General features: G+C 40.5%; 15 protein-coding genes, 5 long non-coding RNA genes and 5 other non-coding genes across 55 annotated transcripts; 15 read left to right on the forward strand and 10 right to left on the reverse strand.

Moving 5' to 3' along the window:
- The first annotated feature begins 9,306 nt into the window (after positions 1–9,306).
- mrps9 (mitochondrial ribosomal protein S9) lies at positions 9,307–23,388 on the forward strand. Its single transcript, XM_031291759.2, has 11 exons — positions 9,307–9,436; positions 9,776–9,958; positions 13,804–13,866; positions 14,529–14,559; positions 14,658–14,737; positions 18,790–18,875; positions 19,206–19,281; positions 19,404–19,572; positions 20,997–21,105; positions 21,835–22,004; positions 22,985–23,388. Exons 1-11 carry the CDS (start codon positions 9,317–9,319, stop codon positions 23,074–23,076), a joined length of 1,179 nt encoding a protein of 392 aa, XP_031147619.1. The 5' UTR covers positions 9,307–9,316; the 3' UTR covers positions 23,077–23,388.
- A 661-nt stretch (positions 23,389–24,049) lies between these two features.
- LOC116044489 (SLAIN motif-containing protein 1-like) lies at positions 24,050–38,499 on the forward strand. Of its 4 annotated transcripts, XM_031291731.2 has the most exons (10): positions 24,050–24,625; positions 26,567–26,697; positions 31,486–31,629; positions 31,727–31,840; positions 33,064–33,213; positions 33,894–34,268; positions 35,236–35,247; positions 36,373–36,522; positions 36,873–37,203; positions 37,804–38,499. In XM_031291731.2, the coding sequence occupies exons 1-10, from the start codon at positions 24,186–24,188 to the stop codon at positions 37,877–37,879; spliced, it is 1,923 nt and encodes a 640-aa protein (XP_031147591.1). In that variant the 5' UTR covers positions 24,050–24,185; the 3' UTR covers positions 37,880–38,499. The 4 variants fall into 4 exon arrangements, with proteins under 4 accessions (XP_031147591.1, XP_031147592.1, XP_031147594.1 ...); XM_031291732.2 differs by lacking the exon at positions 35,236–35,247; XM_031291734.2 differs by lacking the exons at positions 31,486–31,629; positions 31,727–31,840 and adding an exon at positions 33,648–33,690.
- An 11,446-nt stretch (positions 38,500–49,945) lies between these two features.
- Positions 49,946–52,959, reverse strand: LOC118494478. The gene is made up of 2 exons (XR_004896630.1): positions 52,858–52,959; positions 49,946–50,926 (listed from the first exon to the last, which is right to left on the reverse strand). It is a non-coding gene; the product is annotated as an uncharacterized LOC118494478 (long non-coding RNA).
- LOC116044483 (protein FAM171B) lies at positions 50,674–59,978 on the forward strand. Its single transcript, XM_031291724.2, has 8 exons — positions 50,674–50,938; positions 52,879–53,112; positions 54,494–54,586; positions 55,586–55,744; positions 56,036–56,206; positions 56,801–56,917; positions 57,001–57,124; positions 57,633–59,978. The coding sequence occupies exons 1-8, from the start codon at positions 50,725–50,727 to the stop codon at positions 58,954–58,956; spliced, it is 2,436 nt and encodes an 811-aa protein (XP_031147584.1). The 5' UTR covers positions 50,674–50,724; the 3' UTR covers positions 58,957–59,978.
- An 839-nt stretch (positions 59,979–60,817) lies between these two features.
- Positions 60,818–66,469, reverse strand: zswim2 (zinc finger, SWIM-type containing 2). 4 transcript variants are annotated; one of them, XM_035998703.1, is made up of 10 exons: positions 66,355–66,469; positions 65,558–65,714; positions 65,391–65,467; positions 64,724–64,764; positions 64,260–64,494; positions 63,667–63,918; positions 63,383–63,467; positions 63,011–63,093; positions 62,510–62,678; positions 60,818–62,140 (listed from the first exon to the last, which is right to left on the reverse strand). In XM_035998703.1, exons 2-10 carry the CDS (start codon positions 65,705–65,707, stop codon positions 61,445–61,447), a joined length of 1,788 nt encoding a protein of 595 aa, XP_035854596.1. In that variant the 5' UTR covers positions 65,708–65,714; positions 66,355–66,469; the 3' UTR covers positions 60,818–61,444. The 4 variants fall into 4 exon arrangements, with proteins under 4 accessions (XP_035854596.1, XP_035854597.1, XP_031147596.1 ...); XM_035998704.1 differs by having other exon boundaries at positions 65,558–65,711; positions 66,339–66,465; XM_031291736.2 differs by lacking the exon at positions 66,355–66,469 and adding an exon at positions 66,122–66,332.
- An 879-nt stretch (positions 66,470–67,348) lies between these two features.
- On the forward strand, positions 67,349–74,847 carry calcrlb (calcitonin receptor-like b). Of its 4 annotated transcripts, none has more exons than XM_031291746.2 (13): positions 67,349–67,556; positions 69,424–69,516; positions 70,224–70,374; positions 70,834–70,944; positions 71,045–71,157; positions 71,235–71,329; positions 71,533–71,659; positions 72,150–72,303; positions 72,389–72,449; positions 72,916–72,982; positions 73,534–73,752; positions 74,035–74,076; positions 74,336–74,847. In XM_031291746.2, the coding sequence occupies exons 2-13, from the start codon at positions 69,466–69,468 to the stop codon at positions 74,540–74,542; spliced, it is 1,398 nt and encodes a 465-aa protein (XP_031147606.1). In that variant the 5' UTR covers positions 67,349–67,556; positions 69,424–69,465; the 3' UTR covers positions 74,543–74,847. The 4 variants fall into 4 exon arrangements, with proteins under 4 accessions (XP_031147606.1, XP_031147608.1, XP_031147607.1 ...); XM_031291748.2 differs by having other exon boundaries at positions 71,238–71,329; XM_031291747.2 differs by having other exon boundaries at positions 67,350–67,556; positions 70,837–70,944.
- Positions 74,848–84,691: 9,844 nt separating this feature from the next.
- On the reverse strand, positions 84,692–112,538 carry LOC116044475 (collagen alpha-2(V) chain-like). 4 transcript variants are annotated; one of them, XM_035998690.1, is made up of 56 exons: positions 112,266–112,527; positions 103,131–103,343; positions 101,736–101,951; positions 101,437–101,661; positions 100,959–100,975; positions 100,831–100,863; positions 100,672–100,704; positions 100,142–100,195; positions 99,795–99,887; positions 99,610–99,684; positions 99,475–99,519; positions 99,287–99,340; positions 99,058–99,111; positions 98,889–98,942; positions 98,392–98,445; positions 98,197–98,250; positions 97,920–97,964; positions 97,779–97,832; positions 97,649–97,693; positions 97,134–97,187; positions 96,577–96,675; positions 96,406–96,450; positions 95,817–95,915; positions 95,665–95,718; positions 95,476–95,583; positions 95,315–95,368; positions 95,122–95,220; positions 94,545–94,598; positions 94,362–94,460; positions 94,219–94,272; positions 93,650–93,703; positions 93,522–93,575; positions 93,359–93,412; positions 93,177–93,221; positions 92,595–92,693; positions 92,365–92,472; positions 92,095–92,148; positions 91,659–91,712; positions 91,321–91,374; positions 91,136–91,189; positions 90,932–91,039; positions 90,789–90,842; positions 89,853–89,906; positions 89,541–89,702; positions 89,221–89,328; positions 88,996–89,103; positions 88,408–88,461; positions 88,200–88,307; positions 88,026–88,079; positions 87,787–87,894; positions 87,604–87,657; positions 87,397–87,504; positions 86,767–87,124; positions 86,460–86,650; positions 86,056–86,298; positions 84,692–85,602 (listed from the first exon to the last, which is right to left on the reverse strand). In XM_035998690.1, exons 1-56 carry the CDS (start codon positions 112,357–112,359, stop codon positions 85,456–85,458), a joined length of 4,980 nt encoding a protein of 1,659 aa, XP_035854583.1. In that variant the 5' UTR covers positions 112,360–112,527; the 3' UTR covers positions 84,692–85,455. The 4 variants fall into 4 exon arrangements, with proteins under 4 accessions (XP_035854583.1, XP_031147559.1, XP_031147560.1 ...); XM_031291699.2 differs by lacking the exons at positions 103,131–103,343; positions 112,266–112,527 and adding exons at positions 104,784–105,002; positions 106,405–106,506; XM_031291700.2 differs by lacking the exon at positions 103,131–103,343 and having other exon boundaries at positions 112,266–112,538.
- On the forward strand, positions 90,352–94,163 carry LOC116044529. Its single transcript, XR_004103701.2, has 3 exons — positions 90,352–90,383; positions 91,403–91,408; positions 94,032–94,163. It is a non-coding gene; the product is annotated as an uncharacterized LOC116044529 (long non-coding RNA).
- A 3,206-nt stretch (positions 112,539–115,744) lies between the features above and the next one.
- On the forward strand, positions 115,745–121,660 carry pjvk (pejvakin). 2 transcript variants are annotated; one of them, XM_031291769.1, is made up of 6 exons: positions 115,745–115,955; positions 117,052–117,247; positions 118,162–118,303; positions 119,653–119,770; positions 121,017–121,064; positions 121,192–121,660. In XM_031291769.1, exons 1-6 carry the CDS (start codon positions 115,745–115,747, stop codon positions 121,545–121,547), a joined length of 1,071 nt encoding a protein of 356 aa, XP_031147629.1. In that variant the 3' UTR covers positions 121,548–121,660. The 2 variants fall into 2 exon arrangements, with proteins under 2 accessions (XP_031147629.1, XP_031147630.1); XM_031291770.1 differs by lacking the exon at positions 121,017–121,064 and having other exon boundaries at positions 121,246–121,660.
- A 915-nt stretch (positions 121,661–122,575) lies between these two features.
- On the forward strand, positions 122,576–131,667 carry pwp2h (PWP2 small subunit processome component). The gene is made up of 21 exons (XM_031291723.2): positions 122,576–122,765; positions 123,260–123,372; positions 123,583–123,677; positions 123,797–123,896; positions 124,481–124,624; positions 124,711–124,846; positions 125,360–125,580; positions 126,009–126,152; positions 126,303–126,373; positions 126,465–126,601; positions 127,864–128,012; positions 128,129–128,276; positions 128,710–128,860; positions 129,059–129,239; positions 129,364–129,511; positions 129,750–129,858; positions 130,117–130,182; positions 130,559–130,777; positions 130,863–131,013; positions 131,137–131,211; positions 131,350–131,667. Exons 1-21 carry the CDS (start codon positions 122,748–122,750, stop codon positions 131,516–131,518), a joined length of 2,745 nt encoding a protein of 914 aa, XP_031147583.1. The 5' UTR covers positions 122,576–122,747; the 3' UTR covers positions 131,519–131,667.
- A 797-nt stretch (positions 131,668–132,464) lies between these two features.
- On the forward strand, positions 132,465–138,183 carry eed (embryonic ectoderm development). The gene is made up of 12 exons (XM_031291751.2): positions 132,465–132,622; positions 133,345–133,497; positions 133,837–133,929; positions 134,237–134,302; positions 134,708–134,833; positions 135,377–135,458; positions 136,402–136,493; positions 136,586–136,719; positions 136,816–136,921; positions 137,185–137,343; positions 137,488–137,561; positions 137,895–138,183. The coding sequence occupies exons 1-12, from the start codon at positions 132,503–132,505 to the stop codon at positions 138,019–138,021; spliced, it is 1,332 nt and encodes a 443-aa protein (XP_031147611.1). The 5' UTR covers positions 132,465–132,502; the 3' UTR covers positions 138,022–138,183.
- Positions 138,184–139,357: 1,174 nt separating this feature from the next.
- atp7b (ATPase copper transporting beta) lies at positions 139,358–160,180 on the forward strand. The gene is made up of 21 exons (XM_031291704.2): positions 139,358–139,627; positions 144,650–145,412; positions 146,818–147,051; positions 147,416–147,579; positions 147,704–147,865; positions 147,951–148,024; positions 149,566–149,749; positions 150,407–150,640; positions 151,221–151,312; positions 151,797–151,924; positions 152,453–152,607; positions 153,216–153,350; positions 153,461–153,655; positions 154,834–155,016; positions 155,158–155,341; positions 156,069–156,209; positions 156,331–156,473; positions 156,552–156,755; positions 157,571–157,688; positions 158,353–158,455; positions 159,609–160,180. The coding sequence occupies exons 1-21, from the start codon at positions 139,463–139,465 to the stop codon at positions 159,868–159,870; spliced, it is 4,023 nt and encodes a 1,340-aa protein (XP_031147564.1). The 5' UTR covers positions 139,358–139,462; the 3' UTR covers positions 159,871–160,180.
- trnar-ccu lies at positions 141,706–141,778 on the forward strand. Its single transcript has one exon. It is a non-coding gene; the product is annotated as a tRNA-Arg (tRNA).
- Positions 142,166–142,238, forward strand: trnar-ccu. Its single transcript has one exon. It is a non-coding gene; the product is annotated as a tRNA-Arg (tRNA).
- trnar-ccu lies at positions 148,295–148,367 on the reverse strand. Its single transcript has one exon. It is a non-coding gene; the product is annotated as a tRNA-Arg (tRNA).
- On the reverse strand, positions 148,784–148,856 carry trnar-ccu. The gene has a single exon. It is a non-coding gene; the product is annotated as a tRNA-Arg (tRNA).
- On the reverse strand, positions 149,250–149,322 carry trnar-ccu. Its single transcript has one exon. It is a non-coding gene; the product is annotated as a tRNA-Arg (tRNA).
- A 3,975-nt stretch (positions 160,181–164,155) lies between the features above and the next one.
- Positions 164,156–187,510, forward strand: LOC116044522. 2 transcript variants are annotated; one of them, XR_004103694.2, is made up of 4 exons: positions 164,156–164,374; positions 166,551–166,612; positions 179,699–179,891; positions 187,403–187,510. It is a non-coding gene; the product is annotated as an uncharacterized LOC116044522 (long non-coding RNA). The 2 variants fall into 2 exon arrangements; XR_004103693.2 differs by having other exon boundaries at positions 166,554–166,612.
- Positions 168,025–171,373, reverse strand: LOC116044508 (leucine-rich repeat-containing protein 3-like). Its single transcript, XM_031291775.2, has 2 exons — positions 171,117–171,373; positions 168,025–169,855 (listed from the first exon to the last, which is right to left on the reverse strand). The coding sequence occupies exon 2, from the start codon at positions 169,798–169,800 to the stop codon at positions 169,012–169,014; it is 789 nt and encodes a 262-aa protein (XP_031147635.1). The 5' UTR covers positions 169,801–169,855; positions 171,117–171,373; the 3' UTR covers positions 168,025–169,011.
- LOC116044503 (poly(rC)-binding protein 3-like) lies at positions 178,388–202,492 on the reverse strand. 11 transcript variants are annotated; one of them, XR_004896622.1, is made up of 13 exons: positions 200,354–200,624; positions 190,229–190,398; positions 190,055–190,078; positions 189,935–189,967; positions 189,728–189,844; positions 188,290–188,421; positions 187,415–187,543; positions 186,138–186,281; positions 184,097–184,138; positions 182,161–182,236; positions 181,586–181,644; positions 180,523–180,685; positions 178,388–179,871 (listed from the first exon to the last, which is right to left on the reverse strand). XR_004896622.1 is itself a non-coding variant. In XM_031291762.2 (13 exons), exons 2-13 carry the CDS (start codon positions 190,301–190,303, stop codon positions 179,817–179,819), a joined length of 1,059 nt encoding a protein of 352 aa, XP_031147622.1. In that variant the 5' UTR covers positions 190,304–190,398; positions 202,240–202,492; the 3' UTR covers positions 178,388–179,816. The 11 variants fall into 11 exon arrangements, 8 of the variants coding, with proteins under 8 accessions (XP_031147622.1, XP_031147625.1, XP_031147624.1 ...); XR_004896621.1 differs by having other exon boundaries at positions 181,586–181,641; positions 182,161–182,239; XR_004896620.1 differs by having other exon boundaries at positions 182,161–182,239.
- An 11,875-nt stretch (positions 202,493–214,367) lies between these two features.
- Positions 214,368–237,019, forward strand: LOC116044511 (fibronectin type III domain-containing protein 4-like). 2 transcript variants are annotated; one of them, XM_031291778.2, is made up of 8 exons: positions 215,042–215,163; positions 225,278–225,347; positions 225,946–226,061; positions 230,124–230,225; positions 231,931–232,033; positions 232,597–232,686; positions 233,322–233,488; positions 235,171–237,019. In XM_031291778.2, the coding sequence occupies exons 2-8, from the start codon at positions 225,332–225,334 to the stop codon at positions 235,210–235,212; spliced, it is 636 nt and encodes a 211-aa protein (XP_031147638.1). In that variant the 5' UTR covers positions 215,042–215,163; positions 225,278–225,331; the 3' UTR covers positions 235,213–237,019. The 2 variants fall into 2 exon arrangements, with proteins under 2 accessions (XP_031147637.1, XP_031147638.1); XM_031291777.1 differs by lacking the exon at positions 225,278–225,347 and having other exon boundaries at positions 214,368–215,163.
- LOC118494477 lies at positions 218,840–230,447 on the reverse strand. The gene is made up of 4 exons (XR_004896629.1): positions 230,337–230,447; positions 227,318–227,322; positions 223,175–223,178; positions 218,840–218,849 (listed from the first exon to the last, which is right to left on the reverse strand). It is a non-coding gene; the product is annotated as an uncharacterized LOC118494477 (long non-coding RNA).
- A 729-nt stretch (positions 237,020–237,748) lies between the features above and the next one.
- Positions 237,749–242,004, forward strand: LOC116044521. Of its 2 annotated transcripts, none has more exons than XR_004103691.2 (4): positions 237,749–238,032; positions 238,763–238,940; positions 240,494–240,583; positions 241,880–242,004. It is a non-coding gene; the product is annotated as an uncharacterized LOC116044521 (long non-coding RNA). The 2 variants fall into 2 exon arrangements; XR_004103692.2 differs by having other exon boundaries at positions 238,763–238,922.
- A 9,012-nt stretch (positions 242,005–251,016) lies between these two features.
- Positions 251,017–279,132, reverse strand: gpd2 (glycerol-3-phosphate dehydrogenase 2 (mitochondrial)). Of its 4 annotated transcripts, none has more exons than XM_035998619.1 (18): positions 278,998–279,132; positions 275,154–275,263; positions 273,813–273,821; positions 271,989–272,160; positions 270,289–270,413; positions 270,105–270,202; positions 269,697–269,860; positions 266,258–266,422; positions 265,097–265,241; positions 264,241–264,434; positions 263,287–263,421; positions 261,803–261,978; positions 259,253–259,384; positions 259,016–259,174; positions 257,961–258,073; positions 256,539–256,617; positions 256,329–256,427; positions 251,017–252,500 (listed from the first exon to the last, which is right to left on the reverse strand). In XM_035998619.1, exons 2-18 carry the CDS (start codon positions 275,253–275,255, stop codon positions 252,375–252,377), a joined length of 2,193 nt encoding a protein of 730 aa, XP_035854512.1. In that variant the 5' UTR covers positions 275,256–275,263; positions 278,998–279,132; the 3' UTR covers positions 251,017–252,374. The 4 variants fall into 4 exon arrangements, with proteins under 4 accessions (XP_035854512.1, XP_031147684.1, XP_031147685.1 ...); XM_031291824.2 differs by having other exon boundaries at positions 275,154–275,260; positions 278,998–279,120; XM_031291825.2 differs by lacking the exon at positions 273,813–273,821 and having other exon boundaries at positions 275,154–275,260; positions 278,998–279,120.
- Positions 279,133–279,631: 499 nt separating this feature from the next.
- LOC116044831 (nuclear receptor subfamily 4 group A member 2-like) lies at positions 279,632–285,187 on the forward strand. Of its 2 annotated transcripts, none has more exons than XM_031292345.2 (8): positions 279,632–279,885; positions 279,988–280,043; positions 280,297–281,153; positions 282,234–282,363; positions 282,465–282,622; positions 283,175–283,374; positions 283,668–283,846; positions 284,343–285,187. In XM_031292345.2, exons 3-8 carry the CDS (start codon positions 280,302–280,304, stop codon positions 284,591–284,593), a joined length of 1,770 nt encoding a protein of 589 aa, XP_031148205.1. In that variant the 5' UTR covers positions 279,632–279,885; positions 279,988–280,043; positions 280,297–280,301; the 3' UTR covers positions 284,594–285,187. The 2 variants fall into 2 exon arrangements, with proteins under 2 accessions (XP_031148205.1, XP_031148207.1); XM_031292347.2 differs by having other exon boundaries at positions 279,633–279,885; positions 284,346–285,187.
- The last annotated feature ends 2 nt before the right edge of the window (positions 285,188–285,189 follow it).

Consider the following 285,189-nt stretch of genomic DNA (forward strand, 5'->3'; position numbering starts at 1 on the left):
CAATGTTTAATGCCTAAGGATGGAGAGGTAAAAACACTATGATTGGAGCCTCGGCAGAGCATGTTTGCAGCTACTTTCTCATGGTTGTTTTAAAAACTACAACTGCATCTGCAGCACCTTCCCCTTCTTACCACAGTAAACATCAGCGTCTTAGCAAATGCCCTGATTTAAACAATTTAACGTGCGGCGCCTGAATGCTCATCTCTGCGAGCGTCAGAACACGACTTACACATTAGCAAACACGGAGGTTGCTTGCACTCAAACACGGGCGCCATTCGAATGGCTTCCGCTGCCGTTTAAAAGCTTTGCTCGCTGAAATAAAAGTAATTAATTGGTGTTATACACCAAGGACATAATTATCTTTTCCAGTAACTGGCACATATTTAATTACCAGTAATTGTTCCCCGAGCCTTGTTCAAAAGTGTTGCGCGCCAGACAGTTCTGATATATTATACACTAATCCTGCACTTGATACTCAGTCAATTAGGATATGTGTGTCAAAGAGCAATCATGTAAACAGCACTGTGGAACACACACACGCATACATCCTTCTGAGACATGGCGCCTATGTGGGCCTTTCGTCAGTGTCCGCACACACACACATCTGCTCTGCTCCTTGTTTTCCTCCTCAGGGTACAAATCCCTACCTATCCCATTCCTTCCCAAGGTGTTAATGCCTGCCAGATTGGAGGAAAGTAATTTGAGATCATTTCGCAACAAAGGCCGCAGATACTGATTAACACGGGGGCTACTTTCTAGCCAATTGGCACGGCCCCATTTAAAAAGCGTCAGGAGCTAAATTTACTCCCCTGTGCCTTGGGGGTGTATGGGGCCAGAGGCTGCAGTGGGGCCCTTGAACATGAGAACAGGGTTTAATAAGTAAACAGAAGAGGCAGAGAACAGTGCTTCTGATCAGGGCTTATTTGCCCAGCCGAGCCCCTGGTACACGCTACTAGCTGATTAGCCCTGCCGATTGTACCTTGTAATTGCAGTGCCTTGACCCCCTCTAGGCAAATATTAGATTTTAGTGGTTTAACCTTTCCAGTCGTCAGAGTAAATTGCCCAACCAGATGTTAAGGAGCCCAGCGGTAGTCTGCAGCCCTTCTGATCAGCAGGGGTGGAAAAAACTTGCAGATTGAACCTTTTTCTTTTTAATATTGTCTCAATTTCCTCTGGCCTTTCAAGCTGATTTCTCTCAGTGGTTTCCTTCTCCGACAAATGCTCATACTCCCACCCTCATCTCCTCCTCTGATGTCAGGTTACAAGCGAGACATATTATTTAAAATCAGTCTAGTCGCAGTCATTAGTGGGGGACAAATGATCAATGAAAAGATCAATGGGAGATATTAACCCAGCAACTAGTCTCTCGGTTCAATCACTCCAGCAATTTGTCACCTGGCGAGGTGCAGCACGTCCACTTGAACAGGTCTTTCATAAAATGCTAATTATTTAGTTTACATGTAATGCATCTTATTCACTGCCCTTAAAATGCACAAAATGTGTATGCAGTTTGTCATTGTGCATAATTAGAAGAAAACATCTAAAGTAATTACATTTTTACCAATCTATGTTGCAACAGACTGCCAAGATTTTTGTGGTTTAGTTTTGAATGCAACCACTTTCTCCAAAAGCCAGTGAACACCCTTTTTTCCTTTAGTAGCACGGAGAGAAGATTCCCTTCTAAGTATGCTACAATGCAGCGTATAGACAACAACAAATTGCAGACAAAACAGCTGGGTGTAGATGTCGTCAAACTGCCTAACATGCCTGCACAAGGTCAAATGAGCAGCAATCATACAATCCCATTCCTCGGATAAAAAGCATTATTTTCCACAAACTCCCTCTCTGTATTAAGCCAGTGATTGATGTGCGACTGCATGCGAGAGCTCGCTCCAAGCGTCTGTCCAGATGAAATGGGAACAATATGAAAACGTTCTCTGAACGATGGAATTTCCCTGACTTTTTAGATCCAGCCCGGCATTTAAAAAATCCACCCAGATATGCAAATCTCCCTCCACCGCAAGCCCAACAGCTGTGCCTGGTTTCCATCATTCTTTTGCAAACCTGTAGGTGTCTGTGAAGCCAAAACAGGAATTTGAGGAAGTCACAGACACCACTGGACAGATTACCATAGACCTCCATCCCTGCTTTACAATATAAGCTTCTAATTTATTAACTTATATGCGGTATAACCTTGGAATTTAATTACTGCAGGGAAAGTGAATATGTGCCTGTTCCCATGGGTGGTTTCTGTGTATTCATGCTTTCACACATGCTTGTTTGAGTCTGTGGGCCTTTAGGGATCCCCTGCCGCCTCTACAGACTGAGACCATTATGGGAAACACTTTCGGACAGGACGGGACGAGACGAGGATGGTGGAGGGGCGGCGGCGGAAGTTTTTCTTGGGTTATTCCCAGCCATTTCCAGAGATCTCAGGTTTCTCCCCCGTCCAGTGTCGGATCCAGATCCTCTTCCTCCCCGACAGGCCGGGCAGGGCTGGCAGCTGCGTCTCCAGGCCCCGGCTCACCCCGCGTGTAATAGTTTCCTTCCTCCCCGAGCCTCTCACCTGAAAAAAGAGTCGGATGGAAGAAGGGGAGGGAAAGAGTCATCTTTTCATCCCTGAGATGGACTGAAGTAACCCTTCTGCTGGAGAGGAAACCCAATACTGCCTCCAGCTCGCTGTCTGAGAGGACAGAAAGGAGAGGGCAAGGGGAAAGGGGGGTGGGGGGTAACCAAAGTGGTTCCATGTGAGAGATGGAAGTGAAGTCTGGGAAAGACACCGTGAACACCCCTTCCCTTTTACTCCCCCTCCTTCCCTACTCAAAAACCACCTTACAGAGTCCCATCACTCTGATCACCAGCATCGCTCTGGTGCTGTTCTGCCCTATTTAATAGACTTTTCCTTCCACTTCATTATGTTCTGTTCATATATGATTGAGGAGTATAAACCCATTAGGTCCCTTAGACCTTTAGGAAGCAGTCCGCTAGTATTGCCTTGAATCAGAATCAAGCCCAGTGATGCTGCATTTATGCTGCACACAGATGCAACTTCCCGGTTATATTAATTTTGCCTTAAGTTCGGCAACTTCTCTATCTAAATTAAACCTTAACTTTTAAGCCATAAGTGCTCAAATTGGAAATTTTAACATCAACAATTTCTATGACAACTCTACATGCTGAGGAAGATCTTATGATACAATCAAAAGCTCCAGAAAAGCTACTAAATGGGCCTTGTGTTATTCTCGGCTGCTTTTAAAGATGGGTCAACTTATTACGATACTTTGACTGAACCAAATCTGTATATTGTTGTATTATGGTATTTTAATTCATTTTATTTTAACTAAATGCATTTTTTTTCTATTAACTTTGTATTTAAATTGTGTTAAATTCATGTATTTGGCTAATTTGAAGCACTTTAACTGGCTTTTTCTGTTTTCTATTCTGTGCTTTGTCTTCTTTTGTGTCCTTGTTTTTATTCTACTCTGTTCTATATTCACTTATGTTCTTTGGTACTGTTTTCTTTTCTACCCTGTCAGCTCTGTTCTGACTGTTTTCTGCGTTTAATATGAAACCCTTTCCGACTGCCTGGTGAACCTGCTGGTGCAGCAGCAGCTCCAGTCTGTTCAGGTAGTTTTCTCCCCTGTGGAGCCGCTCTGAGGGGGAGGCGGCCTAATATCTGCAGACATCTATGGCCGCAGCCCAATCTGTTGCACGCTCCATTCATTTCACGCACTGCCAGAAGTGCTTTGTAATTATCCTGATATTGATGAAGGCTGATTCCAGCAGGTAATTGCTGGCAGTTCAGCTGTTTTTACGCATCTCAGCAAAATGTCTCTATCCATTACCACTTGCAAATTAATTTCCACTCAATGGCCATACTTGTTGATAATCTACAAGTGTGTGTGTGTGTGTGTGTGTGTGTGTGTGTGTGTGTGTGTGTGTGTGTGTGTGTGTGTGTGTGTGTGTGTGTGTGTGTGTGTGTGTGTGTGTGTGTGTGAAGGGGGATGAGTAATCCCTGACAGAGCTCTGAACCATAGCATATAACTTGGTTTACCTCACACAAAGATAACTGTGGGTGTTAGCTCGACACTGCACAGTGGACTGTAGCACACTGCTGCATGTGCTGCAGTGTTACTCCATATGCATTTACTGTTTATTGAATTAATAGTAGTAGTGGCAGCACTCTATACCATAGTAACAACATAGTAGCATTAGAAATTATAACATTATTATATTATCACACTAAAGTAGCACAATATTCGTAAAATAACAGCAAAGTTCCAAGAGGAACCAAGAGGAAATAGGAAAAGGTATGATTTATATGTAGATCTATGAAATGTAAGGAAAGGAAATGGGAGTAGGAATAAGAAGAGAATGGGAACAGGAATTGGAATCGGGGCGAGAGTAGAATGGAAATAGAAATGGGAATAGAAATTGGAATAAGAATGGGAATGATGTTATGAATAGACATGGAGAAAGAAATGGGAATGCAATTTAAAAGAAAAGGAAGTAGAGAGAGGAATAAGAGTAGAAATGGGAAGAGAAACGCGTATGAAAATGGAAAAAGGAGCAGTAGTAAAAATGGGAATAGGAATAACAAATGGGGAAATGAATATCAATAAGAAAGGAATGGGAATGATAAAAGGAAGAGGAATGTAAAGGGGAGTAGCAAAAGGAATAAAAAATAGAAATGTGAATAGAAATAGAAATGTAAATAATAATAAATAGGAATAGAAATAGATATGGGAATGACATGACATTAAATAGATTTTAAATCACATTTGCACGTCTCACCAACTCATGAAGGCACCAAGGCTATACATATATCAGTGGATGTGTTTTACACTAGAGCAGCTGTGACATTTGCAGAAGGGGTGACTCCTGAGGAAATTGATCCCCTTGTCATCGTTTGTGTCTTTCTCTTCATTGACCTGCAGAGGGGATGGATCCCCTAAAACTGATAGAGGCAGGACAACACTCAAACACTGACAGGAACAGTACTGTTCCTTTTTAAGATGGACATTCTGCAGGGAAATGGTGCACAACAGACAACACACACACAACACTAACTACAACTTTTACAAACAAATGAAAAGCCCAATTCCTCTTTTGATAATGTATCCTGATGAAAAGATGATTCATAAAGGAGTACGTATATGTTGTTTACTGCAAGAGCAACACATGGTTCATAAAGATATGCAGCTAAGTATACTAAAGATGTGAGTCATGGTATAAATGACCACTTATACTTAAGTACACCATTTCTACATCCTACTGTGATGTATTGTGGCGTATTGGAGATCCCTCACAGCGCCATGGGTAAATAAATACGCTTTAAAAGAGTAAATGAGCTTGAGCAAAGTGGCCCTTTGAGTCCCCATGTTTGTGGAACAACCATAATGGATTCTTTAGAGCCGTGAACGGTTTATAGGCATGACAGCCATGTTTCGGCACGATGGGCTTATCCCTACGCAAGGCGCTAAGGATATTAGGGAATCAGCGTAAAGCAGCATGGAAATGATGACTGGAGCAAAGCCTCAGCTCGTTGGTATTATAAGCCTTCAATTCTCCAGCACTCCATCCTTGGGAAAGAGGGGGAAGGAGCAGACTTGGCACAGCTCCACGGTGCAACATCCTCTTTTATTTCTTGCTCCATCTCTGTTTTAGCCAGACAATTAAAAGGATGTCACTCAATCTGGGGATGAGGCAAATTGAGAGGAGGTCAATGTCGCCTATTGTGGTGATTCCTTTTTCAAGACGGTGCTGGAATCCCTGTTGTCCATATGGAGCTCTGATGGAACAGTTGGATGAGAGCCAGCTCTCTAATGCCTGGCACTGAGGTTCAGCCTCATATAAAGCATTGATGCCAGGCATGAAAACAGACGCCCGTAAGGTTCCCTAAATTAAATCCTTTTACTTTCGCATCATAGCACTGTTTTCAGTGCAAGTTCATCATTTTCACAGCAACTGTCAATGTTTGGTTCTCATTAACACGGTGAATCCTTTCATTAACCAAAAAGTGGAATACATTCTGCAGTTTGCAGATCACAGTGTCAATCTACTAAGGCTGCACAATATATCGTTTTTTTTAATATAACCACTTGCGCAATAAACGCATCACAAAAGGCTGCAACATATCGCGAAAGACACACATTTTTTGGTGTTAGTTGAAAGAAAATATCAGTAGACACCTACACTTTAAAGTGTAACTGTCATTCTTTTTTTATATTGCCTTTTATATTCAATTCAATCTTCAATTAGTTCAATAAAAGAAATTATTTCTTTTCATTTGTTTAGAATTCAACAAGCAATTTGTTGTATTTTAGCAGAACACACTTTAATTTCTGTTTATTTATTGCAAGTAATATCGTTATTGCGATATTCAATGTTATTGCATGTTGCATATTTTCCTCATATCGTGCAGCCCTACAAGCTACAAGAGTAAGTTGCATCCAAGTCCATGGTGTGCTCACCAAACGAATATCTCCACCCTATCCACCTACGGTGGCTCGCCTGTCAGAGACGGGCCACAGCAGAAGGATGATTAATGTCCCACCTCTCACCCCCCACTGTAAATTAGAGAGCATGGGTCGAAACTATTTTTCTTGGTGAGCAGCACGCTTGTGGCTAAAAAACGGGGCAAACACTGTTTATCATCTGCCTGACGACAGCCCTCCTCGGGGCAAATTAACCACGCGGCCATATCGACTGGCACGGGCCGGGAGTCAGTGCCCCTTCACTTTGATTAATCTCCCTGTGTTCCTGTTCCAACTCTATCAAAGTAATCTAAGTGAAGACACACAGCATTGATCAGTAAACACAGCATACTGTGCAGAATACACACTGAGAGGGAAGGAGGCCCCAATTTCTGGAGTTTCTCCTCTAGTTTTGACAAAGAAAGTCCTATTTGCATGAATTATAATTGACAAATTTGACAAAAAAATATATATATTTAATTGTAAATTAACTACAATTCAAAAGGACCTGATTTGGGGATACAGTGTAGGTTTGTATCTTGAAATTTAGCTCACAACGACAACTTTTCATTTCAGATATTACAAAAAATCTGTTTCATAGGATACAAAGATACCTTTGCAAGACACAGGATAGTGTTTTTGACATCATACTATAGGATTCAAAAGTGATTAAGAAGTCAAATAGGTCAAACAGAGCTCCATTACAAAATATCCTGATTCTGCAGGCACATGGTAAGCCTACAAGAAAATGTCTGGACAGTTTTATGTTTTTGCCAATTCTGAGCTTATTCTTTCAGTCAGTATCAAGTGTTGTACATCACATGACTCAGGGAACCTACTCTTTCTTTCTGGTGTAGTGTAAAGTCACCATCAAGCATTACCTTTGTATGAGCATACAATTTGTGGAGCTTCATGTGAAATTTGGTGCAAATACACTTATTCCTCAGTGAGTTACAGACATGTATTGGATATTGTCCTGGCTTTTTTCTGGTACACAGACACACGTTTACATGTGTTGTTAAGCAAGGCGCTTGACCTCCTGCTGCAGCATTAAGAATGGGAAAACTGTGGTTGTACAGAAGATGTTACTAAAAATCCCTGAATCATCGCTCCATGGAGGAATGAAGAGAAGTTTGGCAAAGGTGGCAGCTTGTGCTCATCTATTTAAGGAATCCCTACAAAATGCTGTGTTAATCCATCTCTGCACTGCCGAGCACCGACTGCACCACATATGCAAAACAATCTGTTTTATGTGTAGCCTTGCCAGCGTGTTTGGCAGATGGTGACGGAGCATTTTTCATTGTGTTATTTCTGACAACTTATGTGGATCCACTACTTTAAATCCTGCGTTCCATATACAGTACCCCTCAATTGTCAGTGATTTTTACATGTAAGACAGATGGTGCTCACATGCAGTTCGCATTAAACCGGACAGGGCATCAGAGCCTCACAAATGCAATATTGTTGGGTCTCTGTGGTCAAAGTAAAACACACATAGTTGTGCGTTAGTAGGAATTGTTTGTACGCAAAAAAAGAACCTGCCGCCTGACATGGTGATTGTGTCAATTGGTGTCAATGTCTGAAATGTTGGGAGAAAAACACTAAATTGTCATTGAACTTCTAACATCTAAATAAAGTCACTGGTCTCTGAATAATGCAATAAAATTAAACAGTCAACATACTTTTGTTTAATGATCTTTTTCTGCACATTTCTGATAGTAAAGTAGTGAAAGTGACAAGTGAATTTAGTCATTTTTAACCTGCACACAAATAAGTTTTAAGTAGTTTTAGCATTCAAGATTTAGGCAATGGATGGCGTTGACTTACACCCTCAAAAGAAAAGGACATGAGGAATAGTTTAAGTAGAGATTTAGCTTTTAACTGCACCATGTGGCCAGCATGTTTTGAATTTCCATAATCAGACTGAACAACACAAGTTTTCAATGAGCTGTGACGTTGGGATGGGGACTGATGTCTAAGAGATGATAAAAAAAAAAGCTGCGTAATTGAAGCAGCCAATGTAAGTGACTATACTCAATTCTTTTATAATGTTCTGTCCTTTACACATTTTCTATTTCCTCATTTATCTTTTGAGGCAGATTTTTAAAATGGTGTGGTCTGTTGTCATGTGGCTTAGATTATCCTTCTCTTCTTTTTCTTGTCATTTTTTTTGTTTTTGTTTTAAAGAGAGGTTTTATAAAGAATATTACTCTTAAAAACACTTTCAAGCCCCTGGCCATATAGTGGCATAATGGAAGTGGATGTGTAAAAACTTTGTTTATGATGGTGTGGGTTTGGAATTAGTCCATTTTCCACTGTCATTAAAGAACACTTACTGTAAAAACATACAGCATTGTATAAGCTAAGCCTTTATTGATCCTTAGAGGAGAAATAAGATTACACGGTATGATTAATAGCAGTCCAGTAGTCTAGCATACATGTAAACAGTTTGTGAATAATATGTACTGTGACACTTAGTGTTGTCTGTATTAATATAGCAAAATAGAAATATAATAGTGTATTAGTTTAGTGCAGCAGTATAACAATGGACTGTAAATATTAATAATATTAAGAGTCTATGAGTATAATATAGACTACTAAACACTGATGCCAAAGCTATGTTTTGCTTTATTTTAAAAAGCTGTGAAAACATTTAATTTTGGTGCATTTTGTATTGCATGAATAATAACAGTTTTAATGAATCAATAAAAAAAAATAGTTACTAGGTTATGAACAATGATTGTCTGGTGAATTCTGGCTATATTTTCAAAATATTTGTTTTAATTTGTATTTTACAATTCATGACACGTGTCTCTGACGTCAGAGAACTTCCGCCCTCGATGTCATCGTCGTCAGTAATCATGGCGGCGTCCTGTGTGCGAACCGTGGGATCGATTTTCGGGAAATGTGGGAATTGCAGCTCGAGTTTAAACACAGTCACGTCGCAGTTAAGCCGACAGGTAACGTGCGATTTTTACTTCGATAAACTAACAAGATATGTATGTTAAACAAACGTGAACGCATGGAAATTGACTACAATGCACAAACACTGACGTCCTTGAGTTAGCATCCTCTTGCAGCTTCTGCTAGCCGAAACTGCTTGACGGATAAGTGAAATAACAGTCAACCGACGTTGCATTTAGCTTTATTATGGTGCTATAGACTTTAAATTATCTTAATTTGAATAAGTGAACTCCTAACTAAAGTTCGGCTGGATGCTGCTCCACATATTTAGCAAGTAAGCATAGTTTGCGTAATGTTACATATTTCATAATAGCTCCAGCTGTCCTCCTCCTCAGGTCCTGAGCAGGCAGATATGTGTGAGCTCTGCCCTCCACAGAAAGAACCTGGCGGCTGCAGGACCAGAGAAGTTCACGATGGAGTTCATCCAGAAGCAGGTGGAGGAGTTTAACATTGGGAAACGGCACCTGGCAAACATGATGGGAGAAGACCCCGAGAACTTCACCCAGGAGGACGTAGATGTAAGAGACAGAGTGCATTGTGCTTTACTGCATGCATGCAGGCAATATATATGGGCGCCTGCTCTACCAACTGAGCTATCCGGGCGCCCGTGAATTGTTGTTTTTAATCGAGAATTGTTTTTTGAATCGAATCTTGAGCCTAAAAATCGATATTGAATCGTGACATTTTCTGAATTGTGCACCCCTAGAAAAGACCAAAACTAACCCAACCATTGTTGTCCAAAACTATTAAAAACACATCAGTGAACCATGCTGTGTCACTGGGTGACATGTTCCTTCATTACGGTGATCACACACACACACACACACACACACACACACACACACACACACACTGTAGTTTATTTTGATCTCACATACACCGTGCTGCTGCTGGAAATACTCACTAAAGCACCACATGTGGATTGATCCGCCACTGAAAATAGTCCCCAAGAACACTATTTACTCCTGTTTGAGTACAACTTTTCCAAATACAGCAGTGCCCCGCTGTTTTAGCCTTTTTTAACGATATATTTGTGGCCTATTTATATTTATCATAGTAAGCAATGGGTTTGTGGCTGAATGACACAGACAGGATGGGAAAGTTTGGAAGTATTTAGACATGAACTGATGCATTGTTGGTCTTTTCATGGAAATTGTTGACAATAAGAAACATTTTTATGGTGAGCAGGATTTGTTGCTATTGTTGAATTAGAGACGCGCCAAAAGTCTGACAGAGCCCATTTGTTTGTTGAGCTCCGGAGCAGTTGATGTTGACAGGCAGGAATTAAAATGTTCAGTCCCAGAAAAACATGTCTACAAACAGTTTTTACAACTGTTTTGGTGGACAGTCAGACAGATGCCCCAGATAGCCTCCTCTCATGAGACCGAGTTTAAAAGCCACAAGTAGTTAAAGCATTTGAAACAATGATTAGGCTGCCTCTTTCAGGCTGGAGAGGTGTTGTGTTTTAAAGCTCTGTGGTCTCTTCACATCATCGTCTTCATTAGCAGTCGGTGCTCCACCAGCAGCCGGCAGGTGGGGCCACCTCTGGCTAATCCGCTGCGTCAGGGATATTAGCAACGCCCTCAAACGCACACCCGCATGCTTATTCCAGATTTTGGCAAACACATAAGCTCTCACTGCTCCAACCATTTAGCTTGATTTCTCACTTTCCCTCACCCAGTCCCCAGTGTCCCTCACAAATAATGAAGAGAGCTGTTGGCGCCAGGCTGTGAAAGCCAAAGCGATGGCTAGCATCCCAAACTTAAATGTGTGGAGGGAAAAGGGGAACATTTGGGAGGACTGGAGAGGTGCGGAGAGAGGCACCTGATAAATCCCTCAGCCCAGGTTTGGAGTCCAGACTCTTCAGGTGTGACGGTGATAAAGACCCAGGAAAACTCAAGAGGATGTTTAAAAATGAAGACTGACCACAGACCCATAAATATCTCTTATGACTGAAATATATTTGAAAACAACATTTTGAATTATACAGGACTTTCAAAAACTTCTATTGTTTTATTAAGCCTTTTTTTTTTAAAAAAAATTCAAAAAATACCCTTTGGTGGGACTGCTAGTACCCAGTGATTAGTTTGAGCCACAGTTAGACTTCCAGTCAGCTTTCTTTCAAAAACCATTGTGCAAAAAAAAAAAAAAAAGGTGCAAAAACCTTTTTTAACATTTTACAATTGGTTGATTAACTGATCAGTTCATTGACAGAAAATAAATCAACAGTTTTGATGATTGATTAATTGTTTACGTCCTTTCTGTTTAATATCATTGTAAATGAAATATCTTTTGAGTTTTGGACTAAGGCTGCACAATGAATCTCAATTTTATCGAAATCGCAATATGGACTAGTGCAATATCCAAATCATATGGGGGTGCAATGTTTGTCAAAGGCAAAATATGGGTCAAACCATTCTGAATGAAGTATTGTGGTGCTGCAGAGACGTCCCGGCCTATAAATCCTATCCTACAGACTCAAGAAAACATCTTTGTTTGGTACAGATCCTCGCAACAAATCACACTATAATCATTTAAATGTTTGTAGTTTTAATGTTTTTCAAAGAAAATGAGAATGATGATACAAAAGGTATCATTTGCATCCATCCTCATATCCTGCAGCCCTATTTTGGACTGCTTGTCGAAACTAAACAGGACATTTCAAGATGCCAGCTTGTCTCTGGAAAATACTGTCCGACATTTTTCACTTTTTTTTTTTTTTACGACATTCTGTAAAGTAAAAAATGAATTCACAGAAACAGTACTTGACAGAAGAATCGACAATGACACTAATCGTTAGTTGTGCGCTATTATAAACTGTCTTGCGTCAGACTCAGAGAGCAACATCTAAATGAACACAGGAATTTAGGGTTGCAACTACAGATTGACATTGACATTGGAGCCCTGCCGTGTGCAAGCTATTTATTTGTTTCGACTCGGCACCTGCCCTCTGTGGTTTGGATGTGCATGCATACGCCTACCTGCAGCTAAAGATTGTCATCATTAATTAGTCAGTTGACTATTATTGAGATTATTAATAAATCGTTCCGTTTGTAAAATGTCAGAAAATAGACGAACCAAAAATGTCTGTCATTTGTTTTTCTCTTAATCTGATCTGATTTAAAACTATGAACTAATTATTTCATAAGGCAGTCAAGAAAAAATAAATTATTAACAATTTTATAAGAATTTTTTTAGTCATTCACCAAGCAAAAATAGGACTTATCGACTAATCATTTCAGCACTTCTGGAAAGAAAAATGTGGTTTTGTAGCTTTTAAAAAGCTCCTCAGGCCATCTAGCTGGATTTTTGTTGCTGGCCTGTTGAGGCTTTGTATCCCACTTCATTTGGTCACGGGTGACAGTTTTGATTTTGTCCCTGGGCTTGTTCAAAATTTGGCACGATTGATTTCACCATGTCGTTGAAATTTGTAAAAATTCAACACCCTCCTGAGACGTGGCACTGCTCGGTTTCTACAGGAGGCGGTTGGACTCTTTCTGCCTCTGTCTCTCCGTCTCTGCTCCCTCGGGGATCTCTGTCATACTGTGCTGAGGCTCGGGGGACACACACGGGTGTCTTCATCTGTTCCCTGCGTCTCTCTGCCTGTCTTTCCCTTTTCCTCTTTTACTTTTTACCCTTTAACTTCTCTTCCTCTTCCTGTTTCTCCCACGCTCACACACACACACACACACACACACACACACACACACACACACACACAAACAAACACTTCTCTCGACCAGCCCCTTTCTTCCTGCTTTCCGTCGTTTTGACAACCTTAAAGGCAGCAACCTGCTCCCTCTGTGCAGCACCTGCTGCCTCACTAATTGAACCGACATAGAGGAGGAAAAGGAGTGGAGAGATGGCGGGATGGAGGAAGAGAGAGAGATGAACAGACTGTCTCGATAAGTGTGGCGGGGCCAGCACACTTTCTGTCTCCCTCTCTTCTCTCACACACACAAACTTACAGTGCCATCTGTAGCCCTGCTAATAACGCATACACACACACAGAGCAGAGGATGAACTTGGAGTGAACTCTTGGATGTCCACAGTGTCCTCTGCTCACTGTCACCCAGGCCAGAAACTTGTGCCTTTTTTTGCTTGTTTTCTCCTCTAACTCTACAGCAACACACAAACCCAAACACACACACACACACACTCACCCACAAACACACACACATCACGCTCGCCTTTCCTTGAACCCGCAAGCAGCTTGCATGCCTCTTCTTCTGTCACTCTCACTGTCGTCCGTGGGTGTGACCTCCGTTGCTTGGACATGTCAGCGTTGTCATGATCTGCCATTTCTCAAACTGCCATTTCCCTTCCTGTTATTTATTCATTTATTTTCTTCTCTCACCCACAGAGGAGTATAGCCTACCTCTTCCCCTCCGGCCTGTTTGAGAAGAAAGCCCGGCCCCTAATGAAGGTACAGTACGTCTGTGTGGGTTAGACTCGTATAAACTTCACTGTCCTACCATGTGTATGGCTGACATGGAAGTTTAAAGGCTGTGAATTCTTAAGTTTCTAATGATATAAAGTCCTATCAAACTGATCTTACTTTTATTGGGTGGTGTAACCTGTGTGCCATTCGGCGACTTTCTCACATCATATGTCGTTTCCATTCACTTCCGTAATAAAACAAGACAAGAAAATGCCACTTTGGTTCCCAACCTGGGTATCGGAACCCCCCCAAGGAGTCCGAAGATAAATCTAAAGGGATCACAAACTACTTTTTCTGCTTTAGGTGCCAAATAATATTAATAATGTTTTACTTTGCATGTAAATCAGTGTAGAAGAAAAGCTTGAAAAATGGAGATGGATTGGTCCAATTTAAGCTCATATTTAACGTTTTTACTCTGCAAATATAGAAATTACAAACAAATAAAACACCATGAAATGGACAGGGAGTTAAATTACATAAATACATGAATGCTGGATATTAAATAGATCGTACATTTCATAAATATTTGGAATATCTATGCCAATATTTGCATATATATCAGCTGGACCCACTGACCTAAAATGACAAAATATTTGTATCGTATTCTCTTTAGATATAATGTAATAATCTGCTGTTTTTATTTCCAGCATCCAGAGGAAATATTTCCGAGGCAGAGAGGTATGTAATCTGTGCACTTGATTACTTTTTTAAAAAATTATAAATGTTTCCAGAATCGTGAGTATAGTGTAAACTGATTGTCTGTCCTGTCTTTAAAGCTATCCAGTGGGGAGCAGATGGGCGGCCGTTCCACTTCCTGTTTTACACCGGCAAACAGTCCTACTACTCCCTGATGCATGTGAGTACCGCAGCACTGTCGGGTTTTTATGCGAGGTGGAGGTAAATCTTCATCCAGCTCAAGTCCCTGGTTCTTCCTCACCTGCCCGCCCCCTCCCCTCCCCTCCCCCTGCACCCTCGGGTCGTATGCTAGTCAGACAGAGTGAGTTGAGGGAAGGCTGTGCGGTCCCTGAGGAGATTCAACGTTAGATCCTCTTTTCCACACGGAGAGCTGCGGCTGAATAGAGCCGGGGTGAAAGAGAGGTGGGAGATTAGAGGAAGGTGTGGTGGAGGGAGGGAGGGAGGGAGGGAGGGAGGGAGGGGGGCGGGCGTCAAAGGTAGTCCGGTTTAAAGGCTGATTCTCTCAGGAATACCTGCATCTGCATGTGCTCCAGAGCCAGTCAACAGTGAGCTGAAATTGTTTAATATTTCAAAATCAGGCATGACCAATATTATGGGCCAATTCAAAGAGAACTCAAAACCTCGCCAGACGGAACCAAAACTAACGGCAGCGCTCGTGCAGGAATATGTATTTTAAATGTTTAATAGTATCTCTAATAGCCCGACTGATACTGGATTTTTTGAGTTTTAAAAAAAAATAAATAAATAAATAAAAAAAAAATCCAATAACAATATATCAACCGATGGATGGAACGTCTTGACACAAATCATTATCTTTTCTTTTTTATTGTGATACAATACATACATGAGAGATGAATGGAAAGGGTAAAAGAGGGAACACGAGGCAGCTGATAGGAAAAAGGGGTTATTTGTAAGATTACATATTGTTTTCACATTTAAAGAAGAAAATGTCTGTGGTGCTTTAAAAGAAACAAAACAAAAAGAACCAAGAGGGGGCACCAAAATGTTGGGCAACACCGGCCCTCTTACTGTGTTGAGAATATTTAAAGATGTTTAATTTTGCTATTTGAATGTATAAATAATAAGAAATGAAAAAGGGAATTGAACAGAAAATGTATTTAAGGTCCCAAAACCTTTGACGTCCCATTAATAAAACCTAAAAAAAAAAAAAACGTGCAGTGAGGTTTTGGGTGAGATGGAGAAAAATAAACAATGTACAGTGTGTTTTTGTGTCCGGATTTAAAATTATTTGAGGTGTGGCACGTCTGGCTTGTCAGGCTTTGTCCCGCCACGGGGAGCGACTCCTCCATGGGGGATTTAGGGGGGAGGCAGGGTGGGGCAGAGAGGGTCCTTGACAGGAGGAGGAGGGGGAAGCTGCTACACCATTCACCTCTGAGCAGACCTCCTCGTTCTTCCGCTTCCTCCTCCACCTTTTGTTGTCTCCACACGCTCAACTGTTACCTTCCCGTCTGCTGCTCACCTTGTTCAGACGTTTCACGCATGAGAGGCGTGTGTCTGTATCTAAAACGCACAGAGAGGTGTGATTTCTGAATATTGGGCCAAGCTCACACTTCTTACACACACACACACGCACACGGTTTTGCCCTGTAGCAGCAATCTGCACCCCCTGCTGTTGGTTTAAATAGGTATGTCAGACATGTCTGAGAGCTCGTGCTGCCTGTCGGCATGATCGCAGGCTCAATAACTCCCTTTTACCCTTGTGTTTTTTTTCCTCTTCTCTTTGCTGTCTTGTTTCCTCTTCTTCCACTGTTCCTCTTCTTTTCTTAAATCCTTCCCATCTTGTGTCCATTTCAGCAACCAGCCCACACACACACACACACACACACACACACACACACACACACACACACACACACACACACACACACACACACACACACACACACACACACACACACACACACACACACACACCTCAGGAGTGTTGCCAGGAGGGGGCAGTGGCGTGAAAAGCAGCCTTCCTGCTCGGCTGCTCTCCTCTGGCTGTTGTTGGGCTCAGCCAGCGTGGCACATTAACCTGCTCACTGCTCCACTGAGCCCTTTTATGGCCATAACCCTGGGGAACCTGCAAACACACCTTCCCCCTTCACTTTAACCCCGTCTACACCTGCATACCGAATAAACACACGACAGTCAGGAGTAGATATTGTACCAGAGAGCTTCTTCATTGTTGCCTTTTGGTTGAATTTAAATGCGTCTTCCTTTCATAGCCTTAAACTTGAAGGCCTTTCTCTGCATATAAAGACCACTTATTGAATAGAAAGAGTGGAGCTAGCTGTCGGTCTCTGTAACAACTTTGACTTAAATGAATCCAGATACTGGCCTCTTTCATCTGGCCAATCCATGCAAATTATTCCTCGCCATTGTCGGGCCCAGTGTTTGCAAACTTGTAGCGCAAGCCCCGCTCCGCTCCTCCTGCCTCCTCTTTTTTCTGATTTTCTATTACACTTTTTTTTTTCTTTGCAAAGAAAATTGGATTTTGCTTAATGCTTTTTTTTGGTACACCCCTCCCTCCTGCCCCTCTGTCGCTGGTCGGTGTGGCAGCGGATTAGGCACACTCTATCAAGAAGGAATTAAAAAAAACATCTGGTGAATAATTGACGGGGAAATGAGTTCTCACCCAGGCACTGGGTGGCTGAGGTGGGGGTGCCTGCCTCAGGGACGTGACCGGCATGCCCCCCCCCCGTCTGTCTCTCTGCGCCTGTCGCCTTGACACTCTCCCCCTCGGGTTATTCCCAACGCTAGAGTGATCTAATGACGAGTGAAACTGTCCTGTCATTTATTTAGTTTTGTGTTTTTTTTTTTTGCTTTTCTTTCCAGCTTTGCTTCAGGCAAAATACAGACACAGGTGTCTGGGTCAATTTAGTCCAGAAACTGTGAACACATGAATGGATGAAGTTTTTATTATTGCGTCATGTGTCATGGGCATACAAGACACCATAAGACAGATCCAGACGATGCTCCATAAAGTCTCTGGAACTTCAGTGTCTACAACTTAAGTCATAAGTTGTACAGTTAGTTATGTTTTATTTCTGTGTCATGCCAAACATTTTGGCCCATCCCACATGGGATTACAAGACACCACAAATTTACTTATTTAACAAACATCTTCCTGTCGCATATACAAATCATTCGGAGAAATACATGAATACATATACACATACATATATGTATATACACGTACACACATACACCACACACAAACAAATTCTCATCTACAATTCATCTCGATAAAGAGCTTTTTTCCTCTTCTCCCAAGCTTTATCTAGATAATTGGCTAATTTACATGTTTCATATGTGAACAGCCATCTCAGTCTTTGAGCATCATCCATATTTACCAAGTCAATCTCTGCTTTTATCCTACCAAACAAAAAAATCAAATGGTCATATTCCGATAGTTCAGATCAGACAAACCACTGTAATTTAGGGCTGCACGGTATTTCGGGTTTTTGTTATCGTATATCAACTGGTGCAATATACATATTGCGAAAGAGACAAGTTAGTTGAAAGAAAATATCAGTAGGAAACTGCACTTTAAAAATAAACGCTTACATTATACTTTCGAGTGGTGCCGTTTATCTTCAATTAAGTGTTTAATTTGTTCATTCGTTTGAGGACAGGAAAGTTCTCCTGGTGTGCACTCCTGACATTCTCCCACCGTGGCAATCTGCCATTTTGTGATGTGTGGGAATTAGGCCTGTAACATGTCTAATTGACAGTTTTTAAAATCACAGTTTCTTTGTTTATCCACAATTAAATACCAACATTAGCTAAGGTCTTGCGTATGACTGGTAATTGTCGATTTTGTTGAGATATGCCAAATTGTAATTCCACAAGTGATTATTCAGACTATTTATTTCAATTGTTGGCACTTGACCCTATACATGTTCAAAGCAACAAAAATGACAAAGGGAGGATACAGTTAGAACATGTTTTAATAAAGAGGCGTGGTTTACTTCATAGGCAGTGTACTTGTTATATTTTCTGGGTCACAGGACGCTGATATAACTAAAAGATGTATCCTGGAATTCACTCAAAACTTGAACTTGTTTTAAAAAAAAAAAGTTTTTAAATTTGGAAGACAATTTTAAATGCAAATATTTGAGACAATTATACAGCAACATTTGGAATTGTTACAGCTCTAGTAGGAATGGGTGATCCTGAATGTTGAGCGTTTTTGGTGCATTTTAGGAAACGTACAGCAAAACCCTGAAGATAGAGAAATACCAAGATCGTCTGAGAACCAAGGGACTCTTCTCCCAGGACGTCAAGCAGATGTAAGTAGGGGAACACTGATATGTAGGAAAACACTCCTGGGAAAATTTAAGATTTTACAAACTGTTGACATTTTAGTGACGTTTTGTTTGTCAGTCCACACAGGCACTGGTACTACAGTCAGTTTTGATGGCTGTTGCAATGCTCTTACCTAATTATATGAAAAAATGTTAACGCTTTAACACTAGGTTTAACGCTAGGTTTGACGCCAGGTTAACCTCAAATAACCAGCTTTAGCTGTAAACAGATCAGTCTTCCTCACCACTTACACTTTTGATTTTGGACTGGAAAATGTAAAAGTCTGTGTGTGTGTGTGTATCTGTCTTCATCAGCTCTCTGGGCACAAGCAGGTGGCTAACAAAGGAGGAGCTGGAAGCGTTGCTGGTCGAGACAATCTCCACTCATGATGTAAGGAGTGCATTTCTTTTCTCGCGCCCTCCCCTTCTTGTCGGTCAAATTTTTTCTAAAGAAGGATTTTCACATGCAGCCAGTGGAGTTGGGCAGACTGACACTTTTGTTGTTTCCTTCAGTACGATCGCTTCATCCGGCTGATGGAGCGCCTGCTGTCCATGCCCTACTGCGCCACCGAGCAGGAGTTTGTCCTTTGCTACCGCCGGCAGCTCGAGGCCCTGTCCAGCAAGCAAATGGTGCCGATGCTGGAGCGAGATGACAAGGGCGTGGCCTTCAGCACCGCCGAAGGTAAATTTACTTCCTCGTTTGTCTAATTTACAAACATTTTTGGAAGATAAAAGTGCACATGCTTTTTTTGCCTGTTGAATGTTGTAGAACTGTTTCTAGATCCCAGCTGAAAGAAATGGTCAAATCTATAATACAAACACCAAAAATGTAACTTTAATCTCCATTTAGCCAAGAAATCCAGGTCTAAGGAGCAATGGGATTACTGATATTATCCTGGTATTGAAACCTGAAATTTTTAAAGTGCTCATATTATGCTTTTTGGCTTTTTCCCTTACCAACTCCCAACAAAGAAGGACCAGAAGTGAGATGTCTCACTCTGGAGCTAAAACAGAGAGCTCAACACACCAGGAGAAAAGAGGAGCTGCAGCAATGTGCAGTACAACAACATGGTGTTTTTTGAAAATTAAACCATGTAAACCTATTCTGATAACCTCTAAAACCAATTATGAACCTGAAAACAAGCATAATATGAGCACTTTAAGATCTTACCTCCTTGCTGCAATTTCTGGGCACCAAGGTCAGTGTTCCAACCTTTAAGTTTATGTCTTGGACAATTTAGGAAGGAACATAAAACATTTACCTAAACCTCTAAAGACAAGAATAACCAGAACGCCAGTAAACCAACACTTCAAGGCAGTGTAACAATTATGGTTTATTTTACGGCAAACAAAAATGATAAATGGTAAATACAACTAAAAGTAGAAGCTGAAAAACAGCAGGGTCTCCAAGGCCAAAACAAACAAGCCACGCTACATAAAACGAAATAGAAACCGTGACTACAGACTCAAATAAAAATACACAGACCTCCCTGTAAGCGCCACATAACTAGAGTACATGAACAACTAACAGCCACCAACACGGAGTAGTTTTCTCTACTTCAACCAGCACGACAGGCAGCTCTGTGGCCAGAGGAAGGGCTGGGGCCTTGGCTCTGCGAGCTTATATGCAGCGTCTCTGATGACCTGATGAGGATCAGGTGTGGATGATCTAGCCAATCAGACCAGCACACAGACACGAGCAGCCCTCTTAAGTTAGGACCAACGGAAGTCAGGTTCAAACATGTTCTTGAAAGTGGGGTTTCCGTAAATGGACGGAAACGTGTATTTACATTTTTGAAAGGCACTGGACTACTTAGAAAATGATACTATAATGAAATGAAATAAATAGATAACAAGTAATTACCAGTAGAAGGCAGTAATGCAACGCATAGGATGCCAACTGCCGTAAAACCCTAAAGAAAAAGAAGAAGACAAGCAGCCCTCTTCCAAAAAGAGGCCCGAGTAACGTTAGGGAACGTAACCTTCAGCTTTAATGTAAAACATTTGACAAACTGCATAAATAGTGCTTTTGGAGTCTGTTTCCTCCGCTGTTGATTGTATTTAATGATAAGAAAATGGGAGACAAAGGTGTGTTTTTCCTCTCAGGTCGGAGGAAGACGTCAAACTCCTCTGTGGTTCTTCGAGACTGCGGCTCCGGACGCATCACCATCAACGGCGCAGACTACCTGCACTACTTCCCCATACTGCAAGACAGGTAGGACAGCTGTGGGAGTGTTTCCACTGGGAACAAATAGATGCTTTTCCACATCGCAGGCTCCTGCAGCGTCATTCATAGACAGATACCATTTTCCTTAAAATGCAAGACCTGATGTGTTTTACTTCCTCCCCTTCGGGGAAAAAAATTAAAAAGCAGCTTTTTCGCTCTTCACAGCATCGCCTCGTTTTTTTTATTTATCTCCTTGTAGTGAGTTAATTACACAGTTGAGTGGTTGTGTGTCAGTGTGTGTGAGGATAGTGTGTGTGTGTGCGTGTGTGTGTGAATGTCCAGAGCTGGTGTTGTCACGCAGTGTGAGGACGGGCTGTATTTGGAGCAGAGAGGTGACAATTGACTTTGTCAGCAGCCATAGGCCATTCAGCCGAAGACACCATCCATAACACAGACACTTTCTTTTCACACACACACACACACACACACACCCACACACACACAATCTTATCCTTTTCCTGCTGAGTCAGAAGTTAGTCTGTAATATGCAGTGGTGAGATTGTAAATGAAAGCTTTTCACAGTGCCGGGATCCTCTATGCTTGTCTGAAAAGTCATCCAACCAGACATTAAATTAGCTAAGCCTCTGCCGTTTGATACCACTATCTGTTAAATAGCACACACTCTCTGCTCTGCCCATTCAACCACGCTTCATTCTTCCACCTCTTTTATTATCTCCTGGTCATTTTCTTCTTTTGCTCTTTTTATCCCACTCTCAGGGAGCAGCTGATGTTCCCGCTTCAGTTCATGGGCATGCTGGGACGCTTCGAGCTGGAGTGCACGGTGAGCGGCGGCGGGCGGTCCAGCCAGGCGGGGGCGCTGCGGCTCGCCGTGTCTAGAGCCCTGCTCAGCTTCCTGTCTGAGAGAGAGGTTGAGACAATGAGACAAGGTGGGCCGTTACTATTTGCAGCGGGGGGTTTACATGTTTTTTTTTTAAATCACTTCTTAAACATAATTTTAAAGGAAAGCCTTTGTGCACATTAAATGTTTCTTTCGTAACATCATTTTTATGTCCCTGTTTTATGATTCCGTTTCTTGTTTTTACTTTGCCTTAATACTTTGAAAGCACTTTATAACTTTGTTTAGAAAAGTGTTATATAATAGTTTTTTTTTTTTATTTTTAAGTGATTTATTTTCCATAATAAGTATTCCCTACCTTCCAAGTAACCATTAGGTTCTGATTGTGAAATACAGCTCGCAGACACTTATTTGAAACAGAGTAATCCATCACAATAATCTTTTAGTTATTTATTTTGTGAAGAATTGATTACCGTTGCAAGGTGAGGTGGCATCAAGCAGCAGCCATATTAAATCAATCACTGACTGGGATGCAGCAAATCTAAAAAACTTGCAATGTGCACAGTACACTGTTTGTAGTTAATGTACGAAAAACATGCAAAATTCCCAGTGTGATCCTTTTTTTTTAAAAATAGTAATACAATTACATTTTTGGGGACGTCATCCTGAAACGGTTTGCGGTTATGATTTAGTAATGTTCCATCAGCTGCCATGTATTGTCTGTTCTCTGCACCTCACTGCTGCACAGTGTGTTCCCTGTTTGAGTTATTGCTCGGTTGACGATAATATAGATGCATTATGAAAATTCTGCAGCTAGAGTTCAGTTTTGGGTGAGGCTTATTTTAGTATCAGAAAGATAACACGCAAGAAGAAATGCAGACAATGCATTTATGTTATAAAATAACAATGACAGACTAAGATGCAGCTGAACAGAACATTGAAAGAAAGAATATTAAAACTCATCTATCCAAAAAGTAACCCAGCGGTGAATATTGACATTAAGGTGCACTTTGTCTCATGATTCCCTCCTCTTTCCATCCTGTTTCATTTGTCTCTTGTTTTTATTTCCAGCCGGTCTGCTGACCCCCGACCCGAGAGTGAGGGAGAGGAAGAAGCCAGGTCAGGAGGGAGCACGAAAGAAATTCACCTGGAAGAAACGCTGAGGAGGAGAAACCGCCTCCCCTGAACTTAAATCTGGAACGCTCAGACTGACTTCTGGTGTTAATATTTCCCCCGGTTGAACTATTCCCTCGTCTGTTTCCCAGAGGCTGTATCACTTCAGTTGTCCTCAGTTTATTTAAGCTCTTGGAAGAACACAATCAGAGATGAACGGGCCGCCATGTTTCAATATGGAGCATCGACTCAACAAGCTGCAGTGAGCCTCTTCAGCCACCAGATGGAAGTGTGTGTCAAGGAATAAATGATAAAGATGAATGTGTATCAATGTATTAAACAATAAATGAGGTTTTATATTTTAAAAGTATTTTTTTTCTATTTTTGCTTGCAAATTTGATCAATTTTAGATGTTTTCTACACCTTTTTTCAGCATTTCACTAAATGTGTTCATGATATATCTACATACTGGTTTAAGGTTCCTTACATTTGAGAAGCTGGTATAAGGTTTTTTGCTTGATAAATCACTTAATTTATTATTTTACAATTAAAATTATCAATTAGATTTTTTAGCAATTAATTGTCCAACCTTTTCAGTACTAAACTTTTCCAAATCTGCTGATAGTTTCCATCTCGTGTCATTGCTATCTTCAGCCACAAGATGTCGCCAAATGCACATAGATGTTTAGCAGACGTTCTTCTGCTAATTATAACCTAGTTTTATACAGTATGATTATAAGCCATATTTATCTGTTCAGAACAATTAAGCCATCAAATTAATGGATACTGACTAATACGTAACAGTTATGGGCGCAAATGTGCTTGAAACAATATCTTCTAACAATCTATCTAACAATTCGACTATTAGCTTTTGAAAAATGAAATGGTGAAAGTACTCTTATTTTGGATACTAGCCCATAATTTATACTGCGACAGGTGCAATGTGTACCTGTAGTCAGTGCAGTGAGTAGGGAGGCGGAGGCTGGGGTGTGCTGGAGGGGTGGAGTCATATATAGTCTCACACTGGGTTACCGTCCAGACAGATTACTACGCTACCGGAATACAGAAACCAGCCTGAGAACAACGGGTGAGCCATTTCTCATCTCATTTGGAGGTGGAGTAGCGGCTAGAATAGCTTTATTTTTTGTGTTCTGGTCCAATGGAGGCAGCGGTACTGAACCACTCGATAATGACCGAGGTCGACTGTAACAGCAACACCTTGAACGCCGAGTTAGAGGTGAAGAAGCTGCAGGAGCTGGTCCGGAAGCTGGAGCGGCAGAATGAGCAGCTGCGGACCCGGGCGAGTAGCTGCTCCGGCAGCCCGCAGGTGCTTCCTCCATCCTCGGCGTGCGTGCTCGGCAGCGCCGGGGGATACCCCCTCCCCAGCCCGCTGCCCACCTTGCTGTGTCAGTCGTCCTTGGAGGCATTCGTGCCCCCGGAGGAGCCTTTCGACTATTTCCAGCCGCACTCCGGTGGGGATGGAGCAACTGCTGCTGCGGGGGAGGAGGCGGAGGACGGATCCGAGCCGTCGCTTCTGGACGAGCTGGAACTTTTGGATTTTGATTCTCTGTGCTGCTCAGACGAGTCTGATGAAACATGGTAACTGTTTTAAATTTTCCAACCATTTGTTGCTTTATGCAGTTAAATCATGTCGCCTGCATGCAGAGGCCACATGTGTGTTGTAGATGCTCCTGTTCATTACGCCTGGTTTTCTCATTGTGTCTGGACGTAACCAGTCCAGCCTACTGCAAGACAAAGCCACACACACCTTGGAACTGAATTAGCTGAGAAAGAGAGAGAGACCACTTGTTATCAGGGCTGCACCGTGCTGCCATTCTTCCTCTGTGCAGGAGACAAATTAATATCAAAATACCATTGGCTGAATGCTTTATTTGCCATGCTCTAAAACCAAAATTTCCAACAGATAGTGTAGCCTAACTGTTCTTGCTGCTGCCATTTCTTCCAAAAAACTAATATCCTGTCATGTATTGCCTACTTCCAGTAAGAATTGACATGTGAGGTTGTTGCAAAGAGACCAAATCAAAATCAGGAACTCACATTTGGCTGACCATGTTGCATCTTGCAGAGTGAACTGACCATCTCATGCAAATAAGCCAATAGGAAGCCAGTTTGTTGACAGTTATAGGGCTGCAACTAACTAAGTTGTTTTCATAAGTACCCAATTGATTTTGCTTTTTCAGTTAATCAATACAGTTGGCTATTAGAAAGTGGCATTAAACAGCAGTCCTGCAATAAATCCCTACATTTAAGATTTGTAGAGAGGTGTTGATTCACCATGTTGGAGGATGTAGTTTATGGTTACACTGAGAGGTGTTTCTAATATTTTGTCTACACCGTTTATATCAGCAAGGTCAGAGTGCATGGTAGAAACCCAAGAGATCAAAGTTATCTTTGAAGAGTAAGGAGTACTGCTGATTCTGCACTGCAGCACATTTGCATTCATCTTTTGTTTTTGTGTTTGGTGTATTCACATTGCAGGCATTTCCCCTCCTCCTGTCTGGGAATAGTAACCAAGGTGTTTGTGTGTCCCCATCCACGTCTCACCTGATGTCAGTGAAGGTTTTAATCTATAATTCAACTCCCTCTATGATGCCCGAAGAGCAAAAAAAATTGTGGCGAAGGAGTTCAGGACTGTCAGAATAATCTGATCCACTCCGTTTGAACAGAGTAGCTCCTCTTCCTCATATCGGAAAAGGATTGTTTGGTGGCACAAAAGAATGATCTCTCAGGGACTACATGGAGAAATAGTCCCAACAGGGCAATTTTATAATACTTTAATAACATTCAAATCCTACAAACAATGCAAAAGAAACCACAGTGATGTTGGTATGACATTTGCATAGAAATGGCACCTGCTACTTGTCATCTCTGATTGTGTTTCTATGGAAAAACCAAAACAAAAGATAATAATAATGTATGTTAGCAATGAATTATTTTAAAGTAGTAAGATATGTTATATACAGTGTTGCAATCTTTCCTTTTTGTTGCGTTTTCAACTTGGATGCCATCACGTCTCTTATAATAAATAGTTATGTTTCCATCCAATGAGCAACTGAAATGAAACTGTTGCTGCTTTTCACTGATTTATATCATAGTAAACCAAATATCTTTGAGTTTTGGACTGTTAGTCGGGCAAAAAAGACCTTTTGAAAACCTTTGACTCTGGGAAACTAGGATTGGTATTCTTTCAGTATTATCTGGCCTATTATAGTAAAAAAAGAAAAATCATGGCTGAAAATAATCATTAGTTGCAGCCCCACCTTTGTAAATACCTGCAGAACAAATGACATCAGCCTCCCCTGCGCTTGTGTTAGTGCTAATAAGCATGCTAAATTGAGATGATCAGCATGGTAAACATTATACCTGCTAAACATCCACATGTTAGCATTCAAACAGATCGCAGAGCTGCTAGCATGGCTGCAGACTCTCAGGTGCTTTTAAATAGTAGCCTACGTTGTCCTGGGACAGTTTAGGCGATTGTTTGACTCTCAGCATTTCAATCTGTGTCTCTCTCTCCAGGTTGTACGTGCCATCAAAAGCCAGAGAGCCCACAGCTGGCTCCCTCACACCTCTGCAGTGGTGCCGGCAGGTTCTGGACAAATCAGAGGTGGAGGTCGCCAGGAGATCGCTGTCCCTTCGCCTGGAACAAGGTACCAAATGTCACACCGTTTGTGTGTGGAAAGAAAATGAGTGATTGGCCCCAGGGCAGGGTTGTGTTGTACAGCTAAAGAGTCGGCAGTGCGAGAGACTGTTGTAATAGGGTGTTGTTATATTAGAAGTTATTGTGTACTATAACCACACATGGATGTGTGTCTGCGACGAGCTAAGTGAGTGACATCACACCTTTTTGTTTTGTTACCAAACGGTTCAGCTGGAACATAGAGCTGTGCTTGCAAGAAAGGTGACAGCAAGAAGATACATTTTAGATTTCCAGTTTCTAAATGTCTCTTTTTATGGCGCTAAAGATGTCAAATGTGCAGACAAAAACAAGGGCCGTCACCATGTCGGGGGGGGCTCTGGGTGCTTACTGTAGTTCCATTATCGCCTGCTCGCCCCTTTCTCACTGGGAGATGCCCAGTACAACCAGTTTAGTTAAGTTTATTGGTTTACACATATACAAATACTACAGATTAATATACACATAATCAATAAACGATGTGATTGAGAGATGAAAAAAACAAAACTCACAGGGGCTTAATCTTAACCAGAATGCAATGCAGATGTAAGGATCTTTTTTGTTTTTAAGGAGTTAAATAGCTGTGTTCGTTTTGGCGTGCGGATGTCTGAGGGGTGAAGGAGTTTCTGTCTAATGAACAATGCTGGAAACGTCTTACTGGAGTTCAGTCTCAGGGTGTTACTAATTTCAGATTTGTCACTTTTCCTTAAATAAAGATGCGCATTAGAAGAGTATTTCATGTTGTAGATGATTTTACACCTCATCTAGGCCTAGTTGACATCTCCAGATGTGGCTGTGGCTTCCTCTCTTTTTTTTTGTCTTCCTTTTGTTTTCATAAGATCTCTTAGTAGATTAGTTTGCAGGATGCTGCTCTCCTTCAGGCTGTTTTTAAACTGATGTACACAGCTTTTATGTTGCTGTCTTGCCAGAAGGAATTTGACTGAGCGAATGCTCAATGACTCACACAACACAAATGTTGGCCAGGAAGAACTGTTAAATTGCTTCTCCTCTAGACTTTATAGATAGATGCTCTCGCTGACTTGTGTAGGAGGCAGTCTGGCACCAAAAATAATGTAATTTTCAGGAGTTTGAGATGGAAGTGATCAGAAAGTGATGGGCTGGTTCATGTTAAGCTTGTGTTTATCTTGTCAGCCTCAGGCAGAGATGAGGATGTACAGTACACAGACTGTGCAATGAAATCAGTGGAGTTCCCCTTTTTAAGTACAATTTTAAATTACTTTGAGTATTTCCATTTTGTGCTTCTTGATACTTTAGAGATGCCACAAACAATTATATTGTCTTGATTCATTGATTAAGCGTTTGTCATGTCAGAAAGTTGTCAAAAATGTATAAAAAGTGACTAGATCCACAGGTAACACGATCCAGGTTGAAGGGCAGTCACCTTCACTGTGACTAATGGGACTCAGCAGGACAGTAGACTTCACAGACTATAATCTGTCCACACCTTGTAGCATTAAGCAGATCAGTCCCGGGTCACCTTACCTGCATGTCTTGGCATCACTTAATTATATCATGCACCACTGAAGAAGAGGAAGAACAACAACATGGTGAGCAGGAAGAGCTGAGCTTCCCCAAAAAACACACCAGCTGTCATGGTTACTTCAAGATCTGAAAAGTCAAGACCTGAGAATCAATAGTGGTGTCTTAGTTTGCGTTCAGCGTTGTCATGGTTACCACTGGCGCCTGAATCGACTTTTAAAAAATGGATTTAATGTCTTGATCTTATCTACAAGAGACCTGGAAAAAGCAGATCAGGCTCGTGTGTGTGTGTGTGTGTGTGTGTGTGTGTGTGTGTGTGTGTGTGTGTGTGTGTGTGTGTGTGTGTGTGTGTGTGTGTGTGTGATGGTGCTTTGGCTCACATGCGTGGGTGCATTTGTGTGAGGCTGCTTTACCACACTTTCAAAATAAAGTCTGCAGTATTTTTCGAAGAAATGCATTTTTGCTGGACTTAGAGCGAGGCAATATATCGACATCGATGCTAGATATCATCTTTCATTTTGGATATCGTGATATGAGACAAGTGTAATCTTTTCCTGGTTTAAAGGCTCCATTACAGTAAAGTGATGTTACTTTCTGAACTTACCAGACTTACTAGCTGTTTCATTATTTGCTTTTACCCACGTAGTATTATTGGTGATCATTTATCAAAATTCTCATTGTGTAAATATTTTGTGAAAGCACCAATAGTCAACCCTACAATATCGGCATTGATGTATTTGGTCAAAAATATTGTGACATTTGTCTCCATTTCACCCAGCTCTATCTGGACTGCTCTTTTTGTCAGTGGCCGGTTCATGAAAGCTCCTACATTCACTGTTGAGGTCCAGCAGCACTGATGTTGAGGCACTGAGGTCAGGGCTCTGTGCAGGACCATCAACTTCTTCATCAGTTGGGCTGCAACTAATGATTATTTTCGTTGTTGATTAATCTGTCGATTTTATTTTCTCAATTCATTGATCAGTTGTTAGTTGTGGTCTATAAAACGTCAGAAAATGGTGAAAAATGTCGATCAGTGTTTTCCCCAACCCCAGGATGACGTCTTCAAACATATTTTTCTGTCCACAACTCAAAGACATTCAGTTTTCTAGGAACAGAGGAGTGAAGAAACTAGAAAATACTCATATTTAAGAAGCTGGAATCCAATTTTTTTTAAACTTTTGACATTGAAGAATTACTCAATAATAATAATAATAATAATAATAATAATAATAATAATAATAATAATAATTAATTTAATGGTTGATGATTAATCTTAGCAGCTCTATTCCACACCAAACAGGGGAAAACCATGCCTGTAAAGACCTTGTAGTATCACCATTGTGTTGTCTGGTGTCCACATACTTTTGGCTATCTCTGATATTAATATTTGGGTCACAGCGTCGACCCTTGACTTGGCTCGGTGCTCTGAAGTTGCACCAGCTGTGCAGCTGGTTGCATCAGAGGCCCTGGTCCTTTGCATCGCTGTGTTGGCAGGCCGAGGAATCCTCCCAGCAGCTCGGCCCTGCTATCTCTCTCCGCCTCTCAGTACACTGAAAATGGAGAGCTGTTGCCATGGAGACCATTTACATGAAAGGAATACCCCCCCCCCCCCCCCTTCTGTAGCTTTAAATGGCTTATATTTGACAGGTAGTGGAGAGAAATCTTCCTCCTGCATCTTTGGGAGGATGTAGGCTTCAATAATACACACAGCACATTTTGATGCATCTTTATTCCCAAAATATTTGTCACTGGTGCTTCAAACCAGCCAAAGTGTGTGTGTGTGTGTGTGTGTGTGTGTGTGTGTGTGTGTGTGTGTGTGTGTGTGTGTGTGTGTGTGTGTGTGTGTGTGTGTGTGTGTGTGTGTGTGTGTGTGTGTGTGTGCTGAATACAGCTTTGTCCTTTTGTTTGAAGCTGTTGAATAGAGCGGTTGGTAACAGTCACAGTGCTGCTGAGGTAACCGCTGCACAGTACTGCCCTCTCTTCAAACATGGTGTGTTTGTGCGTACATTTCTGTTTTTGCATTATTGTTGTTAGAGCCAGTTAAGGTTTTGGAGCTTTGAGGTGAGAAAGGGCGTAAGAATAAATATAGTCTGCATAGACTTTGTACTTCCATCTGTGGAAGTATCTGGATATCCCTGATTCTGTGACTTTAATTTAGCAGGAAAACAAATGGGTGGTTCAATAGCTGCAGAAAAATAAAATAACAGCTAAACAGTTATCTGTCATCTGCTTTTCTAAATAGAATGAAATCATCAAATAAAAACCTGGTTGGACACATGCATTATGAGGCATTTATATATGTTGTTGTTGTTGTTCATTAAATACTGACCAAGCATTAACACATTACTTTAAAGTCCTAACTAAAAAGAAGGAAATGTGGTCGTATGCAACCACATTTTGCCAGAAATCTGCTCTACTGCTTCAACAGCACAGTGGAAGACGACATTTTCTTTGTGACAAGAAGCAAGGTGGTGTATGGGAAGTGTAGTCTTAATACTGAGAGAGGCAGACTTGAGCTGCAAGTTCAAACCTGAATAAATGAGAAGAACCGAACAAATGCACAAAAGCTTTTAACAAAACACAGTAAAGGGGAATATGTTTTGGAAGAATGGTATTTGTGTGATCTCTGGCTATGTGAATGGAGGAAAATATTTAACAGAATTTTCTGACCGATGTTGCTTTTAAATTAAAGATTAGATTAAACTCCAGGTATCGGACAGGTTTGTACCAAGCGTAGTCAAACTTTATCTTTAATAATATGGAAAGCAAACAGCTGGTTGTCTTTACTGATGGAATCTAAACTTTTTACAGCTAAGACATTAATGATGTAAATTAATATTCAACTTGTTTTTTTAAGAGAATGACTTTGTCTCAGTGACTAGCTACGTTTACATGCACATAATATTCCGTTTTTTGTCCCTGTTCCGAAAAAGACGATATTCCGACTAAGCTGTTTACATGGCTAATGAAAGTGAATATTCCACTAATATTCCCGTTTACATGTATCTGTGCAAAATACAATTTGTTGGACCGTGTGAACACATCCTCCTTCTTTCATTCCTTCAACCAGCTTCTTGAAAAGGTCGGTGTAGCGATGTTTAAAAGTTGCTGTGTTTCTCCTTATCGGGTCTGCAGCCTTGCAAACTGTTGGCTGGTTGATATTTGATATCCACTTCTGATGCATAAAGGTATGATTTGTTGTATTAATAATATCCCCACTGCCTGTTTCTCCTCCTGCAAACCCACCCCCCTCCCTCCTCAGTGTCCAGGTGGCGTAGCTCCCTTTCCAGCCCTTCTCCCACCTCCTCCCCCGGCCCTCCCCTGAGTCGAGTGGCCGGAGTGTCACCCATCAGCTCTTCTCCGTCAGCCAAACCCTGCTCCACTCCCCAGTCGGCTGAAAGACATGGTAACTCAGGACTTGGCGGTTTCATTTTAAAGCCTTTTCACCTCTGGAGCAGCTCTGACAAATATTTGTATTATTAAACGCCAAATTTCTCCCTTAGTTCCAGCCCTCTCCTCCCCGCTCCACCCGGTCCTCCATCGGACGCTGAGCCCTGTAGGGAAGGATCTGTCCCCTGTTTCGGAGAGGACTCCCACCTTCTTCCCCGCCAACCGCAGTAAGCCCCAATGCTCCTGCTTTACACACATCTTACTTCCTGCTTTCCTTGTCTCATATGGAACAGAACATCAAACTGAATACCAACTGTGCTTTTTATCGCAATCAGAATATTAATGTGCAGGTAGGTGCGAGACGCTCGGTGTAGAACTGGGTCAGCCACCCACAACTGTGTTGCCATGTAAGTCGTGGGAGTAAGGGAATATATTTCCGCTGAGGCTTCAAGCAACGTTTCAGTCGCAGAGATCCCACTGTGCCAAAGCCTTTTGTGCATTATTCGTGATGGAAAGAAATAATGTTCCAGACGCAGCGGAGAGGGCAAAGCTGCAGGGAACGAGAGAGCCCACATTGGAGTACCGTTCAGGGTTTATGTAGTAACTGCCAACGGGCTCACTGTTGGCTTTTTTAGCCCAAGGCTCAATTCCATGACGGTGCTCATCCAAACAGCATTAAAAAACCAGGGCTTACTCCTTTTTTTCTTTTTCATTCCTTTTACATATATTGTGTGTTGTTCCAAAAATAAAACTCACTTTCATCTATCACAATTTATGTAATACATTCATATAAAATTATATCTTTTTTTGCCTTCCCACAACTACAATAGTTCACAATAGTGAATGATTTTCAGTTTTTGGGTGCTTATCGGTATGAAAAAATCCATAGAAATTCAGCAGCAACATGTCCAAACTACTGAGGATACTAACATATATTGCTGTGAGCCGTTTTAATGCTGTAGGGACTATTTCACTAGTTCCAGTAAACTACCATTAGAATTAAGTGAGACAATATGGAGTGTGGGTGGAAGATGAGCCAAAAAGCCTCATAAAGTCTGCAGAAAACTTGGCCCAAGTTACCACATTAGATCAAATGTGAAAAAGGTAATTGGAATAACACCAGTGATGGGAAGGATTATTTTAGAGAGCCGTCACAGTGCACAGATATCAGGAATATCATTAACCTTAACAATATTTCTGCCTCGCTGGTACTTAATGGACTCTAATTCTCAGAGCCAAGCATGAGCCCTCCTTAGTTTGGATCCTTCATCTTTATGTAGAGGACACTCAGAAGACTCAAGGGCTTTTCTCATTACTGAACGTTGTTGAGCTGCAGTGACTGTCTCGTTTGTCTAACACCGTGTCAGAAACAACTGGAAAAGGTAAGATGAGGAGAAGTGGCACGAGTCAAGCCCGGTTTTCTGAAGCTGGTTTTATTTTTGTTTTGCAGGCCGCAGCCTCCGGCGCTGCGCCCTCAGTCTTCAGTCATCCGTGGACAGTGACCTCGGTTCTTCAGAGGTGGAGGACGACTCCATCACCCTGGGATACAAACTGCAGGACCTCACCGATGTCCAGGTTATGGCCCGACTGCAGGAGGAGAGTAAGTTATTGACTCTGTTCGGATTTAAACAACAGACACCCAACGCTAGGCAAGAAAACATGCAGTAGTTTGGCTCTTCAACATGCCTAATGACAGTATTTCTGTCCCCAGAACCGCTCCTGCTCTGAGAAATAGTGTATAATTTAAAACTGCAAATTGCAGGCTGGCTGTTCTTTATTTGAAGTCGGTGACTCCCTGAGACATTGCATGGAGTAAATTTTGGGTTGAATAAACCTTTTTTTTTCATGTTTATCTTAAACATATACCTGCATTTCAAGCTAAATCTAGTCAAAATGATTTCTGAACATTATTGGTGAAATGTATTTCAGGTTTTATTTTAGTGTGTCTGTGTTATTGTGCGCCAACTGACTTGTTCTGCTGTTCATCCGTCTCTATTGTTCCCTCCTTTCTAATATTTTAACATATGGCACCAGATCTCAGGGCTCATCGCTACTTCAGCTTCATTAATCCCAGGAGGTGACGTGTGTGTGTGTGTGTGTGTGTGTGTGTGTGTGTGTGTGTGTGTGTGTGTGTGTGTGTGTGTGTGTGTGTGTGTGTGTGTGTGTGTGTGTGTGTGTGTGTGTGTGTGTGTCTGTGTGTGTGTGTGTGTGTGTGTCTGTGTGTCTGTGTGTGTGTGTGTGTGTGTGTGTGTCGCTGGTCCTCATATCTCGCTCCCCCAGGTCTAAGACAGGACTACGCCAGCACGTCGTCCGTCCTGGCCAACCGCCGCAGCCAGAGCTTCACCTTCCAGCTCAGCCAGCTCAGCGCCGGCCTCGACCTGGAGGAGGAAGACGAGGACGACGAAGACTACGGCCTCCTGCCCCCACCGCAGCCGCGCCTCACCCGCCTCCCGCACTCCCACACTTTCTCCAGCATCCGAGACTGGCGAAGAAGCACCAGCTCCCTGTCCACCCCGCCTTCCACCCCCTCCACTCCGCCTTACCCCTCCGCAGGGTTCGCCTTCCAACCTCAGCCCCTGGGCCTGGGGCTGGGGCTGGGGCTGGGGCTGGGCAGCCCCTGCGCAGCCGAGCAGCACAGCTTCCGACCAGGATCAGGTGAGAAATGACTCTGATGTACCTGCACCAAATGGCAGACAACCAAAGTTTGCAGGGTTCAAAATGAGCACCATCTACCAGCCAAACGCTGGTAAAGAAATGCAAGTGGCTGGTAGATTTGCTTCACTCACCACCAGCCATAAAAACAATGGTGATCTATTGAGTGGCTGGTGGACCAAAAATGTTAATCTTTTAATAACTAACCCTGAATGTTAGTAAGAAAAGATAAGATAGACTTTATTGATCCCACACTGGGGAAATTCCCTTGTTACAGCAGCTCAAAAATGCACATTAAATATAACTATAGTAGGAAAAAAATAGAAAAAGTATTATAAGAAATAGAAAAACAACAGGAGTAACAATAATAGTAACATGTACACTATAAACACCTTTTATGTACAGACAGGATAGATAGATAGATAGATAGATAGATAGATAGATAGATAGATAGATAGAATTTAATATAAATAGTAACTACCTGGTGTGGCATTTAGCAGCAGAAGAGCCAGATATTTGCCTAAGGAGATGGCGGAGACTCAAACGGCTAAAAGAATATCAAATATTGGACTTGCCTTCATTGGATGGCCAAAAAACACGACTCCAAAAAACTCAAATGATATACTCAGGCAGCCTAGTATTGCACATCTATAAAGTTGGGGGACTCGCAAGAGACAAGTAGAAGTAGCATGTAGCAGTGGCTGAGATACCCATAAACCATGAAGCCTACACTTCCCATAATGCAACCTCTTCTGATTCTCACTTTAAATTTTCAAGTCAGAAAAGCGAGGTAGAACATGATTGCTTAGACTTTATAACTTTGAAATATACTGCTCTCATTTCTGTCAATAGTACTAATCAGTTATCTCTCTGTTTATATGTTTTGTACGTGTAATATTTCTGTGTGTATTTGTATATATGTGTACGCTGTTGCGCGTATTTCTTTGGGGGAAACAATCATGGCGTCCAGCCGAATATGAGAGTAAGTCAACATTGTTTTTCACTAAATCCAAAGTGAAATGTAAGTCTCCTAACCTCATGAACCTTTAAACAATATTCTAACTTTTCTGTGATTAAACACAGCAACATTCAACCCATTAATTCATCACCTGTAACTGTGCTTTCTTACAATTTGTCTCATTTTGAGATCCCATCTTCGCTCTCTAACCATGTGTGGACGCCCCGGGCTGACCCCCACTGATGTCCTTACTCTACCACTTAATAATAACTCTGGCTAAGCCTCTTGTACAGTCCAACCCACTGTTAAAGCCCTCAGACAGGCGCGTGTTCCCATTTCTGAGGCGGAGATGAGAGAGAGTTTGATGGGATTAGAGTTAGGAGAGTATATCTGACTGAGGAGGCTGGAAGCTGTTGTTACAGGAGAGATCACCGCCTCAACACAAAGCTTTATGTGGCGTCTTAAGGGATGGAGTTGTAAGAAAAGAACACGCTGACCAACAGCTCACAACAAAAGCAATCAGGTGGAAAGAGTACAAAAATACTCAACTTAAGTAAAAGTACGATTACTTTGATGAACTTTTACTTAAGTACAAATATAATTATTAAAAGTAGTTCATTTAAAATTTACTCAGAGTAAAAGTTAGTTACCTTTTAACAGCGAATGGAGATATATTTTTTTATATATATGCCTATTTTAATATCTTATTTAAACTTATTTAATTAAATAACAGTCTTTTGCGATTTGTTAAGGGCACAGAGCCAAAAAAGTAAAAAAAAAAAAAATTAAAAAAAGCGACAAAAACCTTGAAAAAAGCAAAGAAACTAAACAAAAGAAGCGACAAAAAAACATTTTGATTTGAGTTTGTTGACTGGTATTTGGCCATAACAACGGATTTGATTTAAAATGTAGCAAAGTGCAATACTTCAAACAAAACATACCTAAGTAAAAGTAAAATTACAGATTTTAAAAACTACTCTAAAGAGTAATAGTACACACAAAAACGACTCAATTATAGTAACGCGAGTAATTGTAATTTACTTTCAACCTCTGAAAGCAATATAAGTAGTAAAACAGCTCTATTGTTACATCACAGGCTGCCCTAGTGCAGTGTTTAACTTCATTTCTTTATGTTTGTGTCTCTTTCAGATAAGCTGCGGAGGAGCATGCCTAACCTTGTCAGAGCTCCCAGCATGCCTAGTGTGCCCATTCCAACCAATCCTAGTGCTTCTCCTTCTTTGCTTCGTAACAGCCAGAGTTTTGATTCGTCCAGTGGGCTGGCTCGACTGCAGTCCTTCAGTAAGATACAGATTCTCTCATATACAAGTGAATTTGTATTTTCTTAAATTTTTTTTGAGTTTATTATTATCTTGGGAACAAAAGAACAAATCCCACACTCTGCTCTTGCTATAGCATCACCGTTTATTTACAACAACAAAAAATCTCTCAAATGCTGTAAATAAACGGCGATGCTATAGTACGAGCAGAGTACAGGATTTGTTCCTTTGTTTCCAAGTTATGTTCTTTTCCAACGCACCTGCACAGAAGAATTTTTGGTAGTCTTTTCTTCAAAAACGTCTATTATTATGAAACCCACATACAGAAGGATCTAATTTAATCTTGTATCTGTTCTCTCCATCCACCTCCAGTCCCCTCCCCAGGCCAGCTGCAGAACAGGGTCCAGAGCGTCGGGAACTTCTCCACGTTGTCACGGCAGCCGCTGAAGGCCACCGCCTACGTCAGCCCCACCATCAAGGGCTCGGCCCCCACGCCGGCCTCCACCAGCCTCCAGTGTCTGAACGTCAGCAGCGGGGGGAGCAGCGGGGTTGCCACGGGCATCCCTATGCTCAGTAAACCTCCGGGCGGAGCAGGGCCGCCGACTTCCACCCCAAACACGCCACGCAGCAGCCTGCCCCGCCCCGCCTCCTTTGTTGGCACCCCAAGCTCCACCCCCCGCAGCAAGGGCCAACCAGCGCGGAGGTAAACACTTTAATTTAATACAAGTAGAGCTGCAGTGATTAATCGATTAGTTGTCAACTATCAAATTAATCACCAACTATTTTAATTAGCGATTGATCGGTTTAAGCATAGGTGTAGTTTACTAAATAATAATATTTTCCTTTAAATAATTAAAGACATTTGCACCATAAATTGATGCAGAAAAGGCACAGATTGTTGCAGAAACATTCACCACAATCCAGGGTATGAAGTGTTTGATTGAATTTCCCCCAATTTTGAACCCAAAGTTAGGCCCTTGGATCATTTTCTATGAAAAAAAAAAAGTAATAGTTTTCTGATATCTTGTTGAATGTGAAGGTTTTCTCATTTCTTCACTCCTCTATGAAAGCAAACTGAATATCTTTTAGCTGTGGACAAAACAAGACATTTGAGGACGTCATTTTTTTCACTATTTTCTGACATTTTATTGACCAAACAACTAATCGAGAAAATAATCGACAGATTAATGGAAAATAATAATTGTTAGTTTCAGCCCTAATTGCTAGATTAGAAAATGTTTGTGCTCTCTTATACAGGTTGTCAGATATGAATAATTGACCGTTCCTTCATTATTTTCTGCAGTTTACTGACGCCTCCAAAGAGCCTGTCCACCCTCAGTGCCCTTCGTGACAGCAGCTGGAGGGACGGCTGCTACTGATGGATGGATGGACTGGTGGAAACCCCGCTGGCTCGGGTAACTCGCCACACCTCAACATAAAGCTTTTCCTTGGGGATGTTTGAATGGGTTTGACCAAAAAGTAACTGTAACCTTAAATCTGCTTAAGTCCTGCATAGAAGAGTTCTCCAAAAGGGCCACAAGTGAACTGATCTCTCGTGTCATCCATTGAATTCTATGCAGAATTTCTTCGGGGAAGGCGGGATGTCTTTTTTCTGGATTTGAGTGTATGCAGATCAGGTCTAATTTTACCGACAGCTTGACGCTCCTGAGTTTGGTCCGTGCCAAGGGGGAGTTGTTCCCTGTTGCTCTTGTGCAATAAACCACTGGCTGTAGGGTACCAGTAGTACTAACCTGCTAAAGAGGCCTGCCACTTTTTATAAATAAAGAGCCTCACAATACTGTACGTATTTATATATTTATTTTAAATACCTTTTTTTTTTAACTAATCAGGTGTTTTCCCTCTGGCAACAAGCGCCAAAGATGCTGCTAAAATGAATCCGTCCCTGTTGGTTTGGGCACATTTGGTCTCATTTTTACAAGGTCTACTGTATGTATCTGTGTACAAAGCTTACTATTAAATGGCTATTTATATAAATATATATTGATGCAATATTATTGAATTTTAAATGTGACCAAAAGGAAAAAGTGTGAATGTGTTTACAAAATTGTCTCACCATGGTGTCACTAAACTGTGCATATTAACACTTTGAAATAGTTTAACGCCCTATAAGGGATATGTTCTTGTTGCACTTTGTATAAATCTCTGAACTTACTGATGTTCTTATCTTCTGTTTACTAATGTTTGCACTTCCTTTTACATTTCATCTTCTGGATTTAGGGATTTTTTTTTTTTTTTTTTTTTTGTGGGGAAGATTTCAGTTATACACGGCATAATGTAGCACTGTTTCTTTGTAATATTTGGCTTGTGTTTTTAAATGGCCGTCACTATGGCACATTTCACAGAATCCTGCCCCTTTTGTTACTGTGATGAGCTGAATGAGTGAAACATTTGAATAAAACACACTGAATCAAATGTGACTTTTTCCCTCAGTACTTTATTTAGAATTTAAACCTGCAACTTTTAACTAAATAGTAAACGAGTTTAAATATACACTGCCTTTGCTTTAAAAGCAATATAACCCTGTTCTTTGAATACAACCACACACTGGAGTTGGCATGCTCCGATCAGTATGTGATAATAATAATTCATAATAATTAATATTAACAGTCTGTGGTGGTAATAGTAGCACAGACATGTTGCCACCTAGTGGTAGAATTAGGGGAATCTAGACTCCTAGCCCCAAAAGGTACAATTTCACTTTGAACCCTACGATTTGCAATGAAAAATCTCAGCAGTTTGAACCTGAAATAAAATGTATACTTAGAACATTTCTTTGAGAAAAACGTGTACAACAGCAGGTGCATGTAACGCTTTGAGACCCAGCTCTCACACTTGTATGTAATTAGCATAAATAAGAATTCCTGTATGGAGGACCAAATTAGGTTATAATCAATAAATACATGTTGGAAGATGACCAAATAAATAAAAGCAAACCTTAATTGAAAAAAAAACACATACATTGAAGTAATACAAAAAAATGCATTTATTAATTGATAAATAAAATAATATACAAAGAAAAAGGCTTGAATAAATACTGAAATATTCAAATGCATATATAAATGAATACAAAAATACATGACTGCTGGTAATTATTCGGAACATACATTTCTTGCATTTACATACATGCAAATAAAGAATGAAATGAATGTTATATAGACATAAGTGTATGTAGAAATGTAGAAGTACAGTACTAAAACTAAAAATGTAAAATACCCAAAAAAAACAAATGCTGATTATTAGAGTTTCAAATTTTTTTCAAAGCATTCACACGTTCATCTTCCAATGAATAACTTAACACTTTTATGCATGTATTCATTTTCAAATCCATGTGTTACTTATGTGTTTTCAGCATTCATTTCAGTATTGATGAAGTCATTTTTTGTCTTCCATATTTAAGAAGTGTATAACTTCTTTTATATACATCCAACAAGTTGTAGTCTCCGTAGCAGGATTGTAGCGGGTGACATGGGAGCAAAGGACCACCAGCAGAATCTAATGTAATAATGATAGACACGAAACAAATAAGTCTGCAAATAATCACTCACAACTGCAGCTGCAGAAATGGATAAATAGAGTAATAGAGTAGTGGGTCATGCCTAAAATGTATTTGGGCTCATAACTTCTACAGGTTGAGAGGACAGCTAAAATCATCCTGTGCTTTTGCTCAGTGAAATGACAGTAACTTGAGATGGGACCTTGAGTGTGTCCGTAAATGTTGAGGTCAGTCAGAGGCTGACTGTATGTCACACACAGCAGTCTCCGTCCTTAGACAATGATCATCCGCGGCACTATTCACACAGCAGTCTCCGTCCTTAGGCAATGATCATCCGCGGCACTATTCACACAGCAGTCTCCGTCCTTAGGCAATGATCATCCGCGGCACTATTCACACAGCAGTCTCCGTCCTTAGGCAATGATCATCCGCGGCACTATTCACACAGCAGTCTCCGTCCTTGGGCAATGATCATCCGCGGCACTATTCACACTGCAGTCTCCGTCCTTAGGCAATGATCATCCGCGGCACTATTCACACAGCAGTCTCCGTCCTTGGGCAATGATCATCCGCGGCACTATTCACACAGCAGTCTCCGTCCTTGGGCAATGATCATCCGCGGCACTATCCACTCGCCGTAGGCCGGATACACAAACAAACACGGTTCCTGTGTCCCGTTGCTAACTTACAGCTAGCTTATGCTAACGTCTGTACAGTTGGTACTGTGGCTGTTTTGGGGGCGAACAGACAAACGAGCCCGCGGTCACATTCACCGGAATGATGCTAGGCGAAAAGTATGAATCGCTGTGAGAAGGAATATGGCGTTTTATATCGGTTTTGTTTGTGTTTCTGCAAATAGACGGTTGCAGGTGGACTGGTGTTGACACGGTCCGTGGGAGCTGGACGTCCGCGGGTTTGTCTTTGCCATTGTATTCATGAGCATCTCCACATTCCAGTGCTAATGCAAACTATAAATATAACTGTACATTACATTACTGTACAACAATTGATTGTTGTTGTATGCTTTTACTTTGACTGTCAGCTGTTAATGAGAAAAGACTTGCCGGCTCACATGCTTGTGTTGTTAGCTCAGTGGTTACGTGTTTGCATGGGTTTAATTCCTGCTTGTGGTAGAGATATTTCCAGTGACAGGACTGTTACCTTGTGTGTGTTAGACCCAGGTTGTGTTGTGGTGTTTATGCTGAAGAAGTCTAATAGGACTATATGTAGTGATAGAGCAGAGTGTAAGCTGCTGTCTTCCCTGTGTTACATCTTCTAAACCCCCCCTGGTCAGGTGGCTGCTTTGGTGTTCAGAAGGTCGTAGTTTGAAGCCCTCGGCAGGTCTGCTGGGTTTGAAGGAGTAAACGCACAAAGCAATGTGTGAAATGTTTCAGAGAATTAGTGCTGAAGCTGAATGTTCCGTTAGCTCACGACACTGATGGCAGCGTTAGTTTTAGAGTTGTTGCTAAGGTCATTTAAGAAAGAAGTTAGAAACATGTATGAATGTTGACAAAACTTTAAAAATGGAAACATTTAGCGTTTGTTCTTGCCCGGTTCAGATGACATCATTTGAGTGCTTGGATCATAAAACAATTAAATACGGGAACATTAAATCAAACGCACCCTTCCAAGCGCTGTGTGTGTTTATTAAGTAAAGAAGTGCCCACCATTATTATGCCAGAGTTCCAGAAGTTGCATAGTCCGTGTTGTTGGAGATGTTTGCCATTAACGACCCACAGCTCTGAATATCAGGCAGTCAGCTGTAGGAGAAGTTGACGTTAGCCAGCAGTAACTAAACAGCTTTGGACAGACGCTTCCCTCCAGCATGGATTAAAAAGCCACAGGTCAAACACTGACACTGGAACAATTTAGAAGCAATTCATGAGAAAAGTAACTGTTGTTTATGTCAGCAGCTGTCTTTTCTTGTTGGAAATGTGATGGTGGCGGGTTGTTGTATGTGGGTTTTGGTAGGCGGCCGCTGTTTTCACTACCGGCACTGAATCGTTTAGTGGTAGTGGGGTATCGGACCCCTTTCCCCCCTGGTTGCAGCCCTAATATTAATACGTATCACACATTTCATTTGTTACGGTCTTTCTGTGTCAGCTGGATTGCAATGCAGCTGCATGCAGTTGACCTTAGGGTGCAGCTCAGACACTAAATGATGTCAACAAAACACGGCCTGTCCTCTGCTTGTGAGCTCCAGTTGTCAGCACTAGTAGCTTTACCGTGTGTCTCGGTGTCTTTTATTCCTCCTTGAGGGAAAGAAATGGACCCAAATGTGTCGAAGCAGAACAATCCAATAAACTCTTGTTTTCTCTTGTTTTCTCCCCAGATGAGTGCAGAGTGTCCGGACCACAACGGAGAAGTTCTTTCACTCCATTCATGCCTTTTTCATACCGTACTCACTGTATACTCATAGTATTGTATGCCATGAAAAAAAATTAATAAAAAAGTAAGTAATAGTTGTAGTCAAATTATGTCAAAAAAATCAATGAAAAAGTCATACAGAATGTCAAAAAGTGTTATTACATAGTTATTACATTGTAATAACATGTATTATGTCAAAAAAGCTGTCAAGTTGTACAGAATGTCAGTGTTATTACCTAGTTATTACATTGTAATAACACTGTTATAACGTGTTATGTCAGAAAATCTGTCATAAAAATGTCAAAAAGTGTTATTACACAGTACATAAAAGTGGACGTAAATTATATTTTGTCCAAAAAAAAATAATTCTAAATTCCCCCCCCTTTCAAATTTTTATTTTCTGCTCCTTTCTCTGAGTTTATCCTACTGTTCTACTTTGGACTGTGTCTTTCTGAGTTGTCCTACTGATCTCTGCCTTGCTCTGAGTTCTCCTGCTCTGGTCTCTCTCTCTGAGTTCTCCTACTCTTCTCTGAGTTGTTCTACTTTGGTCTCTTCCTTTCTCTGAGTTCTCCTACTCTTCTCTGAGTTCTCCTACTCTGGTCTCTCCCTTATTCTGATCCTTGCCTGTTCTTGTCTTAATACTTTCCTAATCTCTTCTTGCCTGCACTTCCTTTCCTAACCTCTCTTTCCTGTCTAAGGGGCCTATCTAAGTGCACATACGCTGGCACCGAGCTGGTCTTGAACCCGACACCGGCGCCTTTAGTGTCGAGAACAAACCAACCGCGCCACCAACGCACGTACGCACGGAACACTTCTCCGGGTGTATTTGTCTTTGTCATTCTGGGTGTAAAGCTCAAAATAAATGGACTGTCCCTGTGTTGGAACCCATGACCTTTGTGTCTTCCAACCAGCGTTCCTTCACACCGAGCTGTCAGATCTACAAGCAGCACCACTTTAGTTGTGTATTTGTCTTTGTATTTTGGGTGTAAAGCTCAAAATAATATTCATCATCCCTGTGTTAGAACCCATGACCTTTGTATCTTCCAACCAGCGTTCCTTCACACTGAGCTATCAGATCTGATGTAAGCTGCATCTGTTTAATTATCTATTTGACTTCTTCATTTTAGGTGTTGGACCTTAAAATGTAGTGTGCCGTAAAAGAATTGAACCCACAACCTTCTGAACAGATTACATAGTGTTCGTCATGTTGAGCTACACCTGAAACTGGAAGTTTTCTGGTTGGAGGTTGTATTTAACGTTCACATCACTGAGGAGAGAAATTAAAAAGAGCTTTTGCCTGAGCTGGGATTTGATCCTTCAACCTCACATTGTTGCATCAGCATCTTATCCTTGTGAGCTATTCCTCAGGATTGAAATTTTTTTTTTTTTTCGTTCTATTATTTGTTCTTCACACTACCGGGAAGAATCCTTGGACATCTTTAGCCAGACAGGGGAGCCGGGTTGGGGGGGGTGCTAAATCGGATCTACTAGGCGCGTCGATGTCAGAGGACGTGCCTGGTGGCCTGCCTTATATTGCCTCTGATTGGCTTACCAATCTCCACTCCTCACGCCTGAACCGAACCACGTCTAGTGGATGTGATCTAGCATTCACTGGGAGGCATCAGCTGAAAAAAGCTACACATTCTTTGTCCCACACAGCATTCAGCTGCTCATTAACAAGCTCCGGCCACATGGTCCGATGTGGCACTCTTGGACTTGCATGGTGCTTTGAATGTTCATTATAGAGAGAGAAAGACAAAGGATGTGTAGCCTCTTTTAGTCCCCTGGGGGCAATAAAGGTTTCATGCATTCACTCATTAATTCAGTCATTCATGTGCCCTCCCACTCCTGAAGGATTTCATTATGAGAGAGATAAGTGGCTGAGTAGAACAGGCTGATGCCGCTCAGTAAAATGCTAGATCACATCCACTAGAGTGCCACATCGGACCATGTGGCCGGAGCTTGTTAATGAGCAGCTGAATGCTGTGTGGGACAAAGGATGTGTAGCTTTTTTCAGCTGATGCCGCCCAGTGAATGCTAGATCACATCCACTAGACGTGTTGACGTGGTTCGGTTCAGGCGTGAGGAGTGGAGATTGGTTATAGGGTAAGGATAGCAGGGTAAGCCAGTCAGAGGCAATATAAGGCAGGCCACCAGGCACGTCCTCTGACATCGACGCGCCTAGTGGATCCGATCTAGCATCTATCCCCCGGCTCCCCTGTCTGGCTAAAGATGTCCAAGGATTCTTCCCGGTAGTGTGAAGAACAAATAATAGAACGAAAAAAAAAAAAAATTTCAATCCTGAGGAATAGCTCACCAGGATAAGATGCTGATGCGACAATGTGAGGTTGAAGGATCAAATCCCAGCTCAGGCAAAAGCTCTTTTTAATTTCTCTCCTCAGTGATGTGAACGTTAAATACAACCTCCAACCAAAATACTTCCAGTTTCAGGTGTAGCTCAACATGACGAACACTATGTAATCTGTTCAGAAGGTTGTGGGTTCAATTCTTTTACGGCACACTACATTTTAAGGTCCAACACCTAAAATGAAGAAGTCAAATAGATAATTAAACAGATGCAGCTTACATCAGATCTGATAGCTCAGTGTGAAGGAACGCTGGCTGGAAGACACAAAGGTCATGGGTTCTAACACAGGGATGATGAATGTTATTTTGAGCTTTACACCCAAAATACAAAGACAAATACACAACTAAAGTGGTGCTGCTTGTAGATCTGATAGCTCAGTGTGAAGGAACGCTGGTTGGAAGACACAAAGGTCATGGGTTCCAACACAGGGACAGTCCATTTATTTTGAGCTTTACACCCAGAATGACAAAGACAAATACACCCGGAGAAGTGTTCCGTGCGTACGTGCGTTGGTGGCGCGGTTGGTTTGTTCTCGACACTAAAGGCGCCGGTGTCGGGTTCAAGACCAGCTCGGTGCCAGCGTATGTGCACTTAGATAGGTCCCTTAGACAGGAAAGAGAGGTTAGGAAAGGAAGTGCAGGCAAGAAGAGATTAGGAAAGTATTAAGACAAGAACAGGCAGGGATCAGAATAAGGCAGAGACCAGAGTAGGAGAACTCAGAGAAGAGTAGGAGAACTCAGAGAAAGGAAGAGACCACAGTATGCGTACGCAGAGATCAGTAAGACAACTCAGAAAGGGACAGTCCAAAGAAGGAGAAAAGTAGGATAAATTCAGAGAAAGGAACAGAGCAGAAAATAAAAACTTGAAAGGGGGGGAATTTAGAATTATTTTTTTTTGGACAAAATATAATTTACGTCCACTTTTATGTACTGTGTAATAACACTTTTTGACATTTTTATGACAGATTTTCTGACATAACACATTATAACAGTGTTATTACAATGTAATAACTAGGTAATAACACTGACATTCTGTACAACTTGACAGCTTTTTTGACATAATACATGTTATTACAATGTAATAACTATGTAATAACACTTTTTGACATTCTGTATGACTTTTTCATTGATTTTTTTGACATAATTTGACTACAACTATTACTTACTTTTTTATTAATTTTTTTTCATGGCATACAATACTATGAGTATACAGTGAGTACGGTATAAAAAAGGCATGAATGGAGTGAAAGAACTTCTCCGTTGTGGTCCGGACACTCTGCACTCATCTGGGGAGAAAACAAGAGAAAACAAGAGTTTATTGGATTGTTCTGCTTCGACACATTTGGGTCCATTTCTTTCCCTCAAGCAGGAATAAAAGACACCGAGACACACGGTAAAGCTACTAGTGCTGACAACTGGAGCTCACAAGCAGAGGACAGGCCGTGTTTTGTTGACATCATTTAGTGTCTGAGCTGCACCCTAAGGTCAACTGCATGCAGCTGCATTGCAATCCAGCTGACACAGAAAGACCGTAACAAATGAAATGTGTGATATGTATTAATATTAGGGCTGCAACCAGGGGGGAAAGGGGTCCGATACCCCACTACCACTAAACGATTCAGTGCCGGTAGTGAAAACAGCGGCCGCCTGCCAAAACCCACATACAACAACCCGTCACCATCACATTTCCAACAAGAAAAGACAGCTGCTGACATAAACAACAGTTACTTTTCTCATGAATTGCTTCTAAATTGTTCCAGTAGCAGTGTTTGACCTGTGGCTTTTTAATCCATGCTGGAGGGAAGCGTCTGTCCAAAGCTGTTTAGTTACTGCTGGCTAACGTCAACTTCTCCTACAGCTGACTGCCTGATATTCAGAGCTGTGGGTCGTTAATGGCAAACATCTCCAACAACACGGACTATGCAACTTCTGGAACTCTGGCATAATAATGGTGGGCACTTCTTTACTTAATAAACACACACAGCGCTCGGAAGGGTGCGTTTGATTTAATGTTCCCGTATTTAATTGTTTTATGATCCAAGCACTCAAATGATGTCATCTGAACCGGGCAAGAACAAACGCTAAATGTTTCCATTTTTAAAGTTTTGTCAACATTCATACATGTTTCTAACTTCTTTCTTAAATGACCTTAGCAACAACTCTAAAACTAACGCTGCCATCAGTGTCGTGAGCTAACGGAACATTCAGCTTCAGCACTAATTCTCTGAAACATTTCACACATTGCTTTGTGCGTTTACTCCTTCAAACCCAGCAGAGGGCTTCAAACTACGACCTTCTGAACACCAAAGCAGCCACCTGACCAGGGGGGGTTTAGAAGATGTAACACAGGGAAGACAGCAGCTTACACTCTGCTCTATCACTACATATAGTCCTATTAGACTTCTTCAGCATAAACACCACAACACAACCTGGGTCTAACACACACAAGGTAACAGTCCTGTCACTGGAAATATCTCTACCACAAGCAGGAATTAAACCCATGCAAACACGTAACCACTGAGCTAACAACACAAGCATGTGAGCCGTCAAGTCTTTTCTCATTAACAGCTGACAGTCAAAGTAAAAGCATACAACAACAATCAATTGTTGTACAGTAATGTAATGTACAGTTATATTTATAGTTTGCATTAGCACTGGAATGTGGAGATGCTCATGAATACAATGGCAAAGACAAACCCGCGGACGTCCAGCTCCCACGGACCGTGTCAACACCAGTCCACCTGCAACCGTCTATTTGCAGAAACACAAACAAAACCGATATAAAACGCCATATTCCTTCTCACAGCGATTCATACTTTTCGCCTAGCATCATTCCGGTGAATGTGACCGCGGGCTCGTTTGTCTGTTCGCCCCCAAAACAGCCACAGTACCAACTGTACAGACGTTAGCATAAGCTAGCTGTAAGTTAGCAACGGGACACAGGAACCGTGTTTGTTTGTGTATCCGGCCTACGGCGAGTGGATAGTGCCGCGGATGATCATTGCCCAAGGACGGAGACTGCTGTGTGAATAGTGCCGCGGATGATCATTGCCCAAGGACGGAGACTGCTGTGTGAATAGTGCCGCGGATGATCATTGCCTAAGGACGGAGACTGCAGTGTGAATAGTGCCGCGGATGATCATTGCCCAAGGACGGAGACTGCTGTGTGAATAGTGCCGCGGATGATCATTGCCTAAGGACGGAGACTGCTGTGTGAATAGTGCCGCGGATGATCATTGCCTAAGGACGGAGACTGCTGTGTGAATAGTGCCGCGGATGATCATTGCCTAAGGACGGAGACTGCTGTGTGAATAGTGCCGCGGATGATCATTGTCTAAGGACGGAGACTGCTGTGTGTGACATACAGTCAGCCTCTGACTGACCTCAACATTTACGGACACACTCAAGGTCCCATCTCAAGTTACTGTCATTTCACTGAGCAAAAGCACAGGATGATTTTAGCTGTCCTCTCAACCTGTAGAAGTTATGAGCCCAAATACATTTTAGGCATGACCCACTACTCTATTACTCTATTTATCCATTTCTGCAGCTGCAGTTGTGAGTGATTATTTGCAGACTTATTTGTTTCGTGTCTATCATTATTACATTAGATTCTGCTGGTGGTCCTTTGCTCCCATGTCACCCGCTACAATCCTGCTACGGAGACTACAACTTGTTGGATGTATATAAAAGAAGTTATACACTTCTTAAATATGGAAGACAAAAAATGACTTCATCAATACTGAAATGAATGCTGAAAACACATAAGTAACACATGGATTTGAAAATGAATACATGCATAAAAGTGTTAAGTTATTCATTGGAAGATGAACGTGTGAATGCTTTGAAAAAAATTTGAAACTCTAATAATCAGCATTTGTTTTTTTTGGGTATTTTACATTTTTAGTTTTAGTACTGTACTTCTACATTTCTACATACACTTATGTCTATATAACATTCATTTCATTCTTTATTTGCATGTATGTAAATGCAAGAAATGTATGTTCCGAATAATTACCAGCAGTCATGTATTTTTGTATTCATTTATATATGCATTTGAATATTTCAGTATTTATTCAAGCCTTTTTCTTTGTATATTATTTTATTTATCAATTAATAAATGCATTTTTTTGTATTACTTCAATGTATGTGTTTTTTTTTCAATTAAGGTTTGCTTTTATTTATTTGGTCATCTTCCAACATGTATTTATTGATTATAACCTAATTTGGTCCTCCATACAGGAATTCTTATTTATGCTAATTACATACAAGTGTGAGAGCTGGGTCTCAAAGCGTTACATGCACCTGCTGTTGTACACGTTTTTCTCAAAGAAATGTTCTAAGTATACATTTTATTTCAGGTTCAAACTGCTGAGATTTTTCATTGCAAATCGTAGGGTTCAAAGTGAAATTGTACCTTTTGGGGCTAGGAGTCTAGATTCCCCTAATTCTACCACTAGGTGGCAACATGTCTGTGCTACTATTACCACCACAGACTGTTAATATTAATTATTATGAATTATTATTATCACATACTGATCGGAGCATGCCAACTCCAGTGTGTGGTTGTATTCAAAGAACAGGGTTATATTGCTTTTAAAGCAAAGGCAGTGTATATTTAAACTCGTTTACTATTTAGTTAAAAGTTGCAGGTTTAAATTCTAAATAAAGTACTGAGGGAAAAAGTCACATTTGATTCAGTGTGTTTTATTCAAATGTTTCACTCATTCAGCTCATCACAGTAACAAAAGGGGCAGGATTCTGTGAAATGTGCCATAGTGACGGCCATTTAAAAACACAAGCCAAATATTACAAAGAAACAGTGCTACATTATGCCGTGTATAACTGAAATCTTCCCCACAAAAAAAAAAAAAAAAAAAAAATCCCTAAATCCAGAAGATGAAATGTAAAAGGAAGTGCAAACATTAGTAAACAGAAGATAAGAACATCAGTAAGTTCAGAGATTTATTGTTTTATTGTATTTATTGTGTATTATTAAATATGTGGGGGTTTTTTTAATTGTAAACTAAAAACGTTGTAACCTGAATATATTTGGAGCAATTTGTGTGTAAAATATAGAGATTGTTTTTGGTTGAGATAAGTCGATTAACTTTCCAAGCATTACATTGTGAATATGAAGTCATGTAAACGTAAATTTCAGCTTTCATCAGGGGGAAGAATATTTTTGTTTGGGGGGCAACTATTTTTGTTTCTGTATATTTACAAGTTGACTTGACAAATAATCACAGCACAAAAAAAGTGATTCTTTTATGTAGCCTATATTTTTCAGTCATGATGTGTGATTTGAACGGTGGATTTTTACATTTTGTCAAAGCAGGGGAGATAAAAATAGGCAACCAATGATGTAACAGCATCTTCTGTCTTACCAAAGATAATCCTGACAGTAAGACCTCTCACTCTGTAGCCTTTTTCGTGGTACGGCAATGGTAATCACACTCTCTTATAGCCTATTACTAATTACTTTAGAAAATAAAGATATTCCGTTTACAATGATTTAAAGAATCGAAAAGCAGAAAATCTTCACATTATCACTGATCATCAAAATTATCTGCCATTGACTACAGGCTGTTAAATGAAATAACTGCTTGTTTCAGCACATATGCACGTATATGTATGCATTATTGGACCGAAATACACACAAGGAATATATTTAGATGTGGCATTTTAGGATATAAATCATAGTGATGAACCTGTGCTGTATTTTGTTTTGTGACACATCTTTCCCATTATAAACGATCTTCGACCACACACGCCCAGCCTCAGCACCAGCGCATCCTTTCTCCACGGGGTTTGGGCCCCCCCCCCCCCCCGCCTCTGTCCGCACCAACATTACAAGAAACCATGAGAGGGACGAGGCCTTCGTGATAAGGACAAACCCTACTGGACCTCGTTCTTCTCCCCCTCCCCGAACCTCTCGCGGTTCGTTATGTCTTTGAGCCTGCTCCCCCTCTCGCCATGCCCGCCGCTGAACGCTCCGTGCTGCCGCCGCTGCTGCTCTTTCTGCCGTCGTTGCTTTTGATTCCGTGCCTGGATGGGGCGGTGAGAGCAGCGGAGGAGGGCGGCGGCCTGCCCTCCTCCTCGCCCGGGGACAATGGCCTCACCATTGCGGTCGGAGACCCGTCTGTCACCGACCCGGGGAGACTCCTCAGCCCCTCCGCTCCGATAGAAGGTAAACAAAAACACATATTAGCTCTCCATCGGTCCGTCATTGTTAGACAAAATGGAAATGAGCTGCAACAGAGGAAGCCGTGTGACTCATAACAGAATCAGGTAGCAGTGCATGCTATGTAAATAGGCTGTTTGTTTCTGTGAAACTGACCAAAAGAACTGGCTTTTAAATTGCACCTTTCTTTAGTTTTTATTGTAACCTATCTTTGTTTAGGATATATACATTCAAATTAGGTTTGCTGCAGCTTTCTGTGATTGTTGTGAGGCAAATGCTGCAAGCTAGGTCTATAAATATATTTTAAATTGTGCCACAGATTGCAACATTTTATTCAATCTGACACTTTTAATTCATTTTGAGTGGCAAAATAGTAGATTAACTTGCAGATATGAAGGTAAAGCTGGTCAAATATGTGCCATTTTGTGCAGAAACAATGATCGGATCGTTTTTTTTTTTTTATCTTTAATACTGTATTCTGAATTATACATGATCTTTGCAGTAAAGCTATGTAGCAATATGCTCAATTAGAAGGAGCTCCTGTTATTAAAGTAAAGACGTCTTCACTAAAACCATCCTAAATGCCAAGGTATTTGTCTGAATGATCAGCTATTTCTATTGATAAGCTATTGGATGTATTCACAGGCAGTCTGGCCAACAAGCTAATAGGGTTAAGATATATAATGTGGAGGTTTGGGGGATTAAGGTTTTTATCTGTTTGATGAATTAATGGGGAGCATGGTGATCCTGCGCTGCTCTGCTGACACAGCAGGTGAGCCTGCGCACATTGATGGCCTCTGTGTATTTTATATGATTTAATGTGACGTATAAAATTGATTGATTGGTGGGTTTACATACTGTAAAAAAAATAAAAAATACACTTGAATGCTGTCTAGGAACTCCAGCGGATATGTTAGTGCCAGTTTTACAGACCATAACATCTTGATGAGCAGTCATTAAGCTTAATACATCCATCAGTTATACTGCTAAAGAATACAGTACATTACAACAAAAAGTCAGGTTTTCAACCCCACCAACTACACTGTAGACAGCAACATGCATTCTGATCAAGATTTTAAAACTGAAAAAGGTTGAAAACTAGAGTAAAACTGTCTCTCAACTACAGCGTGATATTGACAATTAGGAACTGGCTAAATATCAACTCTACATGCTTCGGAGTGCATATGTATGCGACAGTGTTGGAAGGGAAGAAACGTCTTAACGTGGCACTTGGTTTTGATGTATTTTTCATTCTCCCTCTGGTTCAACTGTGCCTGCCTCATCACTTTTTCATGGGAAGAGAAAGGTTACCGAGTACTGCTGAGAGAGGAAGTGGTTGAGGCTGGTCTGCATACAGATCAGAACACATGCAGAGACACATGTATTACCACAATCAAACTCTTGGATGTCTAACTCTAGCAGCCATGCTGATAGGAATAGTTTACCAAATCCAAACTATAAATACAATTGGGTTTTCCCTACCGTTATAAGACTTTGGTGCAGTACCCAAGCGGTTTTTGGCAGCACCTAAGCCAAATAAAATCAATCTGAGCATCAAAACTAATTAAATGACACTCAGATACTGCGAAATACTGAGAACTAAAAATAGTAGTTGGTCCCCTGTGGCCTTCTGTGGAAGTTTTTTTGGTGTTATTTATTTATCTGTTCTAGCTTTTCCAACATTTTAGACACAGATATGGTAATAATAATGGTCCAAAATGATGTGAAATTGCATTTTTTTGTTGAAAAACATCAAAACATTTTGAGGGAGGACCCCTAAACCCCTCCGCCAAATACGTGCACCCAATTATTCAACAAACCCAGGGAAAGAACTGCAATTGTTTGTTAGATTTGCTTGTGTGATTTTGAACATTTAACAGAACGTTGGCCATAAATGGACATTACGAAAGTCTAAATCATTATACCTTCTGGCATTTTCTCTCCAGAGCCCCAGTTTGCTCTGAAGGTGCTGGTGAGGGACCTAGTGACCCGTCAGGCGCTGCCGGGTGCTTCAGTGGACGTTTACGTAAACCACACTCTGAGGAGCTCTGCCCGAACAGACGAGAAGGGTGAGGTTCTGCTCTGGGTGACCTACAGTCCCGGCCTCAGTCTGACTCTGCTGGGCACCATGGAGGGCTACGCCCCCACCCCCGTGCCCTGGAGCACCGCCAAGAGGCCGAGTGAGTAACACACACAACAACTTCTTTTAAACCTTTGGCTAATCCAAGAAACACTAACTGACTCCTCATTGTCTCTTTATGTCCACAAATTCAAACAATAATTGTTAAGTCAGGGGCACCATCTTGGTAGTTTCTGAGGAAAACATTCATTCGCATGGCCCAAATCTTCTCCCATATCCACCTATAAGTCATACAGTAAGCCTGGCTTCTCTGACAGAAGAGCACAGCCACAGACTGTTGGATCCCCTATGGACGTTAACATCTGCTCTGCTGAAATGCTGAACACTGCATCACATCCTGACCAGCTCCAGGGTCACAGCTGACCCTGCCGCCCCCCTTTAAGGGACACAAGTAAAAAGGATCATCCAACAAGGATCGATCCAAGCATAGAGACAAAACACAATTAAGGCATTTAGCCCACACCTACTCAAATAAAAAGTGCTTTGCTCAAGGATGCATTTCTCTCACACAAACACTATTTTAGCTATGTAAATATTACTTGTGCATAATAGGCTGTGCAGCCATTTGTGAGTACCCTTTTCTGTACTGCCAGCCACAGTATTCACACAGCTGCATTATTCATGGTCATCACAGATTAATGAAGTGTCTGCGACAACATCCAACTTGTCACTGAGGTTTGTTCATGATGAAGCATTTTATGTTCCCAGCGTACAGTCAAGTGTAACTGAACGCCGTCATCGTATCGATTGTCTCTACAGCAGCATGTAGAGTCGAGATGTCTGACTCAAGCCTGGGGGAAACATATCCCTGCCTCAGCAAACTCTCTTTGTCCTGCACCCAATCAAATGCAGGGGGGGGGCTTTTTAGCCACAACGATCTCATGTTGGTGTAAAAAAAAAAAAACAACATGACTCTATTGTCTGTGTATCCACTTCCGCTTACTGGTCTGTCTCAGCCAGAAAAGAAGCAGGGAGGCGGTTGTTCAAAGCAAAGATGGAGCAGGTGTTATGAGGGATAAAAATCAGATGGATGATGAAATTGTGTCATCTGTCGAGACCTGCTTTGCTCCGCATTATCAGAGGCGCCTCCCTTTTGTGCTGCTGAGCCAGACAGCTGAAGCCTAAAAAGAGGCTTGAGGTATTATGCCACCTGCTGGTGGTATTACAGGTCTACAGGAAGGCACCATAAACAGCTTGTGTTGTGTTTAAAAGTGAATGACTTGACATCTCTATCTCTTGTTACATATTTAAAACTAAATGTTTGTAGTAATTTTTCTCAATTTCTCTCTTATTTATAAATAAAGTTGCCACTTCTGATCTTTGTCAGTTCTATAATGGTGACTTTTGTCTATTGGAAAGAACTTTTGTAGTTGGGATAGTTGGAAAAAAGTGCTATTTGTGTTTTGTCTGTCTTCCTGCAGTTTTCTCTGCTGTGACGTTGCTGCTGCTCCCTCACAGTCAGGGGAACATCTGGCTGTTTGAAGACTCAGTACTCATCACAGGGAAGTTACCTGGTAGGTTTACACACTTTGTAGAGGTCAGAAACAAATCAGCTTCATCTCAACGAGCAAATCACAACCTTAAATTTGTAGAACAACACTCCCTTGCATCGGAAAAATAGAAGATTTTTTTCCTGAATTGACTGAGCTAAACATGACAGCTTTAACCAGTTCATCTGGGTAGTTTTTAAGTTTTTGACTTGCACAGATTAAAGTATAAAATTAAGAAGGGATTGATGGTCAAGATGCAAGAATACAGCAGAGTAACTGCACAAATATCAACTGTATTATGTCACCACTGACATAAGTGTAGAGGTAAACTATGATACTGGTTTTGTCCCTCAGATCAATTAGGGGCATTTAAGCCTCCAATAATAATCATTTAAATAAATGCCAGATAAAGTAGGCACCTCTACTAGGTCTGGGCAATAATTCAATATGATCATTTATCGTCTTTCAATGGAATTATATCATGATAAAATCGTCGATAGATGTCGAGATATTGTGATATTTGTCTAAATTGATAATAACAAGCACATACTAACTCAATTCTCAGAAAATCTGTTGTGAAACATTTTGAGGGAATATCATTTGAAGAATTGCAGATTTGTTTTAACAGCACACTATTTTTGTGCATGCATGTAAACATAGTCAGTATATAGCTGAAAAAAATGATTTATTTTTTCTCTATAATTTCCCTTGGAACCGTTTACCACATCATTGATGATTATTTATCTAAAATCTCATTGTAAAAAATGATTATCTGAAAGCACTAGTTGTCAACCCTACAATATAGTCGCAATATTGACATCGATGTGGTCAAGAATATCGTGATATCTGATTTTCTCCATATCGCCCAGCCCTAACCTCTACTGTAAAATAAAGAAAGCCTTGTTACCACTTCTCTTTCATCTTTTCTGTCAAAGCACAGTCACTTGTAGCTTCATATACGCATTTAAACATACTGCATCATGTCTTTAGATGTACTTATCGGATGCCATCTTGTTTTTACAGACAGCTCATCCCAACCTAAGGTTAAGTTCCCCAAGAACCTCCTCACGATGTCTGATAAGAGCAACGTCTCCTCGGTGACAGCGTACCTGACTGTACCACAGCACCACCTAGCGAAAGACTGTGCCAACTGCACTCCAGGCATCATCAGCAAAAAATCATGTGAGTGGTAAATAAGACCCTCATTAGTGTTTTAAGCAGGCACATTTCTCAAAACTGCACTAAATAAGTTTTACAAACAATTATTTAAAGACTTTGTTGGGCATGAACGGTCAGCATCTTTAAATCAAACAGATCTCACAGCTTGTTTCATTGTTTTATGGTAATTCTTTACAAAATGGATGAAGCTAATGTTTAAACTACAAAAAAATTGTTAAACATAAGAATTCACTGTACCATTGAAATGTCTGAGATTGACTCCTCTGACTGGATTACTCCTCCGTGCGTCTGAAGTGGTCCAAATCATTGAGCTGAAGGCGCTGGCAGCCATCAATGTCCTGCTGTACTCTGGCGGTGAGGAGCTCCAGGTTCGAGGGCCCATTCAAATCAGCCTTCCCCTGGGACACAGCACGCATCTCAGGGCCTCTGACACTGTGCCAGCTTGGGCCTTTAACCTAAAGACAGGTAAGTATAAAAGATTACAGAGAAGCCACTGAATTTCATTAGAAAATAAGACTGACACATGAAAAACACATGTAAAATGAAGTTGGTACTGTACATCGTTACAGAGATCTAGCATTTGGAAGAACATCATCTGCAGGGTTTTCCCTGCCATTTTAAAGTTAAGGTGCAGCACCCGAGCTGTTTAGGGCAGCACCTAACCCGAATGAATGTAACTAGACTTTTCTCAGATCTAATGATTGTAGTTGGACTTCTTTAGCTTAGTTTTGTCTTGTTATCTATTATGTGCTCTAGCTTTTCCAACGTTTCCGACACAGATATGGTTATAATAATGGTTTAAAGTAATGTGAAAAAGAGTAATTAAACTACCACAAAGGTGCAAAAACCCAGAGACACAAAATGTATGGGGATTTTGCATTTTTTAAATTGAAAAATGTAACATTTTCTTAAGGAAGTAAGCCTAAACCCCTTTTTGTATTGTGTGTGTATTTTGCCAAAATACGCACACCTAAGTCATCCACAAACCGAGGGAAAACACTGATCTGTCAATATTGTAAGCTTAATGATTTGATAAACTTTAATGTGCAATAACAACAGGTGCCTGGGAGAACCAGGGTCTGGGGATAGTGAAAACAGTTGGCGATGAGCTGGTTTGGACCTACACCGCTTCCCATCTGGGCTACTGGATCGCTGCCCCTCTTCCCTCATCACACGGTACATAACTCATCTACCTTCATTAACTTGTGGAATGTGTTTTGGTAAATGTGTCGTGCCAATCTATGAATTTGACTGTTTAGATAACCTGGGACATGGAAGCTCCATTGATTTCATATCACACCACACCTACCTGTTGATGGGAATACTGGGAGCCATGCTGGCTATAGTGATTGGACTTCTTTCCTTGCTGCTGTGTCACTGCGGGTAAGAAAGCTGCTCAGAGATGTTATCGGTCGATTTCAATTTACAGTATATAAAACATATACTTACTTATTTTCCTTGTAGTAGGACTTCATTTAGAATTAATTATTTTCAGTTTAAAGTTGAAACACATTTAAGTGTAACTCTTTAAGAATAAAACCTATGTTAGATCTTTGAATAAGCAACTTTTTTGTTGTTTATTTAGACATGAATATTTATACAGTATGTGTATGTGTTTATGTATATGTTATATAAGTTACTGAAATATCCTTAACATTTGTAGCCAAGTGTTCAGGGGCTTTAAACAAGGTAAAGAAAAGTCCACTGACTATGGTACTATATCAAATAAATGCTAACAGTGCATTAAATAAAACCCTCTTAAAGAAGAGACCGAATAGAAATAAGTGGTAGGTTAACAATATCAGCTTAAAATTAAAAAAAAGTGTCCATTTAACTTGCCCTTAACATTTGGAACGCAACCCTATGATTTAATTCTGTTTCTTCTGTACAGGAGAAGTTCTTATCGAGAGCCCAGGAGGGGGAGGAGAGCACGCTTTTCCAAACTCACGGTGGTGAAAAAAGACCAAACCACCTCCACCCACATGGAAGAGGGTTTGTTGTTCCGTTCTGGCGACAACAGCCTCGCTTCCTGCAGTGTCCAGTGTGAACCCTCGTCCACGCCGAGGCACAAAGCCAACTACAACATCTATGTGGAGGATCCAGGGAGTTGCCCGGTGGCTCCTCTTTATGAGAACATTGCTCTGGATCGGATCAAAGGTCCCCAGCCGTCGTCTCACTACATCAACAGCGAAGAGGTGGCCCGGCTTCGGGAAAAGTCAGAGCAGAATCGGGTCAACATAAACTCTGACAACTTCTTTCAAGATAAGCTGCTTCATATTTACAACCAGCCAGTGGCGATTATTCAGGCGCCGGAGCTTTTCGGTGCTCAGGAGCAGCAACTATCAGGCTGCAAGTCTGCTACTTTCCCCCGCAATGGAGTTGACTATGATGCTCACTCAGAGCCTGTAAATAAAGACAGCTACACCCAGACACTACCCAAAGTCCCTCACCACCACTCCCAAGGTGGGAGCAGTCCACAGCAGAGCAGCCAAGATGAGCCCCAGCCTCTGGAGACTCCTCCGCAAGGCCAAGGCCCTAACGCTGTTGTGTGGGGACGCTACAGTAACCTCCTGGAATCCTCCGTCTCGGTCCCTGGGACTCTTAATGAGGCGGCTGGTATGGAGGCCTTCAGCAATGGGCATGGTGTACCCAGCGAGCTGCAGGGGATTTCAGAGCGCACCTTGCTGGAGCTGACCCGGGGCAAGTCTCACCCCAGGGCCTGGTTTGTCTCCTTAGACGGGAAGCCGGCCGCCCAGGTCCGCCACTCCATTATCGAGCTCCAGAGCCGCCGCCACCGCCCGCCGAGCAGCAACGACACCAGCCTGGACTCTGGGGTGGACATGAACGAGCCTCAGCATAACATCCGCGAGACGGAGCGCGACAGGCGCTCCATCAGGGCCTCTTCCCTGCCGCACCACAGCCGAGGAGGGCGTTATGGCGAGGAACAGGACCTGAGCAGTAGTGAGAGTGGCACCACAGCCACCTGTACGCCAGAGGACCCTTCCCTGAGGAACATTTTAGACGGTAGCAGTGGGGCTATTCCTAACATTCCTGAAGAGCGAGACGGGATGGATACATCCAGCGCTCAGGAGGACAGCGAGTCCAGAGGTACGCCGCCTCCGCGGCGCCTGAGGAAGGTCAGAGAGAAGGGCAAGACTGAAAAGAGGAGTGCCAAGCATGTCCGTGAGGGGAGACCTCTGACCAAGCGCAGTTAGAGCACGGCTCGTTGCAAACACCAAGCCTTTTTTCATCAGTGCTTAATTTAAATGTCCCATTAACCATTTCACCCACACTGAGCTATTTTCATCACAATGTGTCATCAGTGCTGAGTGATCCAAATTAGTTTTCAACACTTGTGCTCACGCAGGCATTGTTGTTGTTGAGTTATGTGATTGTACAACTTTGCCAAAGAATGCATACGCTCAAAAAAATAAAGCAGGATCTATTGTCATGTTGAAGCATCATGTAGCTGCTGTTAAGACACGTTTGTGTGCACCATGTCGTTTCATTCTCCAGAATCTAAAGATCACCAGCGAGAGTCTTCACATGAAAATGTCCATGTGAACACGATATCCCATAGTCCCCAGTGCTGGCATTATAAAGGGTGCCTTCTTACTGCCTGTAATCATTAAAATATGATCACACAAGGCACAGTATTTGACTATATTTTGTAAAATCCGGTGAGTTTGCAGGATGGACACAGATACAGGTCTATGCGTAGTGCACTTATCCTCATCATCAATGCCTGCTGTAAATTAAATAAGATATAGAAGCTTTCCCAGTTTGCAGTACTGACATCTTGTTTTGATCATTCTGCCTCATTTTCCTTATAAAAGAGACTTTGTGGTCAGTTTCGGAATCAGCTCTGTCCGAACAATGACTGACATATCGTCTTAACTTTCTGCCTGTCACTGACTCCAATGGATTTTTGGAGAAAAACACTGATGTACATTGTAAAGCTAAGCTGCCATTTACATACCTGATATTCAAGGTTTTAAGCCTACGATTATTTTAGAATGCATGAAAATGAATGTTTCCTTGTGTGTATGAAAATAGTTTTTGCATTTCATTGTATTGCTAACATTACGTCATCGTAGCGGTTATATTACTTGGGGACTGAATGGTTTATTTCATTGTCTAGTCTTGGAAGGAGACTCGGTGTTGTGCTGCCAACTGTAACTACTACAACAACAATAATACCCCAGGACTTTTACACTATGATTATGGGCCAATATTTAAAAAACACACCATCTAGAAGCCCAGTAATGGCTCAGATTGCCTACATACAATTACATTAATTGGCTATGTTAAGTTAAGGAGATCAACACCTTCTGCTTAGCCCCCCCTCTGATAATAACAAAGTATAAGCCCTTGTAATTATTTTATTCACAGCATTAATTCGGTGCCTTGGAGTTTTACTTTCACAACCTGTATTCTTACTTTTGACAAAAATAGATTTACTTCGTGACCATGGGATACTTTGGTTTAACCAATTCAAAACAAATAAGCGTACAGCAGTACAACAAAGTCACAGGTACGCCTGCCTTTTACGTCTGTCCTCTAACTGACATGGCAGCTTTCGTCTCGATCTCGTCACATAAAGCACACTTCACTTTAATATGTGCCCATTTGTTCCACTGGCACACAGCATCCCCAGTAACATATTCAACTTTGAGTGTAAATACTACAACAGCATACTGAACACTGACATCATTGGCCATCAATGATAAGGTTTGGCAAAACGTTTACCACGAATACCACAAAGCTGTTTTACTAGCAATATTTACTATTAATTCAAATTTAAAATGGAACTTTGCAGCGACAAGTCTTCCGTCATACTGTAAAAGTTTTCCCTATTGAGTTTGTATGTATATTCACACATTCATGTGTTCTTTTGTATGTATATACTAAAGCAACATTTTATGTATTATGTGGCTGTGATTTCAATTATTTTGTGCTGTTTTTCTCTCAGCTAAAAGTCTGAGAGGTGCATCAGTGTGTTCCAGTGAATGGATGAATGACAAGGTTTTTGAACCAAAGTCATATGACACGTTATCGATATGATTTTCTTTTTTAAAGTTAGCCTAAAGAGCGAGCCTTTTAAAGAGTGTAAAACAAGCCTGAGCTTTGTAATTTTTAAATGTAGCAACAAGTTGAGCACTTAATCATTCAGTATGCTTACAAATGGAAGTACTTTCTCCTGCTAGTCATCAGCTTGAAAACACAGCACACCCCAGCTTACACAGCAACACGAGGAGTAGTTTGTGAAAACTTTGTGCTGACAATTCTTGACGAGCAAATCAAACCTACTGCCACTCCTGTTTTAAAGTGATCTCGCTGAATGTATTTGTATTGATTTTAATGTGTTCTATACTGTGCTCCTTTTGTGTCTAGACATTGAACCTCATAGGGATTTAGTTTCTTCCAAAATGGGCACCTCTTGTGTTTACCTCTGTAATGATGGTAGTGTTATTAGTCTTGCCTTTTTGTGCATTAAATTAATAAACTTACTTGATACCATTTATTGTTCAAAAGCTTTTGTCATTTGTTTTTCTCCAACTGTGAAGTACATATTTAATTATGTATGAAATACATTTCAGCAAAATGATACAAACACTACATTTCAAATATATTTCAGATTTACATGTTATTGTATAAAGGGTTACACACTTTTTGATTTCTTTCACTGCATTAACAGTAAAGTTAAGTCTTCTTCTGTTGCTGTGTGTTTATTAAAACTCCAGTCATTGTTAGCTCTGAAATGTTGTTTGTTTCATTGATGGTTAGCGTGCCTGTCCTCTTGGGTTGCAGTCTAGTTCGCCTGGCAGAAGAGGACACAGTAGCTGTGTGGTCTGACTCAGGTCTCTGCAAACCTACAAAAAGGTTCAACTGGGGCTGCGCTCTGATTTTTGTCACTGTAGGTGAAGCAGAGCTGTGTTCTGTCGCTGTCTTTTTTAAGAAATGTGCACTTGAGTCAGATTTACTTTGGTGATCAAAAGATGAGCCGCTTTCAGGATTAACAGGAGTTTGTTTTCTCTGCAACTCTCTTTCTCCTTCTTTCACAGTGGCTGTATCTACGCACAAGCCTTGAAAACGGTCAGTTATTAACTTTTGTGGGGTGTTTAAAGTTACTGAAGAACCCGTTAGCACCTCTAAGTTCAGAGAACCGTGTGAGGGAGTGACTTTAGTGTTCCTGTCCCGCAGGGCCACTCCTGGAATAAAAAGGTCCTTTAAGTTATTTTCTGGTCGTTTGGCACAGTCACTGGAAAGGCAGGAGGCCAACTTAGGGGAGGTCTTCCTTTCACTGGTTGTCCAAGTCAAAGGGTTATAAATGACATATCCATCCAAGGGGCAGGAGTTTGATTTCCGCAGGATCCCATCCACACAGTCGGTGTGGAACTGAAGGGTGTGAACATGCGAGGAGGGAGAGAGGAAGGGACTCTGTGAAGTTTTTTTGCATTACATTTGTTTAAATCATTATGATTATATGGTTTTATATTTGATAGTCTCAACAGACTGGGTTCTGATATGCTTTAAGTAACTTGACGCACCTCACAGATTCAGAATAAAGGGAAGTCACAATCAATGTTCACTAACAGTTATATTTCAATTTCCTCTGATTTAGTATTGAGCTTTGCCCACTTTTTTTTGGTGAACCAAAACAGAATATGTAACAATGTGATGAACATAAATGTGAGTTGATGTCATTTTAAATACTTTGTATTATACAGATGTTAAGATAATGTGAGCACACAGTGAAAAGTTTACCTTGTGATGGCAGGGCAGAGTTCGGACACGTTGGCCCAGGCTGAAATCCAGCAGACAGATACGACACTGCTGTCCCACATCCAGGAGCCGGGACCCCGATCTCACCCTGACCGTAGGTAGACACCCCAACACATTTTCAGGTAAAGGGTCTGCAGCTAGAGGGATGATGCTGAGTACCGAGATGGGAAAGAGTGAGCAGAAATTAGCATATCATCAGTAAATAGCAACAGTTGTCTTAACTAAGTAATGTTTTGTACTTCCTGTATGAGTGACCATTTTTTTGTTTCAGCAAAATTATTATAAACTGCAAAGTCACTGCCAATGTGGTCACAGGTCTGAGGTATTTAACAACAGCTTTGGGACTCAGCAATTAGATGTGTGGACACTTTATATCTTATAACTTTATATTATCCTCAGGAAGCCATCAGGGTTCAGAGTGAATCTGTCCATCTTCATCTACGAAAGACAGAATACATTTTCTGGATGTATTCAATAACTCACCTGTCATTCGGCGGGTGAGAGGTCGCTCCCCTCGGTTCATCACTGGGGTCCTCGGCCACAAGGTGCCACTTTTCTCTCCTTTTCTGTTTGAGGTTAGGTGAGAGCTTTTATTTTCTTCAGGTGTATTTAATTAGCCCCTTATTGTGGCAGTTATACTATCAGACATTCTTGTTCATTAAAACCTCTCACAACCAACAAATATGACAATTCACTTGACAATTGCCAGTTTCATTAGGTGTTTGCAGTATATTACTGCGATGTGTGGCCTTAAGACCACTGCAAAGTGTTATCTGAATCATTGCATTTTTCAACACTGTGGTGGTAGCCAATGCAGCACGAGTATTGTTTCAAAGTTGAGTCCAAATAGCTTACTTTTCGTGACGCAAATGGATGCTGTGGGTGGCAGCCCTTCTTTGAGCAGTCCTCACATAGATAGAAGTACCTGCAGACTGTGCATCTGAAAAGATGATAACAGAGATTCAAGAAGACTTGGCATGACACATTATGACTAGGAAATTACAGTTTACTGAATTCATCCATTAACACAAAATCTAAAATGTTAAAATACACTATCATATGCTCATTTCGGCAGACTGCCAATTGCCATACTGGGAATGCTGTGATTAAACGACGGTTTATGACTGCCACTTGCTTACTTAAAACACCTGCCAGTGACAGGGCCGACCCGGCAGCTGTGGCAGAGGACTCCCAGGTGTCTGTCTGGCTTCTCTCTCTCAGCAGCAGTGAAGAGCTTCACTGCGTTTTTCACCTGCTCCTGGAGCAACTTCAAGGAGCTGAAGTCCTCCCTGCACAGAGGGCACTTCACGGTTTCTTCACTGTCTAAAAGTTTCTGGTGATCGGCCCACACCTTCATGCAAGAGATGTGGACATTGTTGCCACAACCGAACCTGGGAGAGACAGGGTTGGCACATGAGAGTGCAGAACATCTGTTAGCACAATAATGCAAGTAACATTTTCCACATCACGTCTTTGTGTTTGAATGAAACGTCCTCTTCTGTGAATATCAGGAGAGGTTGAATCTAATTTTATAACATCCGAAAATCTGTGCTGGTGGTTTCCGCTAAACATTCTGTATGTCAACAACTGGATGTGCTGTATTGGGACTGATAATGCTTTATGGGGTCATGTTCTGGCCAGTAGTGCAACAAAAGTTGACTGGAACAGCTTACATTATTCTGAAACATGACTGTACTGAAATAATAACCGACCCACACAGCAGCCTACACACCTGCAGTAAGACACGGGCTGTTTTTTCTCCAGCAGCTCTTCTTGGCAGATAGGACACACATCCTGGGATTGGATCACTTTCCGGCAGACACTTCCAGCCTCCTGGCCAGTGGATGGCTGGCTCTGGGTCCCAGCAGCAGCAGAAGAATAATTTCCCGTCCGGTGGTCTTTGGTTTGGTGTAAACCATGGAGCACCTCCAAGATCTGTCTCTCCACAAGTCCATGCTGAAATGAATCTAGAGCAGAGTTTATTTTTAACGTTGCATGTCAACAGGAGCACATGTACAAGGGTGGGTCAACATATACTACAGGTTCAGAAGGAATTGTTAAATGTTAGGTGGAATAGGGGTTCATAAGTGTCATGAACCAATCAAATCAAACATTTTAACAATGTAACTGAATTGAAAGGTGCAGTATTATGCAATCAGTGTAATAAGAAATTAACAATTCAGCAAAACAACTTACATTCATGTTCTCTGGGTAGTCTGAATTTCCGCAGTAAAACCCTGTAATGATAAAGATTAGGTTCATTCTAGTTAGCAGTGCTCATATGATGAAAGTGAATATCACTGATATTTACACATACATTCAGTCATTAGTATCTCATATTCTGTCTGGATATCATCATTTTTAAAATATATTTTAGAAAAAAAAAACTACTTTAACAAAATAAGCCAAACATCCAAAATACGATTTAAGAAAACAGCCACCCCAGAATATTGCCTACATAAAATATAGTAAATAAAGTAACAAAATTTGATTCAAATAAGGCTATATCTAATCAAAAAAGTAACCAATACTAAGAATCCAACTTATTTTACAGTTTTATACTTTGTACTACAGACACAATTTGGTATGTGGCCAAAAAGTTTAAATACCCAATCCCAGTTATTAGGTTCCGCAAAAACATCAAAATACAATGGTTTTCAAAAACAACTACTTGTTTTTCATCAACTGCAAGACATTTTAAGGATAAGCTTTCTTCCTAAACTGTTTTACATGCTACCCAGTCTAAATAGAATCATCAGTTCCCCTCACAATGCTACACGTAGACAAAATAAAAAAGGAACCTTGGTAAATATTACTGACTAAAACCTTGAGGTGTGTTGATTTGTGTGTGTGTTATTGATACCAGCAGATGTGTTTGCATGGCTCCTGCTCCCTGGTGAACACAGGGCAAGTGCACGTATGTGGGTCACCCAAGCACACCTGAACAACATGAGCACGACTGGAGTAAGGATACAAACATGGTTTGTGGAGTTTGAATCACAATCAATCTTGAATCACATATTCAATCACCTTGAAGTTTCTAGCCTCTCCGTCCTCTCTGAGCAGAAACCCTGTTGGGCCGAAGGAGGTCAGGAGAAATATGGTGGTGTTGAGGGCTTGGTCTTGGTGGAAACTCACTGCATCACTGACTGTGTTCCTCCAGACAGTTTTCCTAAACATCCTGCTGCTGCAGAATAAAGATATTAATCAGTCAGTCAATCTACCCTGTAGCAATCATTGTTTTGAGTCTTGGCTTAGCGTTAGTACTGCAGATCTACATATTAAAATCTCAAGTTTCTATTTATCTTCATCCCTACCTTACAGTTCACTGTGTACAAATGTTTACATGCAAAGCCCACAGATATACTTGTACTTAAGCAAAGACGTTCGGAATTACCCCCTTTAAGCAGAAACCAGGAAACACATTGCATTTGGCTTAACAGATAGCGTTACACACGAGAAGGTTTTTTTAGGTAACGATAACGTTGACGTTTGTCACTACCCGATGACAACGTTAGCTAGCTAGCTAACGTTACAGTAGTTATACTTCAAAACTTGTATGACTTGCTAATTAAATACTGAATATTACTGTACCTGGAAGTAGGTCGGAACTCTCAGCTACCACACAGGCACACGTTATCCCATTTTAGATATCGAAACGACGGTTAGCTTAACATTAATTAACATTAGGCTAATTTACATACACCTTTTGACCACTAACGTTACTTCCGGTCAATTTCCGTTGAAGAAACTAAACTAACAAACTGTAACTCTTTCATTTTAAATGATAAACTTACCTCAGGATGGGGACACATCTCAAAAAGTACTCATTTGTCGATAAGTCCCCAAAAATAAGCCGAAACTTACCGTAAGTACTTTGCAGAGCAAGGGCGGGGGGGGGGAGAAGAAAAACTTGCAGAGCAAGGTACCAAAACGCCGTGGTCATGGTAACCAACCTGGCTGTTGCCAAGGAGGAGAATTTCACCTACAGAGGGCGCCGTTGCTAAGGAATAGAAAGTCAATCAGTTATGTAGTGAAAATTACCTTTTTTTTAATTAATTAATTAATACATTGTATATGTCTAATACATTTAACAGACAGCTTCTTTGAAGTCCATGGGTCCGGGACTCTTTCTAAGAACTTGTTGACCTAATAGGATTATTAGTAATCTTTTTCCCATGTAAATCAATATTCCCCATTTGCAATAGTATTCATCACCGTAACAGGCAAAAGAATCTCTAAAAAACAAGCGAGGCCTATGCAGGCACATTGAGTAGCAGATGGCACTCTATGCCAGCGGTTTTAAAGTGGGGTTTGGGGACCCCCCAGGGGTCCTTGACGGAGTTCCAGGGGGTCCAGCAAGAATGTGAATAATTTATTTTCACTATAATTCCATCCATAAGTAACATAATGACAGAATGTATGACTATATTGGCCATGGGTTTCACACACTTGTTGTAATAAAACATCTAAAAGCAAAACATTCAATCCGATGGGGGACCATGGAACAAAACCTAATCAAATGGGGGTCCATGGTGTAATTTGTGTCAGTTTAGGGGTCCTTGATGTGAAAAAGTTTGGTAACCACTGCTCTATGCAATAAAGTAAATTCATTAGTTACTCATGACAAAAATCAGACCCTAAAGATTGACTTGTTGACAGCCAGGACATTAAAGTTCCCTTTACATCAGAAATGACACATCATACATAATATAAATGATGCAGTGTAATGGTGATCAATTATATTAACACTTTGTATTGCTCAATACGCTGTAGGGATGTCCCTCTGTCTGCCTCCACAAAAAGCAAGCATGATGTCATTCACAGCCCTAGTCAGTTCTTATCAGGACAGCTCAGTGTTGCCTCTGCCTCTGCTGCGAAACACACACGCTGACGGACTACTCTAGAAATCTCGAAAACAGTTGTCTTTCTTTTCCTGTAAAAGATAAACTCTCAGACTGAAGGATTACTCTTCAAGAGGTGGCAAACACTGTATTTTTTTACAAATAAATTTTCTGCTCCTGCAAAGGTACGTTTCTTTAATGGTTACAGTTTTTCAGCATGTAGACAGACTGTTGTGTGGTTACTGTTCAAGCACTGTGTTTACAGTGCTAAAAACAGGTTAAATGTTCCATTAAACTGCGAAATGTTAAACTTTAGGATTTACGTTGCAGGGCCCGTGGAAAACAGGGATACACACATGCACATTAAAGTATTAATGGGTAGAGAAACAATACCAAAAAAGTACAAACTTTACCTCTTCAATTTGCTGTTGGCAGGGGAAAATGTGATGAAACACATGAGTAGAGATTAGAGAAGGCTACTTGGTGTGTAACGGAAGCGTCAACCCCCTCTTTGGATGTCACATTTAAACACAACATATTAAGGTTATATCAAATGGTGTTTCTGAAATGGGATTTCCTCATTTAGGGTACTTCACATGGAGCATTGTGAAAGTCCTCGTGTTCTGGTACAGATGGCTCACACAATAAAGGAGTTACTTCACTGTCAGTTATTGAGTGTCTTTGTAGGCCATTAGAGAGATAAACAGTATGTCTTTGGGTGTGTTCAAGAAGATATTAATCTTAGAAACTGACAAAGATTTCCTGGATTAGCAGTCGGGGGAGTTGGAAATTAAAAAAAGTTTGTTGGTCTGTCTTATTTCAAATGAAAAGCCCTTGATTTGAGAAAAGTTTTATTGTAAAACAAAATTTGTTAACTTCATTTAAAAATATTAAATGCATGCATAAATAGTATCCTAATGTCTCACTGTATTTTGTGTTGTTAGGTAGTGTTTACTTGTTGAGTGTTTCTTGTATTTTATTTGCAGACTGCAGACGGCCTAAAATCTAGATAATGAGATAAGAAAACATCGGCAGGAGAGGCCAAGTAGCTTCCACAACAGATGAACAACAACACAAAGGAAAAAAGATGAAAAAAGAAAACTAAGCCAGCATAATTTAGAAAAATACGACAAAAAGTGAATGACAAGTTGTGTGTTTTTGTATTTAGAGCTATAGGGACGGGTGTCGCAAACTACCTTACGCATTAAATGTTGTGGACATAGATCCCTGGTGTACACTTAATATCTATTAAAACAACATCAGATACCCTAATAAATATTATATCTTAAAACATTTACCCATTGAAAACATATACAACACTCACTGTCTCTGTTACCATTGTAAACCAAGAACACCATACATATTTACTTACCGCCATCACTGCCATATTCCTTTTTTAATAACAGTGGTTGGCAAGGGCGTAGCTCATTATGAATCACACATTTCCCCCAAAATAAAACAATTGATCTTGATTTTATATTCTGTGCAGCAACTAAATGAGATGAAGAGTGACAGGGACGGTTTTCTGTGACTAGAAAATGGTCCAATATGCTTAGATTCAAACACTGACAGATGCTCGTGCCAACACAACCTCTATCACCACTACTGTCACTGCTTTTACTATTTTTTACCACCATTAGAACTGTCATCGTTTCCACTGTCACACCACACAACATTTGGATCAGCGTATGATGCATTTAGTTAGCTGAGCAAAACATCTGTGTGTCAGTTTGCAGCACATGCTCTTACTTCATTTGCTACATTGATTTTTTTTTGGCTAAACCTTAGTCAAACTTGCTCAACATGCATAATAAGCATGCAGGAAGGAAGCTGTGGGGAACAGAGGAAGCTAAAGGCCAAATCCGCAACCCTAACATCCAAAAAGGGGAGACCTGCCTTTGCAAATTAAAAACATGTTGGAGAGTTGTACTGTTAGTATTGTTTACATGACTTCTAAATAGAGAAAAGGTCACATCATTGTGTGTGTCTATTGTTTTCTTGTACAGAAACAGATTACAGATTACAAACTCTAATATGCTTTCCTTTTCTCAGTTACAAACGTTCCTCAGAACCCCCGCGGTGACCAGAGCACAGATGGACCTTAGCGGCTTCATGTATCTCCTGGTCATGTGCGCTCTCAATAAGGTAGCTGTTGTATCTGAACTGTGCTGTCGCCTGATAATACACAGTTTTCTGCTAAATGTGTAGCCTTCACATGATTGTCTTAAACTTTTTTGCAGCTTCACCACTGATTTTTAGATCATCCATTCAATTTTGAAGCAAGTTGTTTTAGATATTCTATTTTATTGCATATTTCTTTAGTTGTTAGGGTTTCTGTATTTCATGTATTTTGGCCATGCATTGGTGACATTAGATCAAATATTATCCCCTGTGTAAAATCTGTCTAATTAACAAATTAATAATGAATGTGTTTTTAGAATACTAACTAAAGTTATTTGCTTCTAAAAAATTCAAAATTCTTTATTTGATTGGCTTTATTCTCTAATCTTCCTGATGCACTCCCTAAAAGGCGTACTCCGGTGATTTAGTATTGTACTTCCGTAAAGTTGAGGTATGATATGTACTTACCTTTAGGTCCTGATATATCATCATATAACATCACTTCAACCTACACTTCCCATAATGCAACTTGAAAGATTTTAGCTTCCCCAGAGCTCCAGAAGAAACTTTCACTTGTGACATTTTATTGATTCAGTAAAATTATCTATTTCACGTATTTTATCAACTAAAATTCTTGTTTACTAGCGCTTGCTTGACAGATGCACTCTAATTTCTGCATATGTGTGTATTTGTGTGTGTTTGCTTCTTGAATTTCAACAATCTCTTTTAAGCTGATTGTGGTGGCAAGCCTTGAAGATGATTACCAGGAGCATCTGAACCATCAGGGAGAACATCAGTCGACACGGAACCAAATCGCCACGGCCCAGTACGAATGTTTCCAGAAGATTTTGAAAAAATCGCACCGCAAAACAAAAACAATAGGTGAGGGAATGATTTTAAAAAGTGGATTCTGGTGTTACTATTTTCAATTTTAAGTCACTCCAATGAGTGATGGAGTACTCAAGTACTCGAGTCGCTATTCTCTGGACTAGTGACTCGACTTGGACTCGCGCACTGATGACTTGGACTAGAGGATTCATGAAATAGGACTCTTAAGTTGGATGTAGTTTCTGCTACTTTTATGTGTAATAGGCAGTGATGGAGTACTCAAGTCCTGGACTCGGACTCAAGTCCAGCTCGAGTCACTTTTTTCTATAGTCGTGTCTCGACTCAGACTCAAACTCAGGTAATGGTGACTCGACTCATACTCGACTTGACTCAGACTTTTCTTTGGTGACTCAGACTTGGACTTGAATACTGGGGACTTGAGACTCTGACTCCACAGTTGGTGACTTGACTCCAACACTGACTAACACATCACTGCGTGTCCTTTGTGGTCAGCAGGGCCCATGTGCAACGCAACATGGGATGGGTGGCTGTGCTGGGACGAAACTGAAGCCGGACCGACAGAGCAGGGCTGTCCCGACTACTTTAGAAATTTTGATCCTCATGGTAAATAAAACAAAAAAAAGATATCAAATTGGACATTTAGCATGCTGTATCTCATTTGTTCCATCCATACACAAACTTGTGGTTGCAAATTTGTCGACAGCGATGGCGTCCAAAGTGTGCTCAGAGACAGGCGAGTGGGGACGCCACCCCGAGAGCAACAGGACATGGACAAACTTCACGAACTGCCAAGCTAACACGACACATCATGGGACAGTAAGCAGGAATAAAGACAATATAATAAATATATGAAGAAGCTTTGGCTGTGAAGTTGTATTAATTTTGTTTTCTAGCAGGCGGCAATGACTCACTTCTATTTGGTCATGATTGGTCACGGCCTGTCGCTGGTCTCATTGCTCATATCATTGGGAATATTCTTCCATTTTAAGTAAGTAAGCTTTCTTAATTTCCCTATTTTTTTGTAAATGCACTTAAGCCAATTGCATCTGAGTGGGTAAAATGATTTATTGCCACTTTTCAATTTAAGGATACTTTTACGAGCCATACTGTAGGCCTACCTAAAAGATCCAGGATCATTGAAGCTGATGAAATATGTGAATGCCTATGTGTCTCCTCTTCCACTGCCCTCAGGAGTCTGAGCTGCCAGAGGATAACGCTCCACAAAAACCTCTTCTTCTCATTTGTGCTGAACTCCATCATCACCGTTGTCTGGCTTACAACAGTGGTAATGAAACAGGGACACGCGTATAATGATTCTGTGAGTGATTTGACTTCTTTTTCCATTAAACCAGAGATCTTCAACAGGGGGTCCTTAGAATTACTGCAGGGGGTACGCCAAATTATTGGTAATTTTTTGAAAGTTTTTTTCAAAAATGTTAATGCCTTAGCAGGAATCCAACATATCAGCCATTAGTAGCCATCCACAAATACAGTTCATCCTAAGGATTCACTGTGCCACATGTATGTTCAACATTAAAACAACAATTATTATTTTAATAGCATATAATTCTATGCACTATAAAGGTATGTATAAAGGCTTTATACTTTATACACGTTATTGTTGGCTCAGTTTAATATGCAACTTAATTTTATACAATATATGCAGTAGGGGGTCCCTGCTCCGTCTCTCTTAGTTAAGTGGTCCTTGGCTTAAAAGATGTTAAAGACCCCTGCATTAAACCACAGATTGCTTGGCATTTCCGTTTTCAGTAAAACCACGATAACTCATATTGCTTTTTCCCTTCTAGGCAAGCTGCAAACTGGTCATGTTCGTCCACCTGTATCTGCTGAGCTGTAACTACTTCTGGATGCTCTGCGAGGGCATCTACCTGCACACTCTGATCGTTGTGGCAGTGTTTGCAGAAAAACAACATCTCATGTGGTATTACCTGCTGGGCTGGGGTAAGTAAGGAGGACTTGTGCATGTAAATATTTCATTATGCACATTTCACTCAAATGTCATTCATGTTCTAATTTAATTTTGCAGGTTTTCCACTCGTGCCCACGGTGATACATTCAATAGCACGCCACTGCTACTACAATGACAGGTGAGTCTCCATCATGGCCATTTCTAAATATCATTGTACCTCAATCATGTTTTTTCGACTGGGCTGCAACTATTATTTCAACGATTATTTTCAATGTCGATTCTTTTCTGTTGATTCTTTTCTCGATTAATGGATTAGTTGTTTGGTTTATAAAATGTCAGAAAATGGTGAGAAATGTGGATCAGTGTTTCCTAAAGCCCAAGATGTCCTCAGATGTCTTGTTTCATCCACAACTCAAAGATATTCAGTTTACTGTCACAGAGGAGAGAAGAAACTAGAACACATTCGCATTTAACAGGATGAATTCATAATTTGACTTTTTTTTCATAAAAAATAACTCAAACCGATTAATTGCTTATCAAAATAGTTGGCAATTAATTTAATAGTTGACAACTAATGGTTTAATCTTTGCAGCTCCAGTTTCCATATACTGTATAACATGATGATCTGATTCATGCATTCATAGATGTTGGGTCAGCTCGGATACCTCCTTGCTGTACATTATCCACGGCCCCATCTGCGCCGCTTTGGTGGTAAGCACTGAGCCCCTTACTTCCCTGGTACCTACCCTCATACAACCCCTCCCCCCTCCTCTAAACCCTACTGCACACATGCACACACGCTCACATCCATGACTCTCTTACCCATCCAGATCTCACCCAGATCCCTCCCCTCTGCCCCTTCCTCCTCCTGTTACTGCTCTTTAATATATACTACGCAATTTGCACAAGTACATTTACAAAAATGTGCACATGTTTATAATATAATGTAATTTATGTAAATGTAAATAATGTTGATAGTGTTAATAATATGTTTTATCTGTATACTGTATATTCTTTATACTGTATATGTGCACTGTTTGTTGGAAAGCATTGACCTACATTTCACTACATACAGTGTGTGGCTGCACATTGTGTCAATGAGAATTAAATTGAATTGAATTGGTGCTCGGCCAGGACTTCACTTCTTGCTTGTTTTCAGTCTGGTCATCATGAAAGTGATGAAAGTGATGTGTCAAAGTTTATTCTAATACAGGCATTTCCTTGTGTCTCTGTATGTAATGTAATGTCATCTTTGATTCCAGGTGAATCTGTTCTTCCTGCTGAACATCGTTCGGGTTCTGATCACCAAGCTGAGAGTGACGCACCAGGCCGAGTCCAGCCTCTACATGAGGGCGGTGAGAGCCACCCTCATCCTCATCCCTCTGCTCGGCATCCAGTTTGTCCTGGTGCCCTACAAGCCCCAGGATCACTGGGTCTCTGAGATCTACCTGTACGTCATGGAAATCCTCATGCACTACCAGGTCAGTGCATACGTATGAGTTATCCAAAACTGACGATGAAGAATTGTTCTGCTGCACAAAAACATTGCCAAAAATGCTTTCACTCCAAAACAATCCCTAGTAGATGAGATTAAAAGCTCTGCTGTAGGAACAGACATGTTGCATAACTGTCAAATAATAAGTTTGTGATTTACAATTACAAATATTTCTAGAATAAGAGCATGAACATGTGACAGCTGTTTGAGCTTAAGGGATTTCCGATCTTGTGTATTTCTCTCAAGAAACTTTGTTTTTCTCATGCAGGGTCTCTTGGTTTCTACAATATTCTGCTTCTTCAACGGAGAGGTGAGTAATGAGTCAGCATTTTATGACTAACGACATCTCATATTTAAAGCTTAGATTTTGAATTTGCGACCCATTTACGAGTTTTTAAATCATTAGGCTACCAATTCTTAACTTCTCAAGATAGGGACGGATCGGGACCAAGGGTGTCTTTCTGATAAAAATGCCCCCCGCCCCTGACTGATTATTGGCCTCCCCTGTACCACATTAAAAAATCCTGGAATTGCCCCTGCTTACATCCTCTTTGTGTCTCTTCCTGCAGGTCCAGAGTGTTCTGCGGAGAAACTGGAACCAGCAGCGGATGCAGTTCGCCGGCACGTTTGCCAATGCCGACTTCTTCCGCTCTGCATCCTACGTGGCGTCATCGCTCACAGAGGTCCACCGCTGCTACAGCATCGAAAGCCACACTGAGCACATGAACGGCAAGAGCTACTCAGACATCTTTAGATCGGACAGCCCTTTCGTGTGAAGCTGGCACTATAGATTCTTTGACGTCTCCCAAGATGTTACCAAGATTTATGTCTTCTTGGAGTTTTACTACTGTTCATGGCAACTGAGTACAAACTTTGTTCTTCTTTGACATTTTTTTCTCCATTTCCTAGCCACAAAAAACTCACATATTTTACTTTTTCTTTTAAACTATTTTCACATGATTATTACCAGAACAGAATGAGCTTGAGGCCAAAGAAACAGTCCCTTTGTAATTATTTACATCCCTTGAATATTCAGAGGGGCTGTTGCTGGACAGAGGGAAGAGGCCTTGTATCAACCAACGCTGTAAAGCATTAACACAAGGAATTATTAATGCTTTTTTTTTTCGCATCGCGTGGAATACACTTGAAGAGACCTCGGTGAACAAGAAGCTGTTCTGTTGAGCTGACTGCTACAATCTTGCAAAGAGAGAGTTTTTTTCTGGGCATTTTGAGGATATTAATGCAATTTAGAAATGGGTAGTTATTGGTAAGGGTGTTGTGGAAAGTATATGCATAAAACAGCCTTGTCTTGAAATCTGTAAAAAGCATTTCAGGTTTTATTTATAGGCACATAACTCTTCATCATCATAACATCAATGGGCAGAGCCAGAGCAATGTAGCTGCTGGGAGTTAGCCTAATGGCTGTATGTATGTATCATGATGTCTGTGGTGAAAAGTAGTACACAAAAAAAGAAAAAGAAGAAGAAACAATCAGCTAGCTTGCTTTGCTACAAGTCATTCCTGCTTCAACTTTGGGATTAAACTCAGAATATAGGGTGAGGAGAGTTTATTATTTATGTATTATTTCCTTTAGTTAAGTTCAAAACAAACAATGAGGTCACAAACAGCCTACATCGTCTTATCACGTCATGTTAATGCTCCGTTAGGCTCACTGCTTTTCATGCTTTATATCTGATCATTCCAAAATGCTGGACATATTGTGATAGTCACAAAGTAAAAATATGACTGCATGAGTGCATGTGTTTGTACATATACATGTGTGTATGAATATGATAAATATCAAGGCACAAAATATGAACCTTTAGTGTACTTTGTATATTTTTTCAGATAGAAACACGTCAGTGTATATTACTTATGTTACATTTTTTAAGTCCAGAAAACTGCAGCTGGTTAATTAGTAGTAGTTGTTAAATGTTTTGGATGAATTCCCTAAATATTTGAGTGTCCAGGAAACAAGTTCAGCTGGAACTGACTCTTGTGGATTCACTGATGAGATGAAGTTTGTCTCCTCCAGTTTGAGATAGTAAGGAACTTTCCTGACGAGTGATAAGCTGCTGGTTTCAGCCCTCCAAAAACAGGAAATACACTTATTCCCTTCTTTGCTGAGAGTCATATGAGAAGATCAATACCACTCTCGTATGTTCAATATGAAGCAAGGAGATGGTTAGCTTAGCTTAGCATAAAGACAGGGAGGAAAAAAAAAACAGGGGGAAACAGCTAGCCTGGCAAGATGGATAACGCTCGGCGAAAATGTGGAACTATTCCTTTAAACACTGAAGCCTTAAGTCAAACTGGCTAAAATGCTTCAAACTGTCTTCGGAGCGTCAGATGAGAAGATTGATACCACACTCGTGTATGTTAACTCACTGCCAGCAGCTGGTTAGCTTAGCTTAGCATAAAGCCAGGCTTGCTGTTTCCCTCCATTCTCCGGTCTTCATGTTACGCTAAGCTAACCAGGTGTTGACTGTAGCTATATGTGCCCTACAGACATTCTTCTTATCTAACATCCAAAATGTTTGTAATGTAACTATTTCTTTAAAGAAACGAGTCTAGCTTGGGTTTGTAGATATCTGTATTATTTTTGCAACACACAGAGTATCAATAATAATAGCATTCCTATTAAAACAGGCTGCATTAGACAAGAAGAAAAAATGTATATCTGTACTAAAATATCCTAAACTCAGTCATCCTAAGTTCAATTACCAGCTTTCTCTGGAGCTTTCAACCATATTCTAAGACCATGGGATTGGTCGAAAACCCTGCAAAAAGCTAGTAAGTGAACCTTGAGTTTAGAGAATTTGATCACAGAAAGAATAGATTTATTTTATATATATATATATATATATATATATATATATATATATATACACACACAAATATGTGTTTTAATATGTTGGAGGGGTTACACAACATCATTTTAGTCACAGTCTGAATCCCTTTTTCATTTTTGTAACATAATTGTGTCAATAAATGCTTGTCTATACTGAAGTAGTAATGCTGTAAATTAAAAAAAGCTTTTTTAAACAGAAAAACAGAGACGTCGTGTTTTGTTTCCTTAAGGTCTTTTCTCCTGTTCCACTCAAGGACAAATGAAAGAAAATATGCAAGTGTATTTTCTTTCCCACATATTAAGGGTGGGATTTCCTTGTCTGATCTTAGAAAACGTTTCCCACTGAAATGAATATTGTTTCCAGACAAAGCAGGGCGTGTTGCTGTCTGTTCCTCGTCCAGAAACGTATATGTGACCAGGTGCAATTAGGAAGTCTCAAAGGAAAAAGTGCTATATCTGTTCTGTCAGTGCATTATTCACCGAAATCTGAACGGAGACACTGTAAAAGCACTTAACATGCCACTTTTCTTTCATCTGTCTGATGATCAAAAGCATGTGTGCGTGACGCTTTATCATTGCACGTAATATTTACGAGCTACTTGCATGCCTATCATAGTCGTGACCTCAATCCACAAAGGATTCTGTGGTTTTTGGGAACAATACATGGGGCCAAGGGCATAACGGACACAGGGTATGCAGAAGACATGTCCCCCTGCACTTTCCTTGTCAGTCCCCTCTGTCCCCCACACTTGCTGCACAACACGCCTGAGTTGATTTGAACACACCATAAGTGGGCAACGTGCACGTTACTCAGGTTGTGTCAGTTGATTGATAGACTCATAAAGATATAGGCATTGATAAAATAATATATAATAAAACTACACACAAAAATGTAGGGAGAAAAACTAATTGAAATATGCAATAATTGGCGCACCAGGTAGCTCACCTGGTAGAGCGTGCGCCAATATACAGAGGCTTAGTCCTCGACGCAGGTTCGATTTCGACCCGTGGCCCTTTGCTGCATGTCGTTCCCCCTCTCTCTCCCCTTTCATGTCTAAAGCTGTCCCATTTTATAAAGGCCTAAAATTGCCACAACAAATCTTTGAAAAAAGAAAGAAATATGCAATAATTAAGATCAGTGTCTTTTTGCATATTGATGACCTCAGTACCACATATTTGGTTCATTGACATGCTCCACATCTGTGTGGCCAGTCAAAATGTTAGCAGGTCTCCTATTGGGCAAGATGCAGGCAGTAAAACAGTATGGAACAGTTTATGGAAATGTCTGTTTCCATCAATCATAAATTAAATGTAGGCTACTTGAAATCCGCGAGATTGAGAGACAAATGGGAGAGGATCAATCAACAAAACTCCTCCTCCTGAACAATCTGTCCCCCTCACTTTGGAAATTATGGCTACGCCCCTGCATGGGCCACCGCAGAAACCATGAGCCCGTCCAATCCCATGTGGAAAAAAACTTCTGACATTTTTACAAGCACAACTTTTAATTTTGAACATCCTGTTGAGAGATAGTATTCTGTGTGGTTTTCTGATGGCACACATTTCCTTTAAAAAAGAGATCGAAATGATGTCAACTTGAAGCATGCACATGTGAGAGATCACAGCAAAGATTGTTGTTTAACTATCACAACACCAGTCTCCTCTCCCTGTATTCACCTCAGTGGAAATCAGACCAGTGGATGTATTGCAGGCTTCCTGTTTCTAAGAATACATTGCCATTGAACTCTTGATCCGTTGGCTCTTGTGTGCTGGTAGCAAACACTTCCTCAGTCTCATGACTAACACTTGTTTACTGCCTTCACTTCCGCATGCTTCTACTAAAAATTAAAGCATTTAGCCGATGTTTTGCATGCATTTCCAGTTTGTGGCAGTTCTGGGTAATTACAGTATCAGGGACATTTCCAGAGGACACGACTGAATGGCGACAGAATACGCTCTCCTGCGCGGTGACAATCCTGCACATGTAGCTGCAGAAATGGTTTAGACGTAATAAAAAAAAAAGAAGAAAAAAAGAAGACATATCACATTAATCTGTTCCACATTGTCGGGACCACAATTAACTTTAATTTGACTGACGCACTAGTCTGAACTAATTTCCCCTGAGTGAGAAACAAACCATTATGACCTTATGTAACACACAGGGACTCTATATTTCATTTGACCTGAGGACATTCCTCAGAACCTCAGTGTCCCAGTAACAGGGACAGATACACTGCTTCACTTTAAGTTTAAGTTTATTTATTTCAAAAAGGGACAGTGTATATTAATGAACATTTCGAAGAATGTAAATATACAGGATTATAGCCAGAGGCTAATTTCCATCCTTAGTCCCTGACAGGTTGATGGTCCCTATAAGTTAAGTTAAATAAATAAAACAGTTTAAGATGAGAAATACTTGTGTGCCAGTGTTAAACACCTCCATTTTTAAAGGCACTCTCTGCTGTGGGACAGATTAGGAGACAGATTTTAAAAAGCAGCAGGACCGAGGTCTCAAAACACTAATGGCACAAACGAATTAAGGTCCAAACCAATATCTATCTATACGGCTAAAGGCAGCTACACACCGGGCCGATGGCCGACCGTTGGCAGAAAAGGCAGTTGGACTGATCAGTCTCCCTGAGTTGGTCGAAAAAGTGCCTCGGAACACAGCAAAGCGACGAGACGTAATACGTCTCCATAACAGCAGGTGGTGCTAATCTGTATTGTTGCCCAAAAAATGAAAACCAGCAGCTGATTGGACGAACGCATCACATGGGTCTGGCTGCTGCTTCCAGATTTTGGATTTTTCAACCGGCCATTAATGGCAACTCATTCAGAATACAATCTCATATTGTACTAAAATAGTTCACCGAAACGTGTTTCTGAAAACATTTTAAGCGAGAAATAGACCATGCAGTTGCTGAATCTGTCTTCATTTCAGATCAACAAAGGTCAGTTTAAAAGATTTTCGTCAGATTTTGAGAGGCTTAGTCACGATTGCCCTGTCTCCGACTGAGCATGTCAGGTCAGCCAAAATGAAGGCCAACAGCTCCTCCAACAGACGATGGCACAGAACACACCGACCAGACTCAAGTCACTGACCTCGCCAGACTGTCCGACGGCCGATTATCGGCCCGGTGTGTAGCTTCCTTAAGGGGCTACATCTTACCTAAAACAACTTCCTCTTTACCTTTTGCATGTATTAGCAACTGAAAGACTTAGAGAAAAGCCCCAACATGCTGCGTGCTTGCTTCATCATTTGTTCATATGTTGCAATTACTCATGTAATGTCACAGAACAACATGCTCGAGAAACTGGAGCTCAGGGGAGTTTGTCGGACATTCAAACGGCCCTTTCCTTCCCGCAAGAAGGAAATTTCCCATTAATCATAAGTGTGAGTGCATCCTTAAAAAAACCCATTGATGCATGATGCATTTAACCTTCCGAGTGACAGCAAAAATGGTATGTTAGGAATGCAAAGAGTTAAGAAAAGTACAGCCAAACACCATTAGATATTTTAAAGTAGGAAGATGTTGTTACAATTGTGACATGGTTTGATTTACTGGTGATTTCTGGGAAAGTGCAGTGAAGAATCTTTACACCCATCACAAAAGACAACATCTTTTGCATCACAGCTTTACAAACACGTCTTTAATCAGAAACACTGCTTAAACTAGTGATGAACATATTCTTTTTTCAAAGGAAGCATGACTCAAACTTGAAAGAATACGCTGCAGCTGTTTCCAGTAAATTAACTGGTTAAACCAAACTGCCATGCACAAAGAGACACATACCACACACACACACACACACACACACACACACACACACACACACACACACACACACACACACACACACACATCTGGCCCATATAGCGTGATCTGGATCTGACCACTTGTGCATGGGGATGTCTCATTCTTGAGAACAATGGAATGAGTTCTTGGCTGTGTCTGAGGGTGTGGAGGGCGTACAGTATAGGCTACAGGGGTTGGGGTGAGCAATGTGGCCCGGCCGTATGGATGTGACCCCGGGTCTGGGTGGGATCGCAGGAAGTCTGCCGCTCGCTGCTTCACTCCTTTCAGACCGCTGCCACAGGGTTAGGAATTATCTGAGCAGATCATCACAGAGTGATGTCAACACTTGGTTGTCTGCTTTGGTGTTACTGGAGGGGACGTCATGATCGAAAGTGTGAATACATCATGTGGAGAGTTCATTTCCAGAGTTCTAGCCAGGGTTGCAGTGCTCGTACTACTTTTTTTTTTTTGGTCCTTTGCAGCTGTGGGCCTCCATAGATGTCATCACCTTTCACCCCAGCTGCAGCAGCAATCAAAATAGACAGAAAAAAAGTAAAGAAAAACCCTGTTGGATTTCTACTACGTCAGTGATTTAAATGTTTTAAATTGCTCACGTTTTAGTAGCATTTCTGGGGTTTGGGTTGCACCACGTTCCCAGAACTCAAAAACTAACTTGTTGACTACAATATTTTTACTATTGCACCGATACCTATGAAAATATTATCCAAGTTTTAATAAACCACGATTATCATTTAAAGAGCTGATATGTATTCCTCAGTTCAGATGGACTGGTGAGTTTGCCTGTTCTGCTCATTTAAGCTCGTATGGAAGATGAACTCTGGTGGGAACCAACGAAACCAAGACCGCCTGAAAAGGAGGACTAGAAATAATAGGCAAAATATGAACTACAGGTATGAGAGTGACCTAGGGAATAATGATGAAGGTTATTATATTTGCTTTGCAAGCAACTTTGTTCTGCAGCAGTACATCTAAGACATCCTGCCCTTCAAACGTCAGACATTTGGAATCAAACTGTTCAAAAACATCTCAAACAATAAGCTTATTACAGTTTTAAAGAGCCCAGTTCCTACAGCCCAGGGCGGCGGGCCAGTATCCACTTGAACGAGGCGCATAGCTGCTTTCGTCTTCAGCATGGTCCTGCCAACAGGAACTCCCTCGCTCCTCTCCCAGTTTCCTGCCATTGTTCTCTCCCCTGCCACCAGGCACATGCTCCTCCCAGGATCTGGGAAAAGGTGGGATGTTAAAGCGGCCCATTTCCCTTTCGATCAGCTTCGACATCAGCCGGTGGAGGAGGTGGGTGGGTGGGTGTGTGTGGTGTGTGTGTGTGTGTGTGTGTGTGTGTGTGTGTGTGTGTGTGTGTGAGCATGTGTGTGCGAGCGTGTGCACGTGTGTGAGAATCAAACTGACTTTTGTGTGTTTGAAGTTTCTATTCATTTCACTTTTTGATTATCATGTGGGAGAAACTTACAAACAACATTCCGTACATGTTTTGAGCCCCCTGGATAAAGAAAATCTACCTCTTCTAAATATTGGGGGGAGGACATATCCCCTGCATCCCCCCCAAAATCTACGCCTATGGAAGAACCACCATTCAAATTTCAGTCTGAAAATCCTACATTGTACAAATGTATTCAACAACGCAGATGGGCACACAGTACAGCACCATTTAATCTCATTTTTCAAAGAAGCACTCGGACTAGTAGTAGGAGTCTTAATGGAATGGGTTCCAGACTGTTATGAGAGAAGAGTCAATGGTACGCTGAAGGAATAAATATGACCGAATTCTGTTCTGGCTCAAAAGGCCAGCGTTTTCTGACTCCACTTGGTCACTTCTCAAGCTACCCTTTCAAGTTCTGTGTTCGTTGACTGGTAGACCAGAAAATAATACTCAGGATTCGGTTACTCAGTTCAATTATAACAAAGCTTTAGTAAATGATATTGCAAACAGAATACAACTTATGCATCATGAGAAACAGGTACCCATGCATAAGGACCAGACCCCCTTTAAGACATGTTCTTTCTCGTCCCAACGCCAACAGTCTGTCAGGGAATCTGGTCCTGTCCTATTCTCTGTCCTCTCTCTTTATTCTCTTCAGGTTCCTCCTTCCACTATGGTGTCTGTGCCGCTAATCAGTTGGTCATAGCTCAGACGTTCTGTCCCCCGTGAAGATAGCGAAATATGCGCAAGCCCTGGACCTCCTGTTCTCTCCTCCTCTCCTGGCCTCAAGACTGGCTGTCACAATTAGATATTATACTGGGTGCATTCTGTCCCAAATGTTTATCAGGAGCAATTTGCTCCTTCTGCAACTGTCTTATCTTACACATGCCAGACAAGAGGAGAGAGTGAGGCCATTCCCAGGCATTCAAGCCATTCTATTCTTAACACAATATATTTCTACAACGCACATCTTTTGAAATAAACTGTGGGAATGTATTGTCCCGTTGGCAACCAAGCTAACGAGCTACCTCGAAGAGCTTTTATCCCCAAGCTTTTATACTTTTTATAACATTGGTGTATAATCTTGAGAACGAAAGATTCAGTCAGAATTCTTTATGTAAATTGAGAAAATGTTCATCTAGAAATGCTAAAAATCTACTAAATCTTTATAATTAATTAATCATTAGTTTTACATGCAAAACCATTGATTAGTGGCTACCATAACATGTGTTCTTAGAGAATCTGACAGCATATTCTCACTATAACCTGCAAATGTATCACATTGATGACAGAGAAAACTCTTAATACTTTCCCTTGTGTTTTTTTTTTCAGTCCAGCGTTTTTCATACACGTGAGATTAATTTAGGCCAACAGTTTGATCCTTTCCCAGTGTTCTTTAAGTGTTTTGGAGGGGGGGGGGGGGCGTCAGTGAGGTGGGGTTGGAGGGTGCACAGGAAGGAAAAGGAGTAGCTGGGAAAACTCATTGAGGCTCCTCGGCGAAACAAGAGACACCCCAGTCAGGATCTGGGCGTCGCTGCCAAGTCATCCCAGGGTCGCAGACTCCAACAGTCCACGTTTGAGTGAAGCGGGCACAAACACAACACGTGGAACACACTCTGTTTCTCACAGAATTTGACCCAAAATAAATCAGGCTTACAGAAACACTTTAAAGTAAGCAAGCAAGCAGGAGCAGGTGAATTTATCATATGTACACTAATAACTGACCTATCATTCTGCACCATCATCAGGTCAAACTCTTAATTTGTCAAAAAGACCGGTTATAAACTGGTTTAATGGGCAAAAGCAAGATAAACAGTGAGAATAAAACAGGTTGAATACTAAATTGAGGATCTAATAATAGATGAGGCTTAGTGTAGGTAACCAGTGCCACACAAGTGATATGATTAAATCAACATTCAAATCCATATTAAACAGTAGTAGGTTTCTCTTTCTGGAATTAGTTAGCTGGCTGGGACGTTCTGTAGTCATGTGATTTTGCTTTTGATTTTCTTCTTTATTTTCTGTGAAGCAGTGAAATAAATATTGACTAGACTTCCAGGAAAAAAATAAGTGTGCCAATGTTTGAATTTCAAACAGATTTTAATTAATAAATCGCCTTGAGCAACATTGAAAAAAAAAATAGATCTCGCAGTTTAGATTCTTTCACCCACACTTCTACCTGCTCTGCTCAAATTTTCCGTGCATGAAATGAAAATAGCAGCCATGGCTAAAAATGACCACCTCGACAGATGTGGAGCGAGCCCGGGCTGCAGGAAACGGTGAGAGTGTCACGTCTTTCAGCGAGCGCAGAGAGGAGAGGTCGACCCACAAACATGTGCTGCCTGAACTTTGGCTCTTTTTCTTCCTGTAAGGACGCCTTCTCTCTCCCTCTCTCTGGCTCCTTTTTCATCTCATTCGATCACACCCATATGCATGCAGCCAGGACACAGTTCAAGCTGACATTACAGCAGGCTTTTGTGTTGCTTTGTATATCAATAAACCAGTGTTGTTGTATTTTAAGAGATAAGCACTAATGCAGGGTGGGTACAGCATAAATCCAGGTCTGAAATGTAAGTTGACACTACAATCTGTATTGATGTATCATAAGACACGTTTACTAGTGCTCTGACCCCAGAGCCCTGCTGCTTTTTCATTTCAAAGTCCATCTAATGAAGAAGTGTTCCATCTGGGATGTCAGGTGAAAGCAGTCAACTCTGATTTGATGACTGAAGAAAATCTTTGTATCCCTCTAGTGGTGAGATGGGTTAGTTTGGGATCATTTCTGAGCTCATTTAAAACTCTAAATATTGCTGCTCTGGAGGGGGAACCGAGTGTTTATTCAACTTTCCTGCTTTGGTTTGACCACAGTCATTCCAAAGAAAGACATTTATTCCACATCCATAGTCAACAACAAACAAATCATTTGCAATTTACAGTCATATGTTGCATTTACAGTTGAAGTTTTTAAAAAGGAGATAAAGGTTTTCGGTTGAAAGCGTAAATAAGTTCCTGCACAGAACTTAATAATTTAGGTTCAAGCATAATTTTCAGTTTTTATTCCATTAAAATTAAGAACTAGTCATTGCTATATTAACTCTTGCCATATCCCGGCTTCTGGACGTGCATGTACTGGAAAAGAAAGGCCAAATGAAAAAGGTTTTTATTGGCTATAAACAGTTCTTATGCAATCTGCTCTGAGACCATATCTCTTTAAGCTTTAGTATTATTGGCTCTTTTCCAGTTTATGCAAGTTTACAATCCATCTAAACTCCTCGTTTTCATTCACGTTTCATGTTAGTACCTCAGACCTTATCTTTTCCACCCACATGCATTTCCCTGTGGAGTACTGGTGCTCCAGATTGTACATCTATTGACAAGGTGAATAAATTATGTCCTACCGGTCACACAGCTCTCGCAGACACAGCAGGTACTTTAACAGCTTACGGGAAATGCAGCCATGTGTAGAAAAATCTAACCTTCATCGACTTGTATGCTCACAGAAAGAGGAGTCCATATGGTATAATTTTCTGATGATGTTACTCCTCGAAAAAGGGGGCTATTTCTGTCCATCTTGCGTTTGTTTTAGGAGAAGCACACAGGGCCAATGTCCAGGCCGAACTCCTGATCAGGCTTTCCAACGTCCATGGGGGCCACGTCCATGATGGGCAGCCTGGCTGAAGTTTGAGTCCTGTACTCAATCACTGTCTTGCCCCACTCTCCATTTGAGATCTGAGAGAAAAGAAAGCCAGATTAATCAGTAGTGTCTTCCAATCCGTAGGGTTGGGCATCGTTTTGATTTTAACTTTCCATTCTGGTTCTTATCGATTCCGATTCTTTATCTATTTCACAGATAAGAGGAACATTTTATTTTGAGTCAATAGTGGTTTACAGTTTTACTGGGCTTTTTCAATGTAAAATAAAGCCACACTTTAGAGCGCTGCTTACTGTGCTTCATGGCTGCAACACAACAAGTGCCTGGAAGTACGGCGGCCGCTACGGAATCCAAAACTTGCGCGCGTTAACTTGGAACCGATGATCGCATTTAAAACGATTATAAACTATATCCATAAAGGAACGATTTCATCAGAATCATAATTTTTAAAAAACGATTCCAAGTTGGAACTGGTTCCCGATGACCAATCCTACCAATGGCTCTCGGTTGAGTATTCTGTGAGGACTTACCGAGCAGCCGTCCTCAATGACGGTGTATCGGAGGCGGTTGTTTCCTTGCGCTCTCAGCTCCTGGCCGTTGAAGCCTTGGAGGACCAGAGCTTTCTTCAGGTTGGTGCTCTTCACGTCTTTATAAGCCACGCTGTTCCTGCAGTGGTAGGTGATGCTCTGGTAAGACTCTTTGGACAAAAGCTGCAGCAGCTTCAGCTGAACCGCCACCACATTGGGCTGCTCCTCCGTATTTCCATAGCGGAACTGAAATCAGATGTCAAGTTGGCATGATTACACCCAGGGCATGTGGGATTTCAGACTTCTAGATACTCATTTTTTTTTTTTTTTTTTTTTTTTTTTTTAATAAAACGACCCCAGTAAAGATTTTAAAGCTTCCACAGAATGCATATGTCTTCATTTCTTACTCTGGTTCCACTGGTCATGTCCGCTCCATACCAGACGGGTTTGTTGGCGCTGGGAATGGATTTCGTCCACCAGGCTTTGCGGGGAATGTTGGCCGGATTGGCAGAGATGCAGGTCTCACCACTTTCCATATTACAGAAAACTCTGATGGCATCTTTTGTGCTTCCTTGATTTGGATCAATCCAGTACTCACCTGTATCAAATGTGCAAGGGTAAATCAATAAATAAATCAATAGGTCTGGGTACAGGTGTGGTACTGGTGTAAAAAATATAATAAGCAGCAGAAAATGGAAGGAAAAACAGCCCCACCGCTCGGTTTCTGAGGGTAGCACTGCTTGATGTCCTGGCAGCTTTTGGCGGGGTTCATCTTGCTGCCGTCAGGACTGCGGAGGTTCTGCAGATGTCCGCTGAGGGTCTTCAGCGTGGCGTGGACTCCCGTGTCTGCACGCAGGAAAGCAGAGTTCTTATTGGGAAGGGCTTCATCTTTATTCATCTCCGGAAGTGGAGGAGGATCGGCAGCCACATCGTCCTCGACAAATTCCACAGCTTCTGGCACAGCGCCTGTCCCGTCGTAATCGTAAGGGGCAGCGAAGAGGTCTTCCATAACTGCGGAGGGTGGTCCGGGGGGGCCTGGGGGGCCGGCCGGCCCATCGTCTCCAGGCGGACCCTGACAAAGAAAACAGGAATATGATTTATTGCTTTCAACTTAATTCGCGTCAGGAAACGAAAAAACTCCCATCTGCTCCAGCTAATGAGGCTAAAGTAATCTCAAAATGATGTTTCCAAGTGAGCCTTTAACAATAATTGTTGCAGACTCGCTCTAATAAGAACGATGTTTATCTCAGCGAGTTTACTGATATCACAATATTGAAGTCACTCTCAGGATAATACCAATAAGCTGATTGTTTAAAATGTAAAAAAGGAAAAGTAATGTGTCACATGTGCGCCGATGTCTCCGATGGAGCCTCTGCTACCAGGAGCGCCCATTGGTCCAGGCTGACCGATGTTTCCTTCCTTTCCAGGGGGACCAGACACTCCTGGAGGACCCTAGACGGTAAAAGAGGGAGTCATCCCCACTGTAAAATAAGGCGGAGCTGCATGTAGACTGATTGTTAAATTCTCAGCACGGTGATATTTTACACCTACCCTCGGCCCAGCTGGTCCAACAATACCTGTCGCTCCTGGTTCCCCTTGTTGGCCCTGAAATAGAAAAGAATATGTCAGTGTTTCAGCATCAATGTTTCCCTGAACTAACTAGACTTTAAACTAACTAGACATGGTAGTATCTTAAGTATTTTGAGGAGTCTAATTTATAAACATTTAGCTTACAGTTGTTCCTGGCAAACCATGGAGCCCAGTGAAACCTCGGTGTCCTTTCTGACCCCTCTCTCCTTGTTCTCCAGCTGCTCCTTTCTCTCCCTGTGGTCCTTGAGGGCCCTAAAGTGAGACACAGGATGACAATTAAGCACATCATTCGAAAACACATTGTTTTACACTGATTAGAAATTGTTCAAAATTGTTGTTTTGGGGGTATCAACAAGGTCAACAATTCTCATTCTCATGCTTACCACTTTTCCCCGTACTCCAGGTGGTCCTTGGGGTCCAGAGGAGCCTCTGGCACCCTAAACTCAAAACAAGCAAAAATATATGACAGAGCCGACTTGGCAATTGTAATACGATCGACAGACAGATGTGGTTGACATTTAATTGAACTGAGTTGTATTTGTGTTTGAGGAACTCACGTTATCGCCTTTCTGTCCTGGACCGCCTGTCATTCCCACAGGACCGTCCGTTCCTGGAGAACCGGGAGCTCCAGCCAGACCTTCTGGACCAGTGTTACCCTTGTCTCCCTGAGAAAACACACACACACACACAAGTGAATAGTACACGCAGCTGTATACAAGGTACCGTTAGTGTAGGGGACTAAATGTGCCACGTATTTAATCTTACCCTTTCCCCTATGAGACCGTCCTTCCCAGGAGGCCCCTCTGCTCCAGCGATTCCCTGATAAAACACAGATAATGACTTGATTAACTTCCCACGGGAAGACTTAAAGTTCAGAAGTGTGACATAAAAGCAAAGAAACGATTATATTGGTGTATTACAGAACAGGTGGTTCCACTGATGTTCAAGTGTTGATGAGATTTCTATCTTAATTTAGTTTGTATTCAGTTGTCTCGTTGTTTTCACCAATAGTTGTTTGCCTTGAAGCAAGTGTTCACATGTTGCTGCCATATTAAGACCATAAAACCTGTAAAGATGTTTTGGACATGCAGCAGGAAAAAGGTTACCTGCACATGTGAAAAACAATCTGATATATTATTGCAATTTTTTAGATACTTTGGCTTTGACATACCATATTTTGAAATGAGAAATGAGTAAATACCAAAATAGTCAGAAAGTCTGTTTTTGGAGCTGAAATCAGAAACCCAATGTCTTTTTTCAAAGTCATACAGTGGTTCATGTTTTCAAAAATAAGCAGCACTGACTGAAAGTGATTCAGATTAAAAAAAAACATCAGCTAAATGCTTGACAAACCTCAGGGCCGGGCTCTCCTCTTGGCCCTGTGGCTCCCGGTAAACCAGCTCCACCAGCAGGCCCTTTGCTGCCCTGAACTCCAGCAGCTCCGGCTTTTCCAGGTGGACCCTAAGGAATAGAGAAATATAAATAATGAATCAATGATCATCACCAAAACCTCAAAGTGAGACATAATATCGCTCTGTGGCTAAAACAAGGAACAGCCAACGCTGTCAGAAGACATACAGCAGGACCGGGCAGTCCCAGCATGCCCGCCTCTCCTCTTAGTCCAGGCTGACCCACAATCCCTCGCTGTCCTGCGGTGCCAGCAGGTCCTGGAGGCCCATCAGGCCCCTGACAGAGAAACACATCAACAGACAAGGTAAGAAAAACTTTGTCTGTCACGAGTGACAGAAATTTGTCTTTGACAGGGCAGGCTCAAATGACATAAAATAAATACAAGAACATAAGAACAGTTACAATGTCCTCGCTAACACTGAAAGCCATTGAAACATTTCAGGAGCTGTGTGTACGACACAGCCCAAACTTAAAGACGATCATCTTACCGGAGTGCCGTCTTCTCCAGATTCTCCCTTCTCTCCAGGGCTGCCCGGTGCGCCCGAAGGTCCGCTCTCTCCCTGACGTCCTGTAGGTCCGTTCTCCCCAATAATCCCAGGAGGTCCCTGCTTTCCTGGAGCACCTATAGGCCCGTCGGCACCAACAGCACCCTGAAACACACACACGATCTTCCCTCAATCCAAACTTTGAAAATACAAAATGTGACTTAATGAACCCAGTGCAGGTATGAGACTGACACACTGGGAATAGTCTCATTAATATCATGCAGATTGGTGAACTTTCAGAACCAATTAACTCACAACAGAGCCAACTGGTCCAACTCCTCCAGGCAACCCAGGGAAACCAGCAGAGCCCTATGGGAAGGAAACACTTCTAGTGAGATTTTTTTTTGTCCCGAAGGAAATTTGTCTTGGACAAACAAACAGTATGTGCTGTTTAAAGAATTCAATACAACATATTGCATACATACATAGATAGATACAGTACAAAGACAGACTGTTGCATCACTCTGCATGGACATGATCATGTTGCATGCAGAGACTGCCACTAGCCAACAGAACAGCACACTGCCCGTTGTATAGAGATGGTCCGATACCATTTTTTGCTTCCCGATACCGATTCCTGAACTTGTGTATCGGCGGATACCGAGTACCGATCCGATACCAGTGTGTCATATATTTTATTATGTTTTAACAACTGTATACTACTATCCCTGTATGGATGTGATATGATTTCTATCTTTGTTGTCGGTCTGGCTCAGGTTAAACTCTTTGTGAAACATGAACAAGCAATGAACACCACAGAACTTTCTTTTATTATCCAGTTTGACAGTCAGTTATAACGGAAAAAGAACATAAATAAACTACTTTAACGTAGATTTTCTTTAGGGCTTTATTACGTGGTATCGGATCGGTGCATTAACTCCAGTACTTCCCGATACCGATACCAGCGTTAGGCAGTATCGGAACATCTCTACCGTTGTACAACACATAACAGTCATCAGGATATCTGCAGTAAGGGTAAGCCGTCTTATCAACATAAAATCCTGGTAAAAGAAAAGTAAAAATGTACAAGTGTGCGTTTAAGCAGCATTTCAGGGCTGGCTTGCCTTTTAGGGCTTTGCTAGACAGGGGGACAAACATAAGACCTAGTTTGATGATAATAACAAAGACTGTTGACACACCAAAGTCATGAACTAAGAAACGGCACATGTTAAAATATGGAGTCTAACTCACCGTTGCACCTTGTGTTCCTCTAGCACCTTTCAGTCCAGTCACACCAACTGGTCCCTAGAAACACACACATAAGTGGCCGTGGAAGGGGACGGATCCAATGTAACCAACTGACTTGTTTGACATGTTTTTCACAGTGCGTTTACCTGTCCTCCAGCTTTCCCAGCCATCCCCTGGGGTCCAGGTGACCCTCCCTCTCCCTTCAGTCCGGCCTCGCCAGTTTCACCTTTAACCCCAGGCTGACCATCAGGACCCTGGGACCCAAACAGGAAGGTAATTAAGCCTTTTATTGGTTTATTCATGGGTATATTTTGGACATGACTGCCCTGTCTTCTTTAGCGGCCACTTACAGAAGTCCCAGGGAAGCCGACAGCACCGGTTGGACCAGGCTCACCAGAAGAACCCTACACACACACACACACACACACACACACACACACACACACTCTTTATCAAGAAGAAAATGGACGTACATCCAATCAAAGAAAAACATATTTCTTTCCAATTTAATTGTAAAATAAAATGTTCCACTGACAGGGATTCCTCTTGTGCCTCGGCGTCCTGCAGGTCCTTGTGGGCCCGTTTCTCCCTGAAATAAGAGGAGCAAATAAATTCAGTAAAATGTAAACAATACTTTCCTAAAACATGGCAAACCGTACCGATATATCTTTTTATTCAAACCTGATTTCAACAAAGTCATTTTACAGATTGAAGGGTTTAAAGAGCTTCCGAGTCATGGTCCGACCACGCATCCGGCGCTCATTCAACTTTTAATACAAAAGTGGACTCATTTAGCTTTGACACATACACTGTTCTTTTTCTCAATTTCAGTCAAATATTGTGTCATTTTTATTGATTTTGCAGTTTTTTCACCTTCTCTCCGTTGGGTCCACTGGGACCGACAGGTCCAACAGAACCAGGAAGACCCTATATTAAAAGAAAAACCTATATTAGAATATCACTCATTACACAAATCAATCTCATTACTGACACTGGACACATTCAAAACACACCTCTTCAGATTAGCCTTCCACCTACAATAGTCTCACATATTATCCACTGTTAGCTTTTAATATGCTCGTTTTATGTGTGGTTTTATTGCGTCATCTGTTTTTAATGTGTTGGTTTTACTGTAAAGTGTCTTTAAGTACCATGTAAAGCGCTATATAAATAAAAAATAAATGTATTATTACACAAAAGAAACTCAATTGTAAGATTGCCAGCCACTGCCTGTGAATGTTTTTAGTCTTAGGGCCGTCAGGGGAAACATTTCTTCTTCTGCAGCATAATCTGTGTCCTGACGACTCACCCGTGCTCCGTCAGCTCCGGCTTTCCCCTCGGCTCCGCTCTCTCCAACAGATCCCTGTTAAGAGAAAATCAACCTTATCATTGTCTCAGGTTCAACACACAAGAAACTCTTCCTCTCTTTCATGCATTTCTCAGAATTACTTTTGACAACCCCCAAAAGACCTGGCTCAGACTTGATGCATCAAACACATGAGGACAGAGAAATTGGGGCATGAGTAGCAGATATGTTGCTCTACTCAGGGTCATGTCAGTGGAGAAATCTTTAACTTACTGCATCTCCCTTCGGGCCTGAAGGTCCTGATAAGCCTCTCTCTCCTGGCATCCCCTGGAGTCCTGGACCTCCTGGCTCTCCGGCAGTGCCCTTTGGACCATTGCTACCCTAAAATGTACGGGGGTGAAAAGTATTACAGATAAGTTTTGTTGTAAACTGGATTTACAACTGTTTAAATATTATGTAGGGTTTTGGTTCTTGAAGTGTCAGGGTTGGTATGGTTCCAATACCTTGGGCCCATCTGGTCCTGGTCCACCCGGACTACCTTTGGGTCCCTGCAGCCCATTGGGCCCGATTTCACCCCTCTCTCCTGGAGCGCCTCGTTCTCCCTGCAAGGACAACCACGATTCAAGAGGCTTATTGTCACATGCACAGTAAAGATAGCTTATACCGCGCAATGAAAAGCTTACTCATTACACAAAAAATACAATAAGGAGAATAATACAACAAAGCTAATACAAATAAGAAACAAGTTGTATTAAAGCTATAGTGCGTAGTTTCTGTCTCCCCCATGAGGAATTCTAAGTAATGACAACAACAGTCGGCACATCCACATGATACAAGCCTTTCGTGTTTAAAACAACAATTTAAAACAAATGAAAGGAAATCATTTCCAACATTTTATTTAACACACTGAACATTGAATTGGATATAAAAGGCACCACTAAATAAATGACATTTACTTTCAACTCACACAAAAAATCTCTGCGTGTCTTTCCCAATATGTGGCAGCCTTTCACGATGTGTTTATTGCACCAGTTGATAAAACCCGATATATTGTGCAGCCCAAGTGAGAATGGTAATGGACTTACCCTCGGACCTGTAGCTCCAGCCGCACCTGCCTCTCCAGCAAGACCCTGGGAAAAACACATTATGCTTAATGTAATATGCTGAAAAGAACTGCTGAGTATCCTGACGACACATTATTGTTCGACATAGAATTTGACGGCTAATCAAAACGAATTCAAGTGTAATCTCAACAGAAACGTCGTACCTCAGCCCCTGGTTTTCCTGACTCTCCAGGTGGTCCGGGCGTTCCGGGCAAACCCTAAAAAACACACAACCATTTTAATTGTTTTTTATTTATTGCTAATAACAGGAATTACATATTCATCTATATGCTGAAATAAAATAATGTTTATAATTATGAGATGTACCTGGAAACCATGCAGCCCCTGCGGTCCCTGCTCTCCTCTCTTTCCTGCAGGACCCTGGAGAAAAGAAAACGTAAAATGTAAAATCCTGTTGACATCATGTTATTAGATCCCTGATGATAGATGCTTACCGCTGGACCGGCTTGGCCAGCAGCGCCTTCCTCTCCGTCTTTCCCATTCACCCCCTAGAAGACACAAACAGCATCTATCAGGACATTTGTACTGATGATTGTAGGATTTAGTATGAAGTAGAGATGCTCCGATACCATTTTTCCTTCCCGACAGCGATTTCCCACACCTGAACTTGTGTATCGGCCGATACCGAGTACCGATCCGATACCAGTGGGTCATATATTTGATTATGTTTTAACAGCTGTATACTACTATCCCTGTAAGGATGTTATATGATTTCTATCATTGTTGTTAAACTCTTTGTGAAACATGAACAAACACATTGATGAATGCCGTAGAACTTTCTTGTATTATCCAGTTTGACAGTCAGAACGGAAAAAGAACATAAATAAATTACTTTAAAGTAGATTTTCTTCGGGGCTAAATTAGGTAGCATGAGATCGATGCATAAACTCCAGTTCTTTCCGATGCCAGTATTTCAGGAAGTATCGGAGGCTTTTCTCATACGTCGTTATTGGAACATCTCTAGTATGAATATGATTTTATATCAATAGTGAAAACAACTTGCCCTTTGACCTGGAGGCCCCGAGCTGCCAGCTTCTCCGGTCTTCCCAGCATCACCCTAAAAACCAGAAACCACAGAAGTCATCATCTGATGCTGCAAAGTATCTCTCAATTTATTGAAGATACAGTACATAAACATATACTGACAGCAAAGCCTTTAGGGCCCGGCAGACCCATGGGTCCGGCTGAACCCCGGTTCCCAGTAGAACCAGCTGGGCCTGGCTTGCCATCGTCTCCCGCTGAGCCCTGGAGAGAGGACGGAGAAAGAATTCATTCCTATTTCATTGTTTTGGTATGCAGTGAAACGTAAATGAAAAAAGTTTGGCGTACCATTGGTCCTTGCTTTCCCTCTGATCCCTGGGCGCCAATCAGTCCCGTCAGACCCTGGGAATGAGACACAGGTACAGAACAACATGAGATAACCGGCTCTGAAGCCAAACTTTATTCTGAAAAGTTAATATTCTATAAATACTGTATAGTAATTTAACATGGAACAGTATTCCTGATAGGCCTGTTTGGTCAGCTATCGGTCATGATTTGTCATGTGAAGCTTGAAATAAGCAGTGCTATATGTTCCTACTCACCCAACATTCACCCAGGTTAGAGGGAGGTGATTGAAAACCATGTGAGAATTTACCAAAAACTGATCGGAATTTAAAGAAGAGTTGTTTTGTGAGTGTCTTAACACCGGGATGAAAAGCAGTATTTCACAGCCCTTTCTGCGTGTAAGTCTGTTGCATATGTAACCACGCCCAACAGTGACATCACGCCGTACTGACCCACCCAGGAGTACACACTCAAAGACTTTCTGCCGGTGTCAAGTTGCTCAAACTGCCCGTCTACACACAGGAAGTTTATTACTGCCAAAACTGACAATAAATGACAACATTGGATATGTCTGCTTTACCCGAGCTCCTGTTAAACCTGGCTCCCCATTACGTCCTGGATCTCCATCTAAACCTTTGGCGCCGGCCGACCCGGACAGTCCTCTTTCCCCCTGGGCTCCCTGATGGAACCAATGGCACGGGTGAGAATAATCACAATTAACAACAGAGGTTCAATTGTGCCGTTGTATGCATTTTGATGGGAAGTCAACTCACCTTTTGGCCTGGTAATCCATCTGCACCTGGGAAACCTCGGTTTCCTGGAGCGCCCTACAACAAACAAATGTTTCCAGATTGGAGATTCAGGCCGGAAGTAAGATCATGAAACTTACTCTCTGATAAAAAGGATGGAAAAGATGAGGTCAAAGTTGACTCACTGATTCCCCTGGAGATCCTGGAGGCCCGATGGATCCAGCATCACCTCGGGGGCCACGCTTCCCGTCCTCTCCCATCGGGCCCAACGGACCCGGAGCACCATGGTCACCCTAACCCAGCAACCAATAATCAGTCAGCCTCATCCAATCAACGTTCATGGTCTTTGTTTTTAAGGTGGTAAAGGGACTTACTCTTTCTCCCTTAATTCCAGCTTCTCCTTTGAATCCAGCCAATCCAGCTTCCCCCTGTAAAAGAGGATCAAAACATTAGAGCTCCCGGTGCATCCGACTACAAACAGAGATGGAAATGGAGACAGAGTCATACTACAGGGCTAGAAAGGTACCAATTGGCCCTTTGGTCCTGGTGCTCCCGTCATTCCCTGGGGGCCGGGGGGGCCGGGTGGCCCCAACAGCCCTGCTGGACCCTGGACACCTGCTAGACCCTGGGAGAAGATACACATTTCATAAAAACATTCATTAAAAAGGTACTATGTGTAACTTTTGAATGTTTCTGAAACAGTGTGATTTTTCATCTGATGATCATAAATGACCTGTAATAGCTAACAAGACTATAAGTGAAAAGAACGCTATTTGTATCTAGTTTTTATTAATGCCTTTGCCCGTGTCAAATTTTTCCCACAAAGTCACAAAATTGTCTTATTATTAACTTATTCTCTTATTGTAAATGAATGATTTTCTGTCTGAGCAAAATATTCATCGCAACTATATAACTTGGTAACGCTAACTCAGTAATCTACAGTGGGCAATAAAGCACCGTAAAGAAAAGACCTTTACGACAGCAGGTGTGGTAACAACACTACCACTTTTGTCTAAAGCAGCTGCTAGAATCAACACAAACTGAAAGTTGCATATAGCTACTTTCACAACAGATCCACAGTGTTTAAAAAATTATCCCTCCATAGTTCTACTTACTGCTTGGCCGCGACTACCTTGAGTTCCATCAGGTCCTGAGGCACCCTGTTAAAAACAAAATATTAAGACATCATTAATAGTCTAAAGCCTAATACAGTCCAACAGGATGTGCTCACTTTCACAGGTTTGAAAGAAACGGCAACAAAAGAGAGTGATGAGATTGTAACACACCTGCTGCCCCTGCGGCCCGGGGGGGCCTACGTGACCGGCGTCTCCTCTGGGTCCCTGCTGTCCTGGACTTCCTCGGACCCCGGCCGGCCCTGCTTCTCCCTGCACCAGAGCTCAGATCTTTTCAAGGTCTTTTATAATATATATATATATATATATATATATATATATATATATATATATATATATATATATATATATATATATAATATAAATAGGAGCTCAGATTTTGGCATGGTTTGGGGTTACGCGTGATAGAACAAGACTTATCAACATGCTGCTTTATCAACGCAGTTATCTGTTCCGGCTTTCATCCATCAGTCCTGCAGTATATCGTGGGGCGTAATGAACTGAAGTAAGGGTCAATGTGTGCTTATGTTTTGCAACCGTCACATTACTGGTTTGGCAGTTCTGCCAAGATCTCAAATTTACTACGAGAGAATTCAAGATTTCTTCGTAAGATAAATAAGACACAGCTAAAAATGGGTTCATGTTACAGAAAACTTCTTGAAGCATTTAATTTATAGTCTACAGTTCTACAACATTGTCAACAATCTCACCTTCATTCCTGGGCTCCCGGGAAATCCTGCAACACCGGAGATTCCCATTGGACCCTGTAGTGAAAGGAACTTTCTTAAATATTCTAAACTAGTGGCCGGGTTAGCTCAGTTGGTAGAGCAGGCACACATATATAGAGGTTTACTCCTCGACGCAGCGGCCGTGGGTTCGACTCTGACCTGCCTGCACTACTACTCTGACTTTGCTGCATGTCATTCCCCCTCTCTCTCCCCTTTCATGTCTTCATCTGTCCTGTGGAATTAAAGGCCTAAACTAATCTTAAAAAAGATATATATATTATATATTCAAAACTAACTTTTGTTCACATTCTGTGTATTATCCGGCCAAATCATGTCCAAAACTAGTGAGGCATTAAAGTAGAATAGTAAGTAGAATTGTAAAGCAATAATGCAACACTTTGGGAAGTGTGTGAACTCATTTTCTTGCAGAGAGAACGCCGATAACCTTATTTCCCAAATGATCCAAGTACATTTCTACAGTAGAGAGAAGTCCTTACCAGAGGACCAGGTTTGCCGACATGGCCGGCTGCACCCCGTTTGCCCTACAAGAGAAAGAAAATGTTTCAATCCTGCAACATCATTCTTGTAATTTCTCCAAAATGAATAAAGAGGTTTTGCTTTTCTTACCACAGGACCGGTTGGTCCAGCTCGGCCTCTTTCTCCCTGCATGCCCGCTGGTCCCTGAAACAGAACACTAGCTCAGCATCTGTATGAATAACATCTGTATGAAATGCTGTGGTGATCAGTTGTGATGTAGGTGTTGCCTACCAGTGGGCCTGGAGCACCCATTGCACCCGGAGTGCCAGATTTACCCTGCAGAATGTGAAGACACAAACAATGCAGGTTGGAAATGTGCAGTTTTTTTTTTTTTTTTTTAAAGAAACAGCAGATAAAAACTTCCATTTGACATTAGGAAAAGGTCATAACGTGAAACCATTTTCGATTCTTAGCATTTTTCACACACAACTCTTTATAATAATCTTAATATATTAATAATACAAAGAAACGTCCACTTTGAGAACCACATTAGATGGCAAATATACACCTTGGCTCCAGCAGATCCAGGCTCGCCTTTTGGCCCAAGAAGACCGGCATGTCCCTGTTGGGGAGATTTAAATACAAAAACATATACGTTTTTGATGAGTCTTACATAAAAGCATGAAACATAGGTCAGGAAAAGGGAGGACTTGTACCACTTTTGATCAGGGAGCATGCATTGCTAGGCAACATTGTGACTTACCTTGTGGCCTTTCAGTCCTGGGTGACCTGGAAGTCCTGGGAACCCTCTTGAACCCTGAATTGAAACAAAAACACACTGGGTGAGAAAACCTGTCTATAGGTCATAATAAGTTGTGACTGTTCATATTCCAAATAGTGTCCGCAGATTTAACTACACCCCCTCGGTTTCCTCAGAAAAGGAATCAGAAAAGGTTGTATTGCCTCAATAAGTACACTTATGTGGACTTTGCCTTGGTAAAAGGTGCATACATAAACAAACTAACAAGCATATTAAACATTAATATGAAATAACCAATACAGAAAAACAAATATATACATACAAAGTAACTGTTGCATGAGAAAAAAGGCTGAATGGGTTGAGAGCATATTTTGCAAAGAATATATAGTATGTGCAATGGGCAGATGTGAAGTCCAGGGCTTGATTGTGCTACTTGGTTATGATTATTGACATTATAATTTATGCAATGTTGGTATGAACACTGGGAGACGATTGGTTACCACAGATCCTGGAAATCCTGGTTCTCCTGTAGCACCGTCAGGTCCAGGTTCTCCCTGAGCAGGAGAAGTGAGATGGCTCTTTATAATGGATCTTTACTGATATATAATTACTGAGAATATGAAAAGTATATTCGGCATTTTCAAGAGGATGCATGTATGCTCGACTCACATCAGGACCCGTTTTTCCCGGAGGCCCATCTTGTCCTCGATGACCCGGCTCACCCTGGGGACCAACACAAGGAAACCTCACTTAACTTTTACAAAATTCAGCACACTCAAATGTTATTCTAACATCGCAGGTTTAGAAACACGTTTCCAATGGCTCCCCATAGACACTTGATGTGGAGATATGAGCATTAGATATGAAATAAAATATGGAGAAGCAGAAATGTTCCTACCATTGGTCCTGGATCTCCACCCTCTCCTGGGGTTCCCTGAACTCCAGGTGGACCCTGAACAGGAGATTAACGATAGCTACTTATGATACATGGAGATGTACAGTGTTCCTACATCAAGTCTGATGACACAAGGTGAAAATAAAATCAAAATTAAGCCTTTAAATATTTGCTAGGAAGCCAAAACTTACTTGACTTCCAGGCGAGCCTGGAGGTCCTCTTGGTCCCATTTCACCCTGAAATAACATTTCATACAGCGTGCTGTAAAATCATACATTATAGCATACTTCCAAACTCTGCATATATGTTTCGTGTGCAGCTCTCACCCTGTTTCCTGATACCATCCCAGCCAGACTAGACTTCTCACCGAAACCTGAAGCCATCTGGGACACCAGGTTGCCCTTTTGGGAATAGAATTAATTTAGGATAAATGTTCAAAGCGCTGTAGAGGAGTGCTTTTTCTTTCCTATGAACCACGCAGATTTTGTCATCGACTCCGAGCTAAACTCACCCCAGGGTGGGAGGGATGGCCTGGGGCTCCTGGCTCTCCTGGATTTCCTGGCACACCGGGCTCGCCGTCAAATCCTGGAGGCCCTGCATATCCCTGCAGGGTGTATGGGGCAATATCATCAATGAGAGGCAACATGTTAGTACATTAAGTAATAATCAGATCTCTGGCAGCCATATTGGCAGGAATCCCTTCTTTCATTTGTAAACACTTGACTGTTGGACAGTAAAGAACGTGTACAGTTAATTTGCATAGGGATCTTCTTTTTTTAAGAAACTTGCAGAATGAGCCGTGCAAAGGGAGATCGTTGGCCGTTTCCACTGGCAGATTAGCTTGTAGAAAATACTGACCCGTCTGCCTTTAAAGCCTCTTTGTCCAGTGGATCCCTGAGCTCCTGGAGGACCCTGAACCAGAAACACAAAGTATGAGAGATACATATTTTACACGAGATTTACTGTATACAACCACACAATCCATCATCTTCAGAGTGCTGTTAGAAGTGTGCTACGTTACAGTCATGATAAACTATGATTATTCCAAAATATAGGCCCATCAATCTTTGCACAGAATATTGCATTTATATCTTTATTTATTTCGCTTTCCTAAAAACAGGTCGGCAAACAATACTGCAGCTGTTGCACTCAAACATGAACCAGATGTTTTCCAATTATAACCACCTCTGACATTCTTTAGTGCCCTCTAGTGTCAAGATGAGTGCATAGAGATTATTATAAGGGAGATCATTCCTAAGAGCCTTCTGCCAGCTATTCCAATTCATTCTTTAACCCTATTTATTATATATATTCTCAAATTAGACACAGTGACACATGTCAGAGTAAACATAAAAACAATGAAGAGAGTAAAAGCAAGAAAAACCCACCGGGGGGCCTGTAGGTCCAGGGAGTCCCACAATCTAAGAGTACAAACAAAACAGCGTTAAGACCTTGTAGACAAAATACATGGGAAATCAAAAATAAAACAATGTATTCATTGAAAGATAAAGTTTTTTATTTTTTTTAAATTGCATGCAATTACTTACATATGGGATATCACCCGGTTCACCTTTCTGTCCCTGTAAAGAAAACATTAACAATTTGTTTTATTTTAAGAACAATCATTTGTAAACTCTTTAATTATTAATCCATGTCAGAATGAATCATGACTTACCTTGTAGCCCATAATTTCTTGGGGAAAACACAAAAAAAAGATAAGTTAATTACATTTACACTTAATGTGTACAGTGATATACACACCTAATCCTAAATGATTATTTAGTAGCCTTCTATGGCTCTCAACTCGTTTTATCTCATTTTAGGGTGACCTCTTACCACCAGTCCACAGACAGCGGATGTAAAATAGCCTCCAGGCTAATTCTGGCACATTTTACTTAGATGTGTTATTAGTGTGCACTGTCCCTGAAATAAATAAATAAACTACTGCATTTATCATTTAGCGTGAAAGATAGTTCTTTAACTAATGATTAAAACGATAATTGCCGTAACACCCCCTGAAAAGCTTGCTGCGGTGATGTGAAAGTGTACTCCGAGGTGTGTCAGTACCCCGTGACATCACTGCTTTTCAGCCTAGTGGCTCTTAGAAAGGACTACACAATAAATAACTTGGATAGCAGGCTAATTCGTCTCACCTATCCTCCTGCTTGCGCTGGCGAAGCTGTCACACACGGGGCAGCACTCCCCCTCGGGTGTGGCGACCTTCTCGCAGTTTGACAGCAGTTCACACTGCACCTCGTCACAGACGGCGACACCATTGTCACAAACGCACACGCGACAAGGCTCGGGTTTCCAGATGTCGTTGTGCTGGTAGACCTCCCCATCAACCGTGCAGCTATCCCCTTTCCTCTCATCTGCAACTGCAAATGAGGACAGATGTTTTAAAAGAAGCCCATATTACTCCCTCAATAATATGATTATAAATATAATTTACCTGTTATAGGGTCTGCACTGGGAGTTGATGTGGAAGCTGCAGTTAAGCACACAGGGCAGCACTCGCCCTCTGGGGTCACAGTTTGACAGTCGCCGAGGTCCTCGCAAACCACATCTTCACACACAGCGGCCCCCATATCGCACACACAGATCCGACACGGCTCCGGGTTCCACATGTCATTGTGGGCGTAGACTTTTCCATTTTCTGTGCAGGTATCTTTATAAAAACAGAAACAGAGAAATTCAAATTAGTATCTGGGGTGGTTTTCAATTTCTTTAGTGCAAGAAATTGTTGACCATGTACCTGAAATTCAACAAAGTTCTTCTTGCCAAGAATTATGAGAAGATTGTTACCACGCTCATGCCCATATGCTAAATAAGTTACCAGGGAGGCTGCTTAGCTTTGGACAGAGCCAGGCTAGCCATTTCCCCTATTTCCAGGCTTTATGCTAAGCTAAGGTAACCGGCTGGAGCTTCTAAATTTGGCATCCAGAAGTTAAGAGTGGTATTCATCTCGTCATCCAACTCTTGGTAAAAAAAATATGCATTTCCCAAAATGTCTAACTTTTTCTTTAAATACTAAGTTATAAATTCTAATGGCATACTCTAACATGCTCAACCTTCATGCCAGAAATTATTCTAAAATAAGTCAAAAGTAGTCCTTAAAGCCCCTATGTGGAGATTTGTTGTGATTTTAGCATCCTCCAAATTACTCTGACAGCAGAAGCTTTTGTTTGTAGAAAAATGGTACAATGCTGGTGCAGCCCACTAATCTTAGTGTGTAGAAGGGTTGTTATGGAGTCTCCAAAGTCACACATTAAATACAACACATAGGGGCTTGAAACAGTGCATCAAAGAAAAAAAACAATTAATTTAAATACTTAACGCCTTAATTGGTGCTGAAATAGAAAGCAACTGACAATAAGCACAAAGACCAATAAATGTGGCTTTTGATTACTTAATCAAAAGTGCAAATAAAAGGGCAATGAACACCATGGCATTGGACATGGTGAAGGAATTTCCCAGAGGAATACACCTTATTTGGTACACAAGTTACTCTCAACTTCCTTTTGTGTAGCAGTAAATTGCAACCAATGTTTTTGCTATACAAAAAGTTGATAAGTGATCTTATCGGGCAAAAAGTTATGTATTCCTTTTGCAAACTGACAGCACAGTCAAAGGGAATCTCCAAACACAATATTGTAGCATTAAAAAGAACATCATTTGAAGGTTGTGTGCAGAGGATGGAGCCTGAAGAAGAGGGCTTCAGGCTGGGAGAGATGACAAAGAGCACCAGCAGTCCTGACACAGACGGGGAAGACTGTCCCGACTGCTGAAGTTGAGCAAAGTCAACCCAAACACTGCAAGAAAATAACCAGGATGCATCAGCAGTTACCAGTTTCAGTGTCTGTGTAAGGCTGCCATGCGGCAGCCAAGCACACGGGGCAGCACTCGCCCTCTGGGGTCTCAGTGGTCTTGCAGTCACCTACATCCTCACACACCACGTCCTCACAAACCACCATCCCCATATCACATATACAGATTCGACAGGGCTCCGGGTTCCATATCTGATCGTTGAAGTAGACTTTGCTGTCTTCTGTACAGGAATCTTTATGAAAAAGAACAGCAACTGACATCAGTACCCTGGGTCGCTCTTTGTTAGCTGATAGTAGGTGTAACACATTATGCATGTCATTTGTTGGTTATCAGGAGAGATCCAATGCATGTATACTCATGAACTGTGTTGCTGGTTTCTGAACTTCAAAATGCCATAAATACATCAAGTGTGCAGTCAGTGTTCGGTGTTTCAAAGCTACAAATCGGCTTTTCCCTTCCTCTTCTGGCACAATCCAAGCCCAAGATAAGGCATTACCCATACTTAACCCATTTTAGTGAAAGGCATGCTGAGGTTTGGATGCAATGCACATCTAAACCTCTTGACCTCATATGCATTGCTAACCTAGCTTAGCTGCCTCACAACACTTGGTGTGATCTTTATGCTGTTGGAACATTGTGGATATTATTTTAATGAGCATCTGTAAAAAAAAAAAAAAAAAAACTCAGTATAATACATACATATTATATATATATATATATATATATATATATATATATATATATATATATATATATATATATACACATTTCCAGGTCATAGGTTCTAATGTAGACCAAATTGATGAATTGTACTGGCTAAAAACGAAAGTAATTTATTATAAACAACTACGGCGATATGAGACTAGATATCATCTTAGATTATGGATATTATAATATGGCTTAGTTTGTGGTTTAGTTGTTAAGGAGGGGGGGGGGTTCAGTTTCCAGAAGGTTAATTGCTTGCAGGAAATAAATCCCACTAGGGATCTTTAGTACATTAATCTTTCCCTGGTTTTAAAGGCCGCATTACAGTAAAGTGATTTAATTTTCTGAACTTACCAGACTGTTCTAGCTGTTCTATTATTTGCCTTATGACCACATTATTGATGAATATCTAAAATCTCATTGTAAAGATATTTTGCGAAAGCACCCATTGTCAACCCTACAATATCGTCGCAATGTCGACATTGAGGTTTTTGGTCATGCATATCGTGATATCTGATTTTCTCCATATCGCCTACCCTAAAAGCAAGTACTTTCACAATTCAGATGGTATTCAGTAACTGATTTCAGTGAAGACGGCTTAAAATGTGCATAACAGTTAAAAATATGTCATGCTTGTTGTGACATCGCAACAGTACAGATAAAAACATGTAAGAGAAGAAAATAATGGGATGAAAACTAAAAAAAACACAAAAATCGTGACGAAATGGATGGACTTTGGGGTTTTGGTTTTTGACAAACAAGAAAAACAAACAGACAAGTGATGGGGAGGGATTTGAAAGAGGTAAAAACATTCATCTGATCACCTCTTATATACAAAAGTCTATTTTTAAACCACATAAAAATCCACATAAATACCGCCCAAGGTGGAATTTGTAAAGGCGGATATTTTATGGAACATACAGACCCACATCTAAATCTGCTCTGCCAAATATCAAATATTTATTACCAGTTTCATTGTCCGTGCTAGGAGGAGGATGTGGTGCTGCAGTGGAGCACACGGGGCAACACTCGCCCTCTGGGGCCTCGGTTGTTTGGCAGTGACTGAGCTCTTCACACACCACTTCCTCACACTCCACAGTCCCTGTGTCGCACACACAGATCAGACACGGCTCTGGGCTCCATGTCTGATGGTGGGAGTAGGCCTTTCCGTTTGCTGTGCAGGTCACTTCATGAGACAGAAGAGCAATCAGTAATGTGGGCGATTCCCTTTCAGCTGGCAGTGATGGGGTGCATCATTATGGGGTTTTCAATCACGAGACCTACAGCAGAATCCAAATGTGTGCAAATTGTCCTCAGCTATATTGCATCAAAACTTCCAGAACATCCAGAAAAACCTTTCACTCAACAACAAACTATATCTACTCCCCTTTCCTCACTAAAATATATGGAAATTCTAGTCACAATAATATCTGGTCTATTTTAGCTTTGTCTAAACTTTTGCTCCAGTGGAGCTAATCCAGACTCCACACGTTTAAACCAAGAGAAAACAATCAGCATTCTTGTGGCCCTGCAACTGCTCAAAAGCCTGTAAACACAATAAGGGGAAAACTGGTTCCCTCAGGTTGACTTGTGGAGCCTGTGGTGAAAGCAAGCAGCACAAGTAACACCACAGAAAACCAGTGTGACAACCAAAGGTTACTGTGTGTAGGCCCATTGGCATGTAGTTTGATTACTACACCCACCGATTCCATCTACAGCCGTGTTTCCTCTTTAAAGACAACGCTGAAGTTGGCATCCGATTCGCAGCTTCCCGTTCGGCAGTTAAGGGGAAAGTTCTGATTCACAGCGGGTAGATCACATTAGTCCAGGTCCACATCCAAAACCACTACACCTAGACTTGTCAAATCTGGACTAAATTATCTTAGAGAGGCTAAAGATTCTTAAAACCCCAGTTTCAGATTTGTGAAAGCTTTATTCTATTTGTGAAAATGCAATAAAGGGGGATTTCCCTGTTCTTTTTCACATGTAGACCACATTAGAGTGGTTTTGGATCTGGACCTGGTCTAATGTCTAAAACATAAGAAAAAAAACAGTAAAATCTCCCTTTAGTGCATTTTCACAAATACAATAAAGCTTTCACAAATCAGAAACTGGGTTTTTAAGAATCTTTAGCCTCTCTAAGATAATTTAGTCCAGATTTGACAAGTCTAGGTGTACTGGTTTTGGATCTGGACCTGGTCCAATGTGGTCTACATATGAAAAAAAAACAGTAAAATCTCCCTTTATTGCATTTTCACAAATAGAATAAAACTTTCACAAATCTGAAAATGTGTTTTTAAGAATCTCTAGCCTCTCTAGAATAACTTAGTCCAGATTTGACAAGTCTAGGTACAGTGGTTTTGGATCTGTACCTGGTCTAATGTGGTCTACGCGCTGTGAATCAGAAGCTTTAAGCTTCCCTTAAATTTCCCCTCAAGTGCCGAATCAGAAGCTGCGAATCGGTTGCCAACTTCAGCGTCGTTTTAAACACTCAGGTTTACAAACGTGTAGGCAGAGCTCTCTGGAAGCAGACCTTATCTGTTCTAACCTCAATAGACAAAGCTTAAGAACCAAGTGTTTTCACTCACTAGTATTTAGCGTTAAGCCTCCAGAGGAACATTACTTGTAGTCTGCATCTCGACGTCTCGTTGTGAACTCACAGGTGTTTCAGGTGTTCTAGCTAATTAGAACCAGGTATCAAAACTGTATCTTTTTATGTATCTTCTCTAGGTTTTCAAACAGAGTTTCTAACAAATTGGGGGATACTTTATCTGACAGGATTCCTGACATTTTCAATGCTTTTATACTTTTATTCCATCACTGCAGCTCAGAATAACACGATGCAGCTTTGTGATGAGAATAAAAATTACACCCTTTGTTGTGAGTGACAGTCTGCTGCCTCCCTTCTCTCTCCCTCCTCCCCCCTTACTCTCTCTTTCTTTATTTTTCTTTTCACACACACACACACACACACACACACACACACACACACACACACACACACACACACACACACACACACACACACACTATTGACAGTCATTTTTATTATAAAACTGGGTTGCTGCTCTTCTCTTGGGTGCACACTTTTACATTATGGTATATGGTTTATGGCATTGTTTGTAATTTAGCATATTTATTTACTTGTCAGAACTACTCATGCTTTTAAATTGCCCCCAGGGGATGAATAAAGTTTTTTGAATTGAAATGAACTGAAAAAAACCCACAATGACTTGTTGCACCAACTAAAAGGAAACTGAAGGTGTTGAGTATAACCAGTGTTTCCTGTACAGCAGCAGTGATGTCCATTTACCTGCTTTAGTGAGTGTACCGTGAGTTGGTGCTACAGTCGAGCACACAGGGCAACACTGGCCCTCTGGGGTCGCAGCTGTGCGGCAGTTACTGAGCTCCTCACACACCTCGTCCTCACACACTACAGTCCCCATGTCACACACACAGATTCGACACGACTCTGGGCTCCATATCTGATTGTTGGAGTAGACCTTTCCATTTTCTGTGCAGCTGTCTGAGTCAGAGCAGAGCCGCAGTGAACATCTGGACCTTGACGTGCATGTGAAGCGTACACACCACTTTAAAGCACTCCAAAGATCATGAAACATTCGCTGTGTGTAGGAGACATTAGTATTAGAGTATATCAAATGTGAAAATAAATAAGAGATTTCTTGAAGGACAGATTCAGTATCCTTAAATAAAACCAAAGCAGTAGAATATAGGTCGGTAAAAGTGAACCAAAAAGGCTATAACACAATCTAAACATAGACATTTATGGTATCGTTTGATTTAAGATTATAGAATTCTACATAAAAACCTTTAAAAACACGTCTAAATATATTACAAAAAGCTAATGTAGCCTAACTGTAATGTCCACATTTGGCCAGTAGGCTGCAGCCGTCACCAAGCAATGCAGTTCATCAGTTGTATGAATTGATTCATTCATGTTGCATGCAGAGAAAAAGACATAAAGTACACTCAAGGCCAATAAACTCTATAACTGTATATGACATGAAGCCTCATAATTATGACCCATTCAATTTAAAGGGAAATTCCACAGATTATACCCATCTGAGTCAGTTTACTTAAACTGTTTTATAAAGCCGCCTGTGGCTCTGGAGGGTGAAAATAACCCTCATGTCATCATACCATCTCGAGACGACATGGGCATGTACCAGGCAAGGAAATTACCTATTGCATTATGGGGATTGTAGTAGCCATCTGCTTTAGGAGCTTGCCCTTGACTAAAAAATAATGGTATGTCAGCCTATGCTGCATCAACTTCAATCCATTTAACCCGTCTCTCACAAGTCACATAACTTTATTGAAATGAATGCAACACTAAATGTATGTATCCAAGCAACAAGTCAATTGCATATCTACCAAGGTTTCAGTCATGTGCAACAGTCTGAAAACTGGGCTTATATGTTTTAATTTCTGATGTGCCCCAAAATACGATATGAAGGCATCTTGTTTTGCATATTTGAAACATCTTAGTAGTGAAGTGATTGTTTGACGTAAATCTGACATCAGGGGAAAACTGGCAACTTATTGATACATATGAAAAATTGCAAACAACCTCTCAGACACTTTCAGGCAAAGTGCTACTGAGCTGCACTTGAGCAAGGCACTTAAGCAGTCAGTGACTAGACTGTGGTTGGACTTGACAGCTCCTGGCTGTGAATGTGTCTGTATGCAAGTATGTAATCATCTTTGCACCAACAATGTCTGCAACTGTAAACATAAAACAAGATGAGACCTATAGTTTTCATGTTCGCACATTATGAAACACAAGATCAAGATTATAGTTACCTCTTTTCATCAAGAGGTAACTATAATGTGTCTATGGAGTCCTTTCATTTAGTTACTTTTTGTGTGTGGATGCAATTATATCAAGAAAAAAAGGAAAATATTAATGTTTTTCAAGAAACATATGATTTAGACAATAAATGCCATCAATTCCATCTGATTTAAAGGAAAAAGAAAGACTGGAATGCTAAAAACAGTACAAGAACTCAAACTTGACTTTTCTACAAACAAGTAGCATTTTCTCAACTTGTTTTAATATACTGACACACAGAGAAAAACAAATGTCCAGCAGGGGAATTGAGATTTAGCACATTTCTTTCTTGCTTTATAAGGTTTAAAGCCAAGTAAAACCCAAAGTAGATAAGTTTTTGCTTTGCATTTTCTTTTTTGGCAGTGTGTACCCTGCTGGTCAAGGATCAAAATCCTGAGAAAGAAAGAAAAGTATCAGGAAAAAAAGTGCAAAACTAAAGAAGAAGAGGGGGGAAAAAATGGCCACCTGCTACGAGCTCTGTGAGCATATTTGAATCCTGGCAGTTTAGTGACGTCCGAAGTACTAATTATGTGGTGGAGCCTCTCCCCGCGAGAGACGCTGGTTTCAAAAAGCTGGAGTTATTTCAGGGGAAACCACAGAGGCTGTATTATACGTTGGGCTTGTATAGAACTTGTGGCTTGCCTTTATTTGGAGAGCACAGAGGTGCCACACCCGGAGAAACCTCCTGCTGCAGCATGTATGAGACAGAAACTCCAAAATCAATGAGCTGGAGGTTTATTCAGCAGGTTGTTTAGACCACTGAGGTTTTATTAGTTTTAGTTAAGTTAAATTAGTTAAGTTTTAGAGCATTTTCTACCCTTCTGCAACTGCCTTGTTTTGGGAATATTGCTCTTGGTCTCTATACTTTTAGCCTGCGAAAAAATGCATTTATAGTACTGAGGTTTGCAGGTAATGTATATCATTATTGAAGCTTTCCAGAAGGTTTTGATGATCTCCTAGGGTCAAAAACTATACTTTTTAGGCATTTAAATGTGATTACGGCTCGGAAATACAGCATGAAAGCAATTATCATGACTAACTGTGGACCTCCTTTAAAGTGGAAACTGTCCATGCAGGTCTCTGACGTTGTGGTTTGCAGACGCCTAAACCTCCTCAGCTCAGGTTTATTATTAAACCATGTTCACATAAACTGCACCTTAGGCCAGTGGTTCCCAAGCTGGGGGTTGGGACTCCTCAAAGGGTCTCGTGATAAATCACAAGATGATTAATATCTATTTTTGTCATCTTCTTTATCTTATTTTTGTAAGTTTTGCAACCAGGTAACTAAGACAGTCACACACTAGTTAATTATGTTTCCATCAAGACAAAAAGCAGTTTTCTTGTAAAATAGATGATTACTTTCAGCTCTCCAGGCCTCAACTTTTTTAAATGAAACTATTTAGGAAGGAACATACATTTATTTACATTCATTATATTCTCACTAAGATCATAAGGGTCATAACTAAAAAAGCCGAAAGTATGGGAACCACTGCCCATAGGTGTACACTGCAGTCCTTTCCCAATGAATAGCCAATTCATCCAATATTGATTCTTATAATTTGCCTTGAAACCTGTGAAAGAATGTGTGGAGAGATACAAATAAACTTAAGCCTGCTGATGTTGGGTCCTCCCATTTAAAGTCAAACAGAATCAAACATTCACATCCACCAAGCCAAGAAGAACAGCACACTAAAATGTTAAATGGCCATGTCAAGGTCTTAACAAGCTGACTGCCAGGATCATAAATCTCAGACAGTTCAACAACAACAACAACAACAACAGCTGACATACCTGGCTCTGAAACAAACGGCTGAATTCAGCTTAAAATGACACTTGAACTACACTTGATTTCTGAGTTCTTGAAGATGTTTAATGAAGGTGAAACAGTATTAATTTACTTCATAACAGCAACTTATTAAGGCTTAATTGTTACTGTTTCTATACACTTGGGGGAAGGACAGTGGCCTGCAAATGCAAAACAGGCTTATTTTTCAGACTTTCCTCTAATATTCGGGTTCTTTCTTGTGAATTGCTGAATAATTTTACTCCCATCTGTTTCCCCCCAGTCGTTATGCTAAGCTAAGCTAAGCTAAGCGGGTGCTGGCTGTATTTACTGTAGCTTCATAATTAGACATAAGAGTGGTATCAATCTTTTAGAAAAGCAAATAAGCGTATTTCCCAAAATGTCAAACTACTTCATTAATCACACTAACCAGAAGTTCTTGTTGGTGAGTGGGTGGATTACATAGCCCCCTGTGTGGCTGTGCATTTACTTTTATTTATGTACAGTTTTGTAATTAGAATAGTAGCTTTAACGTGGTCGTAATTACAGCAGCAGCAGCAGCAATCAAAGTAGTGTAAGGCCAGGTTAAGCAAGACCATAAGTAGACCATGGATTCTCTAAACAGCCTTTGAATTACAAAAAAAAACAATTTAAACCTTCAACTCGAATGCAGCTTAAAGGCCAAAAAGTTAGGACCTAAGTATCTCAGATGTACAGGAGGTGGGCATCTATTATCCCTTTTCAGCTTCAGTGAGGCACATTTCATATCCATCCATCCATCCTCTCACTCTGGGTGTGTCTTGTCTGCCTCTGGCCCGAAGTCTGACCAAAATTAGTGGCCTGTATTTGTCCATCCCATCTGCAAGGCCACATCATTATAGCTATGGCACTCAAAACCCCATCATTCAGCCTCGACCTCGCACTGAAATAGCCCAGTACTGCAGCCTGTAGGGGGGAGGACATTTTTGACCCACTTCCACTGGGATGTTTCATTTTAGATTTTTCTTTTTGCCACATCTCCATCTTTGAGATCTTGATTTGGAGATTTTCTACCAAGAGGATGGAGCTTGCTATCACTTTCTCCATCTCTAATTGATCCCTTAAAGGTTTGCAGCTGTCACAGATATTTTGTGTCGAGAAACACTCTTTATCATCCCTTAGTGGCTTCTCGAACAGGAAAACGGTGTCTCATTAAGGTATAATAAGCCTTTCTGGTCAGGTTGTGTCTGACTTGTGGGTGTGATTTTAATCTTCAGTTCTCAAAACCACAAGTGTGGTCCACTTGCTGGGAGGCAGAGCGGCCCAGTTTCATTTAGAGAGTAAAACACAAAAATCTGCAAGAGATGAGCAACTTCTCAAACCACTTCCTACATTTTCAAAAATCATAGACCAGGAACATAATGGGAAAGACACACACAGCTGTCCCTTTCATAAAAAAAAAAAAAACAGAGGTAAATGTTTTCACAGGGCTTGGTTACCCAATCGTGAATCATTAGAAGACAGCGAATCATGAATGAATGAAGAAACATTGAGGAAACATGGTGTATATTCAGCATTTGGAGCATTGTAAATAAAGCCATATAGGTGTGTTAGAGCAAATGTAACTCTATGTATCTCTAAAGTTTTGCATGAGACAGATGTTTATTTCAGCACAAATAGCGACAGAAGCGGAAGAATATGTCATTAAAAGCATTTTTAAAAGCTTGTGTTCCATTTTCACACAAACCTGTAAGCAAATGAAACATATCAGGTATCAACACAGAAAACCAATCAGAGGCAGGAGGAGCAGACATATGTGGGCGCCTGTCACTCACCTTTCTTGGTATCTTCTTGGCAGGTCACGGCGATCACCTGAGCCAAGGTGATGAGCAGGCAGATGGTAATCCTAGAGCGTAACGAGGGACCCATGTCTGCATGCCAGACATGCAGCGTCCTCACACACAGACACACACACACAGACAGACAAGGAAGTCAGAGAGAGAGAGTCCAACCCCGAGCTACAGCATCCAGACTGAAAAATCCAAAAATCCCTGAGTGGAACAGGCTCCTGGATGAGCGATTACTGAAAACTGAAACAAGCTCCCTCTTTACCCCCCTCGCCGCCTCCCTCCCATCTCTCACTCTCCTCCTCCTCTCTCATCATTTTTTCTTGCTTTATTTTCGAGGCCAACCTCCTCCTCGGGGCTCTCACATGTTGCCTTGGAGATGCAACTAATTAAAGACTGTATAAAATGTGTCCATGATGAAAGAATATGGGATGAATGATGCTTAAAAAAGACTTTTGGAAGCTCAAGTTGAGCGTTTCTTTTCAGGACATTTTTTAAGAGCTAAAAAAAAAGCAACATGCAGGATTTACAGTTTCCTGCCGACCTTTCACCTTTCACTTGCTTTGCGGTTCAAGAACAATGTCTAATCGACTTAAACAACCAAATGTTTCATGTCTTGAGTTTTTTTTCTGCTACACCAATGGAGATCTGAGTTGCATGTCAGTAAGCCACTTTTTTTCCACTTTTTGTTTTCACTGTCATGTACATCTGCTTCATTACAAATGAATGGGTAACTTTTTTCTATGACATAATAAAGGGGTTGAGATGTCTAAATCTTGGGCTCCAATCCTCTATGTCCGCTGCTGGAAAAGATCATTTCATCCTCCTCTCGTTTTAAGTTTTTCTACCGGCTTTAATTAAAGCTGCTCCAATCAATTTGTTTTACATTAACAATGGATCAAATGACAATGTGCAATGTGAAAGGAGTCCCTCGTAGTGAAAATTATCACCCACTCTGCAGCATTCAAGCATCTTTTTGGCTAATTATTTGGGGTGTTTTTATGGCCTGCAACTTTGATTTTTTTTTGGTTCATTGTCTCTCATCAGCCTTGTTTCCAGCAGCAGTGAGGGGCTGTTTTTAGTGAAAAATATGTGATACTTCTACCAGCCCAGCACCAAATGGCAGACAGACAAAGTTAGCGACTAGCTAAGAAAGAGCAACGACAGCTACAAGCCAGATATTTCACTCAGGAGCCAAAAACAGGGCTAAAAGAATGGTGAACTGCATTATCCAGATCACTAACATGACTTCAAATAGATGCTAATTGCTTGATAACACATTAGCCAACAACTGTATAAAGTGATATGTCAGTGTTGTCTTTACAGCTTGTTGTGCTGCCCCCAAGTGGCCAAAAAACAAATGTATGCACCCCAAGATAAAAATTTAAGTTTGTCTAATAATAATGTAGCCTATAATATAAATTATAAAGGAGGTATTTGTTTACACAAAACCAAAGCTGAATGAACTCCAATATCAATGAATTGTTGGTATCTGTACTGTATCGATTGTACCTGTGACAATGTGTTGAAAATAAAGCAACCTTCAGACAAAAATAAAGATCTTTTTTTGTGTGTTTATTTTGCCATCTTCCTGAAATTCCTGCTGAGCTTAATCTGTGTGCTCCAGCTTGAGCGGTTTACAATGTGCATGTTACATTCATCTGATGTGTTTTCCAGGGCAATGTCCTGCCAAGTCGGAGCGTCGAGCAGACAGCCGGTCCCTGAGGTGATGTCCCGGAGGTAGAGAACAAAACAAACGAGACTTCTTTGCCGTGGTCTCGTACACAGAAATATTCTTAACCAGTGACTTTCTCTTGAACTGAGCTATCAAAGCCTTCCTAAAGTCGCATTTATGTGAGTGGATGAGGTGGATTTCACTTGTTTCCTTTGCTGTAACAACTTCTGGTCAGGAAGTGTTTTCAGGTGCTTCAAGAACAGACTGGTTTCACATTACAGAGTCAGAGAGCCACACGGGACAGAAATTGAGCAGATGGGAAGACAGTTCCTCTGTCAGATAAGGAGCTCAGCTTCTGTACATCCATATGTTTTTTTTTTAATGCAGTGTGATAAACTGGTGCTTAGAGGGATTATCCTTCAATCTTTTTAAGTGCCAGCCCCTGAAACAGCCATTTTACACTATTGTTTGTTTTGGTCTAAAAGCTGTACTTGCTCTTTTTCTGTTTCCCATTGTTTTTTGCACCTGTTCCAACTTTTGAAATCAAAGTGCAAACAGTTGAATGATTCACCATTAACCATCTTTGCACTAATCTGTACAAGCTATCCACATTGTTCAGTTGCATGGTGAAAGGTATTGTGCAGAGCTGTGTGCATTCCTTCACCTTTACACAAACATGTTACACTTGTAAAGACACTATGTATCACCGGCACTCGCTGAGCAGGTGATTCCAGGTGAAAGCTTACTGATAATTCACTTTGGTGAACATCATGAGGTTTGGAAAAAAACTAAGATTCAATCCTGAAATTCCTGGCTGCACGCCTGAGTGTAAATTGCAGTGTGCTGATTTCTTATATAGCTTCCAAGAAACTACAAGTCCTCTTTTGGGCAAGACGGTGAGAAATTACAGGCTGGTGTAATGTATAGAAGTATTACTGAACTCTGCTCTTGTGGTAAGAAAGAAAAGCATCGGACAAGTGGCATTTAAAACCTAAAAACATACAGGCTATTTCTGGATGTGTAGACTTGACAGCAGTGTAACCACAGGAGAGATCAGCCCATGATCACATGCATGCAGGACACACACACACACACACACACACACACACACGCACACACACGCACACACACACACACACACACACACACACACACACACACACACACTCACACACACACACACGAACGCACGCACACACACACACACACACACACACACACACACACACACTGTAAGTACAGAGGCCGGACTGAAAAGGTGGACATTATCCAACAACAAAAAAAGCTGCTATGAAAAAACATTAGATCTTACAAAAACCACAGAGACATCCCTAAAAAAAGCTTTTTCAGGCATTCGTGGCCAAAGCCGATGTTTCATGTATGCCAAAGTCGAACATGTAGCTACTGTTCAGAATAAGACTTGTATTCATAGTTCAAACTTTAGTCAGCAGTTAGAGACAGTGTGCTGCTAAAAAGTGTAAGAAATGCTCCTATAATGTGTTGTTTTCCCACCTCATTTGTCACATGACAGGAAGCTGCAGGCTTACAGTGACCTTAACCAGTAAACATGCATCTTCTGCATCCACAGCCACCATATTCCCTTACACACCACCTGCATTATTTAACATTTCACGAGTCTGAAAGAACACTCCAGAATTAGCTTCCCCATTGAGAAGAGCAGCTCACCAAACAGGACCAGCAAATAAACCTAGCATTTGTGTGACACTGCAGTCTTAGAGGAACAATATTCTTGTTTTACCTGGTTTGATACTTGTGGATCTACAGTATCAACATGTTCACAGCAGCCGCTAAGAACTTTGTGAAGCAGGTTGGGGACACAGGGAGGTTGATCCCCGTCCCGAGCCTGAGCGAGGCCGACCGCTACCAGCCCCTCAGCCTGGTCACCAGGAAGAGGAAGAGGCATTTCTGGAAGAAGAACAAGTACGCATCGACCCCCTTCTCACTGAAAGACATCCTGGTCGGGGAGAAAGAGATCACAGCAGGTAGAGAAATCAAACCAGTCAGAATTTTCAGGATCAACTTTTGAGATATGTTAAATCTGGCTTTGTTGACGTACTTTTTTTTGCCCCCTTTTAAGTAGCTTAAATGTGGAACTACAGTATCATATATAATGTATTAGAAAATATATGAAGTCAACACTGAGTGAAGTTTTTGAATACTCAAATTTTCATGGTTCCATCATTCTATCAAATTTAAATATTCCAGATGTCGTATGCATCATTTTATACACATTTCATCCCAAACTCAACCTGACATATTTGGTATCTTTGTGGAAATGTAGGATCTCCACTTGCGTTTTAAATAAAGTTCTGTGGGTTTGAACAATGTGTAGCTGCACATGCAGCAATGGCTGACTAGTGGGTCAGTAAATGTTTAAGGGTTACAATATAACTCAATATCCTGAATTTCCTTTGATTGTGTTAAGATTTCAAGCCCCAACGCACTTCAAAATAAACTCTGGTCTGACAATATATAAGGCTAATTTTGTCTTTTATGTTGAAGTTAATCAGTCATAACGTCTTTCTTACTGAGACTAGATTCACTTTCTGCGATTCATTTTAAGGGGACATTTGGTAAATATGTCCAGAGGTGAGGGAAGTAGCAGTACAAGTAAAAGCCCTGCATTGAAAATGTTACTGAAAGTATTATTATCAGCAAAATGTACTTTAATGATCAAAAGTCAAAGTATGCAGAAAAATGGCCCCATTGAGCGTACTATTATATATTAGATCATCAAGTAGCATTTTACTGTTGTGGCTGGAGCTAATTTTAATTACATTATATCCTTAGTTTCATCATGTTTGAATTCAAAATATAAATTTCTAGAGTTACTTACTTACTGTCAAATGAATGTAGTTGGGTAAAAAGCACAATAATTTCCTTTAAATTGGATAGGGATAGAAGTATAAAGAAGCAGAAAATATAAATAATAATTATAATTTATACTGATTATTGATCCCCAGTGGGGAAATTACAATTTACACTCTGTTTGTTAGAAATCACTACACACAGGCCTATGTCCTTGCAATATGTCTTAGCATAACTTGATCACAAAAGCTCTATTTTATTCTGAAACAGGAGTGTCTTCTTATCAACTCCTCAACTACGAGGACAAATCTGACGTGGCCCTCAGCGGCCGGTTAGGAAACCACCTGATGAACGACGTGGGCTTCAACATCAGCGGATCGGACTCTGTGGCCGTCAAAGCCTCGTTCGGCATCGTGACCAAACACGAGCTGGAGGTGCCCACCTTACTGCGGGAGCTGCACTCCAGGTAACACAACATACGGATGGGTGCCAAGGCAACATCATCATCATGCATGGTATCACTTCAGGCTGATTAGATGAAGTGCCAACTCTGCAATAATTTATTGATAACCAAGTGGAATTATCTATTTTTTCATTAATTATTTATCCTTTTAAAAGGAGAGATGTAGGTAGAAGTGTCACAACAATCATACAGTATATATTACATGTTTGGATATGTGTGTGTGTGTGTGTGTGTGTGTGTGTGTGTGTGTGTGTGTGTGTGTGTGTGTGTGTGTGTGTGTGTGTGTGCGCGTGTGTGTGTGTGTGTGTGTGTGTGTGTGTATGTGTACATGTTTGAATGTGGTATGTGTGTGTGTGTGTGTGTGTGTGTGTGTGTACATGTTTGAATGTGGTATGTGTGTGTGTGTGTGTGTGTGTGTGTGTGTGTGTGTGTGTGTGTGTGTGTGTGTGTGCGCATGTGCGTGTGACGGAAAGGTGTGTCAGATGTTTGTTGTGTGACCAAACAGATGGTTTTTTTATGTTTGTGTTTTTAATATTATCTGTTGATTGTCGGAGAAAACGATGCAAGAAAATGTTCTGGGTGACAGACAATAAAGTTTTATCTTATTTTATCAACTGTCAATTTACCGTGAAAATTTTATATTTTAGAGACGTGTACTGAATATTTCCTAACAAAGGCTATAAGTTGATAGCTGACCTTTGACCTAATTGTGACAGAAGGAACGTGAGAAGAGGGGTTTCTCCCTGTTAGGATGAATAAATGATTGTGTTATTCTACACTGACACACATACAGGACAGGGGCTACATACAAGAGGACAATGCAAGACAGTCTTGAGTGACGTTAACAGGTTTATTGTGTTGGAAAGATTGGTTTTAGCCTCAAAAGTACACAACTAAATGACAAATTTCCTTTTCAGGAAAGTGGATCTGGATCACTGCCTGGTTCGCCAGTCCAAGGAGAGCGGTCGGACCGTTCTCTGTGTCGTTGTGGAGAGCATCCGCACCACACGCCAGTGCTCCCTGACCGTCCATGCCGGCATGAGAGGGACCACCATGAGGGTACACACCACACACACATACTATGTTCATTGGGCTCACTTTTGGGAATGCCATACAACCAACTTGTGTTAAACACAGTGGAATCTAATTGGAGACACTAAGTCATTTAATGGTTTATGGTCAGGACGGCATACGTAATACTTTTAATATTCATCCTTTATTTAAAAAACATCCCAAATTCAATAGCTTTTTCTATTATGAAATAGTTGGCTTTGTAGTTTATTCATGACCAATACAACGCACCCTTGCACATGTAAATACACTCTGGGGTTAGTTACAGTTTGCAAATTTAAGATATAAGTGTTTAGATGACATTTCTACTTTGTGACTCTCCTCTACCTGTGTTACTGTTAGAATGGCCGTGTAGCAGTTGGATATTTACAGCAGGAGAGTTGAGGTACGGTGTAGACCAAACAGCTTTATTTCACCAACAATTCACGCAAAATGTAGGACACAATCACAACAAACTAAAGTGAGGACTACAGGTCCCATGTGGCCCTGATTGCAGCAGCAGTGATAGATGGAAACTGGCAGCCTTTTATAGCCATTACCTGGACCCTACCACAGCACAACGGAAATCTGAAATTAACTTAACATTAACAATTATACAAACCACAACAAACACATACGATACATTTCTACTTCCCTCCTGTTATTAATCTTGATTTACTTTGCATTACGTTACCTAGTACAATCAGACATAGGTAGCCTGAACAACTATTCTAAGTACTCAAACACCCCTTCACTAATTAAGACATGGTATCTCCCGGGAGCTTTAAAATGGGGCTCGATAACCTGGGGTACTCTTTTAGCCTGAACACCCTGGAGAGGAGACACAGCAGAGGTGAGTAACTTGAACACAAACATTTTACACTCAACGGTTAACCTGCATTCAATTAATCAGGCAAAGATTACACCATACTGCATGTTTAGGTAACTAAACTAGCAAACTGAGTGCATGTGTTTCTCTTGACAGGTCTGGCCTCCCACCAACACCAGCTGCAACATCCACAAGATATATATTTTAATAAACATTCAAAACTTTGCGGTTGTGCTTTATTTCATTTACCAGTAACCTAGTAAGAGCTACAGCATGCTAATGCTAAACAATATTGCTAATGAAGAGGACCTTTGTTACGTACTGTTATGCTACATTTTAGCATTTACTATTATCCTGCAAGTGTCATTTGTTGCCACAGTTGCCTCCGTTTTGTCTTTCTTTGAATGCTACATACTGAAATATCTCAATAAATGGAGATTTTCAGATGAAGTGCCTCGCCATGATTTGTCTGAAGATGCAGATTCTTCTGTTATCTCATGGCCAGTCACTCAGCTTTCTGTTTCTGCAGTTTCAGATCGACGATGGAAGGAATCCTAAAGGTCGAGACAAGGCCATCGTCATCCCGGCTCACACCACCATCGCATTCAGCATCTGTGAGCTGTTTGTTCGACTGGATGGACGACTTGGTAGGAACACATACACTCACACTAAAGTGTAAAACTACAATTTTTGTTTCATTTGCGAAATTAGGGTGCAAAAAAATAGGGGAAAATTGAAATGAAAGTAAAGATTCTTCTGTTGCAAGCATCACAGAAACCACTAAATGAAGCTTACAGAGCTTTGAATGAAAATGTTCTGCTTTCTGAAGTTTTGCTGACTCCGACTTTAATCCACTACAGACAGAATTAAGATGAAAGTCAACGGAGCACTTAAAGGATAAGGTTGAGAGAAAATTGAAGGCTTGAAACCCATCATGGTTGAAAGCTGTCTCACATGAAAAGCTGTGGGAGCATCAACATCTGAGGCTCCTCGGCACTCTTCATGCCACACATTCTTATCTTCCTATAACAGGATCTTTTCGTTCTCTGGAGTTATGGTGTCATGGCTTATGACCCTGGCACCTGAAATCACACTGTACACAGCTAAATATTTCAGATACTAAATTATCTAATGTGGCCTAATGGACAAAGGCGTCTGACTTCGGATCAGAAGATTGCGGTTTCAAGTCCTTCGTGGTTGAAAGATCTCTGAACTAATCTGAGGACAACTTATGGCACTGTTTGCCAAGTTGGGCACTAAAGAAATGACACTGCTTCCATGATCTTCTTTTAGTAAAAGTAATTTGTTCTTCAGCAAGAAATGTATAAAGAGAAATGTGGGCATTTATTACACAACTCGTGTGAAGGAGCGGTCCACCATTAGAGTTAATTCCATCCACAGAAGGTGCATGGTGCTAAAAATGCAAAGTTCATGGGTTCATCAATTTAACAAATCAATGTGTCTGCAGCTACTCATATGTAAATCATCTGCTACAATTTAAGACATCCACTTGGCCACTGGGAAACTGTGCTAGCATTTTAGACCAAATGATTAATTGTGATGTACGTGGCAGGTTACATGATAAAAAAACTTAGAATAGACTAAACTTAAGGGTTATGAAGTAATTTGATTAAAACAAATTACTAGGATTGTCCTCAAGTATTTAGTTTGGTTGGATTTCTGGGTGATTCTATGGGATTATAGAATAGGCAAAAATAGGCCTCAGCCTATTTTTCGGTGAGCTACGGTGGCAAATTGTTTTTTTTTTTTTCATGTATGTTAATCAAAATAAAATTATTCATCATAATGAAAATACTCAGTGGGTCCTAATTTGACTCTTGGAAACTCCCATAAAGATGACCAAATCTCTGAACTGACATCTTCTTGTGTCAGATATCTGTGTAGCCCCGGAGTCTCAGGGTGGATTTGAGCGGGAGCAGATCAGGGAGCAGCTCGGTGGTTTCATCGGTCACTTCTCCATGGGCCGACTGCGCCGTTTCCTGTCTGGAATAATCTATGGAAGCCCCTTCAGAGCAGGTACGGTAATCTCTCCTACATAATAAGAAACCACTTACTTTCACTATACTTACTGCTCTTTTTGCTTTATCCAACCACTGTGCAGATAACCAAACATTTGAGGAGCTAACCCACTCCGACACATACATGGACGACATGGTAACCGACTACTACGAGAAAGCCGCTAGCATGACAGACGTGTCCACTGCCTACCTGAGAGAAAGCTCCCACACACGGGTCAACCTCCTCAAACACAACATCCCCAAAGGGCCCTGTGCGCTCTGCGGCATGGGCAGCCAGAGGCGGGAAACTGTTTATGGCTGTCTGGAGTGCACGACCGGGGGTCTGAAATATGTCCGGCTGCATGTGGTGCCCTGTTTCGACCTCTGGCACAAAACTCTGAGGTGACAAAGGAAAGGGATGTGTTCAATTTCTCATGGTGCAAGATCCTGTTTACTAAGCCATTTTTTTTAAATGCTTGTTTCTGTAATCTTTCAAATAAAAGTCAAACTGGACTTGGACTGGACTTTATACTGAACCACAACACCTCAAGCCCCCTCAGCAACAGCCAGTAAAACATACAAGAATAAAAACTTGGATATTATCTGTTATAACATACAGTATCACGTTCAGTGTACCTTTGGCAACGACCCATTTCTACACGTGTGCTTGTGTGTACTGTAGCTGCCTGATGCTAAATTATTCAGTGGGTGTGTTGGGTGTGAAGGACAGGAGGGATCATGTAAAGGCCAGCATCAGCCTGGTTCTGTTTCTAGTGTGATATTTATTTTGAGCAGGACCTTTTGCTTTCACTGTTTAGTGTGTACAGTACAGATCTTTCCACTTTCATTAACTTTGATGGAAACTTGAGAGCTTTTATTTGTAAAGGAAAGATTGGGTCAATTCTATAATGAAAATGTACCATTTCATTTTAAGCCAATAAGGTAATTTTGGAAGTGTGCTGTTACTGTAGTTTCTAAAATGACTAAGGTTAATACTTGAAGATACTGAAATCTTTTCAGACAGCAGGTTGGCCTCAGGGGCAGAATGAGTTTGAATTAGATGACAGAGGTTGCAAAACTTGTACCCGGTGTAACCCAAATTTAGCTAATCCCCTTGTAAAGTGTGAACACTTACGTTTATTTTTCTAAAGGCTACAATTTAATTTGATGAAAAATACAGTACATCTAGTCCTACAATATAACAATATAAAGATATATGCCATTTGTGTTTATGATATTGGTGATGCCATCCTAGCCAAAATAAACCATATTAATAGGAATATATGTATTTCTTACTGGGAATTTGAGAACTGTCAAAAAGAAATGTATGTATACTCAATAAAATATCAGACTTGTGTAATAGATATTATTATGAATTATAAATTGTATTCGTTTACCCTCCCTGCCGCTAGAGGGCGCAGTGGTTTAGGTTTAACTCATTTCAAACCGGATGTGTCGAGTGTCAACAAAATGCAAACACGTGTGGGCTAGAAGAGGAAGAAGCATGTGTAATATTAGTCCTATATTTACGCTTCTACGAAGATACATAGCTACATAATTACAAAAAAAACTATTAATGCGTTAAGTTTAAAGGATATTCAGTAAAATGAAGTTTGCTTATAGGGTAAGTACGCCTCTGCTAGCTAACTTGGTACTGTCGCGCTGCTGGGTAACATGGATCTATCTGTGAATGGGAGAGGACTGCACACCAGACTTTATTCAAAAAATTTTTGATATGTCATTTCATATCGGTAAAGGGGAAGAATCGCGTTGCACATTTAAGTCGTTTTATTGTAAAGTGACAACATTCACACTTAAGTTCGGCTGCATTTAATGTTATAATTTAATCGTTTTTACATGGGTTATTCCTAACCGTCTTTCACTAAAATAACTTGTTACACTATTAAAGGACCAACCAAGTGACATTTCATTAAAGTCCTAAGTTTACAAGAACATGTTACTGTATTGTGACGGGATTGAAGTCATTTTATTTATCTACGCCTGCGTGTTACTGTTAAATTCCCATATTTTTGAATGAGTTCCGGATGAAGTTCTCTCCCTAGACACAAACGGGAGCTTGTAACGTTTAGTGATTAAACCACTGTCTCTTTATTGTAGTTTTCCAATCTGCTCGGAGCAGTCTATCGTCAGGGAAATTTGAGTTTCTCTAAAGATGGCAACGCTGTGATCAGTCCGGTTGGAAACAGAGTCTCTGTTTTCGACCTGAAAAAGTAAGTCATAATTAAATACATGAATATATATGGCGAGTCGTTAATGTTGTCACCTGGATGCTGTACAGAAGCCCTGCCTGCAAATCAAGTTGCAAGAGAGACAAATGTAAATAATGCATGATGGTGAGACCTGGTGGTAAATGTAAGTTCACCGTCATAAGCATACAAGTCAAAGCAAAACTGATTTATTTCTTCCTTTCTCTCCTCCAGCAACACATCTGAGACATTACCCGTCTCCACTACAAAAAACATAACATGTGTGGGTCTCTCTCCTGATGGGAACATAGCAGTCGTGGTGGATGAAGGTAAGATACAACGTTGTCAGTCTTTTACTAATGTGTGATATAAGAACTTAAGCATGAGTCATTGTCCTCCTGTCGCAAAGAAAACAACAAAAGTCCAAAAGTGTGTGTTTGTGTCACAGATGGCGCAGCGATGTTGGTCAGTCTCATCACCCGAGCCACCCTTCATCATTTCCACTTTCACAAGCCTGTCAGCAGCATCCGCTTCTCACCTGATGGCAGGTAAGGATGTCTGATGAACTGAATTGATGAAGTGATTAAAAACCACAAATTCCTGGTTCCCAAGGTGACATCCTCAAATAACTTATTTCGTCCCACCATCAGTCCATTACTGCAACTCTTTTGTGGGACAAAATGATGCTGATCTTTGATCTAAGAGGTACATTTATGTTTAAACAACCTCTAGAGCCATAATATTATACAGTTCAAAAATAGAATAAAGAAAAATACTTGATCAATACAGAAAGGAGAAGACCGGAATATAGGAATTGAAATGTAATGTAAGGGTGTAGTTGTATGTTGTTTTCTTGTTGTAACTGTTGTATGACCTACAATCTTGTATGCTGTATCTATTAGTTTTTTTCCTGTAATAATGATATTGTGAAGTAGGGGCAGGACTATATAAGCATTATGCTTCTACCTGCTCCTTCTCGAACCTATCCTTTTTTTTTTTTTTTTTCTTTGGTAAAAGCCGATATGTTTGTCTTTTTATCTCTGTGTTTTTATTTTATTTTGTTTGTTTCTTTTACAGCATGCTGTTTGTTCGAAATGAATACAAAATCAAATCAAATTGGTTCCCCTTTCAGGAAGTTTGTTGTTACGAAGGAGAACGTAGCTCTGATGTACCACGCTCCTGGAAAGCAGCGGGAGTTTAACGCCTTCGTGTTGGACAAGAGCTACTACGGCCCCTACGACGAAACCACCTGCATCGACTGGACGGACGACTCCAAGTGAGTCAACGTTTGTTAGACGTCAAAGCATGCAAAAACAGTGAGAAAAAAAAAAAAGATGTCATGGTTGTGACATTTTCCTTCAGGTGTTTTGTGGTGGGCAGCAAAGACATGTCGACGTGGGTGTTTGGTGCAGAGCGCTGGGCCAACCTCATCTACTACTCCCTGGGTGGACACAAGGACGTCATCGTGGGCTGCTTCTTTGAGAAGGACAGCCTGGATGTGAGTTTGGTTTCGCCTTCCACTACTTTGTGATTTAAGCTGAAAGGACACGTGTGGTTTTGTACGAAAATGAAAAAAGAAAATGTCAATATCAGTGTTTTCGCTCAGTTTGTGGAAGACTTAGGTGCGCAGATTTGGCGGAGGGGTTTAGCGGTCTTTCCTCAAGAAAATGTGATGTTTTTAAATAAAAGAAATATGCAGTTGGCCATAAATTTGGACCATTATTTTCACCATATCTGTGTCTAAAACGTTGGAAAAGCTAGCACAGATACAAAAATAAATGACACCCAAAACACTTAAACACAAAAATTGCTAAATTAGTCCAACTACAATCATTAGATCTGAAAAGTCTTTCAGTTCGTTTGGCTTTTTTTCAACATTTTTGGCACTTTTTTACATTCATTCGGTTTAGGTGCTGCCAAAACCGGCTCAGGTGCTGCACCTAAAAGACTTATGACAGGGAAAACCCTGAATAAAGAGACTCTGATAAGAGTGTTGGTTCTGTGTTGCTAGCTGTACACGGTGAGCCAGGACGGGACGCTGTGTGTCTGGGAGAGCGACACCGAGCTGGACGGCCTCGTCCTGAAGAAGAGCCAGGATAAACCCAAGCCCCCGGGGCCGGGGGAGGAAGAGGAGTCTGAGGAGGAAAGAAATGAGGGAGAAGTCATCAGAGGGAAAGCAGGAGCTCCCAAAGAGAAGAATACCAACAACGTTCGATACAAGCAGAGGAGCAAGTAAGACACATCTGATCTTACTTTTATTTACTTGAGAACTTACTTAAGAAGCCATACAACAGGTTTTCATTCCAATCTCTCAGTCACAGTCGTTCCTCACAGCCAGAAGTCCTTCCAAAACACTGTAATGTTCATACCTTGACACTTTGCGTGGCAATCATCCCGCTTTCCATTAGGCTTTTGGCTCTTCACAGAGCACAGGTTTATGTGTCCCTTGGCTGTTCTAAATTTATAATAGCAGTATCAGCATTTGTAATGAAAATCAGCATGTGTTGTAGCTTAGAGCTAATGTTGTGTAGTAATTTTTTCTTCTCAATTAAAGCTTGAGGAACTTCCTTCCCAACAAGATAAAGGTAAATACCAGATGATGTAGTACTCAGAAGGCTAAAAGCAGCTCTCTGTCTTTCTGTTTGCCTCTGCTCTTGTAGACACTTCTTCAACAAGGAGGGGGATTTCAACAACTTGACAGCTGCCGCCTACCACAAGCCGACCCACATCCTGGTCACAGGCTTCGCCTCTGGAATCTTCCACCTGCACGAACTCCCAGAGTTTAACCTCATTCACTCCCTAAGGTAAGAGAAAGAGAGGGTTTTTTTGTGAAGTGAATTTATCAACGTGCTGGAGTGGGTATTTCGGAGACATAAGTAAAAATGGGACTAGAATATGCATGTTGCAAGTTTTTGGTGAGGTAGATTTGAAGAAAATGTTGCTTCTCCTTTCAGTATTTCAGACCAGAGAATCTCCTCAGTGGCTATAAACAGCTCTGGAGACTGGATCAGCTTTGGGTGCTCGGGTAAGACGTCTTTTCCTCTGTTTTTTTTAATTTATATTTTTTTTTACTCAATAATTACCTGTTTTTCTAAAAAAAGTAAGTGTTGTTTCAGGGATGGGTCAGCTGCTGGTGTGGGAGTGGCAGAGCGAGTCCTACGTCTTCAAGCAGCAGGGACACTTCAACAACATGGCCTCGCTGGCGTACTCGCCAGACGGACAATACATCGTTACAGGAGGCGACGATGGCAAGGTGAGTGCTCGACACTTTCCCCTGATACATACAGGGTCTCCACGGGGCTCTTAAAGTGGCCATATTATGCTCATTTTCAGGTTCATAATTGTATTTAGAGGTTGTACCAGAACAGGTTTACATGGTTTAATTTTCAAAAAAACACCGTATTTTTGTTGCTGCAGCTCCTCTTTTCACCCTGTGTTCAGCTCTCTGTTTTAGCTACAGAGTGAGACCTCTCACTGCTGTAACATCTTTGTTGGCAGTCGCACATGCGCAATAGCTAGGTAAGATCACATCATCTAGCTAGCTGTTTGTTTCTACAACTTCAGTAGTACAAGGCAGGATTAGCCAGGAGACTTCTTCTAAACGAGGGCACACTTCCAACTTTGCGTTGTAAGTAGTTCTTTTGTAGATTATGGTGAACTAGTGTGTGTTGTAGCAGTGTTTTGCCATTCAGAATGAGCTAGCATACTAGCGCTAGCATACTAGCGCTAGCCCTTCCGATTTTGAACAGCTCACCCAGAGACTGGAGGCAGGACACATTCAGAAACCCGTATCTCACTCTAAACAGCATGGATGTTTTTTTCCCAAGTTTATATGTGTGTGGAAGCACCAGAGACACAAAATAACACCCCAAATCCCAGAAAAAGTGAATTTTTATTTTCATAATATGGGCACTTTAAAAGTCTACAAAGTCAAAATCAAAATTTTAGGCCTTAAAAAGTCTTAAATTCCCTGAATTGTTGTGTTCTAGGTCTTAAATAATTTCTTAATATTCCTCTAATGCTCATTGAAATGTTGTTTTGTTTCCGTCTAATGGCGTGTTGTAGTTCTAAATATAACCACTTTATATTGCAGCCAGTCAGCTTTCGTGTTATTGCTGCGAGTCTCCTTTCAGATTGTACCACAGACACAAAATGTTAGTTCAAAAATGCATCCGACCTGTGTTCGGTACTATGTACAACAATGTTCAGTTTGAAAAATGTCTTTACTTTGCAAGTCATTTTGTGACTGCATTTCCTTTGTATGCTTTTTGTTGTCTTGTTTTTTTATGTTGCGATATAGGTCTTGAATATCATTCATAAAGGTCTTAAAAAGTCTTACATTTGACTTAGAGAAACCTGCAGAAGCCCCGTACATATTTTTAACAAGAAGGAGAAGTCATATTATTATTTCAGGGGCTTGAAAATGTAAAAAAAAGAATGCACCCAAGTCTCAAAATAAATGTTTTCTTCCATGCCTTTGTGTCAGAGATCAAGACTGTGGTTTCATCTCCGCAGGTCAAAGTGTGGAACACCAACAGCGGCCTTTGCTTCGTCACCTTCACAGAGCACACCAGCAGCGTCACCAAGGTAACCTTCACGTCCAGCGGCTTCGTCATCGTCAGCGCTTCTCTGGACGGGACGGTCAGAGCGTTCGACCTGCACAGGTAACAAATGTGATGGAGATGGGGGGGGACTGGAAAACACAGAGAACTGGAATGCCTTTTGTGTCTAAAGAGAAGTGACTTTTCAATCTGTGCGTGTCCGTTTTTATTCATTACAGGTACAGAAACTTCCGGACGTTCACGTCGCCTCGGCCTGCGCAGTTCTCCTCCCTGGCAGTAGATGTCAGCGGGGAGCTGGTGAGCGCAGGAGCCCAGGACTCCTTTGAGATCTTTCTGTGGTCCATGCAGACAGGGAGACTGCTGGAGGTAGGCCCATAATGACACATAGAAATGCGGCTTTTGTTTAAATATGCTCTTATTAAGGCTGACTTATATTGTGATTGCGATGTGATTCACGATATTGGAGGGAATGATCATTTTTGTGTCGTCATTTTCATTGAAGAATATATATATATATATATATATATATATATATATATATATATATATATATATATATATATATATATTATTTTATTTTTTTTTTAATGATTACAGTTTGAATTTTGCGAGGATCTGTACCAAACAACGATTTTGTCTCTGCAGAACCACAATACTTCATTCAGATGGGTCGACACATTCATTCATTGCCTTTAACAAATATTGTGCTAGTCCATATTGCGATTTCTATACAATTGCCATTAATTGTGCAGCCCTCGCTCTTATTCACCCGCCCCACCTCCTCCCTGTGATTGACCAGGTCCTCGGGGGTCACGAGGGTCCGGTCAGCTGCCTGTGTTTCAGTCCAGTCCAGTCCATCCTGGCCAGCGCCTCGTGGGACCGCACCATCCGGCTGTGGGACATGTTGGACAGCTGGCAGGTCAAAGAAACACTTCCCCTCAGCTCTGATGGTAAATACACTCCCTGTGTCTTTTTTGTACTGCCACTAGGGGGCAGCCAAGCTCAAAAGAGTTGAGTTCTTGACACAAATAGGGCGTTCCCACTGCACTGCAGGAACTTTCCCAGCGGACCAAGAACCTTTTTGCGATGGATAATGTAAATGACCACACTCACTGTGCTTTTGTGTGTGTGTTTTTTTTCCCCCTCAGGTTTGTCAGTGACTTACCGCCCTGATGGTCAGGAGTTGGCTGTGGCCACTTTGAACGGTGAAATCTCTTTCTGGAACCCCCAAACAGCCACACAAACCGGCTCCGTGGCCGGACGCCACGACCTGGAGACGGGCCGCAAAGAGACGGATAAAATCACAGCCAAGCAGTCCGCAAAGGGCAAGTGAGTGAGAGAATTGCGCTTATTTCCTTTTGTTCCAATCCGGAGAGGAAACGTCTGATTTGATGGCTTTTTTTTTTGTGGAATTTATGATTCAGAATGCGTTTTCTGCTTTTTGTGCTTCTAGGTCCTTCACGTCGCTGTGCTACTCTGCGGACGGGGAGTCAGTTTTGGCGGGAGGCCAGTCCAAGTTTGTCTGCATCTACAACGTCAAAGAGCAGATGCTCATGAAGAAGTTTGAGATCTCCTGCAACCTGTCCTTTGATGCCATGGAGGTACGGCATCGCCTTCAGCTCAGTCCACACATACTGACATCACAAACTTTGTTTTAGTGGGAAGGACGTGCAACTGCTGTCAACTGTAGATACAGAGAAAAATATAGTGAAATAGTCCTTCATTTAAAGTTTGTAGTTGTTTGATGTTTCCTGGGAAAACTGGGATTTAGACCAGTGGTTACAAACAGACTTACTTGGTCCTTGAACTTCACCAAATGTGGTCTTACGTTGCCTTCAGGAGTTCCTGGACCGACGGAAGATGACTGAGTTTGGCAGCCTGGCTCTGGTGGACGAGGGAGCTGGAGACGGAGACGGGGTCAACATCAGCCTCCCTGGAGTCAGGAGAGGTACTTAGACCAGCTGTTAGTAGTATAAGTATATAAAGTATAGAGTACTTTGTTTATCCAAATAGAGGGTAAGGAATTTGCAGTCACGCAGGTGCAAAGATCAACTTTAGGACATGGACCTTTTTATTGTTGCTTGGAGATGATTCGTGTCTTGTTCCCTAATTCCCTCATGCTGTTGCTTGACTTAACTCAATGTTCTCACTTCAGTTTGTTCTCTATATATCTTGTTTATTTTGTTCTTTCTGTTTATCCGTACAGGTGATATGAGTTCTCGACACTTCAAGCCAGAGATCAGAGTGAGCTCGCTGCGGTTCTCCCCTACTGGTAGGTTGGCATTAGCAAGTTTTGTCAGTTGGAGTAAAGTCTGACAAAAGAGATAAAAAAGTTGCTTATGTTTTGGAAATATAAGCATTTAAATGAAAAGAAAATTAAAATTAGCTTTTGCTTTCAGTCCTTCAACTTTAATGCAGATCTGCAGTCCCCTATCATACTTTAAATGCAACTGTCAGGAAACCAATATTAATCTTAAGTTCAGGAAGGTCTTGAAATATTATGGGGGGGAAAAGTGTATTGGTGACATTCCATCCTGTAAACATGCTTACATTTAGAGGATGTTATGCCACCAATATTTTTATGTTTCCAAGAAAATCCAAGGGAAAACTGGTGTTGGGTAGTTCTAAGTGTTTCCATCTTTTTTCAGGGCGTAGCTGGGCGGCCACCACCACTGAGGGCCTGCTGGTCTACTCCCTCGATGGCTCTCTGGTCTTTGACCCCTACGACCTGGACCTGGACGTGACGCCGGCCAGCATACGTAAGCAGCTGCGGCTTCAGGAGTGGGCGCCGGCCATCGTCCTGGCGTTCAGACTCAACGAAAAAGCCCTCAAGCAGGAAGTGTTGGAAACGGTGCCGCACGAGCAGAGTGAGTGAACGGTCCCGTTTTTTAAATTGTCTATGAATTTCCTACCTCTAAAACTGATGAGTAATATGGATTGTTTGTGTTCCAGTCCCAGTAGTTTGCGGCTCTCTTCCTGACATTTATGTGGAGAAGCTGCTGGGCTTCTTGGCGGCGAGTTTGGAGAAGTCGGGCCACCTGCAGTTCTACATGACCTGGGTCCAGAGCCTGCTCATGCTGCACGGACAGAAACTCAAGAACAGGTCTGTTCTCAGTCCCTTACTACTACCTAGGAATTTGTTTTGTCAAGTACACAAGCTCCGGCTCAAGTACTGTCTCCGTAAAATTGTGAGTGACCGTTGTGATTATCTTTGTCTGGTGTGCAGGTCAGGAGCCATACTGCCCACACTCCAGGCGCTGCAGAAGAGCATCCAGAGACACTTTGACAATCTGTCCAAACTGTAAGTCTCAACTTTTAAAAGTTTAACTAGGTATTTGTCCATACATTTCCCTGTTCCTTTTCCTTTAATGTCATATTATACTTTATATTATAGTACAATTGGCCCCAGTGAACCCACATTTTTGTTTTCTTTGTACAGGTGTGACTTTAACATGTTTAACATTCGCTACGCTGCGGCCCTGTCGAAGCAGAGGGGCCTAAAGAGAGCAGCTGAGGAGGACAAGGGGGGGGAGGAGGAGGAGGAAGATGAAGAGCTGTCTGAGGAGATGAGCGTGGCCTCCTTGGAGGATGCAGACTTGATGCTGTAAATCTGAAGCCAATCCACCTCATTCCACCAACATGGACAATGTCACTGCAAATGAAGAAAAATAATGTTGGACTGTAAAAGTGAACAGATTTGTGTCTACTTGGAAAAACATGATTTTAAACCGTTTTTTATTAAATACATGTAAATGTGTGTTTTTATGTTTTCTTTGGCCTGTATTCAATTTGATTAAAGCCTCTGAACACCCACACAGGTGATTTCAGTCAGTCAGGTGTTATTCTGACTGATTAAACTCTGCTCAGGTTGAAGTGGGCCGGTGCTTAGATGGGAATTTATTAGGTCACACATCTTTTCTACCAATAAGAATGATAAAGGTGTAATTCGTCCTGCCCTAACGTGTGCAACAAAGCTAACAAGAGAACCAGGAAGATGTCAATCAGTCTAAACACACCCACACAGTCCTGGGAAGTGGTCCAGCCAGATTGACTGAAAACACCTGTGTTCATGGCCTTTAAAATCCTGCACGCAGGTGATTTCACTTATTTTGATTGTTGATTTAGATGTAAGATAGCCTTATGGCATATGCAGTTGAAGATGCTTTGTAGGCAACCAGAACCAGCATCTTTAGTATCTGAACCACCTCAACTGGATTCTCTCAATGCAATGCAAAGGTGCAGTCTGGCTGAGACATTTCCTTAACATTTAAAGTTAATTTAATGCTCACTAAACTGTGCATACCCTAGTTGGACTTCAGTGATACTTTTCTAGGGTTGCACCTACTAAAATTTGTTATTTAGTTTTCAATCATTTCATTGTACAACAAGAAATAATGTGAAGTGCTAATAAAGTTACCAAGGCCCACAGTTACAATCATATCGAACGCGGAAAAGCACAAATAATCGGTATTTTCCATATAAATAAAAAAAATGAAGTGAACCTCCATGAACTACAACTTGAGACTGAATCAAACTGCCATACCCGGCAGCACTTGCGGTGGCGGAGCGGAAGAGGCGGAGTTTGAGCCAAAATGAGGGAAAATAAGAACATGTCCGAGTCCCCTTCTCAAGCGGGAAAAGAAATACCGGCGAAAAAGCAGAAACTAAGCAGTGACGAGAACAGTAACCCCGATTTATCAGGAGACGAGAATGTAAGCAGTTAAACGATGTTTCTTTAGCGACAAATCCAATAAATTGCTTCTAGCCAGTTAGCATCGTGCTGAAGTAGCCGGCCGGCTAAAGTGGTTAGCTAGCATCTTTGTTCATCTGTACCGGCTAGGTGTAACGTTAACTTAGCTATGATGATATCAACTGCTAACCACTTGAGTCTGTCTGCGTTGTGACTTGGTTAATTTAATAGTTGTTGAATTAAGGTTTGAGAGATGATACAAAAAATAACGGGTTAATGAGGGATGTCCTCTAATTACCAACATGGAGGGCAAACAAATGCCTTCTTGCCTTGGTCTCTAACGTTAGCAAACATTATTTCCCTTCTGTCAGCAGATTTAAGCTACACTAAATTAAAAATTAAACCACTGGTGCAAGAATAAAGTTCTTCAAGGCTAGTTCCCCTAGACTTGGAGTAAGCCATGTAAATGCTGCAGCAAAATGTGTATTATTGAAGCAGCTAAATACAGTAACAAGATGCTAAAATAGATGTAGGCTAATGCAGATTATTGTAACTAAGTTACACCTTATTTTACAAAATAACGTGCTGTGTGCACGGTTGCTTGTCACTTGTTAGTAGTATGTCTACAGCAGTGTAAAAACAGCTCCAGGTACTGGTAAGACTTGATGGTTTAGCTTGTAAAGGTTCCTACTGACTCTCTTTAACATGTCCACACATCACCTGGTTTTTTGTGTGCATTTGCAGGATGATGCTGTCAGCGTTGAGAGTGGGACTAACGCAGAGCGCCCAGACACACCCACGAACACTGCCAACGCCCCGGGCAGAAAGAGCTGGGGCAAGGGCAAGTGGAAGTCCAAGAAGTGCAGATATTCTTTTAAATGTGTCAACAGCCTGAGGGTGAGTACAGACGCCACCCTGAACAGTTTGTTGAGTCCAAGTTTCCTCCTTTCTTCTACCAAAGCCTATTCAGTAGGTTTGGGAGTTTTCTATCATGTTAGAATTACCACCAAAGTATTATTTTTTTACAAAAATATACACAGCATGTTGTCCATTTCCCTTCTCCTGTATCAAACCTACATATCCTGCTTACAAAGTTGCTTACATAACCATCCGTTAGATTTTTACAGGAGTAACGTTACAGTCTTATCACATGCTGAAATAGCCAGCGTGCGTTAGGTGATTTGTGTTCATTTCACCCTCTGAACTTTGTGAATAATGACATACTGATCTCTCCAGGAGGACCACGGCCAGCCGCTGTTTGGAGTCCAGTTTAACTGGCACAGCAAGGAGGGAGACCCGCTGGTGTTTGCCACAGTCGGGAGTAACAGGGTAAGTGACATGAGGAATTCATGTGGTATTTCTGTGACACTGCACAGGAATGTGCACAGTGGCGCATTTTGTTTGGTTGGTTGGACCTCAGCATTTGGGTGTTGATGGCGCAGTGGATATGACGCATGCTTTTGGTGGGGGGTGATCTGGGTTCAATTCCCACTGCGATACATCAACCAACATGTCCCTGAGCAAGACACTTAACCCCTAGTTGCTCCAGAGCCGTGCAACTTCTGACATATGTAGCAATTGGAAGTCGCCTTTTGTCTTGTTCCATACTTAACTGGTGCTGTCTTTTCTTCCCCAGGTAACTCTGTATGAATGTCACTCTCAGGGAGAAATGAGACTCTTGCAGTCTTATGTCGATGCAGACGTATCCTTTTACTTGTTTGAGATTCTTTGTGAGCTGTCTCCTCCTTCATTGTCCTTCTGTCACTCAGACACCGTTTCAGGTCCACTTGCTTTTGTTTTAAACAGCTACTATATAACCTTGATGGCAGGAAACCGACAGACATATTAAATTGCTTGAGTGGAGCTAAACCCAAACAATGACTGCATTAAGGTGAGGTCATACTTGAAATGTTTGCGTGAATGTTGTTTAACACAATCATATTTGAAGATTTAAAAAAACAGGGATTCTGTCAGAGGTTAAAAATGAGTGCATCTCTGCAGGTTGGGGGCAGGGTCACTGGTATACAGTAGATTCCCACTATAGAGGGAAATTCTGCTCACTGGGAGAGTTTTTTGTTTTATTTTCCTTGACTAAATGTGTGTAAAGGCAGATGAGAACTTCTATACGTGTGCCTGGACCTACGACACAAACACAAGCCATCCTCTGTTGGCTGTCGCCGGGTCCCGTGGCATCATTCGGGTGATCAACAACATCTCAATGCAGTGTATCAAGGTAAAGCTGATCTGTCTTCTCACAGCCAATAGACTTCATTCATTTGTATGCACCCTGGGCTGTGTTTTCCAGCCCAACATCACATTTTGTCTGGGAGTAACACAGCACACACTTAGCCATCATTCCTCCATATATTCCTTAAAAGTAAATACATTGATTAAAGATGCATTTAGTGTACCAAACAGCCTGTCACGGGTGGTTTAAGCACCATGATGGAGAGGGAGATTATGTCCTTTTCTGCCTTGGCTTGTTTTGGGGAGCCACATGTGATATTGCCATTTGTTGGGAGCCATTTTAAATGTAGTTTTTCTTCGACCTTTCTCAATGTGAATGTTTCCTTTTTCATTACAAGTGACCCAAGTTCAGATTGATGTTATTCAGAAAAAATGCATCTTTGTAGTTAGCTCAATCATAAACCATTTATCAAAAATGATTCCCTGTACATTAATTCAGTTTTACAATGATTATTTATTCATTCTCAGCAATGGCAATTAAATCAAAGATCGTGTCTACAATTATAACCTTTTTTTTGTTCAACTCCAGCATTATGTAGGTCACGGAAATGCTATCAATGAGCTAAAGTTCCATCCAAGGGATCCAAATCTCCTCCTGTCTGTCAGCAAAGGTAAAGAACCTGCAATAGCAATGCAATTAACCTATGACACAGAAAAGCCAGTGAGGGGATGGTATGGCACGTGTTGTTTTTGTGAAGTGAATACAACATCACTGACATGTGACAAGGCTGTGTTTTGGATGCAAAAACATCAACTTTGATGGCTTTATAGACCTAATCTCGACACTAAAAATTCTCTCTCGCCCATGATTTGTTACTACCTACTTTGTGGCACCAGCATGTCTATAAAGATTTTTTTATTACCAGGGCCATATGAAGTGTAATCCTTTATTTAATTGGGTGAATGTTGACTGGACACATTTCATGTTTTTCCAGTTACAGCCTGCTTTTTAAAGTTGTTGAATTCACAGCCCGTAGGTGCCCCAAACATCAGCCTCGCCCCACCGAAAGTGCATTATGATATATTCACTGTTAGATCAGTGTAAAGGAGGTGTCGCTCATTTGATTTAGCTGCTACCGCTGCCTCACTGTCACTACCGACAGCTGCAAGTGATGAATTAGTTTGTAAAGAGCAGTTCACCTTTTGAGAACATAATACATAAAACCACATGTCGTTAGCCAGATTTCCTTCTTGTAATGGAGGCAAAATGTGTTTGTTTGACCAGAAAAACTAACCATATACTTGATCCAGATTCTTGATCAACTCCTGAGGGGAAAGACCTTTTTCACGGCAGACATGTTGACATGTCATAGTAGGAAAAGCACAGGTGTAATTAAAACCATTAATGATGGCTGCATTCCACTTAGGAGAGGTCCTGGTATTGTTCATGCTGACTCACTGAAATAGCTTACTGGGACACTTGATGGAATTGAGCCATCGTTAAGGTTATCAATTTCAACTGTGCTTTTCCTACTATGACAAGTCAACATGTCTGCTGTGAAAAAGGTCCATTAAGATGATCGATTTAATTCTTGACTGAACTTGTTTCCTCAGATCATGCCCTTCGTCTATGGAACATCCAGACGGACACGTTAGTGGCAATATTTGGCGGTGTGGAAGGACATCGAGATGAAGTCCTGAGTGCTGTGAGTGTTTAGTTAAATCAGCCCCTCGGTGAATAACAAAGCTCAACAATACCTGGATCTAAACATGCTTTATTTTTATAATCCCGCTGCAGGATTTCGATCTTCTAGGTGAAAAGATTATGTCATGTGGGATGGACCACTCCTTAAAACTTTGGCGAATCAATTCCGAGAGAATGCAGAAGGCCATCCGTGGGTCTTATGAGTACAACCCCTCAAAGACAAACCGGTATAAAACACCACCATGTCAGTTTTAGGCTATCGCATCTTCAGACTGATTTATTTCATCGTCAGAGTGATTTATTTCAATGTGTGTTTTCTTTAGGCCTTTCGTCTCGCAGAAAATTCACTTCCCCGACTTCTCAACACGAGACATCCATAGGAACTATGTGGACTGTGTGCGGTGGCTGGGGGATCTTATTCTTTCCAAGGCAAGTTAGTAGTCAGTGTCAAGATATTTACAGACGGCTATCAAAGTATTTCAAAGTAAAAACTTGACTTAAATCTACTTCTTTTGGCAACTAATTCAACACAGTGTGCGCAAAAACTGGTCCAAATACTTTCTGATCTTAAATATGTTCTATTCTGAAATCACATTTTCTGGCAAAATGGTCAAATAAAAAACCAGCTGTGTATGTAGCTGTAACTATTTAAATAACATGATCTTTATTTATCTGTTTCTGTCTCACTGCAGTCCTGTGAAAATGCCATTGTCTGCTGGAAACCAGGAAAGATGGAGGACGACATCGATCACATTAAACCCAATGAGTCAAATGTGACAATTCTGGGACGCTTCGATTACAGCCAGTGCGACATTTGGTACATGCGCTTCTCCATGGACTTCTGGCAGAAGGTTAATTTTTCACATTTTTCATCTGTGGCTGTATATATATGGTCATCTTACAGGTCTCATTTAGTATTTTATATTTTTGACCAATTGTGAACACGCGCAAATAAAGTAATCTTAAATTTGGTCTCCTTTGTTGCTGATTGACAGATGCTCGCTTTAGGAAACCAGGTGGGGAAGCTTTATGTGTGGGACCTGGAAGTGGAAGACCCACACAAAGCAAAGTAAGTTCATTTATTTATTTTTGTTGGTTTTAATCCTCATTGACAGCCGGAACACTCCTTCTGTCACTGATGATGATAGTCAGCTAAATACTGGTGTGTAATCATTACACAACGCTTCAGTGACCACAGGAAACGGTGTGATGTCATCATCTCAGCCAGAGTGAACAGTCTGGAGTGGCGGCTAGCGTGTTTGTAGGTTTGGGGTGTGAGGCTCAGTGTGAAATGCCTGCCGCATTTTATAGATTGCAATCAGCACGTATGGATTTTTCCCAGGCTGCATTTGTGAAAATGTCTGGTAAAAAAATGTCAAACCGTCTCCTCTCTGGTCTCCAGGTGCACCACACTGACCCTCCCCAAATGCACATCGGCCATCCGGCAAACCAGCTTCAGCCGCGACAGCAGCATTTTGATAGCCGTGTGTGACGATGCTTCAATCTGGCGCTGGGATCGACAGCGCTGAAGAAGTAGTTTTGGTTCCTGTTGCTTCCCATCCTCCCAACCTGTTGCCCTGTTGTACAGACCTACACTGCAAGAAATGTCTGTTTGAACATTTAATCTTACGTGTGGTCTAAAAATACAGTATTTCCTTAAAAAAAGAAAAAGGCGAGAATTCATGCCAGGCGAAAATTGTGCCAAGGCAGGATGAGATGATTCCTTTTGTTTTTATTTCCTGTTTGTCTGTTGGCAGGATGTTTTAAAGATACGCTTGATGTCTGAACATTTTATATCCAACAAAACATCAGTGGAGATCTGGCAATTATTCCTTTTTAGGTCAACATATTTGAGCCACAACAGTAATAAAAGATGGACTTTGTTCCAAATCATAGGTGAAAATTGAAATGTTGAGGAGCAGGAATCTTATCCGCATGTTGGGGAAATGTTTACCTTCAGCAAAGTGCCTTATAGATTTCTATGCAGTCTCCATTCATTAAAAGTTTATAAATGAATCAATAACACCAGCTTAATCAAGTGGAATCATCTCTGGCAGGTTTTTTGGGGGAAAATTAGCTTTTAAGACACACTCGATGAAATGACCAAAGATGGGTTTTCTTTGCAGTGTGCCACATTTTATATTAATTATTTCACACAAAAGACATGATTTTGGTTTTTTTTTTTTTTTTTAAATGCCATCTTTGTTTGCTTTGATGCCCTGTCTCCTTCCACCTCCACACATACATACTTGACAGTTTTTTTCAATTTACTGTAATACCGTTTGACGTTGGAGGCTTTGAGTACACTCAATAAAACGTATTTTGTAAATATATACTTGAGTCAGTTTCTGAAATTGAGTATTGGCAGTTGGCACTTTCATTTGGCTAAAAACCTAAAATTGTTTTAAGTCACTGTTAGTATTTTTCATTTGTAGCTTTTAAACATTGAGAGGAACTTAAGCACAGTTGGCATTTACATTTATAAACAATTCATCCAGACTGGCTTTTATTTTGAAAATGACTACCTATAATCACCCTATAATAAAGTCTGGAATGGGTCTTCCGCCTTTATTTTACGCGGTTCTTATACTTGAATTTATTTGGACTTGAATAAAGCCTATTTTTCTACACATAGCCTACTATAGTTTATTCCTGTACCACTCTCAAATTACAGTATAACGGATATTACAGATCATCTTTAAGGCCTAATGCTGATATGCGTCGTGTTGGACCGTGTAATTGACTCTTTCTGCAGAAGTCGTAATTGGAGGCTGCTTTGCCCGCCCTTTCCTCATGAACGTCCTCTGACCAAAAACCTTCAACTCCAAAGCTGAGCACCAAAAAAAATGACGTTGAGCCGGAGTGCGCTCTTATCTCCAGGAACAGGACGGAGCGCTTACCCACTGCGGACTTTTGCCCTCCGACTTTGATAGGTGGAGATAGGCCAAACGACAGTAGAGCAACTCGAACATGTTTTCTCCAAAGTCGCCTAAAAATGTGTCCAAGTATGTCTCCAAGTCGTCGCACGGCGCAGGGGAGCAGATGTGTATGGTTGAATGTAAGCCGGACTGCACCTGTAGTGTCCAACCGACCGGCAGCTGCTGCTGCAGGGGACAATGTGCGCCCGAGTTGAAGGTAGGCCTCCGGAGAGCTGCGCTCCATCTGCAGCTGATGTTACACTGTATTTAAAAGTTTCATTGGGCCAGATACCCATCTGTAGCAGTAGCAGGGATCCGATTCTTTTGGCACAACCGATCAGAAGAACAAATATGGAGACTTTACCTATTGATGAGTTTTTGTGAATACATGCAAAAGGTCAGAGCTGCAATCAGTATTAGATAATAGTGGTAGAAGGTACTGTTGTCTAAGCACAAATCTGTACTTTACCTGAGGATTTCTACCTCTTAGCTACTGCAGTTCAGAGGGAAATATTGTACTTTTTTCTCCACTTCATTTATCTGGAAAGATACTTTAAAAGTTAAGATTTTACATGAAAGAAAACTGTCATTGGTTTATAACATGATGCATTTTTGTAGTAGTAGTATAGTTAAAATGCTGCTCACACCTGAATGCATTAGTAATAACATACAACATACTGTAATACATGCTGTCGTAATACAACACTCACGGCCCATTTTTCTGCATTATTGCTTTTGATACTTTTATGACATTTTGCCAATAACACGTATTAAGTGACATTTTCACTGCAAGACTTTTACTGGTAATGGAGTATTTATATGTTGCAGTATTGCTACTTAAGTAAAGGATCCAAATAATTGTTTCACCACTCAATGATTTATCAATCAACAGAAAGAAAATAGTCAGTTTTGGAGTAAAAGTATAATAGTTTTTTTTAACTTATTGTGAAATGTGGATAATTGTACCTCTTTAGGCCTGTTTCCAGATTCCAGATTCAAACGTTTAATTGTCAGGAATTCCTGATGCAAAGCGTCTGTTTTAAGTTAATGAAGTTGGTGATCATGCTCATGTATCATCTGTAACATCCAGCTCATGTTGCTGTGCGCGTTGAATGGGCGTATTGTATGCGCTTTGGACAAATGCCACCTGAATGTAACGTAGTCATGCAAGTCATTGCATCTCAGACGGATTTAGGTGTCAAGTGTAATCAAACAAACTGATTGTTGCCACAGTTACATTACCAGCTTGTATTCAAATGTTCTATAAAGCTTTAGTTTTAATGTTACCCATTAAGCCTGTCATGTTTATGTTCAACAAGATGTGTGCCATCTCCCTAATAAACAAGAAAACCAATGAATGATTAATAGTAAGAAACGTGTGACTACAAAATATGATTAGACCACAGCAGTAGTTTGGTGGCACATTTCTTAATAGTAAAAAGAAAGTGTTCACTTAGTTCACTTTTACCTATCACAAACAGGGCCCCTAAATTATAATGAACACATATGAACTGCCTTCTTTTTAGTTCACATTTGGACTTTTCTGTGTGCAAGAACTTTGTTGTAATCGAGGCAAAACAGATGGGAATTTTTCAAAATGAGTTTACTGAAAAGTACATTGAATATGAGATTGTTAAAGACATCATTTTAATAGTATAAAGAAACTTTCTTTTAAAATGACATTCTAACATTGTTAAAATCAATGGAACACCTCAGATTAGAATCACTCCCCTCATGCTGCATTCAAGTCACTGCAATAATATTGGAAGTTACCATGTTTCCTGTTGTATCCCTCCACTTTAAATTCCACAGACTAGAATTAAAAAAATCTATATATAAAGTCAACTTATAGCCAATCGATGATGCTAAGCCAGGTGTTAACAATAGATTATTACAGTGGATTTGTTTGATTGGTGCAAAAGCTATCCAATCGTTAATATGATGTTTCTTGTAAATGTTTGTCCTGATACACTGTCTGTGTGTGATTTATTGAACTTTGAACAGTCACTTGTGAACCCAGAAGTCAACATGTCAGTGTTTGCCTTAGTTACTGTAATGCAAAGGGGCTCTTGGGGATGGATCTGTAGTCACTGTGGTGTGTCTTATGTCTTGAGATTGGTATGGTTTATGTTGTGTAGCCCCAGTGGCCTAATGGATACAGCACTGATGTTCTAGCAAAGTAATAAATGGCCAGCTCTGACAGCTAGGGGAGATGCTGCTATGCAACTAAAACAACATGGTCACAGTGCTTTCATGGTTCTGATGTGGACAATTGGACAGATGAACAGATGTGTAGCCCCAGTGGCCTAATGGATAAGGCACTGGCCTCCTAAGCCAGGGATTGTGGGTTCGAGTCCCATCTGGGGTGGTTTCCACTTTAGTGGCTCGGTAGAAGTGTGCTGGGTCCATAAATCAGACGTTAATGGGTATAAACCCATCCTCTGCTGCATTAGTTTAATCATCATAGAGCTATTATTACCAGACAGGGAGCAACAACTCTCTATGGGTAACAAAGCATCTGATAGTTTTCACTGTTTCTGACATTGTCAAGTTGTTTGTTGCTTTTGTATTGAAGGTTATGATTTATATTTATATGTTTGTCTTTGTCAATGTACACAGAATAGTAGGTTCTAGCAAGTAATACATGGCCAGCTCTGACAGCTAGGGGAGGATGCCACTATACCACTGAAACAACATGCGATCACTGCCTTTTATGATTTTGATCTGGACAATTGGACAGCTGGCCAGCTGTGTAGCCCCAGTGGCCTAATGGATAAGGCACTGGCCTCCTAAGCCAGGGATTGTGGGTTCAAGTCCCATCTGGGGTGATTGATAGTATTTTAGCAGATAAAATCTACTGTATACTTCCAGTTTTCTGGGTTCAAGTCCCATCTGGGGTGCAAATCATTCTCTACTAGAAGTACAAAGGATTGTTACACACTAGGGAAGTTGTAGGTTTTTAATGTGGGTGACTGTGTTTTTTAAGTCCACTCTGTTTCAACCAGAAAACATGTTAATTAATGAAATGGAAATAAGATATCATCAAATATGTGCTGTGTTGCTGCTGCATTGATTTCTACTGATTTGGACTTTTAAAGGAGAGTGGGCCAAAGAACTTTCTTTCAGTAAAGCGCCCAGGAGAGAAGAGGTGTGGGCAAAACTGCAGAGACATTTGCAATGTTCATTGGTAGTCAGTACAGCCCCAGTGCCCTAATGGATACGACACTGGCCTTCTAAGATGGACATTGTGGTCCTATTTGGATCGAAACCATCCTCTTGTCTCTATTCCAAAATGCATGTGATGGCAGAGGACGAAAGGATATTTTCCGTCATGACTGATCAAACAAATTATAAGACATTAAAAAGACGCTTTCCTGTTTGGAGTACAGCTCCTAAACATGGGGTTGACTTCTGGCGTCAGTTCTGTGAGGTGCCAGTGATGACTGACTTTAAGCAGAGTCACATTGGGAGGCTTATGTGAAGGGACAGTCATGAGGTTTTTAGGCCCCAAACCAGCTGCTGGGCTTTTTTCCTGCAGACCCTATTTTAGATAACAACCTATTAAGGGAGTGGAAGTGTCAAGTTGTATTTAACCATTTCAATTTGAATTTACCACCTTATCCAGCCACCTCCTTTTTCAGTTTACATACTTAGAAATCGGGTCTTTGTTTCCAGAAAGAGACCAGTCCAGCCAGCATGCATGAACAGTGGTCTTGCTATGTTGGTTCACAGAGAGATTAAATCTCTTGGTGTGGCAAATTGTTGCTTTACCCACGAAGCTTAACTCTCACATCATAACATCTTAAGCACATCAGAGACTCGGAGAGGTGTTCTAAATTTGTTTTACAGTGCTGTTAGCTGTAAGTAAAGAGTTGATGGTATTTCCAGGGCCACATGGAAACTGCGGACACAGATTTTCCTGCAGATCTTTTGCAGATTTTAAACAAATTCATTTAAAAAAAATAAGAAAGTTAACACTTCTCCAGCCCAAGCAGAAAAAACTGTCCAAGCTGAAATTCTGCAGTTTCACTTTCACTGCTCAAAACTGTAAAAAAAAAAAAAAAAAAAAAAAAAAAAGAATCTGCAGATTCCATTTGGGTCTAGTTATTTCTGTATTTTTGCCTGGTTTGGTTAGAAAAATGATGAACCAGTAGCCTTCAGTTTATCAGTTTAAAGTAGATAGATGGAAAGAAAGGTGTATAGGCTGACATATATGATACCATGTTGATTTTTAAATCAAAGATGAGACCATATTCTTGTCCGAACCCATTTTTCTTTTTTACATGAAGCCATTTACACTATGAGATCTGAGGTCAGAATTTCAAAATAAAAGTTGATGTAGTAAGTGTTTGGGATCCTTGCAGACTATTTCCACACCTAAATTCCACTGACACATGCCATTTACTTAATCTCCAACCATCTCCAAAATACAGAGGACATGACCTCAGTTATTAGTCAAAATTGCAACAGCTGCTAATTAACTTTTGGGATTTCTGCTCATTGAGGGCGGAGATTTGAGGATGGAGGTTTTGAACAAGGGAAGGAGGAACACATAAAGCTCGGAATGGGGTCAAGTGGGGCTTGTTGAGTAGTTGAATGGGGGTTGGCTTGTGGAATCTTTCCCTTCTGTATTTCTTGCCCTGAGGATGAATAGAGAACAAAGACAACAAGGCAGGCAAGCCTACATCGATGGAACCGGAAATTAAAAGTGTGTTAAAGGTTTGTGTTGTTTTTGTTCCTGAGGCAATGCAGCCAATAGTCAACATATTACAAGGTCTATTGTACAGCTACTACACTGTGGTTTGATAGGAGGAAGTCACAGCTGTTATGTTATTTTAAGATGTAACAGGGTATACATGACAGTTTTGCAGTTGCGGGGGACGTGAAACTTAAGTTAAGATTTATTTATTTATTAGGACAATGCAGTTTCAATCAATTAATCAACATTTCTGTAAATGCACCAGTGTTAGCCAGACGGCTAGTTTTTAATTGTAGTTCTAGTTACCTGGCATGCATGTCTTTATGGTACAAGGAAACCCACGCAAACACGGGGAGAACGTGCAAACTCCACACAGAAAAGCCCTGCCCAGACCTTGGATCGAACTCTGCAGTGCCTATTTGCTGTGAGGTAGCAGCATTAACCACTGATCCACCGTGACGCTCATAATGTTAGGCCCCCATCCCCAGCCCAATAACTTTCATTCAGTCCCTAAATTGACTATTTCTTTCATCTTTTCAGGCGAAAGGCCCTGACATCGAGAAACAAGGCCTTGACAACTTGGCCTACGAGTACGGGAGTCAGAGTGATCTCTACCCTCCACCCAAAGCTGCCTCCACAGCAACTTTGAAACTCCTGGGACTCACCCCCAGGCACCAGGCCCAAGCCATCGAGAGCAGAATCTGCCGCCTGAATGGCGTACTTGCTGCCAGCTTATCTTTAACCAGCAGCTTGGCCAAAGTGGACTACGACGCCTCAGTTATCACAACCAAAGAGATTGCTCTGGAGCTGCAGAGCGCAGGATTCAATGTGGAGTCAGCGGTGCAGGTCAGGGTGGATGGGATGCGCTGTCAGTCCTGTGTGCAGTCCATTGAGGGACAGATTGGTCCTCTACCTGGTGTTTCACATATTCAGGTGTCCCTTCAAAACGCCGCGGCGCTGATTGTGTATCAGCCTCTTCTAGTTACACAACAGGAGCTGAGAGAAAAGATCGGGGACATGGGTTTTGGTGCCACTTTATCCGCCGATGATCCATCTGGATATGATATAAGCTGCTGGCAGAGGGACTTATTGAACTTGACTGTAAACATTTGGATCGTAGGGATGACTTGCAACTCCTGCGTGCAGTCCATAGAAGGGAGGATCTCTCAGATGACAGGAGTGCAGTCCATAGCGGTGTCACTGAAGGAGGAAAAGGGAACGATAACCTTTGACCCCAGTCTGACAGAGCCGGAGCAGCTCAGGGCAGCTATCGAAGACATGGGCTTCGACGCATCACTTGAAGGTAGGCAGAAATGTTTAATATAAAGCTGTAAATCAAACTAAATATGGTAATCATCAGGATAAAACACAATAAATGATTTTAGTGTTGGAGCAGAGCTTTTTTTATTTTGAAAAGAAACATGACAATGTCTGTCCCTATGTACCTCTAAGAAGAAGTAATGGCAGGGATGCTCAGATCAGGGTTCCAACTAACGATCATTTTCATGATCAATTAATCTGCAGGCTATTTTCTTCATTAATGGATTCATTGAAGTGTCAAAAAACTGTGAAAAGATGTCCTCAAATGTCTTATTGTGTCTATCCAACTGTCCAAAACCCAAATATATTTAGTCTACTGTCACAGAAGGCAAGAAAACCAGCCATTTTCATATTTCAGAGTTTGTAAATGGTACATTTGCCATAAAAAAATAATTTAAACAAATAATGACCAAAAAATGACCAGAATTGTGTTGTTGTCATTAGAGCAACCCATGACTTATTGTGCATGATATGATGCATTCAGGAGAACTACTCTTATATATATACTACTCTTTATATCCTTAAAGAACCTGTTCATCACAGTCTGAAGATATCTCAGACGGGTTGCAGCATTTGTAGCATCTGTACAAAGAAAGTTAGTGGTACCTGTATGTTATGAGCAAAAAGACTTTGATTAAATCCTTTCCAGTACACCTCATGTTTCCACCGGTTACCGTGGAAACCAAACAAGTATGCTCTCGAGTGAGTGGAGGGCTCTCGCGCCGGCCGGGGCGTTCTTGTTGGATTTAATGACGAAAAACAGCTTGCCAAGACGGGGAATTAACTCAGGCAGATTATGAGCAGATTCTTTCATTTTCAGCCATTAAGGTAGAGCTGAGTCAAAGTTTTTAACTCTAAATCTGTGAGAAGCGCAGCTCCTGACTTGTACTTATGTTTAATTCACACCTTAACCATAGCAGATACGTTATATATTATATTTTAGTTTGTTTCTATTGCTTTAATAATATAAACAAAAGTTGGAAGTTCACATTCCAGCAGGATACATTAATATGAAAAGTAACAAGTAACTACAGCTGACGAATAAATGTAGTGAAGTAAAATTTTCCCTCAAAACTGTACTTAAGTAGTAGTGAATGTAAAGTGAATGTACTTCCTCCACTGAAACGTGGTAGCTACTGCAGTATATACCCTGTCGTTTGTCTTTATCCTGACGCACTAAACTGTCCATCTCTGTCTATCTACCTTTAAATGGCCAATATTATAAAAAAGTGAGATGTCTATGTCTTTTTTGATTATAAAGCAGGTCGAGGTGCTATGTAAATACTGTGAAAGTATAACCCAAAATACATGTATAACCCTGAAAATGAGCAGAATAAGGGCCCTTTAAACATGGTGCTGCCACTGACTTTGTTCCTCCTTTACTACAGAACCTGCGTCTGCAAAGAACATCCAGGGTAGTGAAAAGTCCAGGCCTGTTACCTCTGGACTTTCTGACCTTTCCGACTTGCAATTGCCCAATAAGCCGGGAGTCAGCAATGGCACTGGATCACAGGCAACCTCTGGAAGCGGGATGAAAGTACAAAAATGCTTTATTTGCGTAATGGGAATGACCTGCGCCTCCTGCGTGGCCAACATTGAGAGGGGCCTGCGCAAACACAAGGGTAAAGCCAGCTCAGGTGTTGTCATATAATGTAATGGTAGTGTTTCAGAAGGGGGGCACTGAAATATGATTTAGTTTAGTGTATTAGTTTATAATATCGTGGACAGTGACCTTTAATTAACTGTTCAGTAAAAGGAGCAGCTTTAGCCCCTACGGCTAATTTCCAGCTGTAGTCCCCGGCCAGTTGACAATAGGCATTTTCAAATACAAATTATTATTATTTAGCAGAATTACATTGTGTTGTTCTCTCCTATCCAATATTTCCTATATTTCTAAGCAGATGTTCTATGCTGTATTCTGATAAAATCCCCCCTGTGCCACCCAACTTAAAAAATCCTGGAATCGCCCCTGACTTTGACTTCTAGGAATCGTCACGGTGTTGGTGTCACTCATGGCTGGAAAGGCAGAGGTGAAATATGATTCAGAAGTCGTGAGCGCCGCTGCTGTAACTCAGCTCATAGAAGACTTAGGCTTCGGCGCCAAGCTGATAGAGGACAATGCAGTAACACATGGGAAACTGGACCTCACTGTAAGTCAGTTGAGAAGCATACAATACGTGTACAAACTGGTTTCTCTGTATTGAAGAAAATACACATTATCTTACACAAAACGCCACAAAAAAGTCATGGATTTCCACCATTTTTCACTCGTAGATAACAGGCATGACATGTGCATCATGTGTGCACAACATTGAGTCCAAGCTCACCTCAACCAAAGGGATCCTCGGGGCCTCCGTCGCTCTGGCAACCAAAAAAGCTCAGATCATGTTTGACCCAGAAGTGCTCGGAGCTCGAGATATTATCAAGATCATTCAGGTGATAATCACTTACATTTTAGATTGTATTTCAAACCTCCTCTCCTCTTGACATGACAGATTCTGGTTTATATTTCTCATTCCAGAGTCTTGGTTTCGAGGCCAGTCTGGTGAAGGCGGGCTTCAAAAACAACCTCGATCACACGGAAGAAATTCAACAGCAAGTATCTGGTTTAAGATTGTCAGAATAAGTTCACTTTTAAAATATCATCTTTCAGGCCTCCGGCCTTCACAACTCTGTGTTTTTGTGCGTTCTATAAAATCTGATCTTTTATTTTTTAATAGACTTTTTTCCAGTCTGTTAATAGCCAATTTTAGATTAGATCAGAAAACTGCTCTGTGTACGGCACTCTGCCTATGCCTATGTGAAGATGATTTAAAAAAAACCTGGAAGTATACAGTAGATTTTATATAACAAAATGCTGTCGGTCACCCCAGATGGGACTCGAACCCACAATCCCTGGCTTAGGAGGCCAGTGCCTTGTCCATTAGGCCACTGGGGCTTTACATCTTAACCAATGTCCAATTGTCCACACCAAAATCATAAAAGGCAGTGATAGCATTGTTGTTATTATTGTTGTTATTGTTGTTATGTGGTATAGCAGCATCCTCCCCTAGCTGTCAGAGCTGGTCATGTATTACTTTGCTAGAACCTACTATCCTGTGTGCATTGACAAAGAGAAACATATAAATATAAATCATAACCTTCAATACAAAAGCAACAAACAACTTGACAATGTCAGAAACAGAGAAAACTATCGGATGCTTTGTTACCCATAGAGAGTTGTTGCTCCCTGTCTGGTAATAATAGCTCTACGATGATTAATGATAATGATAATGCAGCAGAGGATGGGTTTATACCCATTAACGTCTGATTTATGGACCCAGCACACTTCTACCGAGCCACTAAAGTGGAAATCACCCCAGATGGGACTCGAACCCACAATCCCTGGCTTAGGAGGCCAGTGCCTTATCCATTAGGCCACTGGGGCTACACAGCTGGCCAGCTGTCCAATTGTCCAGATCAAAATCATAAAAGGCAGTGATCGCATGTTGTTTCAGTGGTATAGTGGCATCCTCCCCTAGCTGTCAGAGCTGGCCATGTATTACTTGCTAGAACCTACTATCCTGTGTGCATTGACAAAGACAAACATATAAATATAAATCAATAATCTTCAATACAAAAGCAACAAACAACTTGACAATGTCAGAAACAGAGAAGTATCAGATGCTTTGTTACCCATAGAGAGTTGTTGCTCCCTGTCTGGTAATAATAGCTCTACGATGATTAATGATAATGATAATGCAGCAGAGGATGGGTTTATACCCATTAACGTCTGATTTATGGACCCAGCACACTTCTACCGAGCCACTAAAGTGGAAACCACCCCAGATGGGACTCGAACCCACAATCCCTGGCTTAGGAGGCCAGTGCCTTATCCATTAGGCCACTGGGGCTACATATATTAGTATGGATGCTGTCATTCACATGTCAATACTCAAGTACTATTTGGCTCTAACCTTCTTACCTATTTCCACTACTATTTCTCTGAAAGTGCTATGGAAAGTGCATGGTTCAATGCCCTTTACAATGACAAACATGCACATGGAAATTAATAGAAATATGTGCCAAGGTAGCAGATAATAAACAAGAAAAAGGTGTCTTCTTTCTATAGTTTGACACGTCTGATACCTCTCCAGGTGGAAGAACTCCTTTCTGTTCAGCCTTGTTTTCGGCCTGCCCGTCATGGGCCTCATGATCTACATGATGGTGATGGACAGTCAGCACCAGGAACACGGAGGCTCCATGCCCGAGGAGCAGAACCTGCTGCCTGGCCTCTCCCTCCTCAACCTGGCCTTCTTCCTGCTCTGTACACCTGTGCAGGTAAGGGAACATGTCTGGGGCTGGGACCTTTTTAAGAGCTTTGTATTGTAATTGTTTGGTGTTTCCTTCCTGTAAGAATGGGAAAGTGATTGGTTCCTTCATGCATCCATAACGTATGAGGCCTTTAATCAAATATAAATGCATTCATAGCATTTACATGGGGGTACAAGAGTAGGAGAGTTCATTTAGAGCTTTTGTTTACCTCAGAGGGGTCCTAACCCTCGAGTTGTCTTCCCGTCCAGGAAGTAGTCAGGAGATTGTTTTAAAACAAAAGAAATGCTATTAAATTGAATAAAACACTCAAAATTCAATGGAAGAAATTATTATTTTTACCTGTGAAGAATGTTGTATGGCTTCCTTACAACGTCCATGCATCCATGTTATTTTTGGGCAATTTGGTTGTAAGAAACCCATATTTCTGATATAAAAACTTTGAAAACAGGACAAGGGTTAAGTAAATCAAGTAAATTGATTGAATTTTAAAGCAAGTCTTAACCACTGGATAGCATTTGGCTCAAACTGGGGTTAAAAACATGGCAAGAACTCTTATTAATGAAAGTGCCATCCATTCCTCCTTTGCTTGCAGCAACAGGGACATTTATTGAAGAAAAGGAAAAGCAGAGATTTTGTCATTAAATCTGTTTTTCTTCTCTTCAGATCTTTGGAGGCCGCTACTTCTACATCCAGGCCTTTCGCTCGTTGAAACACCGCACGGCCAACATGGACGTGCTGATTGTGTTAGCCACCTCTATTGCCTACATCTACTCCTGCGTGGTCCTCGTTGTAGCCATGGCGGAGCGAGCCAGCCAGAGCCCCGTCACCTTTTTCGACACTCCACCCATGCTGTTTCTGTTCATCGCGCTGGGACGATGGCTGGAACACGTTGCAAAGGTTCAAATAAAACATATATACTTGCACTGTACTTTTGAAATTGACACAAATGTGTCGTATTGTTGCTGTTTGAACATTGGAACTATACAAGTAGAGTTTTTGAAGAAAAGCTTTAATGTTTTTTTTTGTAGGCTGTACAGTAGTTCCTTCATGTCATGAGTTAGACGTTGTTGTCGATGAAATTGCCATGTGGCTAATCTAAAGATCTTTTATTTTGAAACTTCAATATTATTAGGAAACCTTAAAATAATCACCAGAAACAAAATGAGTTTGTGGACGACATAGTTGTTGACCTTTAATGTCTTGCCAGTGGTATTATTGGAGTTAGTATTTCTAAGACCACATTACCCATAAGCCCTTGCTCTGCCTCTGACATTTGCTTTCGAGAAGAATGCCTCCTTCTACATGTTTCTTAGTAAATTCTGATAATGGTCTCCTTTGTTTCCAATCATTACACTATTATAAAGTGTTTTTAATCTATTAATATGTGCCAAAACTGTGCACACAGCACCTTTAAAATAATCCATAACCATGAGACCAGACCATGTTTTTAATATGTTTGTTTTTTCTGCATTTTTAGAGTAAAACCTCCGAGGCTTTGGCCAAATTAATGTCACTTCAAGCCACCGATGCCACTGTGGTCACTTTGGGACTTGAGCACTCCATTATCAGGTAGTCCAAAAGCATTTTATGTGAATGACAAATAGGGCTGGCTATCACTAAAATAATGTCATATCCCGTACTAACACCAAAACCGTGATTTCGATACCTGTTCCTAAACAATATAAAATAAATTACAACATTACACATTATGGCAAAAATCTTGTTTATTTTTCAGCTCCTCTCTGTGTAACGTAGAGTTTTTCCTGCGTGTCTCTACGACGTGTAACGTAACGACAGCCAATCACAAACATTATTAGATCTTGGTAGAAGCATGCTGCGTGCTTATTGGCTCACTGAGGCTGATGAGATGTACTCCTTAGGTATTGAAATTTGGTATTGAATGACAAGGCATTTTTCGATACTCGATACTTTAGAGGCAATTCGGTCGGTGCCTAAAAAGTATTAAATTCAGTACCCAGACCTAAGTACGAATGAATATACTAGATTTGAGATGTGTAACTGTAAGTGCATTTGACCCATTTGCATGCTTCAGTGAGGAGCAGGTGGAGGTGGAGCTGGTGCAGCGGGGCGACATAGTGAAAGTCGCCCCAGGAGGAAGGTTCCCCGTTGATGGACGAGTGATTGAGGGAAGCTCCATGGCAGACGAGTCCTTGATCACAGGTACGAGGATGTGAATCTATACCCTGTTGATAGCTGATGATGGAGGACGTACAGTTCCACATTGCTGCCTGTTTAATTTAGTTTTTAGGAATGGATTCAGGAGTCTCTTAAGGGGGCAGTTGACAAGTTTATTATTGTAAAAGCAATGCAATTTAGCAGGCTATTAGCCCTTGACATAGTTTTTACAATCTTTTAACTTGAATTAGTGTTGGCATCAGCTTCCTGTGGTTACTTATGTCAAATTGTCAACACAAGCAGCAAATTCACAAATGCTTCTTACATTGTGATGTAAAAACAGTCATTGCATTTAGAATAGTTATAAATAAACTCCCGTTGATAGTATTTTTAATGGATGCGTCAGCTGGCACCATTTACCTCCAAGTCATTAAATACATAAAATCTGATTTTACAGCCTTAGAAATGATGTTATAATAAAAACAACCAAATGAAATAATTTAGGACAATTGGTTATTCGATTTTAGGAAGGAACTTTAAAATATTTGTGTTTCGGCTTTTTATACCTATCAGGTGAGCCGATGCCTGTCAGTAAGAAGGTGGGCAGCTTGGTGATTGCCGGCTCCATCAACGCTCACGGTGCTCTGCTGGTGGAGGCCACTCACGTCGGTGCAGACACAACTCTGTCTCAAATTGTTAAACTGGTTGAAGAGGCCCAAACCTCCAAGGTAAGTTTAAACTTTCAAATTTTCACAATTTCACAAAAAACATAGTAAAAGTCTTAATGTGTAGGATCAAACATTCTTGATTTGGAACGTTGAACATTATAAAAAGATATACAAGTGATGGACAGTTTGCAAGATTCCTTGTTTTCTTTCCAAGTCAACATTTTCACAAATGGTAACACAGTACTTGTGTACACAGTACTGCTTCAACTGCAAAAAACAAACATTCACGTTAGTCCTCTAATATCTAATATATTCAGCATTCAAACACGTTTTTTTTTTTTCAAAGGAAGAGAAAAAATCTTCAAAACTTCAAAATGCAAAATTCAAAGTGTCTAATTAAAATTATTTTAAAGAAAATTAGGAATTTACCTCTCTATTTATAATCTACATAATTAGTGAAGATGGATTTAGGATATCCTTTTCACTCAGCCAAATATATGTACACACATGCACAAATGCACATTTGTTTACATTTTCATTATTAACAGAAACACTAGAAAGACAGACACAGAAATGAACACAAAGAGCAAAGATGCAATCGAGAGTTTGGTAACAACATGTAGTCCAATAGAAATATTTCATGTGTACTCTCTTGTGTTTTTGCTCAGGCTCCCATCCAGCAGTTTGCAGACAGGCTCAGTGGTTACTTTGTGCCCTTCATCGTTATTGTTTCTCTGCTGACGCTGGTGGCCTGGCTGGCAATCGGGTTTGTCAACTTTGATATTGTGAGGGAGAACTTCCCGGTAGGTGTGCTCACAAATGTTTTCACATGCAAACATAAGCAGCTTTCACAAAGATTCAAAAGTTGTTTTTTTTTTAATATTACCGTAATAACACATTCTCCTCCTCCCAGGGCTACAACCAGAACATCTCCAAGGCGGAAGTTATAGTTCGCTTTGCCTTCCAGGCGTCCATCACAGTTCTGTCCATCGCCTGCCCCTGCTCTCTGGGGCTGGCAACCCCGACAGCTGTCATGGTGGGCACAGGGGTCGGAGCCCAGAACGGGATCCTCATTAAAGGAGGCGAGCCGCTGGAGATGGCCCACAAGGCAATGCTCTTTACATCCTGCTCCTGCTGACTTCTGTTATCCGTACTTTGATACTTACATTTTATTACAATTCATTATTATTGATATTGAAACTATAGGACCGGACATGCTCAACTAACGTAGAGTACTTAGAAAAAAAGGCCGGATGCTGGATCCTAAAAGTGAATAATCATGAATAATCAGGGTTTCCGCGGGGTCTTAAAAAATAAGAAATTTTTGGCCTTAAAAAGTTTTAAATTTACTCAAGTATTGTGTTTTAGGTCTTAAATCATTTTAAACAGGTCTTAATTTTACTACGTCCATACAACGCTGCCTCGGATGCTCTTTTTTTATTCCGTGGTGTTCCGTGGTTTATTTCGTGGTGTAGTTCTTTGTTTCGCTAGTCCAAATATAATTTTGCTATATTACGACTACAAATGAGACCAACATGCAACCTATATTGCAGCCAATCAGCTTTCGTGTTATTGGCGCGAATCTCTTTCAGATTGTACCACAGACATAAAACAGATTTTATTCTTCAGCTATGGGGAAGTCCACGTTTAGCGATACTACTAAGTTTTAAATTTGACTTGCAGGAACTCTGATAAAGCTACAAGGACAGCACTTCAATTTGATTGAGTTCATTGCCACACAACGGACGTTTCGGGCATTTTTCTGTGAACATTTACCCTCCAAAGTGGAATACAAGACACCCATTGGTTTTGGTGACTTTTAGCCCCATTTGTGACCTCAACTCTCCCTAAATTACTTATTTTTATTACTTCTGGAGTGTTACTTTTTTCAGTCGCAGGTTTCAGGTCTTCAAAGCAATTTTCATAATCTCACAAATGTGCAAAGTCTGCCCAGAATGATAAAATGTTGGCCTCCAGTAAGAGAGGGGGACAGTCTGTGGAAACCTTGGATTTAAACTTTTGTTTTGCTAAGAGAGGGGGACAGTCTGTGGAAACCTTGGATTTAAACTTTTGTTTTGCTGCGTTTATCATCCTGGGCAACTGTGAGATCACAAACAAACCTATGAAGATGCAAATTGCTGATGGATATCAGCTAAATAAGTAAAGTTTGTGTTGGGAACGCTCTGTGACTGAATCGGTACCACCATCAGTCCACTTATCACACAAAGATGTTCAAAAGGAAAATTAAAACATGAAATCATGACTATGCTGTTTCTGCTCCCTCAGATCAATGTGGTGATGTTTGATAAGACCGGTACGATTACAAACGGCGTACCACGGGTGACTCGTGTGTTGGTGCTGTGGGAAATCGCCCGTATGCCCCTGAGGAAGATCCTGGCGTTGGTCGGCACAGCGGAGGCCAGCAGCGAGCACCCGCTGGGCATGGCGGTCACCAAACACTGCAAAGAGGTGAGAGTAATGCTTCTTTGTGTCAGTATTGGGTTTACAGATAGATTTCAAAGTCTACTCAACAACAAGTTTGTGTTTGTACGCTCTATAAAGCTTTGATAACTGTTCTAACATTTGATAATCTGCGTGTGCGTGTAACAGGAGCTGGGCTCTGACTTGCTGGGCTATTGTCGGGACTTCCAAGCGGTACCCGGGTGTGGGATCAGCTGCCGGGTTTCCAACGTGGAACATCTGCTGCAGCAGCAGAGCGAAGAGCGCTTCCTGCTGCCGGGAGCCACCACCGACGAAAGCAGTCTGCTCTCTGCCGCCGAGGCCACACCTGCAGGTCTGATGGCTTTCAGTGTCTGGGGATACACTCTGGATTATATGTTTCAAATGTTGATTATTGTGCAAGCTCAAATTTAATCAAATTTCTACTTTATTTGAATGATGTTTTTCTGCGGAGAATACATCAGCCTAAACCATGGCGTAGAGCAGGCCAGTTATCTCAGATGATTACAGCGTGGTGCTAATAAAGCCATTGTTATGAGTTCAATCCCCATGCTGGCCACTCTTTAGATACTGGTTAAGGATTCCCATTTAGGAAGACCTAGTGCGTTGGGTGCCTGTTTGGAACAGTCTGATTGTTTGGCCTGTGGTATTGCTGCTTGTAGCTTACTCCAGAACCATTGTACCCCAAAATTACTTACAGAGTGCTCCCTGACCCTGACTGTATAATACTGACTTACTTTGTACTTCTACTTCAGAGGAAAACATCGTACTACTAGCATTTTCCTGACAGAGAAATGTTACTAGTTACGCTGTAGATTCAGATTTCACTAAAGTATGTGTCACATGTGGTATTCAAAGGTCAAAAGTCTCGTTGAAAGTACACCCTAAGATGGAAGAAGTCCTTCTTGTTAACCACAGGTTACAGCTATTGAACAAAAATACGTTAATTTAGCCCTGGCGCATAGGCTATTTTGCAGAAAACAAATAAATACAGTATGCTTCAAATGTCACTTAACTCACAGATATTCAGTTATGTGTGTACAATATTTCTTTGCTTTCAGTTGAGCCTATGTCCTACTCTGTCCTGATTGGGAATAGAGAGTGGATGAGGAGGAACGGACACCACATCGGAGCCGACGTTGATGCCGCCATGTCCAGCCACGAGACCAAAGGGCAGACTGCTATCCTGGTGGCTATAGAGGGTGAGGATAAAACCTGCAAACTGGAACAACAACACTGACATTTCCTTTCCTCCCTTATCTCGCACCTCGTGGTTTGCTGTGTGTGTGTGTGTGTGTGTGTGTGTGTGTGTGTTCTCTGTAGGTGTGCTATGTGCCATGTTAGCCATCGCAGACACGGTGAAGCCAGAGTCAGCGTTAGCAGTGTTTACCCTCAACAGCATGGGCATCGAGGTGGTTATGATAACAGGAGATAACAGGCGCACAGCTAAAGCCATCGCTGCACAGGTAAAACACATTCATATAGGGTTCTAAAAAAAGGCTCCTGAATATATGAAATGTAATCAAATGTTTGTTCGATCACAGGTGGGGATCAGAAAGGTGTTTGCAGAGGTGCTGCCTTCACACAAGGTGGCAAAAGTGCAAGAGCTGCAGGAGCAAGGCCGGCGAGTGGCCATGGTGGGGGACGGCGTCAACGACTCGCCAGCCCTCGCTCAGGCCGACGTCGGCATTGCCATCGGCACGGGCACCGACGTGGCTATCGAGGCGGCCGACATCGTCCTCATCCGAGTAGGTGATGCGCTGTGACTGGCAGTCTGTGTGGAGATCCAGCGACATGTTTAAACACCGACCCCGAATAGTCGAATATTCAATGCTTCGATCAAAAGAGCCCGATTCGACAGTTGAATCTTCTCGGCGTCGTAAAGCCCAGTTTAGACCAAAGGTTCTGGACGAGATGAGTGTAAACTTGCAGCTACTTGCAATGCACCGTTGTGCAACGTTCTGAAAGTTTACAACAATGTGACGAGATGAGACGTGTATCATCTCCATAGCAACGGCTCTTTGTACCTCCGTCCTTCCGACCTTCAGGCTGTTTTTGTTGCTGAATATCATTAAATATTATTTATTTAAATATCGATGTGGATAATGTTAGTGATAGTGAGATACTTGCTACAGCTGCATTTCTAGTGATGAAACGGCAAAAACGTTTTATTTCTCTGATTCACTGCTATGTTTTAACAACCCTCGCTCTCTTCAGTCACTCTCTAGGTCGCTCGACCATATACTGTGCTTGCGGGAGGTCATTGAGCCGCTGGTTCAAACCGCTGCATCTTTTCCCTGCAACGTTCCGCGCGAGCACGGAAGGCTTGTATCATGTGGACGAATTAGAATTCCTCATGGGGGCGACAGAAACTATGCACTATAGCTTTAAAGTGGGTAAATAAATCCAACAGATTTCAGTGTCATTTTCCATTAACAGTGACCGAGGTCGACCCCAGCCACATGATTCGACGATAGGCAAGACTTGACAATTCTGATTTGACTATGAAAATTCTTAGTCGGGGACACCCCTAGTTTAAACTGAAGGTTTTTACCCTATGCAGAATGACCTGCTGGATGTGGTGGCCAGCGTTGAGCTGTCGAAGAAGACGGTGCGGAGGATAAGGACCAACTTTGTCTTCGCCCTAATCTACAACCTTGTAGGAATACCCATCGCTGCAGGTGAGGACCGATGATACACCAGCAGTCAAATGATGACAGAATATTCACTATCTGCAGAGACAGATTTCTTTTTTATCAGGCAACTCAACAGGTCGTAAAACTGGGCTGTACACTTACTGTAGAGGACACTCTCACTAGGAAATACAGAGGTCTTTAGATAATCATTTCAGAGAGAGAGAGATTCTACCCACTGCAGCTTTAATTCTCTCGGAGGAATACATTTCTTTTCTCTCAATCTTTCCTTAAGTCACATTAAAAGATAATTAATCAAAGGAAACAGCCTACAAGCGTGGAATATCTGTGTCTAAATGAAGGCGGTTAAAAACCCCACATTTCCAAAAAAATGGTCAGTGTTTTCCGTGGTATACATGGCTTGATACCTACAGTACTATTGGAAATAAAATTGGTCACCAAAGAAGTAATGTTGAACCCACAAGAGATACTGATAATAAAGAAAAAAAGATTTAACAGGAAATACAACCAATTGTTTTATAGTGGCGTCTTGTGGTGTGAAAGACAAAGTCAGATTGCAAACAACACGACTTGCAGCCCAAAGTTACACAAACTAAATGAAGCGTTGGCTGCTCCTCAGTGAGCTTTAATGCGTGTTTGTTCAGTATATATTGTGTAAAAGCACTGTTGCCCTCTCCCCTGTTGGTTGCAGGTGTGTTCATGCCTGTTGGCCTGGTGCTCCAACCCTGGATGGGCTCTGCTGCGATGGCTGCCTCCTCGGTTTCAGTGGTTCTGTCCTCTTTAATGCTGAGAATGTGAGTCCATCGAACCTTTAAGTTTCCCTATTTATGAAGAATGGTGTGCTGTTTGTTGATATAAGTTATTAGTAGTCAGTTAATGTTGGAAGTCCCTAACTTGCTAACACTGTAAGACACATACAACATCCCCCCAATTTCTACCTATAAGAAACACATTTGTTCCTCTTTTACAGTACTAGTACAGTGCCCGTTTGGAACGGGACGATTGCTTGGCCTGTGGTATTGCTGCTTTTAGCATTCTCCAGAACCATTGTAGGCCTACCCCAAAATTACTTACAGAAGGACCCCAAAGCACCTAATATGTAACCACACTGTATAGCCTACTACTGACTTACTGTGTACTTCTAATTCAGTGGAAAACTTTGTACTACATTTACCGGAAAGATAGTCTCCCATTGCCAGACCTTACACAAACAAAGGTCTGGCAATGGGAGACTATCACAAAGGGTGGGAGGAAAACGTGCTCTGGTTTATTGGCATTTCTTTAAACAGATCACAACTGTCTTGGGCCGCACTAAGCACCGGACGAAGCAACGGTGCCGCAGCAAAATAGCCTCGGGAAGGAACTTGTTTTGGTGGAACGTGTACGTTCAAAAGTAGTTTTAGTCGTGCAACAGAAAACTCAGATTGGACAGATAGTCTAGCTAGCTGTCTGGATTTACCCTGTAGAGATCTGAGGAGCAGTTAACCATAGTCTTCATACAGATTCAGAATTTACTCACAAAATATCATTATTAAACTGTGGAGTAATCACAGACATTTGCCTCATGTGCTCATGGCGGTGCGCCACCCAATCCGGCCCGTTATGAGAGCCAATCAGCAAACATCTGCGTTAATCACCCACCAGAACCGGACCGACTATCTTACGGAAACAAACTCACACTGACAAAGACAGTGTGAGATGGTGTCATCTTTTCGGTTCATGAGATATTTCAAAGACAGACGCACACACACATACACACATACAGAGGTTCCCTGATTCATTAGAGAGATAAATTCATCAAAATTGTATCTGACAATTTATATATGCATTCCACTTTTATTCCTTCCGTGGTGTATCCTATAACTTTTGATTGCCTCTCTTCATTACAAGTTTCATCATTTTTTTCGTCACATGCAGGTGAATCTAATAACCATCTATTTCCTCCAGGTATAAGAAAACCTCGGTGGACCTGTATGAGGCGCGAGCGCTGGGCCAAATGAAGAGTCTTCGGTCGTCGCAGATCAGCACACATCTGGGTCTGTACGGCCAGCGGCGCAGCCCCGCCCCCCCCGCCAGAGCTCGGGAGCAGCTGAGCCAAAGCAGCGGCGTCCCGCCCAGCCAGGGACTGTCCTCCATTAACTCTGTCCCGGTGCAGGGCCGCTACTCGCTCCTGGATCACCGGACGGCGGAGGACATTAATGTGTTGTAAAGAAGAAAAAAAGGGAAGAGGGACTTAGACGTCAAACAGTTTCTGGTTCTCATGTTTACCAATTGAGCAAAGCTCTTTGTGCGTAATATTTCTGTGTATTTATGTAAATAGATAAGGCTAATTGTGCACAGAAACTCAAAAAGTGCACTTATTTTGGCGAGGCACATTCACCTTTAGCTTATGAACACTAAAGCATTGTTATCGATGGCTCTGAGGACACCAAGTCTACACCCATCTATAACTTTCTTATTAAATATGTCTAAACAATTAAGCTGCAAACACAAACACTAAAAGTGAAGGTATTACTGAAGCATTGTCATTTTATGCATTTTTTTCTATTTTCACGCCAGGCACATAAATCAAACTCGCAGTATGAAATGGTTTGCTTGTGTAACTGCTATACAAATGCACTTTTACAATATCCATAACTCAAGGTTAATCTACACTGTTTTGAAAAAAAGAGGCTCAGGTTATAAATAAAGCATGAGTTGATAGACAAAAATCAACCCATCGGGTGTGTGTTTGTGTAACTCAAGCTAAGAAGAAAATATTTTCCCCCGTTGCTGTTTTTTAGATTGTCAGTCTTAAACAAAGCTTGGTGTGTAAAGTGCAGTTGTTAAATATAGAAGTGAAGAGGAAGAGGAAGAGGTGGAGGGCAGACTTTCTGAATTTTTCTTTCAAATGTATTTTGAGCTGTGCCAAGGATCATTAATGGAGTAGATTAATCAAATGATTCATGCACTCACCAGAAAAGAAAGAATCCATTTCACAAAAGATATATAGGCTTTAGGGATATTAATATGACTATTGTCTTGCTCTCTGCCCATAATAGACCTTTTTCCCAGCAGACATTTCGACAAGTGAAAGCAGGAAATGCACGCAAGTGTAATTTGTGCTGTGCTTTTCCTGCTAAGCCACGTCTATTCATTATTTTCCTGTAATACTGACCGTAAACATTAGAAACTGCTGTTCACACACACACACACACACACACACACACACACACACACACACACACACACACGCCACTTTCAGGTTCCAGGTTCATTTCACCATAAAGGGTTTATGTGACAGTTTGCTTTGCTGTTCTTTATAGCCTATTATAATAATATTCAAATGTAGAGCTGAATGAAGAGTAAATATGATATCATATGGTGTGGATGAGAGAGAATCAGCAGGCATGATCTTTCTGTTGCTATAATTTTTATTTTAATCATGGAAGTGGATTTGCCTCACAAACCTTTGTGTTTATTCTGAAGGAACTTTACTGATGCTTTTACATTTAATCTAATCTACACAAAGTATTGATTGCATCAGTCTTATCTTATCCAATCTTTTATCTCTGTTTCTGTGCAAACACATTTCATCTCAAGCTTAATAGGGTGCCAAAATGTATTTTACAGCATTTTTATATGATTGCACGGTATCCTGGGGAGTCCTTTGCTTGCTCAGCTATGCATCTGTAACCGGGCCAAGTTTAAGGCTGATACATTCATGCTGCCTGCAGCTGAGCGCCTCTTTAGGATGCCAAAATAAATTCCACCAGACACAGTCTGATGGTCAGAGACATTTGAAAATGCCCTCTGACAGATGATGAGAAGGTGTTAGCTTCATTTATTTATTTATTTAGTTTTGAACATATTTTAGAGAAGGGAAAAAACACCCAATTGTCAAAAATCTGGTGGTGCGTGCCCTTGACTTTGTCAGCATGAGAATGCAAATCCTGTGACAACCAGACAGGTCAAAGAGGATCAAGTCGAGCTCCCATCTGAGCTGTTAGGATGCCCAGTTACAGCGCTGTACTGTACTGTAGGTCAGAGTACATTTTCCTGAGGACACATAATAACATACTTCTTTCAGACTTTCCATTTAGTCTTTTCTTGAGTTTTACCTCCAGGCCTAAAGTAAAAGATTTGTATTGTTTACTTTGTTATAACGGTACTATCCAGATGAGGGCAGTATGTTTTCCTGTTTTTTTTTTAAAGTCATAGAGACCCCAGCAGTGGCACAGTAATGTCAGTTCATTTAAACATACATGATACACACTGCCGGGAACTTGGAAACCCCTGAGTGAAGATTTGTTTTCTGGCTATTCTGCAAAAGACAATCCTCTGATCCAAGAGCTGTAGAGGAGGAAGAGATTAAGTGTTCTTACAAAAGCCCAGAGGGATTAAACATTTCACTCTGCAAAGATACACTTAGCTGTGATATAGTTTTTTTTTTAACTTTTTCTTTTACAGATATAAACAAGCTCTTTGCTCTCCCTGGTTGGAGGGCTGCAGCAGCCTTTGATAAATGACCTGGTTATCACGGGTCGCTGAGGGCACTGACTGATTCAAGCTGTATCTTCTTTGTGTTGAATATTAATGACAATGGCGCTGTGCTTCAAAAAACAATACAGTAAACTTAAAGAGAAACACATTATTCAAAGTGAACAAAACATTTGGACTTTTCAGATTCACAAGAAAACAAGTATTTCACATGAACAGAGGTACTCCGTCATGTTAAAGTTTAATTAGTCTCGCATTGCCAGACCTTCCTCCACAGCGCTGCGGAGGAGGGTCTGGCTAGTCCACACAGCATTCTGGGATGGGAGGAAAACGTGCTCTGGTTTATTGGAATTTCTTTAAACCAATCACAATCGTCTTGGGCGTTGCAAAGCGCCGGAGGGAGCCACAGTGCCGAAAACAAGGACATCCAGCGGAATTTCCGGCGGCAACGGAGCAATCCCGCAAGTGGAAGGTCATGTATATAGACTAGAGTTTATTGTTCTGATGGACCAATATTTTTGAGCAAATCCAGTTGTCATTTTTGCAAATTTAATAGCTTTACACATCCATAAATGGAATCCAGTGATGCCTCAGTTAAACAACATTAAGTGTTTCAGAAGAAGTCAAACTGGTAGAGGACTGAACCAAATACATCAAGAGGATTATTATCATTAAATAACCACCCACTGCAGTACAGGTAGGTCTTTTCCAGTAATCACCCCAGATGGGACTCAAACCTACAATCCCTGGCTAAGGAGGGGGCCACTGGGGCTGTGAGCCATGTCTGACCACACATGGAAATCCACAGTCATAACAACAGATAAATGCCAAATGATCAGAATCAGAATTGACTTTATTGTCATTGTACGTACATACAACAAAATTAAATTAATCTAGGGCGCAAACATATAAACACACACATATTAGACTAAGAGCATAGAGCAGAGAATGTGAAGATGGTAAACAGATTAAAAGGGTTTGGGTTAGAGAAACTGGACTCTGTGTCCACATACTTTGGGCTATAGTGCATCTTATTTTTGCTTTCTCGCTCTCAGTCACACATACATTTAAAAAACTGCAGTTCAAACGACGTGGCAGAGTGCAGAATTCATTCATTGATTTTTCTTATCTGACTCTGCCTCATCTCGTTCTCTCTCACAGACCCAAACAAACTTCAAATGCTTCCATATCGTTGAGAATTCATCTTGAACTGAGCAGCCCTCTCTCAGCGTGTTCATCCACCAACCCGTGCAGCACAATGATAGTGCACAATTCTCTCCTCCTCCCTAAACCAAAACACTGCATCTTCCTTGTTAAACTGCATCCTAAAAGACCTGAAAGACCACCTCGCCAGGAATCTCTCAACCTTTTTGTTGCAACGTGTTGTGACTGCTTTTTTAATTTCATTGTTTGTGTCTCTTTCTGCTTCTTAATTGCCTTTTTTCACATGGTAAGAACACTGAAACGTGCTGAGAGAATGCATCCTGAATGAAAAAGATATATAGATAGGAGAAGAAATGTGATGACGGACGACACCTGTGTCTTCGACGATGCATCCTAAGTCTCATTAGCATGCTGTGCAGTTTTGGACAACAGACGGCCACCATGAGGCATGTATAATGTGCTCCATGAACATCCTAACGGCAGGAGTTTGTATTCATCGCATGGTTTTGTTTCTCCACTCGTGTGTCATTAGTGTCTTTATGTGTTCAGCTCATAGTTTTCAGAAACAATTCCAGCTGAAATGAATGGCTCTGTGTATGTGTGTGAGAAGAGTGTAAAATGTTTAAAAAAGGAAAAACAAAGTTGTGGGAGAATGACATTAATCCCCCAACTTTAATCATTGTAAGAAGAAGCACAATGCAAACACCAATATAGTGTGAAAGTGTGTTCATATGCACACAATAGGAAAGTGGTTGATAGCTTGTTTACATACCTGATCCAATTAGGGGAGGCCCATGTTCCTTAATTGCATCAGGTGTGCAGAGCAGAGCTGCAACAGAATCACTGCTGGATGGCTGCTAGCATAGCATCGAGGCCTCCACTGTGAAACACTCTGTCAGGCTTAAAAATGTCTTACAGGAAGTCACCGTAACCACGCAAAGATGAGAGGACCGACACAAAAATATTCCATGCACGTTAGCTTAGCATTGAGCATCACACACTTTAGTTTACAGCCTGTTAGCTTAGTAAGCGAATGAACCCTGACTGCAGCTTCAAAGCTACTGCAAATGGTGAGTTTAATTAATAAATGAAATTATTTTTGTGCACGGTTTATAACTGATATAAATACCAGAGGAGCTTAATGCTACATGCTAATGTTCTTTGGTTTAGTTAACATGGTTTGGTTGAGCAAATGTGACACAAAGTGAAGAAAGGGAGCCTAACAGTATTTTTTTTATATATATATATATATATATATATATATATATATATATATATATAGTATTTTCTTCTGTTCTTTCTTTCATACTGTATGTGCTGAAAAACTAAATATATTCTATATACTAAAATATTCCTTAGATCAATCACATTAATTTACATGGATTCATTTACCAGAAAATCACCTTATTCCCCCTGCTGAGAGAGGAGAATTAAAAATGAAATTCTTCCTTGGAGAGGAAACATGGTAGCTGTGCTGCTGTATCAGTTAGCCCAGGGGTCTTCGACGTTTTTTAAGCCAAGGACCCCTTAACTGAGAGAGAGACAGAGCAGGGAACCCCTACTACATAAACTTAGCACAAAAAGTAAGGTATTTTTGTGTTTGGTAGATTATTTCTCCGTGGTAACAATGCTTTTTGGCAATACATCTTATACCGTTGTAAAGCTGTTTAGTTCCCTTTCAAGTGGTGCCCCATTTGTAAGGAACATGCATTTGTGAGATGAGCAGCAGCGCTGAGTATGTGGGTTGCACCCATGAAAAAATTGCCAAATCTTCTCTGCCAATACCAAACAGCTTATTCTGCCATTGACTCGTTTGGTGGATTGGATGATTGAAGTTTGAAGAAACAAGACATATTGGCAATTTAACAATTTATTCATTTCACAAACACGAGCCTCAGTAGCGTGTGGAAGAGCCATACACAGCCACAACAGCCTGGCACCTCCTCCTCATGCTGGTCACCAGCCTGGTCACACACTGCTGTGGGATGGCATCCCATTCTCCAACCAGCATTTGTCGCAAGTCATCCAACGTGGTTGTGTTGGTCCCTCTGGCACGCCCATGCTGATCCCACAAGTGTTCAATGGGGTTGAGGTCAGGACTGCTGGCAGGCCATTCCATCCTCTCCACTCCCACATTCTGGAGGTAGTCTCTGATAAACTCTGCCCTGTGAGGTCAGCGTTGTCATCTTGGAGGATAGAGATGGCGCCCCACACCATCACACTGACTCCACCAAAAGGTGTTACTGTATCGGTGCAGCAATCAGCATAGTGTTCTCCGTGTCTTCTCCACACTTTGACCCTACGATCCAACTACTGTAGGCAGAATCTGGACAATCAGGTCAATCAGGCACCTGATTGGCAGCACCTGGGGGTACCAGAAGCCCAAAACAAGTGTCAATAGCAACAGCAAAATAACCTGTTTGGCATTGGCAGAGAAGATTTGGCAAATTTTTCATGGACGCAACCCACATACTCAGCGCTGCTGCTCATCCCACAATTGCATGTTCCTTACAAATGGGGCACCATTTGAAAGGGAACTAAACAGGCTTTCCAACGGCATAAGATTTATTGCCAAGAAGCATTGTTACCACAGAGAAATAATCTACCAAACACAAATTTCCTTACTTTTTGTGCTAAGTTTATATTGTATAAAATGAAGTTGCATTATGAATTGGGCTTACGTTACATGTAGGGCGGCCTTTTTGCATAGAATACTACACTTTTAAAATAGCCTTATAATTGTTGGCATGGTTTTATAAATCATGTTTTATTGTTAAACATACATGTGGAACAGTGAATCCTCAGGATGAACTGTTCCTGCCACATCTGTGGATGGCTACCTCAGTATAGGCCAGTAAGCCTATCATCAGTGGGGATTTATATTTGCTAATAATATGTTGGAGTCATGTTAAGACGTTTTACTAACTTTCAAAAATTAACTATTTTGGATGCCCCCCCTCAGTGACTCTGAGGACCCCCTAGAGGTCCCGGACCCCCTGTTGAAGATCACGGAGTTAGAGTGATATCACCAGCAATAAAATGGAAGTTAGTTTATATATTCAGCTATTTTTTTTCAACTTTCAACTGCTCTAAATATCCAGTCTAAAAGGTAATACAAAGTTAACCCTAAATGAAAAAGTACTGAAAGATATATATTTAAAAAAAGAGAGATTGTGAAAGAGACAGGCGGGTCAGGTTGTAAGGGCACCTCAATATAAATATCCTTCCGATTCCCTGTCTCTTCAGCAGATATTTGAACCTTGAACAGTGATCCGTGAAGGTGCTGCGTCACACATCAGCTCTGACCGGTAAAGGTGAGGTGAGGATGAGCATTGTAAGAAGTCAGCATGACGGAAACCCATGCATTAGAGCTAGGAGAAGATTTTCTGCTTTCACTTGTAATTTGAGTTTGGACATGACTGTGTTTTTAATTAATTAAAGTAACCTCCTACTTGATGTTTATCTTCCCAAATAAGAAATCATGTTTTAGACTTTGCCATAGTCTGTCCAGTCACTGCTGAACAGATGTTCCAGTGTTGGAAGCTTGCAGTTTAATCAGTGGACTGATCATATCCTACACTGTATGCTCCTAAATGAAGTTTAAATGATGTGACAGCTGCTTTGGATGTTATCACAACTGGCATTCAAATGTAAGAGACAGCAGGAGTATTTCCGTTCTTTTTTTGCAATTTCACTTCTATTGGCGCAGTTGGTGTTCATTGCAATTGATACTCGCTTAGGCAGCAAGTATGATTACACCTCAACTCCATCAGATAAATATCACTCTGCATGTGCAATGCCAGTTTTGCACTTTGTCAAAAAACAACAACTTGTGATTAAGTTACATACTCATAGTTAGTCATTTATTTGACACTTATAGTTACTTTTTACATAAACATAATATGATGCAGCAGTAGCCTTATATGAATCTACCCAGTATACAGTATACAAAAGATCTAAAACTGGCTCTACATCGATGAACTACATCATTAAAATGCTCTTACATGTATTCGTTGGATAAAAACAGCATAATATAACAGTCTATAAAAAATATAATTTTCAAAGGAGATATTCTGCATATGAACTTACTTTTTATACTTGCATTAAGGTGTGTGTGTGTGTGTGTGTGTGTGTGTGTGTGTGTGTGTGTGTGTGTCAAGCACATGTAATGCATTTCTATGTGACTTTGTTATGGTCAAAAGTATTGACGAAAGGCCTTCAGGTCACAATATCTAATTTGGCCACCTTTTAAAAAATAAACTAGATAAATAAATAAAACAGACAGGACATCCCTGTTATAAATGGATACTGTGGTGAGATCGTAAGTGCTTCTACAAAGGCTCATTAGATTAATGGATTTAAACTGTCAGCGGGATGACACTATTTCTGGGTTGCAGGACGAGTATTAATATTCTGCCTAATGCAGATCTATGCAGATGAAGATATAGGAGTTCCATATTTGGAGCTCTGGGTATTTTTTTTATAGCAACAGATAAATAACAGGATGTCATTGTGAGGAGTGTGTTATGATGAGTATGATGAGGATTGTGTGAGAGGTTTTAAAGTGGTGTGACAACAATGACCATAAAAAAAACCCAGAATATAATGCAGGATTCAAATCTCTTTTCTCCATCAAACAAACACAGACTCATTTCTCTGATGCAGGCCATTTCTATTTTTCCCGAGGGGAAGAAGGAACAGGATTCTGATTAATGCCAAGTTTTATTTTATTGTCCAACAAAGAAAATAAATGCAGAACTTGAATTTGGCTGTTGTGTGATCTTCCACAATCCTAAAACTGCATGTAGGAATTTCACAAAACTTTCTGCTGCCTTGAACTTGAGAAAAGCTATGTAAGTGTAATTTATAAAACCCTGCAGCTGAGTTTTATTGTCACTCAGTGACAGTTATTACAGTTTGAAGCAAAACATTAAATTAAGTGAAGTGCAGCCAGCGGCAAATTTTATTTCTGGTTGCAGTTTCAACTTAAATGTAAGTTGTAGAAAAACGTAAGGTGTAGGAATGCCACCAAATCTGCAGTTCTGGCTTAGATCCTTTATAGATTATTAAATAAACAAACTTTTTTACATTAACATTAAAGCATACAGTTGTCTTGAAAGGGAGTTTAACACATAATACATCAAAATATTAACTTTTCCCTCTTTTTCTGCTACTCTCCAAAAAGTCTTCTTTTCTTCTTTTTTTTTTTTTAATTATAAAAATCATAAAACGTTACACTCTCACAAAAACAATTTTAAAAGTGATATTCTACAAGTATTCCGGTGTGAAGCTGTGGGGATTATCTTTTTAAAGTAATTTCACTGAACTCTGACACAAGTGGCTCTCAGGTTCACCAAATCCACTGCAAACTCTTAAACCACATAATATGCTAAATGCTTTGGGGGTTTTGGCGAAGTTGACCTTTTTAGAGAGGCTTGATGCATTATATATAACATTGAGTGAAGAAAGTAATTATCCACCTTTTTGTTATCATGGAAGGAAAACCAATCCAGACTGTTTTGCCTGCTCGTTCCACGTCTGAGGTTAGTTTTATTTTGTAGCTTTTAATGACTCGAGTTAAACCTTTTTCTAATGTCTTTGTGCCTTGTGCAGTGTATGTTATCCAGCACTTATCAATGTTTCCTATATGTGCCATAAACATCGTCCTTGGTACACTTCATCTGTATTCACTGGTGCTTTTTGGAGACTAGAACCCACTGCTGGCTGTGTCGTAGTCCTTGCTAACGTGGGAAGTGCTGGGCAGAGACTTGAGGTATGCCATGTGCCTCCTGGCGTCCTCCTGGTTGTGTTTGATGTAGTAAATGATGTAAGCCGTCACCATGGAGAACCAGCAGAACATGGCCACAAACATGGCCACGTCTGTCGTCTTGTGGTGGAAATTGCAAAAGTTGATCCCCGAGTCCAGGACTTGGATCACCGGTTGTCCCACGTACTCCTCCTGCACGGCCGTGTAGCAGCTGACCTCGTTCACCGTCTCGGGGTCGAGCTTCAGCTCCCGCAGCACCTCCTGCAAAGAGCAGTCACAGTGCCAAGGGTTGTGGGATAATCGGACGCGGGCGTGCAGCTTGGCCAAGGTGTCTTTGGGGAGGCTGCTGAGGTGGTTGTTGGAAAGATCCAAGGTCCGCAGGCTCTCGGAGATCCCTTGAAAGGCGCCGACCTCCACGCTGTCAATAGCGTTGTGAGATAAGTCCAGTTCCCTGAGGCGGTAGAGGTCTGTGAAGGTCTCCTTTGGGATGTGTTTGATCCGGTTTGACGAAAGCAAGAGAACGACAGTGTCCCTGGGCAAGTTGGATGGGATGTTCTCCAAGTTGCTCGAGGTGCACTGCACCACCACACCGTTCCTGTCCGTGCAGTGACAGATGTTAGGACAAGCATACACACTCATAATCACAGACAGAAGCCACAATGTTCCCGCAGACAACAGAGAAGCGCAGGAAGGTTTTACGGATGGCCTGCACCTGTGAGAGGCCCCCATTAGCGGACCGAAATCAGCCCGCCGTTTTTTTCGTCGTCTTCTGATTGGATGAAACCTGTGATAGAAAGGGAGAAAGATGGACAAAAGGTGATACAGAGAAAAAGTCCCTACTGAAAGTTCAAATTCAGTAATTAGTTTTGTATTTTGCTACTTTAAGTCAGTTAAAACCTGTTAAAACCTGTGAAATGATTTTCTGATGATGAACTTTCTGCGTGCTTTTGTCATTTTTATGTTAATTTGCTGGCCATATGTTCTTACAGCACATATTTAGTGAACTTTCAACATCATCTCCCCTTTTCAGATGCCTTCCTTCTCGCAGGCATAAGTAAAGTTCACCATTATCATAATAGCATGTTTCTGTAGTTGGGTCTCTTAGCTCAGGATTTGTCTCTTAAGAAAATGCTAATAAACAAGGTGATGGCTCATCACTATGCAGCAGATGAACTTTGAACCAGTTTGTGATTAAATGGACTGTCTGTACTCTGTAAGATGGGATGCATGTGAGAGCAGTGAAGGGCAGGATGCAAAATAAAATGACAGAATTGAAGATAACAATACAGCTGATAAGAAGCAGACAGCTTTTTGATCAAGATGATGATGAAAGTGACAAGTTGTTCAAAAATAGTTTCTGATTTCTGCAGGAGTCCTAGAATAATAAGCTAAATGTCTCAATAAACCTTGTCACTGTTTACATATTCCAGAAATATTATTGAAGGTGCAAGAGACAGAGGATTGGAGGAAAGTGCATTGCAATTGTAAACCTATGTTGGGGAGATAAAAGCAGAACAGAGGTGAAAGAATTAGTCAAGTTTTATTGACTATACATAAGATTAATTCTGCTTCAATTTGCTGGTGTTCTTAGTCTTCTATGATAACACATCAATATTGTTTTTTGGACATTTGAAGATGTCACTTTGAGCTCTGGGAAAACAAGTGTAATGAACTGATAAATCAATCCAGAAAATATTCAGCAGATGAATGGATGATGATGATAATAATAATAATAATAATAATAATAAAGTTGCAGCCCTAAAGCACTAAAGAGTTTCCTAAAGTTCACTTCAGAATATTACACTATAAAAATCTCTTAGAGCATGTCTGGCAGTGTGGTAAATTAATAATTATATAAATTATGAGTCCAGTTGGTGGTGACAAACTAATCTTTAAAAGAACAACCACAGCTAGAAACAAATCCATTTGCTAATTTGGGCTTTACATATTTATATTACTTCTATCACTTATTTAAAATGTATGTCAGACTGCAAACCTCCACCGCTGCAATAAAGAACAGTGTTAAAAGTGAGTTTAGATTGTACCTGATAGCTTCACTCTGACCGGTTCACATCACCGTGCAGTCGCGGGGATTCTTTTCTTTGAGACAGCCAGGAAGAAATAAATACACCGGCGACAATCATAAACCAACCCTTTGCAAATAACCGCACGTGCAGGAAACGGCAATAATCCCAGTGCATAGCGCCACTTAAGAGTCCGGGTCCAACTGTTTGATCGCAGTTTCCATCCTCCTGTCAGTTCAGGTTTGCAGCAGCTGTGCGTCTGTCGGTGTGTGTGTGTGTGTGTGTGTGTGTGTGTGTGCGGAGGTGCGCAGAGGCGCAGCAGTTGCACCGCCGCTCCCTCCCCCCATCCCCCTACTCTAGTAATACCACAGTGTACTTAAGTAAAAAAGTATTAGCATCCAAATATACTTAAAGTACCAGAAGTAAAAATAGTCATTATGTAGAATGACTCATTTCAGAATGTTTATTATATCCTGGGATTATAATTATTGCAGTAGTTAATGCTGAGTAGCTTAACCTTTAACACATCAGGTATCCTATTGATTTATATTTTTGTATTAATTATCTAAACTAATAAGTAAGTAAAGTTACCAAATACAGTGGAGTAAAGTACAACATTTGCTTCTGAAATGTAGTGGTGGAGAAAAAGTTACTTGAGTAGATGTATTTAGTTACTTTCATTGTTGCCACCAGTAATACCTTATATTATAATCATACAGAAGGCTTTACTGCTGCAGCGATTTGCACGGATTAATCTAACGAGATAACGTGTTGTAACATGTGATTAGTGAGCTTTAGAGGTGCTGGTGGGTTAAATTGGACAGAGCCAGCCTAGCTGTTTCCCTGTTTCCAGTCTGTATGCTAAGCTAACTCATGCAACTCTCCACCAGGAATAAGCATAAGTAAATCATTTGAATACGTTGTCCACGACTGTAATCAACGTATTGTTTTGCTCAGTTGTAAAGGAATGCTGACAGTTTGCTTTTTGCCGTTTTAAACCTTAAGCTGTTCTAAGACCTTTAGTAACTTCTGACGGACACTCAACATCATTTCTGATGTTTACTAGACTAAATGATTGGCTGATTTCTTGAAAACACTTGATTGAATTTAAAATGTCTTCTCTACCACCTACAGTATCTACTCATCCCACTGCACCCACTGATGTAGCACATTTAAATGTAATGCTCACTTGCACTTTTGAATGAAACCTAAAGCTCTTCTTTATGTTTGGAGGTCTCCTGCCTGTTCCGCTTTACACACTTAATTGAATTTAACTAGGGCAAACAAACCCACCAATGAGCACTTAGACAAAGTAAATTGATTTAGATAATGTACATTAGGGTACAGTCACTAATATGATACAAGTGAGGAAGATAACAGAAAAAATAGTTTGATGAATCCTCTGAAATCATAACAACCCGCTGGAGCACGTCCATGCCCCCTATAGGTTCCTGAACCCCATTTTGGTTCAATTTTTATGATTGATTGCCTGTCCCCCGTGTCCCACGCCATCATTCTTCATAAACATTGATTACAATTGTCCTGCCCTGAAGGAGGACTTCAATACAGAGCCCTGCACACCCACAGCAACAACGCACCTCTTGAAGGTACTCCCAGTTGTCTGGCGGCGATGCAAAGGCCATCTGAAAGCAGCCAGCTCTTTGCAAAGCATCTGCATGATTAAATGGTGACCATGTGCTAAGACTTTAGCCCTGTTGATTTAGCTGAAAGGCAGAAACATTGATTATATTAACTACTGAAGCATTGGAGCTGAGCCAATTTAGGGAAAGTTGGAAGCATTATAGACTGTCACAATGCAATTCTTGAGACATATTTATCAACAGTCTATTTCCTCTGAGCAAAGCCAGGCAACATCATTGTGTCCCATCTGCACTCTGCCTGCTTTGTTACAGATGACATTGTGAAGTCACTCTGGGCCCTCCAGTTTATATTGACTTCTTCAGAGCCACTCTCAGTACATTTGATCTAACTGACATTGGACTTTGCTTTCGCTCACGAGGGAGGATACAGCATGTTTGAAGCACTGTGACCCCCACATCCAAACTCAGAGTGCAAAAGGAAAAAGCTGTGGATGTCCCCACACTTCAAGACATTTGCTAAGACTTGTACATTTGCATGTTGTCTCCCTTAATGCTTCAACGTGAGTCCTTTTGCATTATAGAGAAGGTTGTCTGTAGCTTACAGCAGTGCTGAGTGAGAGCATGGACCCACTCCAACTTGGATGCCAAGCCTACACAGGGGCAGAGAATGCCTTTACGTTTTGGGACGAGCCCAGTCGGACAAAGCCTTTAATGAATCTGTATTTAAGGTAAATTGGCCGAAGGGAACAAAGTTGGATGCACAATGCATTGGCCATTGATTTACTAATGTCCTTTGTTTGTTTTAGCTGGAGCTTCGAAGCTTTCTGGGTTACATTTTTAGAATTGAACACCCGGTTATAATGTTGATACTAAACCTAAGTCGTTGAGAGCAACTGTGTTAGAAAATGATAAGTCAGAGGTGTATGACCGACTGTACATAAAAACCATAAGGAGAGAAGTAAACTACCAGTCTCAAGATAACCCAGTATACTATTTGGTAACTCTTATACAGGAAGTAGTGTACCTTTTTATGTAGTGGAGGTCAGGATCGTGAATGACATCTGACTTTTAATGCAGGAGACCGGACCTCATGAAATAAATTCTTGCTTTTTTTATTAACCGTCCGTAACCACAATCTTTCTCTATCTTTAACCTGTTTTAGTAACCTAAACCTAACCATTCCTTTATCATGAGCACGGCCTCCCCCTAACCTTGACCACAGCCATGCACGGATACTTTAGAAAGCAATGTTCTTGTCTGGCGATATGGTGGCCCAAGGAAAATGTTGGCAAGAAACATCCAATCCAATCCATTTAGCATGGAATTCTGTCCCATTTACCACTAATAGCAAGTTAAAGCTAAAGATAAAACTTTGTAGAAACCTGATGAACCATTCAGCAGTTTAATTCAGTTTGTCTTCAGATTCTGGCTGTTAAATGTAGCAACTCTCTTCCTGGTTTATTTGTACTTCGTACAGCCCACTGCACATGCAATACATTTTCTAAAAATGAGCAAATATTAAACCTTCCTGGTTTAAAAAATCATAATACCTAGAGTACTACTTGACATTTGAGTTTTACAGACCTCTTTTTATTTTTAATCAGCAGCACCTTCTATATAGCTGCTTTGGAAGCTACTTCACCACCTCCTTTTGTTTCACTGTTAAATCCCATGCGGAAGTGCTGACAGGTATTTTGTTTTTGCTATAAAGGAATACCCTTGCTTAGCAAAGCGCTCGCTACTATTCTGTTATTTAATAGTACAATGTGAAAACATTGTCATGACCTGTATGGCAGGACTTGAATCCTCTGGCTCACGGTCAGCGGCGGTCTGCTAGACTCTGATATACACTGTAAAGTTCTGCACTGGATCTCTGCCAATGATTATGGCCTACCTATCAACTTCTGAGACAGCTTTTTTGCTCTCAACAAAATTCTTGATCACCCTTGAAGTACAGAACCTATTATCCCATCTGAGACTGTGGGTGTCCCCATGTCAGAAGCTTTAAACATATATTTCCTAGTGTTGTCTTTTGCTCTGTCTTAAGCCGTCAGAGTTCTCTTGAGATAAACTCAGCGGTATTCTGGCCATCACACATGGTTACACTGCTCAGCCACACACCATATAATACGGCTAGCTTTCTGCCCTTAAGGATCTTCTCTGCCTTAGAAGAAATCCAGACACATCCAGACACAGAATAACTTAACCATCGGAAAATCCAGTGCTGTCTTTTCACCTATATAATGCTCACAAAACCACTCAGCCCACAGTCTTAGCAGAGCTAAAGAAAGTTAAAGTTGTAGCTGTTGTTCTGCCTAATCCAAGCAAAGTTCCTACATACAGTAGGTGCATAATTTGACATTAGAGTGCAGAATATGGTGTATTATAGGCTTTGGGAGAGCTGCGTGGGAGCTGTCTGATGTCTGGATGTTTGACCTCCACTCTAGCAAAGCAGTTTGCAGGTTCAAAGCTGAGCCAGCCTCATATCAAGATGTTGAAATTAGTCTTTGACTGCAGAAGGGAGAAATCTTTGGATCTTACCTTCTATCTGTCTGTTGCTGTCTAATTTACAGTGACACATCACCTCCATGCATGTGTGTGTGTGTGTGTGTGTGTGTGTGTGTGTGTGTGTGTGTGTGTGGCTTTGGAAATATGACAGGGAAGATACAAGCTGGTTTGAAGTGTCAAAAGTATGATTGGTTTATTGAGGAAAAGAATGAAAAGGAACAAATGTGTTAAATAATTTAGGAGCGACTATAGAAATAGAGAGGGAATTACACTGATCGGATGAAGGTTTGGGAAATGAGCTCAGGTCATTTGCATCAGGAGTGTCTGCTGCCTCCCCACATCATCTATTTATGATGGTATTTCTTTTTAATTCTCAAATACAGAATACATGTTGAGCGTCATGGTTATTTGTCATCTATTTAAGAACGAATCGTCAGAGTTGATCAACCGAGCATAAAATAAGTTTCACATACCTCCATTATAAAATTTCAAAGCAAAGGTTTAATCCAGGATTGTCAAGCAGCCCTGTTTGATGAGATATCATCCCAGGGGACCTTTTATAGTGTCATTGGTTTATTAATAAATCATCCAACTGTCTGTACTGCAGCTAATAAAATAAGAAGTGGTGGGAGAGCAACCTATGATTGGAATAGTCATCCTTAATCATTCTCTAATTGGTACAAATTAAAATGAAATTGAAGATAATGGTTGTAATTGTAAGAAATTATAGTTATTCCTCATTTTGCTGCAGACCTTTATGAAACAAGACCTCATAAGGTCCACAAACCCTCCTTTGACAACAAATGCTCTAAACAATAAGCAGCTCTTAATTGTTTCACTGGTAATTAATTGCCTATGTTTTAAATCTGATAAAAATGTTTGTTCCAGCAAAATCGCACTTTAAAAAAAAGCGTAGATAAGATTCCTATTTTAACCTCCAATTTCCCCAGGGGTGTTTTTGGCTCTACAGAGGCCCCTGTCAGCTGATGGCTCATCGGGCCTTAATGTGTGCACAGGGATCACAAAGATATGATCTAAAGAAGCAGCAAAAAGAAACCAGAGAAAAACAAGTCACAGAAAGGAAAAAATGAAACTTTATTTGTTTTTAAACTTACCAACACTTTGAAATTAAAACCTATGTATTTACTCACAACTAATATAGATCTGCACATAGCAAATAAATCAATCGAAAATAGTTACCAAGTTCTATCACTTTTTCCCCAAACTGCAATACACACAACCAAAAGCTGAAAAAAAAAAAAAAAACATGTCTAGTCATTCTTTTTTTCCTGCTGTTGCTGCCACATGGAAAGTGAAAAAAGCGTTTTTAAACAAGCTACACAGCTCTCCTGTTTCTATGTTTATAATAACTGAATAAATAATTGCACATTGCACCCTATTATTGCATTAGTTGCAGTTTGTTTCAAAGTCGCAGTATACTCAGGCATATACACAAATGTAAATACAGTTTTCAAACACTGAGTAACACATGAATATTGTTATTGAAATCACACTGCCATAGCGATCAAATTCATATTACATAAGATCTTTGTCAAACGCACGTACCAACTGTGCTAATAAGCATTAGCAATCCTTTTTTTCTACGTTTAAAATGCTCACACATGTGTACACATGCACAGATAACAGTTGTATAAAAGCCATAATACCCTTGAGGATGTTCTTTACTGGTACAGTACTGTTGGGAAAGAATGCCCTCTTAGGTATTAGCCAACTGCTCTAAAAAAGCAAGTTTGCCCGAAAAGATCATTTCATTTTAATCATTTGACAAACATTCCCATTGAAGTACAAGCTATGACAACTCAAAATAAAATATAAACACAAATTTGTAATTTCAATGCTAGCACTACTACTTGAGTTCACATCAAAATGTAAGAATTATTGCAGAGTAATCATTGACTATGCATGGTTCAGTATAGTGATACAGCATTTGTCCATTTACATAATCAAATTAATGTCATCAAAGCGCTTAAGAGCCAAAGTTACAGGACAAATTTGACATATTGGCAAATAAGACTGCCGATAGTAAAACAAGTAGATAGATACCGCTCTTACCACTCTCATCTCTAGTCTGCTAAATGTGAAGCTACTGCTAGCGGCCAGCTAACTCAGCTTAGCACAAAAGACTGGAAATCCTGGCTCTGTTCAAAGGTATCAAAATATGCCTATTAAAACTTCTAAAGCTCACTGATTAACACTTGACGTGCTGTTATGTGCCAAATGATTTCCTGGCCGGGACCACTAACTTAGTAGAGTCTCTGCTGGTTTCTTGGCAACGGCTCTGGACCAAAAAAATATAGTCCTGGTTTATTAGGTTAGGGTTTTTGACCCCCCAAAAAATACTTTTTTCCTCAAATTTTAAGCACTCAGTTTAATTTGCTTTCTTACCAAGAGTTAGCTCCCTGCTAAATATAAAGCTACAGCCATGGGACTGTTAGCTTAACTTAGCTTAGCATAAAGACTGAAAACAAGGGGAAACTGCTAGCCTGCCTCTTGTCATTAAACAGACTAACATATTAATGAGCTTCAGGTGCTGGTAAAGGTAGCCAGGTAGCTGTTCCTGCTGTTTCCAGTCTTTATGCTAAGCTATAAGCTAACCAGCTGCTGGTGGTCGTGTCATATTTAGCATACAAATATGAAAGTGGTATCACTTACTGATCTTCTTGACAAGAAAGTGAATAGGCATATTTACCAAAATGTCAAACTTTTTCCTCTAAGAATACACTCATACACACAGCATAGGCTACTGGAAATAAAACAAAAGAATGGTATATATGAAGAAATTGAGATGCTGCAGAAAATGCAGAATGTTGCAGTGTTGGACAGTAGATAATGTGATTTGACAATAACATTCAACAGCTGTTTGTATTATGTCAAAACTTAATTGAGCTCAGCTGATCGGAAATGAGAAGACTCAAGCTGTCCAATAGTATTTAGCATCCTCTTAGTAGAACACGCGAGGGATGGTTGAAATACTGAATCATACCAAATATCATCCACACCTCCCTCTCAAATTAAATACAATACAACAAAACTAACTTAGCTTAAGTTTGATGGTCAACAAAGAAAAAGTCATATGTGCATCACCACACCATAAATACATACATGCTGGTTCTACTGAAAACCAGTGACACAGGAATTGTCATCCAACCTGTCCTTTTTTTCCCAAATGAAAACAATTAAGTTGCTGACATAGTCGTGACAATAAAAAGACATTCAAACCCAAAGTGTCAAATCAACCGTATGACAACAAAAAGACAAGATGAACAATCTTGAAAAAGAGACTGAGTGGTCACGTCCGCCCAGGCCCCATGGGTTCCCCCCCCAATGAACCCCTGAACATTCCTTGGCCCAGAAAATACCATTCGGCTTTGTCCAAACGTTTAGGCCTCTTTGCCGCGAAGACTCGGCTTCTTTCCCTCGTTTTTTCGCTCACTCTTAAAGCTTTCACAAGCACCCAAAAACACGAGACGAGGGAAGGAAGCCGAAAGGTTTGGACGCAACACTTGGCTTTTAAGTCCAACTAATTCCTCCCATTTCAGAGGCAGTCCAGAGTAAAGTGTTGAATAGTCTATTGCATGAGCGCCGCGTAGTCGACTATTGTGCTAAATCACAATACTCCTCGTATAAAACAAATACAGTATAATAAGTTAGTAAACAATCATTTCAATTTTCAGTTAGTGTTTTAGCCACTGTTATTCACTAATTCCCATTCATGCATCTATATACTAATAATCGGTGTTGATAGAAGGAAGCTATGTCGGAAAGTTTTTCATTTTGGGCAGGGAGTAGGACTAGACGTGAATGGCCAAAAATGCTGAAAAAGTTTGCGGAAAAGAACGGGAGCACGAAGATATAACGTTGAACACACTGAACAGGTTTTACTCAAATGCACAACGACACAACATTGAACACATGCAATATAAGCAATAATGTAAATATAGGAAGTTAACACGAGAAGGGAGGCTCTAGGAGTGATACCATTGGCTTAAAAGGGTCATGTGATGCAGCAGAGAGTCATGGGTAGAGATTGGATGTGTAAGTGGACAAAGATGCAAATTAGGACAAAAGCAGAACGGTCCAATTTTTTTTCTTTTCAAAATATATTATCAAAATTTGATAATTTGGCTACATCCCACCACACACTCTGCCGATAGCATCACTGCGCAGCTGTAATATGCAAATAACTATGTTCTACAAAAATTCTCGACCTTTTACAAGTACTTTTTTATACTTTTTATATGATGTTCTATGACGCAGCACTGACAGAGAAAGAGAAAGCAATAGAGAGAAAAAGAAGAAATATTAACACAAGTTGTTCCTAATAAACATTCAACATGCTTCAACAGTTCTCTAAAAAACCTAATCAACAGAATTTCTTTTTTGTAATTCCTTTTTTTTTGTTAACTTAATTTGGCTCTCTGAAATAAAAATGAGCACCCAACCATCCCTGACGTATAAACAACTTTGAACCAGGGCAGGAAGGCGGTCAGGGTTTTCGGAGAGCCAGAGCCAGAGTCCGAAGGGCTTCATCAGGGTTGTCTGCGGTAGTCAGTCATTGGAAAGGGCCAAACGGAGGAGCCAGTCAGGGATCTCAGGATGTGGTCATGGAAGATGGGTCGTTCCACATGGCCGCCACGTCTCTGAACCTGAAGGGGATCATTGGAAAGTAAGCAATCATTTCTTTTTCCTACAAGCTGCCTGCATTTCACCACAAATTGGGGCAATCGTAAAGTGATTTTTGTATTGTTTCTTTCAGTTTTCTGTATTATCATGCAGGTGCATATCCACATCTGTACTTGTCTCGGATTGCCAGACCTTCCTCCACAGCGCTGCTTAGGAGGGTCTGGCTAGTCCATACAGCATTCCGGGATGCATTTCTTTAAACCAATCACAGTCGTCTTGGGCAGCACTAAGCGTCGGACGAAGCAACGGTGCCGCAGCAAAATAGCCTCAGGAAGGAACTTGTTTTGGTGGAACGTGTACGTTCAAAAGTAGTTTTAGTCGTGCAACAGAAAACTCAGATTGGACAGATAGTCTAGCTAGCTGTCTGGATTTACCCTGCAGAGATCTGAGGAGCAGTTAACCATAGTCCTCAGAAATCCAGCGCAGTTAAGAACGGCAACACAAAGAAAGAGGAAGGTGACGGCCATCCGGCCCAAAAGAGTGACATCTGGCGGAATTTCTGGCGACAACGGAGCAATCCTGGAAATGGAATGTTGTGGATATAGACTACATCTTTACAAGGTTTCCTTTGTTTCCATTTGACAGTTTTACTTCAACAGTCATTAAGCTCTGACCTTGCATTGATGAGGTACTGGGCCAGGCTGATGTTGGCGGGGGTCCCTGTGATGGTGATCTGGCGCTCCGATGACCCTTCCATAGCGTTAGCAATTTTGATCTGCGCCCCAGACATCTGACGGATCTCGTTGATTTTGGTTCCCTGGCGTCCGATTATGCAGCCTATTAGCTGGGAAGAAAATAGGGACGGGACTTAGGATGGCCAGAATATATGGAAGACACATTTTGATCTGATGCTATATTCAACTGGACTCGCTATGATGCATGCGAGTACGGGCCAGTCATTGTCAGCCATTCAACTTTAACTTTAATACTCCTGACTTTGGTCCAACAAGTCTTTCCCATTAAGGACATTCACTTTACAAAGCCAACTGCCTTTGGCTGTACTTTATCCCTGCTGTGGAGAAGATCTCAATCGTTGCAGCTGATCTGCTGTCAGATTGTATTGTGGAAGCTTCAACAGGAAGCCACATTTAAAGATAATCAACCAGAGTTTTTGACATTGTGGTCCAACATTTGTGAGTTTGTGCTTCGATAGAAGTTAGTTCCCGACCAGTGTTGTGCTTTGTTTCTGTTCCATGCTGCTATTTTGGGAATTTATTTATAATTTAACCAATCATTTAAGAATTCATCATTCTAATCTCTCTGTGAATAGACTTAAATATTCAAGAAGGAGTTTGTAGATAATGTGATTGCTATGTCCCATTGACCTTTTATGGACAAGTTTGCTGTCATGTTTTGAAATAAGTGTATTACTTTCAGTCACATTATATTGCCAGTGGCAGAGAGAAATTGGCACAAAGTGCTGAATGTGTGTGCCAGTTTATCTGCAATAGTGTCGACAATGTTCTCTTTGAATACTTGTGGTTTGCTGGAGGCAAAATGAAGCCTGTTATCCTTTAAAAAAAGGACGCCATGTCAGTTTTTGAACGACAAAGCTTTCATTTTGGGTAAAGGTGTTGTTTGCAGTTTTGTTTAGATTGAATGCTTGCCAGGGAAAATGAAACCTGACAGCAAAAAGCACTCACAAGCAGACATTTTAGACATGACAAATGTACTCACATCATTGGGAATGGTGAGTTCATGAGTACTGGCCTGGTTACTGGCATCCAGACCTGCTGCTGGACACAGGGCGTAGACAGGAAGAGGAGGGAAGGAAGAGGACATAAAATAGAGTTTGGCACATTGAGGGAGTGAACAGCATTGATGAACTGAAGTCCTGGGGTGTTTTCATTCCCTGGCTATTGACCAGTAGCATTTCTGATTCATTGGGAAGTCTGGCTCAGCCCTGAGCAGAGCCTACACTCTATACAACTCCTATCACCTGACAAGTTGAATTCTGCTCTACGATCTGAGGCAATTGCATCATTTAAAAAAAGGATAGGCTACTAAGGGAACACCAAAGAACAAAAGAAACCTCAACATCAACAAGAGCAGACCACCAGCAGGCCATGTCAATGGCAGTGCACCACAGAGACCATTAGGAGGAGTACGACAAGAAGAAGAAAAAGAGTAAGGACAGAGACAGGAAAAGAAGAGAGAGAGAAAAAAGGAGGTAGAGAATGTGTTTGTCTCTAAAGGTAAAAACGAAAGAAGGAGCTTTGGTAAAGAGGGTCGTCGTGTAGGTGGGTACGTACCGGGGAAGGCAGGGGTGGTCTGTCCGAGGGGGGTAAAGGGGGTTTGCTGCATAGCCAACTGGTGGAGCTTGCTCAACTGCTGAGGGGGGGAGGAGGAGGACAGCAGAGCTATGAGGTCATCGTTAAAAACCAACCTTGCGCAGACACGCACACACACACACACACACACACAGACACGCACACAGGTCTGTCGGAAATGTTACAAAAGTAGAGAGAGGATCTGAGGAGAAGTAACAGCACAGACAGGTGATGGACAAAGACCATGAGAGAGAAAGAAGAGAAGAAGCTCATAGAGGACTTGGCCTGAGACTGAAGCGATGGAGTGATGTTGGTGGATAGAATGTACCGGTGAAAGTGCATTCTGTTTTTACGCCCCTAAACTGTGGAACTCATTGCCTTTTGGATATTAGAATGGAAAGCTCTTTCTGTATTTTTTTAAAAGAAACTAAAGACCATCTTTTTATCTGGCTTTTAATTTGGAGTAATGTTGTAATACCATTATTTTATAAAATCATTGGTTTTTATATCATTTTTTTTAACCCTGGTGTTTATTTTGCTCTGTTGGTTTTATTTGTTAATTTTTAACATTTTAATGTCTTAATTAGTCTGTCTTTTTTTTCTCATCTGCGTTTTAATTTTGTTCTGTGACGCACTTTGGGCTGCATGCTTAGGTGTAAATAAAGTTGAGTTGAGAATGTTCATTAATCCTGTACTACTTAGTTACAGTTGCTATGCCTCGTTGTGCTACGTCAAGCATTCCATTCTAGAAGCACACATGCAGCTCTAGAATTGGAAAGTTACATCTAGTAACTTCTGTTGTACAATGATGCCGGGTTTATCCATAGATATAGGTTTATCACTCTAAATTTTGATTAATTTAGGAAACCATGGGTCCTTTATTTCAGCTGCTTGAGTTGCTTAAACAAAAGGCTGTGTCGGGCCTATTGACTTGTGTCGAGCCTATGACTTGATTTAAACGGATGATCTTGATCTATCTTTAATATGTACTTATAGTACAAGATATCATGCTAAAAGACTGAGGCTTGACAGGCTAACAATTGCACCTCATTTTGGAGCAGATCTATTTCTGCTCTTGTGTTTTAGGTTTTCCAAACTCTTTAAGTGCTAAGTATCACTGTCACTGCAATGTGAAGTAATCTGAAGCGAGACAGGCTTGCCATGCCCAATTATGGTTGCGAAGCTGCGATTGGTCAATTGGTAATGTGACCAAATTGGTTGTTTTGGTATATATGGGTGCGATCATTGCTTTATTGCTGTCAGCTTTTATTCACTTTGTGCAGTTTGAAGACATAAAACTTCCTTTTATAAGCTAATACATCACAGTGAAGATGTGATTGTGTAGCGGTTTAACATTGTGACATTGTGAAGGAGATAACTTTTTTTTAAAACCCCCCCCTATAAAGGTCAACTCATCTTAAATCAGCCACCAAAGCAGCTTTTTACTGTTTCAGTCATTGTTTTATTCCAGTTTGTCTTCTGTGTCTGATTTTGAATGAAATGCTTTTTGTCAACTGACATTTAAAGTCTTGAATGTCAGAATGCATTTTAAAGCTCTAAAACAGTTTTTTTTTGTTTTTTTTAATAGTTCCAGCTGCATTACTATAAGGCTGTAACCATAGAAATAAAATGTTCTGATAGAGTATCTTTTTCAAGCAGGTTCCAATTGATAATTATATCATATTAAAATAAAGTGAAGCCACCAGCCACCAGGCCAAGCCCCATGAGGTTTAATGCCAAACAAAGGGCAGGGAGGCAAGAGTCAAAAAAGTTAGAAGATACAGGAATTGCATATCAGAAAAAAAAGCTGTATTAATATTAACAATTAATATTAATATGGGTGGAAAGAGTAAAGAGCCTGCGACTCAGAGAGAGACAGAATGATGGAGAGTGCAGTGTTGACTGGGTTAGCACTCACGTCTGGATGTGGGATGGCGTACTGTCCTTGAATGGTATAGGCCTGCAAACATGAGAAGAGCGTGTCGTTATCTCGTTACATCATCGGAACAAGCCAACAAAAATACTCATGTAATTACATAAAACAGAACATATACTGTATTAAATACATTTTTGATGAGGTAAAACTATTCACTCTACAAAAAAATTGGACTAAAACTTGATTTATTTCTACAACACAAGCACTCTACAGACATGACATAACGGGAACATCATGCACTACGGACTCCGTCATGTCCTCCTGCTATTCATCAATCAGATCCAGTTGAACTAAAGCAATAAGGGACAACTCAGACAGCGGGGAGGGTGTGGGGGAAACCAGAGGAGCGGCCCTGAGAGGAGTAATAAGACTTGACCTATTGGATGTGTGGGTTATAGGGGCCACAGCGGTCAGAACTGAGTTAAATTTCACTTTATCAACCAAGACGGAAACCAGAGCTAGACTGTAACTGGGAACAAAAACATGTCATGTCTCTGCAGGAGGGCAGTAGAGCGGAAATTTAGACATGTAGACATTTTTAAGTGAAAACTAATAACAGAGTTCCAGATTTAGGTATTTTTTGCTCCCTCAATAATGTCTCATGTAGAATTTCAATATAAATGAATAAAAGTAAAACTGTTTTGGCTAACCCACAGCTTTCCTGTGTATTGATGCGAATACTAGTTTAGTTTACTAGTTTACTGTGATTACTCATATATTCTTGGTAAATGGATAATCCTAGCGCTACTGTATAAGGTAACAAGAAGCATGCTAGTGGTAGTCAAATATAGAGTTGAAGCAAATAATCACCCAATTTTTTATAATGAATTTGTTGATTATCAAGTCATATATGAACCACAATGCCAAGATTGTTTTTCCAGCTGATTTTCTTTGTCTTCTGTGACAGTAAGCGGAATATTTTGGAGGTTTTAGAATGTTTTAAAAGTGATTTTTTTTTTTTTTTTTTTTTTTTTTTTTTTTCAAAATTAAAGCTACTTAGGGGAAACGTGAATGTTATGGGGTAAGAATTTGTCTCAAACGCAGCGGATTCGTTAAGAGATGAAGCAATTAGTCGATTCATTGGTTCCAGCTTTTCAACTGTGAATATAGCTGAATTTCTTAGTTTTACATGACAGTAAGATCTTAAACTTTGTTTTGTTCTGTTGGTCAAACGAGCATTTACAAAATTGTGATGGGCATTTCTTTATACTGACTATCCGTAGACCACTAGATTAATTAATTAATAAAATAATGAGCATATTAATTGATAATAAAAAAAACAACTATTTTGTAGCTGCAATGTAGTCAAATATTAGGATGAGGACAAGGCTTGGAGTGGATGTGAGTCGCTGGTCTTTAATGGTGGGGTTAAATTATAAAAAATAAACAGTGGATCCCCTGTCATTCACATCCAGTCCACTAGTTGCCCCTCCTGAGTTTTCCTTCCTTTGCAGGTCACCTGATTTAGCCTTATGTTTGCACAGCTGCTTCCCTTTATTCTCTGCTGCCATGTATTCACCTGTTGCTCTAGTGCCTGGCTCAGTTTTCATAATCTTGCTGTGTAAGTCAATTTACCTCAACATGATCAGGATGTCATGTCTGTTTTTGGACCCAGGATTAAGTTGAACAGATGTGTTGGTTCAGGTATTCTTCCAAAATCATGGTTATTTCTGTCTTGGTAAGTGAGCTAGCATGATGGCATGCAACTTTTCTTTATTTTGACTTGAGTTCCTAAAAGTAAGTGGTTGTGTTTTTGTCCATTTAGGAATATCTCCTAGTCCCAGCAAAAGAGGAACACAAGGATGTTTACACCACCCTTGTTCTCATCAATTATTAGGTAAGTTGGCCAAATTCCCCATTTTCTGTTAATGACTAATGCCGTTTATCCCAGTTCTGGTTGGAGTGGCTGCAGGTGATGGGTGACAGTGAGGGCACAGTAAACAGCAGTGATGGTTTCATGCTAGTAAGGGGGGGGGGCAGTGAGGACAGGAGGAAAAGTGAAAAAACCTGGTGCAACACTAACAGGCAGTGGCTGGTGCTGCAGTAAGAGGCTGAGGTTGGCTGTGGACGCCCCCAGTGGGTCTGCTCTTACCTGGCCACCTGAAAAAATGACAGGGGTGGAGGCAGGCTTGGGGCGGTAGGGGATGGTGGCACCTTTCGGTGGGGACTGAGGAGAGCAAAGGAGGAGAGAGTGGGGGGAAGAAGAAGAAGAAAGGGTGAGATGTGGAGAGAGTGTTAGAACAGAAAGAGAGAAAGAAAAGAAGTTGCATAAAGTGAAACCAAGAGGGACAGTGCCTTAGGGAAGACAACCTGTGACACACAAAAGTGCTCTTCGCTGTGTGTTCATGCTGACATAGAACGTCCAAATCATGGTTCAGTGCCCAACTAAACTTGGATTTACCTGGAACATCACTTTCAACTGGATAATGATGACTCTACATACTGTGTTTTACATTTTTTGAAGTCTACATTCGAGAGACTTACAGTCATGTCACATATCTCCTAGTATCCATGGCTGGTGCCATCATGAAGGCCCAATGGAGAACTGGCTGCGCAGATAGTTAAAATTAATGGTGCAAGAAAAAGAGAGACAACTACAAAGTGTGTAGCCCTTTGATTCAAAGCATTATGACTTGCATGTTAAGGAGAGTCAGCTGAGGCAACAAACAGTTGAGTTTAGGCTTTATTTTACCCTGCAAAATAGAATCCTAATTGTTTGACATGTACCTAGTGTCGGCTTTATTTGTTACTGTAGATAGCTGGGAATCGTGTTTGCAGCAACATAATGAAGGGCAGCTTTCCGGATTTACAAACCAAGACATTAAAACATAAAAAAACAACCAAATGCATCAGTTATTAAATTATATTCACAGAAGATAAAACAGAAATTGACAGAAATTGGTATTATATAATCAGAGAGCCCTTGATTCATCAAACTTTTAGCTGTAATGCTTAAGAACGCCAAACCCAGCTGTAATGCTAGTGTCTGTAAAAAAATAAACGGTATGATAGTATTTATAATGTGTATTATTTGCTAGTGTCTGGGCCCCTATACACAGGCTTCAAAAAGCTTACCAGGGTGTCCCATTTTATCAATATGCATTATGTCTTATGATTGTACTTGTACATGGCTCATGGCATGATGGACAATTGACTGCCTTCTTTATTAAATCCATGTGAGTTTGTTTGGCTGAAAGTATTATAACTGTAGACAAACTACTGTATCTTCCATACAAACATATGTTCAGTGTAAATAAATGTTTCCTTCATGTTCCCCCTCCCTTCCAGTCCATACTGTACCTCAAGCATCACCACACATATCTGTTTGACACACTGGATGATGGCTTCGGGGGCCCCTGAGATCGTCACTGCTCTCTCGGTGGAGTTGGGGAGCATGTCACCTGCAACCTGGACCTGAGCACCTGTGGACTAAAGGTGAGAATGTTTATTAAATGAGGAAATATAAATAAAGCATATGTCCGGTGGCCGAGACGGTTCAACACGAATGCAAAAGCTACAACACGAATGTGTTAGTGTTGTAGTTTTTGTATTTGTGTTATAACGTTTGCATTTCTGTTGAACCGTCTCGGCCACCGTACATATGATATTATGCAGGATTTAAATCTTAAATGCACACTATGTGAACGATAAATAGGAGATTTACAATGACTCATGGCTGCACCATTTATAAAAAAAAAAATAAAAAAAAGTGTTATGGTTGGTGAACTCCCTCCAAAACTTGCCTCTAAAATCCAGCAATAGGGCTGGGCAATATATCAGTATTATATCGACATTGATATATGAGGCTAGATATCATCTTTCATTTTGGATATCGTGATATCGTGATATGACACAAGTGTAATTTTTTCCTGGTTTAAAGGCTCCATTACAGTAAAGTGATGTTACTTTCTGAACTTACCAGACTTACTAGCTGTTTCATTATTTGCTTTTACCCACGTAGTCCTTGTTTCCACATTATTGGTGATCATTTATCAAAATTCTCATTGTGTAAATATTTTTTAGTCAACCCTACAATATCGCCGCAATATCGACATTGATGTATTTGGTCAAAAATATTGTGATATTTGATTTTCTCCATATCGCCCAGCCCTATCTGGTGATATCTTAACTTGTGTGGTATTTATAGCGATCATTAGAATAGAGGAAGGCTTTACCTCTCTCATTTCTTTGATTTTGGAGCCTCCCTTGCCAATGAGGGAGCCACACTGGCTGGCTGGGACAACGAGCCTCAGGGTTACAGGGGGTTTACTGGTGGCTGGACTGTTGCTCATAGAGTTGATTATATCCTGAGGGGAGGAACGACCAAGTGTTATCAGACAAATGCATCAGCGGTTGGTTGTGTAGTTGTAGCCTTGGGGAAATCAACCTTCATGCGTCAGAAGAAAGTGTAGAAAACTCAGTCTTGGATGTTTGTACAGCGTAGTTTTGCTACTTTTACCAAAGTAATTCTTGTGATTCTTTTTAGATTTTGTCATTTACTCTTTCAGCTGTGCATAAATACTTTTAAGTGCATACATGTCAGTTTTCAATGCTTTAAGTTTTTAAATCAATTGTTTAAATATTGAATCTGGCATTTTTACTGCTGCAATGAATGGCTGTCACCTTGGTAATAAAAAACAGTTTTATTCAGTAATCATATAATAATCTGTAATATCTTAAAGATGAGGGGTTAAGTAGAGTAAATCTGGAAATGATTTTTTTTTTTCTCCAAACAGTCATATATACACTCATCCCTTGCACAGGTTCATGTGTAGTGTTTTGGAGACTCTTTGGTTTGGACCAACTGGACACGCCCTGATACGGCACCCAAATCAAAACACAGTATTGGCCCACTTTCAAAGGGTGCTGCAAGGTTAGATCAGCACATTTCTGTCCTACATAACGGTGCCAAGCCTGCTTTGTATTCCATTTAGAGACGAGTCAGTACAGACACTAAAGCATACCGGTGGTGGGATGTAACGAAGTACTCAAGTCCTGCACTTAAGATCAAATTTAAAGTACTTGTACTGTCCTTGAGTATTTGTGTTCATGCCACTTTATATGTTCTATATACTTACTTTATACACTTCTACTTTAATGTAAAAAAGCAAAAGATTTTATGGTTTCAGCTTCTCAAATATAAAGATTTGCAGCATTTTTAATTCATTTTTAATCATTTTGAAGTCTGGACTATTAGTTTGACAAAACAAACATTGTGTCAGTATATTCAGAAATTTTATCAGTCGAATCAATTTAATGGAGAAAAAATCAGCAGGTTACTCCATAAGGCTCCTGGTTTACTGTGTACCTCTAAAGTTCAATATCAGCTTACATAAAGGAAAGGATGATTATGGTTATATTCTATATTTTATTGTCAACAAATCCCATGAAAAAACCACAATGTGTTAGTCTGTCTCTCAGTACTTTGACTTCTCTACTCTGTCGCTATTGGCTCCTACGGTACATGTAAATCTACAATTTAATACAAGTCACAGTCGGACGCTCAGCAAAGAGTACTTTTAATACTTTTAAGTATATTTTCACAGTGTGGTATTAGTAATTTTACTTAAGTAAAGGATCTAATCTACAGTGTATAAATGATAAATGTTATACCTCCTCGAACTTGTAGGCTATCATGGCAAAGGCCTTGAAAATAGCATCTGTTGGCCCGGTGATTGTGACTATGCGTTCAGGGCAATTCCCCTCTGAGATGTTGATACGGGCACCACTCTGTAGGGCAAAAAAACATGATTATGAGACCCAAAACACGTATTAGGAGTGTTAACAATAATGCACTATTTGCAGAAAAGTTCTACTTACGTCTTCTCGCATTTTCTTCACCGTTTCTCCTTTCTGGAAGTAAAGAAAAACATTAATCTGTATTTCCCACAGGCGTTAGGATGCTTTACATGGTCTGCTTGTTGTGTCTGTGATATATACCTTTCCTATGATGCTTCCAACCTCCTGCAGGAAACACAGACAAACAATGTTAGGTGTTTTTTTTGCCACAGGAGGCATTGTAATGATTTATTGTCTTCTGACAGAAGGAAATAAAAGCAAAAGCAAAAAAAAAGTAGCAGGAGCCGAGAAACCTTGTATTTGTGTTTTTGGTACCTTGCCGTGCATCAGCAGCCTGATGGTTAGGGTCACATTCAGTCCACCTTCTGATTGGACCTTAATGGGCTCCATGTTGGGATTGGATGTGAAGGAAGGGGCGTGGTCACGTGAGAGAGGAGTTCAAGGGTCAACGCGAGTGTGATGGTGGGAGTCAGCCAACCGGTCACCTGCCAGATAAGAAAGATAAAGACACACACCGGCTGAGATTAGGTTGCTTTTAATCTTCAATTTAAGATGGTTAGCAACGAAAATATAGTGTGGTACTTCATTTGCAGGATACTCTGTGTTTACCCTAGCTTTGAAGAAGACTTGAGTGCGCGTATTTGGCAGGGGGTTTAGGCGTCCTTGTGCATTTTTTATTAAAAGAAAAAGCAATTTCCCCATACATTTTATGTCTTTGTGGGATTTTGTCTTTTTGATCATTTTTGTTTTCTTTGGGGTTGTTTTGGATCTCTGTTTTGTGTCTTTTTTTGACATCATTTTGGACCGTTATTATCACCATATCTGTGTCAAAACGTTGGAAAAGCTAAAGCAGATAATAAATAACACTCAAAAAGCTTAAAGACAAAACCTAAAGCCAAAAAAGTCTGACTACAATCATTAGATCTGGGAAAAGTCTTTAAGTCACATTCATTCTGCGTAGGTGCTGCCCCAAATAGCTCGGGTTCTGCACCTTAACCTTTTAAAGGCAGGGAAAACCCTGACTCTAACGCTAATTCTTTCACACTTTTTACCTCCACTTTAAGCTTGTCGCTCCATAACGAGGACAACTTGAATAAAGTGTGACTGAAGAGCTTCCTGTTATACAAACGGAAGATTACCAACTGGGGACAGGGGCCCTTGGAGGCTCCTGGTTTACTGTGTACCTCTAAATATCAGCTTATATAAAGGAAAGGATAATTATGGTTATATTCTATATTTTATTGTCAACAAATCCCATGAAAAAAACCACAATGTGTTAGTCTGTCTCTCAGTACTTTCTGACTTCTCTCCTCTGTCGCTATTGGCTCCTACGGTAGATGTAAATCTTTAGTTTTTAGCAAACAGTAGTAAAAAGGGAATTTATCTGGGACTATTTTCAGCTGTGGATTAAAAACCATTTGGTGGTGTTATGGGTATTTCTAACAGCAGTGCGGTGTGTGTGGGATTGAGTCAGTGTGTGTGTTCATGGTAATGAAGGAACATGTCACCCAGTGGCTCACTGATGGGTTTTTAATAGTTTTTGTACAACAATAGAGCTCTACAGCACAGAGGAAGATGATATATCAGGCTGTGGTACACACATCACACTTGTTAGTGGATACATTCACTGTTGGTTTTGGTCTTTTCTTAAGAAATATACAGAATATCACCAAACATATCCTTTGTTTGGTCTTGTTTCATTGACCTGTATGCCCTGTCTAAAAGAGGGTCATCAAATCTAGTATTAGGGACTTTATTCTTTCAATGTTGTGCTTATGTTGCATATTATAGTGTTGTTAATCAAATTATAACACAGCAAACCTAGGTCCTTGTAGCATTTGTAAGCAATAGCATAGAAAGAGTGAGGAAAAGGGGTTAAGGGCCCAGAAATCACAAGATGATAAAATTCTTTTGTAGGATGTATATGCTCCAACAATCTCGGTTACAACCAAGTGATGTCTCCGTCCACAAAGCCCGATGCAGTCCACAACAGTTTGCAGTAAAAGCCATCGAAATGTAGGTCAGCATATGTCTCTTCAGTCACGAGATGAGCCATCCAACGTTGAGCGCCATATTTATTTTTATCAAGCCCATTTCAGCTGGAACCCGTCTAATTCTGGCTGACAAGTGATGTAATGACTCAAACAAGACTTCAGTTAGGAGAGCGGCCACAAGAGGGCGCCGCAGTCCTGCCAGTGGATCAGGACTGGCTGATATTAATCTGGGACACATTCCAGGCCACATGTGCAACATTTTTGGGGAAATAAATCGGTCAGAAATGTCTTTAAACTGATCAGACCTTTTATATTGTGAGATTTTAAATTCGCTACTAAATTGTTTTAAATTGAAAAAAATGGTTATAGATGAGTTTAACTTCTCAAATGATAAAGAAAATTACTATGAATGAAGAATTAATTAAGGAATATGATTAATCCTGCCAGGCAGATTCTGTGGTTACAGTGAGCTAACAAGGAGATAACATTAACCGTCAGGAGTTAGACAATAGCCCTTAAAATGTGAATTAAAATTAATTACTATTAGATATTTCCTATTTTTGTTCTATCCCAAGAAAAGAGAGATGCAGACACATTTTGCATTGCCACACCATGAACCTTCACATCTAATGCCACAGTTTGCTACATTTTGAGTTTGATAGAATTCTAAAACGTGGAGGGATCTGCAGCACTAAATGTGAGTTGAATCAAAAATCTTTTTTTTAACGGCCGACTAAAAGACAATATGTGGAAAAGAAAAGCTCCTGATGTAGCTGACTTGACTGAAGAGACAGATAAAGTCACCATCTTCCAATCAGACGCATTGTTGCTATGTGGAAATGGAAATATCCCTCCTTTTTTTTCTTTTCTTCCCTCCCTCCCTTGTGTGATCACTAGTTAGCTGACTGAATCCACACAATGGGACAGACTTGATCACCCACACAATGAGCCTGATTTAACAGCTTAACTGAATGGTGCTCAGGTTGGCTACACAACTATCTTACGTACAGTATTGGCTCAGCACTGTGTCGGTTTATGAGACAGGTGATGATACTGCTGCTACATTACATGGCAGGAAATGCTTTAATGTATGAAACAAGATGGGAGGAGGCCTCGGGGAAGAGGCCTCAGTATTATATCTCCAACCTGGCCTGGGAACGCCTCGGGGTCCCCCAGTCGGAGCTGGTTAATGTGGCTCGGGAAAAAGAATTTTGGGGTCGCCTACTGGAACTGCTGCCCCCATGACCTGACCACGGATAAGCGGACGAAGATGGATGGATGGATGGGTGGATGGATGGATGGATGGATGAAACAAGATGCCTAACATGTTGAGCCACTGAATGTTATTTCAGTGCTTTAAGCTAAAGGACAAAACATGACATAAGTTTAGGAATATTCTCTTTTTTCAACAAGGATGTCATGTTGTATTCTCTTGTTAGTGTCATGAACCATGCAGGAAAAGCATAACCAAGTTTTACTTTAATGTAAAAGCAGCTGCAACTAACGGCTATCTTCATCAATCAATCAGCCAGTTATAAAACAGAGAAAGGCAGCAAATCCTCACATTGAAGAAGCCACAGAATGATTTGTGGTTTTGTGTCATAAATAACCTGAAAGAATGAATCCATTATCAAAATAGATTCTGATTTATGTCAAGCTGAGAAGTTTTAGAGAGGATTCACATTTTGGTTGTTTTGTCTTTAAAACGTCAGAAAAATAGGGATCATAAATTCCTAAAGCCTGAGATGACGTCTTTTAAATGTTTTCTTTTGTGTGACCAACTGTCCAAAGCCCAAATATATCTAGTTCACTGTCATAGACGGCTAAAGAAAACACCCCAAATTCATATTTGAGAGGCTGGAAACAATATTTAAGAGGCCGTAGGAGTCCTTTTCATCGATGAAATTACTGAGCACTTTGTATTGTTACATAACTTTATTTTTATATTGTGTAAAGGCAAAGAGTAACACATTTATGCCTGTGAACTTTGATATTTTCAATCATTGACAGTGGCACAAAAGAACTTACTTTCACTGAGCTAAAATCACTTTTCATGTATATAGACTCTGTTATAGTTTAATTGTTAACATGTTTCTGCTGTAGCTGTGTGTATAAATATCAAAAAAATAGTTTTACAACCTTGAACCGTACTATAATATTTTAAGGAATTATTATGAAAGATTTGTACATTTTAATGTTTTTGGGGTTTCCTGGCTGCTTTATACTTGACAAAATAATAATAATTAATAATAATAAATTGGATTTACAGCTGAGTTTGTGCTAAATAAATATAAAACCATAAATGTGGGAATTGGGACAGAAAGGGGCTAAATAAAGTGTGAAAGTCTGTAAAAATGACCCTGGAATCCAGACGACTGAACAGTTAATCAAATAGTTGCTATGTTGTTAACATATTGTGAGTTGTTAAAAAAAAAAAAAGAAGGCATTTTTCTTTGCAAGAGCATGGCGGTTCCATTAACCACTGGCTCCAGAAATGATTCCTCCTCTAATCTGCGCTGCATGCAGAGCTGAGAGCGGAGGGATGTGCTGGTTGGAGGCCAGCGGAGGTTCCAGAGATAAGGACAGGGATTCTGTTGCCAGCTGTCTCTCCAATCTCCCAGAGGAGACCAGATTACATAAAAAGCCTTAATCTGGGTTTAAGAGCCAAGCCAGCGGTGCAGGTCCTCTCCAGGGGCAGAAGGGAGGGCAGTAAACATAAAAAAAAACCTCTAAGATTGACGACAGGATTCAAGCTCACACTGATAGATAGTACAGTATTCATCCCCCTTTTAAGGCTACAAATTGAGGTTTTAGAAGTGCTTAAAGAACAGACTTTCACTCCAAAATGTCTTTGGCTAAATAACATTTGTACATGCTTTCTCATTTCTATTTTAGAAACACTGAAGCCTGTTCCTACTTCCTCTGACTCCTCTGACCTTTTCTGATTCTCTCGCTTTCACAGTAATGAATAAACATGTCTTCAAAGAGCCTCCTTTTCTGTGATTAAAACCGAGAAACTCGACTGTAGATTTGGGTCAACAAAAACGAGTCTGTTGGACCTCAGAGATCAACGAGGTCAGCGTTAGGAGCTGCGTTTGAATAGATGTCCTCCCAGACTGTATATTGCTCATACATCCAGTAGCATAATAGAATTAGGTCAAGGCCCCGTGAATCATTTGCCCCAATGGGCTAAAACCTTCCAGCTAATCGGCAGTTTTTGTTTTTTATTTTAAGGCATGAATTTCTGGCTGCATTTTAAAAGCTACTAACCATCCACCTAAAAGCTTATATTTTTACTAAACGTCATGCTCTGTGGCCACTTCTGATCATTTCAAACACATTTCCCATGCATTGATTTTGTAATTGTCCTCCCTGTGTCTCTGTTAATCAGGCAGGAAGTTGGAGGGGGAAATGAGGAACACAGAGGGACGGCAGGGAATTTTTCATGACATCTGATAGAAAGTGGGTCATGCTCGGTGTTGCAGTGCTGCTAGCCTCCTCCTCTATGGCGGCTATTGAATTAATCACGCTTTACGCTCGGCTGGACAACGCAGTGCACAAAATGGCTCCCCCCTCCCCTTGCCTCCCGTCTCTCCCTGCGTCTGCTCGGTGCTCGCCACAGAAAAAGACTTGTGCATTGCTCTTGAAGAACTTGAATCTAAGGTCTTGTCTCTTTTTTATCTTTTTGTATACTCCCTAACAATGAGGAGATGCTGCCCTTGTGCAGAGCCATTGGGGTGTAAGTGATGCAAAAACACTCAAAGTGAAGTTGAGGGACGATGTTTGGTGCGTGAAAGTGCATTTTGAAGATGCTTTGGTGAGCAGGAAAGCTGGAAAGGGCTAGGGTTATTGATCATTATTGAACACTGATGCTATTCTGAGTATATCAGTATTTAAAAGACATAAAAATGGTCGTTATTTATAAAATATTGAGGATTATCAATTGTTCTCTTGGCTTTGACAGAAAGAAGGCAGGGTACAGGATACAGATATGGAGGTATCTCATTACAGCACTCCACTGCATATAAAATGGTTACTGTTCCCTGCACTCCAGGCCGAGAGCCGCTGCACAGCTGAGAGACAGTCAACTCGCTTTGGCCCCTTTTGACACGATCCACTTCACTCCGTCTAGTGTCATGTGAGTTCGGAAAGTGTTTTAAAGCATGAAAAAACTGGCAGCATGTATTTCAAAATTTCAAGAATAAAAGCAAAAAAGTTCAAGACATATTTCTCTTATATCCTGACACCTTCATTTGTCATTTTGAAAAAATAAATGCCCAATATATTCAGTTTTAAGTCTTTTTAGATGCGTATGTGGACAGGAAACAAATCTAGCGCCTCACATAAAGGTATAAAATGTGGATTACTCGATTCTGAAGCTGTTGCCGTTTGCCTTTCAAGATTTATATGATGGATGGAGGAACTGCTACAACCTCCACCGTGTGCAATTTTGTTCATTCATTTACATTTTGTGACATTTGTAAATGTGTTTACTGCTCAAGCTACGCATTAAGTTTTAGTATTTGCTGCAAATATTGGATACTTAATGCAAATAATGATCATTTTTTAAATGAACCAAGATTCAGTGATTCCATCAGATCATCAGGGTAAATTTAGACAATCATATGACACTAAAACTATCCACTGAAACCCCAAAAAGCAACTTTAAAAAATAGAAAATTGAAAGAGAAGAAAAGAATTAATGAATTTAAATTCCCATGCATGTTTTAAACTGTTTTTTTTGTAGTTGTTTGAAAAAAATATAGCATGTAAGATAATTTTAAAATAAGATTAATTATGTTGCCAGACAATCAGTTCCAGTGTTAACAGAATAGCTGACAGAGAGAGACATCTGAAATCCAGTAAGGAAAATCATTAAATGGACGACCGGCAGTCTAATCTAGGCCAAAGCCGCTGTCATCTGTTCCATCCTAATCCACATATCTACAGATATGTCATTATGATGTTTTGATATAAAACCCTCCATGACTGTCCACCGGAGCCTGGGCAGAAGCTGCGTGGCCGAGGTTTCACTAAATGAATCTGCAGTTGAAGAGCAACATGTTTCATGCGTAGCAATATTGAACAATAGATTTCAAGTGAGTCTTGTTTTGTGTATTTTATTATGTGTGGTTCTTTGTTTCTTCAATTAGAAAATTTGACATAATGCATTTTAATGCAAAGTCTCGGAGAGTTTTCCTTTCAGTAAACTCACTAAATGTGGTATTTTAATGTCGCTCTTTATGGTTAAAGTTTTTGTGTGAGGTGTCAGTCTGTCATACTGCTGAGGAGACTCGCCCTTAAGAATAGTCCCAATACATCCCAAACTAAGTCAGTCTGTACTGTTCACATGCTACTGAATGAGGTGTCCAACTTGGAGCTCCGTGACCTTTTTACAGTTTACAACTTTTTTTAAGGATTCATTCAAGCGTCCACAATCATTTAAAGCGACGGCGTAAATTTGAGAATAACTTTTATGGAAGCAGCCGTTTCTTCTTTCTTCTTCGTTTCTTCTTCTTAGAGTTCAAGGTAAACCGTGTACAGCTATGGTTCTGCCTTTCTGAAGGTTTTCTTTATATTTGCCAGACTATAAGATAAGATAACAGAAAACTTTTTTAATATTCATCACTTTTTCTCTGCTAGTCTTGCTTGCCAGCTCCATCTCCACAGTGCTGTGGAGTAAAGTCTGACCCCTCCACACACACACTCCTGGATGGGAGAAAAAAACGCTCTGGGTTGTTTGTGTTTTTTTTAACCAATCACAATATTCTTAGGCAGCACTAACATCCGGACGCAGCGACGGTGGCTCTGCTAAATAGTTTCTGGAAGAACTTGTTTTGGTGCAACATTTGCACCCCACAAAAGAAAACGCCACATACAATATTAAATGAAGTTACCTGTTTAATACAGTACCGTGAGCTATTTAAATTAGCTGATACATGGTTAAACCTCATTAGCTCTTATCCTTGTATCGCTGTGTGTATTTTGTCCATAGCAAATCCCACCAATCAGTCCCAAAATGTCCCAGTTAGAGAGGAAATGCCCTAAACATATTTTTTGTAAAACTTTACAATCATTCCCCGAAAGAACCAAACAGGCCTGCCTTGTTGCACGATCCAAATTTTCTTAAAAACTTGACATTTTCAGCTAATAACTTGCTAGCTTGAAGTTTGTTGATGTTTCCCGAAACCAACCGAGTTTTGCAAAGCGAGGGACATCTGAGAAAGATCTGGTGGCGACTGATGCTCCGGCGATTATCTGGTAAATAAATTGTCGTCGATCCAGACTATTTCTCTGCAAAATCCAAGCCCCTTTCAAAACCTTTCTAAACAAATAAAACCATGGTGTGTGGTGGTAAATATATAATATGCATATAGCACTTTTAAATGGGAATGGCTCTATGGGATTAAGTACTGTATCTTATCCATGCTGTCCAATGCTTACATACTGTATGGTAGTACATTTATTTTACTGTACTGCGATTTAAACAGTCACAGTAAATGAACTGGACCTCCAAAAAAGGTTTACTTGTAATTCAGCCAATATGTTCGACCCACGGCCGAGGAGATCTCCTAACGTACATGTTTGTGCTCCAATTAAGGGTGAACAAAAGGAAAATTAGCGTGCATGTAGGGCAACAGAGGGGAAGCACAGAGAGTGACCTCATTGATCCATATGTTTTCACACAATCTGTTCAAAGCATCTCAGTTCTGCATGAAGGAACTTCTCACTTTCAGGCCTCTTTCAACTCGTTTTTGACAGTGAGAAAACCTCTTTAGAGACAAAGTTTATGACAGGGAAAGCAACAGGGATGAGGACATCTGAGGAGCAGGAGGAGCAAAGGGTGAAGGATAAATAATTTCTGGCGACCTGTCAGAAATAGTAACTGTAGGCAGATGGAGGAGAGGAGTTCCACTGAGTCCTTAGGATTTGGCCCTCAGTTTACTGGTATATGAGCAGCTCTCGTCTCGTCTGGCGCAGGCTTTTGTTGTATGTGGTGCGGTGTTGTGCGGCGAAGTAGGGGGGGGCGTCTACCCCCATCGGCCTTCCTATACGCCACTATGACAGTGCTCTCAAGAGCTGTCAGCCCACATCAGCTGCCCAGCATCCTGATAGCTCAGCCTAAATCACAATCAAAACTGTGGCCCCCACATCCTCACCGCAACCAGTCAAATCAGAGCAATAAAAGGACAAATGAGACACAGGGACAAACTATCACCAAGTAGCTTTAAAAGTACCTCGGAGTACTACGTGTTGGCTTGAAATAGTCCAGGGGTGGGGGGAGTTTCCAGTGAGTCGGTGCTGGCAGTGGCACAGTGTAAAGGGCTTTACGATGCAGGCACACCATGTTGTGCTGGGAATGCGGTGCTAAGAGCTGAGCGTTAAGTCGGCCATTTTAGATTTGCCACAATTTGTAATGTGAGATCACTGCTTGTCACAAAGTCATGGCTTCCATATGCAAAGCTTTCGCCGAGCAGTCACACAGAACGGGTCCACAGCACGTCCCCTTTTCTTGGGTTTACTGTCATTCTCACCAAACCCCTTTCAGTCATTGCTCTATTTTAGTATTGTCACCTACATCAGGAGCAGAGATTTGTGAGCACCCCAGACTTTCACTGCTCTTTACCCAGACAAAGGAGTTATATATCGGCATGTTACAAGTCGAACACAGCGTTTGAGGTAATGACGAATGACATTTTTGGTCCATAACTAGCCGAGAATAAGGCCATCAGGAGCGCTATTATCAGTGTGACGATAATTGGAATAATGGTCTGGGGGGGGGAGGGGGGGCTGATGTATCAATTCCACTGACCATCATGTTATCAATCCTACTGCGAAAAAGGTCAGTCCAGCTTCATAGTTTGCAGTAGATGAACAGCAGTTCTTCCAGTTTATCCATTTGTTTCATGTTCCTTGTTTGGGGAAGATTCTTCAACAATAAAACCGCTCATGCTTGAATCTAAGCCAAGACAATGAACACCCAAACAATGATAATCAAGAGACCCCCGAAAGCAAAATCGACTGACCATAAAATTGACTATTCTCTGGGGGAAACCAAAATATTTCCACACTGTATGCAGTCGGCTTATTTGGGCGCGCGGATAACTTCGGAAAATGTTAACTCAATCTACTTCAAATAACCAAATTAGATAGCGAGTCAATAAGTCGTACTGTCACAGCTCATTATCAGGATGATAATTATTCTTGACGGTGGGTAAGTTATCAAGTTAATTAATTATTGAACAGCATTACCCGGCTCAGCATGGACCTGTATTTATTGCAAGTTTTCAACAGTTTAATGCTTTTGGAAGTCCGGAAACAATGTTTTCTAAAAATAAAAAATAAAAATTACCCATTTTAAAACTAGCATCCTAGGAAATAATGCACACGTTGATGTAGGATTTACCAAATGATTCTCCATAAGAGCCATAAAAAGAGAGTTTACCTTTATGTAGCGCAGGATACAGTAGATGACGTCCACTTTTGGCGTTGCAAGATTAAAAATTGCAAAGGGAAAATATTTTTTTTCTCCTCTTCGCTCTGCCCACGACAAACGGTGCCACCCTATTGGTTCGTACCGCAGGGTCACATGAGCGACCAGAGGAACACGTGACACTTCTCGAAATTATATGATGAAACGAAACCGACTGGCATCCTCAAAGAGCACACTTTTAGTTGCTGCGTTGCGATACTGTTTTCCGTACTGTTTGGTGTCAAGTGTAAATAGGCCGAATGATGATAAGTAATCTGGGTGACCATCACCCACCTTCCTGTCTGCCGCCCCCCTTCCCTCAGCTGCAACAAAAGGGGGCATGCCCAGTGAGGCACGCGGGCATTGTGGGGGCATGTCTGGGGATGAGGTGGTCTGAATCAGAAGTATTGCCTCCGGGACGCTCGTCTATCAATGGGGAGGGTCGAGCACCCCCGAAATCCACCAAGCTATCGTCCTTGTCTTTGTAGATAACAATCGACACAAAAATAACCCAGCTATGTTCAAATATCTTAGATTTAAAAAACTGAAGTACTGCTGCTCAAAGTTATTTATGTGGAGCCTCACTCAGGACATTTGAGGAACTTTTTGATGCAACCAAACACCTCAAAAGTAGAGGTCAAAGCAAATGCACAAACACTTAGACACAGTGCACAAACACGTTACTGTGGCATGCATATCCTCTGCAGCCTCTATGGTCCTCTGCTTTTTAATCTGCTTCTATCTGTGAGTGTGTGTGCAGAATTACAGAGCTTTGGAGGCATCTCATCCAGATTTTCCAATCCAGCACAAATCCAGCCCTCATGTCAGATGGACGGTTGTGTGCAGAGCTTAATCTGACATTATTAGGGTTGGATGACAGCAGAACGTTTAAGGGAGCTGCCAGGGGAAAGCAAACAGTGGGGTTATGCTGTCTGGATTAGGGGCAATGCAGACAATGAACAACGGGTTTCACCTCGACATTCACTGTCAAGTGTTTTCATATAGCACAGATGCTCTCCCTGCAAAATCCAGTCCTATATCAGACTAAAGGCTCTGTAATGAGGCTCTCACTATGCATGTGCTCTTAATTATTTGTACCTATACAACAACATGGTAACCATGCCTTTACCTACCCACCCGACTGTAAAATGGCCCATGGGATAAACTACAAATAGAGCATTAAATTTGCTCCACATTGAATCGTAAGAGGCAGCGCACGAGTGTGGTAAACAAAAGAGAGCTGCGTGTGGCCGGGTTAGCTCAGTGGGTAGAGCAGGCGCACATATATAGAGGTTTATTCCTCAACGCAGAAGGTCCAGGGTTCGAGTCCAACCTGCGACAATTTCCTCCATGTCTACCCCCTCTCTCTCCCCTTTCATATCTAGCTGTCCTATCCATTAAAGGCAGAAATGCCCAAAAAATTATCTTTAAAAAAAAAAAAAGAGCGCTGTGTCAGAGGAAATCTGCTTTATATTCAAATGACACTGTTTCTCACCTTCCAACCTAATACCAAGACTGGTGGCAGCACTGTGGAAAGAACACTAGTTTACACAACATTCTTGTATTGTAACTGAGTAAAATCTAATATTTGTTAGTGCTAAATGCGCTCTGTCCTCAGTCTTTGAGAAATGACATATCTGTCAAATGTTGTTTGATGGAGCAGTATTATTGATGTAGAGGGCATAGTAATCTAAATTAAAAAAAAAACTAAAATAATAAATCATTATCCACTGAATTAATTGTATTTGGGAGCTGAAGATTAAACCTTAAAAATAAATACAATGGTTTGATGGCAAAGCATTCTCGGTCAGGCCCTTTTTAACAAAGCACGTCTATGGGTCAAAGGTCAAATTGCTTACCGGTTAAGATGTGGGGAAGCTCCTTATCAGGAGAGAGGAGGTGCAGTCTGGGAGTTTAGGACCAAGATGGCAGATTGTGGGCACACTAAGGGCTGGGGCAGCTCCTAGGGTCCTATAAGTGGACTAACCCCCCCCGCCCATGGCCTCCAGCAAGGTGATGAACTGCACAGACCCCCGCCCCCCCCCACCCCCGTTACCACCCTACTCCTACTAGAGCATGTCATCACAGCCACTCGTGTCCTGTCAGGGTGCCAGGGTCCTAATGGAGGCAGACGGGCGTGAAGGAGAGCGCGAGGTAGATCAGTGACTGCCAATCCAAATGATTGTTGGATGCAGGAGAGGGGCGAACAAAAGGGGGCTGACTTGACCTCATTCGTACCATTTTAGTGTGAAAATTAATGAAAATGTCCACTGTTTCTGGAATTTCATTACATTTTTTAAGTGGTGTATTCCATTGAGCAAAAGTCTTTTGGACAAAGTCAAGTAAAATTGGAACATTTCACCAATGGGTCATTTTACAGTAATAAGTTAAAAGTTTCATACATTTGTCCTTTTAATGTGTAACTGTAAAAGCCAGGAAAATAAGATTACAACTAAGATAAAGAAAACCGTCAGAGAAACTCTACAATTTATGAATAGAAAGTGATGTGTGTAAAACATGTTTAAAAGAGTGACGTGATGGGTCATATTGGCTTTAAACTATTTCTGTCAGACTGTCCTCTACGATCAATGCTGATTTTCCATTAGTGACCAACAGCATGTAACCATTGACTGTCAGATACCAGACCAGAGCCAGCCAATGTAATGGGTATCGGTCCAAAAACAATTCCTATAAATTGCTTTGATTGGGCTTATATCATAGACGAGATCAGATATATCCTAGTTACTGTTTTGTCCCCATCACTGATATGACTAATCAACCTGCAGCTTTGGACACTGAGGATCCTCACTTATATAGTCTTGAAATATACATAGATATTTGAGGCACTGATCTCTAACATATTTTGGTCGTTTCGGTTATTGTTTGGTTAATAATGCGGCTCTCTTGGGTGTCATTTGGGGCTTTAACTGTGATTAAGGGCTGTTTATATACACTTGACTTAGACCTTTGCAGCTGTCCTCTTTATGAGCATGGTGCCAAGAATATATATTATTATATATAAAACATGAAGCATTTTGCCTAAATTTCTGTGTAAAATTTGACATAGGCATTCAGACTGAAAATTCTTTTTCCCTCAGGAAACATATAAAAAAAAAGCCTGAGATTATGTTTTATTAGTTAATAACAGTAATACATGGTATGTGTAACTTCCTTTCCTTCTTTTACCCAGTAAAGATTTCAAAAGCGTCAACATACTGTATGTGTTCAGCGCTGCACTTAATCATATTAGTTGTGTCGTAGTTCCATTGTTTCATCTAGGATTGAAACCCTGAATGGTTTTGGCACACGCTTCTGTTATCACTGCTCATCATTTCATTTTCAACAAATAACGGATTGAATAAATGATTAGAAAGGGCAGGCAGAGAAATAAAACCATTGATAGACGAGATAAGACAGCATACAAGTTTGTGTTTTGTTGAGAATGTCAGTTTTAATCTTTTATCGTCTCGTTCCTGCAGCCTGACTACTTGAATCTGTAAAAGGATGGTATTTATTTATTATGTAAAAGCTGATTTTACATGATGGATCATGGTGATGAACCATAATCATTAATATTTCTTGGAGGGAGCTTTAAGTGTACTCTAAACTCTTTGTCGGCATATTTTAGGTCTTTTGAACTTGTTTTAAAGTGAATGACCTTTGGTGCCTTAAATGAAGATGTGAAACTCAATATATTTTTCAGAACACATTAAAATGAAGAATGCCATAAGGCTCTGCATAAAAGAGTATTCAGATATTCTTGTGGAGTATGAATGTAAAAGGCAATAAACACGCAGAAAGGAAGCTTTACTTACACACAAATGAATGTAATCTAAAAAGAAATATAGACGCCCCTTTGAACCCTTTTTCGTTTGATAATGTCTTACCATCTTCTTTTGATGTTGAGTTTATCCCCGATAGCCATAACTGCAGCACTCTTGTGTCAGAGGAACAATAAACCTCCCATAAGTGTTCAGCATGCTCTAAAAGCCCTCGCCAAGAACTCTAAAGCTGCTCCACACAAAGCAACTCCATGTTCCTAATGGAAAATATTGCCTGACCCTCTCCGCTGATGTGGTCAATACAGCCAGTAATGGGTCCACATTGCCTCCTGGCAAAAACCGATGATGAATAGACTTCTGTTTGGTGAGGAACTGTGATTGTGTCTGACTCCTCTGGGCTCAAACACTGTGTTCTCGCTTTGTTGCTGTACAAAGGAACAATATACTGTACCATGCAGATGCAAGATATTTATTTGTGAGGAAGCAACCTATTACACATTGATGCGCAGACAACACTGAGTCACGCTGTATTTCCCATGTTAATCCAACAAGCTGTCTTCTGAAGGGGGATACATGAAATATTAACCTTAATTTTCTGTAGAGGTTTTGAAAATAAACACTAGTTAGTACAGAAAAAGTTATGGGAAGAACATTTTGAAAGCGGAGATATTAGTTCCACCTTTTGTACCACTATAAAACAGCCTTTTCTTGACCCTGATGCTGCAGATCACTGTCTATTTCTATTTTTTGGTCCTTTTCTTTTTAGGTCAACTCTTTATGGGCAACCACCATTGATTTAGTTACCTCTTAAAATCGAGAGACAAATTAAATCAGATGGGAATAAAGTGCAGGTACTTAAAAGAACCTTTACAAAACGTCAAATGAAAATGGAGGTAAACTAATGAAACCCTCGCCCATTTTTGTCGATCCTAATTTTTTCTAATCATCTAAAATGTTTTGTCAAAATCTCTAACATCAGGCTCTATTTTCTATCAAAACAAACATGGCATGATAACCAATGCTTTCCTGTTGTAGTGGTGTTTAGGCCTGCTGCCGGTACCTTTGACCTCACTTTTCTCAAGAGGGTCTTTAGTTTTATCTTTGGTCTTTAAACCTACATAAAGCAGCAGTGATCACTCAGTGCGACCTCGGCCTAGCTCACAATGGTAACAACAGTTAATAAATGGTGTATCTGCCCAGAAATTTGGATCGGCTCCAAAATCTAATTGGTTCTTTCTTGGCCTATGCTACATTGAAAATTGACCAGTAGTATTCTGTAATCCTGGCGACAGACAAACAGACCAACCCGTCCAAGAACATAACCTCCTTGGCGAAGGTAATTGCACCCAGCCATGCATCTTTACGTGGCTTTTAGACATTGGTAAGCTTTTTATTTTGGTCCTTTTGGCCCACAGCCAGATTCTGTGGCTCAGTGTCATGGCTCCCACCAAACCTCCTCCCATTTTATTTTAGATTGGTCATTTCTTCTGGGAAAATCAAGTCGAATCTCCTCAAACAATTGGCATGGATTTGTTTTTTCTTTTTTGTATTTATAGCCCCATTTTCCTGATGTGATGTGATGTGGATCAGTGTTGTTGCTTACATTTCCAGTATGTTTTGCCCCCACGTAGAGACACAGAGGTGTTAAAAGTGACACAATCTTTCTCAGGGTGACGCTTCAATCCCAGGATTACCTTGGCGGTAATACAGGACGGAACATTGCTATTGAGTCATAACAAATTCTGCACAACGGAAATCTATTTTAATCAATTCCCCTGGAACAATCCCGATAGGATTTAGACTTGTACCATCCGATGAAATCTGACATGTTAAGATGTCGGGCACATACAGCTGTGAAATCAGATGAGGATGATTATGAGCAGGGCAACCATGTGCTAAACTACAGAGACATGCGCCAGGGGATTATTGGTAGGGTAACCGCAGGGCAGACAGTGCAGGAATACACATCTGGAATGGAGATGATTTACAAAACAAAGGTCTGATGATGGATTAATTGATGGACAGATGGATGCATAAAATGAATGAACGGGAAGATACATAAACTCATGGATGACTGGTGCATTGCAGCGGCAGAGCAAACCATTTTCTTAGCCCGTCCAAAGAGTGCAGTGATAGAAATGGGAGCTGACCATGCCAGAGGCTGGAGACGAGACACACTCGCACACACATGGAGGAACATCACCGAACCTCAGAAGGACAGTTTTTGACGCTAGCGAAGTTAGAGGGCCCCTTAACATACAAACACTCGAGACGACCTCAGGGACCTCAAGTAGAAGTGGAGTCGACTGGAACAGCCTGACTGCATTTATGAAATATTCAAAAGCTGCAGATATACTGTAAATGCATGCAGTAGATAGTGTTTATCAGCCTTAAATAATTAAGTTTTTTAGGTTACCATAGAACTGTGCGCGATCACAGAAGGCTTGTATCATGTGGAGGCGCCGACAGTTTTGTTGTCATTAATTAGAATTCCTCATGGGGGAGACAAACTATGCACTATAGGTTTAATAATATATGCATCTCACTGAGAATCAGGACTATATATGTAATCAAGAATACATTTTAAAATATATTTGTTGTGGCTATTTCTATCTGTTATCACGTACTGGTGTGAAACTGTGCCCTCATTATCTACCAACCCTTTTCGTCTCTGTCTCTCAGAAAGAGATGGTTTGAGGACTATCTTGATCTGTTAAACATGCAGAGATCAGCTGTTTGTTTCAAACACTTTAATAGAAACTTGTGCAGCCACAATTTATGTACAGTACCTGCCCCTCTTTCCTGCTCTTCTATAATGTCCATGTACAGTATATTGTGTCATTTGTAATGCTTTGTCCATATTTGTAAGTCATAAAATTGTCTTAGGAAAATGTATAGATATTACACAAGTATACCAAAAAGGAAGGAAACTGCAACAATTATTCCCCAGTAGTGACTCCCATCCTCCAAAAACAAAGAATCTCTTGCGATCTGAAGGATATAATATGTGAAAATAATAATAAAAGCCTAGGTAAGATCATTTTAAGAAGCTGGAATGTCTACTATTATCCATTGGGTTTTTATAATTCAATTTGAAAGTTTCAAACAAAGCGATCATTTGTTGGCTGCTGGGAATATCCGCCTTTTTGTCAAGATGACAGATTAAGAGCTGATACATCTTGTCCCTGTCCTTGTTGCTAAGCACTCGTAGCCATGCCGTTGCTAGTGATCACCTGTCAATCAAACAGATTGGGTGACTGTAAGTCGAGTTTTTTTAGTTGTTGCTGCTGCATGGCCACCCACTGGGTTTACTGATCATACAGAGCAGCATATACAGTGATTTCTCTCTCTCTCTCTCTCTCTCTCTCTCTCTCTCTCTCTCTCATACTTACTGACACACACACACACACACACACACACACACACAGACTGCCTTCTAGCGGAAGCTGCCAGTGTGGCAGAACCAGTTGCTTTGACAAAGGACACAAGTTCCCCTAGGTGTCAGTAGGACTGAAGCTTTGATGCCCTGAATATAAGTGTCACTGTTTGCATGCTGGTATGTGCTTGAGTGTCTGTATAGTGTATCCAAATGTCCTGCGGGGTCTTCTTATTCTCTACTGTACTTGTGAGGACAAAATGTGCTCACAAGCATAGAAAGGCCAGGGTTAGTTAAATGGTCAATGTAGGGTTAAGTTAAGATTGAATGTGTGTAAAAGATAATATGAAGCTCTTTTTTTGTCATGGTTGAATGGGAATACAACAGCATGTTCAGGCAGATTTAAGGATTTTTCTAGGATCTATATGACCAAAACAGAAAGAGAGAATCCCTGGTTGAGGTGTTAAACACATATTTCAACAGATTTGGGAATATTCTGATATATGAGGAGTATCAAACAGACAACATGTGCAGTACAGTTAAGTGCCTGGCAAGATGGAGATCCTGAGTCACTTGAGTGAAGTAGTTTAGCTTAATGAAGCTGAAGTTCAGAGGAAAACACTGCTAATAAGTGCTCTCTGTCTGTTTTATTCTTTTGTTGTATTATCAGGCTGGTGTTTGCACAGATACACTCTCAGTAGCTGCTCTCTTTGGTCGTTTAGCATCTTTTTCTAGTCATTTTGTGTCATCCACAAGAAATGTTAACAGTACCTTCAAACAGGCTCTGTAACCCATCCATGAATGACACTACGGAGCAATTTTAAAAAACATATAATTTACTGCATAAATAAACAACTTGATATTGATTGGAATGCTGTATGGGTATATATTTGGTATTATTTAGTCATGGATCAAATCAAACATATTTCTACTTTACCAAAGTCTAAATAAAGATCCAAACCCACTAAATGTGTAAAATGTGTTTCAAATCACACAAAAAACCAGATGAGATGTAGCTGAGACGGAGCCATACGAGGCTGAGCCATTTAGTGCTCAGGTCTTCATGAAATTATAATGGGCTGCTCCATGTATTAATAAAAAGCTGAGCATTGAGACAAAAGCCTCACTTGTTTCTACAGTATCTGCCGACATGACGTTCTGGACAGTGTCTGATTTACCTCTTCCTTTTTGTCAGGCGTCAAACTACCAACCCATTTATGTAAAAGTTTAGTGTGCTGTGGCCACACAGACATTCCTCTTGGCTGCAGCACCATATGTAGAGCTGTCCACTTAGCCTATGCATGGCTGGCCTTCATAATTGGCAAAGACATTGTTTAAAAAAAAAACTTAATTAGCCCTTGCAATTTCAAGCATTTCTCATCCCCCCTCAAGTAAAGATCCAGCAGTTTTCACAGCTGCATAAATGTGTAAAATACAAGAAAAATGAAAGTAGGAAAATGCTAATCGAGAAGTCATGTCAGGACAGTGTTAGAAGTAAAACCTCATAAATTAAATTGTCACACCTCAGCAGGGAGCTTTTGTGATCTGTAGTTCTTGCCGCATCATCATCATTGTGTTGTAATTTGCATTCTCGTCTCTGAGGGATACTGTAAAGTAGCATGAACCACTCAGCTGTGGAAGATTGGAAAGAACCCTGCAGCTCAGTGCTTTTTATAACAGGGACATATTTTCATTCATTTGTTTTTTAAAGTACTGTTTCAGAATGGCTCACAAGTTTGTTAAAGTTGGTTTCGGGAATATTTTAGGAACAAATGTGAACACAAGTTAATATACTGTATTAGTTTGATAAATAACAGCAGGTTTTGTCTTAACGTTTGTTCACATTTGTGATTTTGAGTAAAATTTTTTGGCAAATATGAAATGGATTGCCATAGAATTAGGTATATATGTATGTATATATATATATATATATATATATATATATATATATATATCCCAGTCAGGATGAAATGTAATAACTTTGGTGATCCATTAACTGTTCCTGTTTTAGGAGCAGCTGATGCACATAAAAGAGCGACATGCATGTAAGATTTGGTGGTGTTAGTTATTGTCTGTTTGCCAAGACTGGCACATGATAAATACTTTGCATATATGTATCAGTAACAGCCTTCAAAACCCAATGTTGGTTGATAATTGGTCCTTTAAAAAAATGAGTAAACTCTGGTTATAAGAACACAGTGTGGGGTTTAATACAAGACGGGAGATTGCAAAATTGTAAATGTATTCCATAAATGAATGCCATTTTGTTAGTTATTTAATGTAGTATTATGTTGTCTGATATATTCTTGTGAATTTTTGGTGCTTCTCACTGTTTCAAGTTAACACGTCTGATGCAGCACAATCCCTTTGTCGATTGCTGATGTTTTACAGTTGAAAGCCCAGACTAATCATACTGTACATCTACACAGTGATGTGGTCTGGCCTCGTTTCATTGGGCCTGTTCTGGATATGTGTGTGCTTGGCTGGAGGAAGACGTGATCTGAAGTTGGTTGACTCATAATCTTGGTATTGCCAAAGGACAAAAAAATGTTCTGCAGGCTGCTAGCTCCCCTTGGTGGAGAGAGTCGGTACACAGAGTCGGTACACTGGAGTAAACAGGATTCCTCTGCTGTAACCTGTTTCTGGTGCATGTTTCCATTAGGATGTGGAGATACAGTGGTTAGCAGGAGCATTCATTTAATCTGCTGTCACATTTACAGTTAATAAAACATGCAAATGATCAGCTCAAAATAAGCTCTATCCAATATCCAAAACCAAATGTCACATAATTTCTCCTGCTTTGTGTCTTATTCAAAGCAGAAGCAAACTTTAATCCTTTGACTTGAGGGGTTTTTCTTTCTGAGCTTTACACAGCAGAAACACATTAGCATATTGCAATAAACAAGGGAATAAAACTTGATTTTTGCCAACAAGTCCTCCAGGGAGCAGCCACAGAAAGCAGTAAAGTGGAACTTTAACAACAAAGCAACTGTGACTGCAATTAACTGTGATGTTTCAGTGGTGATGGGCATAGCTTTTTAACTTTGGTGACAAGTTTTTCATATGAGCACAATGTATAACATCCGGGCTGGAAATCCTTTGGGTTGCTGCAAGTTGGTCGATGGTAAAGGACGTTATGCTGAGATTTTTGAGACAAGAGCTAATCCAATTACTGGGGAGAAAACAAACCCAGCCACATCTCTTTAACTAGCCTCTCAGCTTTTGACTCAATTCCAATATGGTTTAGTTATATTTGAATCACATATTTACATGTATGTTATTGTAAAATACTTTACTATATTAACTTCAATATGAATAGTAATAGTAGAGGGACACACAACAAAACAGAAATAGGCCTACATTTAATTCCATTGAACTATGGAGTGCAAATAATAACAAATACTTTTTCTTTAACAAACAAAAGAGTTAAAAACAGTTACTTGGAGCTTTACATGGTTAAACCAAAACATTTCAGGACTGCAATAAGGTAAATCATATTGGACAAATGAAAAATAATTAAAAAAAATTAAAATGGAATAAAATAACCAATAATATGAAAGTTGACAGGTTATTTAAACTGCATCTGCAAGATATAGATTATGTTGCAATGCTTTTTGAAGGGTAAAATAATCAGCTGCAAAGACATAAAATGAAGGTATTACAGCCTTTTTATCTGTTTTGCAGTTTTCCGGCCAGCTTGAAAACTTTAAACTTTAACTTTTCTAAACTTCACCGCTTCTATAGATGCTTCTCTCTGCCTTTGTGGAGCAAAAGTCCTTTTTTTTCCTGCGGATGATTCTGTTTTTTCTGGGGGATCCCGAGGCGTTCCCAGACCAGATGGGATATTTAAACCCTCCAGCATGTTCTTGATCTTCCTCCCAGTTATAAAACAGATGAGCAGATGTCTGAAATCAGCTGTCAACAAAGGGAAATACTGGTTCTGTGTATGGATAATTTACATTGCCTATTAGAGTGTATTCACCCCCACTTGGAAGTTTTCATGTTTTATTGTTGAATTGAATTGAATTGTTGATTCAGTGAGGCTCTTTTGACACTAATCAACAGAAAAAGAATAAGCCAATAGTCAAAAAAAGCCACATTAAATATACATTTAATTCAATGTTTTAAGAAACTAAAACAGACAGACTTTGACAGGTTTTAAGCCGTACAGGTTGTGCAAAACACAATGAAACATTATGCAAACACTCAAAAAGTCTCCATGAATACTAACAAGCGTGTGATTTTTGAGTGTGCTGTTGATGGTGACACGTACAGGAGAAGCTGCAGCTGCAAACGATTAACGCTAATTATGGATGGGGAGACAGCTGAGAGAGATTATAGTAAACAAAAATAAAAAAGAAAGACAAGATTCAACTTGTTTTTTTATGTTTAATTGATATGTTCCAGTATGTTCCAAGTTGCAGTGTAACATTCTCATCAAATTCTTATTGTACTACATCTAAGTATGTGGATTTCTTGTACACAAGCTGTGGAAACAGTAGAAAATCTGACACACTGCATACAACTAGTATCTGCAGTGCTGGTATGTGACTAAGTACATTAACTCAAGTTCTATACTTAGTAACACATTTGAGGTACTTTACTTGAGTTTTTCCACTTTTCCGTATGCTACTTTATACTTATACCCCACTTCATCTCAGAGGGAAATATAGTACTTTTTTACTGCAATACATTACAGGTTTAGTAACTTTTCAGACTGAGATTTAACGTAGAAAACATGATGACGTCATGTTTTATAAGTTCATGTTTTGTACTTGAATATAAAACTATCCAATGTATAAAATCAGGTTTACCTCGACCAACTACAACAATATACTTGCACATGAATGCATGAGTAATAAGACAATATTTTATAGTGAAACACACAGGGGTAATTCATCAGGGTTAAGTGCATTTTGCTGACTTATTTTTTTCAATGCAGGTCTTTAACTTGTGGAGTATTTTCACAGTGTTGTATTACTACTTTTACTTAAGTAAAGAATGTAAATACTTCTTCCCCTTCACTGCTCACAGGAGATTGGTGTGCAGCACTCTTAGTTGCACTAAATGGTGACAGCATGTGGCAGAAGGGTTACTTTATTGCCATACTACTTACTAATTGCACCCTAATAAGTAGTGATCCTGCTAGTATACTGTTTTCTGTATACTATGCTGTTTAATACTCACATAACATGATGCTGTACTTCAATTAAACTGACTTTTAAATGCAGCTGCAGGTTGTTTTCATTGGTTTTCTGACATTGTGGATCTTTTTACTTAATACACTGTCTATTTTTCAAATGTTTTCAGAAGTAATAAGGACTTTTTCACCCACAGCAATGTATTTTTTATTGGTAAACTGCAAATTATTAAACCCTTATAGTCTGGAGAGATTAATCCATAATTGGAGAGGTGTTTCTCTGGATGGAGCACTGTAACATTTCCTGATGAAGTCCATACTGTAGACTTCCAACTTTCATTTGACAATGATGAAGAATCTGCTGTGCATCAGAGGATTGTTAAGACATTACGGTGCTGTTCGATCCCAGAAAACCAAGAGCGAAAACCCTGCCTTGATCTTGAATCAATATCAAATGTCAGATATGTCAAACTGTATGACTTTGCTGTGAAATAAGTCAAATAAATCATGTTGAAAGGCTTCAACCTGAAGATTAATGATGTGTGAAGACGGTCACTGAGTAATTGCTGCCCGCAGCTTTTAAAGGACTTTATTAAACAGGTATTTATTTTTGACATCAAATCTGGGACAAATGCCAGTTTACACCATAGAAAAGGCTTCGCAAGAGGTCGGGAGCATGTCTTTGTTTATGGACTCGATTTTACAAGCAAGGTCAAATGGTCCATTTTATAGACGCATGGCTGCCACACCGGAAGTTATTATGAAAATATAACAAGCAGAAAATAGGGTGCTCTCTTCTGCTTTATAATGGAAATATATAACCCTACCTCGTAATGTTACTATAGGTCATTTATTTTTCTCCATTTACAGTGTTTACAGGCTTCTAATACTTCAGTTCAATAATGCTACATATATTTAAAGTGATATTATAGTGGCATCAATAGGATCTTTTATGTCTCCTGTGGTTCCCAACCTGAAGGCCCGGACCCCTTCAAGAGCTAACAAGATACATTTAAATGATTTCTTTTGACTTTTATGTACATTTTGAGTTTTTTTTGTTTGTATTAAAGTACTGTGCTGTGGTGATCTCAATCTAGGGATCATGCTTTTTTTTAAAGACTCAAGATATATCTGAGAGATCTGGACTTTTCTCCAATCTTTGCTTTTTATGATACATTTTATTCATTTTATCTCTTTAGGCCTCGAACAGTTCTTTGCAATGAATGGGTAATTGTCTCTTTAGTGGAACTGCTAACATTTGAAAAGTGAAAAGGGTCTTTTTGGATAAGCTAAAAAAGGTTGGGAGCCACTTCTTTCATATTTAGCAATTTGGTGTGTTTAACAAGCTTATCAGATGTTTTAATGTGAAACTGTAATCTTTAAAGCAACTATATCTGTCAAATAAATGTAGTGGAGTAAAAGAAAAGTACATTATTCCCATCTGACATGTAATGAAGTAGCCTATACAATAGCATCCAATAAAAAGTACTATTTGCTTTTATTTTTTTTTTTGAATATAGGATTGTTTTAATGTCAAATGTAATCTGATTACATAATCAACAGTTCCCCCCTGTTGTTGATCACAACACTGCTGGAATTCAGAGTGATGAAATGCACCATTCTCTCCCTCCTCCATCCCCAGTGTAGGATTTGTGTGTGTGTGTGTGTGTGTGTTTGTGTGTGTGTGTGTGTGTGTGTCTCTGTGTGTCTGTTTTGCTGGAGGAGTTTGCGCCGAAGCCTCCTTCAGACAGACATTTTCTGCTCCTCCAGGCTTCCTATAATCTGTCAGATTAAACCTGGATGAGACGCGCCACCTTTGCCGCTCCAGCCCCTTCCTGTGAGCCCCACTATTGTCTTCTCTTTTATTTATTGAAATGCTCAAAACAACGCCGATGTTTTCTTTCTCCTTCGCTGAAATGCCAGCCACCCTGCCTGAGCGTTGTCCGCGGTGCTGAAACTCCCCGCGACCTTCCACCTGGCTGCCGCGGAGAGAGGCACATATTTCTGCGTCTCCATCTGACGTTTGACGCAAAATCGAGACCGCTGGATACATGCAGAGGCGAGGACAATTGGCGGTAAAGGGTCCAACTACCTGTTAGCTTCCCCGGGCTGCGGGATTATGCTGCCTCTGCTGCGCGACGCGACTGAGAAGTCTCGTTTCATATTCATTCAGCGTATTTGAATATCTGCTGACCTACTTTGCGCAAGTTGGGAGAAAAACCGTCGCAAGAAGAGGAAGCAGTGCATGCTCTAGTTGTAAGAGATGGAGATGGAGATGATGTAGGAACAGTAGTGACCCTGTGGGGAAAGTTCCAGTGAAACGCAGGAGAGTTAGAGGAGGTAAGAGGAGAAGGCGTGCTGAAGAGCCAGAGGTGTGGGTGTGTGCGTGCGGAGACAGAGAAGGTTATGACCGCGTCTCTTCACCTGCACCTCGGGCTGCTGCTGTTGCTGGCCTGCTGGCAAACACCGGGGATGGTCGGAGCAAGTGAGTCTCTGTTTGGTTTCTCATTTTCAATGTAATACTCATCGTTAAAGTGAAGTCCAGGTGCAAAAATCTGGCAGAATTCAGTTAATAAGGAGAGTTTTGTACCAGGGATATGTGTGTTTTAAAGGTGCTTACATGCAAAGAATGCATTAGAAGCAGACAATTGTCATCCAACACATTTGCTGAAACACGTGTTTTTGTGTGTCTGTCCAACCACCTCTCTCATAAATGAACAAATATTAAGCTGATTTGTGAAAGTGGAATGATGATTTCTGTGCAGTGTTTACAGAAATCAGAACAGAACATTTTTAACATCAATAAATACCATTATGACTGTAAGGGATGCTGATCGGTTAAGGGGATAATTCAGTTGTTTCTGAGGTCACTTATTGAGGCATGCCTTTAAGTTGCTTTCAAATGTTTTGTCTGTAAACAAAATGGACATTTTAAAAGGTTAATCTTAATGCTGGAAATTAATCTAATTTCCAGTGTTCACAGTGCAAGCTGCTTGGTCTCTTTCATCATGTTCAGACATTTCGTGTTCGTGGTTTTCATCCTGCTCTCGTTTTCAAGATTTTGGAAAATGACATGAAAAGATGCTGGTGCTCCAGTCAATATAACCTTATGCTGTGCAGGCAAACATTGCTTAAACCCAGGTCACTTCATTTGAAATTCTAGCAGGGTTCCAAACGTTTCTAAAGATAGCAATAAATATGTTGGGGTACACTTTGGAGAAATCTGTATAAAATCACACAAAAACCATGCCATGAAAACACATTTCACTCTGTAAACATGAGGCAGTGTGGAATAACATCTTAATACAAGTAAAGCTACTAAAGGTGGAACAAAAAGGGCAAACTGGATGCACAGCTTTACATTCACATGTGACTAAATGTGTGATTTGGGTTGAGTGGAGGGGTTGCTGTACTGTATTTACACCGTACATTTCAGCAAGACAAACAGCTGTTGTAAAACTGTCAAAACCGTAATGTAATGTCTATCACGGGATTAGGGTTTTAAAGCTCTCTCTCTCACTCTCTGGCCATTTAAATTAGTGGTAGCAGCAATGCACTTAAATCATCCAAACCACTGGTGAGAGTTCTGCTCTCTCTATCTTCATAAAAGGTTTTATGAAGAGCAACCTTTAGCAAAAATCAACGTGCGTCTCCTTGGCTGATTACCAACAGGCGACTAATCTGCTTTTACGAGGCTCTGTGTTAATTAAGCCAATGAAGTGTGCCTTGTATATTTCTCCACATGGCCTTCATGACAGAAACATCCCATAATAACAGGAGCTCAGCATCCTGCTGCTCTTTGCCTCAGGTTAAACGACGAAAAGCTTTTTCTTGTTCAGTATTGGCTTTAAACATAAATCACTAGAAAATGTTATGGAAGGCAGGGCAAACAGATTTATTCACACAAGGTTTTAGGAGAAATATCTTTATTAATGTGGAAACATTGTTTTCTAACAGTAACTTGCTTGGTGTCATGTTCGGCGTCACCCAGCAGATCTCACTGTGGGACAAAACTGAAACTCTACTTTCCAAATTCAAAATGATAATAGTATTTACTGCACGTGGGAAACTATAATGAATGAGTTTGATTATGGACTACGGTATGATGTTTGCTGTGCTGGTACTGCAAACTAAATGTCTACATTGGTAGTGAAGGTTTTGGCAAGTTGTACTTTTGAGATGCACTTGAATATGTGCAGAATATTTATCTTAAAGAGTCATAAATCATTCTTGACTGTGAAAAGAGCAGTGGACCTTGAGGTCCATTTAACAGTGTTGTAGTCAAGGCCACCTAAACCGAGACCGAGTCATCACCCAGACCAGTGTGTATCGAGACTGAAACAAGACCAAGACTTTGAGGGGTTGAGACAGAGACAAGACCAAGACCAGACCAATGTGAGTCCCACACTGCATGCCTGTGGAAAATGCTAACAATAGGCACTACTCAAATTGATCTGATAGATCCACATTCCCATAAAAAACACCCACAGAAAACAAAAGATTCTTCTTCATTCACATCTTTTAACGGCAGAAGTGTATCATGAGAACTGCCTTGATAAAATAATCAAAAGACAGCCGTGGTCTTGAAATAAAAGGCCTGACTCCTCTTTATCTGAGACCGAGACCAGACGGAGTAAACATGCGGTCGAGACCAAGACCTTCGAAAAGTGGTCTCGAGACCAAGACCGATCTCAAGTACTAGTAACACTGCCATTTAGTAGCTGTTCTGGAGCTTTCAGTTGAGTTCGCTCAGTTGTCATGAAAGTTTAACATGTACAAGAAGTACTTGTGTGCTTAGAAGTCTGTGATGTTTGCTTAATAGGCAGTTTCATGTGTTTCAGTGATGTATTTTGTGGGTTATTTTATGCCATCATTTGATAGCAATAGTGGAGAGATGACAGGAAATGAGGCCCGCCCCCTGGTCAGATTCAAACATGTTGTAGTTCATGGTGGGCATGGAATCCCCTCCAACTCTCCAGAAAGGCAGCAATTTCCTCACATTGTCCTGCATCGCCACAATCCCCTGACAGCTACCATACCATAGCTGCTGTTTGTTTTCAGACCTAAAATTCTTCAATGTATTTTGGAAAATGAGCTTAAAGACAGAAGCAGCACAAAGAGGAACATACAAATGCACCCACTGGTAGCACGGGAGGTTTGTATTGAACAGAAGCAGGGCAAAGAGCTTCTTTATTCATGCAGGGAGGGCTTTCTTTCTGCTTCACATCACTGCTCCTCTCATCGTTGATTGTGGTTATTTAAAGTCTTTGCTCACTCTTGATTTCGATGATCCCATGTTCTCCTTTTTGGGGGGTTTCTTCTACCTGGGTTGTTTCACTTTTGCAGCATCACTTTGATGGGTTCTTGTGAAACGTGCCTAAACTCGACCGCTAAAATTCTCAGGTAATTGCTGACATTTGGGTCAAGATCAAAGCTGTTGTTGCATAATTAATCGGAAAATGATTAGCAACTTTCAGTTGACTTGCAGAAAAGTTACAAAAATTATTTAAAGTCTTATCACGTCATGTCTTACCGTTGTATAATCATAGTCATGGAAGGATTACTGAGTGGGCCTACCGATCACAGGTCCCAGGGCCCCAGGGATCAGGGGGCCCCTGTGCCTCTGTATGAAGCGACTGTATACTGTTGTTGTTGTTGTTGTTGGAGAGTCAATCAAGAGAGAGACAGAAAACGACTACAAAGAGAGAGAATGACCACAAAAAAAGATGCAAAACTGCCACAAAGAGACATAAAATTACCACAAAAAGATGCAGAATTCCAACAAAGAGACACAAAATGATCACACAAAGGTAAGCAAGTGACCACAAAGAAAGACAAAACAGCTGCAAAGAGACTCAAAATGACCATAACGAGACAAAACAACTACGTAGAGACTTAAAACGGATGCAAAAAGATGCAAAGTGAACACAAAGAGAGACAAAATGCTCATTTTCCATCATAACACGTGTTGTGTTTTGTGTCTCTCTCAGTCTTCAGGTCTTCGTAGAAAGGATCGGGGGCCTTTTACACATCCCATGCCCCACGCCCATGACCATACTGTATCTTAATCAGAATGCAGGTTGTTTCTGTATCTCAAGCACACACACACACACACACACGCAGAGCAGCCATCCGTTCCAGAGAGGGTAGGGAGGCATTAGCCAGATTAGACTGTCTGAGTCTATCAGCAAACTGTGACTTGGCTGTGATTTACACTCCGAGTCGTTCGTCACAGTCACTCTACTCCAGGAGAACTGATGTAAACAACAGCTGTCACGTGTAGTGTTGTGGTTTTTGTCGCTGGTGGAGACGCAGTCATTGTTGTGTTGCTTGGAGCTGCAGAGAAACGCCGTGCTGGATCAGACAAGAAAATGTACGTTTGGCAGAAGCTTTTGTCCGTCTCGTAGTACAATAAATGAATAGAGCATTGTTTGGAAAAATCAAAACCACCGGGTGTGTATGCATGTATTTTTCTAACCTTCTTAGGACCAAATACTGTTGTACTAAGTGCAGAAAGATGAGGGGGATCCTCAAAAGTAAACACATCCCATCTGTTCCTCTCTTTTGCACAGTGTTTTCATTGTGCCACTGTAGCTATATGAGACTTGTTGCAATAAGGATAGCAAAATATTCTTAAATAAATGTTTGTAATATTTATTAAGAACAGATAATGACCTCAAACAGATTGACGTGTTTTATTTTGTATTTGTTAAGAGGTATCTTTTTTATTTTGGAGTACTTTTATGGAAGCATGCATCATCTATCTAAGAGGGCATTTTCAGGAAATAGACTAGCCATTTGAACCCTAACTAAAAGATTAAAGGGTACCTATTCCTCTGTATTTTGAGTGTACAGAAATTCAGATTTTGGCTTAATGTACTGAATGTTTTTTATCATAAATGCCTCTGTGCCCACAATTTTTCATTCTTGTAATGTTTCCTGGAGTCAGAGAAAATGGTGACTTTCTTTTAAACTCAAACAAAATAAGATAGACACATTTATATGAAATATGGAGTCTTTGGTTTAAATCTAATTTCTTACCAAAAGCTTTGTGAAACAGATTTCCCCGTCTGGTGTACTGTAGAAGAACCAACGTTATCTCCTACGAATGATGTTCACATACTACTTAACATTTCCAGGCCATAGGTGATGCATTTTAAGACGTAACTGTAAGCTTCAGCTGTAATTTCTTGTAAAATGTTGAGATTGAATGGAATAAAACAGAAGTCCTGACTATAAGTTAGATGCGAAAATACCTTTTTTATTGCTTGGTGATGGGGAAAAACTGCTGTTTGCTGCAGGATAACACCTAAAGAGACACATTTTGGAAATAAAAAAAAAAAAAAAAACCGTTCATTCATTCACACTAAAATAATTATTAATGTAAAAATAAATCCTTGATCAGCACGGGTTAGTATAATATGAGTTGTGCAGTAACAAAGCTCTTCTATGGTTTAACTTCTGTTTTTCTTCTATTAAGAGGGTTGGGGGTGGATGTAATATATGTTATGTTACATTTTGTGCATGGTGATATGATATTTTTTATATCAATAGATTTTAGAGAAAAATCAATTAATCATCTTAATAAAAAAGAATTTTAGGCTGGAAAGGTGGTTAAATGCATCCTGAAATGTTTAAATAAAAAATTATGAATGGGTATGAATAAATAATGTGGACAAACCAGCTGAAAACATGAAGTGTGTGTGTGTGTGTGTGTGTGTGTGTGTGTGTGTGTGTGTGTGTGTGTGTGTGTGTGTGTGTGTGTGTGTGTGTGTGTGTGTGTGTGTGTGTGCGCGCGCGCACGCGTGTGTATGTGCGTGCGTACGTGCGTGCGCGTGTGTGTGTGGTCTACCTGAACTGCTATATTTCACAATTGAATCAATATACCACATTCTCATCCTCCCTGTTTTCCCTCCACCCTCTCTATCTTTTACCACTCCCTACATCAATCAATTTTTTCTCCCCCCTGTCCATCCAGCTCACTTTGCCCTTCATCTGCCTTTTATCTCAAAACCAAAAGATTGAAAATTCACTCGCCATCTCTTGATATCTGCCCGAGATAATTGCTGTCTTTTCCCCCTTTTCCCCTCTGACTCATTCATCTATTGTTCTGTCATATTGCTATCGTCTTTCATCCTCCTCTTCCTCTTTCTGTCGTCCGCTCTCTCTCTCTCTCTTTCTCTCTCTCGATCATCATCATCATCATCATCATCTCTCTTTTCCTCTGTCTTCCTGACTCCATCCAAGCTTCCCCTCTCATCCCCTCCCCCGGTTTGTATAATGTATTTGCAAAGGTCTATTCGCTGTGTGTGTGCACTTGATTGCAGCCCTGGCAGATAAGAGCCGTTGGGATTTAGCAGCATGTAACATGATGGGAGTTTGAGGGGGATCTTGGCTGTCATTGGCAGAGACAAGGGAACATGGTTTTGTGTGTGTGTGTGTGTGTGTGTGTGTGTGTGTGTGTGTGTGTACTGTAGGTGGAGGAGGGGATTTGGTTTGTATGTCCTTTATTCTCTCTGTAAAGCAAAAATCCACCTAAAAGGTCCTCCTGTGAATAGATGCACTATATTACCAAAAGTATGTGGACATGCATATGTGGGTGATATTATAAACAATATTGTGCTTCCAACTTTGTAGCAACAGTTTGGAGGAGACCATTACCTCTTTAAACTTGACCATTCCCTGTGCACAAAGCCAGCTTCATAAAGAGAGGTTTTTTGTGGTGGTGTAGAAGAACTTGACCTGACATGAACTTAATAAGTTCTGTTCCAACTATGAGCCGGTCCTTATCGTCCAACATCAGTTGCTGAACTCACGAAAGATGTATTCAGACAGTGAAGCAATGTTTTGCATTGCGTTACTGGGTGATTAGACCGAAAACGGCCCTGATTGAAAAGATGCAGGAGGCCGTTGGTGGAAGCACGTTGTCCAGGGAGACCGATCCCTCCTCTGTAATATGTTTGTTTATGTCCCCACCAACCAACAAGGCAAAGTCCTTGTAAGTGTTACTTACTTGGCAATAAATCCTTTTCTGATTCTGATTCTTCCTGAGGTTTCTTCCATTCTTTCCTTGTTAAAGGGTTTTTTCTTATCCAAATTGAGGGTCTATGGACAGAGGGGTGGTTTGTGATTTGTGATACTGGGCTATATAAATAAAATTGACTTAACATAAAATACAAGTCCATTGTGAGTGACAGATTTTTGAATCAGAAGGCTTATTACTATAGATGTCTGAATGTTGCACAGCAGTTTAAAATAGGATGCAAGGATTTTACAACTCTGAAAAGTTATCAGTTTCAACAACACCAGGTAAATGGTATGAGGAATGTACGTTGGCATGCATTTGATTGGCCAACGCAGTGCCTTACTGAATGATATTGTATTCAGTTGCAGCAAAAGTCTGTTTATTTGCCAACACACTGTATAGATGTTAGCAAGCAAACATGTGCACCGACCTGATTCTTCTGTAGAATTTGAGTCCTAAAGCCCACAATACATGTTGCACATTTCACCTCACTTTGTGCAGCCTAAAGTCAATCTGTGTTTGTTTGTGTTCACTTGCAACAATTGAGCCACTACATTTCCTACTAAATCCTACAAAATCACTACTATACTACAAATCCCTGCAGCCGGGCTCCGAAATCTTGCAGAAAGTTTTTAGAATAAGGTGTTCATAAAAAAGTAAATGACATATGGGTGTAATGTTTGGGTGTCCACCTACTTTAGGCTATATTGTGCAGCGTTTAATCTCAGAGAATGATGGAAAATGGAGAAATTCAGCATTAAACATGAGGTTTCAAGTCAGTTCCTCCGAATCAAAGAGCATTTTCTTCAGCATCTATTTAGCTCAGACATTCAATAATTATACAGAGAGGAATTAATCAGCACAGTGGCCAGATTCTACGCCCACAGTATCAGGAAATAGACCAGAATGCATTTCAGCCACAGGGCAAGTTGCTTTTTCTCAACTGAAAAAACAAGCCTCCCTCTTTCTTGTTCTTGCTCACTCCACCTACACATGCTGAGTGCAACAGGTTCATAAGCCTTCCCTGTGGACTGTCAAAGGGCATTCTGGGAAATGTTGGAAACATACAGACAGATTGAAGGAACGTGATACACTCTGTCACATATTATTGATTATTTTGTATGACAGTTTAAAAGGAAGCATGTTGATGTTTATTTGAATGACTGAGCAGGAAGCGGAGCACGGCTGGCTTGCATATTGAGTTGCGGTTAGCTTGTTAGCCAGAGATAGAGTTTGACATTCACGGTCATGCACCAAGGAGCCCGACTGGATGCTTTCGGTTTGGTACTCTTTTAGTCTGTCTACCGTATGCTTGGTTGGAGAGTTGGTGTCAGTGCAGTTGGTGTCCAGCAGTCTTTCATTTGTTTTTACAGCAAAAAGGAGGCGATGCTGCTGACATTTCTGCAGTGGTGGAATGTAACTAAGTACATTTACTCAAGTACTGTACTGTACAAATTTGAGGTACTTGTACTTTACTTGAGTCTTTTTCTTTTCATGCCACTTTCTACTTCTACTCCGCTACATTTCAGAGAGAAATATTGTACTTTTTACTCCACTACATTCATCTCACAGATTTAGTTACTAGTTACTTTACAAATGAAACTTTTTGCACACAGAACACATGTATGTGTTTATAAAATCTGATGTTTTATTATAAATGAAGCTAGCCAACAATATAACGGCCTACAAGTCCAGCTTAAAATGGGAGGATTCTTCTGCATTGAGTACTTTTACTTTTAATACTTTAAGTACATTTTCCTGATGACACTTACATACTTTTACTAAAGTAACATTTTCAATGCAGGGTTTTTACTTGTAACAGGGTATTTTTACAGTGTGATATTAGTACTTTTACCTAAGTCAAAGATCTGAATACTTCTTCCACCACTGCAGTTGTGTTTATGTATATAGTAACTGGATGCATGAGAACAATCAACAGAGCATCAGACCAAACACAATACGATGACTCTGTGGCAGTTATAATGAAATAAAAAAATAATTACATAATTAGGATAAAGAAACATCAATGAAAAATGGAGAGAAGCTAATTTAATTTGAAAACATAAAGAAATAGGTAATATAAGAAAGAAAATCAATATATTTGGTGCAACTTGTTTTACCATTAATAACTAACATCTGCAAAGCATAACAAATTTAAGATACTAGTAATCCAAATTAAAACTTTAATATATTTATGGAATGAATTTGCGATAGCCACTAATGCACACCTGAACGAAGTGGAATTGGATTGCAAAAGATTTATTAATAATAATAAATTATTAATATTTCGGCGTATGTCTATTCTCTATAAAGAGACACTAAATACCAGACTAACACTTGAATTATAATGTAGGCCGATCATGCGATCACAATGTTAAAAACTCCATTTGATTTTCCAACACCACTGACAGAAGGCCGACCTCAATAACTCCATGAGCCCAAAACCATGGCAACAACAAGCGTTGTCCCAGCCATGTGCATCATGTTTAACTTGCAGAGCGTTCCTGTTTTTGGTTGTGTTGGTTCTCCAGTTGCATGTGTTCTCTAAATCTGCAGTGCTTCTTTGTTTCGTCCTCTTTTGATAAAATATGCACAACAGCTGCTGTATCATCATTGTTTCTATTTTCTAACACAGAACGTGAAGAGAATTCAGATTTCAGTTGGACTTTAATTTGCCATAATGCAAAACCTCAGCATTTGAATGTCCCTTTTCAGCCTTGATGCCCTAATTGGCTGCTGTGCCGGTGCCTTTTCCCTTCTGATGGGAAAAGGCGTGTGTGTGTGTGTGTGTGTGTGTGTGTTTTTTTTTAAACCACACACACATATGAATTGCTTTCTGCAGCCAGAGAAATGGATGAGAAACGTGGAGTTGCTATTCCTGTCCTCCTGCACTAAAAGAAGAAGTTGGATTGAATATATAATATATATAAGTGAAGTCATCTATAGCTCCTGACTCGCAGTATAAATCCAGTTATTGATTCCATCAGATCTTAAATCATCACCCAGAGGGAAGAGGGATGTCTGCTCATCATTTCTCTCTGGGTTTTATGTCCATTTGTCTTCCCCCTATTTCTTGCTGCCTTTCTCTCTCCTTTTCTCTCTTTCTTGTTTGTATTTTTCCTGTCTGTCTTTATTCCTGTCTTTTCTTTCTGTCTTTTTGTGTCATTTATTTATTTTTTTGAGTTTCCTTCTGTCTTGTTTCTGTCTTTCTTTCTTTTGTCTTTTCTTTCTTTCTTGCTGTTTTTCTTTCATGTTTCGTCTTTTTGTTTTCATGTCTTTTTGTCTATTACTTTCTTTTTCTTCCATTTTCTTTTTTTCAGTCTTTCTTTTCTCACATTTTTTGTCTTTTTTTTGTCTGTATCCGTTCCTTTTTCTCTGTTTCTATAACCCTTTATTTCTTCTCTTTTTCACTTCCCTTCTTCCCTCCTAACTACCAGCTGTAAAAATAAATAAATAAGTACAGTAATAGTTTATTATTTAATAGTTATTTACCTTCTGTGTCCCTCCCTCTCAGTCGAGGTCATAGCTTTTACTGATGATTTAACAATATAAAAAATCTCTCTCACTCTCTCAGCTGAACACTTCAGATTTCCCATCAGTTTTAACCTGCCCCCAGAGGATCATTAGTATGAGCCTTCAAGTGTGTAAGTACAGTATGTGTGTGTGTTCTTTTGCACATGATCATACATTTACATTTCAGCCATTTAACAGATACTTTAATCCAGACCAAATACAGGATCCTTGGACAGGAATGGAAACACTGGGTTATGACGGAGTATCAGTGTGGCTGTTTGTTTTTTGTGTTCAGGATGTCCAGGACACTGAAAGCACTAAGGGAGAATTGTACATTAGTCAGGGAACACCAGCTGTAATTAAAGAAGCTTTCATCTTTTGTGTATTGTTAATTTGACATTTTGGGAAATACAGTATGCTTATTTGCTTTCTTGTTAGCAGTTCCAACATCTGGTAAAAAGCCTGGAACCAGAGGAGTGGGGCTGTTATAACAGCAGATTAATATGCATATGGGTGTAATGTTGGCATGTCCACATACTTTTGGTCATGTAGTGTATTTCCAGGAACTGCAGTAGAGTTTGAGTTGTCTTTGCTGCAGCAGGACACAAATGCCTCTGCAAACTAGACGTGTAGAATCTAAAGTGTGTTACTGACCGTCCCTAAGAAGTAATGTGTGTGTGTGTGTGTGTGTGTGTGTGTGTGTGTGTGTGTGTGTGTGTGTTTCAACAGCTGTGCCAGCAGCCCCGGTGAACATATCAGTGACCCAGCTGAGGGCGCACTCGGCCATGGTGACCTGGAATGTCCCTCAGGGAGACACCGTCATTGGATACTCCATCTCACAGCAGGTACAATAAAATAGTATCATCACTCTGTGTGTGAGTGTGTGTGTGTGAGAATATTTGCTATATGCTCAGCTGAAAGATTGATTTTTCTTAATTGCTCTAATCCTCAAAAAGCTTGGAAAATAATGAGTCTATCTGTATCACGTCAAACTCGCCCTGATTGAACCCTTTGTCCCCTCTGTACTCTCATTTGGTTGACAGCCAGTTAATTTAGCAGGGATACAAATGGAAGGGGTATTAATTATGAATCATTCAGAAAACTTGGATCGCTGCCATGTGCAGGGCTAGAAGACAGCTTTCCCTTAGATGAATTATGTATAATTTATTTTTGTTTATCTCTTGAGGACTCTTGAGGTTTTCAAAACGCTGCATCATTCACAGGGCCAGAACTTTTAGTTTTGAAATGTCAGAGGAACTCACTCATAAACAATAAACTTGTAATGCCAAGGATGGCTGCAGGTTGACGCAGGTCTGATTACAAACGTTTCCAGCCAAAAGAAGACAAAGAAAAAGCAACAGAGAAATATTGGCAATAGAAATGTGGTTAATAAGTGGAAACCGAGTAATAGGCCAGTAGCTTTTAGCTTAACTTGGATGTAATTGATGCTATGAATTACTGTACATAAAACACACCAACAAATTCAGCTGTCTAATACTTACAGCTAACTATTTCAACTAATTTAACTTTTTTCTTTAACATAGTTTTTATTTAGGTTTTTCATATTATTCACATACTATGATACTTACTCAAATATCAAAAAGCAATATATGAACCAAATTACTTATAGCTCATTGTTTAAACTGTTAATCCGTATATTTATCTCTCGATTGCAACGATTTGTACAGCTATTTCACTGCATATCCTTCACTTTGTCTATTTTATCCATGTATCCATTACTTTTCGATACATTTCCTCCATTACTAACAGCTATTACAACCATTTATCTGTTGCCTTTAGCTTACTATTTCAACTTTTCATCTCAATAGCAGCACATAGTGTTCAAGTGTCACAGCTGACTCAGTAGTGGGTGTTTTATTCAAATTAAAATGTATTTTTTTTTTCAAATTAGTTGCAAAACTACCGTGTTTTCACACATACCCCCTGCGGTACAAATACACTGTGTTAGGAATCTCTAGACATTTCATTCTGCTCATATATCACCACATTTGGTTCCCCTCTTGAAGCCAAGCTGCTAACTCACCTTGCTTCATTCTAATGAGTTTTTATCACCTACAGTTTGGCAACAGGACAATCCGACATTAGCTGAGCTCTGAGTAGGAGTTGTCTCCATTAGTGGAAATGATTTGGCCGGGACTCGTATCACAGGAGGAACATCCACAGCGGCGGCGGTGGCCATGCCAGACAGCTCTTGTGGTTTTTATGTTGTTTTTAAAGTCGTCTCACATCTGACTCAGAATCCATCAGCCTCTTGGCATTTGCAAGATAACAGAGGATGAGCATGTAAAGCATCTCCTGCCACGACCTTAGAAAGCTCTTAAGCAAGAACCTTACTCTAATATTAATAGGGATGATTGGAGCAGGTAGCGGGTATAAATGCAGTTTTATCTACTGAACTCCTTTTTTCAGTTAGTTTCAGTTAGTCATCAAACGGTGCTCTGGCTGAGGGTGAAATGTACAAAAGACCTCACAGGATGCAGTTATATAAAAGGCTACAGCCAATCATGCATGTCTTCAGGACTTTTTTTCTGCTTTTATGGTGTAAAAGCACCAATGATCCCATGTCAGGCTTTAGGCTTGGTTTGGACACACATACTGTATACCTGCACAGTGGTGGAAGAAGTATTCAGATTCTTTACTTAAGTAAAGTACTAATACCACTCTGTAAAAATACTCTGTTACAAGTAAAAAACATGCATTGAAAATGTTACTTAAGTAAAAGTATTTAAGTATTATCAGGAAAATGTACTTAAAGTATTAAAAGTAAAAGTTCTCAATGCAGAACAATCGTCCCATTGTAGAAAGTGTAAAGGATCCAAACAGCTGGACTTGTAGGCTGTTATATTGTTGGCTAATTTAATTTATAATAAAACATCAGATTTTATAAACACGTACGTGTGTTTTGTGTGCAAACATCTTAATTTGTAAAGTAGCTAGTAACTAAAGCTGTCAGATGAATGTAGTGGAGCAAAAAGTACAATATTTATCTCTGAGATGTAGTGGAGTAGAAGTAGAAAGTGGCATGAAAAGAAAAAGACTCAACATTAGTACTTACAGTAAGTACAGTACTTGAGTAAATGTACTTAGTTACATCCCACCAGTGTATACCAGCTTGCTTTAGAAGATTATTTCATCTCCACTTCTTTTCAGTAACAAGCTGAGCCTTCTGTTAGTGAAGGAGAAGCAGGGCGAGTGAATGTGCTCAGACAACGAGTTGCTTTACTCATCTGAAGTTGTTACATATCCCAGAAGCTCCGGCTGCTGAGATTCACACGTTATGCAACAGCACTTTCATACACACAAATAACCCGAGAAAGGAAGGAACCCAATTTGAGATTGTGTGTCTGAGATGCACAATAATCCTCATTCTGATTCATAAATCCCAAACTATCACAGGGTTAATTGATGATTAATATGTATATGTGGGTAGACCTCGATCAAATAAATCCATGCTGCAGGTGCAGATAGGTGTGTTTCAACTGTAGGCGTGTTTCTTTACCTGCTGCAAGAAGAAAACTGTCAGCCTGTGACAGAAAGAGGTTTGTTTATCTGCTGCACTTCACTGCTGGAATACATTAAGCTGCTGACTGCTTTCCTTACCTAAAAATAGCTTTGGAACCAAACTTTGTGTTCCCCTGATTTCAGGGTCAGAGTCCTCAGTGAAGACACATTTTACCTAGACTTTTAAGAAGCCTCTGGGGCAGCTTGTCGCAATTAAACTCTAACCAACCCAGCTAAAAGCTTGTTTTTTTCATGTCACACCATACTGATTGTTTCTTTTTGGAAAGTGCCATGATCACTTGTACAGCCACGGGATTTAAAGACCCTGCAAAACCTTCAATTTGATTTAATGTTGTGTGGTACTGGAGAAACTTTAAAGGGTATGTTAAAGACGCAGGTTCAGCTGGCAGAAGTGCAAAAAAAAAGGGTGGCATTTATGACCAAAAATACAAATGAAACAGAGGCGGAAATTGAATTATTACCGGGCGTTTGCTGGAATTAATCTTAAAGAGCAGCAGCGAGGACTTTACAGTCTTTTAATCCTCAGAGAATCAGAGAATCTTGCAGCTGAGTCACTGGTATTGATTAACTTTTAACCTCCGTAAGGATATTATATATATGATGGTCTTTTAGTGCTTTGGGACAATAAAAGCTTCCTCACTGACCCTCACAGCCAGAGGAGCAGAAGACACCACTCAGTTGATTCAGACATTTGGAGAGCCTTGAGCGTCCTGCCAAAGGACATATATTTCAGAGCTTAAAGAGAAAGAACCTTGGACGTATATTCATGAAGTGGACTGAAGCACAACTCCAAATGAATGAAAATGTAACTGCTGGATGTGTAAAATCAGCAACTTTTTGCTAATAAGTTAGTCTTATTTACTGGAAAGGTGATAAGTAGATTTGACTCACTGCTTTCCCTTAATGGTATGATGTCTAAATAAGAATACAGTCTCATTGTTTTGCCAGAGTCCTACTGTAAGTAATAAGCTTTTAAGCTAAGCCCAAATCCTTCTGAGTGAACCTGATTATTTAAAGATGTATTTTCCCCAGGTCAAAATCTGTTTATCTGTGAACTACAGGAAGGTGATATTTGTAGCATCTCTGCCTGTGTACATGTGTTTCTTCTGTTTCTTCCATATGGTGATTGCTGGTGTTACCTTGCCCGCAGACCTAATTCCCCCCAGTGGGATTTGAATTTATACAAGTGAATTGAAGCTGCTTGTAACAGCAGGGAGATTTTATTATGTCTTGAAATTGTAAAATAACAATGTGAAATTAATCACGATGGTGCAGTGGGGTGTTTGTGACATGTCCTTGTGTTTGCACATATCTCCCCCCCAGAGGCAGGGTATTTACATGTCCTTGTTTTTGCTCGTCTCCAGAGGCAGGACGGCCTGATGCAGCGCTCCATCCGAGAGGTGAACACGTCCAGCCGCTGGTGTGTGCTGTGGGACCTGGACGAGGACACACACTACAGCGTCCAGGTGAGCTGCACACACACGCATTCACACGCAAGCACGCACGCGCACACACACACACACACACACATACACACACACACACACACACACACACACACACACACACACACACACAGTACCCCAGTTCAAGAGCAATAGGAGTAAAAACTCCTTTGTTCCATGTGCAATAACTCGGCTTAATTTGCACAATCATGCAATGTATAATTTTAAGAGATTGCTCCTGTGGTGTTGCGTCAAATTGTGTTGTATATATTACGTACAGGAAACATTGTTGTACTTCATGTCTTTGTATCGTTTTCCCCATTTGGGATAATAAAGTAACTGAACTGAACACACGCAAGCATGCACATGCACGCACGCAAGCACGCACACACAGACACACAGGCGTTTAAACAATAGAATATATTAGGGTACGTCTGACAGTAAATACCTGATTTGTTGATGATAGATTACCATGTAGCAGGTTTATAAGTTCTAAATTCTAAGATGGAACTTCATTAATGGTTTATAAATCATAAAAGTTGGCATTAACAAATAGTTCATGACAGCTGCAGCCAATGAGAGGCTTTCTACAGATGTCTGCGGTGCAGCTGTAACCACTAGATAAACCACATTTAAGGACATTCATATTAACTTCCTCTCAGTGTGTAATTAAAGTTTTTTTTTTTTTTAAATCAAACAGCAGCACAAGCTACAGCTACTCTCTGACGGAGGACGATCTAATATGACTCCATTATCATGACTCTATTCAACTTTTTATAATCCATTATAGACTTAATAGACTGATACAAATTGTCCTTCAGCTGGAGAACTCGTAAAATCTGCTCGTCAGCAAGCGGAAGTCCTGCAGAAGTGTCATTGAGCAAAGCACTGAAGCCTAGCCAGCACCAGGAGCTGGAGATTTGAACCTTTCAACTCTGACCTTATTGGAGATGAGAGGACGGTAGAAAAAGAGAATTTCTCTGTGGAGTTTGGTGAAGGACTTGTCATTGTGGGCCTTTTTTGCTTAAGGATGGTTTGCAGAGCTTAAACTTGCAACTTTTTGGATATTTTTACATTAATTGAGGGACTTTTTTGTGTGATGAAGTGTTGTAAATAACTTTTGTTTTGCACCCACTTCTGCCTTGATTAGTAATTTTCCTAGAATGGCTATCCTTTGGGTGTAATGTGGAGGCGGAGGCACAGTTAGACCTCTTGTGTATCTTAATGTTCCTCTGTGATGGATTTCTTTAACTGTATAATTGTCGAAGTTAATATTTTCTGCTATCAAACTCCACTGTAGTTGCAATCTCAATATTCACAATCTCAATGTTCACAATCAAATCATGTTTATTTCTTGCAAGTCTCTTCATTTTTGGATGGATTTTCACTTTCCTCGGTTAGCTGTCCCTAAGTGAGTCTTTATCTGAAATCAATATTTTCTCTTTTGTCATCCAATCTTCCAGTCTGCTTCTGCATTTACAGTACTGCTCGTCCTCCAATGATCATTCAGGATCACGGCCAAAAAACCAAAGCACCATTCACGCGCTAAATATACCCTCGCAAGCCAGTTTCCTGTCACTGTTACATAATGTCGTCCTCCATTAATGTCAGCTGGGACTGTACCCCGTGATCCGCTGTAAAGAAGTCCAACTACAGTACTCTTCCTTAAATATACAGGGAGTGCTTCACGCTTTCACCTAAAGTTTCACCTTGTGGGGGGGTTTAGGTGCAGTCTGTTGGGCCACATGGTGACAGCCAGCCTAGCCATGCCATCCACTTCAGGACTCTGGAGAGGAGTGACCATTATCCAGCCGGAGTACTGGACCACCGTAAATAACACACACACACACACACACACACACACACACACACACACACACACACACACATATATATATATATATATATATATATTACATATATTGTACTCTTTAACTTACTTATTTCTATTTCTATTTCCTGACACCATGGCTTACAGTTCATCACTATGAATGTGCATTTTTAAAGGAAAAAGTAAAAATAAATCAAACATTTGTATGTGCAAGTTAAACCACCAAGAACTGCACCTTTCCCTGTCTTAATTTGAAAAACAGACTTGTACGCTTGACCTTGCCAACAAAGTTTACAAAAGTAATCACTCAATGCTGATTGTTTGTCTTGTTGAGGATTAGATGAGATCAATACCACTCTCAGGTCTGTACAGTTTGTAGCTACAGCTAGCAGCTGGTTAGCTTAGCGTAGTATATAGACTGGAAATAGGACAAAACAGCTAGCCTGGCGCTTTTTTGTGCATTGGCAACCAAAGTAGTTTCCCTTCTGGTGATTGATAAAGCCATCATCGTACACATGTAAATGTAAATCTTGTGACTTTGTTTTCTGTATTTCTCTTTAGATGAACCGGCGATGGAGGGCTTGGGCATGACTCCTCACTTACAGACAGGAGAGCTGCTCATTATCACCACTGTGCTGCTGCTGTGGGCAGGTGTGGGCAAAGTATTAAAAAATTAAAAATAAATGTAAGAATAATCAGGAAAATGTTGTTAAAGTGTTAAAATAATAAAAATGTCCTCTGTGACTGTTATACTATTATATATTCTATCATTAGATTATTATGACTCATGCATTCATATAAATACGAGTCTCAAGTCCCCAGTGTTAGAGTCCGAGTCCAAGTCTGAGTCACCAAAGAAGAGTCCGAGTCGAGTCACCATTACCTGAGTTTGAGTCCGAGTCGATTCACGAGTCCAGACAATAGCGTCTCGAGTCGGACTCGAGTACTTCATCACTGCCTATTACACCTAAAAGTAGTCAAAAACTTCATCCAACTTCCGAGTCCTATTTGATGAACGCTCAAGTCCAATTTCGTAAATCCTCAAATCCGAGTCCAAGTCCAAGTCATCAGTGCGCGAGTCCAAGTCGAGTCATGTGTTCAGAGAATAGTGACTAGAGTCGGACTCGAGTCCTGGACTCGGACTCGAGTCCGACTCTAGTCACTATTCCAGTCCAGGACTCGAGTACTCCATCACTGGCGTAGACAAATACAGTATACTGGTAGTATTTGGAGTATACTGACTGTTGATGTGTTTTTGACGTTGTTTCGGTCATCTCCCTCCCCAGCTGTCATCGCCCTCTTCTGCCGGCAGTATGACATCATCAAAGACAACGACTCCAACAGCAGCAAAGACAAAAGCAAGAGGCCGCTGGTCCGAGCCACTCCCCCCTACTACAACGCTTCAGCCGGCAGCTCCCCCATCTACCACAATGGAGCCTTGCACAGCAGCAGGGTGACTCATCTCTACTCCATCAACTTCATTAACAAACTCTTCCTTCTTTCCAAACTTTTCTTCTCCATCGCTTTCATTTGGTTGCAGCACCTCTCTATAATGCATGATCATTCTTGGCTGCCAGGAGGATTTTGTTTTGTCTCTGAAGAGAGCCTTTGTAGTTGCATCCAAGATCTCCTAGCAACCAGAGCTGCTGCCATCGTGGCTAAATATAAAACAACCAGGCTGGGAACAGAGAGAGCTTGTTAGTTTGCTGATGTGGATCAGTGGCATGCAGTCTGCCGATGTAGCTCTGTCTGCAAATATGAGACGATAAACTCGAGTCGGATCAGTCAGTCTTGGCTGCCACTGCAGCACTCGTGTTCACAGTAATCTCTCAGTTCTCTTAAGATGATGAGAAATCAATGAATGGGGAATGGAAGGTGCTGAGGAGCTGCAACATGAACATCAAAATGCATTTTATAATACTTACAACCAAGGCCAGATCACACCTAAATCATGAAGCTCAAAGAGAAGGATCATTCTCCATGATGTTATATGTTTGCAGATGCAAATTGATTCTACTTGCATTGATAGTGCATGTCTAAATGTGAATATTGTGGATTTATTTTGGTAGCAATCTTGGAAATATGTTCTTTCAGTGAGACAGTGACTGTGAAATGTACCCACACTGAATATTGGAAAACTTAAAGCGTGATTTAAAAACCATATATATATGATTATGTAGAGATTTGTTTATCAATTGTTAAACGATGAATCAGTCATTAAAAATATTTCTGTCCAATTAGTCCTCTTATCACTTCAGCTCTAATGCATTTGAGACAGGAGATCATTAACCTTTTAATGTCCTTATATTTTCCACAAAGTAGCTTTAAAATTAGAAAAATCATCTTATTCCTTGAATATACTAAAACCTGGGACTCCATATGCCATGCAAAGATGAATTCCAAATGTTTGAGGCATCATTTTACACACATTCCCCCCCTAATTCAGCCTGACATCTTTGCTTTATTTTGTAACTTTTGCATCTCCTTGAATTTCTTGCTTGAATTTCAAGTAAAGTTTTGAAAGTTTGAATAAAGTGTGGCTGCACAGCATGAGTTTATAATGATTTATAAGGTTAAGAGTCAAATTGGATTATGAACAATTACATTAAATGGGTATAAAATGGTATGAATGCTTACACTGTGTGGTGAGGATGCATGTTAAAGAAGAAAGATGTCAGATTTAGAGGCGGAATATATTAAAAATGTGTTGCTTTTGCACATGTTGCCTCAGGGCAGAGAAACAAGAGCAAAACAAGATGTGCCAAATGTGATTTATTTAATGTCGGGGTGCCTCGATAACAAGGAGTTTCTCATCATCCTCCCCACAGTTCGAATTACTTCTTTTTTTCAGCCAAAACCTTGAACTCAGTGAAGTGAGAACTTCATCTGAGTGTGTCTTAAAGGTCGAGGATCAATACACAGGCCATTTAATTAGCGAATACATCTTTAAAAGACATTATGTATAAAGTCCAACAGACATTATATATAAAGTGCATGGAGGCACATGGCGGTGCATGTGAATATATCCCACACTCTGAGGTGTATGAGTCATGTTCATATATGTGAACCTCTCTGTATATGACTCATGTGTTTATGAATACAGCTCCATCTCACTCTTCCCTCTCTCTGTTGTAGCTCCACAGAGCCTCCTCCTCCATCAGCATCATTAGAGTCTGAGTTTGGACGTTTGGTTGTGAGACTCAACATACTGTACAGAGCAGGACGGCTGGAGTCAGGGATGACGCCTGAGGAACTTCAGTGGGATTATCACCAAAAGTGGAGAATTTATAGACCTGACTGAGAGTCTTATTTATTGTAAAATATGGAGAAAGTAAGTAGCACTCCATGCAATTGAAACTGTGGAGGAAATGGATGACTACTGCTCTCTAGTGGCAGACAACTGCAGCATTAAATACTACACTGGGAACACATGCGTACTGCAGCTTTTTTTAGAGCTTTTCCCAAGAGCAGTTCAGTGCAAGAGGACACAGTCTGACCTGCAGCCAAACTCATTTCCTGCTGTACAATTTTTCTTTTATTTCTATTACGTCATCTCTCTGATTTCAAAGACTGATTGTAAATATTCGCCAGCATGTCGGCCTCAAATTAATTCAAAAAAGGTCTGTGTGTCAAGTCTGAAACAACTTGTTGTTGAAGATATGAATGCGAGTGTGTGTGTGTGTGTGTGTGTGTGTGTGTGTGTGTGTGTGTGTGTGTGTTTACATGTGCAATTTCTGCATATAACTTCCCCTCATCTGTATTTTTCATCTCCTAATCAATAATTTGATGTACAGTAACATCAGAAATAGTGTATTATATGCACAGTAATTAGTATATGTGCATAGGTCAAAGTAAGTAGTAAGTATAGTAGGTTTTGATAAAATCAATTCATCATGTTGCCATTTAATTAATGTAATCAGATATGTTTCTATGTGTACTCTATATTGTTATCACAAGTCTTAAAAATATTACTAATGATCATGAAACTCATCAAATTAAGTTGTTTAGAAACATTATTCACCTATTAGCATAGTTCCCAGAATGCAACAGCTGCAAATCAAGCCAATATATATATATATATATTTCAATATAGATTATTGGTTGAACTTGTAAGTTTCATAAAATACAGATGTAAATGTATAATTAGAATCACATCCAGATGCAATGAGATTATAATTAAAGCTGCTAGGCCACATTTATTAACGTTAAACAAAAAGTGGGGCTACAACACAAAAGATCCATCTCCCATTCTTTATATGCCACACGTCTAGTAAGTGTTTCTTGTCCTGTTTAACAATGTTGTTGCAAGATCTCTGGCCACAAACATCCAAGTTGTAAAAAAGTATAAAAAACTGGAATTATCCTTTACATTATGGCCATAAAGAGACGGAGAAGCATCTAAACAAGCATATCTCCTACTCTGCTGCTTGACTTCTTTCAACATACAGTTATTATACACATAAGGAAATCCTATGAAAATCCTATGAAATCCTAAAACTGCAACAATCAATGCTTCTTGAATGAGACGTCAACCCCAGTAGACTTGCAAAGATCAGCCATGTTTGATTTGCAACAGGAAGCAAATGCATCTCGCCCCCTTTTTCTGTAAATGAATGGGATGTAGAAGAAATCTTGGCCTTAAGATGGAGCCGTTTGCTCACACAATGATAGGACTTATGGGTCATGGTGAGGATATTATCACTGACAGCTCTTTCTTGAATGTACAATGAAACCTGGGAATCTGGAAATTAAAATATATTATCTCATCTCTAATGTGATAATCAAACTCCAAAGATGTCAAGAGTTTTTCACCGTTATGTCAGTGGTGAGAAAAAATATCTGTTTTTAAATGTAATTTGTTTTATTATCCATGTTGCTCCATATTACATGGCGGTACCTTGAATATTAAGTTTGTGAATCAAGTGTCTGATTAGAATGTCTGACTCTGTATTCTCCAGTTTCAATAAAAAACAAATGAAAGAAATGCTGTGGTAGTAGCACATGCACACACTCAGCATTTCACCAGTACATGCAGGATGATTAACAGATACAGTTAATCAATAGCCTGTGTGCACGTGTGGGTAGACATTATTCTTGATTGGTTTTGAGTCAATATAGGTGTCCACATATGAAGAGATATTTTTCTGGAAAAACATTTCAATGAGGACAAACACTGAGATTTGAAGCATGTATTCAGTGAATTTTACAACACATGTATAGGGTGGATAATTCCATCAGTGATATTAGGATCCACAAACATTGAAAGGCATTATGTCAGAAATGTAATTTCCCTGTCCTCAGCATGAGTTATAAAACATTAGTTGTTATTTTAGGCTTATATAACTAATATTTGTGCAAAAATGAACAATGTTTGACATGTTGTGACATTAGATATGTGGATATGTGGCCAACAGAGGGCGCTAGAGTCTATCAGATGAACGTTGTGTCCTGCAAGCTGCACGAATATATCGATAATTATTTATCTATAAAAGTATAAATAATAGATAAACAAATAGATTCAAGATATAAATATAGTTATACAAAAATGTCAAAAGTACAGATGGTTGAATTCCTGAAGGTATAGTTTGACATTTTGAAGGTTTTGGAACTACAGTTCCCGGAATTTAGGGGCCTTTGGGGATGTCAACAGGAAGTGTAATGTTGCTGTGTTAGCGAGTCAGCTGTGGGCTACAACCGTTTATATACTGTCTATGGCTACAACTTGAGCCACGTTTTGCGATATTTGTTTACTTTTTTTGGAAGATTGGCACCCTTAAAGTATGCCGAATTAGCCATTAGTAGTTCATTATTGCATGTACCCATGGATTTACAGACAAGCAACACTGGGATACTTTGAAAACTGAAGAAAACTTAAAAACGTGATGATTTTAATGCAAGTTCGAGAGTTTTAAGGAGCGTCTTCTTCCCTGATATCTTTGCGGATTTACGGACGTTTACTTGCGATGGACATCGAAGATAATGCTATTTTGAGGAAGAGTAAGTCACAGTGAATCTAAACATATGTGTAACATGCCAAATTTGATTAAGTTTTAAGTAGAAATCACGCAAAATATGTGTGAGCCAAAAGTTTTAGCAGAAGAGTGTAGTGTACACAGAAACAACATCACCTCTAATTAACTGCTCTCCTGTTAACACTTGTTATGCTAAGCTAAGGAAAAACACAAGACAAAACACAAACACAGAAGACTAAGTGCACACATTAAACACTGTGGGTTTAGCAAGCTGATTCTGATATTTTTTTTCATCAAGTATTTTTTTATATTTTATTGTTTTTATACCAAAAAAAATGCTGTTGAAGAAGATAAAACAATATCAAATTCTCTTTAAAAAAAAAAAAAAAAAGAAGAAGACATGTAGATAATGTAAATAATATCCATCATCTTTAACAGATTTAATATGATGTATTTGCATATGTTGACAATGAAAGAGCACACGTCTCCCCTGGAAACAACAGTGCCATTAGAAGAGGATGAGGTGTGTATATTTGTTTAAAAGGAATGCATGTATTTCAGGTTCATTTGAATAGAGGCAAATGTCACCGTTCACCCCACAGTGAGCATGAGCTGCAGCTTTAGGGCTTCCTGGGTCAGAGATCAGAGGAAGGACAGCCACAGCTGACCCTGCAGGCACAGAAAGTCAAATATGTTTCTGTTGTACTTTGTCTTTGTTTTTAGCCTCAGTCTTTTTCTTCCATTCCCTCTTTCAGGAGGAAAACAAAAGGCAGGATGGAGGAGTGGAGGAATCCTCAGCAGGGAGGTGATGGAAAAGGCAGGTCACCCTCGCCGGTCGACAGACTGAAATACCACAGCTTGCCCGGGGCTCGTCACCGTCTCTGATGCTGCGAGGGACTTTCTGACAAGTCAGGGGTACAAGATGGATTGACTGTGGGTAAATCCTCTGCTTTAATGCTGCTTTCACCGTCTGATTTTCTTTGAAGGGAGTGTAAGGAACCAGTGGAGGACCTCATTCAGAGTTAATGAGATTTTAATCCGATGTATATAACAGCACCCTCCACGGTGACATTTAAAGAAGTCATTAAGTAGTGATGGGTGAGAAAGAGGGTTTAAGGAGCAGACTAGGAAATTGTGTGCTCTTTGTGTGCTCTTTCTCTCAATGTTCTGGACAGCAAAATTGTAGTTTGGTGCACACTTTTACTCAAAGTACTGTACAGTAACGTGACATTTTAGACAATGTTAAAGGAACCCTGCAGCCTTGAGTCACACCAGAAGTGTTATAATTCACAAAGGGACCTAAATATCAGACTCAAATGGGTTTTTTTCCCATCCTCATCCTTCATATCATATCTATGATATCTATAGCGTGGATTGCTATGAAAGTTAATATGAGAATTTATGCCCACCTTTAGGAAGACTCATCTCAAGATTCAAAAACTCCTCATAATGATGTTGATAGTTCAATATAGTTTAAACCCATGTCTCAAAATCTGAGAGTCAGCCCTCTGAACCTAGAAGAGCATGTCGTTGTGGGTTAAATCCTCTAAGAAAAGTCTCTGAAGCTGTCTTTTAATAATGTCATACAATATTTCCATTCAAAACAACAATGTTAAAACATTCTTCCTACTGTATTAATATGAAAGTTGGGGAACCAAACACCCCCTCTGTATTCTACCCCACTTAGTAGCCTACAGTCTGGGTCCCGCTTTGTATCAGTCATATTGGATTGTTCCACTCCCTGTTTGACAGTCTGCCCTCTGTCTTGGAGATAACAGGGATGGGAGCATGCTTCAAACATGTAACTCTAAAAGAATGACATCACAGACATTAGTGTCCAAAGCAAAGTCTTTAATATCACCAACAGAGCACATATACTGCCACAGTTCAGTGTATACATGGCATACATTTTGTATACATTCAGGAATGTACAAGTCTAATGAAGACTATCTTATGTTACTCACTCATTCTCATTCACCTCGCTCTCCCTCTCCACCTGCTTCGCATAATCAGCTGATTAGGGCGTGTTTACTCTTTAGGTTAAACCAACCAGGTTTAGCCACATCTCTATCAGCCAATCACATTCTTGCTGTCAATATGTAAATGTTTTTCTCTCTGTTGCTGTCAGCTCTCATTATAGCATGTATTGTAGCGTCGGGGGGGGGGGGGGCAGCATGTGAATGTGCCGGCCGGCCAGTAGTTATCTGTCAGTGAACCTGGGGGGGGTTGCATTTGTTTGACAGTTGAGTACAAATATCAACAATCTTTGGGCAGCATCGCTTACTGCACCTTTAAATGTGATGACATCACAATGGGAATCTGATGATGTGTTGATGGGGTCTAATCGCCAAAGACTTATGACCTTCCACCTACCATTTTTATTGTGCACACGTCAATAAATAATTGTTCACTCAAAATGATTGAAATAGTAGTTGCTTTAAAACTCTTTCATATTACTGACTTCATTTCCATTAATATTTCTACAGGATGATGAGTCAGCGGCGTGACTCCGAGCAGATCACAAGAAGAGCCCAGAGGTGGACGACCAGCTGACCCAGGAGCTGCAGCACAAGGCGGTGAGAGGACTGTACAAAGATCACTGCGCTCATATTGGATATGAATTTATTTTGATATGTGCCCAAGCAGCACATATGTTATTGTTGAGCAGAGTTATCTCATTTTAGGATGAAGTTAAAACAGAATAATGGCAAATCAGTTTACTCAGGGATTTAAATATTTGTGGACATACTGAAAGTTACTTTCTACAGTGGATGATTGACCCGTTTGGTCTGTGTTTTAGAGTTGTTGCTAAGCTGTCAGAGAGGACGTGTGAGTGTGGTAGTCTTGGTGGTGTAGTGCTGTTGTCACATCTCATGTTGTTCTCCCACACCTGTTTGGTGTAGAAAGAAGTTAGAAACATGTATGAAAAATAATTTATTTAAATGGCATAAGTAACACAGAATAGTTTGTGAATGTTGACAAAACTTTAAAAATGGAAACATTTAGCGTTTGTTCTTGCCGGTTCAGATGACATCATTTGAGTGCTTGGATCATAAAACAATTAAATACGGGAACATTAAATCAAACGCACCCTTCCAAGCGCTGTGTGTGTTTATTAAGTAAAGAAGTGCCCACCATTATTATGCCAGAGTTCCAGAAGTTGCATAGCTTGTTTGACCTGCCGTCCGTGGTGTTGGAATAAACCGAAGATCAGGAAACATCACAACTTATTTTGTCTGTCATTTTACTTGGGAGATGTTTGCCATTAACGACCCACAGCTCTGAATATCAGGCAGTCAGCTGTAGGAGAAGTTGACGTTAGCCAGCAGTAACTAAACAGCTTTGGACAGACGCTTCCCTCCAGCATGGATTAAAAAGCCAAAGGTCAAACACTGCCACTGGAACAATTTAGAAGCAATTCATGAGAAAAGTAACTGTTGTTTATGTCAGCAGCTGTCTTTTCTTGTTGGAAATGTGATGGTGACGGGTTGTTGTATGTGGGTTTTGGTAGGCGGCCGCTGTTTTCACTACCGGCACTGAATCGTTTAGTGGTAGTGGGGTATCGGACCCCTTTCCCCCCTGGTTGCAGCCCTAATATTAATACATATCACACATTTCATTTGTTACGGTCTTTCTGTGTCAGCTGGATTGCAATGCAGCTGCATGCAGTTGACCTTAGGGTGCAGCTCAGATACTAAATGATGTCAACAAAACACGGCCTGTCCTCTGCTTGTGAGCTCCAGTTGTCAGCACTAGTAGCTTTACCGTGTGTCTCGGTGTCTTTTATTCCTCCTTGAGGGAAAGAAATGGACCCAAATGTGTCGAAGCAGAACAATCCAATAAACTCTTGTTTTCTCTTGTTTTCTCCCCAGATGAGTGCAGAGTTTCCGGACCACAACGGAGAAGTTCCTTCACTCCATTCATGCCTTTTTCATACCGTACTCACTGTATACTCATAGTATTGTATGCCATGAAAAAAAATAATAAAAAAGTAAGTGAAAGTAGTAGTAGTCAAATTATGTCAAAAAATCTCTGAAAAAGTCATACAGAATGTCAAAAAGTGTTATTACGTAGTTATTACGTTGTAATAACACTGTTATAACGTGTTATGTCATAAAAATGTCAAAAAGTGTTATTACACAGTACATAAAAGTGGACGTAAATTATATTTTGTCCAAAAAAAAATAATTCTAAATTCCCCCCCTTTCAAATTTTTATTTTCTGCTCTGTTCCTTTCTCTGAATTTATCCTACTTTTCTCCTTCTTTGGACTGTCCCTTTCTGAGTTGTCCTACTGATCTCTGCCTTGCTCTGAGTTCTCCTGCTCTGGTCTCTCTCTCTGAGTTCTCCTACTCTTCTCTGAGTTGTCCTATTCTGGTCTCTCCCTTATTCTGATCCCTGCCTGTTCTTGTCTTAATACTTTCCTAATCTCTTCTTGCCTGCACTTCCTTTCCTAACCTCTCTTTCCTGTCTAAGGGGCCTATCTAAGTGCACATACGCTGGCACCGAGCTGGTCTTGAACCCGACACCGGCGCCTTTAGTGTCGAGAACAAACCAACCGCGCCACCAACGCACGTACGCACGGAACACTTCTCCGGGTGTATTTGTCTTTGTCATTCTGGGTGTAAAGCTCAAAATAAATGGACTGTCCCTGTGTTGGAACCCATGACCTTTGTGTCTTCCAACCAGCGTTCCTTCACACCGAGCTGTCAGATCTACAAGCAGCACCACTTTAGTTGTGTATTTGTCTTTGTATTTTGGGTGTAAAGCTCAAAATAACATTCATCATCCCTGTGTTAGAACCCATGACCTTTGTGTCTTCCAGCCAGCGTTCCTTCACACTGAGCTATCAGATCTGATGTAAGCTGCATCTGTTTAATTGTCTATTTGACTTCTTCATTTTAGGTGTTGGACATTAAAATGCAGTGTGCCGTAAAAAAGTTTAACCCACAACCTTCTGAACAGATTATATGGTGTTCATCATGCTGAGCTACACCTGAAACTGGAAGTTTTCTGGTTGGAGGTTGTATTTAACGTTCACATCACTGAGGAGAGAAATTAAAAAGAGCTTTTGCCTGAGCTGGGATTTGATCCTTCAACCTCACATTGTCGCATCAGCATCTTATCCTGGTGAGTTAATCCTCAGGCTTGAAAAAAAAATTTTTCGTTCTATTATTTGTTCTTCACACTACCGGGAAGAATCCTTGGACATCTTTAGCCAGACAGGGGAGCCGGGGGATAGATGCTAGATCGGATCCACTAGACGCGTCGATGTCAGAGGACGTGCCTGGTGGCCTGCCTTATATTGCCTCTGACTGGCTTACCCTGCTATCCTTACCCTATAACCAATCTCCACTCCTCACGCCTGAACCGAACCACGCAAACACGTCTAGTGGATGTGATCTAGCATTCACTGGGAGGCATCAGCTGAAAAAAGCTACACACGCACTTTGTCCCACACAGCATTCAGCTGCTCATTAACAAGCTCCGGCCACATGGTCCGATGTGGCACTCTTGGACTTGCATGGTGCTTTGAATGTTCATTATAGAGAGAGAAAGACAAAGGATGTGTAGCCTCTTTTAGTCCCCTGGGGGCAATAAAGGTTTCATGCATTCACTCATTAATTCAGTCATTCATGTGCCCTCCCACTCCTGAAAGTTTTCATTATGAGAGAGAGAAGTGGCTGAGTAGAACAGGCTGATGCCGCTGGTAAATGCTAGATCGGATCCACTAGACGTGTCGGCGTGGTTCGGTTCAGGCGTGAGGAGTGGAGATTGGTTATAGGGTAAGGATAGCAGGGTAAGCCAGTCAGAGGCAATATAAGGCAGGCCGCCAGGCACGTCCTCTGACATCGACGCGCCTAGTAGATCCGATCTAGCATCTATCCCCCGGCTCCCCTGTCTGGCTAAAGATGTCCAAGGATTCTTCCCGGTAGTGTGAAGAACAAATAATAGAACGAAAAAAAAATGTTTCAAGCCTGAGGAATAACTCACCAGGATAAGATGCTGACGCAACAATGTGAGGTTGAAGGATCAAATCCCAGCTCAGGCAAAAGCTCTTTTCAATTTCTCTCCTCAGTGATGTGAACGTTAAATACAACCTCCAACCAGAAAACTTCCAGTTTCAGGTGTAGCTCAACATGACGAACACTATGTAATCTGTTCAGAAGGTTGTGGGTTCAATTCTTTTACGGCACACTACAGGGTCCAACACCTAAAATGAAGAAGTCAAATAGATAATTAAACAGATGCAGCTTACATCAGATCTGATAGCTCAGTGTGAAGGAACGCTGGTTGGAAGACACAAAGGTCATGGGTTCTAACACAGGGATGATGAATGTTATTTTGAGCTTTACACCCAAAATACAAAGACAAATACACAACTAAAGTGGTGCTGCTTGTAGATCTGACAGCTCGGTGTGAAGGAACGCTGGTTGGAAGACACAAAGGTCATGGGTTCCAACACAGGGACAGTCCATTTATTTTGAGCTTTACACCCAGAATGACAAAGACAAATACACCCGGAGAAGTGTTCCGTGCGTACGTGCGTTGGTGGCGCGGTTGGTTTGTTCTCGACACTAAAGGCGCCGGTGTCGGGTTCAAGACCAGCTCGGTGCCAGCGTATGTGCACTTAGATAGGCCCCTTAGATAGGAAAGAGAGGTTAGGAAAGGAAGTGCAGGCAAGAAGAGATTAGGAAAGTATTAAGACAAGAACAGGCAAGGATCAGAATAAGGGAGAGACCAGAGTAGGACAACTCAGAGGAAGGGAGAGACCAGACCAGAGTAGAACGACTCAGGGAGAGACCAGAGTACGCAGAGATCAGTAGGACAACTCAGAAAGGGACAGTCCAAAGTAGGATAAATTCAGAGAAAGGAAAAGAGCAGAAAATAAAAATTTGAAAGAGGGGGGGAAGAAAAAAAAAATTTAGAATTTTTTTTTTTTTTGGACAAAATATAATTTACATCCACTTTTATGTACTGTGTAATAACACTTTTTGACATTTTTATGACAGATTTTCTGACATAACACATGTTATAACAGTGTTATTACAATGTAATAACTATGTAATAATATTTTTTGACATTCTGTATGACTTTTTCAGAGATTTTTTGACATAATTTGACTACTATTACTTACTTTTTTATTAATTTTTTTCATGGCATACAATACTATGAGTATACAGTGAGTACGGTATGAAAAAGGCATGAATGGAGTGAAGGAACTTCTCCGTTGTGGTCCGGACACTCTGCACTCATCTGGGGAGAAAACATGAGAAAACAAGAGTTTATTGGATTGTTCTGCTTCGACACATTTGGGTCCATTTCTTTCCCTCAAGGAGGAATAAAAGACACCGAGACACACGGTAAAGCTACTAGTGCTGACAACTGGAGCTCACAAGCAGAGGACAGGCCGTGTTTTGTTGACATCATTTAGTGTCTGAGCTGCACCCTAAGGTCAACTGCATGCAGCTGCATTGCAATCCAGCTGACACAGAAAGACCGTAACAAATGAAATGTGTGATATGTATTAATATTAGGGCTGCAACCAGGGGGGAAAGGGGTCCGATACCCCACTACCACTAAACGATTCAGTGCCGGTAGTGAAAACAGCGGCCGCCTACCAAAACCCACATACAACAACCCGTCACCATCACATTTCCAACAAGAAAAGACAGCTGCTGACATAAACAACAGTTACTTTTCTCATGAATTGCTTCTAAATTGTCCAAAGCTGTTTAGTTACTGCTGGCTAACGTCAACTTCTCCTACAGCTGACTGCCTGATATTCAGAGCTGTGGGTCGTTAATGGCAAACATCTCCCAAGTAAAATGACGATGACGAATGATGAGTTCCATATAGGTGGCGCTCACAGGCCAGTGCAGAATGAATGGGACTCTATGGAGCTATACCCCTCAAAATCCACTTTTCTCAGGATATAATTTTTTGTCTAGTAATTTGAATGTTGCATTTGAAAGGGGAGGCTAAGAAAATACACACTGCTGGGTGTTAGATTTTTTTAAAGTGGCTTTTTTGTTCTAAAAAGCCTTTTAAAATGTCAATGACGTCATACACATATACGGCCAGAGATTCTGCTTTACGGCGAGCTCTGAGTCACTTCCTTTTTTCTCTCGAGGCATCGACAACACAGCTGACAGGTTAGACTCTCCCTGTCAATGCACATGCTAGAAAGAGGTCTGCTAATGTTTTAAAGACCACGCCGAAATATTCACTCTGACATTCTGGTTCTGCTTCGGATGCCGTCAAGTGGGATCTCCGATCGTAATCAGTCCTTCACTGACCAATCAGCATTCATTAGCAGAATGCTAGCGTGTTATGGGCAACAACGACTCAACCTGTAACAAATCGAAAGGATATAAGTACTCGTTCATTCAACTTTCGACCTATAATCCATGTTGAACTTGCAAAAACTACAATCAAATCTGAGATTTCTCAACGACAATCAGGTGAAATAGACAAATTTAGCCGTCTAGCTCCATAGAGTCCCATTAATTTTGCACTGGACCGTGATCACCCCCAGTGGAACTCTGGTGGAACTGCAACCAAAGTAGGTACAATGGGGCTTAATAGGGAGTGGAACGGCTTTCCGTAGACGGGCTTTGCAGCAGCTTACACTCTGCTCTATCACTACATATAGTCCTATTAGACTTCTTCAGCATAAACACCACAACACAACCTGGGTCTAACACACACAAGGTAACAGTCCTGTCACTGGAAATATCTCTACCACAAGCAGGAATTAAACCCATGCAAACACGTAACCACTGAGCTAACAACACAAGCATGTGAGCCGTCAAGTCTTTACTCGTTAACAGCTGACAGTCAAAGTAAAAGCATACAACAACAATCAACTGTTATGTAATGTACAGTTATATTTATAGTTTGCATTAGCACTGGAATGTGGAGATGCTCATGAATACAATGGCAAAGACAAACCCGCGGACGTCCAGCTCCCACGGACCGTGTCAACACCAGTCTACCTGCAACCGTCTATTTGCAGAAACACAAACAAAACCGATATAAAACGCCATATTCCTTCTCACAGCGATGCATACTTTTCGCCTAGCATCATTCCGGTGAATGTGACCGCGGGCTCGTTTGTCTGTTCGCCCCCAAAACAGCCACAGTACCAACTGTACAGACGTTAGCATAAGCTAGCTGTAAGTTAGCAACGGGACACAGGAACCGTGTTTGTTTGTGTATCCGGCCTACGGCGAGTGGATAGTGCCGCGGATGATCATTGCCCAAGGACGGAGACTGCTGTGTGACATCATGCCGTCCAGCCTCTGACTGACCTCATAACGTCCTCCATTCGTCTTTATGAAGCTGATTCATAATCCATACATTCATCCGCTCATGTTGCTACATGTCCAGAGGTCTCAGAGTATCTTCGGGTCAGATTGAAGTCGGCCGGGGGTCTGGAGTGTCAGTGCCACATGAGGGTCTTCATCAGATACCTCTCATCTATCATCATCATCATCTTGATCATTTACAGAGGCATACCAAAACAGGGGAAAGGGCAAACAACAATACAAACACTTATATAATACAAAATCATGAGTCTAGTAATAGACTATACTCTATAGTTTTGCTATATGTTTTTGATAAACAATTAGGCTACAAATAAAAAAAAAAAATATATATATAGTTTCTTTCAAATCACATATAAGGTAAACACATTGAGCAACTCCAGCTTCATGTCACCTGCTACAATCCTGCTACGGAGACTACAACTTGTTGGATATTATCCTTTGCACAATTATCCAGCTGCACATCCTTCCGAGATTCTCATGCAGTTTAACACTTCTTAAATATGGAAAAAAAAACGTATCAATAAATAAGTACAAAAATATGTAAAATATATATTTATAAAATGAAAAGAGCTGTACAGTGTTTTTTGGTCTCGAGTTGCACCAGTTGGACACATTTTGAGACAAAAGGCTCTAGTTTTACAGGACAAGAGGAATCTTCGATGTTAATATTCCTCTTCTTCTTGGATTTGAGGACCTAAGATTCTCTCGTGGTTTGCGTTGATTGGCAGGTGTCCATTGAAATGCATCTCAAAGAGCTTCCTGTGCACACTCGGACAGACACAAAGCCTGTGAATGACCCAGGGAAATGTCAGGACACTGTGCAAAATGGCTTTTTGTTCCACCGGAGGAGGCTCAAAAAGGTGTGAGCCATTATTTCACCCCATAAAGTGGAGATTCCTCAGGGCTACCAGGCATTTCGTTCCTCTTTGCTCCTCTCAAAGTCTGACACAAATTACATAGGCCTACATTTTAAATTCTGGCTCCCCAAAGTAAGAGGCCTGCATTTATCTAGATATAGTTTTCAAAATCACTACAAACTACAAGTGGAATATCTGACACTGTTATCATTGTGTACTGCAGAATTTGTCATCCAATTAAAGGTTTGATAGTAAGATTGACTTCTATCGAACAACAAAGTTACACTTTAGATATTTGATATATGATTTAGATATTTCTTCATGCTAAATTCTTTAAATTTTTACTCCCAAAAATGGTATTTCTTCACATGCAAACATGCTTTTAAAACAGCATTGTATAGGGAGAAAACAATTACAGGAGATACATACTAACTGAACATAATGAATAAATACGGCCAATTGAATATTTCCTCTGGGGGTACAGATGTTTGGAGTAATTTGGCCATTAGTTCAAATTTGATTTTTATGGATCAGGAATTCCCTTTGAAAGAATAAAAACAAGAAATGGAGGGAGACAGTGCCAGCATCCTTACACTTTTCAATTAGTGTGCAGGCAGATGCCTCAGCGGGGCAGGCATCGCTGTCCTAAATCCTCCTGAGAAAGAAAAGGAGCATTAGCGCTTATATGCCAACCAGATTTGTCCCATTATCCATTACAATTAATTGCTTCCCTGTACTCCCGGCCTTTCCAAGGAAGGCAGCACACTGCGGACGTCTCCTCCGCCGCAGATTGTAATATGAGCAAAGGACTTAAAGCTGTCATTCAAATCTCACTGTGACCTTTCGGGGGGAAAAGGCTGTTTTTCACCCAGTTTCCAGGAAGCAGACTGATGGAGTTTAGTGTGTGTGTGTGTGTGTGTGTGTGTGTGTGTACTTCTATCCTTGTGAGAACCAATCTGAGTGAGGCTATTTTTACCAGGTGCAACCCGACCCAACAGATAATAGGACACTAATTGCTATTGGACTCACCCTGCATCATTATATTTAGATCATAAACTCTTACCTCACTAATTTAGAGTAGCTGATTTTCACTCTAAAAAATAGAGGTCAGCAGTGAGACAGAATATATAGTCAAATTAGGTTTAAGTTGAAGTCAAATTGAAGTTATATTTGAGAGAAAGATCTCACTACAAAGTCAATTGAGTAGCTGTTTATTTATCCCCTTGATTCCAAGCTTCGTTTTTCTGTAATTTCACAATTTTAAAATAAAAGAAAAAGACCTTTTCATACAGTAGACACGTCTTTTCTGTCTTGTCACATCCCCTCTCCCCGCTGGTATGACACCAGCTATGAATGATGCTCACACAAGAAATACAAAACGGAACAAAGCTTAGCAAGCAACCAGATACATTTAAATAGATAATTGTTGTTTTTTTTACCTGAAGACCTGCTCACAGCATTCTTACAGTAGATGGAATATGATTCTCTTTGAGCATAGATAAAGCTGTAATTTCATCCAGAGGAGACAATCAAACATCAGGATGGGGTTTTACGCCGTGCTGCCCATGAGCTGTATTGTTGACGAGCAGCTGCAGTTTGAAGGGTCCACAGTGTGGACGTATTGTAGCCAAAGCCCCCCCCCTCCCACACACACACACACACACACACACACACACAGTAACAGTGATGGTTCATGGGAGGAAACCTTATGGAATGATTCTGTTTACTGCATATGAATAAGTCCATAGAAAATCTCATGTAAGTGATAAAAATATAAATGATAATATGAAGGCAGTAAGGAAGCACACACACACACACACACACACACACACACACACACATTTCTTTCACAATATAAAACCGTCTGCAGGAGGTCTGTAAAGCGTGAGGATGGACCTACTGCCATGTTGGAGGAATGAAAACAAACTGTTTCTATTTTTCTGTTTTCATTTACCACCTAAAATTCCATTATTTATTATTTGGTGTGAATGTTGTTTCAGAGGAGTGAACATAAATAAAAGTGCTGAGTACAGGCTTTTCTTCATGCTTTGAGACTGGTTCTGATGCCTAAATTTCAGGGCCAAAAACTCTGGTATTGCTACTACACAATGCACAATGTCATCCTTTTTTTACTTATTTGATAGCTTAAATAGCAGGCGTTTAGATGGAAATGAAATGCAAGTGAGTTTGAGCAGCAGATCTAAGACTTTAAAGGCTTCTCAGATGTACTGCACAATAATTTAGGACAGGACTTTACAATTCTGGAACAGGAACTATTTTGAGCAACAAATACTCAACGATGTGTTAGGTTGCAAGGTGAGGTTTAACTTTCTTGCCAGAAGGCTAAAGTCAGTCTGAATGTGGTCTTTGAGGAATATTATAACTACTACTAAACAATCTTTGTCAAGCTCCTAAAACCCTAAAATATTGGTTTTATCTTAAGCTCTTCTCTGCAACATTAGAATTCATAACTAAATATGCCTCACTCAAAGCTAAAGTTCAGAAAAAAAAACATCTGTATGTATTACTTAAGACTCAAAAAGTCAACTAACCTGCTTCCTCAATCCTGATCGGGGCAGTAAATGAGATCACCTTCTTTCTTTTTTCAACCGCCTGACTTTAGACCTGAGAAAAGCTCACACAAAAACTAAAATACTTCAGATACGTGAACAATCCCTCTGCCCTATAAAACACCTATGCCCTATTGACTTGTGCAGTTTTACTAAAAATAACCCGGGTTAAACTCGGGTTCACCCCTCCAACATGGCAGCATGCCCCTTCCAACAAGACCTCTGTTCTAAACAAGAAACATACAATGCAGTTAAATACTATTCTTTATATAACAACTATTATTTAAATATCTTTACATTCTTTAACATAATTTCCTGTATTTGTTTAACATGGAGTGTGCTGTGAAAAAGAGATTCATATCTTAGGCACATCAAGGCACATATACTTTTCATTTCCTAAAAATCACAAAATGATCAAACATGCTCTGACATGACATCAATGCTGGATTACAAATGTCAGCAGGAATATATACTTTATCTCCGCCTCGACCACAAGCACAAGAAATAAAAGAATGAACTCCAAAACACATTTTGTGAAAATAAAAATAAAAAATTTGAGTAAAACGGTAGCATGCAAATAAAAAGTCCCTTTAAAATCCAGATTATCACATGCGACATACTAAAACATCTAACTGTATTTGTCTATAAATGGCTGCAGTGACATGAGAAAAAGAATAAATAATAAAAATATACAGTAGATGGAAAGAAAGGATTAAAAATGCCAAAGCTGGAAACCTTGCAATGTAAACCTCAGTATCCGTAGTAGTTGTCAGTAGTTGTCAGTAGTGCAATAAATGGAAAAACACAGTGGACAAGAAGATGCAAGATTTGTCCCACACTTAATCCAAATCAGTACAAGTACTTCAGAAACATCTCAGAGTGCTTTAAGAGCCATTCAGTATTACCTGACTAGTGCTTGGAACATCATAAGGTCAGAAACAACACAACACAAATCTCGCCAAGGCTTTATTTTAGGGGTCCATAATTACTTCTTTGAACGTTTCCTGGAAATAATTGGTTACATTTTACTGATTACAGGAAAAATAGGGTCCATTTAAGCCAATTAAATATTCATTATTAGTCATTCCTTAATGGAAACTTTATTCTTCATTTATGTTAAGGTGTATGCTTGTAAAAGTATGTCTCGATTTCCCCGATAATTGGTAGCAGGTTACATATTTCTTACAGGGAATTATTAGGATAATTAATAACGGACCCGTAAAATAAAGTTGCTCAGTTGCCACGTGAAAAAGCTGCATCGCATCGAGGACTGTGTCTTACCAACAATCAGTGTCGGTAATGGTAAAAAATAAATTAAGTTTAAAAAGCAGCGTTGGAGAAAGTACAAAGATAATGTGAATGATTGAAATATCAAAAGACCGTATAAAACAGATGTGCTGCGTAACATCAGAGGCACCAGATGTTGAGACAAAGAGACAGATCAAGTGGTCATGAGACACAAACCTCAGCCTCAATCATTAGGTACCATTCCACTCAAATACACTCAGGTGTGACGCTTGATTTGGCTAAATTCATCCCGCCGTGTGCTTGATTCCATTATTGTCTTTGAAATGGCACCGTTTGCCTCTTTTGTCGTCACTACTATGACTCAGACTCCGCCCCCGCTTCGGTCCACCGTCACTGGCCCTCTTTTTTCCAACGTTTCCTCCGCCGTTTTCATCAGTATGGCCAGACGGCTGTCAGACACTTGTCCTTTCTTCACCGCGCTCATCAGCTGCACAGGAAACGGCAGAGAACAGCGGGGAAAAGGTTAACTATTAGAATTATCTGTACAGGACAACGAGATCACCGCTCGGCCACCTTCACATATCCCCGACTTTAAGAAGTAGACCTTGAACCCAGCACCGGCTGTCTTGTTTATGTGTTAAAGCTGCACAGCTGGAAAAAGAAGCCATTTTAAGAGTGACTGGTTCTGCAAAAAAAAGAGCTGCATCCCCTTCCTTCATTCCTTCCTTTTAAAGAGAGACTATTTTAAGCAAACTGCCCCAAAATAACATGGATGCATGGATTACAACGATCTTAGCAGGTAACATTAATGATTACTTTCATTAAATTTTGAATTTTGGGTGTTTTATTCAATTTTATAGCATTTGAAAAAAAATTAAATGGTTTCAAAACAGCATCCTGACTAAACGTTGACATATACCAGTCTGTGATCCACTCAACATCCTATAATCTAACTATTAGTCAAAGTAATTCATAATTTCTGCTTTTTTAAAACTCAAAAATTAGGTATAATGTCATATAAATTAGGTTTATTGACCATGAATTTATAAAAGTGTTGAAAAAAGTGAGAAAAACGTTTAAAAAAAAAGTAAAAAGTATAGAACAAAAGCGATAAAACGTACTTTTTTTTTCTTCTTCATTTGTGACCCGGAAGGACAACAAGTTCATGGTGGACGGGAAGACACCACGAGGGTTAAACATGCAGGATTCACTCTTCAGCGTGTGGTCTTCAGTTTGCTACGCAGCATGTTCAGAATTTCTGCCTTTTTATTTTAGAGTTTTTAAAAAGGATGAGGAAGATATTAGTCTAATTGTTAACACATTCCATTAAGGCCAAAACCAACAATGAGTTACAAGCCCCGAACCTACTGGCTCTTACTGAAGATTTACATCAAACTGATTGATGTGATGTCTGTAAATTCTCTGGTTGTTAAGGTGACAGTAGGCTGTAAACAGGCAGAAGGAGGCCCTTTCTTGAAGGCGGTCATGGTGCTGCACTCAGTTAAAGTGACAGAAGTAGTAATGTTATGAAGGTTTTGGGCGCTGTTTAAAGCATACCTACACCTTTAGTTGTCTCTGTTCTTATCTCATTTTATTTGTTGCCTGATTTTGTAGTTTTTATGCTGCTGTTTTGGCTAGGTCTCTGAATAAATCATTTCTAAAAAAAAAATTAAAAAGGCTCAGTAATTACAACTCAGCACTGTAGCAAATAGTGAATTTGTTGGGGGACACTTTTCAGCTGCAGATTAACACACTGTTACATCACAAGTCTCCATGCTTGGTAGTGCATCAACTGCCACAACTGACTGTACAAACTCTCAGTAAGTTACAAAGAAACAACCACTAAGGACTCATTACATTTAGAATCCTATCAAATATGTGTTTGTACGGTGAAAGCCTAAATGCTAAGATACTTGACTAATCCAACCCTCTGTTTAATGTGTTCTGATTTGTAATATTTTCTTGTAGTATTTCCTTTACATGAAAAGAAAAAAATCATTACTCCATGTATGATTGCTACTAATACATTTGAAGAGATTTCTCAGCAGTATTTCTGTGTATCTGCATGTCCGTGTTTTACGTTGGTTTGAATTTGTACGTTTGCTTTCTTTCTTGATTTTGTGTTTTTTAATCCTTTGTGGACAACGATGGGGCTCTATGGCACAGAAGAATAAAATAAATGTATGATTTTGGTCTTTAAATGGGATAAGTTGACAATAATTTAAACGTAATATAACCACATTTATCCTTTCAGTCACCAATGTATGAAGTTTCCTAGTGCAGCTTTAACACGTATTTGTTCCCTTTCAGCCACCAAAGTTAATAAAGTAACTTTATGGTTAATGTGAGAGTTTCACGTCAGCCTTGTAGGGCTCCCAAGGGTTCCAGTATTTGTTTTCCCATCAGTGCCACGATGTACACTACCTGTTTGTTGTCCCTAAGTGGTCCATGTGCATGGCAGGCATCCACACAAGCAGAAACAGAGATTCAGAATCATAACATACATGGCATGCATGATTAAATACTCAACTCTGTCCTGTTTCACTTGTCACAGAGGGGGACAGAAAAGGCTTCTAGTTAAAAGATATTTTGACTCTTGGTTGATTTATCCATCAGCTCGTCTCCTCGGCCAGCGGAGACGCCGGCTCTCTAATGAAGACTAAATCACCGACTGCCATCAAGCTCTCCTATAATGACTCTTTTTCTGGACTTCGTTGTCAAGTGAGAAAGTAATTTATTTAGCGGCGGACGGACACTTCAGGCCTCATTACACAAGTCGCTGACAGAGCCTTTTTAATTAGCTCCATCTAGTCGGACTTCACACCTGTTTCTGTTTGCAGGAAGTTCGTCGTTCTCACATCTCAGGTGGACAACGGCCTCTTTTTTTAACGATAGGGTAATATGTGTTGCAGCGTTGGTGACATTATAGCATAAAGAAGGAGGAATATGTCTGTATCTGGCTGATAATACTCAAAACGACAAACAAAGAGAAATAGAAAGGTGCTCTCCCTGCTATGATTCCCTGATATTGTAAATGAATGTATACAATATAAAACACATATATATAACGATGTATAGACCTACAAATACCTGCTTTCAACTGGATGTACTGATATATATTTTAGGGAGGAAAAATGTATATTAAAAGCCAAATTTCATAACAGTTTCCGAAGCATAACGAGGCAGGCGACTGGAACGGATTAAAGGAATATGTCCACACACAAAAAAAGGACATTCTTAGACAAGTAGAAGAAGTGTGTTTAATGGATTGCATTCCCCTGGGTTTATATTATGTCCTGTTGGTTCTGCTGTTACTGACAGAGGTGTTAGGCATTAATGGCTCCTCTCATCACACCACAGTGCTTAGGTTGCATTTTCAGTTGGTTTTAAATTCAATATTTTCTGCAGAAATCACCCTTTATATAAAGTAATTCCCTCATATGTCCTATTTTCTAATAACAAGTGAAAGAATTTTCCAGAACAGTAAGAATGATTGTCCATTTCCAGCACAAATCAACATGTTTCAAGCTTTTCTAAAATCAAATTTGATTTTTTTTTTTATCTTCTTCTGCAGCAATCTGCTTTTTCTTGAAAATAATTAATATATATTGTCATATTGGTTTCATATTTTCCCTTGTTTTTAAGAAAATTAGGTTTTAGGACTTACTTTCAACAGAGTGCAAATTATATATATTTTTTAATATTATTTTGCCCTCTGCCTGACTGATTAATTTAGAAAGAGTAGCTGGATATTCTCTGCAGTGTTAAAGACAGTATCACTTTTTAGAGATAATGTAATATCACATTTAAAAGAAAATGTGAAAAAATAAGTTACTTGAAAATATTGTTCCTGAATAATGAATGCTTTCTTCACTTGAACTGTAATAATCTGCACTGAGCATCACACTTTACTGCAGCGTATAGCAGTAAAACATGAAATATCTGCTGAAAATTAAGCTTGGCGTTAGTTCATGCAGGACCCGAAAGTCATATGCCTGCTGATTGGAGTATCATTCCTATCAGACATGCACCAATCACAGCCATTCTCACATCAAGGTGGTCCTTTTAAATGTGACTCCCTCCTCACTGGTCCCTGCTACACTGACGCTGCTTCACTCACTGCTGCTTAGGGTTGGGCAGCATTTGGATTTTTACCGATATTGATGCTAAAACAATGCTTTTAAAACGGTGCCAGTGCCTAAACGGTGCCTGAGTTGCAATAAATGGTTACATCTATGACGAGAGTGTTCCTGACTGAACAAATATGGGAAATATTGTGTTATCAGATGCATCCTCGCTGAGCTGTGTTACATACCTGCATGAATTCATCAATTTCCACTTGTCCGTTCTTGTTCAGGTCAACCTCATTAAGGATTTCATGGAGCGCATTTTCATCAATGTGGACATTGATGCTCTGCAGAGACAGAAAAACAGGACCAGGGATCAATGACGTGTAATGGAGACAAGTGTGTAAAGATGAGAGGCAGACAGAAAGAAAAAAAGGAAAGAAGAAAAGACAACTCACTTCTAAAACTTGCTGGACGTCAACAGTCGTGATGAATCCTTTGCTCTCTTTGTCAAACTTATGGAAACGCTTCTTGTACCTGTCGCACAGATATTAGAGTGTTAGAGTTTTCTTAATCACTTCTTTACATTTGATTCTACAGCTTTTGACAAAACTTAGATTTAATAGTAACCAGTGATCGACGTCTGTCTTCCTAATGAGGATAAACAGAACTACTTTAATGGAAACACCGCCTATAACAGTCCTTTTAGTTTAAGTCATGATGAATATAAGCATATTCTTGAGCTCGTTAAAGCTTGTTCACTCACACATTTCATGTTTTCTTCCATTGAGTCTAAACAGAAAAATACAACAGCAGGCTACACCAAATACTTGCACCAAATCAAAATACAACTAAAAACATGAGTCACAGGTCTTTTTTAAGAGAACAGCAGTGCATTTCGCACAACTCAAGTTAACGCCAGGACACTTTTTGGGCACTGGGATGCATCTGTTCACATCTGAGTATGTGCAGGACAAACAAAATGAATTATCATATTCTTTTAAGAGGTATGCTCCCTAGAGATGGTGAATCATGACAAACAGTCCATCTCGCTTAGCTTATTTTACAGGTTTTTAAATCAGTTTTTTCTTGTGTCTTTCTGGAAACGTCTACAAAAAAAAGGCATTTTCGTACCTGTGTATTGCTAACGCATATACTTGCAGGGGTGTCAAACTCAACTTCACTACGGGCCACACTCGAAGATGAGAATCACATCAAGAGCCTGACATGTAGAGTTTATTGACATGCTTTTATTTATTTGAAAAAGTCAAATATCTTTGTATTATTGCATGTCTTATAGTCTTCTCACTTACAGTTTGGTCCACATGAAGCCCTAAAAAAAAAATCCTTAGCCATCATAGAGAAAAGGCACCAAAAAAGGTTGAAAAAAGCAACAAAAACATAGAAAAAAACTTGGGGGAAAGTGACAAAAGTGTCGGCAAAAGAGACAAAAACTAGGCGGGCCAAAATTTATTGTGAACCTAAACTGATATGCGGGCTGGATCAAAATCTGTGAGGGGCCGGATTTGGCCCGCGGGCCTTGAATCTGTGTACTACAGTAATGACTGATTGCCCAAGTGCGTAGGTTTGGTTTCAGAGGAAGGGGACACGGTGAATTGTAAACAAAGCACCCGCTGCACCACTACCTGCTCGTTAAGTTGTTCTCAGATAACATTTTGAATGGCATTTCTTATCTGGGGGTAAATTGGCTGGACATTCAAAGGACAATGGGGGGATGGCAAACATTGGATTTAAAAAAGTAAAAAGTGGGGGTGACTGACGTAATCACCAGCTCACCTACAGAAACTCAAATTTCATCAGAAAACACAAACGTTACCATGTTTTAAAAACAATAAAAAAGAGTGAAGTGTAATAATGACCTGGCTACTTCCTGGTTGTCCAGATTGATCTCAGATGTCTTGGTCAGCTGTTCAGAGCGAGACCTGTAGCCCATCTCCAGGTACAAAAACTTCCTGGCTGCTTCCAGCTCAGCCTGGATTCCACATCAGCAGAGAGAAGAGAGGAGTCTGAAAACAGCTTGTAGTGATACTGCATCCCTCCGTCTCTTCTCCATCCATCAACATCAAATATACCAAGACTTCTATTGTTAGCTGGCAGCACCAACATAACCCCCCAACGTTTTACATTGGAAATTGTTGTAAAAATACTTCTTTAAGGAAACTTGATAAACAGATTTGATGTTTAAGAAGGTGTGGAAACCCTGAATATTACGCTTCACTATAAGGAAGCCACAATAAAGTTCATAATCAAAGTTTTTTATTTTTTACTTTTACTAGAATTTTACTATTTAGTTAAGTACATTTAATATCATCAAATTACTTTTGATACTTAAGTACAGTAAATATCAGATACATTAAGACTTTTACTCAAGTAATATTCTAAAAGGTGACTTTAACTTCTACTGAAGTCATTTTCTGGTACGATACTTGTACTTTTCCTCAAGTATTATTTCCAAGTACTTTATACAAGACTGGAAAGCATACAGTACATAAAATACGTCCACTGAACCTGTCCCCCTGCATACACAATTACGGTTTTAAAATCTTGAATAAACTATTCCCCATACTGGCAGATGTCTTGTTAACGTTACAGTGTAAGACGTGTGGCTTCCATGTGCTGTAACTATACCGGCTAAAAATAGCTCAAAAAGAGTTCAGTTTTCATGCACCCATATCACGTCATCTCTTTCATACACACACAGACAGAGCTTCCTCTTCTAAAGGGTGTGGACCTTTTCTATTGTGTACTGATCGCCAAAGAAGCCAGGACTTTAGAAACCCACCAGGGATTAAAGCATTATGTAAGCAGGTTTACACAAACCACTGAAACTAAATCCTTACTTTGTGTCATTACATCGTTCTATTTTGGCAGATCTTTTCCCCCACTCATTTAACAATGTGTTGTAAAAGCGTACCGTCTTCTGCTCCTCACTCCAGTTCAGCTCTTTCCCCATGATCTGCACGATGCGTGGGAGGGCTTCATCAGCCGCCTGCACGTTCAAGAAGCCCAGGCGTGTTCGCCGGGCGATAACGTCAATGGCTGTGCAGGCGTACTCCTTAATTGCATACAGCACCTGAAAAAGGAGACTGACATGAGGCTGGAGTATGTGAGCCTTTTGAGGGCAAAAAATAAGCATGAAATCTCAATTTACCTCGCCCTCGATGTAGGGGAATTCAGACACCAATCTCTTCCCCACGATTGGCCATCTTTGCCCGGTGACCTGAGCCATCTTGGCCACGTCGAAGGCCTTTCCTCCGTACGTGGAGACCAGGTGCTGAGCGACCTGTGCACAGAGGAAAAAAATACAATATTAAAAAGAAAATATAAGACATTCAACTCGCAACGCCTGCACAGAAAAAAAACCTGTACAGGAAGTTTCAACCAGCGGCTTCTCTGTTGTCAGTTCAGTAAACTACTTCATAGTACTACAGCAAACATTAGACAGGGAAAATACACAGAAACTCTGCAACTTTTACTGCTATAAATCAATCGTCAATGATAAAGATACAGGACAACATTACAATTATCAAGAAATAATTAACAATTATTAAGAAATACAATATTTACTGTACAAGAAGAAGAAAAAATGATCATCACCAACATTTTTTTTAAATGTTTTATTTAAATGTCTTCCTTAACCACCAATGTGCAGACAGGTTTAATCTCCAGTTTTCCAGTCAAACCAACACACTTTATGCTCTTAAAAACACAGTATTAGCAGGTTTCTCGCCTGCTTACTTTCCGCTAATATCAATAAAATGAAAACCCTTTTATGAAACAAAACTTTAACCTTTAGGAATAAAGAGCAGAGGCACTATTTCACACTGCACATCACTTATTTTTAATAAGCCAATATGGTATCATATAGCTGAGTTGATCACGAGACAAGATGCATGACGATATCTGCGTACAAATGTAAACTAGGGCTGCAACTAACGATTATTTTCTCAATTAATCGATTAGTCATTTGGTGCATGACATGTCAGAAAAGAGAGAAAAATGCCTCTCACCGTTTTGTGACATCTTCAAATTGCTTGTTTCCAAGTTCATTCCATAGTCCAAAACCCAATCGTATTTCATTTTAATATCACATACAACATTTGGAAAGCTGGAACTAAGTAATGTTTGACATTTATGCTTTAAAAAGGACTCAAAGTATTGATAGATATGCAGCGATAGACTAAATTGAAACTTTTACTCTAGTCTATATCCACGACGTTCCACTTCTGGGATTTGATTAGGTGCTGCCTGAAATTCAGCCGGATGTCCGTCTTTACGTCCGGATGTCCGTCACCTTCCTCTTTCTTTGTGTTGGCGTTCTAACCTCCGGTGGATTTATGGTTAACTGCTCCTCAGATCTCTGCAGGGTAAATCCAGACAGCTAGCTAGACTATCTGTCCAATCGGAGTTTTCTGTTGCACGACTAAAACTACTTTTGAACGTACACGTTCCACCAAAACAAGTTCCTTCTCGAGGCTATTTTGCAGCGCCACCGATTGTGATTATGCCAGAGCATAAACCAGAGCATGTTTCTCTCCCATCCAGGAATGCTGTGTGGACTAGCCAGACTGCTTTTACTCAAACTCAAACTAAATTGCTGTATGTGCATCTCTAAATGATAAATTATTAAAAATTGTAACATGGGTTGCAGTATAACCTTTATTAACTGCGTATTTATTCAAAGACGGAGCTATTTGGCTCTGAGCTGGTTGTGGATTATTGTGATTTTTATTCACTGTGCTGATATAAAATCACAGGTTAAACAGCGTAGATGGCAGTGGCAGCTTCTGGTATTCACATAATCGATTTCACCTCTTCCGAGTTAAGAGATAAGTGTTGGCGCCACTTTGTCAATGAGGTGTCTTATGTTTACAGAACACAAGAGGGCTATTTGCTATTCAGATCGCTGGCTTGGCGATCATGTGAAAGGGCACACCCTGTCCAAATATCAACAGTGACCTTTTAGGAATATTGGAGAGATCAACAGAGCCGGTGCAGAACGCCTCTAATGAGGAGTAAGTGTACTGTAGGCACTCGGTGCAAGAGTACTTTTTCTTCATGAAACCATGTTCTATTGGGTTTCATGAAACGCACAGCCTAATTATTGGAAATATGACGTGTGGCTGATGTAAATCAATGTGCCCTTACTTAATGCCATTGGTAAATCGTACAGAATACAGTATATTTCGACGTGTGTCCAGTCTTTTGTGTAGTAGAAATGTCAGCATTGTTACAGCGGTGGCTTTAATGTCAGCTCCGCTGCTGCTGGAGAGGAGGACAGTGAAGGGGCCTGCGTCAGCGTTTACAGCTTTGTTTTTTATCCATAGGTAGTTCAAGATCTACTTCTCTTCTACGCCTCGCCATGCTGAAAATGTTTTAGTACATAAGTCAAGCCGTTCTTGGAGCCAGAGCTTTAAGAAATAGTTCAACATTTTGGGGAGATATGTTTTTTTTATTTCTTACCATTAAAAAGCACCTCAACAGCTCACATGTTGCATCTTAACAGAAATGTAAAAATGACAATTTGTGGTGCTAGACTGGCATACTGAAGTCTTATCGCCACACTGAGTTTGGTACAATTACTGTGGTGGAAGAAGTATTCAAAACATTTACTTCAGTAAAAGTAGCAATAACACAGTGTAAAAATACTCTGTTAGAAGTAAAAATTCACAATTTCATTTAACATGCAAATGTGTCTTACCTCATTCTCCAGTCCGTAGTCCTGTACCAGGCGGATGTAGAGCGTGGGCGTCCAGCCTTTGGCTCCCTCCAGCATCAGGCCCACGGTCTTGCAGGGCTCTGCTGAGAGGCTGTGGGCTTTGATGGCTGCGTCCAGAGTCTCTTCAGCCATCGATCTGTAGGTAGTCCACTTCCCACCTGGACACGCAAAATAGGCAGCCTTAATAGGGCTCAACAATGGCAACACTTTTTTAATGGCTCTGCTTTAGGAAGTATTTTTCCCCGTTCAACATCTCCATTGACGTTTCAATAAATGCTGATATAAAAAGTTTTAAGCCTGGAAGCGAGCCAACCAGCTCTGAGAGGAACCGTGGACCATTAAACATTTGATGAAAAAAGGCAAAGGCACAAGCCTGTGTACAGAAACTATCATAGATTTCAATGGTAGAAGCTTGCTCTAGCAGTTCGCAGGTTCAGTAAACATTTCCATGGTAACATTACATTACATGTCATTTAGCTGACGCTTTTATCCAAAGCGACTTACAATTGCTATATATGTCAGAGGTCGCACGCCTCTGGAGCAACTAGGGGTTAAGTGTCTTGCTCAGGGACACATTGGTTGATGTGTCACAGTGGGAATCAAACCCAGGTCTCCCACACCAAAGGCATGTGTCATATCCACTGCGCCATCACCACCCACAGAGAGTTCCACCAATCAGAGACGGTGCTGTTACACTTAGGATTGTGGGTAGTGTAGTATTTCTCCATAAAACCGGGAATAAATCATGTTTCTCTTAAAACAAGATTGATTTCATATGGACTTCTAGCTTCTACAGCTGCAGAAACTTTGGTTTCACAACCTCACAGCTCCTTGTCTACCTCGGATGGTTTAGATCAGGGGTCTTCAACGTTTTTTAGGCCACGGACCCCTAACCTGAAAGAGAGACGGACAGGGACCCCCTACTACATATATTGTATAAAATTAAGTTGCATAATAAACTGGGCCTAACGTGTAAGGCGGCCTAATACCTTTATACATACCTTTTTATGGTGCCCTAGAATAATAAGCTTCTATTTACACATTCAAATATCATGTTTTAATGTCAAACATACATGTGGAAGGCACAGTGAATCCATAAGCTTAACTGTATCTGTGGATGGCTATAGTGGCTACCTTGCCTACAGGCCAGTAAGCGTTCAATGTTGTTGATTTTTTTTATGACTAGGCCCATTTTTCTTTTCTAATAATATGTTTTATTCATGTTAATGTATATTTTCAGGCATATTTAAATTTTTGGGGAAAAACACATTAAAAAATGTATTAAACAATAATTTGGCGGCACCCCCTGCAGTGACTGTTGAAGATCTCTCGTTTAGACATTATGGCGAATAATCAAAATTCTTATGGAGAAAATGAACGGGATTTTTACTTCCGGCACCACACAGTTAAGCTCTATATGCAGCAGTATCTGTGCAGTAATATCACAAAATAATCCAAAAACTGACCAGCGATGGTGACCAGTCCGCTGTCACTGATGCTGACGATGTGGTTTCTACAGATGGACTGAGTGTCTTTGGAGTTGGGGTCAGTGACCAGTGGACGGATGCCGCTCCACGCTGCCAACACGTCTCCTCTACGCACTGCAGACGACACAAACACAAGACACATTTCCAGTATGGGGTTATGCATGTCTGGAGACTCTTCAAGGTATTCTTTTGTCTATGGTGCAATAAAAAGTGTTTTTTGATTTAGCATTAGGGCTGCACGATATCAGAGAAATATGCGATAATGTTGTTGAATATCGCCATAACGATATAACAATTGATACATAAACAGATATTAGAGCGTACCCAGTTCTGCATTTCTGCTGTTTTCAGTATTCTGCTAAAATACAACAAATTGCTTGTTAAATTTACAGCTAATCATTACCAACAATCTTTAATTAAACAAATTGAACATTGAATTGAATATAAAAGGCAGTTACATTTTAAAGTGCTGATATTTTCTTTCAACTAACACAATAAATCTCCGATTGTCTTTTGCGATATGTCGCAGCCTTTTCGCAACACGTATATTGCGGCAGTTGATGTTGCATTGACGATAAAAAAACAATATGTTTTTATATGCAGCCCTATTTATCATTACTTAGGGAAATGATTAGTAGTTAGCAGGAGCACTGGTAGCCAACATGGCTTGATGGAAAAATAGACAGCCAATGTCCTGATGTCACTTCCTGTCTAGCCTCTGCTCCACTCTAGCTTCTGTAACTCAATGCAATCTCTCATTCAGCATTTCTTTCCTGGTTTTTACTTTCCATATTTGGACACAAACCTCCATACCCTGTGAAGTGCAGTCCAGGAACAACAAAGCAGTGGGAACTTAGCAACAAAATAATATCAAAGAAAAGCCTATACATAACCGCATGCTCCATTAACATGGAAAGAGAGGACTACCCTCACCTTCTACGTCGGGGCTGAGGTAGTTGCGGACTTCATTCAGGATGAAGTTGATGTCTTCCTCCCCTGGGATGGGGTGGGCTGTCACGCTGGTGGGCGAGTCGGTCGTCCCGGCGATGGTCATCTTCTCCCAGGGCAGGAAGAAGATGACACGTCCGTCACTTGTCGCCGGATCGAGGAGACCCATGTTGTCAGGGCTGTGGGACAGGAAATACAGGAAGTAGGATTATTATTATTATCACAAGTGCAAGTAGTAGAAGTAGCTGGAGTAGCCGGAGTAACAGCATAGTTATTAGGTTAAATCTGTTATCTTTACTCAAGTATGAAGTATGCAGAAGGAGTGTTGGTGAGAAGATAAGAAAGAGAAGAAAAAAAAAAGGTACAAAAAAAATTGTGGTAATGAGAAGAAGAGAGGGACAAATTGAGGAGAAAAGACACACAAATGGAGAAACACAGATATGGGGGAGGAAGAAAAGGTGGAGAGGGCGCAGATAGCAGCAGGAGGAAGACGAGAGAAAGAGAGGAAGAGAATTAGGTGGTTGGCATTTCTGGCGCTGTTCAAAGGGCTTGCGCTCCCTCGGGTTTCGCTCAATAAGCTTCGCTGAACTTTAAAACCACTCTATTGCTCTGCTGTATTTTAACCAGAAAAGATTGTCCTGCGCATGTAAGTATAGGTCAGATAATAGTTTAGTATTTACACATAAAATGGAAAAACATTGAGGATTACATATATACATGTTTATACCTCTGAAATACAAAAAAAACATCAAACAACTTAAATAAAAAATGAACGTTTAAAAAGGATATACTGTATTGTACAGTGTTGGGCTGTATGTGTGACATGTGTGATATGTCGAACCTGTAGTAACCGGGGATGACGATGTGAACACCAGCGCTGGGTTGGCAGATGTTTTTGGTTTCCTGGTTGTCCATCTTCCTCAGGGAGTCTGTGAACGGCCCGGTGGCGTTGATCACACACTTGGCCTTCACGTCAAACTCCCGTCCTGTGAGGGAAAAAAAGATGGGGAAACAGCCATGGTATTAAAAAGACACAAGATAACTTAACAGCCTTTGCTGTTGTTTTTGATACAGGTGGGAGAATGAGAGAGTGTGTGAGGAAGGAGTGTAAAAGTAACTACTTCAACTTGAGTAAATGGAGAAGAAAACAATGTATTATTGTAAAAAGTAGAATCTGCACACTGTGCTTTGACATATGTACATGAATAATGTGATGCCTGTTAGTCCTGTTGTGCACAGCAAGTAAATACAACATTGTAAGGGCAGAGGACAGTGTGCAGACTTTTTACCACTTTAATTTAAATTAAGATAACAAACTTGAAACCGGAAACTGTCTTATTAGACATTTTGGTCAAATGATTTGACTGATTTTATTCCAAAACTGCACCTCTCACTGACCTCTTCATCGTACAACAGGACAGTTGCATCACATAACTTTTAAATCAATATAAAGTTCACATTAAACATCGAAATGATAGAGAAAAGATCCCTGAGCACTTGAAGATAGCTCCAGTGAGACTAAAAATGCTCATGCTTTTATCCCAATACCTGACTTTGAAGGGTGAAGGTCTAAATCTCTACATATGGGACGGTCACTCTAACTGCTGCTACAGCAGGAAATGTTATACAAGTCCTCTCAGGGTTTCCCCCAGAAAAGTTGTTAGGCCCAGTGGCAAGTGTCTTTTTTTGACGAGGGCCCGCCTGGGGCCAGTCACAGACTGACAGCATTAATGTAGAGCCCAACAGTCTCTGTAAAAACAGAATCATGGACGGAATCGCATAAAAAAGCTATAAGACAGGTTTCATAGGGCTGTACATTAAGTCAGTGCTAAAAGCTAACTGGAGATTTGAAAATATGACTACGTCTACGTTTCCAACTAGTTTAAAAAAAAAACTCGTAAAAATATATTCACATTTTTTCTCCCAGTGGCTTAGGCCTGGTGGGCCACAGGGCTTGCAATACACTGGGGGAAACCCTGCCTTTGAAACCTGCATGCCTCACCTGTGATGACGTCCCTGCAGCGAGCGCCGCACACTTTCTCCTTGCCGGTCTGTGGGTCGTTTGCCTTCAGCAGGTGGACCACCTCGGTGTAGTTGGCGACGGCGGCGCCGTAGCGGGCTGAAGTGAGGGCGATGGCCAGGTTCATACGGGCGTCATTGTGCTGCCCTGAAGGAGACAGAGAAGAAGAAAGATGGGGAGGGTTTAAGGCAGATTTAGTAATACACTTTTTGTTATGTACACTGTATGTATTTGACATTTAAGGCCGGATGCCTCTTTCAATGTGTAAACTGACTGTGACAAGATGCAAGCTAAAGGAGACTGACTATGTCCATGCAACAAAGATATATAAATATGAATCAAGAAGTCCCAGTGATGATGAAATTACAGTATATCAAAATCATAATCCAGCCCTGTTTTACATCATGAAATCAGCTGCTGTTCTAGGTTTGTTTCATCTTAACCTCACATGTAATACATAGTTTTGTATATTGTTTTTTCATTTTTTTATTGATACTCTCTGATGATAACACAATAACATGAGCCAACACTTAAAATATTCTGCACTATTTATAGTTATTTATTACTCTGTACATCTTACTGTGACCTGTGCAATATGACATATCATATTCATCTGTATATCAGTATATATATTCTCCCCACATGTAAATAATGGCCTGTGCAATATGCCTTTTTCATATTCATATGTACATTCATGTGTATATATATATATATATATTCCCCCAACCTGTAAATATAAGAAGTGTTTATAGTGTACATATTACCGTTATTACTCTCTTCTTATTTTTTTCTTCTGTTTCCTATTTTTTCTTCTTTCTTTGTGTATTTTTTTATCCTATTTATATTTAATGTGCATTTTTGTAATTTGTTGTGCTGCACTGAGCTGCTGTGACAAGTGAATTTCCCCATTGTGGGATCAATAAAGTCTATCTTATCTTAATTATTGGATTAATCAGTGGGCTACCACCAGATTACTATGTCTCTGCACATCCACATAACAAATATTATTGTTCTGTTAAATATGTCATCATTATGTTAGAGGATCACATGCTTAATACTCTTTATAGATAATGTAAGTGGCCTATTATTGTCTTGTAATTACAGTTTTATGTCATGTATGTGTTCTCATGTTTCTGCATCCAATGGCTCCCCTGATTTGTCTCTGTGTATTATCACTGACTGTTTCCTGTGGATTTCTCGGTGCACAGGTCACCACAGTTGATGCAAGTTGCCATATCAACATCTATCAACGTCAAAATATTTGCCACAACATCTTGTAATTACACATACAATTCTTTGTCTCTACAACTCATGTTACTATAGAACCAGACATTCAGTTACATGAAAATGTTGCAGATTTCTTTTGTCTCAAATGTAAATTAAAAAGGTAAAGGTTGTGATATTCATACTTTTAATATTATTACCAACAAACACTTACCAATCCCTGCATCCCTGACTCTAAATGCTCTACTTTGTCTGTAGGCTTCTGTGCATTATTAGTGGTTTTGATAGCACTGACAGTGAGGCACTGTAAGAAGAGACATGTCTGTTGTACCTACAGCAGCATTAACATACTGTAGTTTCATTTTCCTGAGCATCCAGGGTATATAAATAAGAATACCATGCAGCCAATTCAAAATAAGAGCATTATGCCTCCACATTTGCTGCAGAATAGAAAAAGTGCCTGCTGTAGTTGGTGGCACCGGGAGAAATAGCTGTTGCTCAGCCGCTCCGACCGTCTAAGACGCTCCTTTGCGCTCCACACCGCCGGGAGAGAAGGTCAGATTTCCAAATGTCACCAGCATGATTGTTCCAGACGGCATAATTGGAGAAAAGACGCCCACCCCTCCACCATCCCGGCCCTGTCCCCCCTCAGAGCAGATGATGGCGGCGGGGGTGGAAAATCAAACATATGCTGCTTTGCACCAAGAAAATGCTCTTCCCTTTTTCCAGCCTGCACAAATCCAGTTCTCTCTTATATTTTACATTTAAAGAGTAAAAAGCCTGATTTCTTTGGTTTTTTAAAAACACATCTTCATATTTAGTGTGTAGCATCTATAAAGCATTAATAACAGCATGTAAATTAAGCTCTCAAGACAACTAACAAGACCAAAACATTGAATTTGATGAATGTCATAAAAAAAACTAATATTTAACCAGGAGTCACAGATATTTTTATTTTGCAACATCCTTCAAAAAGCAGCATGGATTTTATTTTTGCTACTATCGCACAGATTTGAATGGATATCTAATGCTGTCCAACTGTTGAATACCATGAATAACAATCAATAAAAGCCTCTTTAGGCGTGGTTAACTTCATAGGCTGTGTACTTGTGTTATTACTATTATCATCTGGGTCACATGACAGGGATATAACCAAAAGATTTATCCTGGGATTCATTCAAAACTGTATTTCAATGAAAACGGTCATACATATATATTTACATATATAAAATTTGACTGAAAGAGACAATTATATTGTTAATCGCAATTATTTCTTGGACAATTAATTGTACAGTACAATTTGGAATTGTTACAGCTGTAAACAGAAAAAAACGTCCTGGCCTTTTGGCATTCGACATGACGAGCTGATACTCAATATGTTTGGCTCTCCTCTGCGACCGGCCAGGGAGCGTGCAGCTTTTTACTGCCACGGGGAAGAGAGGGCATCCAACCAGCCTGTCAACACATTTTGTTCGGCACCAGTGGACGTGGATGGATGTGAAGGCCACGGGGCAAAATTAACATCTGAGGCCTAGTTTAATCTTCCGTTTGGCTCGATCGTGCAGTTTCTACCCAATTTCTACAATATTAAAATTGATCCAGAACTAGAAAATAGTTTTTCATATTTGCATTTGCACTAGAGCTACCAGACTAAAACCTTTAATAAAGCAAAGTGAATTTCCTTTTTCAAATTGTTACATTTAATCACTTTTTAGAGGCCAAAAATGGTGAACAATGGATTTCACAGGGGGGGAAAAAGAATAATTACAGAAAAGCCACAAGAAATAATATTTATTCCATTCTTTTCTTTCCAATTAATCATCTCCTAACCCCTCCGCTATGTCTCGGGACCCATTTAAAGGGCCCAGAGCCACAGGTTGGGTTGATTACATCATGACAGTTACTCGGCACAGTAGCCTGTTTACTTTCAGGTTTCAAATCATGGTGTTATTTTATACAATTCATTACCACTGGAAAGGAAGTACAAAGGAAAACAGTGGAAAAGGGCAACAATACTGACTCAGCTGCTGTACGTGTTTACAGAAAATAAAAAGGTGAGTAATGAATCAACGAACCAAGCGTGCTTTTGAGATTACTGTCCACACATACCAGTGTCTATGTGGAAATATCCAATTCAAAGAAAAGGCATAGAAGCCTCTGTGGGCATGAAAGGAAGCATTTTGGAGCTTTGACTCACCGTCATAGTAGACAATGGCTCCCACCAGCTTGTCCTTCTTCAACATGGGGAAAAGCTCCAAGGCTTTGGTCTTACTGAGGACGTAGCTGCTCTTCAGGCACTGGATCCCAGCCACCAAGTCGTACATCTTGATCCCTGCCCAGTAGTAAGGCAACTGCCACCATCTTGGAAATAAACAGGGATTAAAGTTAGATAGTTAGATAGAAGTGCATTCGTGGGTTCATTTGACGTCATCAATGGCCCAACAAACTTTCAAGAGCTGGTGTTAATTTTCCATCCAGACAAAATAACAACTTTCTTCACTTAAAAGCATCACGCTAACAGACTATCCCAATTATCACCTGCTTGGTTGTGCTATTTTTTCCACGTCTTGTGCATTTTCCATATTGTATGAGTCCTGACACTTACTTGTAAACAGGAAGCATGATGGGTAGCGGCGCAGACAGGTGAGGTGCAATCTCCAGGAGGTTGGCTCGCTCGTGGAGCGCCTCTTTCACCATCATGTACTGTTCCGAGAAAAGAAAGAGTAGGGTGTTGACAAAGAAGAGCAACAAAACAAGATGAAATTAAAAATAGGAGGAGGAAGAGGAACCTGTTCGTAGTCTAACTGCATGATGGCCTTCTGGAGGTAACGGACTCCACCGTGGATTAGCTTGGTACTCCGACTGCTGGTCCCCGAAGAGAAATCGTTTCTCTCTACGAGAGCAGTTTTGAGGTCTGGGAAGAAATGACAAAGAAGAAGTGAATATACCTGCACAGTTTGATACTAATATGTCTTAAAAGCTGAGAAAATGCTGCAGTAGTGACTGACAATTTCATTTGGTTTTGCTGAAAGAAAGCTGGCTCTATTAATGTCTTAAACCCAGAAACACACAAAATAGAAATATAAAAAAAAAATCAATCCATGTGTCTAGTTCAAAATGACGTGTTAGCTTGCTACAGTTCACCAAGACAACCTAGATTTATAGTGTATCTGCATTTTCAGTGCTAGGATTGGTCAGTCATAAAAAGGATATATTCTGGGCGCCCGGATAGCTCAGTCGGTAGAGCGGGCGCCCATATATAGAGGTTTACTCCTCGACACAGTGGGCCAGGGTTTGACTCTGACCTGCGGCCCTTTGCTGCATGTCATTCCCCCCCTCTCTCTCCCTTTTCATGTCTTCAGCTGTCCTGTCAATAAAGGCTTAAAAATGCCCAAAAAATAATCTTAAAAAAAAAAAAAGGATATATTCTAATATCTATATGTGTGTGCAAATGTATGCAGAAAAGCATATTAATGCAAATAATGTTCCACTCTTTAGCATTACAAGGGAGCAAACTCTCCAGATGTGTAAAACAAAACGTCAATAACTAATTTGGTTGCAAAACTCAGGAAACTCCTTTTGAACTCTCTTTAGAAAAATCAAAAAGCCTTTATTGTTTTTGGCTTGGTCATCTTAAACCTTTAAAACACTCTGACGCGTTACGGCATACAAGCCTTCGTCAGGGAGTCAACTCATTTGGTTGGGTTGGTTTGAACATTAGTCATTTGTAGAATGCTAAGTAAGTATCTTTTTACATAGATATTAGCAAGTAAAACTGTAAAAGTGAAGATTACTCAAATGGGAAATAACACCCTCCGTTCGACATTTTGGTACGAGCACATATATTAATGCTGTATTTTGTGATGATTTTTAAAATTGATTGTTTTCCCTAGAATTGATATTTTTTATTTTATTACCAATGATTCTCCTAAATATTTTCTTTTTGTGCGGTACCACTGACAGCGACTACATCAGATCCGTTTCCAGCAAAACAGAGCGAAAGCAGAAAATGCAGAAAATCCATGTTATGTTCTTCTTTACAAATGAAATAAATGTCAGACTGACTGACATGTGATGTGCATCCTTCTCTAGAAGTGTATTATTCAACTGTTGTTTTTCTTAAAGAAGGAAAAGAAAATCACAATACCAATCAAATCGGCACCCATGTACCGTGAAAAAATAAAATCAGGACAAACGCATATTGTCCCAATCCTATAATGCTGCATAAATATCTACTATTAATCTACTGTATGTTAAATTACCACAGCACTGATATATGTTCAGTAGGTGTATTTACAGTAACTTACACTTAAGCCTTTGTGGCCAGAATAACAACTGACATACTGAAGCGAGACCATTATAAACTCCCGTACCAGCCTACGAGGCGTCTTCCTCCTTCAGTCGGAACGCACTAAGGACACTTATAGAGCTCGACACCTGTTACATCCCAGGAGAGTTGATGCACTTGAAAGCAGATAGGCTTACTTACTGCGCGTGACAGCGTCTAAGGCACATCCAGCACCCGTGGCCCCTCCTCCGACAACCAGGACATCGAACTCCTCTGTGTTTTGCAGCGCCGCGAGCTGGGCCTGCCGAGCGGGGAAATCATCCGCAAAGGGAACCCTCAGCTCTGCTTCTGCTGCCACGTGGGCTAACCGAGCCTGGGTGTGACACAGATACATACAGCAACACGCATACAATAAGAAGAATACTTTCCATGACCTAAAGATTCTCTAAATTGTGCAAAACTACAAGTTCCAATGTTAATTTCTATTTACACTCTATGTTAAACACTACAAATGTCACACAAATATAGCAACACTTTTCTTGAGGTTTATTCTGAAACATTGTTAGCATCCCCAGTGTTACATGTTCATGCATTATTCTTGCATTATAATCACGTCATAATATTCAATGTGATATAATGCATAATGACTTGCAATCACTTTAATACATTATGGATTTGACTGTGTAATGAGATTACTGTACTGTGCTCATCATATGCATTATTTTGTTGAAATGGATGGAGTATAATGTATGTACAGAAGGCTGGAAGTGCATCTAGTACTGTGATTATGATTAAAAAAGTTTAATATAGCCCGACCGATGCTGATTTTTTGAAGTTACAAGTTAACAATACGGAGTTTGAAAAACCTATTAGAAGAAAACGAGTATTCATTATTTTACATTAATAGATAACAAAAACAAACTAACCCTGTACATTTGTGTGTTTTGTAAGATTTTCTTTGTATTTAAATTTTTTGGCCTTTGTTAGATAGCGACAGCTGAGCTACTATTACTTTGGTGGTTCCCATTTATTGTATGTGCTATAAGCTAATTTAGCTCTAGAAATATGACCATCTTATAAAAATAAAAATTATTTTGATACTTTAAGTATATTTTGCTGATAGTTGTTACAAACTGTTACTTATGTACGAGTTTGTATGCTGGACTTTTACTTGTAAAAGAGTATTTTGACTTGATAGTATTGCTACTTTTACTTAAGTAATCACAGCACAAATGTAGTTGAAATGCATTTTCAACAAATCCAAGAATGAGATTTTTGTCCAAGCTGAAATCCAAGCTGTTCTTGGTAGTGAAAGGGAGTTTATAATGTGCTCACGGTGTCTCATTTTCATCTTTAGTTTCCAAATGAAGTGTTGCTAAAAAAGCCCAGTAAAGCACAGCAAGCAGAGTTTGCTGAAGGTTACGATCTGCTGCAACATGCTGCTCAACTTTGCAAACCCCACAAAATAAAAGAACAATCTTTTTACATTATTTGTATCCATTGTTTGATTAGCAAAATAATGAATTTAAATAAATAATCACAACGATAAAACAAAAAAAACACAGCTCTACTCTGATATGAGGGCTTCATTGCTAATGAAATATTTATTCATTTTTCTATTTAGCAGTTCAAGCTAAATGATTGCATCAAGCTGCTTTGAAGCAAACGCGGCATTTGACTTGCAAATAGTAGCAGGCGTTTGTAATTTAGGTCTGCAACCACAAGCGAGACGATGATATAATCATTGTCTGTTTTTGATGATGCATACAGACAAACACCGCCACAGAATTAAGTGCCAGCGTGTGGCCAGTAATCAAGTTAAGTCAGTGAATGGCACAGCAAGGCCCATGCTAATAGCCAATCGGCCGCTATCTTGAAAACGTATCCAAGCCATATGCCCTTGCTAAAGGAGACAAGACGGACATTCAGCTCATCAGCATTGCAATCACTGGGATTAGAGGCATGCATGATTACAAACTATTGTGAAACATTATTATATTTCATCAGGGTCGACTTCTTGCTTACCAATCCATGCTTGGTTGAGAGGACGACGATGGGCAAGAGAAGACATTATCGCGCCAGGGCACAAAACAAAGTTCACATTAGGTTGCACAGTCACATAAAGTCTGGTATGTAGTTGTGTGGCATGCCTGAAATAGGCCTACGTCAGGTCAGAGGTCACACAGCTGCTTGTCCAAATGAAGCCATGTGGTTGTGTGTGTGTGTGTGTGTGTGTGTGTGTGTGTGTGTGAGAGAGAGAGAGAGAGAGAGAGAGAGAGAGAGAGACAATCAGCGGCTGAGTTTTAAGGCTTGACATTAAGATAATTAATCTTTTCAAGGTGTCTTCATTCCTCAAATGTATGTGTGTGTCTACATTGTCAAGCAGCGAACCGTTTTCTTTAAGATTGAGAGAGAGTTTGGGGATTTAAGTGTCAAAACACAAATTCATGTTTCAAATGAATTAAATAAATGCATCTAAAATCTCAATTCACTGTAAATGGGTTTTTTTTAAAACACAAAAATCTGTTTTTAACACGAGGTGTGGCATGTTCAGCGTTAACAAAACAAATTGAATTAAGCTCGCAGCTAGGTGATGTACAGCTGTACATCCATCACTTGACTTGACATCATTTGCCTACAAAAACTGGAAACAGCTAGCATGGCTCTGTGTAAAAGTAACAAAAGTCTGCCTACCAGCACCTCTAGAGCTCACTAATTAACATTATTATCATTTTTTGTCTGTTTTGTGTAAAAGCAACTGTTTGCTGTTTTCCTGGGGGTTATGGGCCATACTTTTTCTTGGCTGGGACTTGGAGTTTACACTGGCTTCCCAGAAACTGGTTCCACACTATATTCTAATATGGCTTTATATTAAGCGTATAAACATGCGAGTGGCATCGCCCTTCTCATCTAAGGCTGAGTAAGAAAACAGGATCGAGTGCCAGCATGCTTGCAAGTGAACTGATGCCTCCTGCTCAACAGCTGGAAAACATCCAATAAAACAAAAAGAAAAAATACCTTGGATACGACAGCAAGCACATTCCAACATCTAGAACGGACATGCCCTTCGAAAGGCAGTCCCTCCCTGCTTGGTCGTTTTGTTTCAGGCCAAAAGAAATACTATTCTCAATATTGTACTGTTGTCATGCCCAAAACTGACATATTCAAGGTTTGTCCTTTCATTTTACATCTGTCAGGATGTAAAAACGTGAAGCAGCATATACAATACTGACAATGAAGCCTAAACACATTTGTCTTCAGTCAAATTCTGCAAAACTGCAATTCTTGCAACGTGTAAACATGCAACAGCAAACACTTGGCGGAGCATCTCTAACAGCACACAAACTGTCAGGTGCATCAGCTTACCTGCGTCTTCCTGTACTCGATCAGCTGTGATAGGCCAAAAACTGTGGCGACTGCCCCACTGCCGATGATCGCTGTCCGTTTCAGAGCCTTCCTGAACGCCATCGTCCCTGTTGGAGTAAAAGTGCAGTGAGGAGACAGAGCAGGGACACCCGGGTTAAAAGGCTGGTATGACACGTGATGAGGAAGGAATGCAACTAAGTACGGTGGGTGGGAGGCTCCAAAAAGGCTGTAAGGCCAAATGTTCAGGTAGAGAAGGTGTGCAGACAGAGGCAGGGCATGCTGTGTTTATGTTTCCTGTTGCACAGAATAAGGAGAAACTTTCATTACGCAGAGAACGCATTGCCAATTTTAATACTATATCGCTTATTTTGTTTAGAGCTGCATCTGAGATTATTTTACCATCGATTTTTTTTTTTACCATTAAAATGTCAAGATGTCTTCAAATGTCTTGTTATGTCCGACCAACAGTCCACAAACCAAAGGTAATTAGTTTACAATGATATAAAATAGAGAAAAAGCTGAAAATTCTTACATTTGAGAAGCTGGAAAAGGGACATTATTTTTGTCATTTGAAAGGAAATTGCTCATTACATAATCAATAATGATTATGTACCTTTAATTAATTGTGCTAAACAAGCACTTTAAGGACACCGCATTCGCTCTATGATAGATGTTTGTGATTATTTTTGACATTTTAAACCCTACATGATCAGACGAATTGATTAGCTTTAAAAAAATAAGCAAGTGACAGATGAATTAATAATGGCAATTATTGTTAGCGGCACTTTACGCAAAATCATTATGTTTGTCCAACTATGCAGCATTAATACATTTCCTTCACTATACATAAGTAGCCTAACTGTGCTGTGCAATGCAATACAATACTATTTGCAGTTAAGCATTAAGCAATTGCTAGGATACTGTTTCCATGTTTTTATAATGACCCTGTGTACCATAAGGAGCAGAAGATGACACCAGCTCTGGCAGCATGAGGGCCTGAATTCTCACCAGGGCAGCCCCAAAAAAAAGTATTTGCATCCCCAGTATAATGCACTTTGAATAAAGGTTTCCAGGGAGTGCCATACACTGAAGCAGATTCTAATGCATTTTTATAAAACACAGCTACAGATGGCACAAATGTCAGTAATGACTTCTGTGTAACAAGTGACCTATCGTGTCAGCCAATATTAGCACCAAACATTTTTACTGCCACTGCCACTTAATACAAACTGAAACTTGCACTATATTTATATTTAAATCTTAAATCTCAGACCATACTGATATTGCACTACTCCTTCCCTCTCTTCAATTGTTTTTGTAAAATTGTAAATTCTATTGTATTGTTATACTGTATACTTGATAGTATTTTTTTTTATATTTCTTACTGTCTTTTCTGTTTTAATTTTGTATATGTTAAGTGAGTGTTGTACTTTGAGAGCAAAGATTAACCGGAGTCAAATTCCTTGTTTGTTTACGCAAACCTGGCCAATGAAGCTGATTCTGAAAGGATATAAAACAAAAACATGAAAGTCTAATTTGTGTGAGCTCCCTGACTACCAAAGGGCACCTCGGTTTAGGCAAATTAGCCTCTTTCATAACCTGTTATAAAGACGATATGAAAGCTTCTCTTCAGAACTGAAGCTGCACTGTGCAATACCACAACTGCATATGTTAGACACTAAAGCTGTGAGCTACAGTATATGACTGAATTATAACACTCACCAAGTATTGCCCAAACAATAGTCCAAAATTGGTTATATCAAATAAGTAAGCAAGATTATAAGTGTGACTAGACACTCTGCTACTTAAAAATGTTCAGTACTCCAATACAAAGTCCTAGTTTTAGACTATTTTATTTCAGCAAAGACCCTATCTTTTGTTAAATGAAATAGGTTTTTGTTTATCTTTCTCAAAGCCAGGTATTACCAATGTCCATCCAGTGTATTGGCCTTTAAAACCCCTACAGTATAATAAAAACCTACTCTCTGTGGCATACCACAGGCTTTCACACCCTTTCACAGGCTGCTCATTTCTGGAGACTACAAAGGCCAAACATGGACCAAAATAAGCCCTAAAGAACCTTCTTGACTGGAACTTGCTGACGTGTGTAGTTTAGCCAGCTGAACCACACAACTATTGAAGCTGAAGCCCTAATAAGTGAGTGACAAAACCATTCATTGTCATAAAACTGGGCTGTCTATGCAGTAGAATGGTGCAAATATTTGTTTGGAAATTGGTGCTGCATAGGGCTGGGCGATATGGAGAAAATCAGATATCACGATATCATTGACCAAATACCTTGATGTCAATATTGCGACGATATTGTAGGGTTGACTTTTGCTGCTTTCACAAAATATTTTTAGAATTAGATTTTAGATAAATAATCATCAATAATGTAAATATAATAACTATGTGTTTAAAGTTCAATAAAATGACATCACTTTACTGTAATGCAGCCTGAAAACCAGGACTACACTTACCATATCACCATATTACGATATCCAAAATCTAAGATGATAAATTGTCTCATATCACAATATAATATCAATATTTTGCCCAGACCTAGTGCTGCATGACCAGAGAAAAGAAGCAGTTATATTTACTCCCTTTCGCTCAAAAGGTACCAGACTACTAGAATGTTCTGCGACGCACTGGACCAATTAACGCTTGTTACTTGTATTCAACCAAACAGTGCACTATGCACTAAAATATGTTTCTGAAAAGTAGTTCAAGTTCAAGTTCCAAGTAGGCAATAGAGTAACTGGACCTTGGTTCATATCTGACCAGCACTGTTTAGTTTTACAGTTTAGTTTAGTTTTGTGTCCATATGTGGAAGGACAGTCTGTAGTTCAAACAACAGGCCCTAGAGCCAGCAGCAAACCACCAAGTTGTGTCAAAAGCATCACTTGGAGGTTTTTCTGCTGGCCTGTTAGTAGGGAGATCTGGGCACTGGTAGATGGAGGGAAGTTTAGCATAGTTCATTTACACATACTTCCAATATTATTATAATACGAAGTTGGTTGAATATCAGAAAATTATCCCTTTAACCATTTCAAGTTCAAGTTCAAAGTGTATTGTCATATGCACAGTAAGGAAACATGTTTCCCTGTACAATGAAATTCTTCCTTTGCTGTCCACAGAATGCCGAACAATGTACACATTTCTCCCAAGCATGATCACCGCCTCATTCACTGACATCAGCCTTCAGACTCCTAGTGAGTCAGCAGAAGAGGGGTGAGGGGTTTTAAAGATTCACGTGGAGAGGTCCATTGACATATTCCTATTTTTAACGGCCTAAAGTATATTTAATAATTGTGAATCCCGTATGTAGTATTGACAAACCCACACAGCAGGGGGTGGTAGATTTATAATGTCAGATGTATTGCCAGGTTTAGTGTTCCGTTATCTATCACCACGCAAGAGGAAGTCCCTGTTCTTCGAAGTCTTGCTGTGGATTAAAATGTCTGCTCATGTCTGTTTGTTTCACTTTCAGTCTTTGAGAGAAAACCTAGAAAAAGCCTCGTCTTAACAATCACAAATAAGCTCTTCACGTTATAAAAAAAGAGACCTAGTATACACCTCCACAGGAAGACAGGAATATGTAGCAGTTTTTACGGTTTTATATAACCAAATACACACATTAGCCTGGCGTATCGTTAGCTAGAACAACTGATGAGAAGATGTCATTCAGTCATGGTCATACAAGCACTAGCTAAGAAAAACTCGCAGATGTTCTGCATTTTTGGCTCTACGCCAAAAACAACAAAGGGTTATTAAATAGTCGTCAGACATATTTTACAATGTCCGAAAAACACTCGGTCATACAACAGACATTCCCACTTACAGGACTTCTTGCTTTGTGGCTGATTAAAACTCGCTCGGGGCGATGCAGGGCGTAGACTGAGGACATCGGTTATCCAAACCGCTTGTGTTTGACAACTACAACCAGGAAGCAGAGAGCAGCCTCGAGAGACGTCGCGCAGAACCAATCAGAATGCAGCGCTCAGCTACGCTCGTCCAATAGCGTTCGAGAGGAGGCGGTGCCACGTTGTTGACGTAAGGAGATTGCACAACGCTGGTCTCCCCTCCATCCTCCTCCTTAAGGATAATAATAAAGAGGGACAGAAGTGCCACCAGCTGTCGCTTTCTCTGTCTTTCAGCACAGGACACATGGAAGAAAAAATAAAGCCTATAAGATATATATCAGACTATTTTCTGTAGGCTAGTATTTCTTAAACCAAATGTGTTTTAATTATGCTCCTCAATCAACCTCCTCAGATTAAAGAACAGCCGTGAGGGATCTTACTCCCCAGCAATGTAAAGAGAATGTGTATTTATGTAGCAACGCCAGGTTTGATAGTTGTCGCAATAAAATCACAATAAATATCCTTAAATAAGATGCAAATTGCAAAAGAGTGCAAGCATTCTTTCCAAATTACATGAACCACTTTCTGTGCCCACACCAGAGACACACACAGCACCCCACCCGTCTGTGGCTCGTGCGTAAGGGTTTGGCAGAAGGGTGCGCACCACGTAAACAAAAGCACATTGTCGATGTGACTGCCAGCCAGTCTGCAAGCCAAGAGTGGGAGAAGTGGACAGTCATTTCCTTTGCTCTCTAGACAGCGAGTGGACCTCTCTAGCAGCAGCTAAAGCTTTAATAGTTCCGCACGCAACGCTACAGCAGAGATGTCACTTGTCACTGTCCTCCTGCACTGCATGGAGGTCTGAGGTATTGCATATTCTACTTTTTCTCCATTTATTTATTAGGAAATCAATGATGCATGTCAGTGTAAAGCTTGAAAGTGATGCTCTGATGTTGTTGTTTTTTCAGGCAAAGTAAAGCAGGCCATAATATCCTTTGGAAAATAAGACAACTAAAGCCTTAAGGTAATAAAGACTGTTCTTCGTGCTGTTTTTCTGCGTACTGCAACATATTTCCAGGTCTTTTAGAATAGTCTTAAGGTCATAAGTATCGGCCTTTCAACAAGTGGATATTTCTGCCTAACGTGCGCGCAATGTTGGATGTTGGACCTTTCTTATTTATTTTTTTTACAAAGAAAACATTCTTAAGTATTGTTTAATATCAGCTCCAAGGGAAAACCTCTGCTTCGACCTGACTGCATTATATCCATGTTTGCAGGAGCCATGCCGTGTGTGCAGACCCAGTGCGGCTCCTCTCCACAAGGAGCCAGCCCGGCCTCTCAGAGCGCCGGTGGAGAGCTCAGCTGCGACTTCCTCACCCCGGAGTTTGTCAAGTATAGCATGGACCTTACTAACAGTGAAATCTCAACTGCAACATCGGCTCCCAGTTTCGGCTCCATGGGTGACACTTATGGCGCCGGGTACGACGTGAAGCCCCCGTGTCTCTTCCAAATGCCGGTGCAGGGAGAGCTTCCGTGCGTCAAGGTGGAGGATGCGCACGGGTGTCCGCGGTATCAGCCGAATCAACATCACCCGCACCAGTCCGACGAGCTACTCTCCTCCCCGGGCTCCATTTATTATTACCGGCCTCCGTCGCCGCACACCCCCATCACATCCAACTTTCAAACTCCACCGGGACACTTATGGGAGGACTCTGGCTCTCTGTACAGTTTTCGACATGACTATTTGGCGGCGGCGCACAGGAAAAACACACTATCCAGATTCTCGCTGTTTTCCCTAAAACACGCGCAACACGGCGGTCAGAGCTTGTCCACCTGCCAAATGAAATTTGACGGTTCTCTCCAGGTGTCCATGAACCTGGACGCAGCCGGGGCGCACCAGCCGCTGGATAGCCCCGGGGTTTTGGGCTCCGCTGCCCACGGAAAGCAGCCCGTTGTGGGATTTCCTCACCTGCCCCAGTTCGCCCACGGCCACCACTTTATGGACTACCAGACTTCTTGTGCTCCCAGCCGAGGACCGCTGAGCGCGGAGGGACTGTGCGCCGTCTGCGGGGATAACGCAGCCTGCCAGCACTACGGAGTGCGCACCTGCGAGGGCTGCAAGGGTTTCTTCAAGGTTTGTTCTCAATGCAACTTTATTTTAAAGCTGCATGAAAACTACGATTTCAACCTGGATATTCGCAGGCAGCAGACGGGCAAACACGATTAGGGAATCTTTAGTATCCTAAAATCATGAAACATGCCACATGCAAATGCTGTCATGAAACATTTTAAATACCAGATTTGTCAAAATGGATATCTTCAACCCTAACCTCAGGTAATTGGACATAATGTAAAAAATCCCACTGGGACCCCTGGCTGGCCTCCTGAATTGCACATTATGCTTCAGATGCACGTTCTGATCTCTTGACACACGCGTTTTAGGGGCAAATGTCCTGTATGAAAATGGCTACCAACGTGCCATGAATAAAAAACCTTTCCCTTCTTCTCGCTGAAGGAGATTCCCCGGGGCAATTCTCCAAATTATGAATGGCCACGACCCTGTATTTACCCAGACTGCCCTGTCCGCCTCCTGAATGCCTTATAATGCCTCAGATGGCCCACAGGAGCAAGAGTGCTGCTGTTAATTTTCAAAGGACCATTTAGGGCTTTTTACTTAAGTCTTAACAAAAATGAGTTGAGGAGCTACTAAAAAAAAGGTGCTTTATGTTAAAAGAATTCCCAGTTTCTTTCAAAAAAGGTTCCACATGCCACCAGCTTAGATTATCTCTCTAGGCGTAGAAAGCCCCCTTTGGTGCCATATAGTGAACCTTTTGAGAACAGTAAGATATTGGTTCTACAGAGACCAAGATCATGCTTTAATGCTCTTTCCAGAAGTGCCAAAGTGCAGCATGTGCAATTTAGCTTGTCTTACATTTGGAGGTTTTCAGAACAGAACATTTAAGATATAAAACTACAACATCTTAGGTCTGTTTGAGTCAGTAATGTTTTATATGGAGCTTAACCAAAGAACCTTCAAAAGCAGATGTTTTATTATATTAAACAGACAAAATGAGTGTATGGTAATGAGGTTTAAAACTAAATTCAAATTGATTTTACTCAAAGTAAGCTGAATGCATCACCTCAGCCTTTGTGCAGGTATCAGATTCACTTTGTTTTTTGCAAAATAACTAAATCTTTTTCTTTGTCCATGCAGCGCACAGTACAAAAAAATGCCAAGTACATGTGTTTGGCAGCCAAAAGCTGCCCTGTGGACAAACGCAGGAGGAACCGATGCCAATACTGTCGCTTCCAGAAGTGCCTTGCAGTGGGAATGGTCAAAGAAGGTAAACCAATAAACCTTGAAACCACGTTTCAAGTCTGACATTCGGGTCAGATGCAGAACAGTCAAAGAAAAGTGTGTCCTGTTTCTCTTCATGCTCTGCAGTGGTAAGGACAGACGGTCTGAAAGGTCGACGGGGGCGCCTGCCGTCCAAACCTAAATCTCTCCCGGACTCATCTTCACCCGTCAGCCCCCTCCTGTGCACCCTCATCAGGGCGCATGTGGAATCAAACCCTCCACCTTCTCGCCTTGACTTTCTTAAAGTAAGCAGTAAGGGTGTGACAATACATGTACATCGATCTGGATCGAAACATCGATTCAGTCCTCAATGATCCAATATTATCGATACATATCGTCATCTTTAAGATGTGCCTTTATTCAAATTCCCACTTTATAGTTATTCTTTTTATTAATAAGAGTAGTTTAATGTAAATGTCTGGAAGAGCTTAGTAATGAAATTGTTAAATCATAATATAGTTGCTTTTTGTAAATATATATAAATGTAATGTTTTTTTTGATTGTGCTTATGTATCATAACGTATCGCAGGCCCTTGAATGGAATATAATCAAAATCGGATCGTGGCAGACTTGTGATATCAGTAAATGTTGTATTGTTGTCCAAATAATTGATATAATGTCATATTGTGATAAAACGTGTGATTTACACTCCTAGTAAGCAGTGTGGGCATCATTTCATTGCTTTACCAATGAGTGAGGGTGCAGTGCCCTTTTACACAAAAGAAGGGCATTATAGAGCTGTAATCAAAGGTACTTTCCATCTTTTCTACTTCATCCCACTGGTGACCTTTCACTAGTTTAAGGAGAGTCCAGGAAGCCCCCCGGGAGACGACGCTCAGCATGTGCGGCAGTTTTATGACCTCCTGACCAGATCGATGGAGGTGATTCGAGGCTGGGCGCAGAAGATCCCGGGTTTTACCTCCCTGCCCAAACACGACCAAGACCTCCTCTTCTACTCTGCTTTCCTGGAGCTCTTTGTTTTACGGTTGTCGTACAGGTAAAGAACGCACAAAGGGACTCATCTTTTGACATGGTATTTCCTTTTTCTCAGCAAATTTGGACCCAAAGTTAGCAGTCAGTCCACAGCATGTAAATATGTTTGCTTATGGATCTTCCAATAAACACAACAAAACTCGGGAATGGATTTGTTTTTGCAGCACTTTTGGCACTAATGAAAGACGGGTTAACAGCTGGAGAGGCCCCAAAAGGACATGGAAATTTGTGAAAGGAAGATTTGTCACTGTCATTATGGGGACTAAAATTTGAGCACAAGCTGTCATACTGTTTCAGATCCAACCTGGAGGACGGGAAGCTGATCTTCTGCGACGGGTCAGTGTGGGAGCGGCTCCAGTGCTTGCGTGGCTTTGGGGAGTGGATTGACAGCATCGTTGAATTCTCCGCTAATCTGCAGAGGATGAACTTGGATGTGTCCACCTTCTCCTGCATATGCACTCTCGCCTTGGTCACCGGTGAGATGCTTAAAAACACTTTTGTTTGCCCACTTATGCACATTAATATTCCCTTGAAATGAATTATTAACTAAATGGACCCGGTAACAAAAGTAGCCCAAAATCACATATCTGTAAAGTCAGGTCATGCAGAGAGATTAAGCTTTAAGAGGTTAGTAATAACTTTTTTAATAACTTTCTGGGCTGTAAACCACATGTAATGTTTAGGGGCCAGACATTAAGTAGGACACAGAGAACTGACTGCTGTATTGGTTAAAATAGGTTGCTAAAAGTAATGAATACATCATTGAAAAAGCTAAATTGAATGGATAAATGGTTTAAATTGATTGATAAAACTTTACTGGATGAATGTGAAATTAAGAGTTTACAGTGAAAGCATCATTACTTTGAGAAACAAGAATTGTAGCATACAGCACTGCTATTTTCCTACCACTTTTGGTTAATTATGTTTCATTATGATCTCATATGTTTGTTTAAAATGTGATTTACGGACCAGCAGAGCGGCACGGACTGAAGGAGCCGAAGAAAGTGGAGGAGCTGCAGAACAACATTGTCAAGTGCTTGAAGGACGCCGATGGCCTCTCGGACTGCTGGTCCAACCATTTGTCCAGACTTTTGGATAAACTGCGTGAACTTCGCACTCTGTGCATCCAAGGCCTGCAGAGGATTTTCTATTTGAAGCTGGAGGATTTGGTGCCGCCGCCTGCAATAATAGATAAGTTATTCCTCGACACGTTGCCATTTTAGAGACATTAGAGAATACACATGGGGACGTTTTTTTCTCTTTCGATTTAATCCAAACAGTTATTCCTGCCAGTTTGGCATCTGTGCACTGTAGAAAAAGACATTTTAAAATCTAAGATTGAGTTGTTAAATCACATTCTCCTCAAAACAAGTGAACATGAGAATGAAAACTAATTTATTTAAAGAATTGTGACCACTTTTTGCATTGATGGGGAGTAATAATATCAAATGATCTGCTTTGCAAAATTTGAATTATGCGAGGATCTAAAGGACCATTTTCATAATGATCTGCAGGAAAGGAGATTAATTTATAGTCCGTAATTTGAATTTACTTTATCTTATTTTTGCAGCGTGATTTTACCTGCCTGTCAGGCCAAAATGATTGACTGTAAGTGAATTATATGTTCAACCCATTTTACATTCTTATAAAGAGGCAGTTTTTGATACAAGTGTTTCCCATCATGTTTAGGTTTTTCATAACAAATATTAGTCTTACAGTGATTAATATAATAATATTATTCGTAGACTCTATCATGGTCTGTTGTGTTCTCAGAGTAAACTGTCAGTGTTCATGTTTTAATAAATGAATGACCATTACT

The sequence above is a fragment of the Sander lucioperca genome, chromosome 24, assembly GCF_008315115.2.
Source record: "Sander lucioperca isolate FBNREF2018 chromosome 24, SLUC_FBN_1.2, whole genome shotgun sequence".
Lineage (NCBI taxonomy): Eukaryota > Metazoa > Chordata > Actinopteri > Perciformes > Percidae > Sander > Sander lucioperca.

Excerpts from the sequence above, each read along its gene's own strand:
- mrps9 (XM_031291759.2), top strand. The coding sequence starts at position 9,317 with ATGTCATCGTCGTCAGTAATCATGGCGGCGTCCTGTGTGCGAACCGTG. Across the intron at positions 18,876-19,205 it reads TCCCAGGACGTCAAGCAGAT|CTCTCTGGGCACAAGCAGGT; the intron begins GTAAGTAGGGGA and ends TGTCTTCATCAG. Across the intron at positions 21,106-21,834 it reads TTCCCCATACTGCAAGACAG|GGAGCAGCTGATGTTCCCGC; the intron begins GTAGGACAGCTG and ends TCCCACTCTCAG.
- LOC116044489 (XM_031291731.2), top strand. The coding sequence starts at position 24,186 with ATGGAGGCAGCGGTACTGAACCACTCGATAATGACCGAGGTCGACTGT. Across the intron at positions 24,626-26,566 it reads GACGAGTCTGATGAAACATG|GTTGTACGTGCCATCAAAAG; the intron begins GTAACTGTTTTA and ends CTCTCTCTCCAG. Across the intron at positions 33,214-33,893 it reads GGCCCGACTGCAGGAGGAGA|GTCTAAGACAGGACTACGCC; the intron begins GTAAGTTATTGA and ends TCGCTCCCCCAG.
- LOC116044483 (XM_031291724.2), top strand. The coding sequence starts at position 50,725 with ATGCCCGCCGCTGAACGCTCCGTGCTGCCGCCGCTGCTGCTCTTTCTG. Across the intron at positions 50,939-52,878 it reads CCCCTCCGCTCCGATAGAAG|AGCCCCAGTTTGCTCTGAAG; the intron begins GTAAACAAAAAC and ends TTTTCTCTCCAG. Across the intron at positions 57,125-57,632 it reads TTGCTGCTGTGTCACTGCGG|GAGAAGTTCTTATCGAGAGC; the intron begins GTAAGAAAGCTG and ends TCTTCTGTACAG.
- zswim2 (XM_035998703.1), bottom strand. The coding sequence starts at position 65,707 with ATGTTTAGGAAAACTGTCTGGAGGAACACAGTCAGTGATGCAGTGAGT. Across the intron at positions 64,765-65,390 it reads CCATGCAAACACATCTGCTG|GGTTTTACTGCGGAAATTCA; the intron begins GTATCAATAACA and ends TTATCATTACAG. Across the intron at positions 64,495-64,723 it reads ACTACCCAGAGAACATGAAT|ATTCATTTCAGCATGGACTT; the intron begins GTAAGTTGTTTT and ends ACTCTGCTCTAG.
- calcrlb (XM_031291746.2), top strand. The coding sequence starts at position 69,466 with ATGGACCTTAGCGGCTTCATGTATCTCCTGGTCATGTGCGCTCTCAAT. Across the intron at positions 71,158-71,234 it reads ACACGACACATCATGGGACA|CAGGCGGCAATGACTCACTT; the intron begins GTAAGCAGGAAT and ends TTTGTTTTCTAG. Across the intron at positions 72,983-73,533 it reads CCATCTGCGCCGCTTTGGTG|GTGAATCTGTTCTTCCTGCT; the intron begins GTAAGCACTGAG and ends CTTTGATTCCAG.
- LOC116044475 (XM_035998690.1), bottom strand. The coding sequence starts at position 112,359 with ATGGGTCCCTCGTTACGCTCTAGGATTACCATCTGCCTGCTCATCACC. Across the intron at positions 95,719-95,816 it reads CAGGACCAAAGGGCCAATTG|GGGGAAGCTGGATTGGCTGG; the intron begins GTACCTTTCTAG and ends CCTCTTTTACAG. Across the intron at positions 87,125-87,396 it reads TCGGAGACATCGGCGCACAT|GGTCCGCCTGGAGACGATGG; the intron begins GTGACACATTAC and ends TTTCTTTGTCAG.
- pjvk (XM_031291769.1), top strand. The coding sequence starts at position 115,745 with ATGTTCACAGCAGCCGCTAAGAACTTTGTGAAGCAGGTTGGGGACACA. Across the intron at positions 118,304-119,652 it reads TGAGAGGGACCACCATGAGG|TTTCAGATCGACGATGGAAG; the intron begins GTACACACCACA and ends CTGTTTCTGCAG. Across the intron at positions 121,065-121,191 it reads TGGATTTGAGCGGGAGCAGA|CACTTACTTTCACTATACTT; the intron begins TCAGGGAGCAGC and ends ATAATAAGAAAC.
- pwp2h (XM_031291723.2), top strand. Across the intron at positions 123,897-124,480 it reads CGCTTCTCACCTGATGGCAG|GAAGTTTGTTGTTACGAAGG; the intron begins GTAAGGATGTCT and ends TTCCCCTTTCAG. Across the intron at positions 128,277-128,709 it reads AGACAGGGAGACTGCTGGAG|GTCCTCGGGGGTCACGAGGG; the intron begins GTAGGCCCATAA and ends GTGATTGACCAG.
- eed (XM_031291751.2), top strand. The coding sequence starts at position 132,503 with ATGAGGGAAAATAAGAACATGTCCGAGTCCCCTTCTCAAGCGGGAAAA. Across the intron at positions 133,930-134,236 it reads CCACAGTCGGGAGTAACAGG|GTAACTCTGTATGAATGTCA; the intron begins GTAAGTGACATG and ends TTTCTTCCCCAG. Across the intron at positions 136,720-136,815 it reads AACCCCTCAAAGACAAACCG|GCCTTTCGTCTCGCAGAAAA; the intron begins GTATAAAACACC and ends TGTTTTCTTTAG.
- atp7b (XM_031291704.2), top strand. The coding sequence starts at position 139,463 with ATGTTTTCTCCAAAGTCGCCTAAAAATGTGTCCAAGTATGTCTCCAAG. Across the intron at positions 145,413-146,817 it reads CTTCGACGCATCACTTGAAG|AACCTGCGTCTGCAAAGAAC; the intron begins GTAGGCAGAAAT and ends CCTTTACTACAG. Across the intron at positions 156,474-156,551 it reads CTAAAGCCATCGCTGCACAG|GTGGGGATCAGAAAGGTGTT; the intron begins GTAAAACACATT and ends GTTCGATCACAG.
- LOC116044508 (XM_031291775.2), bottom strand. The coding sequence starts at position 169,800 with ATGGGGGCCTCTCACAGGTGCAGGCCATCCGTAAAACCTTCCTGCGCT.
- LOC116044503 (XM_031291762.2), bottom strand. The coding sequence starts at position 190,303 with ATGGAGCCCATTAAGGTCCAATCAGAAGGTGGACTGAATGTGACCCTA. Across the intron at positions 187,544-188,289 it reads AAATCAAAGAAATGAGAGAG|TCCACAGGTGCTCAGGTCCA; the intron begins GTAAAGCCTTCC and ends TCTCACCTTTAG. Across the intron at positions 184,139-186,137 it reads TGCAGCACCAGCCACTGCCT|GCCTATACCATTCAAGGACA; the intron begins GTTAGTGTTGCA and ends TCATGTTTGCAG.
- LOC116044511 (XM_031291777.1), top strand. The coding sequence starts at position 215,085 with ATGACCGCGTCTCTTCACCTGCACCTCGGGCTGCTGCTGTTGCTGGCC. Across the intron at positions 230,226-231,930 it reads ACACACACTACAGCGTCCAG|GTGCAGTCTGTTGGGCCACA; the intron begins GTGAGCTGCACA and ends GGGGGGGTTTAG. Across the intron at positions 232,687-233,321 it reads TGTGCTGCTGCTGTGGGCAG|CTGTCATCGCCCTCTTCTGC; the intron begins GTGTGGGCAAAG and ends CTCCCTCCCCAG.
- gpd2 (XM_035998619.1), bottom strand. The coding sequence starts at position 275,255 with ATGGCGTTCAGGAAGGCTCTGAAACGGACAGCGATCATCGGCAGTGGG. Across the intron at positions 265,242-266,257 it reads CTGCAGGGACGTCATCACAG|GACGGGAGTTTGACGTGAAG; the intron begins GTGAGGCATGCA and ends TTTCCCTCACAG. Across the intron at positions 256,428-256,538 it reads ACGTCCAGCAAGTTTTAGAA|AGCATCAATGTCCACATTGA; the intron begins GTGAGTTGTCTT and ends CTGTCTCTGCAG.
- LOC116044831 (XM_031292345.2), top strand. The coding sequence starts at position 280,302 with ATGCCGTGTGTGCAGACCCAGTGCGGCTCCTCTCCACAAGGAGCCAGC. Across the intron at positions 282,623-283,174 it reads CTCGCCTTGACTTTCTTAAA|TTTAAGGAGAGTCCAGGAAG; the intron begins GTAAGCAGTAAG and ends ACCTTTCACTAG. Across the intron at positions 283,847-284,342 it reads CACTCTCGCCTTGGTCACCG|CAGAGCGGCACGGACTGAAG; the intron begins GTGAGATGCTTA and ends TTTACGGACCAG.